Here is a 271,354-nt window from a genome sequence, read left to right as displayed (position 1 = left end):
TGCTCCCAGGGATGCTGGAAGGGAGTTAGAAGCTAAAACAGGTCCCAAATATTGCACTATCAGATGCATGACTTTATTTATTGTAAAGCATTGCCTATCATTGCTTTTAAATAGCTATGAAGAAAAGCAAAATTCCATAATAACGCAGGGTATTTCTGGAGACGGCTCTCTGCCTCCCCTTCCCGCTCCCCAAGACAAAATTTGAGCATTTTATATATTCTGGAATATATATCACCTTTCTCTGAATTTTGTAAGAAAGAGTAATACAAATGGCAGCAAAAGACTGGCCTCATAAAGGTGCTTTTAAAGTGATTTTTACATACAGTGACATGCTTGAATGAGATAATCTTCACTTTGTATCTTGGAGGTAAACTTTAGAGGAAAATTTTCATTGATCTGCCAAAAGGAGTACTAACCTTTAAATAGAAGGCCTTTTAATATACATAAATACATATATACATGCATAAATACATACAATATATGAAAGCTGGTAATTCTGAGAACCTCATTGTACAAGATGAAATTTTCTTTTCATCCCTAGTCATTTTTAAAACATAAATGGTCAGTTTTGGAACTTCATTATTTCTCTACCCTTCTGTTTTCTGTTGTTGCATTTTAGAACAGAAAAATGATAAGAAAGAAACCCTTCTACCTGCAGCATTTCAGTTCTTTATTTCAGTATTTTGGGGGGGTTTTGGTTGCTTTTCCCTCACTGATGGGCCAAAGCACGAGAGGACAGGCAAGGACTTTGCCTCCTGCCTAAGGAGCATGTGGAGACAGGGCTATTGTGGCTGTTCTTGCACTGAGCACGACCTGGCTTCATCCTCGCTGAGCTGCAGTGCCCTCAGCAAGGTGCCGGGCAGCGCACAGCCTCTTGTCTCATTAGGTTTCAGAGTTAACAGGGCTCACCCAGGCTGCTTTTGCGCTCTGCTTCAGGCCTCCTGCAGCATCACTGCAAGCACCCAGCGCAGACTGGGGCTGGACTACTTCCATTTGTTTCTCATTTTGAAAGGCATCGCATTCAGATCACAAGAGCTAGCATCAATTTTTATTAAATTACCATTTTCGGAGGTTGGCAGGAGGAAGCCACATGCTGGGGCTGCGCGGGGCTGAGTCAGAGCCCTGCCAGCCAGCAATAATGCTGCACGGCAGCAACCCCAAAGGCACCCAGCCCTTTCTTCACCTCCAAACACCGCAGGATTTTTATTTCCTTTATTTGAAAGGGTTTGGGTTTTCTGTGACCACCCCACAGGGAGAGGCTGTTCCCGGTTTCGGGAGGGAAACGCTTCTGCCTATTTCCTTGCTTGCAAAAGCTCCCAGCGTGACTTCCAGCAGCTCCTGGGCTGCATTTCTGCTCACTGCCCGCCCAGCCCAGCCCAGACCCCAGCCCCAGCGCTGTCTGCAGCAGAAGGAAGAGGAAACCATGAGCATTTTCTTCCTAGAGGCAACCAGCATCAAAGGGGCAACTTCTGACGAGGGCTGTGCAACTGCTGCATCTGGCAGCCTGCGTGCTCCAGGAACACATCCCTTCAGCCCGTCCTGCTCTGGGAAAGGCTCTGGAAATGTGGTAGGTCAGTTGATGGGTTTTTTCCAGATAAACTTTCATCTTCATTCAACTCATTACCATCCCTTTGCCTTCCCCACACAAAGCTGAGAGCAGTCCAGACCCTTGTATCGTCCTCAAGAGCTTCCCTAGTGAGAAATGCTTACCCTTTTGATTCGTCTCCATGATTCAATCCTGAGTTGATGGAAAGACCCCAGTGCTGAGCAAGCGCAAGGGAGGTTGTGTTTGAGCATCTCTGCTGCTTTCCAACCTGCAGCAACGCATTCAGGGGCTGGTGGAGGCTGCCGGGTCTCCTTCTGGTGGCTTAATCAGGCAGTGAAACAAAGATTCCCATCAGAAGTCATTTACAGAGTACAGGAGTATGGTTTGCACAGGCTTTGGTTTTTTTAGAAGCTGAAGAGTTCCAGGAATGTCACTTCCTGGGGGGGAACAAAGCAGTTTCTGCCCCACTGCACGTCCCGTCTCCCCAGCCAGGCAAGCCCCACGCCGGGACAGCGGAGAGGGCACCAGAGGCTCAGAAAAAGAGAAAACAGAAGGATTGGGAATTGCTTAATTAGAAACAGTTTTCTCCTTTAATGTTCCGCAATTACTTTGAGGTCAGTAGAATTATTAGTATTATTAATCACTGAATTTCCAGAGAACTAAAGTTAATGGTACCATAATTGGGGCATACCGTACAGCAGTAATTGCTAAGTGCCAGCAGGCAGCTAATTAAGTCTTCCAGCCCTTCTCTCTAGGCAGATCTTACTGCTTCTAAGTCTGCATCATGGATAACTTGGCTGCAGAGGGTTAAAAGTTGGAGTTAGTGCACTGGCAGCTGCCCAGGCTGAAGCTTTCAAGGACTGTGCCCACGTTTCCAACACTGCCCATCACACCTCAGGCCACTTGCCTTCAGGTGGCCTCAGCGTGCGTCCCAAGGTGGGCAAGGAAAGGTGCTTTCCTGGTGATGTGTGAGGTCCTTCAGCTGGAGCTCGGGCAAGGTGCTGATGTTTTGGTCCAGGACAGGCTGGGAGAAAGCCTTTCTGCCCAGGTTTCTCGCTCAATGAGGTCGTTACTGCTCTGTCTGTAGGGAGTGAAAGGGGATTTAGGTAGTAAAGTATTGCCACGCTCTATAGCGAGGAGGGTAAAAGGCACCTTAAGGATAAGGAGTGAAGCATGGCGGGTTTCAGGGTGCTGAGCTAAGGGATTTCCCAGTCCTTCATTTGAAGAGGGAGTTCCTTTTGGATTTGTTAACCCTTGGCAAGACTCTTAGCAGTAGAGCCAAGCTTCAGCCTCTTGCGGACATACTGTACCATCACCCACCGCTGCTGCAACCCAGCCCACCATGGTGCTGGGATGGAGGATCTCCTGGGGTGCTTCACAGCCAAGAACCAGAAGAAAAGACAAAGATGAATAGAAGAAAACAGGTATATTCACTAGTCCTGCTCTCCCCACTGTGGCTACCCAGCGAGCTCAGGGTTAAGATGAAGGGTGAGCACTCAGAGCCCAGGGTGTATGGGACAGACATGAAGGGCTCCAGAAGACACACTACCATTTCAACATCCTCCAGAGCAGCTTGTCCAGCTCTAGTCTACTCAGTAACACGTGAGACAGTCTCCCACAGCCTGTTTTGCAGGCTCCCAAACAGTTTGACCCCTTGCACTGTGCCTGTCCCCAAACACCCACCCCTCCTGCTGAGGCTTTGGGGCAGGTGCCACCCTCTCACCAGCTGCAGGGAATCACCCCTTCCCCACAGGTCCATCCCCTGGGTGCCCTTGCAGGTGGGACCTTGTCCCCATCGAGCCCCCAGCCCTGCCCTGGGCTCCCCCCGGGTGACACAGGCTCTTGCTGGCCGTGGTGAGCAGCATCTGCCTTCCCTCCGTAGTAGAAACTTCCACGTGTCGCTGCCAGAGTATTTCCAGCAATTTGAGCACACGTGAAGATGTTTGCATCCTAACGCTAGAAGGAAATAATCATTGCAACATAATTGCATTAGTGCCAACTGCAAATTACAGGCGAGTGGAAAACGAGGAGGTTAAAGCTGACTAAGTAAACAATACAAATTGAAGATGCGGCAGCCGGCGTAGCCACGCGCTACCAATAAAACTCAGGTTTAGCCTGGAGAGTCAGAACAGTTTTAGGACCCTTGTGCAGACACGGTGGGTAGCGTCTCCTCTCCCCTGCGTCCAGCCCCAAACGAACGCTGCTGAGTTTGTTTGTAACTCTGCGGTTACAAACCTGAAATCCCATTTTAGCCCATCCCACAGCCTGTCGAGATAATGAAACCAAGTTTCTGTTGCATTTCAGACGCCCGGTGTAGTGAGGCTGAGCAGCTGCGCCACGGCAGCTCCCCTCCTGTGCGGCCGGTCGCTGGTGTCACCCTCAAACGCTGCTGCCGAGTCTTCAGAAACGCCATCCCAGGCTTGGACAGGAAAAAAAAAAGCGCCTTATGGAAGGACTGAGCAAGCCAGGCTTGAACTGACCGCGCTTCACGTGTAGGGAAAGGCTTCAATGCTGACACGTGTATTTATTCTTTATAATTATACACCAGGGGTTCAGGGCACTGGGGCTGCCTGATCCAGGCAATGCCAACAAGGTGATGCTCTGCCCAGCTCCTCCTTGCAATGGCACAAAGCTCAGCCCGTTGCCCTCCTTCTCCAGGCAGGTGTGTCGGTGGGCATTAGCCAGCTTTCAGGCATCAGACCAGTGAAAAGGCACATGTTCCAGTGTCCAGCCCATCAGCGAGACCGGACCGAGCTGGGTCAGGTCACGCCGAGTGTCCCTTGGCTGCGGTGGCTGCACTGGAGGGTGCCTGGAGAAGCCCCTCTGCGCCTGCTGGGCCTTTTTCACCTTTTTTTTTTTTTTTTGAATGTGAAGGAAGGGAGGAACGAAACCATATGTTTGGGGAGGTCAGGGATGGATTCCAAGAAAGTTGTGTTCTGGGTTAACGTTAACCATTTCACTGGTGCTTTGTCTCCACGTGTGTGCATTGCTGGTCTTTGTTTTAAGCCGGCCATAGTAGTTATCCCACCGCGCTGAAAGTAAATAACCCCCCAGCAAAGTGTTTCAGCAGCTTTTACGGCTAAATTCATCCTCTCATCGTTTTTTTTTTTCCTCTTTACATAGGGGCTGTTGGGGAAAGCAAGCAACGTTGATCTTTGAGGCACAGAGCTGGGCTGAAATCGTCTTTATTTTTTTAATTATGATGGGTTTTAATCCCAGTCCCAAACTTCGCTGAAGAGCTTAAATTCCTCTTGTAAAATTTCCTAAAGCCTCTAAGGTGGGACCACTCCAGGCGCGGAGATTTCCCCGGAAAGGTGCCTTGTGTCCTGGCTGGGCTGCAGCTCCTGAGGTTGGTGTGTTCGAACCAGCCAGGGAGGGGGGGGAAGGAACTGCCCACAGCGTTTTGCAAAAAAAAAAATCCCTTCTTGGTTCCCCTCCTGATTTTCACAGAAAAGCATCATTTAGAGGAAATCTCCAGCCTGGTGAGAGGTGATATAAAAAGTGGCTGTGCTTCCCAAACAAGGGGTTTTTGGCTAATTCAAGGTATCGTTGCCAGTGGCCATCAGATGTCCTGTTGTTGTTTATCTCACGCATAACTATTCCTCTGGCTTCACATCATTTCTGCTCCTCCACTGAACCTCACCCTCTTCTTTCCTCCAGCTTTGCTGTACGTCTAAAAAATGCCAAAATTTCCAATTTTTTAGGTTTCTGTTTTGTGTTTCCCCTGCAAGCCCCGGGCTCCTTGCTGGCTCCCCGCTTTTTCCCGGCACCTCTGCTTCGCCCACCCCGGGTCTCCGCATCCCTCCCGACAGAGGCGGCAGCGACACCAACTCATCTTAACTTGCAGCTTTTTGTGCTTTGCTGGGTAAGCACCTTTGAAGCCAGCGCTTCACTGCTCCGAGACAGAGCACCTGCCGGAGCCGGCGTTCGGGGTTTTGGAAAGCAGCATTTATTCCAAACAGGTTCGAGCAAAACACCAAAGTTTAGCAGCAGCATTTGGGTTTGCACAAGGGCATTTCCACCTGCAGCTCAGCACAACCTATAGTAAGAAGTATAAAGGCTGCTGACTTTCCTAGACACCAGCGCTTTAAAAAATAAGTATTTCATGCTTCATAAACATGCTGAATGAGAAGCACGTCTCGTTTATCACCTAAATAGTGCTATCAGTGTCCACTCTGTGCTGCGGGCTGGATTCTGGTGCTGGTGATGGACAGTGCTCTCAGCAGAGGTGCTAAACAGATCGATAAGAAAACGCAGCCCTGAGGGCTGGAGGTGCGACAAGGCAGCGTGGTTTCAAAAACCTTGCTGGGACCCTTATTAAATTCATTTGTGCTTCTGAAAACAATTGGTGCCTTCTTGGGTTACACGTAGCTGTAAAATATTGGTCTGAAGGAGGCATGAAACGTGTCGCTGCCCCAGAAGAGCCGCCTGGGGCTCTGTCAGAAGAGCAAGAAGCAGGGAAACTAAAAATGCAATTAACTTTAAAAATAATAATCATCAAAAAAAAACTCCACCCTTCTCTCACTGAGTACATCAAAACCTGAGAACGGGAGGCAAGACAGACTGCAGGAGGACAGATACAGATCTGCCCCGGTGTCGCAAAAGAAACATTATAAGTGATGCAATACTGAAACGATGCACTTTTGGCAGTTGCATCTTTGCAACCTAATCTTTTTTGGAGCATCTTTGCACTTTGCCATCTCGTGAAGCAGAGGTCACAAGCCACCCCCGGGCAGAGACATTAAGCTACACGGGCTGTCTGTGGCTCAGGAACAAGCACAAAAACATCCCTGCTGCAGGGCACACAAAAGCATCCCTGCTGCTGCAACAAACCCAGGTTTGTCTCTTCTCCCTGCAGCCCCTTGGGGTCCATTGCAGGGGAATGGGCCAAATCCAGCCGGAATTGGTCCTTTATTTCCCTGTCAGACCTGGCACAGCCTGAAGTCAGTGCCTTCACTGCTGCCACAGCCTCCTCGCCCCATCCCAGCCACCACGGTGCTCAGGGCCAGAGCACACAGGCTGTGGTGGGTTTCATGGGCCACCACGGCCACCTCCAGCCTTGGGGTGAGCCACCCTGTGTCACCCTGGCTGGGTGCTGCCCATCCTGGGCTGTGTTTGTGGGATCGAGGCCACTCATTCCTCAGAAGCCTCTAGATGGCAATCGCTTGCAGCTCTGCTGAGGTGCCTCTTTCCCAGCTGCTGGAGCTTGCTGGGAAAACTGTGGCTCGTGGAGCAACCGGCTTTATTGCCAGCGACTCTTGGTGTTGCATCCTGCCTGGGAAGAAATAATGCTTCGAGCCTGATGTTATTTTTCAGCACCGTTTTTGTGTTGCTACCTGCTGGTTGGCTGTGCAAGGGGATACGGCATCTCCCTGCTGCTGCAGCATCTCTCTGGGGGACCCGGTGCTGTGCTTTGGGAGCACGGAGCGGAAGGACAAGTTGGTGAGCATGTCTCAGGTCTGCCATCAGCCCCAACACCAGCGTCTGTGTCCTGCAGGGGCCACACATACCTGGAGAAAAATAATAATTAAATCACCCATTTTATTCCCAGCTGGCTAGAAAAGGCTTTTCCCATCATATCTGAACTAAAAGTGTCTGTTTAAGGGCAGAGTGACTGGCCAGGTAAGGAAGGCTTTGCAGGCTGTCTCACTGCAGTGGGTGCCGGGGTGGGCTGAGCTTGAAGTGCCCCAGATTTGGCCACCCCCAGCCAGGAGCCATTGGCCGAGTGCCCTGTGTGTGGCTGTGGTGGGCATGGGTCAGCTGGGTCCTGATGAGGATGGGTGAGACTGGAGCAGCTTCAAGCCAGGAAAGAGCAAATATCAGCCTCCCTGGGGGCTGGGTAGAGCGTTCGTGACGGCACAACATTGTCAAGAGCAGTGAGGCGACCGGCGTGCTGCCACACGCGGCACCACAGCCGTCCCAGGCAGTCCCCGGCGATGGACGCAGTAAATTGCATTTGTTGTATTAGGAAAGGAGAGCACTTCCAGCCCTGGGGACTGCTCACAGCAGCTGCCAGGCAGATAATATGGCAAATATTGCCAGTTTTCTCTGATAAATATAATCACAGCTTATTTCAGTCTCAGTGACGGGAGATGGGGAAAAGCAAGAGTCACCTTCCAGCTTTGTTTCTGCATGCTCACACATATATAGGCACTTTTCCTCTCTAATTTCCGTCTCTGCTTTCTGCAGGTTACTGAGCTGCTGCAGGCGCCAGCAGCAAGTTTTTACCTGAAGACCTCTGATTTACTGTAGCCGCTGCATCCTACCTCCAGCTAAAGAGGGGGTTCATCCCGCTGCCCACCCTCTGCCTTCAGTTTCCCAGGTAACAACTTTTCTGCAAATATGGGTTCAGATTTTACAAGGAAGGTGTCTGGGCTCTTTCTGCCCCCCAGGTGCATCCACTGTTTTTTCCCCTGAGAACCATTTACAGCTGAAGGTGTAGGACATGAGTCAGGCTGGGGAACAGCGAGAACCCCAGCAGCACAGCCCCGTGCGTGCCACCCAGTATGGCTGGGTACAGTCACCAGTTACCCCCCCAAGAAAGGGGCTGATCATTCACCTTGGATCAGAAATGGGATAACCTGCTGGTGTGCTGGGCACCAGAGAGCTTTCCTGGCATCTTTGGAGAACTAGTTTTCCTTGGTGAGACATTTGCCCAGGGTTGGAAGTTCACTAGTCACCAAGGATGAAGGACCACAGAAGGGAGCAAATAGAAGATTATGAACCATTATAGAAAATAACAAATCATTAGGATAATAAATAATACAGTAAGGGGTAATTAATTATCTCTATTTATGCTATGTTGCTTGGTTATTGATTTGGATGTGTTTTCAGCCTAGGCAGTCCTTCAGGTGGATCCTTCAGGATTTCATCTGTGTTTTTCCATCTTCCCTTTGTTAAAGCCCACTGTGTTGTGGGTCTGTGCGGGACTCATGGTCTCCTGGACCAGGAACTAGTCCCACATATCCCTGCCACTGACCTTCCTACACCAGCACTGGGCACTTCTACCTCTTTGGGCACAGACATGGCCACACGTGTTAAGATCAGACTGTAGGGACAGAAAAATAACCCATGACTGAACCCTGGGAATAACAGCGGTGACGTGGTGGCATCCCATCCCTTGCTGGTGCAGTGATGTCAGAGGCACCAGATGTCTCCGTTACTGCCCAATTTAACAGTGCCTAATGAGGTCACTTCCATAAAAGAGGCAATTATTTCCTGGGAGCCATTTGCTAACATAATTAAGTCTGCTTTTATGCCTGGCTTTAGCGACTGGCGGAGAGCAGGGCTCCTGTGAAAAGCAAAGCAAGGAGGGACCGATTCAGCAATCACCACTGCGATGTCTCAGCCCATCAAAACAGGGGCTTTTCGGTTTCTCCTTCCCAGAAACAGGTCAGGTCAGCTCTGTCTGGATCCCAACAGCAGCCTCTGCATCAGGAGGTGAGTTTCCCCGGTAGCTGCTGGTTTGGGGTGGAGCAGTGAGGTCAGGCGTCCTGGATGGCTCAGCCATACCCAGGAGCACGGGCTTAGGGCAGCCAAAAAATTCACCATTCAGATTTTCTAACACGTGTTCACCAGTGACTGCAGCTGCGGCTGTGCGCGGGGTGGTTTTTCATCCTGTTCCCCGTTCGAGGGATACGCCACATGCATTGCCATTTGTAAGTGTAAAAGATGGGTTTTCATGACTTGTTGTATCTGTTATCTTGGAGGCAATGGAGCCTGGAGGAGTTTCTTGAGTTCCTTTTTCTTAGAAAATCAACTCAGTACAAATGTCACCAAGCATTCTTATTAAAATAAATAGGAAAGGGCTGCGCCCCCAGAGGCTATCCCGCTCCTTTTCATAGAATCATAGAATCATTTATGTTGGAAAAGACTTTTAAGATCATCAAGTCAAATGGTTAACCTAACACTGCCAAGTCCACCACTAAACCATGTCTCTCAGCACCAAATCTACACATCTAAATACCTCCAGGGATGCTGATTCCACCACTTCCCTGGGCAGCCTGTTGCAATGCTTGATAACCCTTTCGGTGAAGAAATTTTTCCTCATATCCAATCTAAACCTCTCCTGGCGCAACTTGAGGCCATTTCCTCTTGTCCTATTGCCTGTTACTTGGGAGAAGAAACTGACCCCCACCTGGCTACAGCCTCCTTTCAGGTGGTTGTGGAGAGCAACACGGTCTCCCCTCAGCCTCCTTTTCTCCAGGCTGAACACCCCCAGCTCCCTCAGCCACTCCTCATAAGACTTGTGCTCCAGACCCCTCACCGGCTTCATTGCCCTTCCCCAAGCCTGTAGTGTTCATGGGATTGTTGTGACCCAAGTGCAGGACCCAGCGTTTGGCCTTGTTGAACCTCACACCATTGACCTCGTCCCATCGATCCAGCCTGTCCAGATCTCTTTGTAGACCCATCCTACCCTCATGCAGATCAACGCTCCCGCCCGACTTGGTGTCTTCTACAAACTTACTGAGGGTGCACTCGATCCCCTTGTCCAGATCATTATTAAACAGAACCATCCCCAGTACTGAGCCCTGGGGAACACCACTTGTGACCGGCTACCAACTGGATTTAACTCCATTCCCAAACCTGATGGGTGAAACACGACCATGAGCATCTGCCAGGGCAGAGCAGCTGTAGAAAAAACAGCTCCAGTCCTTCTTGCTCGAGCGCAGCTTTAATTAAGAAATAAACTGTCAGACACCATAAAAAATTAAAACTTAAACGCCTTTAACATCCATCTGCAAGTCTTGTGTGCAAACCTGGTGAGTCAGAGCAGCTGCCACTCCCTGCCTGTCTCCGAAAGGCTCTGTGTCCCCATGCAGGAGCCCAGGTCCCGCTGCCGGCACCTGATGTTGTCCTCTCGTGGGGTGGCCTGCAGGGAGCGTGTCCCCCTGCAGATGTGGCTGTCAGCAAGAAACAGGGGAGCCTGAGCCCCTCCTCCAAGCTCCCAGGAATGCTTTAAGTGCTTTCATTTAAATGTAAAGGAATTTTTCATCTCCATCATGGACAAGGCAGATGTCACCCAGGTGGGGAGGAGTTTTGTGCCAGTGCAGGGGGAGCTGTCAACTGTGCTGGCGAGCAAAGGGGACAACAGGTATTGGGTGCCAGGACTGGCCCCACTCTGTTATGGGGGTCACAGCAATGGGGACAGCCAGCAATGCCACAGGGGAACTTTTCATCTACCTAATCTTGCTTTTAGTGCCTTGATCCTTTCTCCACACCAGAAATGGGGAAGTTTATCACTGCTCTGCAAGGTGGAAAGATTTAGAAAATTACAATGTTGCTTCCCTGCCAGGCCACCACTAAATTATTTAATCTCTACTGAAAAATCAGCGCGGTGTCTGTTGTGGACAGAAACTCCCCAAGCTCTGCCTGGAGTCTCGGTCTCTCCTTTTACAGAGCTTTTTTGCATTCATCTGCTTTTTGCTATTACTGCTCCTGGCGAAGGTGGACATCCCCCTGTCCAGCAGGCTGGGGTTGATAAAACCTCCTCAACTCCCAAGCGTGCTGCTGCTCTTGTGTGATTATTCCTGTTTAATTACTTCCTTCATAGCAGAAGCCAGATGCAAAGCCGACAGCTCTGAGCACTGCTTGGTTTTTGCCCTTGCATCTGCTGGCTTTGGAGACTCCTCTTGGAGCAGCGGCTCTCGGTGCCGTTGGCCGGGAGGACAAACAGCAGCGCTGAGAGGCACTTTGCTGCCGAGGCTCTGAGCCCACCCAACGATGTCCTGAAGCTCCTCCACAGCCACTTCCAAAATGTTATTCAAAAATATTTGTCTTCCCAATGTTTTTCTGGATGTTTGGGTGTTGGATGCACAGGGATGTGGTGGTCAGAGCAGAGGATGCAGGAGCAGAGGCCATGGCTGGGTACCAAGCCCCGTCACATCCTGCCCGAGCTGGGGTGCTCTGCCCTCAGGTGCCCCAGGACACGTGCCCAACCCATGCGGTTCCTGGCCACCTATCCACACGCGCTGCCCGTAATAGGGTGAGGAATGGGCTTTGCAGCAGGCAGGGGTGGTTCTGGGCAGCGGGTGTGTTGGCAGAGGGGCTGCAGGGGGAGCAATGACTCTGGGGTCAGAGCAATCTCAGCATGGCTGACAAAATAGGGCCATTAAACCCCAGACCTAACAGAGTTTCATCTCCCTCTGGATCCATTCGCCATGTGTTTATTGACCATCAGGAGCGGCAGGCTGTCCCAGGCACATCAGCTGTTTCTGCTTCTCCTTCCTTCATCCCAGGCTTGCTGGGCTTTTGCTGATCGCTTTGCCTCCTTTTCCACCTGGGAAAAACCCAGCTTGTGATGAAGGACAGGGAAGATGATGCTCAGCAGGAGCATCACCAAGTCATTTACTCCCTACTCAGTTGTAGGAGCACACATGCTGCAGCCCACAGTCTGTACCACAGATCAATTCCAGGAGAAATCAGAGTAATCAGCTTCCCGGCAGGGCTGGGAATAGAAAGAGGGTTTTATGCTGCAGGTTGCGGCTTACCCTGCGCTGAGCTCCCGCTGTAAAGCAGTGGAACCCACTGCAGGTCTGCTCTCGGGAGGCTGAACGGTCCTTAGAGGGGCCAAAGGCAGCAGTGCCCCCTCCCCTGCCCTCAGGCAGGGACGCCTGCTGCAAACACTGCAGGGACAACACGGGTGCAAAGTGCTCCCACAAAATGGTGAAGCACAGGTCGGGTTTATTCACAGGTGCTTTTGAGCAATGATGCAATTTGGGGAAATCTGCAGTCCCTTGCGAGCTGAGGAGCCCTGCTGGGCAGTGGGGACAACTCTGCCACTTACACATCATTCCCCACCCTCTGTGGCCAGGAGACATCGCTTGTCTGAGAGAACAGGAGGTATTTAAAATAACTTTTCAGTATTAAATGCCCAAGACCAACAACAGACCCAGTGTGAGAGTCGCCACCCGCTCAGCCTCTTGGATGGGTTGGAAGAGCATGGGTTTGTCCTTGTCCCCAGCTCGTTGCGTTGCTGTTCTCTGCTCAACACAGGGTGCCTGCAGCCGCCAGCGGCCGCAGTGGAAGGCAGAGCGAGAGGCAGGACTGGCATAAAGCCTCCCCCCAAACAGGTCCCTGTGCTGATATGATGTAAGGTCAACTGAACCCCAACCTGAACCCACAAATAAAGCAAAAGGCTGGGATCTGGGAACCTAAACCAGAGTCAATACACACCTGAGCAGATTTTTCTCCTTGCTGACACCTTGTTACGAGGGAGCAGACAATTGTAGGTTTTTCTGCTGTGGTGGCTCTCCCATGCTGGGCTCAGGTTCCTGTCACGCACCCTGGCTCTACCCATCTCTTAGATACATCCAGGAATGGCAACTCCATGCCTTTCCCTGGGCAGCCTGTTGCTTGACAACCCTCTTGGTCAAGAAATTTTTCCTAATATCCATCTAAACCTCCCCTGGTGCAATCTGGGGCCGTTTCCTCTTGTCCTATTGCCTGTTACTTGGGAGAAGAGACCAACCCCCACCTGGCTACAGCCTCCTTTCAGGTGGTGTAGACAGTGATAAGGTCTCCCCTCAGCCTCCTTTTCTCCAGGCTGAACACCCCTAGCTCCCTCAGCTCTCCTCATAAGATTTGTGCTCCAGACCCCTCACCAGTTTCATTGCCCTTCTCTGGACATGCTCCAGCACCTCAATGTCTTTCTTGTCATGAGGATGAAAACAGGGGCAGAGAAAGGGCCACCCACTGCTGTCACTGCTGCTGCAGCACACTTTGTTAGCGTGAGGTTAATTATACACCGAGCAATGGTCTAATCAGTGGTGACGTGGTGGGCTGGCAGGAGCAAGCACTGCCTGTGCCTTGTTTCCCCACAAGTCGGCCACTAGTGAACACAGCTGCTGCAAAACCCCCTTAACTCCAGCCGCTGGTGACCTTCAGCTTTTTGGTGGAAAAGAACGCTACCTAATGAAAATTACCGCCCCAAAATGAAAACTTCAGCCCTTGCAGGAGGAGGTGGATGGGAGACCCCGTTGGGTGTCTGGGTGGGATCCATCCAAAACTTGAGACAGCCAGGAGGCATCACTGGGGCCAGCTGGATGCTGGGGCACATCCCAGGAGGAATCCTGGGGAATCCTCCAGTGCCAGGGAAGAAACCTGTTCTAGGATTTGAACTCTCACTTTTTGAGCCTGGCTGAGCACAGGAATTGGGGATTTAGGAAAAAGTAGTGATGGTGAGTACAGAGGTGAAGGCAGAAGAAAACGGAGGCCAGCAGCACAGCTTCCCCGGCACAGAAAAGCCATCTCTGGTGGAAATGGCTCAGGAAAGGTGGGACTTGGGGGAACCTTCTCTCTTTTCCACCTGCAAGGGACATAAGACCCAAGCGTGGCACCAAGGCTCCCTGGGTGGGCGGCCAGGGCTGGCATTTGGCGACAGAAGGAGAAATACCACATCCGAAGGCCCCTTCCTAGGGTAGGGGGAGGACGTGCTTTTCCTTCCCCCCCCGCCCCCTCCCCCCATCATTAGAGGATGCTCCTGAACTGCCACGATGAGGCTCTCTTGCTTTCTGTCCTTAGTCAGCTTCATGTAACCATTTTCCAACTGTTTCCAGGGGGAATATTTGTGATAGTGGAGTGAAAAATGTGAATACTCCGCAGTATTTTCTGAAAAGTTGCTATCTCCGCGCACAGCCCTGCCAAAACGCTCGCTCGCAGAAGCACTCGTGGGAAGTGAGGGTGAAGTGGGAGCGGATCCACCCCCCCGACGCAGGGAGAAGGCACTTTGTCACTAATGGGGAGGGCGGCACCAGGGCTGCTCACCCCAGTGGGCAGAGGAGTGAGGGACACGCTGGTTTGGGCAGGGGCCTGGGATGCCCTCGATGCCCAGGCTCCCCCCGTCCTGTGCTCAGCCAGGGCAGGGTACCCAGCCGTGCACTGGCACCAGGGATGCTCCACCGGCCGGATCAACACGTCAAAGCCCCCATCACCACCCAGCTCCAGCGATGGTGAATTACGCCAAGTGTATTTGGGCTGGCTTCTGCCAATAACAGGGTCGAGCATCACACAACAACAGTTCCTCAGGGCGCCCCAGTCACCAGCAGAGACACCGGCACTGAGCTCCAGCGGCACAAATCAGCAGCCACAAGGCCTTCAGAGCAGGCGTTTGCTGGCAGAGTGGCGTTTGGAGGGCTCTCTGCTCTTTTTTCATTACAGCACTTTGCATTACATTTTATAATGCAATTTCTGGAAGCAGTGGTGAAGAGCATCTGCTGACAAACACCTCCCATGGCCACCAGCACTACTGAGCAACACTCAAGCCCAGGGCAGCAGCTGAGCAGAGACACTGTGAGGAGCTGGATGGCTTTCAATGTCTCATCCTTCCTGACTAAGTCCTCACTGAGCAGGAGAAGGGAAGGAGGAGAGGGGGTGGCTGTGTCTCTGCAAATCCCGCTCCATCACGGAGCAACATAAATCACCACCAGATGAGGTCCCTGACAGCCTGCTGCTGAATTCCCCATCTTTACAGCGCCGAAAAGAATTTAAAATATTAATTTCACTGCTTGTGTTTAGCACATCCTTCTTGCACTGCTTAATGCTCGTCTCTCCCTGTAAAAAGAGCTTTATGCATCTCACAAGGTGTCCCCAAGTTTTCATGTTGCCTGAAGGGAGAAGTAATCGGTAATCCCCCTAATTCATGACAGTGACCTTTAGGAGGAGCACAAGTACCCAAGATGAGGTGTATGTATGTGTGAGGTCTTGCTGCCATAGGGTAAGGCAAAACCTGAGTACCACCATGGTACTGATGAGCTTTGAGAGCCACAACAGACCAGGCTGAGGAGCAAGTGCTGTTCAGACTGGTGAGGATGCTCCCACTTCTGCTCATCAGTCCAACGCCACATCCCGAGGCCAATTATGCACAGCAAACTCATGACCAGATAGGCACGACTGAGCTGCACCAACATCAGCAGCGACACCTGAGTGTTTACAGCACTGTCAAAGGGCAATAATCCTTTGCACCCATAAATAAAACCTTTGCCGTCTGCCCCGTGCTCTGGAGACTGTCTGTCAGTGGGGCCCAAGCTCCCATAGGCTCCTTCTCCACAAATTCAGTCCTGCCATATGGCTATGTGCCATCTTAGTGCCCCATGCAGACCTCTAGCAGGATCCACAGCTCCTGTACTATAGTGAAGTGGTGAGGATAAGTACAGAAAGATTTATCACAGGGACCGGCACTGGTAAACAACTTATTTTTTTGCTTTCTGACACCCATTTTTGGTCCAGGAATGAAATGCTCAGCTCAAATCTGGCAGCAGAAACCAGAACTTGGGCTCCCCAGTGCACCCGATGGATGGCACATCCATCCTGCCCTGGGGTAACTCTGGCAGCAGCAGCCTGTGGCTGGGGGGGCTCCTGCACAGCCAGGGCATGGGGGGGACCTGCCACCTGCATCGGGACCATGACCTCCCCTGGGTCACCCCCTCAGCCTGCACAGTGCCAGCTGCCTCAGCACAGACACATTTTTGTCCCTTTTTTCTCTCTCCTCGGCAGGATCTTGCCGCATGGCTGGCAAAGCCCCCATGCCAGAAGTGGTTGACATGGTCAAAAGCAGCCAGCGCTGCTGGAAGGCGGGCATGGGCACACGCTGAGCAACTCGCAGACCTCTGCTCCGTCCCAAATTGGGTGAAAACCCAAGCTTGGGATGACTATTTGTGTAAGTGCATTTTGGGTGGAAGTGCAAGCTCTGTTCTCATGGCAGCAGCACTGCTGGGTAGAGTGGTGTAAAATACGTTTTTTTCCCATTGAGGTTTGTTTTCCTGGTACAGCTTTATTTTGTGACACAGACCCTGGAATACCTCTCTAGCTTCCCATTTTCAAGGGGGCTGTTGCAAATACCCTGGCCTTTTACACTTGCCCTACCATGGCTCAGCTGAAGGTCTTTTGCACCAAGTCTGGCCACCAAACCTCCTGCAGAGGCTTGTTTTCGTAGCTTAAGTAGACTTGAAACCTGCTTGCAGGAGCTGCAGATGTCCTGCTTGCAGGTCTCTCGCCTGACCTGCTCTGGGGAGTTCTGCACAAGGCCGCAGCCCCAGGGAGACTTCGTGTTCATCCTCAGCTGCGTTATGGCTGCTCCAGACAGACTCGGCTCTCTGACCATCCAGGTTTTGCCTTGGATAGACATGAATAGGGACAGTGGTGACCCTCCCTCAGCTGTTCTGGCACCTGAACTCCCATCCTCATGCTCCTGCCCAGCTGGTCTGTCCATGCCGGAGGCTGGTAGCAACGGCTGGTCCTTGCTCTTCCCAGGTTCATCCCATGTGGATGCTCCCTCTGCAGTGGTGTGAATTGCCATGGAAACAGAGAGCCAAGGCAAAGAAAATCTGCCTTTGAGCAGCCACTGAGGGGGTCTTGGCAGGGGACAGGCTGTGTTCATCCCTGCTGCCCTCAGCTTCAGCCCCAGGGGCTTTCCTTGCCCCAGGGCAAGGAAAACTCATCCCAGAGGTCCCTGGACATGCTGCAACCTTCCCTGGGGCACTGAGGGTTAATAATTCCCTATTTCTGTGGCCCAGTAGGAGTTTGCAGTGGTTTTGGTGTGCACATCAGACTGATGCTGCGCCTCACAGCTGCACTGGTGGGAACCAGTGGCAGAACAGAGCCGAGGAGTGAAAACTCATCAGACCATTGGGTCTCAACTGCTTGCACACCCTCAGGAAAAAAATTAGTCCTCACTAATTTGTTCAAACTGTTGGATGGGTATAGGCATGACTGTATTTAGAGATGAAATCTGGTCTCATTTTTCTTTCCCAGTGGCACTGGTGGCTGGCTGAAGTCCTCTGTCCCAGCTGCTCTACCCCACCTTACTGGTAGCTTCTGGAAGCCTGCTGATGGGCCAGACTTTGCCTTGCTCGCTCCAGGATCGTGGCCAGGAGACAAGGAAAAGCTCCTGCCAGACTGGAAACAAGGTCTCCAAATTTTTTCTTTACTAAATCTCAATGTCCTATTGCCCAAAGCCTCAGCAGGGTCAAGGGACCGCCCCACAGGTCATGGGCAGCCCCTGCCCTGAAGAGGAGATACAGTGGGAGCAGAAGAAAGCCCTGCATGGGCAGAGCAGGGACCAGCCAGGCACCTCCCCATTGCTCTCCAGCAGCACTTTTCCTCCACTTTAAGGTGCCCAGAAGAGGAGGGTTTCCAAAATATCAGTCCGTTCAATCAGGAATTCCTCTAAAATCTGCCCCTCTTTGTCCACGCTGGGTTCCCAAGTCTCCAGCCTCTTTAGGGCGCAGTCATTCAGCTGAGTTTCATCACTGCTGCAGAGCTAACTTTGCCTTCTAGGCACTTAGGTATAAATAATCTTTTACTATATTAATTACTTTGCACAGAAGGATAAGACATAAATTATAACCCAATGGGTTATAATTGCATGTTCTTAACACGTGTGCCTCGTTACTAATTATCCCCATTCTCCCCAGCAGCTTAAAAAGCAGAAGCATTGAATCACGGCTTCCAGGGAGTAAAGCTGCTGAGGCAGGAGAGTGAGCCCCTTCTTGCCACCAAAGGAGGGGGTGAAATACTGCTGCAAATACAAAAATAGCCCCTCCTCCCCCACATTAAATTTGTTGGAGGCTGGTGCCTGCAGCTCTCCCGTGGGACAGCAAAGCCTGCAGCAGCCCTGAGACCTTCTTCCCATCCCGTGGGGCTTTGCTCCTGTCTCTTTCCATTGGCAAAGAAGCCTCTCTTGGGTTTACACACAAGAAAAAAACCTATGCTGAAAGCTTTTTGACTTAGATCTGCCAGGAGGACTGTGGTTTTCCAGGAAGTACCCTTTGGGACAGGGTGGATGATCACTGGCCCTGCAGAGCTTGCAGTAAAGAGGCAAAAAATGTCATTGTCGTGGCTATGAAATGACCCATAAGATGATCTGCCATCTACACTTGGTTCACTCCAGGAATTAGCTAATAAAATACGGTGTTTTGTATCCTTGGCCTGGGCAATAGGAGCAGGCGCCACCCTAGGTTTAGTGCTCACCGTAGCCCAGGTGACACCAGCAGACCTCTGGTACCAGCAGAGATGGCCTCAGGATGTCAAAGGCATATTCAATGCAGACTGTTCCTGCTTATAGAAAGCGTCTCGTATCTCAGACCACGCAGAGATGGACATGTCACAAGAAGAGAAATTTGTATTTGCAGTGGGCACCATGTCCTTGGCTACAGGGACCCAGAGTAATGCTGTGGAACGCAGCGAAGCCACATGGCATTTATTCAGCTACAGAATAAATCAGGATCTTGTCCTTAGGATAGCTTTTCATAGCCTTCCTCAGCTATCCTCCACACAACCTCCTTCTGCTCCCAAAAGCATTTATTCTCTGCTAGGAGAGCCCATAGCCAGCACATCCCACAGCCCTTCCTCCTCAGCTTGCTGCAGAGCCCTTCAACTCCAGCCCCCCATTTCCAGACTGGGTCCCTTGCAGCACAAATAACACCTGGGAGCTTTTTTGGACAAATTTCCAGCCTCAAGACACTGGAAGTCACGGACTGCTCTATTCTGGTGATTCAGAGGGCAGGAGGAGACTTGGCCATGCTGAGAACTTTAAAACGATGTGTGAGGACCATGCTGAGCCTTGGTTTTACGGTGCCAAGCGGGGCAGTGCCTAAGGGTTGGGCTGAGACCAAAGACTTGCAGAGAAAGGAGTAGCTGAGCCCCGATTCCCTTTTCCCCACGTACTGATCCGCGTTGCTCTGCAGCTCTCTGGGGTTCAGTGAGAACTGGGGGGGATAAAAGGCAGGGAGAAGCCCGTGGAGTCAGAGCGATGTGCTTCCCAAAGCCGCGCTCGCTGCAGTGCGTGTCTGAGCATCTATCCGGGGACTTTCAAACACCCAGCCCGGATCCCACTATAAAAATAGTTGCAAGTGTTAATTGCAGGCAGCGACAGTTCAGCAAGCTCCTACTGAAACCTCAGCTGAACCTGGGAACGAGCAGATAAAATATGGCCCTTGCACAGCTTGTGGGAAACCTTGAATTTTGTTGAAAGGGACAGATAGGCGGGAGAACAGGGAGCGTGGTGTTTCTGTTCTTTTCACGGCAGGAATACAGTGTATTTGCAAGGTTATCTTTCTCTGAATGGCAAATTTCCTCTTCTCTCATAACTCCATTATTGCTAACAGCTTTGTCGTACAGCCTTCCTTGACAGCATTTATTTTTAAGGGCATGTTCCCTCATTTATGCAACATATCATGGAGATAATTGGACTTCCCTTATGTGGTGCGAGAGGCATTGCCAGCCTCGCTGAGAAACCGCCCCTGTCCAGGGCAGGCACTCATCCCCTCCTCACTGCAGTCCCTGCTCTTGTTAGCCCCCCAGCTCTAATGAACCTGGAGAAATTAGTTTTTATTATTAGTCAATCGGAGAAAACATCTCAGCAGCTTGTAAGATCACCTCCCCGGGTTAATGGCACACCCCTGCTTTTGCTGAGCCTGGTTGTAGGAAGCTGGGGGATTTTTTTCCCCCCCTTTTACCTGAATTTCTGCAGGGGCGAGGAGCACGGGGAGCAGCCCCAGCCCCGGCTCTCTGCCCCGCGTGCAGAGAAACGTTGCTACAAGCTGGCTTAAAAACGATGATATTTTACATTGCAGATTTTAAGACATGAGTAAAACATGCTTAAGTTCATAAAGATTTTTTATGGTACCACAGTGAATTTATGGGCAAAATGCTGCAGATGGAACTGAGGAGCAGAAGGAGATTCCTCCATCCCTAGTGCAGCTTCCTGGGGGGAAAAAGCTGCCCCAGAGGTGGCTGTGTCCCTCGGGGTGAAGGCAGGCAGAGCCAGGCTCAAATCCGACAGGGACGTTCATCATCCTCCTCCGGCCTGAAAGAGGGCAAAACCCCACGGGTATCACAGCAGGTGATAACCTGTGGCACCCAACAGCCTCCCCTTCAGAGGGGACTTTGGAGACATCTGTGTCTGTGTCTCGCCAAAGACACAATTACCATTTCAAATAATTGCGCCTTGAATTAAAATAGCTCCCGAGCAGCCTGCAAAGCATTTCATCCTTAGTGCCTCGATACCTCAGCAGGGATAAGCCGTGCAGGTCAGAGACAGCCCAGGGCCGGGAGGTGACTGTCCCACCTGAGACAGGGCAGGGGGCTGCACCCACGTCTCCCAGCCTGAGAGCTTGCAGTGCCATTGTTAGAGCAGATATAAACCAGGGGGCTGTGGTCAGTTTGGGGGATTTCTGAGATTTCTGGGGAGCTCTGGGATCTGCATTGTTTCTTGGTTCTGGTGACCCCATCCATGCTCAGCGTGTTGCCGGTGGGGTGGCTGTGACCCTCCCTCCCTCCTGTGCTGCTGCTCGGCCTCAGCTTGCTGCCAGAGGCCGAATCTGGTGTCCTGTCCCCTTTGTGTGGCAAATGGAAGAGCATCAGCAGATGCCAAATTTGCTGCTTTGAATGTGCATCAAAAGATGGCATCATTTTCCATGGCTGATAAAATTGTCTTTCCGTTCTGTGATTTTCTTTTTATTTATTTATTGACATTTGAGGAGAAAACAACGTAAACAGCGAGTGATGTCCTGTGCGGATGGCAAACAGCTTCCAGGCAGTAAAGCCGCCGTGCTGCTTTGCTCCTACACAAAAAAAAAAAAGACTCAGATTCATTACTAGTTTAGTAAAAACCCTCAGGATGAGGGGAAGCTTTGTCATTTAACTTGCAGAATTGCCCAAAAAGAGAGGTTGACTAACCTACAAGTGATTTACACTCGCTGAAGGTATCTTGTCAAAATGAGCCCAAATTTTATGTGGCTCTCTCCTCTTGAGAGGAACATGATATTAATTTTTCACAGGCTGGAAATTTAATAAAGCAACTTTTTCTTCGGAAAGTGCAAACGAGGTAATTTCTGCTGGCCTCCAGGCTGACAGAATTGCTGTTGATGTCAGCCGCAGCTGGAGGCCATGATCTATCACCTGAGGGACACCCCGAGCAGGCGTGGGGGCTGTTAAATGTGTCTCAGCTGGCCTTGGGCTACCCAAGTGCAGGGACGGGCACTGGGGAGAGCTCCTTGGCCAGGACAGCTCAGGGGCTCTAAATGTCCTGAATATTTTGGTTCCTTTCCCCACCTCTGTTCCCGCTCCACGCCTCCAGCCACATCCTTCCTACCTTCTGCACCGGCTCTTGTGGTTGCACCAAGTCACCTGGATCCGGCGGCTGCTTCTCCTTCATGGCTACCAGTTCTTGGTCCCACACTGGTGCCATAGGTGGGGAACACATCTTGCAGCCGGGGGGGATGAGCCCCTTCCCCAGGGCTAGCAGGGAGCTGGGCTGGCACCCCCTGCTCCTGCCCACAGCAAGCGTCCCCTCCGCTTCTGTTTGCTTTCAGGCTTTGAAGGGTAGCAAATAATTATTCCCACTACTCTGGCTTATCGCATGTCTTCATTTGCTATAATGACATGACTATTCTGATTTAGTTTTTTAAATTGCAACAACAGCAAGCAAGGGAACCTGGGAAGCAGCAAAAAGCACGGCAGCGTTCCATCAGTGAGGTCACTTACTGAAAGTGGGTATTTTAAAAGCACCATTTGTGCACAAGCACATGGAAATTGCTCAGAAATCATTTGAGGAGGTGGTGTGTGCATAGCTGGCTTCCAAGCAGGAAAAAAAAGGGGCTAAAACTCACTGAAGAAAGTATCCCCTGAGGGTCTTTCACTTGTTTAAAGCTTTGCAAGGGCAGGGGAATAGCTCCAGTCTCTCCACCTGCTCTGCAGAAAATGATCCACATCTCCTTCCTTATATATGTACTTGGAACAAACCGTGCAATTATCTTCAACTTAACCCCCTGCCCTTTTAATGCTCCCCTTTGCAGAAAACACTGAGGTAATTTTATTTGACCTCAGCTCCCTGTATCGCTCCACTGAGTTGATTTGATTCAGGTCACTATTTTCCTAGTGCCTGGCAGGATTTGAGGCTGCCCACCTACGCCTGCCTGGCGCCCCCCTGACCTGCCCAGCTGTGGTGCTTGGGGGGCTCCACAAAAACCCTCCTGCAGGAGTCCTCTGGGAAGTAAACTCCCACAGTGAGGTGGTGGTGGCACTTTTAGGTCCCAGGCCATGGGATCTGCTGCGCTGGGAGTTGTCAGCCTCTGTGATGCTGCTATCGCCCTGTGTCCCTGGGAACAGACACATGAAATGATGCATCTGAGCAGCTGAGGTGGGATAAAGGCCACATTTTACCTTTTGCTGCAGGGAAAAAGGTTTCTGTTTCGTGACTGTCATCATTTCCCCAGCCCTGTCTCACCACTCATCCCCAAATTTCCCACCTCCTGCCTGTCCTTCTTGTTCTGACTGGCAACTCGATCCCTTCACCTGTCCAAGTGGGGATTTATCATTAATTCTTCCTCGCACAGCAAGTGCCTGCCAGGCTGCCAAGGCTATCCCTGGTCTCTGCACAGCTTCAGCTTTGTTCAGGGTCTGGCTACTTGAAGGACGTGACGCAAGCATCGCTTGAACTGACCCTGCTTTTGGGGACATTGTCCAAGCAAAACCCAGGCTCCAAAAATCATTGTTATGAAAGAAACGTCTGGAGAGTGAACCTGTGTGAGACTAGCGCTTGATTTAGTGCCTGTGCAAACTAAAGCAGTATTTTACTGTGGTTTCTTCATTCTAAATCATAGTTCTTTTAGGAGCAGCCTTTGCAGTTGTGGAAGTGGGGAAGTGAAACTGGGGCTTTGGCTGCTTGCAGCTTTGTTCATCTGCCCCAAAGCCCCAGGCGTGCAGTGAGCCCCTGGGGAGGCTGAACAGGGTTCTGTCCCTCCGGCTGCTGCCCATGGACGTGCTGGCATGTAGTGGGAGGTCCTGGTCACCTCCTCTCCTGGTTGCCCCCGAGCCCTGGGTACTGCCCCAGCAGGTCCTGGGCAGCTCCCCTGCTGCTCCTGGGGTGCTGGAGCCTCCCCTGCTTGGGCTGCTCAGGATGATCCTTGCTGCAAAAAAACTTCTGTTCTTTGTCTCTTCCAAGGGAAAAAAAATGATTTATTAGGCTTTGCTAAGGACTGCTCTGGTTAGATTATGGCTATTGATTCCTATAAATACATGTGTAGGACAAAGCAACTAATCACACTCGCACCCAGGCGACACGGGGCTGTGTCATGCAGAGACCGGTAATTTCAGCGCAGCTATTGGTTTCCCAGCCAGCCCCATTTCATCCCCTGGCACCTCGCACAGGGTGATGGTGACTCTGGGCTGGCATGGATCGGCTGGGATTTCCCACAGCTCCGCCTGGCTTCCAAAAGCCCTGATGGACTCACGTTTCCTCCTGTACCGGGGTGAAATCCCATCATGCCTGGAAGGGGGCAGATTTGCTGTCATAGCAGGGAATCAGAAGACTCCCAAATGACCCCAGGTGTGTGCCTGCCATGGGGAGGGAGTGGGGGGTGCATGGCTGGGCTCGGCAGCACTGGCTGATGAGGCTCTGCTGCTTCACCCATTTATTTATTTTGCTGGGGAGTTGTGAAATATTTGCATTTGGGTTTAACAATGGATCATGGCATCCTTGGGTAGGAGGTGGTGGGAGCTCTTGCTTCTCTGCCTCTCCATCAAAGGGGGCTTCAGAAAATGGTGCTGGAGATGTGAGGTAGCTGCTCCCATCGAGGCACAGGAAGAATGGCTGCAATGGCACCGAAACTACACTCCAAATTGTAAACTATCATTAAGACTTCCAGAAGGCAGAAACATTTCCCTTGAAAGCCGACAGAAGAAAAAGTCCAGTTTCCCCCCCAAATAGCAGTGCCCAGGGTGATGCCTGGGCATGGTGGAGGCACAGGGAGGACAAACCCAGCCACTGCTGGCACTGGGACAGGTCCCCACGCTCACCAGCAGCCAAGGAAGAAAATCAGTACCTCCATTCCCCCCGGTGCCATTTCTCATTTACCCCAGGGAATTGCCTCCTGCTCAAAAAAACCTGAGAGTTCTACCCCTTTTAAAAAAAAATATTATTAATTCCTCCCTTTTTTGGAGCAATGAAGAGCTGGGGAGAGCACGCCGAAGGGGGAGCTCAACAACCTCACCATCCCCCAGAAAACAACAGCAATGAGAAATTTTAGGGAGAGGAGGAATTTTTGCCCCCTGAAGCTGCTGGTGGGAAAAGCCAGGGGCAGGCAGCTGCCCCGGGGCTTTCTTCATCAACATCACATCTGAACGAGAGAAGACCCCCGAGAACCACAGCTTTCCCCCTGCCGGGCTTCCACCCTCCCAAGTATTGGATGGGACAGCCTCTGTACAGCCCTTGCATGGGGTTTTTTGTGTTAGCTCTAGATTGGTGGAGCATCGGGCTGTGCTTTTTGGGAACAATGGGGAGAGGGTGCAGCCGGGAGCAGCCCCTCTTGCCCACAGCCTCCCTGCTCCCCTTCTCTCCTGGCAGGCTTTTGCCCCGAGCCCTGCTCAGGATAACTCCCTGACACACTGTCAGGACACCAGTGTCTTTCAAGTCCCTTTAGCAGCTCTGTGTTAGATCTGGTGCACCGAGAGGCATCATCATTGTTCCAGCGGTTGCTGCAGCAGCAGCTTGGGGTGTAAAGCCAGTGGCTTTCCAAGGGTGCTATTACTCACCACTCTCACAGAGACCCTTATAATTCATCTATTGTGCAGGCAGGATTTCTCAGGAGTGAGTTCCATTAAGCTGCATGTGAGGGTTAATTAATTTTTAATGTTAACAACCTTTTCTTTGTATCACATGGCGGTTCATCAAGTTCTGGAGGGGAGAAAAAGCCCACCTTCCCCCAGCAGCAGCTCGGCTCTTTGCTGAGAATGTCTTTCAGCAATTATATATGTGAACATAATTTTCTCTGCTTTATAGCTCTACCCTGTAATCTAGGGAAAGTGACATTTTCCACTGCACAATATGGGTTAGGCTTTCATTCTGATGATGTTGCTTTTGCCAATAGATTTTTTTCCCAGTGGCATATGGCACGCAACGTTACATCTGCTCCCATTTCCAAGAGATCCTCTACCCTTTGTTGAATTTTTACAAATGCTATCAGTCTAAATAATCCAGAAGGCTGCTATGGCAACAAAATGAGAACTCAGTTTCTCTCTCTTCCCTTTGTTTTTTTTCCCCTTTTTTTTTAACCCTGGAATACAAGGGAGAAGGACGCTGGCTGTGTCTTCCGGCAGCTGGCAGTGATGGTGTTGATGCCTTGTGATGGGGTTTGGGTTCCGATCAAACCCCGCCGCCCTCCCATGTTTGTTGGCATTGTCCTACTCGCAGGAAAGAGAAGAGCAAAACATTCAAATGATCTCTTCATACGGGCTGTGTCACTCTGGTTCTGAAGCTGGATGTGACGTTTTTAGTGCTGAACATTCCTGAGTGGGTAAATGAAAAGTTGCTCGTCGCTAGCTGCAGGAAAATCCCTTTATCCCACCTGAGTGTCCCATGTCATCGCACTGCAGCGGGGCACGGGCAACACCTGGGCCAGCCGAGGAGCAGCATTCACCAATTTGGGGAAAAACTGAGTTTCTGCAGACGTAATAACTTCTCTAAAAGAGTCCACCAGCAATCTCTGAGACTGAAACCCCTTCAGACAGCTTTCCCTCTTCTGCTCCCCCAGATGCTCTAATTGCATTGTTAACCAAACCACGCTCTTTTCATAGCACTGCCCTCGCAGCCTCGCTATCTATTTTGATAATTTTTATCCACATTTCTGTGCTGCTTCCATGGGAAGCCGACTAGGTGGCTTTTTCTGTCAACAGCAATGGGAGCGTGGTCCTTCATCTAACCCTCCAGGACTGAAGGTATGTGTGTCATGCAAAAACTTCTTCCAGTAGTCTGAATGTGGAGCTGTTCTGTGTCATCTGGAAATAAAAATTAGAGAATGAAATAAAGCCACAATTCTGGCTTGAATTAGCCAGCAGCTCATGTAGGAAATAAAAATCAATGAGGCACAGAGCAGATAAGGTCTGCAAGGGACTTTTCAAGACTGTCTCTTTTCATTAAAAGCTACTTCCAGGTCATGGCCTCCTAAGATCTCAGACACACAAATTCTCTTAATTTCTGCTAGGAGAAGCAGCCAGAGCTACAGTCCCCCGTTAGCCAGGCCCTGGTTTTGAGCAGTGGGCATGGGAGCGGGTTTTTAAGGAGACTCTTAATGCTGTCCCAAACACAGCCTTTGAGAGTTTGCCCTTACCCATGGGGTGCTAAACCTTTCCAAAACCCTGCTGTAAAAGAAAAAAACAGCATGTGTCACTGGGCAAGGGCCACCTCAGACAGTGAAACAGCTGAAGCAGGGCATAAATAGATCAGATATAAATACAATTTAATAAAGCAACTAAAATGATTTATCAAGACCTGCATTAATCTGTGCTTTCTCCTGTCAGCTCAACTTCACTGTGCACACACCCAGGGAAACAATGGGAGGAGAAAGTACAAGGTTTCTGGGTTAAATATTTACCAATGGTGCTTTTAATGACCATTTTTGAATCCATATCTGCATTTTTCGTGAACACGGAAGAATGAGCCTGGGATGATGAGTTAGGGATTAGGCTTGCCTTTGCTGGGGACTGTTTGTGGCAGTGGCACTGTGCGCCTGAAGCAGCCCTGCTTCACCCCTCACTCCTTTTTTTTGTTAGCAAAACCCCAGCTACTGTCCCTTAGCTAAACCTGGTGGATCTCATCCTGACCCTGCACCCATGTGCACAGCCACGCCATCCTCTGCAGGTGGAGCTGGGCATCGGGATGAAGGCTCCCCAGGAAAACAATACAAACCCCAAGGCCCTTCCTGGCGGGAGAGCTCCCTGAGGCCATTTCCCCCCCCATCCCATGGTCATGGCCACATGGGTCTTATACAAGAGTGTCCTGCAGCTTCTGAACAAGCACCACAGAAATTCATCCACTGAAGCAACAAATTTAATGAGTGAGGCAAAAACAGGTAGCGGTTTGCTCACAGAGAGGAGCTGTCTCATGACAGTGCCTGGAGACTGTCCAGGCACTGTCTCCTGACGTGCCAGAGGAAGGTAAACTCAAGGAGGATGCTTTTGAAATACCATCAGAACAGCAGTCATTTCTCATGTATTCTGTATGCATTTACACACAGGGATATATATCATAGAATCATAGAATGGTTTGGGTTGGAAGGGATCTTTAAAGGTCATCTAGTCCAACCCCCCTGCAATGAGCAGAGACATCTTCAACTAGACCAGGTTGCTCAGAGTCCCATCCAACCTGACCTTGAAAGTTTCCAGGGATGGGGAATCTGGGCCAGTGTTTCACCACCCTCATGGTAAAAAGTGTCTTCCTTATATCTGGTCTAAATCTACCCTCTTTTAGTTTAAAACCATTACCCTTTGTCCTATTGCAACAGGCCTGCTAAAAAGTTTGTCCCCATAATGTGTATGCATATACAAGTGTAGGTCTCGGGTAAGAGCAAGGCTGCCATGAGCAACCCTGTGAAAGCAAATCTGGGCAGGGTGGCAGAGAACAGAAAACCCCAGCACACAGACCATCCCCTTTCAGGGCTTTGTAGAGAGAGAGAGAGATATTTTTGGGTACAACAGCAAAGGCCACACAGGTGCCCACTGCCACGCTTTGCCACCGCACAGCGTAATGCCCAGCACCCCCACACGGGACGCGGGGCCAAGCCATCAGTGCAAACGCCAAAGAAATCACTGTGACAATCTCACACGTGCAAACTGTTGCATTGCGCATTTCTGAATGCGTTGGCGAGTTAATTATTTGGCGCAAAATCATCAGTGTGAAAACTAGTGTTTATTAGTCTCATATAAATAATAATTGCTTTAGCTAGGGGAAAATGAGTAATATTAACAGCTTTGTGGCTGTGGCCGGCATTTGCATATGGCGTGCGAGCAGGGTTGGTATATTGTGGAAAAGCAGAGTCTGTGTTGACGCTGAAAGCGGCACCTTCACCTCATGGGGCTCAGCTCTGCCACTCTCCATCACCGCACACAGCATTTACCCATTCAAGTGGGCCCTGCAGCTTCCCAGTGGACTCGGGGGGTTTCGATGGGATTATTCAGGTAACAGCGTAACTCCATGAGCATGGACTACAGCGTGCCCTTAGCCCACTGCCACGGGCTGCCGTGTCCCTGGGAGATGCTCTTGGACACTTCTGTTTGAGGGATCAATGGCACAGCTTAAAAACAAACTACCACCTCCAGACAATATTTAAGGCCATTATAAAGATGTGGAGAAGACCTCAAGTTTGGCAGCACTTGCCCAATAGCCTGTCGCCCTCAGAGCCAACCTTAACAGGCTCTGCAGTTTTTAAATTCTTATTTCTTCCTCTATTTGGGAAAGAGAAATGCCTGTGTCATGATAGATCCCGGTCTTGCATGGCTTGCTGGTGCTATATTTTACAACCTCTAGTGGTACTGATGGAGAAGATTTTGCATATCCCAAACCCTTACAGCACGACAACCTGTCTGGGCAGCAAACAGACTATGCAGCCCGAGCTGCTCTTGTAGCAGCCAAACAAATGCCACCATAAATGAGGAGCAGCACTAAAACCTGCTGTGGCTTTAGCAGATGTTACTGCAGCACCTCCTCTTCCCAGGCCAAACCTCTCCGCAGGGGCTGGGGCGGAGGGGGAACGAGCTCCCACTGCATCCCACCCAGCCTGCCTCAAAACAGTTTCCAGCTGGTAGCTTGAGAATAAAAGAGTCACCTCAGAAACTGCAACCTGAGCTGGGTTTATCTTTAAAAGCACGTCTTCTAATAGATCAACACTTTCTTCTCCGTGAAGTTTTCGACCACAGCACTGGCCAGGGAAAGGGCTCTGGTTTTTATACCTACTTTCACCCAGCTGCAATCTGAGGAAAATCTGTCACCAGGCTGCCACAGACAAACTGTTAATGAAACCTCATTATCTGGGACTTCATTAACTTCCTGTATCATCCAGACAGTGTCCCGTCCTGCACACACCAAATGCAAATGAAGGCACGAGCAGGAGCGTGTGAGATCTCAGCATATTTTGCAAAGAGTCATTGAATGGAAAACAGGTGCTCTTTGGACCGCAGAACACAGGTTTCAAGCTCAAGATACCTATGTATCTATGTGTGTGTGTATATATATATGTATGTATATATATATATAAAAAAAGAGAGACACTTCCTCCCTCGGATGACTACCAGGCTCTCCTCTACTGATTCATCCCCCTCAGTTGCAGAGTACAGACCCGCTCCGACTGCCGGCTGCTGCCGCAGACGGATGTGATCTGCCCAGAAAGGATGGCAATTAATCATTTTTGTCATCAAAAAACAGTTTTTCTTGAAGGTTTCAGTGCAATCTAATCACAGGCCTTTTCCTCTCCAACAAGGTGCGTCTGATGGGTACAGATGTGACAGCAAAACTTCTGGTTGGGCTGAGGTTTTGCAATCATCTCTCCACAGGGGTATTTTTTGGTGGGATTTGGGGTGACCTCTCAGCCAGTGTGAGCTGGGAGGGACAGGGTGGGGGGTCGTCCTTCCCCAGTGACACCCAGAGGGGTGTTAGATGGGTTTTGGGAAGAAATGTGACTCTCCGAAGCACCTCCTAAGCATTTTTATCAATGCCTTCTTTGGGACTTCAGTCACAAAGCAATATGCAAAGAAAAAAGGCGTCAATGCTCAAATCCAAAAATCCCAGAAACTGGAGAGACATGAGGTGGAGCCCTGTCTGACTTCCTCCATCCAAATTCTTCCTCCCTCTGTCAAATTTTCACTCATTGCGAGATCCAAAAATAAAACTGTCCTACTGTGAACTTTTGAATAACATGTTTGAAAAACTCCTCATCATGTGCAAAAGCCAAGCTGATAACACCGATTCCCTACAAGGACAAAATCAATTGAGTTCTCACAGCCCGGTGCAAACACTGAGTCATCCGTCAGCCTCTGGAGCTGCTCGGGATCCCGGTTAACCACTTGCTTGTTCCCACAGCAGCAGTAAGGGGGGCATTCCTGAGTAGCACCTCCAATACTTACATAAACAGGGATTTGAGATGCCACAACATCTCAGTGACATGGGGTGTCCTCCTGTGTCATTGCCAATAACTGACGTGGGAGCAGGAGATGGAGCACCAGAGAGGCCCATACTGAGCAGGTGAGAACCCTCTTGGTGTGAAGCACCAGCCTCATCTCACACCACAATGCCCAAATCATCATGTTGCAATGAACTGATTTCCCTCCAGCCCACCTCTACCCAGCTCTCCATGCTGCTCCTCCTCCCCTGGAGAAATTTGTGGGTTTTCCTTACAAGGACCTGTTGCATCTACTGGCATGCGGAGCTCATCCTTGACCTTCCCGGATGGAGGAAAAGCTGGATTTGCCACAGCCTGGTTGCGGGGTGCTGTCTTTGGTGCTGTGGATGATGCATGGGTTAAGAGCAGTCTCTAATCTTGATGGACTCCCCATTTTTAAGGATTAATATTTAAAAAAAAAACAAAACCAAAACCGAAGGAAGGAAGAGCCATTGTGAGTTCAGGGATGGATGGCAGTGCGAAGGGAGTTTACTCTCTGCCTGCAACGCTGAAGCACGGAGGGGAAAGCAGCGACTGCTGCCTTGGCTCAGCTACGCACCAGCTGCGTGTGGGCACCAGGGGCTCTGCAGCTGCAGGGACAGCCGGTTAGATGCTCTGTGCAAGAGCACGTGGCAAAAAGAAAGCGTTTAAAATTGAGAAGCGATCATACACGGAGTACCTGTCTGGTATCTGAGTGCAAGAGCAAGTCTCTTGCTGGCCCCTGGCCTGATTGAGTTGGTGCAGTCAGGGTGCTGGGTCCATCGGGGCTGACCCTCCTGGGCTGTGGTCTCAGCTGCAGCTCCCAGCATCTCACTGACGCTTGGCACTGTATGAAAACGGCCCGTCATGTCATGTTTGGAGGATTCATAGAAAATAAGGGTGCCTCAGGTCTCCATCTGCAGAGCATGCCCACGTCACACCAAGTTATAATTTACAGTACCTTCATCTTATAAGTTCACTTTCCTTGGGTTGTGGCTGAATATCCAGTGCTTTGTGTGCAGTCTTGCTTTTTAACATTGCTCCTGAAATGCCGGAGACACTTACTGTTCTGCGCTCCCCGAAAAGGTAGGACTTCTGCCTGACGCTGATCTTTAAAGCTTCCTCATGATAAAAATAGAAAGGAAAAAAATCCCCACACTGCCTCTAGCACCTCCTGCCCCATGGGCTCCCGGCTGTGCCCTTCAGGAGCAGCAGACAGAGGTGGTTCACAACTATGGCTTGTGAAGAGGCATTTTCTATAATATTAGAGAATTATCAATGATTGTGAGACAAAACTCAAAATCCTTAATTGTGCAACATTTGCTTGGAACGACTCCTTCCATGTTTGGCTGCCGCTTCCCGACGTGCCCTTTGGTCCCCGCTTGAGCAGGGGGTGTCTCTCGGAGGAGCCCAGCCTGCCCTCCCTGCCTGGGCCCGCGGCAGCCTGGCTCCCACCGCCTCTGTCTCAGCCACTGCGCTGCCTTTCCCTCTTAAATCACATCAGCTTCGGCTCCTATTTCTCCCTGTGATTTTCTTGGAATGAACTTTAAATGGCCTCCTCTGTGTCTCCTTGGTCTTGGTCTGGAAGGCGGTTGCCATGTGAGACTTCAACTGATTACATTTCCTTTGTTCATTTCAGCTTTTTTTTCCTTACGTACTGGTTTGTTTTCCCCTGTTTGCATCTGTTCTCTGATGGTCATGCAGGTTTCATCAGGGATAACACCCTCAGGGGTGAACCTGCCCGACTCCATGTCAAGCTGGGGACAGCCCTATCCATCGGGTTTGTTCTGCTAAAATCAGAGGCAACTTCCAATACAAAAGCACTGGCAAAGCGAGCATCCAGCCTCCCCCAGCACCACCACAGTCAGAAACTCCCCTTCACATAAATACTCCAACAGATCCCAGCTATAAATCCTAGCACCACCTCCCCCTCTGTGAACAGGGCGGAAAGTACAGGTGTCGTTCCCAGGTGCAGCCCTGCCTGTAGGAGCAGAAACCGTAAGTACCATCCCAGAGATGTATCACAGGCTCAGGAGACTTGACTGAAAAATGGAAACAAATTAGGAAAACAGTGATAACTATAAATGATATTTTTTTCCTGAACCAAATTGTATTGCTGTCAATGTGACTCAGAGGTTTTTCATTTATCGTCTCTGATTTTCCCATTTCTTAAAATGCAGAAAGGTCAGGAAAGTAATTCCTGTCACAGCAATTCAGAGGAGAAAATTTGTTGAAGGAATTTTTCAAAGAAGGAAATACAAATGGGTAGCTTTTCTTAAAAAAATAAAATAAAATGCCTGGCAATAAAAAAATCACCATAAAGCAGGCAAACTTCTAAAAAGATTATTTTAACAACATTTGACAACAGTAACAGTGAGTTATTCTGAAAAAGCACGTCTGTGTTTTCGCAGTGGCAGGAGGAGGGGAGGATGGGGCAGAGGGGAGGTCTCTTGTTTGGCTGGGTATTTTGGGAAATAGGGAAACTTTGTGTAACTTGGACAGTGAGGATAAAAGGCTATATATTTCTTGGTAAAACTGCTAATAGGAACAAAGAGGTTTATTGACGTTATGCTCTCTGTGTCCTGAGGACCTTCCCGTATTTCAGCCAAATTTCTGAGCCTATGCAAAACCCAGCTGAGTGGAGAGAGCGGTAAAGCCTCCGTGGATTTCAGTTGTTAGGCTGGAAAACCATGGCTATGGGCTCCAGGCACTATAGGCCAGAGGAAGCTTTGCCAGCTTTTGTGCTGGGTAATTTCTGACTTGAGAAACATGAGCTACAGCTGTCTTAAAAGCAAATTTTCAACTTGTCTAATTGCTTAGTTATGTTGAGAGACTGTTGAAACAGTCAATGGGGAAAGGTGAGACTTTGCCCTGCCCCTGGGAATAAAGGCTAGCTGGGGTCAGATGGGGCTGGGAGAGATGCTCACGCCATGACCAAGCTGGTGGTCTCTCTGCAGACACCTCGTCTTTGGGAACTGGCTGACTTTGGGGCATTTTTAAAGCATCATTTGTTTAAATTTTGCTCTTTAATCTAATGCCCCTGCTATAGGGCTGACAGGGCTGTAGCAGTGAAAATGGCAATTCTGGCTTAAAAATAACATCCCTGTGGAGGCCTTCATTTTAGGTCCATTTTTCACACAAACTTATGGAAAAGGTCTCATTTAATCCATTTCTAGATGGAGGTAAGGTTGGCTCTCTGTAAACAGTGATGTGGTACAATTAATAATACCTTGTAACTTGCTATGCCTGCACACATAGACTTCTCAGCCGAGTAAAGATCTGCTTGTAGATAAGATGGAGAGTTTATAAAGCAGCATAATTAATAACCTGCTACATTATTGCCTACCCATTCTTCCTGCCAACCTGCAACAAATAAATGACAGTTACTAGAGAAAATGACACAGGAATATGGCTCCAGCATTGCTCTAGAAAGCACTAACATCTTTTGAGAAGTTGTTTGGCCATTAGGAATTACTGGGAAGGGTACGGCTCCCGACGGAACCGTGCTGCTTGTCCTCTGAGCCTGCCTCCCCACGGTGGGCGGCTGCCTGCTTGATCCCGATGTTAGACCAGGACCGGGGCTGATGGATGTCTGCTGTGCTTCCTGTGTCGGGAAGAGACAACATAGATGCATTATCCTTGATTTTGAGTCCAGTTTAGCAGATTATTTCAGTCAATTGCCCTACAGTTTCTAGCAGGCAACCAAAGCATTTTTGCTTTGGGTTTTCCTTAAGTAATGCCTTAATTTTGGGCTACTGTTAATCAATAGAAAAAAGGCCAGAATTAAGCCCTTAATTAAGCACCTGATCACCTCTGCAGTCCACCCCAGGATGTGCAGAGGGGCTGGTTACCAAGCCCATGCATGCAGCGGGCAGAGCTTGAGGGGGAAAACCTCCAACACTGAACAACAGCAGTCTCCAGGGAAGGAAAACAAACACCTACAACTTTTATTTTCCAGCTGTATTAATTATTCAAGAACTGAAAGAGAAGCTGGGAAATATTAACCTGGTTCAGTGAGAGGAAGGATTTCTGGTTTAAAAGGAAGGCAGAAAGGGGCTGTGTCGTGCCCCAGGGTCCCCGAGCTGCATTCCCCAACTCTTAGGGGAGATTAAATCGATCTTTAAAATAAACAGCGGGGGATAGATTTTGTTTTGCCACCTCTTCCTCTATGGGGTCACCAGCCCCCCTAGGGTGGGCTCCCTGGAGGAGTCCCCACATGGTCCCCAGTGCCTTACCTGGGCTGGATCCATCCCCAACGGCTGGTGCTTGGGGGTCTCATTGGCTTTTCTTTTTAGAGATGCCTGCAAAGAACCATTCACTCAAATAAACCCAAGGGGACATGAGGCTGCTGGTGTGGCAGGGAGGTTTGCACTGAGGGGGAGTGCTTTCTCCTAAGGGATCGCAGCTTCCTCTGCTCAATAGGCATGGTCGTTTCATACGTCTGTTGAGAATATTTAGGATTTCAGACACTATAAAACCTGTTTTCAGAGAAAAGAGTCCATGAAGCCCCAAAATGTGCTCCCTCCCTGAGAGCTTTCCTAATCCTTCAGATTCAATGGACACAATAACTCGCCCACCGCCAGTGTCAGGTTTGACCTCAGTGTTAGCACTTTCCCCATCGCATATTTACAGTTGCGTGGGGCTGGAACTCACAAGCTCCTCCTCATTTCCCCCAACTCCTGCTGGGGCCGGCAAAATCTTTTCTGGAGCTGTAATTTGGAAATAATGTTTGTCAAGAGACTAAAGAACAGCGGGATCAAATTGGTGCCGTTCTCCCAGCAGGCTGCAAGGAGAGCAGAGGGCGGTGGACGGCGGGGGCTGCTTGAAAGGATGGATGAGAGGCAAGGTGTGCCAGCCGCTCCCACAAGAGCTGAAACTAAAATATTGCAAATTGCAATTGTTTTTTATGGGGTGGTTTGTAATGTCTCTGTCGCAGAGCACCCTGCAGCTCGCCGAGCGGGAGGGAGAGGTGGGGGGCTCTGGCTCCTGTGCTTGTGTGCTCCATCACACATTTTCCTGACCCAAAATCATGCTTGGGAATATTTTCACAACCTGAAGGATAGCTGAGCCTTCTCTGTCATGTTGATTTCCAAGCAGCTTAGCCCCAGCTCATCTTAAACAGCTTGATAACTCAACTAGAAAATTCCCACTGGAATAAGTGTTTGTGCTGCATTTCTGTTGCAACTGCCAGAACAACAAATCAAAGAGCTTTTCTCCCCAACAGATCGAGCCCTGACACCAAGCCAAGGTGTTTTCCAGCAGCGCTAGCAGAGGGCATGGTCCGCAGCCAAAAATGTCCAACGCCCAGCAAGGACCGAGAACATCGCGAGAGCTGCTGTTGTCTGTAGGTGCTATCAAGGAGCACATCCATATCGACAGTTTCTATTGTAGGTGCAATTGCCAGCTCTATACAAAGCATTTTCTTTACAAAGAAGCATTTTATTTTAGCTGCAGGTATGAGTAAGAACATCAATGTGATTGCCTGCAACGCAGGACATCAAACAAGGAGGAGGCAGCGAGTGTAATGAGACCTTGGGCGAGGAACAAATTTGATTTTGAAGGATGAGGCTCTGGGGGATGCTGGGTTTTCTGACACAAAACACTTGACTGTGCCTAGAAGTAAAGCCCGAATCTATGCAGCCCTGCCTGCTGGGGAAGAGAGGAGGGAATGAAGGCAAAAGCTTGCTCTGATTTCACTGGAGAGGGAAAAAGCAGAGGGGAGCAAGGCTCTGCACCCTGACGCAGCTGCCCAGGGGTCACTGGGTGGAGGTGCTGGGGGTTCATCTCAAGGAGAAGAAAATAAACATTTTGCTGATATACACAGATATCAAACACCCTCCCAGGGTGCAGGCGAGACTGATGACAGGCCAAAGGTTTTTTCCCATAACACCCCATTTTCATCATTCAAATTTTAGAAGTGCTGAACTTTGTGCATCTCCCACCCCCGGCACTGAAAAAGGCCCGGCCCTGCAGTGTCTCACTGCCCCCAGCATCTCCGAGGCACCGGAGGATGCAAACTCCACAGTCCAACACTGACTTTGGTGTGGCCCGGGAAGGAAGGCACCGGGGATGACTGGGGACCAGCCTGCCACCACAGGGCCAGGGCTATCGGCATTTCATGGGGGATCAACTACCTCAAGGGGAAAAAGAAACCTCCTGGGCTGGCAAACCACGTGAGTGTGCAAAGCAAAAGGCTACACTGACCGCTGCAGCGATAGTGGATTTGTGGTAATAAATTCTGCCTGAGATGGGATGATTTTCTGCAATTCTCATGAGCAGAAACAAGTTGGATCCCATGTACTAAATGACGTTTTGGCACTTAGCAGCAAATGATGGATTTCTCTCAGCCACCTCCCCCCTCTCCTCCCTAATGAGCACAAAGGAGTCAGTTTGAACAACACTGGATCTTTAATTTCGTAAGAAGTGTGTGAGAAGAACAGCTATTTGCTCTTGGCAGGCTACTTCATTCAGTTCAGCATTTGAAGCAATCGGCTTCAAGTCAGTTATCAGGTCACCAGAGCACGCTTTGCAGCCCCTGTGATGTTGCACCAAGCCCATCCAAATCATAGAACGGTTTAGGTCAGAAGGGACCGTGAAGATCATTGAGTTCTACCACCTGCCATGGGCAGGAACACCTTCCAGGTGTTACTCAAAGGCCCATCCAATCTGTCCTTGAACACCTCCAGGGATGGGGCATCCACAGCTCCCCTGGGCAACCTGTGCTAGTGTCTTATCACCCTCACAGTAAAGAATTTCTTCCTAATATCTAATCTAAATCTACCCTCTTTTAAATGCCTTGCTTGGGTTTCTGGAGTCTCCTCCTGGCATCCCACAGAGCAACTCTCTCGCCTTGGTCAGATTTTTCTCCAGCCCTGCGTTTGTATCTCTCAGCTTCATCTGGAACCCAAGCCATGCTCAGGTCTTCTTAAAGACACCATATATTGTCAAGGTTTAACCCCACTCAGCAACTAGGACCACGCAGCTGCTGGCCCACTCACCACCCAAGTCCTCCACAGTAGGGTAGGGAGAAGAGGGAGAACAGGAGAGGGGAAAAAAAAAACCAAAAAAACCCCCTCAAACTCACGGGTTGAGATTCATAGAACAGTAATGGAAGAGGAAATAATAATAAAATATACATATATGGTTGGGTATCAATCTCCTTCGACAGGGCTAGACAAGAGTCACAGCTCTGCTCCTAATGCAGAGAAACAGCAAGTGAAAAGTGCTAGTCTGTACTTAAATACAGCAGAGGGGGAGAAGGAAACATCCAGGAAGAGATGACACTTAACACAGTTGTCACTCAGCAGTTATTGACAAGACTAATTTGTTCCTAAATGCTGCAATAAAATGATTCCCAGAATAGTGCAGCTGTATGATTACAGAAAAAGCAGTAATTAAATCTTATTTATTGGTGTTCATATATATATGCACGTGGATGTGTGTGTAATGTTAAATATTGTTGAATTAGGAAGGTGAAGCACCTAGGAATCTTGAAAACCATGTTTAGGCCCCAGTTTTACTGCTGTTGTCATCGGGAACAAGAGTTGGCTCTAAATAATCCATCCTGCAAAGCCGCTCCTTGCCAGATCTCCGAGTGCTTTGCAAACGCTAACACATCTGTCCTTAGAAATTGTCTCACAAAGCAAGGTGGGTATTTTCTATTACCATAGCGTGGGCATGGGAGATATTACCTGTTACAAGCCCCTGGTCTAATTTTCTATGACTTGTCAAGTAACCGTGGGATCGAAGTCTCCATAGAAACATCTGTCATTTTATAAATGTTTACCCGTAAAAAAATAAATTGGTGATAGATGCCTTGTGGACCTCATTTCTTCTGCCAAACTGATTAAAATAGTACTGGGGGGTGGAGAAAAAAATACAAGAAGAAGCTTTTGCTGTTCTTCTCCGAACAATTTAATCTTACCAGCTGTCATACAACGCAAACCATACCACAAGCTGCTTTTGGGTACCTGGGCTCTTCTGTTTCCCTTCTGACCTCTCATTTTTGATAGCGTCTCCTTAGAGATCCCTCTTGTTTGTGTAGTGCTGCTTTAGAGGGAAATGATGTGCCATCTATTAATACCAAGTTACTGTTCATTCCAGAAAAAATATATCTCCTCCACCACGATGACAGATCCATGGGCTATTGTGGAATTGGGTGGCTGGGGTGCACAGGGCATTCATCATATCTTGCTTTATTTACAAGACTGATTTTTTGGTATGTTTCTAAGTTGAATCACTGAAACTGGGCCATCTGACTCATGGGACCATGCCCTCGGCTCTGCTGCTGTCTGGTGTGTCTTCTCCTGCACTAAAACCCTTAAGTGAATTATCCTCATGATCTGGATCAGAAACAGGCTGGTCTTCATCCCCAGCAGTGCCCCCGGGGGAATGGCACAGAGTTGGCTCTCGGGATGCTGAAATGGAAGGAAAGGCAGTGGGGTGAAGCCCCAGCCCCGGCGGGGGGAGGCTGCCCCCTGGTTCAGATACTGTGCGTTTGCAGGGGAGCTGGAAGGATTTGAGGTGTATCTCATTTGCACTTAAGATTTTCCCATGAAATAATAGGTTTTTCTCCTAAAAATACTTTTACTTTCACTTTACCAAAGCTCTGCCTTCTGTAACTTCTTGCTCTGTCCCATATCCCCCACTGCTGGCGGATAAACCCTCCTGTAACTCTGTCTTTGAGTCAGGTCCTGCACCGCAGCCTCCCCAGGCCCTGCAAAGGACAGGTCCCCCATGCCATGCCATGCTGTGCCGCGTCATGCCAGGGCTCTTTACTGTGCCCCACTTGCACACCCACATGGAGGAGAGGATCCTGGAGTTATTTGCAAGGAATGGACCTACAGAGGCTCCCAGTGACTCTCAAGAGACCCCAATTTAAATGCTTAAAATCAAAGAGTACAAAACCCCCAAGCAATGTAATGCCTAAACAGTATATAAGGAAACAGATATTTCACTAAGAAAAAAACCCCTCTTAATTATAAAAGTCTCATAGTGAGAGAATAAGGCATTTGACCAACATTTTCAGACTCACTGCAGGACTAAACTATTAAAACAAAAGAATAAAAGCCAAATTAAATAAGATTCTTGAGCAGGGATTTTTCCCCAGACCCAGAATAAATGATATCTCAAAATAAATGACATAACACTTCATGACTTATTTTTCTTTAAAAAATCATTAAGTCAACAACTGTTAGTGCTGCCTCCTGGGAGAAAACTTGGGAGTGTCATTAATATTAAAGTCCAGGACATCTGTCAGTGTAAATGCTGTGTCTTTCCAACTCTTTATTTGCAGGTTGAAAATCATTTCTGCAGTCAAGACATATTTGAGTCACACTTGTAGAAGAGTGAAAAATATCTCCTGGTTTATGGGTGTCAGATTCTCTACTGGAGATCTGTGCTGAAATAAAGAATATTTAACTTTGAAGAGAAATAATTTCTATTCACCCTGCCCCACAGGCAGTTACTTTTAAAGAGATTCGGGTACCAGTAATTGTAATTTAGAGTCTCTTACATGCATAATACAAAGCAATGAAAAATAAAACACGCTTAAGTCTGCTCAATGCCTTGAGAAAATGCACTTTAAATTATTCAGATGCAGTTTGTCTCACACAAGGTGTGCATGAAGCCCCCACATTAATCCCCTGGTCTCTGGAGCAGAAGGCAGGGGAAGGCAGCTGTAGGAAGGAGGGAGGCTGTGAGCATCCCTTGGACGCTGCTGGTGAAGTGTTTTGGCTCTGCCCTCCGAGGGATGCTGTGCCGTGGTGCTGTGCTGGGATTCTCCATCTCCCAGAGCCTGTTTTTGGAAGAGCAGCCTTCGGTAGCAGCCAAGCGTGAGTGACTTAGAGTTTAGAGCAAGCACAGTGATAAAAATCCTTCTCTTCTTCCCTTTTTCCCAGAAAAATCATGGACTATAGCCTGGGGAGCAGTACTGCATGCCAGCCCAGAGGGGCTGGCATGAGACCATGAGACCATGGTCCTCCCCGCCAGCATCTCCCAGCTCTCAGCTGGAGCTGTGCTTACTTTCCTCTCCTGATGGGAAGCGTTCCCTTGGCAGATAGTGCTGGGCATGGACAAAGCTCTGGAAGTGCTGGCAAAGGGCCCTGGAGTGCAAAGCCTGGGAGCTTTGATGGAGGAGTGCAAGCAAAGGAGAGAAAAAACCCATTTAAAGAGCAACTTGTGGGCACAGCATGGCTCAGGGCCCCACTCAACACCTATGAATGCTAACAAGAATTTTACCCCTGTTTTTAATATGTACAAACCCGAGGCCATTCCGAAGCCTTTTCTTTACAAGATTTGGTTCTGAAGTCACCCTGGCAGCCCTTTAAGTGGATGCTTTCAGCACAGAGAAACAAGAGGTCTCACAATGATTGATGGAAATATAGAAATATTTGGAAACATTAATAGCAGGGTCAGACTGGAACGGAAACTCAGCGAGGCAGAGGTCCAGCTCAGTAATTTAAGTGGAATCGGCTTATCAGGAGGTTCTAAAATAGGGCTGGGTTGGTAACACTGCCCCAAGTCTCTCCTTCTTAACCTTATAGTAGGGTTTTTCACTAGGATTTCTCGCAGAGTTTCTGTTTGCGAGTCAAGCAAACCCTTAGAGCAATCTCGCCGGGACTGGCAGCACCTGGGCTCCTTCTGCTGCACAAAACCAGAACCAGGGCTTTGCTTGGAGCCAAAGGACTCGAGTGTGGCCCTGGCTGCCTTCTCAGTGTGACCCTAAAGAGGTCCTTGAGCAATGAAAGCAATCCGGTGGCCTTTCTGCTTCTCTCCCCCTGCCACTTGAGCAAGAAAACTATTCCTTCAATTTAGCAATAGGAGCTTATTATAGCATGGTATATATAAGCAGGTAAATCTGCCTTCTCCATGGAGCAGAGGATAATGTCAAAGCACTGTAGTCTGTGACAGATGACAGACAAGGCAAAATCTCTCATGTGGCTGAGGAAGATAGTCCCTCACTAATTCCCTCCAGGAGTCAGTTTATCATACACCAATTGGCATGAAATAAAATCCAGCCTAGAAAAATGGAGAGCTTATGAAGACTGAATAAAGCGCAAAAGCTGAGCTCTGCCCTGCTTCTGCGATCCAGCCCTGTTTGCATCTGGGGAGCAGGGAACAAGAAGTCTAAAAATTAGACGACGTATTAATATTAGGCTTAATATTTTCAAAGGTGGAGGGAAAAAAAGGTTCAGCTTAAACCTGGTGGGTGGGGTCCATTCGAATTTAGTGTGTTTTCTCCCCCAAGCAAAGCTGCCCTTCACAGTGGGGACAGATTATCTATCACATCTCAGATAGTAGCTGGATGCACGGAGGAAGGCGCAAGTGATGGCCGTGAGCAGCATCCCATCACCGCTTCCCAAGGATTCGGCCTCTGGCAATCCCTGAGGCTGTCCCCATGCAGGTCCACAGTCCATGATGTCCTAGAAGGAGAGCACATCCATGGCATCCCAAGCAAAGTGATTGCCTGGAGAATACAGCACTTGAACACCGACAATTAGCATGTGGCTTTTAGTTGCAGAAATGACCAAATCATTCAGGACAATTTATTACAATAAAATAGAAAATCAGATGTCTGATTTTATTTTAGAAAGGCTGAGGTTCCTCCCTTGTATTTGCCAGGTAGTTCAAAAGCAGCTGGAGCAATAGCACCTAGAGCAACCTGCTCAAGGCAGACCTGCTTTGGCAGGGGGGTTGGACTAGATGATCTCCAAAGGTCCCTTCCAACCCCATATCATTCTGTGATTCTGTGATTCTGGATTTGGAGCTCGTTTGGGCTGGCTTTCAGCTTTTATTTTTTCCCATACCTACTTTATGAAGATGCCTTTGAGATGAGAGCTGGGGCCATCTGAGTTACTCAGCCAGACTTTTCCACTAAGTTTGAAAATGCAGATGGGGCAAGAGTTCATTTTATAAACAAGGTGGCCTCTAAAAAAGGCTGAATGTAAATATGAGAAAGGGAATATTTTGAGATTTTATCCAAAATGTGCTAAAAATGAAAATTTCACCCTTGCAGAGGAATACAGAGACTCCTCAACATCAGCAAGTCTTTCCCAGGGAGGACAGATGCTTGTGAAGTGTGTGTGCCTCCACTGCTGCCATCCCCTGTATCGCAGGCATGGACCCTAAATAATTCTGGTTATTTAGAGGCTGAGAAGAGGTTAATAAATAGTCTCCTCCCGATGAAATCAATTTAATTGGCTTGACTTGAGTGGGGATAACGGTATACTCCATCTCCTCTCTGGGCATTTGTCAGACTACGTACAGTAGCTGTAAAACCAGTTTTTATGATCTTCCTTCGATGAAATAATGAAACGAGATCCCCGACGGCCAATGTACCAGGCACTATAATTCATGGGTGAAACAAGAACGTGTGTTTGGGGGACAGCTCAGGACAGAAGGCAGATTTTATTTATTGGTTTTGGGGTTTTTTTTTACTACTGTGCTTTATTTCATTATGTAACCTCTCATACTATATTCAGCATTAATTCATGGGGTATTATTTGAAGCTTATAATGTAAAACCAGTGAAGTGTTTACTGGATGAGTGTTTTATGTGTGTGCACAATTACTTTGCTGAATCTGTTTTATCCGCTTTCAAGGGCCTCTTTTTCATATAGCCCATCGGTTTAAACAGCATTTTTATTAGACTGTTTAGGATTTAAGTAGGTAAACTCTTCTGAGTGATGCTTTTTGGGGATTTCTGGCATTTAAAAAATTAAAGCAATCTAGCTGAGGCTGGTTTAACTCTCCGAGCTCTTTAGTATGCGTTACGTGACTCGGATGTGAAATTTGAGGCTCTCTGTGTCCCACAACCAAAGTAGCTGGAAGAATTTGGATGAATTGCAGGAGCGAGAGATCTTGGGATCTCTCAAACCGTCCAAGGTCAGCATTGCCCCGCGTGCAGCCATAAGGACAGCAGGGCATAGGGACGGCTGCTTTCTCTTCCCAGGGCACAATGGAGGTGGTATGAAAGCAATTGGCACTGAGCTAACATTTCAAGCAATAAAAATGAAGTTGTTTTTGTTCTAAAGGCAGCAAATTACCAGGCTGGGTCACTGTGTGTGACAGTCAGCATCTGTAACGTCATCATACCGTGGGATACTTGGCTACTGCTTCTACATTTCCAAACCACTTGCTATTTGTTCAATCATTTGTACATACTTCTCCCGATTAGAGATCAGGAAGAAATTTCTCACTCTGAGGGTGGTGAGACGCTGGCACAGGTTGCTCAGAGAAGCTGTGGCTGCCCCATCCCTGGAGGTGTTCAAGGCCAGGCTGGAGGGGGCTTTGAGCAACCTGGTCTAGTGGGAGGTGTCCCTGCCCATGGCAGGGGGGTTGGAACTCGATGGTCTTTAAGGTCCCTTCCAACTCTAACCACTCTGTGTTCTATGACTCTATGGAGACCTGCAGCACGTGAGCTCTGTACTTGCCAGTGTCTTCAGGGTAGCAAAGACGGGCCAAAGACGAGCAAGCAGAGCAGTGAGGGGAGAACGATGGTTTTGGTAGCCTGGTTTGGGCATTGACTCACCAGCCTCACCCTCAGCACTGTTTAAACCCCTTTCCTATCTGGTACTTGTCCCTGCTCCCCTTGCCTCCCTGGGGAGCCAAGCGCATCCCCAAATTTCTGGGATGGACTGAGCACAAAGACTGACTCCAACACACACGTACACACACGCACTCACACACACACATCGGCTTTCTCTGCTGGCACCCGCCTGGCCCATGGCAGCAGGCACAGAGCCTCCTTGCACACTTACTTACATTCATTTTTGCACAGCCAAAGCAAGCAGTTTCTCTGCAGAGAGCGCACTGCAGCAAAGCTGTCACCAGTGCAATTCACAGCAGTGCTGTGGGAGAGAGGTTTGTTCCCGTTGGCCGTGGATGTGATCCCTTTTTTGCCATATTTTGCCTCCTCTGTGCTACGAGGTCTGATCGCTCCTGGGCTCTGCACATCCCACCAGGGGGACAGAGCCAAATGGCCTTGTGACAAATGAAGAAAAACGGTGGTCTCACGCTGATGGGCTCATTAAATTAACCCTTAAAAACACTTCAACCTGTATTGATCAGCAAGGCAGCGGCAGCCTCTCCCCGCTCCCCCCTGGCCAGCCGCAGCCGGGGAAAAGTGCAACCGAAAAGCCCTGCTCGCTCCATTAAACACTAAGCTGCTGTAATGAAGTGTGATGGCAGTGATAAATCCTGCCATTAGCTCCTGCCTTTGGGCCACGAGTGTTGGCAGGGCCCCAGAGAAGGGCTGGGACCCCCTGGCAGCCCCGCTGCTGGGAGGAGGGACAGGGAGAGCAAAACTCCCCCCGGTCCCCATCCCCAGCAATTAATTTTCAATCAAGCTGTGCGAGGGATGCGCTCAGCATTTCTGTACAGCATTTCAACATGCCTGTTTACTTGTGCTCCCCTCACCTCCAGATGCTTCTGCCTGTTGTATTTTACATCATCGTCCAGCTTTTTAAAAGCTTTCCAGAATATGGTTTGTTCTTGCTTTATATGTTATTACGTTTTTCTGCTCTTTTACAGTGTCTGCCATAATACGTGTTTGCTCTTAATACTTTGGAAATTACAGTGTATTAATAACATAATAACCCGCCTTGATGCAGTCCTGAGTAATGTGCTATAGGAAATCCTGCTTTAGCAGGGGAGTTGGACTAGATGATCTCTAGAGATCCCTTCCAATTCTGAAAATTCCGTGATTCCATGATTCCGTGAACATGTTCTGGATTTCCTGTGTCTTCATCCATATGGATTAGAGATGCTGCAGTTCAGTGATGATAGATAAACATGGAAAACCATGTCTTTCTAATTGGTGTTAGTCAAACAAATTATGTACTTGGACAGGGACACAACTGAATCCTGGGAAAGATGTCACAGGGGTGGGATTCAAGTGGCAATCATGGTACAAGGCAGGTATGGGCCAGTTCAGTTGATGGGGACAAATGTGACTCAGAGACAGTGAGATGACGGTGGGGTCGGGTGCTCAGTGTCCCCTAGACCTGGCAGGGCTTTGTCCGTGTTGGGGGGAGCACAAGCTCAAACATCTTAAAAGCCACCAAATCTGTTTAAAGCCCCAGTTTGGCAAAGACTGTAAGCTTATGAGATGCTTCATCCCTGTTCATTGAGTGCTTAAGCCACTTTGGAGATGTATTTATCTATAAGCACAGCCGCAAATCCCACAGAGTGTCTGAGATGGGATTCATGTTCATACAGCTAAGCATGTGCTTAAGTGCTTTGCTGAAAAAGATACTCAGAGCTTGAATAGATGGTGCACCTCTGATGCTAAGAGCAGGATCAGGCCTTCTGTTTGTATTGACTAATCTGACTTGAAATTGTGGCAAAGCCACTACTTATATTATATCTAGAAGCTGTCCTATTTCCGTCAGATTTTTCAGCTGTGGCAACGAATCCAAAAGGATGTCTGGAATTTGCAGGCTGAATGTTTGCCTATAAATAATACATGTCTACAAGAAAAGTACATTTGTGGATTGTATGGCTCAGGACAGGAGGAGTGAGGACACATTCCTATGGTTCTGAGTGATGGAGCCCGGCACTGTGCCTGGGCACAACCAGAAGCCCCTGCCGTGGGGACATGGGTTGTGGCACATCCCACCTGCAGGGACTCAACCTCAGAACCCAGCAGAGACATGCCCCAAGGGGTGCTACACTAGATGCATGAAAATTCAAGGCAGAATCTGGTCTGCTATGTAAACAGGGGATTTTCTTTCTTTCCATATAAATCATCTGAATTTCTGTGCTTCCTGCCCATTCATGATACTTTCAAGTATCATTCAATGCTTTCAAGACAGGAGAAGAAAAAGTGATGAATGCTTGTGGTTGCAGAGGACAAATGTCAGACTGGGAAGTTTTGATAGATACTGAAAGCCCATCTAGGTTTTCAGCCAACTAAAAATTCATTTTGCCGGAGACAGATCATTAGAGGATGAGAAAGGAAGAAAGAAAGCCCAAACCCCTATTCTGGCGCAGATGGGGGAATTTTTCACATCACTTGGAAACTCATGGATGCAGTATGGGACGTTTCACATGGTCAGTGAGATTTCCGATGTATGCAATGTGGGGAGGTTGTGTTTTCCATAGCAAACACATACAGCATGGCAGCTAAGACCCATTAATCCTTATTTAACCTGCTAACCATATTGTCATACTAATAACTGTTAATGTTTTACTTTACATTGGGCCCTTCCAGCACCTTGGGGTTGGTGGAGTCACATTTATCACTGTGCCAGCAGAACTAAAGAGAAAGACATGTCCTGCAGTGCTGAGGAGCTGCCAAAGCGTGCTCCTTGTTTGGGGGCTCACCACTTCGCATGCCCCCAACACCAGCAGGATGAGCTGGATGCCAGAGAAAGGCAAAGGCGATAGTCAAGGCCATGAACCTTGGTTCAGCTCCATATTGTCTCACAGACTTTGAGACACCTCCAAAGCAGGAATAACCCTTCCCATCTCCCGCCCCTTGCTGTTAGGGACTGTAGGTCCAGGCAGTGGGCTGGAGTCACGTATAGCACCCCACGCTGCACAGCTCTTAGCAAGGCTCTGTCACTAAGGAGCAGGCAGAAGAAAGCAGTTAAGGTTTGGTAATTTTAGTAATTCTCAGACCCTATATTGTTATTTATGTAGTCCTCTGGAGAAGGAGATTCACAGATCCCATTGTCCTCTTCTCCAAGCTGCGAGCTGCTGCTGCTCCCCAGTGCACTGAGCAAAGAGCTCAGCTGAATTCTCCAAGCAGCGTGCCTCCGTCTTTCTGCATTTGGAGACCAGCGGCGCCTTTAAACAAGGCACTGTCAGTTGATTAACAAATACAGTACCCCAAGCCAGACATAGTGCTAAGTCTACTCCTCCGAATCCATAGTCTCTCAATCGAAATGCAATGATACAGCATTTATCCTCCCCTTGTTTATTATTTCTGAGTTGTCTTTAACCATATATCTCATTTAGGGCAAACCAAGTCACAGCTAGATTAGATTACAGCAAGGAAATAGGATTATTTTAAGTAGATAATATAAAACATGTCTATGGAAACTCCATGCTAATTGCATTATCTTTGGTACATTGTGAGAGAATTATTTGTATTGTATTAGGTGGTGGAAACATGCCAAAATGCTATTTAAAATGTGAGTGGGTTATAACGACAAGTCAGTCATTGGTCACAAATAAATTAAAAGGCAGGAGACGTTTGTGTTCATAATTTCTGGCTTTCATTTTGTTCCCCCCACTCCCAAGGCGGTGGCTGTGGAGAGCAACCGCACGTGGATGGCTTAAACACAGAGGTGAAGCTCTTGTGATTATCTCTGCCATCAGACAGCCCTTTCAACTCCAAGCCTTGCTGCTCGGAAAATGTCAGAGACGGCTCTAACGAGCCCAGAGAGCAAGTGCCAGCAAGCGCCACTTGTAGTCAATGGTTCTGTTTTCATGAAACATTAAAGTTTCCATCATAATTTGTCCAATCTGGACCAAATGACAGTGACAAAATTTGTAATGATTTTTTTTCTCCTGCTGACAACTGGCTGGGAATAACATAGGCGGCTGTCAGCAGCGTCGTGGTGTGCTTGGAGCTGGAGCCCAACCAAGTGTCATCAGCAGGATCAGAGATAATTTATTTGACAGGCTACTAATGAACCTAAATATGACAACAAAAATTACTTTCTAGTCTACCCGAGAATTTAGAAACTGAAAAACCTGATTAGACTCTAAGTCCAGGGGTCACAGTGCCCTTAGTCCTACAGCTTGCAATTGCTGAAGATTCAGAAGAAAATTGAAAAAATTACTGAATCACCAACAATTTGGCTGAGACAGCTGAGAGTCAGGCTGTGGACCTCGCAGCCCAGGTCCCTCATCTGTTGCTGTCTCTGCCAAGTCTCACCATGCAACCCTGGACAACTGACCTCCATTTTCTCCTGAAGGTGGATAGCAGCTATTTCCTCCTCTAAAAAGCTCCGTTTGAACACAAAATCATATTATTGTTACAGCGGGAGACTGTACATTGCAGTAGTGGTGGGGGAGTGAATGTCCTACCTAGGTCTTGCAGGTAATGACATCTTGCTCAAAAAGTGCATTTTTTCCTCTCCTCCATCATTTCCTTTGCTATCATCATTCTTCAGAAAAGGAGCCTCAAATAGTCAGCCTTGCTCTGGGTTTTGATGACCGTCTGAAGCAGGAGATGTACAGAATGGCTAGAGGATGTTGGGAAAAACTGGTGCTATCTAGGAATATTTATAACAGTAATTTATTGAATTCAGGCAGCACAGAGGCTCCTGGGGCACTTAGGGTGGTGTCCCCAGACTGACCACTTCACCGTTGAATTTCCCCTCTGGAAGCATCTGCCTTCAGGTTGCCCCCACACCTGGTGTTCCCATGTCCTGATCTTTTTCCCCCAGGTTGAATTTTTTTCCTGCCCTGCTCAGCTTCAAGCCTGCAGCCAAGCCCTCAGCACGATGCCAACACGGCTGATGGGAATGCCTTGCCTGGAAAGTCCACTGTGCCAATTCTTCCAATGTTTCAGAAATAGGCAGCAAGCGGTGGTGGAACGCGTGCAGCTGGGAGGACCCAACACTGGGAGCTGAACATTAACTCTGCCATGTGCTACTGAAGGATTTCCACAATGAAACTTCTCATTACCCAGGCATTAATTAAAGGCTTGGGGGGAGCTCCACGCTGATGCCAGCACTGGCATGATGCTATGGCATTGCACCAAACAAGAAGCCCATGGGAGCAGAGGGAAACACTGCTCCCGTGGTGCCTCATGCCAGCAGCTCCCACAGCCGGACTGCTCATACTCTGCTCATGCCCAGCTGCTGCTTCAGCCCCAAGGAAAAGCTAAAACACGACAGGCTTAAAAGCTATTCTGTTAGCGGTTAACTCTGTTGCCTGCCAGGAATGTATTTGGGACTATTTACTCGTAAAATGTCTTTTGAGAGCTGATTTCTGTTCCAGTGTAGCTGCAGAGAGTTTATGCAATGCGAGGACTGAAGGCTGAGCAAAGAGCCTTCCCCTGCCTCCGAAAACACACATGCAAAGAAACAATATTCTCTGTACAGCACAGCACACTCCCAGCCTCCTTCTTCCCTTTCATGACTTAAGTGTTCCAGAGACTTCCAGCATTCACAGGGCAAACGGAGCACAGACAGGGCAATGGGAGATCCCTTCCCCATGGCTCCAACAACGTGGCCCAGGAGGGACTGCCCCGTCAGGTGAAGGGTAATCTTTAGTTTTCACAGGTTATATTTTAATATAATAGCATGTCAATGATGATGTAACTTTCAGAAGGCATTGATTTCTGCTCATCTGATTTCTTCCTATGGTCTCACCTAGATCCAGAAGAGTTTTGGAGGTGAATTTATTCATCATAAAACACAGATCAGGGGACAATGTTGTTGAATCTCAATTGATGCATCTAACAACTTCAGCTTGGAGGAACGGGGATGAAGTATTTTATTTTTTTAACAAGTTCAAAACCTTCAAAATTTTCATTAACAAAACCACTTTGTTCTACTGAAAACCTACCCTGTTTAGTTTTCAAAAAGGCTGAAGAAAGCAACATCAGCTTTTTTCTTTAAGCCTGTGGAAATACCTTGGGTCATTATTTTCTTCATTCTTTAAAGCTTTACGCCATTCTGGGTTCATGCCACATAGATGCATCTCCCCCCAGTTTTCTGCTTAGCTGCTGGAGCCCTCTGGGGCTCCACAGGAGAGAGAAACCCACCAAAAGCTCTCCGGAGCAGCCTGAAAAAGCACAGAACATCAAAGCAGTTCAGCAAACCATCCTCTTTTTCCTCCAAAGCACTCGGTGCAGCAGCACTTTCCTGGAAGACAGCTAGCAGGCACAATTAAACCCGACTTTCAATGAAATCTTTGCAATTGCTACCCATGCTGCTCTCAGGCCTCATGTATTAATTATTGCTCTTTCCGGGCTCTTCAACGGGCCTGTTACAAAAAGAAAAAAGGCAAAATTAAAAGCACATTCCCCTGATTAAATCACCGCTCTGGTCCTTCTGGCTGCAACCACCTCCCTGCGGCTGAAACTGAATTCTGCTGCCCAGCCACCAACTCCTGCCTCAGGCAGGCAAGGAAAAGATGGGTATTTGGTCCTTGGGCTTGCCTGGACCCACATCAGCCCTGCAGAGAAGCCACTCTACAGCAGCCCCAGCACCCAGCAAGCCAGGACAGTCCAGTAAGAGAAAATCTGAGAGAAAGACATTTTAGGAGACCAGTATTGCCTGGTAGGGTTTAGCCTGAGGATATATTTTAAGCAAGGAAATAGGATTTCTTTGCAATTTTCCATTACTGTCCTGTTTCGCTCACATGGCAGTTTACCTGTCCCTGCTTAATGGACCTGAACACAAGTTGTTGTGGCTTGATTGAGAGCTTGTATGATTTTTCTTGCCTTGGTTTCCAGGCACGTTTCTCCAGGGCACAGAAGCCAGTGGGGACATGCGGGAGTCACATGTAGGTTGCTCCAGTGTGTGCCAATAAAAATGTTCGCAGCACATGAGGTGCTTGCTGGGAGGATACGGGAAATCTGTTGCCGTGAAAGGATTTGAGAAATGTTTGTGTGAGTTTACAAACTTTTTTGGCAAGCGAGGGCTTTGTGCTCTGCCACCTATAAAACAGGTGTTTTTGAGGAACGGTGACTTGACAGTGGTGGGTTCTGTGGGGGGTATAAATCACAGCTAAGCTGCTTTTCTCTCAGATCTTATATCGTTATTTATGTAGTCAATTATAGAGCCATGTGCTAAATTGTACATCTGTTGCCCCTCTGACAACCAGACCGGCACATACCTCACTAGCCCAATGCTTCCAGCTCCCTCTCCAGCTTCCTCACCTCTGGTGATTTTAAAAGACACTTTTCCCAGAAATGTGCCCTTCTTCCCACCTAAAAGTAAAATTTTGTATCAAAATTACACGTTGTTGAAATCCAGCTAGGGCAATATGCTGCCCATAGCCATTGGCAGGTTTCAGGTCTCATTTTGTAGCTCATTAGAACCGCGAGTAGGAACCTCCACCATTTGATACAGAGCCATTGTTATTGAGGCTCATAAAGATTTCATCTAGCTTTGGATGACAATAAAATATGAGATTTTATAATAATGACATTCCATGACAGCTGCTTGTAGAAGTTTTCTGGTCTTTAACGTCAATCTGCATCTCTTGGCAGTGCTTTATTGAGCAGAATTTGCTGCGATGCCCTTGTCTTCTAGGAGAAATGATGAAAGAAATAGCCCTTAACTCAGCAAAACATTTCTGAGTAAGAGATTTTTGGTAAGATAACTGGCTGCAAATTAAGTAATCTTTTTTTGTATGAAAAGCTTGTTTTTTTGAAGATAAACTTTCAAAGAAAATTTTCCATTAGAAAACCTGCATGAAAGAATGTCTCCATTTTCTATGTCATTATTAATAACACTGCTTATGAGCAGCAGAATTAAGATATTAATCAAATACCTTAATATCTATGTATCAAAGATCCATTTTTAAACCTGATGTAGAAATTACTCATTTAAAACTTTGGTTTTCAATAAGAAGATGTCATTCTTGGTAAATGAGGATAAAGTCCATTATTTTCCTTTAGCTGTACATGTGGCTTAAAACATTAAAAGCCCTTTCAAAATGTTATTGATTTTCCCATAAATGTGATGATTCCAACAAATGGTACCTTCAGAATATACGATATGTCATTACAGGCATTCCGGGTAGTGACCCTATTAAAAATATCTGTTGCCAGCATGCATGGAAAGCATTATCAAACCCATATTCCCCCCAAATATTTTATGGGCCAGCGACACGTATTGGCTGAGCCAGAAAGCCTCTGGCCTCCTTCCACTGGATTTGGTGGACTTGGATGATGAAGATTTTGGCTTGACAAGCTGCACTATCAGCCACCTGGATAAATGGCATGTTTGCACGCGGGCGAGCAGTGCCCTGGGCTCTGCCCACAGCTCCATCCCTGCCGAGGCATCCACCCCCTGACCTTGACAGGCTTTTCCTGTCCCTCCTCCAGCTCCCAAATCATTTCTCTGTGTCTCCAGTCCCCTGCCCCCAGCTGTCAGTATCATCGCAGGGGAATTGTGCTCTTGTGCAGGGAGCCGTCCCTGTGTCCCTGGCTACTCTGCATGCAGAGATGGTTTCTTTCTCTCTGAGCTTATCTGCAGGGCCTGTGAGGGCTCACAGGGTGTTCTGAAAATTTCCAAAAATACCAGGATTGAGGGCAAAGAGGAAGCAAGTTTGACTATCGTGAGTGAGAGAAAGAAATCTCTCTATTTAGTAAGATCTCTCGGCTTTTGGTGAGGAGGCGTGCTCCTGACCTGCAGTGCCCCAGTCCCTTCTGGTGCCCATCATCTGCTACTCCAAAAATTGGCTCTGAAATACAAAGTTGGGGGTGAAGTGGCTACACCAGATGAAGGGAGGAGGGCAGGGATGGCAGGACAGGCAGGCTTGGGGGTGGTGTCCTGTGGGGAGGTCCCTTCCCATCACCCCTGCTTCACCCAGACACCCGCTCACAACACCCACCAGCAGCTTGACAGGGCTGGACAAACCAACAGAGACCATTACCAGAGCATCACCCCCTTTTGGTGCAGATGGCCTCAAAGTAAATCCTTCCCATGAAGCCAGGCATTGTGTTTAGATGCGACCTTCCCTCTTTAACACATGGCTTGTGCTCAAAGTTGTAGAAATACCCAAGACATCTACTGCTTCAAATGCTCGTCTCCAGCACCAGAAGCGCTGGGCACCTACTAACACCCTCATCCCAGTGCCACCCACTTCTCCCTGAGACAAACCGGTGCATCTTAAACTGCAACCAAATTCAAAATTACATCACAGCTGCAGCAAACTCTGTTGCAGAAATCTCCCAGTTGTCCATACCAGCTCTTTGCCTTTGCCCACCTCAGAAGCAGACAGCTCTTCCAGTCATCCTCAGGATTTCTGTTGATGATTAATGCACAGCAGGAGCATCTGGAAAGCCTCAGATGAAACAGACTGCGGTAAATGTATCGTTTTTATAAGTGATGGTGAAAATGCCATTTTGTCCATTGCGAACATCCCAGCTGGCTCTGCACCCACCCTGGCACAGGAAAAAGTGGGGCCACTTTTTATTTGAGGGTCACTTTTGCTGGAGATATTTGGGGTTTTCGGAGGACAGAGCTGCAACCAACACCCAGGGTATCTCATGACTGACTCCTTATATTGTGCTGGGAGATCCTTGGATATGGGGCAGTGGAGTCATCCTCTTTTTTTCTGCCTTATTCCGCTTGCAGCTCTTTATTGCAATTCCTTCAACTGCAGCTGGACTCACCTACAAAGAGCAGGTGGGCTGGGAGAATAAAGATAAAGAATGTGCTTTATGCTCAGCTTTTAAGCAAGAGCGATAACTGTGCATTTCAAAGGATGTCTACGAAGAAGTTGGGCTGTTATACATGTTTAATTAATCTGAAAAATGGGCTTTTGCTTTTCTGTGTTATTATTCTCTTAATATCATTCTGCCTTTTCCCAGTTAAATATATGTCAAGAGCTGCAGCTATTTTGCTTGGAGCAAAAAACCCTGTTTCTTTCCCTGTTTCTGTTGTTCTCTATATAATATTGAGAACATAAGACACCACAAAGATACAGGTCTGTGACAGTGTTTACTCTCTACATGCTAACAGGCCCAAGTATATGTAAATGTGCATATACACATACTAATGTTTGTGTGCATATAGATAGATAGATAGATATACACGTATACATATACACATGTGCATATGCTGCTATGACATTAGAGTTGGGTGGGTTTTGCCACAGACATCCCAGAGACCCTCTGGGATCCCAAGCTCTTTAGAGGGCTGCTTCCCAATTTCTGTACATGGAAAATAGTAGTCTCCAGGCAGAGGCAGGCAATAAGTCAGAAACATATAATACAATTTATCCCCTCCAGAGCATACTTTTTTATTACTTCAAACTGTGGACAGGAGATAGGATTCACACTAGGCAGAAAAGTGTACAACGACCAGTCCTGAGCCAGGTTTCTAGCTGTTAGAAGCCTCATTTCCCTTTTTCTAACAACCTTTTAGCTCAAGAACGCACATCCTCTCCTGATCTCTCAAAATACCGCATGCTTCAGTTACACTCACATCCCTTGCTGTCATTTATACTTTCCTGTTCTTATTTCTGGCTGCAGTTAGGGAGCTGCTCTCATCTGAAGGGGTGAGAAACCGTGATTTAGGGGAAATTTCTGGTCTTCCTGGTGCCATTTACGTTTTGCCTTCATTAACATTATCCATAATTTAATACGAATGAAATTGGGAACAAATCCTCCTTTCTTTTTACCAGTAAGCCAACTTTTTCCTTCCTTCCTTCACTTTACACCTCCCCAGCCTCGCTGCTTTTAATACCATAGAGTATCCTCAGTTGTAGCTTGCTTTACATGTGCCGTACAAACGAGAGCCCAGCTGTAGCAGAAAATTTCCAAAGGCACAAATGCTGCTTCAGTGGATACGCCAGGGATGACAAAGACTGCCAGGATGCAAAGCAGGGTGTTTTGCTCTTTATCTAAATTTGGGTGAGAAGCGCATTGTGCTCAGTAGGGGTGAGCAACAATTACAGGATGAATGAATATACGTGTATATATAGATACACATACAAGTGTGCAGAACCACTGAGAATTTTTTTATCATGCAGTATGTCTGAAATGCAACTGCAGATAAGAGATCCTGCATACGTAATATCAGCACCCTCTGCTCTGCCAGGCCCAAAGCCTTGGGGATATATCAGATCTGGTGCAATTCAGAGCGTGCCATTCAGAGATGGGATCAAAAATTGGAATTTCTCCTGCTCTTTCTGTTACAAGTTTACTACACGGGAAGTAGTTTTCCAAATCACAGCAAAAATCACTGGTCTGACTTTGTCAAAATGCCTATTACCATCTTATCGCTGGAGCCTAGGAACGGCACTAATATGATAAAGATTCCTTAGTCCCCGACTGATTAAGTGTGAACAATGACTGATGACTCCTGTATCATTAGGGATTTCCTTTCCCTCCCCTCTTCTCTCCCCATTTGGGAACATCAGAAGAAATATTTGCTAAACAAGAAGTAGAGCCCTGCCTTTTCCTTGATAAAAAGTCCCCCCGCTCCTCCCCCCCCCCAAAAAAAAAAAGGAGGATCTAAATTTGGAATTTATATATAAAGAGCTGGTGCCACATGAGTTGTAGCGTAACTCTCCACCCCACAAGGCAAGGAGCCCGCCAGCGGGGAACGTGCCAGCGCCAAACACCCACCACTTGTCACTCTCCCGCTGCGCACAAAGCTCGGCAACCAAGACGCTTCTCTCCCATTACCTCCGGGGGTTACGTTGGCATATTTTATGTCCTTTAATAGCACCTGCTGTTAAATACAAAATGACAGCAATATATTGTAGAGTTTATAAAAAGTCATTGAGGGCTTTCATATCAGGAGGCAGCTCCAAAGCTGGCTGCGGGTTTTACACACACATGGGAAATGCATATGAAGACAAACTTTTTTTTTTTTTAACTGAACTGTTATACAGAGACGCTCAAAAAAGAGAAACAGGCAATGTCTTGAATTCCAACAGCTAATGCAGAATCAAAGACGTGATGAACAATCATATCATTGTATGTCAGAAGTTAAGTTAATTTCAAAGGGGTTAAGTTAATTTTCAAAGGGCTTCTCATTAAAAGCCAAAAAATACGCAGATGGCTCTCATTTAAAGTGCACTTGTAGGAAAAAAAATGAGCTCTATGTATCTGCTTGTCTTCTGACTTGATACTGCCACATCCAGAGACTAAGTGTTTCCTCAGACTGATCTCTGAGACTTTTTTTAATAAAGTTTGTTCATTACGGATCATTTTCCAATGTGTCATAAAGTCAATGGGCATAATAGGCATAATACTCTCTTGAGGGGTCGGGGATTTTTATGGGCCACTTTGAAAGAAGAGGTGCACCTCAAATTCAAAGAGAAATTGATTTCTGGGTAAGAGGCAAGACTTGTTTGCAGGGTAACGTTCAAGTTACAGATGTCTTTTCTCATTCTTCCTCACTGCACCTCCCGAGCAGCACGGAAACCTCCGGGCCAATCCAAGACAGCCTATGCTGAAAGAAGGAGTTGATGAGCTGAAAGCAGGCACATCAGAAATGTTTCCAAAACTAAGAGTAGGCAAGTTTAGTGAGGAAAAATGCTGATACATGTGTTTTGGGACTCTTCTTATTTTCATATCCGATTTTACAAAGTGTTGCCCAGCACACCTGGTGACACGGGATGCTGCAGGCTCACCCTGCGCCAGAGACTTTCCCACTGGCTTCTCAGCTACAAACTAGCTCCAGAGAATAGTGTGTGTGAAGCCAAACAATAGTCCAAGAGGAGAAGCAGGGCAAATGTCTGCCACAGCTGCCCAGTGCGTCAGCTCGATGCTTCAGATTGAAGTGTCTAACAAGGACTTTTGACCAGTGAGGGGCTGACTAGGCAAATAAATTAATCGTTTGTGTAGCTCAGAAGCAAAGAGGTGACTGAGCAGCACAGCCATTTGTTATTCAGAGTAATTTCCCCAGTTAGGTGGCAAACAACTTGCACTTGTGAAGGGTGATATTAACTGGGGGGGTGGAGCTGTCACAGTGCTGTTTGGGTCTTAAATTAAAGCCACCAACTTTCACTGTCTGTGGTATGCTGGGGAGGCAAGGGGGCACACCGAAGCTCCCCTCCCTCCCCAGCATCCTACCAGGGTTACCTCCAGCCTGGAAAGGGACTTGGAGAGCTGTTGGATCAGTATTACTTACATGACTGAAAGCAGACATAACGATGCTGAAAAACTAGATTTTATGGGGTGCTTTTCACTGGCGCGTTCCTGGCTAAATTGGAAGTGGCTCTACAGCAGGGGAGACATTGCGAGAGCAAATGCTCCTGGTGAAGCTCAGCAAGACCCTACAGTTTGCCCAGGCATACCCCAGGGCAGGGACCACTTTGGCATCAGCAAACATTTCATTTGTTGACTGAGACTCCAGGGACCGAAGGAAGCATTAAAATCAAACATTCAACTCTTTCCTGGCTAGAGGGAGCAGAACCTTGACACGGCAGAGCAGCAGCTGCTCTTCACACTGTTCCCAAGGACCAGGTAACATGAGCATTACAATTAGTGAACAGAATTAATTCATTGTTGATTCAGTCTTTAATTTCAATGTTCTCCAAGGGGAATCTTTCCGAGACTTAAAGCAGAGCACAATAGAAGAAAACGAGAACATGTTCAATATAACTAACGATGCAGACAACTTCCTCCCACAGAAATTATATTATATATGGGAGCTTATTTCATCTTTTGCTCTGAGGGAACATATTATAAATTCTGTTTACTAGAGCAGCCTGAGACAAAGCGCTTATATTTCCCAACATGGAGGAACCTGGCAGATTCCCCTGTGTTGTTCACAGCTCTTGGTTCTCTGTTGTTCACAGCTCACTTTTCTGCTTTAATGTGTGTTTTTAGTAGTACCACAGTGATGGCAGAGCCTTTAAAAGAGTAAGAAGTGCTGGACTCTAAGAAGAAGTCCCAATATATAAACCTGCCTCAGTGGGAAGAAAATCATCGTCTTCCCTCATTTTGTTTCATGTACAGAACTAAATGAATCAGACAATAGAAATCACAAGCTGAAAAAAGGCAGTGATTTGCAAAAAGATTTGTTTCCACTCCTTCAGAGCAGCATAGGCATGGAAAAAATGGGTCAGATCAGAGACACTACCCCAGAAAGGATCAAGATGCATTTGACATTTTAGGATTAATTTTCTTCTAAGTTGCCTATTGTAAGAAATGTGGTTGTATAAAGGACAACCTAGTAACATATGAGAAATGATGGGCTGAAGAAAATGCAAAGCTTATAGCTCAAATGGATGAGTTAATTATCTTTAAAAACTAGGTTTTTTTGAGGAAATAATGTCTTTCCAAAATGGTGCTAACCTTTGGTCTCCCTGGTTGTACTGAGAAATATCACCTGATGCATGGTAAGGAAAAGAGGCTGAGTAGAAGTGGCAAAAAAAAAAAAAAAAAAGAGGATAGTGCAGGGGTGGGAGTGTGTGTGTGTCTCTGCCCCCCTCCCCACATTCTGCTCCCATCAGTGCACCAGCTTAGCTGCTTTTGTGTAGAGAGGATGAGTGAGAAAAATTGTCCCTGTATGTTAACCTTGATTTGGGCTGGGGAAAGTCTTGAAAAGATAGAAGGTTTTTGCTTTCACTTGCTGTTCAGGGCATGGTGGATTGACAGCACTGGAGCAATTTTTTATTAAAAGTCTGAGCTACAAGTTCAGTGTTGTTTGAGGATTAAGGCGAGAGCACCTCCCTTGGAGCTCTTCCCTACAACTCTTGCCATTACTGAAAATGCTTCTCACTCAGCAGTTATGGTCCTGGTTAGCTGCGGGAGGTCTAGAGACCATGAAGCCCTTTTGGTGTTCTGGAAGAAAGGAGATTTGATCTGCCCAAGATACAGATGGTTAAAAACTGTCTTTTCCTTCTTCACCAATAATTGGCTCCAGAAAACAACAAAAACAGCAAAAAAATCCCAATCAGATTAATTACTTTGTTTGCTGTGGGCAAACTGGCTGAAGGTGCAGGTGCCCAGAATGTGGTGGGAGCACCCTGGATATTCCCCACTTTGCACACGAATAACTATCCAAAATTTTCCAAAGGGAAATTTGATACATTGAGTATCTCCCTGGGTAGGGAGGTGTCTGTCTGAAAGGTATTTAAAGCACTGTCATTACACTGCTTCTAGTTGTATTTTCAACTTAAATGGGGTTTATACCACATGAGGGATGAGAGTTTGTGCAAGTAGGGAAAGCTTGTGCTAATCCGCAGGAAGAGTCTCATCTCTATATTCCTCATGCTCATCTTTCAGTAAAGTGACTATAGAGTAAGACCCCACAGAATACATCTGCAGAAAACATGCTTACAGCAACATCTTTATGAAAGGTCTCTGCATGGATTGAGGCAAAGGGAGGGAAATAAGTCCAGGGAGAAGGGAGATGGGGAAGTGTCCTCTCCTCAAGGCTCACAAGCAGCGGGATTTCAACCACTCCCTGCGCAACTTGTTTTTATAACATTATTTTCACTCGTGTTGTAGAAACTAGTTGTGCCATACACATAAGATGTGCTTGCTGTGGCGAGAGTCACTGCTGGTCCTACAGCAGAGTGTGTTTTGTGCTTATCAGTACCATGGGACACTCTCTGTCCTGAGCCCAGGACCACAGCCCGCCTGGGGCTGCAGAAAACAGGCCTTAGCTACTGCGTGTGTACAAACATAAGGTAATTTCTAAGTACACACCACCAGAGCAACACGCATCTGAGCCCTTAGAAAAGCTGGGACAGGCAAAGGTCTGCAGAGGTCCAGCTTGCTCAGGTCTCATCCTGCCTTTGCCATCGCAAAGTCCTTTAGATACGGGAAGGTACTGTGAGAACAGAAAAAAGTTCATAATGTCTATTAGCCCCAATATATATATATTTTAGAGGCTTTAAAGATTGGGGTTTCATGGCACAGATAACCAAGGCTTTTGAAAGAAGCACCGTGCTGTTTGTTTTTGGCAACTTCACTGCCGCGTGGTCTGCTCAGCCACGTTTGCTCCTTGGGGAGCTCTCCTGCAGACACGCAGGGTCGTACCATCTCCTGGGTTATTAGAGCGGCTGTGTCATTACTGGCCAAACTATAGTGAACTGTCTCCTTGTTTCCATAGTGACATTTCTGTCTATATGAGTAATTTTGGGCTCTTCCTTGTCACACTCAAAACCACAAAGCAAATAGGAGATATAACAGGCAATGTTAACTACTGTGCATCAAGCAGGTGGCCCAGCTGGGACCAATGGATCTGCATCCATAGGGGACAGGATGTACAGATATACCTTCCCAGGGCAGTGCAACCACACAGATTTCTGTCCACCATTTTCTGGTGTACAAGTACCCCAACAAGCAAATTGTCTTCAGCTTTGTTTCCCAGCTTGCTGATGGTGTCTGCCCAAAGGACAGGCAGTGTCCTATTTTGAGAGCATCAAATATCCAAACCAACCTCAGAGTACAGTCCCTGTTAGCTTGGATGTGGACCAACATGAGAGCAATGGTGGTGCTCTGGAGTCCGTCCAGATGTGACTCAGAACCTTGGTAATTCCTAGTCTTTCAAACGGGAAAAACCTTCTCGGAGAAAACCACTGGGACTCTTCTGACCTCTGATCTATCTGCTCTTAAGGTTAGGTCCTTGCTACTAAGCTTAAGTTTGGGTTTACCAGTAGAGGTGGTTCAGTCTCCAGCACTGGTCTGTGTGGTGTCTTGTATCTACAGTGTTGTCAATACCGTGCTCCTCTGCTCTTCCCAGTTCAACGAGAGCTGTTGCTATGTCATTGCTCTAAGCTTGTGCAAGTTAGTGAAAAAACAGCAACCTGTGGTTACATGTGTTTTAGTAAATCTACGTTCTCTAATTGCAAAAGACACTCCACAGTCTGAAGAACAAAAGATCAGGGTCTGGTGATCAACGTGATAAATTTGGCCGTGTGTGCTCTGTTTGTTCAGTAGAGTACAGTTGTCAAATAATATGCTTCCAGGCTCTGTGAAGCAGATTAATTTCGTATCCTTTAATCAAAAAACCCTTATATTTTTCAAAACAATACCCTCTTTTCCTTCCCTGAGGGCCCTGCAGAGCATAAAGCAATGCACAGAAAAGAGAGAAATAGATGGAGAAAATAAACATAGTGACAACATGACAAATCTTTATAATCTGGTAGAAATTTCTTTCTTTTTTTATTGCTGCATGAATCTGAGCCTGGAGTTCTGTTATCTGCTGTGGTAAATAAGGATGAATTAATGTGAAAAAAGTGTATTTATAGCATGAATATACTGCTGAGTAATATAGTGGCTTTTGCTGCTTGAGAACACAGAGACCAAGTCTTATCCCAGTGAAACACTTTTGTAACCCTGCCAAGTGCATCCTGCTGACACATCCTAAATCCATGAACAAACAGGGCTGTAGGATTGTCTATGCAGGAGTCAACTAAGACTCCAGGAATGGAAGGTAGCAAGTAGCTAATAATTTTTTTTAAAAATGTTTTTTTTAGAGAACATGTGAATTAGCAGTGGAACTCTTTGCCACAGGATGCTGTGGGTGCTAGAAGACTGCAGAGTTTGAAAAAAAGCAGGAAAAATGAAAGAAAGAAAAAATCATTGAGGTATCTCAAATACAAAGACAGCACCTCTGAACTGGGAAGCCCCGGACCTGCAAGCTGTGCGAGTTTGGGAGCATTTCCTAGGACAGTGTTGCTACCTGATTGCCCCTTTCATAATCTCTCCTGTCTGCTAGATGGATCTTCAGTGTGATCCAGCATGGTCGTTGCTGTCTTCTGACTGAAGAGTTTATCAACAGCCTCTGTCACTTGTGCTGCACATAACTTATACACACCTAAAATGGCAAGAAATCATGGGATTTCCTAACACTAAATCAGTCTTTCTGATTCAGGGACAAAGAGAACAAGGAGGAGTTTGGGTTAAATTGATAAAGGCTCTGATGTAGATAAGGCCCTAACATCTTTAGTATCACACCATGGATGCCGGATGTGAGCAGGATTAGACTACATGATGCCTGAAGCACTGATGTCTTGAGTAGTGACTTAAGAGTGACTTAGAGAGACCATGGACCCAGCACTTTGGTGTTTCTTAACACAGGATCAACCCAGTTTTTAATAAGCTCATCTTCCTCCAGAGCAGTTTTTCATACAGGCTGTACTGTGCTTTTATATTTATTCTCTGTGATGAAGCTTTCCTAGGGCTCAGTCAGGTACAGTTTTAGTTTTTAATAGCCTTGCTGTTTCACCAATCTCATCTGACTAAATAAGAAAACTGAACACATCTTTTCTCTTATTCTGGAATGGCAGGAGAGAATGAAGGTTGGTTGAATGGCCTCCCTACCTATTCCAAACAAATTTATGTTTTCTCATGTAAGTGGTTGAAAGGAGTTCTTTTTCAGGCTAGTGTCTACCCCAAAGGACTAGCTAACAGGTAGGGCAAGAGGGGGGAAAATAGTTAGAAGTATAATTTTCAAATTACTAGTTCTGCGTATTGCAAATACGTAAACAAGGCTGGGAAATCTCCCTCTTACCCCAGTGGGAGCAGACTCATCACTGGGTCACATTGCTTCTGTGTCATTAGTCTTCCCAACCACTCTTATATCATGGCTAAATAGAGTTCACGTCTTCAAGGGGGAATCACAACAACATTTTGACTCCCCTGTTCCCTCAGACCTTAATTCTGATCCAGAGTAGGCGATGCACTTCAGTAAATAACTGTTTTTCAGCAAGTGCGATAACTACAGCGGGACTTTTCATGTGCTGAGAGTCAGGCACACACCTAAGTATCTCAGTGAATCAAGATCTGCAATTTTCTCTTTCTGAAGTGAATGTGTGCACCGAGATGAAACACGTGCAGTTAACAATGGTACAGCAGTTCACATGAACTTGAATGGGCGATCAGCATTTTATCAGGAATGACGGCTATCTCGGCGTACTACCTGAAAGGAATATATTTAGCAGCAGAATTTGTAAGCCTAGATTTCAAGCACTGTGTGAATATGCAAGGTACTCCAAGGCTGTTGAACACCTCATCTGTTGCCACTGAGGAACGCTTAATGACAAGCAGCTATAATAATCCTTGCAGAAACACTGGTGTTGATTGTGGATCCTTGAAGATACATCTTTGGACCTTCGCCAAAGACCTCTCAACCAACTGCCTGCAAGGTCAGACGGTTGCTGGCTGAGATCCCTCTGCCCCCATAGGCATCGGATCAGGTCTGCCATCAACAAATGGTGTGGGGAGAAGGACGGGGAGCACCAGCTGGTGCCAGCCCCTTTCCTGCTTGCAAAATCACCATAGCGTAGAGAGCACTTCGTTTTGAGAACAGTGAGGAAGGTCTCGCTGCTAGGGAGCAAGGAAGATGTCAGAACACCAATTTATTACTCATTGCAATTACATTTATGCTTAAAATTATGGATTAAAACCTATCCACGAGGTCTACAAAGAAGTAACAGATAAATTCAGTCTATGCTCTGCTTTAATTTTTTCAAATTAATGTTTCTTTTTATACCAAGCATATGGCGCACTAGATTTCAAGTCTCATTGATAAAGACTCTAATCTCTGTAGTCTCTTTATTATATTTTTCCATTTTCTGCTGAGTTGGAAAAAGGTATTGCATACCATCTGTCAGCATGATCATAGTGTAATTTGCAGAAGTTTCAGACCGGTACAGCGTTAGTAGCAGCTCGCTCTTCTCCTCCAGACTTCGGTTCTTATGGAAGTAATATAGCCCCATTAAACAGTTACTTCACAAACAAAAACTCATTTGTGCAGCATGCTAATGATAATAATGCAAATGAATCTGTCATGTTTGCAGCTACTATCCCTAACCACCCTATTCATGAATATATGGTAATTAAGCTATTACTGCAAATGTAACTGTGTCAGCACTACTAAATTAAGGGCTGTACTGTAAATAAAAATGGGGTCATAAAAAGGAAAGAAGGCAGTAAAAGATAATGGATAGAAATACTAAAGGCAAGGATGCAGAGGCTTTGCACAACCAGAAGAATTTATTTTAAAGGCTCCTACTAAAGGATCTATTTTGATGCCATGGCTTGAAAATGCAGATAGATGCTGATACATAAAAAAATTAGTTCTTTTTTTCCTCAAATGCAACACTAAATCCCATGACACTGGCAGGTTTGTGATAAAATCAGTAAGTGATTATCAACATACTACCCCTCCACCATGGCTCCATCTCTGAGCCCATTAATAACTATGTGAGGTATGGAAAGATGACTTGACAGACCCCTTTTGTAAAAATTGGCAATAGGAAGGTGAGACGTTCCTATTCTCAAAGAGTAATTTGTAGTCTGAACTATGCAAAATCAGGGTTTTTCTTATTTGGGAAACTCAATCCCACTATATGCTCTCTGGTCTCTTGTATTGTCCCCAGTGCAGCCAGTTTTAAAAGCCAAACAAAATTATTTGCACATGAAGAACCTTATTTCCACGAAACAGAAGAGAAATCGGGTATTTGTAGCAGAAACGGTTTTGTTACACAAATGTAAAACATGAGAAACATCAAGGATTTTCTTAGGCTGAACCTGCATATAAATGAAATTGGAGTCCGGCTGTAGGTAATCAGCTCCGGGGGTATACCATCAGTCTTGCTGGAGGGACCTGGACAACCACTAACCTGCTTCAGTTCAAAAGACTTGAGATTTGAAGAGATGAAAAAGTCCTGAATTAAAATACATGTCCTTACTGAGGAGGAGAGAGAAAAGACAGGAATGATTCAGTTTGGGGAGGTGATACACAGATGCACAGAGAGAAGAATAGACAAACATGAGCCATATATTGCATATTCTGCATTTGCAGGTTTTCCTGAGCCCATGATTTTCACAGAATATAAAACCAAAGAGTGCAATGACCAAAACTGCAAGACACTGCATGCAAAGAAAGCCACTGTCTGTAATTAGTCTCAGAGTGGCACATAGTGAGATTTATCTGTAAAGTGAGAGTTTTCTCTGCCATATCAGATAGAGGAAGTTTATATTTTTCTAAGGGATATAATCCCTCCTGCTTCAGCACAAAAGCCGATTGCCAGCAGAGATTGGAGGATGCCTTTTCTCCAGGCTGATTATTCCACTTGCATCCACAATGTGGTTTCCTGCCTTTTTTCTCTAACTCAGCTAGAACAGAGCCCTGACAAGGATAGGGCGCTGGATTTGATGTCCCCAATATGCAAATCCTAATTAAACACAAACAAGGATATGCTGCATCAGTTTGCTGGTAAGCTCCCTAGAGATTGATTTATGTAGGGACAGGCACAGCATATAGCGAAGTGGTTCAACAGCATTTTGAGATATTGTCTGGGAAGAAGAGAGCTGGCTGAACTCTCTGATCTGTATCAGCTGGCAGCCACCACGCGTAGCCCATCCCCTTCAAAGTGTCTTTGCTTTGACAGTGCTGAGGCTCTGACCTGGAGCCAACTGCAGATTTTGCAAATGGCCCTTCTATTTCCAAAGTGCCGGGCACAAACCATTCAGTACAGAAGCCATCGCCTTCCAACTTGGCATTTCACGCAGTTTGTGCCCCAAATCCTCACTCCTTTCTCCCCTCTGGGGTCCCTCCTGGGGCTCACCCTGAGGCGGTGGATGGGGAACATGATGCTGGGGGAAACACGCTGCAGCTGCTGCAGGTAGAGCTGGTGGCAAAGCCTTCCCACTGCCCTCTCAGGCAAGCATTTGACAGTGCTTGCTTTTTCCCGGCTGGCATGGGATGAAAGAAATGACTTTGCCAATAATTTTCCAGTTCTATCTAGAGATTCAGCGGTTTTCTTGAAATGCAGGGTGGCTCAGGGTCGCTGGGGAAAGGAAGCTTGTGAACCAAGGACAAAATGTAACAATAACAATGCAAGGCACTGATTGAATGTAAAATCGTTGCAGTCACTTAATACAAAGTAAACTATGACTAGCTCAGGAGTAATTACTTATTTTTAAACTCCCTTTTTTTAAAGATTTAAGAATTACTTACTAAGGAAAAGACCAGATTTGAAGACAGATATCCAAACCAGAGCAAGAGAGCACAAAGATTTTAGGGCTCAACCTAAAGGCTAAAGTTAGAGGTGATTTGTGGGAAGATGGCAATTAAACTCCTTTGGTCTCATACAAGCACCTGCAAATAGCAGTACATGCCTGAGAGCCCCTGGCTGCTGAGCTCCCTGCAGCTCCCCAGGGCTGTGTGCGGTTACGCTGCACTCCTCCCATGGGATTTATTGCCAGGTCAAAGCCTTTGCTTCCTTTCTGACAATTCAAGCCTGTGCTAAAACCCATATCTGTGACTGCGGGCAGAATTGCCAGGGCATTTCTGAGAGGAGACTCTCAGGTGCACAAGCAGGAGATGTGCCAGTGGGTGCAGGGAAGCCATGCTGGGGCCAGCATGCCCTGCAGAATGGCACACATGGGCCACATGCATGAGGAGCATGAGGAGAGCTCAGCAGGTACACCACCACCTGTGCCTGCAGGGAGCAAGAGGCACATGCACTGAAGGAGCAAATGGCATTAAGTTAATGAGCAGCGATCCATTAAACAGCGGTGTGACTGCTCCATGCGGTCATCTGTCTCCTCCCAGCTCCTGCAGGTAGCACTCACAAAACGATGCACTCACATAACAGAGTCAAAGCTGACTTGTGTCATGCTGAAGGGCTGGAGTAAAGTTGAAGAAGGGAATAACTTGCTTTAAGGCTGTCTTTCTAAGGGATAACTGTGGTCATTTTACCTGCCGTACAGCTCAGTGTCAGCCTTGACAGAAAATAGCTGTCCTGATGTGAGCAGCCAAGCAGACCGGTGGTGTGTCTGTCTGCAAGTGGGAAACAAAAATGTAAATTCTGCATTAGCGAAAAGGGAAAAAGGACCATGAGCTTAACAAGCAAATTAAGACAAACTGCCCTTGGGCTAACACATCCATTGCAGGATGGAGGGGATGTTGTGACAAGAGGAATTGAGCTCATTTTTCTGTACGGTTTGGTGGGAGCAGCAGGTGTAAGTCCTGGGGCCTGATCTTCCCCTGACATGAATCATTGCACTGCCACTACCATGCACCAACCTGTTCTGACCGCGCACCGGCAAAGCAGCTAGCCTGGTGTGTGTGCTCAGTATCTGTCCACTGGAGAGAAAAAGGTGGAATCCAAAATAACAATAATAAAGGTAATCCAGGGGAAAAATTAAAACTACTGAAGAGGAGATGTAGAAATCTCCTGCTCATGTCTGCATTGCCAGCTGTAGCCCTGAACATCTTGTCAAGCTATATTTCATCAAGCTGCACCACTTCTTGCAAATACAAGTAAAATGGCAGCCCTGCAGGGATTACCTGCTGCCCAGTTAACAGCGAAAAGATTTTGAAGTATGGAAAGTTAAAAAGAAAAATATTTCCAGTTTCCTAGTTTAATATCCATGTTCTGATGACCTGAAGTCATCTAAGGCAGTGCTAAAAAAGAAGAAAAAAAATTTCTATGGCTTTTTCTTAAGGGAAGAATTATTTTTAGCCTTGGAGATTTAAAGCTCTCTCCAAGTTCCTGAACTTTGAGAACTTTTCTTCACTAAGGAGCTTGACAGCAAAGCAGGTTCTCTTTTTCTTAACTTTTCAACTGATCTAATTAAAATATGCAAAATCTCTCTTTTTGCATGATGAAGGAATATACATTTTATCCAGCAAGATAAAAGGCATTTTCCAGAGGAAAATCATTCTAAGAATAATTGCTCCCATCTCTGTTTTTAGGGCTCAGCTACTGTCCTGCTTCACTTTATGGCAGTGAAATGGGAAATAAACAATCTTGCCCATTTTACTTGTTTTTCTTCTCAAGATTATGGGCACCAGGCAGCTTTTGTGAGACAAAATTTGTTGTCAATGCACTACTGGGCCTGATTCTTATTGACACTGGTACCACCACACACTGCCAGAGCTTGGTATCAATGGAAATCTGGTCCTTTATGCTCTGATTTAATTCAGGTGGTGCCAGAGGAATGACTTCCCAAATGGAATATACATATAAATATTTTTTAAATGGAGTTTGGGCTAGTATTGCTTTTCAAAAATGGCACTTTGTTTTAATCACCCGCATTTATAGGATTTTTTTGGGGTGTTTTGCATTGCTTTTTGAGTGAAGTTCCCCTCTGCCCAGCAAACAGCTGTTTCTATTGTCCCCTGGGGCAGCATTGCACCCTTTTTATATCTGCGAAAAATCAACTCTTTGCTCTTCCAGGCTGTGGTTACCTTGTACGAGGCCCTGGCTAGGCAGAACCCAGGGCCAGGATCTGTGGTAAAATGCAGGAAAATAAAAATCCTATAGAGAATATACAAAAGGAAATTAATTAAGCCAATCAGAAGGGATTGCTAGAGAAGACCTGACCGATGTTATCACTATACAATGACTTGCTTCATGGTTGCAATTTTTTTTTTCTTTCTCACTGAAAGTATTTTTTGTCCATAATCTGAACCTAATCTTGGCCGCAAAAGGCACTTTCTCCTTGGGCTTGAGGCCATTCCCTGGCAGTAAATTCAGTTCATCCCACTGGAACAGGGACAAATGGGTGTTATTTACAAAGCCAACTGCACCCAGTCAGCACATACACATATGTAGGGTACAGCAAAACCTCTGCAGCAACGCATTGCGTGTCCCAGTCCTTGGATTGAAAACCCAGACAAACTCATAAGCATGGGTTGACTGAATCTGAGCAGGAAGAAAATAATTTTGTGTTCTTGGACTGACACAAAATGCAGGCAGAAGTTTTAAATAAATGATTTGTTCTGAATCATTTACTCAGAGCTACTCAAGTACCTTGGAGGACAAGGAGGGCTTCTAAACATTTGCAGTGATAAAATATTGAGTCGACTCGAGTACTGTTTTGCAGGGGAAGAAGTGTTTGTCCTGATGCTCTGACCGATTTAGCTTGTGCTTTCCTAGTGTGGCTGCCGGCACACTTTAACGTGCCCCATTAAAGCCATTGCTGCGTTTCACTTTATAGGTGGGTGTATCTCTGTGACAGATAAAGTGGTCCCGGTGCACAGACTGTAGTGGTAAAGTGCTTTCTTATGAAAAGTGCTAGCGAAGTGCAGGGAGTTCGGAGCGTCAGTATGTATTATTCATCTTTTAATAATATCGCAGCAAAGTTTAGGGGAGTATGGCAACAATTTTGATCATTAAAGAGGGCAGGACACAGGTTTGACGTGTCTATAAGGCCAATTACAAACTCCTCTTGAGCGTCAAGTCTTGGTTTCAAGCGTGAAGTGGTAAGAAAGGCTCGTTGTAGCAATTATGGTGCTTACAAAGGAAAAACAATTTCATGCTGGGATTTTGCGCCCATGGCAGAACCGTAGGGGTTAGCGAGGGGGAGCAGAGTAAGAAACTCAAGGTGATGCGAGGATGGTGAGATCCTCCCCATAATGGTCTGGCCATGGGCAGCATCGCAGCGTGTCAATGAAGGCAGGATCGGTGTGAACGCCTCTGCTGGAGCTCCTCTCTTCTGGTGTAAGTAAAACAGAAAGGTGGCAAGTGAACCCCATCGTGGCCAGGGATGCCTGGGGGGTCAGTGGGAAAGGGAAGGAGGGAAATGCAGAAAAATGCCATTGTGCTGACCAGAGGGAAGCTTTCCTGGCCAGGGCAAAGGTAAAAACTGGATTTCTCTGGATTCGGTCTGTCAGTAAATGTTATGAGTTTTTCTCAGTTATTTAATAGATTTAGACACTCACGTGTCAAAGTGTCTAAGAACTCAGAGCCCTAAGATGGCTGGAAAGTTGAAGTGGAGAGCTGGCCACTGAGCCGGGTACCACCCCATAAGGTGCCAGCGGGGAATTTGGCTGGATGCGGCCAAGGCAGGTTTGTCCCGTGCCAGCAGGGCTCAGGCCGGGGTGCCCGAGGCGCCAGGCCATGGTCCTTGTCCCCCCAGTGCCTCTCACCACCTGGGAGCAGCCAGGACAGAGGTGGGGGGGGCAGGCCCTCAGCTCCCTGCTGCAGGCCCAGCCCGGCCAGGGGACAGGCCAGACCGGGCCCGGAGGGGTGTGAAGGAGATGGGGTGTGTGTGGGTGTGAGGGTGTGTGTGTGGGTTTGTTTGGATGGCGAGTGTGTTTGTGAGGTGGGGGTGCATGTGGGAGTGGGTATGTGGGAGTGGATGTGTGTGGATTTGTGTGGGTGTGTGGCTGTGTGGAGAGGTGTGTGTGTGTGAGGGCTGTGTGTGTGGATGGCGGGGGGGATATCATGGGGGGAATGTGTGGGTGTGGGAGCTTGTGGCTGTGTGGGAGTGAGTGTTGGTGGATGGATGGGCGGCGGAGTATGTGTGTGTGTGCGTGTGTGAGGGTAGTCTGTATCCCTGTGTGTTTGTGTGTGAGGGAAGAATGAATGTGTATGTGTGAGTGTGAGGGGAGGATGGGTGTGTGTGTGAGGAGAGCTGTATTCCCGTCAGTGTGAGGGGAGGATGGATATGTGTGTGTGTGAGGAGCAGCTGTATTCCCATCAGTGTGTGAGGGGAGAATGTGTGTGTGTGTGAGGCAGGCTGTATCCCCGTGAGTGTGTGAGGGGAGGGTGTGTGAGGAGGGCTGTATCCCCGTGAGTGTGTGAGGGGAGGGTGTGTGAGGAGGGCTGTATCCCCGTGAGTGTGTGAGGGGAGGGTGTGTGAGGAGGGCCGTATCCCCGCCAGTGCGTGCGGGGAGGGTGGATGTGTGTGTGCGCGGGGAGGGTGTACCCGCCCGTGCGAGGGGCGGCGTGTGCCTGCGAAGGAGTGCGAGGGGCGCTGCCTGTGCCTGCCCGCGACGCTCCGCTTCGCCCGGGGCCCGGTTGCCGCCGAGGGGCGGCGGGGGCGGCCGATAGCACCGCGGCAGGGACACCCGCCTTTTTCGGACGCGGTTGGCAGCCCTGCCCGCCGCCCGCCCGCCCGCCCGCCGCCGGGGCCAGGACCGCCATGCCGCGCCCGCCCAGCCCTGCCCGCCGCCGGCCCCGCGGCTCGGCGCCGCCGGCAGCGGCGTAGCGCGCCCGCCTGGGGCGCTCGGGCCGGTCAGCGCGGGCGGGGCGGCATGGGGGCTCCCCCCCCCCGCGGCGCTGGGCGCGGAGCGGATTACAAATGAGCGGAGCGGCCCGGCGCCCCGGGACCGCGGGCACCCCGGCATGTAGAGCCTGACGGAGCGGCGCGGAGGTGAGCGGACTCCGGGGAGGGAGAGCAGGGCGGGAGGGAGCGGACACACACCTTGCGCTGGCAGCGGCCCCTCGGCTGCGGGGGGTGCTCAGGGCCCTCCCCGTCCCCTCTTGGCGCTGGCCGAACTTGGAGCCGCGGCTGTTAAATACTCCCGTCGCCCCGGGTCCTCAGGCTCCGCGTGTGACATCCTTTACATCGTGTGTTGTTCCCCCCACCCCCGCCCCAGCAGGCACAAACATCCACCTGCCCCGACTCGGGGGGGGTTTCTCCGGCTGATGTTGACAGCGGCGGAGCAGGGCCGGTACCCCCCTCCCCGGGGCCGCGCTCCCCCGGCACCGCCGGGACCCCCAGCCTAAGGGACGGTGCTGAATTTTAGCTGCCCTTGCGCTAAATGACAGCGCGTACGGCACGTACCGTATCAGCCACCTGCATCCCTCAGATGTACCAGTTAAATACAAATGTAAGTTATTATTAATTAGGGCAGCCTTTGACCCGGTTGTGAGTCTTGTTGCTGACCCGTGAGCCCTCAAAATGGGAAAGGTAACAGGGATGTCAGAGGGGGTGTTCACTGCTGTGATGCTCACAGAAGAAATTCCTCGGTTGTTGTCCCCTCGGTCCACAGACTATCGAGTATCTAGCAGTTTATAGTTTATCAAATTCCGCAGCCAAAAAAAAAAAAAAAAAAGTCAGGGCTGGTTTTCAAGACTCTATAAGTTCATTTGTTTACTACTGAGCCGTGACTTCAGTGGTCTCTTTGGTATAAAAACATTCTGCTTGTGTGATATTTTTGGTGGCATTGACAACAGATTTGTTAGTCATGGTTATGAATATGGTAATGTGCAAGTCTTCCATTAAATTCTACATGCTGTAGGTAACATGGTTGAACAGTCATGTATGAAGTCTTGCGTTCTCACTGCTGCTGCAAGGGAGCAATGTCACTTTGAACTTCCAGTGCGTTTGATTACTTTTCTTAACTTTTCCACTGTAATTATAAAAAATAGTTCATCTTCCTGCTGGTCAAATGCAAACCCTAAGTTTTGTGTCAGGTGCACCTCCTTGTAAGCAAGGCTTATGCAATGCGGTGCCCTGTGCAGAACGCAAGAGGAGATGGAAGGAAAGGTTTTGGGAAAGAGGATGGTCATGTTGTTACAGTGCCTCTATGCGTGCGTGCATGTCCCTGTAGGAGAAGAACTGAGGAGGGCTATTTACTTCTGTTCTGTGGACATCCTGCCTGATCCTGGGCAAGTCTCTCTGTCTTCTCCGGTGATGCTTGCCTTCTCCGTAAAATATGGCTTATCCTGTGTTACTGCTGCTCAGGGCTGTGTGAAGCTACTCAGAAGCCCTTGAAAACACTTTTCAGCCAGGGAGGTACTGTGTAAATGCAAATTACTATATTGCTGTTTTAAAAATGCTTTTCAGAAGTTAAAGCACTATCTTTAGACAGTTTATTGAAACTGTAGCCAAATGTTTTTTCAGACAGCTCTAAAGCAGACTAAAGGAACTATTTGCTTGAGTAATACTCCCCTGTAAAGAAATCTAGTGTCATTTCTCAAGAAAAGAAAAAAAAAATCACATTTGGGTGTTATCAGGCATGTCAGTCCTTGTTCTGTCCATGAATATTTACCCCCAATTTCTCTGCATGTAACTTGCCAATAATTATCAGCTGATGAAACACTTCAGTCCTAGACCATTTAAGCTGTAAGTGGTGGATGAAAACATGAAAGAACTTACCCTGACCATGACATCAAACTGGCCCACTGTGAGCTCGCTGGTCTCTGTGGTGTGGCTTTGCTGTTCTGTTTGGTTGTACTTTTATTCTGAGATACAGCAATGATCAATATGCCATCAGCTAGGAGCAAGTCTTCCTAGGCAAGAACTATGTCTCAGATACTGCTACAGGGCACATTTCTAGCATTAAAACTAAAGGAAAAGGTCCAGGTGCTGGCTTTTTTTCTTTCTTTTCTTTTCTTTTTTTTTTTTTTTAAGATGTGAAAAGAAACTAGATGGACAAGGAATTGAGTTTGAGACTAACCTCTGATCAGCTTTAATTTATCTTGCAAGTACATAGAACATTAATAGAATTCCTTATTTTTATTGCTGAGATTTTGACAGAAGTCTTTATATTTTGATGTGCGTTGCTTTCATTCTCTCATATTGAAATCTCATTGGTTTTGTAATATATTTTTTTAAAGGCATTGTTATTTTTCTTAGCCACCTTTTTCTTTGGTAAAATCTGTGAACAGCTTCTACTCGGAAATGCATTTGAGGTAATGCTAGACACAAAATTATTTTATTATCTTCCTGATTGCAAAGATTTATTTTTAGACAACCTTAAAAAAATTCTTAGAATGTCAGTTCTGAGGTCTTGGCATGTTGTGGATTTGACACAACAAGGTACTCTCAGATGAGTTATGAGTCTTGCTAATAATATGATTATGTTGTTTTTTGAGAGATATAGTTCTTGAAAACATACCTCAGAGAAGAAAATTCACAAAAGCTATGTGCAATTATTTTTTTTTTTCTACAACAGATGGAAGAGCTCGATAATCACCACTTAAGGGGGGCTAAAATTAGTTTGAAACAGAAAAGATTATTCCTGCAAGTACAGTAGTATAATTTGTACAAAATAAGCCAAATCTTACTAATTGTTATGCTGGTGTAAATATAGAGTAATTCCTTTGCCTGGAGTTTTTCCTTCTTTATCAAGTAACGTAGAATACAGGGGATTATGATGCTGTTGAATTTTGACATGATGATAGCAACAGAGTCAGTTCTTGAAACCCAGAATTTAGCCCCCTGTTCTCATGTTCACAACAGCGTAATATTCACTCACTGAGACTCCAATTCAAAATTTGCTGTAATATGATTGTGGGTAGAGGGTTGCTGAATGACTCAGATGAATGTAGCTCAGAGTAAACAAACATGTAAATCATTTCTGGCTAAAGCGAGAGAAAGGAAAACATGAGAGAGCAGAGAAAAGCCAACCTCAAGGATGAGACATTTTTAATGATATGATCAGCAAGGATCACCAAATTCAGCAGGATTCAACCATCAAAAACTCAGGACTGGATTTGCCACAGTCTTTTACCTTTGGTAAGGAGAGAAACCTGTACAGAGTGCCTAAATGCAAGTATTACAAGGAAGCATAGTTTTCCAGTTGCTTGGGCTGAAACAGTCTGGTACAAAGGTGAGCAGGCTCATGTCAAAAGTTGCATTTGGGCACATTTAAATGGCCCACTATGAAAGCTGGGAGCCAGGTGTGCTGCCTGTCTCGGAAAGGCAGGTTGCTGCCAGTGACTGGTAGTCTCTACAATGTCCAGTTGGGAAAAATACAGCTAGAAAGTGATTCCTGGAAGTTTGTGAGCCCAAAATCCTGTATAGCAATGAGGGGTTAGTGTGAGTAACTGCAGAAGGATCCAGACCCCACTTGTGGTTCAGATTAAGAAGTACTAGAAAAACTGTGGCTTTGAAACAACTGTAGGTTTCTTGTTAGCTAGGCAAGTCTCTAGCACAAAATTGGAGCAAGGCAAAGGCTATTTTCTTCTGTTTTTCCTGCCAAGGGTGACAACCAGTAAGCACAAATCACTGCCACAGAGCATCTTGCCAGTCAGGTCCTCTTTTGACTGCCCAGGCCCAGTGCAGTTAAAAGGCATAGGCAGATGGAGCTGTCTGTGTGTTGGAGACTGGAGTCACTGGACAGCTGGAGCAGGATTTTTATCCCTTTCAGCTGTCTGAGCTATTACGCTTCAGTGTGTTTTCAGGGTAAGTTAGGTTAAGTTCCCTCTTGGGGAAGCAAGAAATGTGCTGGCATCCAGGGCTGAAATGAGGAGAGCTGGGGCTGGTCCCCTTCTGCTGCACAAGGATCAGTTCCCCAGAGCTCTGCCTGCCTGCTGGCTAACCTGCCTCCTGGTTTGGCCACTTTTACCATCACAGTAAAGACAGGATGCTGTGTTGCTGTGGGGAGTTGTTCAATGTAAAACCTGTCCTCTTCCTGAGATTCCCTGTCTTGGAAAGCAATGAGGAGTCCTTAGAGTGAAGTGTGGCCATAGGTATGGCATCCTTGCGGTGTTTTCTATGAGATGATGGCTGTGAAGGGGAGGAACTAGAAAGACAAGGCATATTTCTCTATGTGTATGAGTAACAGGTAGACCTCAGTTCTCATTTCTCCATTTTTTATTTTCTTCAGAGTGTATCAGGTTTTATATAGTGTTGGTCACTGGGGCCATGATAGGAAACTTGACTTGGGCAGCGGGATAATTTTTGCTTATAGGAATTACATTTGTTTCTGTTGGATTGTTAGACACGTATTATTATTTATTCTCAGCTCAACCTCTGGATTCAAGCCAGGAAGCTACTTTGTCTTTATTCCCTTCTCTCAGTCTCTCTCCCTCTTCATGTGCAGTGAACATGTTCCAGTGAGAACTGAAGCAATTTCCTGGCCCCTCTCATGTGTCCTGCATCCCATTTGCATCCTTAGAGAGGAATCTGATTCACTGTTTGGGAAAGACTGATTTGAGTACCTGAATAGAGTCAGATAAGTTTCCTATCATGTCTGCTAATTAAATTGTAATGATTATTACCACAAGTTGCTGTGGTGGCCAAAAGCATAAGCAGGTTGAAAAAGATGAGACGAGTTCACAATGAATTCGTGAGTGTGGATAAGAGTGTGGATAAGAAGCACGATGGTCTGGATGTAGCCTCTGGCTCTCTACACTATGAATTGCCAGATGCAGGGAGAGTGCAGAAGGGAACAGTCACTGTAAATGCAGTGGACACAGACTGCTGCCCATCACCAGAGATAACATCCTGGGATGGAAGGACCATGGGTCTAATCTATTTGTGTGTTCTTCCAGCACCGACATACATAGCTTGCTAAAGCAGCAATTCGCTTTCTTCTCAGTCAAATAAAGAGGGAAGAACAGAGCTTATGGAAGAGTGTTTATTGGGCATTTTGGTTCCAGAATGATAACCAGAGTAGAGATTTCAGCCTGCTCTCACAGGTATTAATGGATTAACATAGGAAGCTGCAAGAATTTCATTGTGTGAAGCCTTACTGGCAAAGCAGTGTGAGAGGATGAAGCCATTTGGGGCTCAGGGCTCTGGCTGGGACAAGAAGATGAAATAATTCCACTCTCTCATTCAGTCTTTGTGTCCTTTTTGTTCTTGTTTGTGCTGCATTATGAAATGGAGGTGCTGATCTTTTACTTAGCCCAGAGCTGCAGTTAATGGAAATATCTGAATTATGTGTATTGGAGTATTTGAAAATTTCCAGGTGGAAAGACCTCGAGGTTTATAAAATTGCCCTAATACCCTAAAATTGTTCCTAATGGGGACAAGAGGAATAAATATTCCTAGGATGTCAGTGCCTTGTCACTGACTCTTCACCCTTTTCTCTTGGGGGGTCAAATTAGATGCAGGGACATGGACAAGGGGCTGAGAGATGGGTCCCCAAGGTACAACTAGGAAGGCTATTTCAAAGAGAAGCATCTGCTTCAAAAGAGAGATTTAACAGTAGAGTTACATTGGCAAAGGAAATAAAGCCTGATCTAGGGAAGAGGAAGAGGGCAGGAGACCACAGAGAATGTTCAAAGAAAAGATGTGAAGTCCCTTGCAGCATATTTAAGGCTATAGTGAAAATCTGTTACCCAGATCTTTCTTTCCCCATCATCAGGGGATCCTCATTTAGGAAGAGTAGACTGTGTCTCTGAAGAGTCCTAAAAGTCTTCCAAAGTTTGCTTTTCCTGCAATACCCTGTGTCTTCAGCAAGAAAACAAAAACTAACCTCCCTCTTGAGAAGGTCGTGAGGGCCATATCTGGAGCTGACTGTGCCCAGTGGCTCCACAGGGGTTGCTGGGGAGAACAGGGCTGCCCAGCCAGAAGCCCTGTTCTCCACCAGCCTCCTTGTTCCTTGGCAGGGACAGCAGCTCCCATGAGGTCCTGACTGACACCCCATCGCCAGCTCCTGCTGTCAGGAGGATGCACAACAGGAAATAGATATGGCCACGTCACTGTTCCTGACAGACTCTGAGCCCTCCTTCTGTGGCATAGATAAAAGGGGCACAGGCTGAACCCAGATCAAGGGTGTGCTCTATAGCTGGGAAAAGGGTTTCAGGCGTCTCAGATTCAAGGTCTAAAACAAGTGTATGTCTTAAAATGCACAGCTTTGTTTAAGCCTGGAGTTCTGTGTTTATGGAGTGTTAGGGCAAATGTTCTGACATTTGTCTGTGGGTTTCTATTGATCTTGAAATCAAGGCAAGTTTGAAATTATATCTTTCCAGCTCCCTTACTTCTTTACCATATACAGGGATTGATGCTGGTGTGCACACTAAGATTACACGAAGAGTTGGTGACGGGGAGCGATATGTTATGGTCCCACAAGCACATGCGCCTGCGCATACACACAAAATGGCTTCACTTCCACATTATCTCCTGCAGTTTTCCCTGCACCCTGTCTGTAACCTAATCAAACAGGCGGAGCAGCTGGTGAGTGGGCGCCTTGCCTGTCAAAGACACGGGTATGAATATCAGCAGTCAACAAGCCATCACATTAGCTATTGGCACAAAATGTAATCAGTGAGGGTAGACACCCCTCCCAAAAATAAACCCATTGCTGTCCACAGAAGCCACATGAACCCCTGGTTGACTGAAATAGTTTGGGAAAAGAAAGAAGTTGAAGAGTGCCTTGGCTGAAAGTAATATATGCAGGATGCTGCAATGGATGAAAGGAAGAGGTATTTTAGAAGTCTTCTAGCTCTTCATGCGAGGGTTTCCATCCGATCTCCAGTCAAAAATAGTTCATCTGCACTGGCCGTGCATCTATGGAGCGGGTCAGGTAGCACAAATTCTAGCAGATCTTTCTGGGTTGTCTTCTGATTTTGCCAAAGATTTTAATGTACTCATGAGTGGAACAAGACAGAAAATGGGGGGCTTCTTCCTAGAATAGTCTTACAGATTCCCAAAATATCACTCCAGCCTATAAATATAACAGACACCAAGCCCTGAAAGTTTGTAATTATTTATGCGAAGTGGAGCATCTAGAGAAGCCAAGAGCCTGGTACTTAAATTGCTCATCAGAGGGGTGGGGACAGAAAAGGAAAGGCTGGGATTCAGGCCACCAATGCAAGGATGGGCTTGGCCCAAAGTCTGTTTGGTCTTTCTTGTATGGAAGAAAAATCAGATTTGTCAGAGCTATTAGCTCTGTTTGGTCCCTGCTCAGGGACATTTTCAGTCCAAGGCTGAGCTCAGTTCTCAGAATTCCCAATTCTTGTCTGGCTGAAGGGAAATGTGACTCTAATTGGCCTGTCCTCTTTCACCAGTCCTGGGACTGCCCATGGGCTGAATTGCTGGTGAAATCTGAAGGGACCCTCTGGACCTACGAGGTGAGCACAGAAGCAACGGTGGGAAATAGAAAAATTCCCACTGACTTTACTGAGCTTTGGACCTGGGCTTGAAGAGCAGTGTTCTTTTTTCAGATGTTCTCACTGTCCCCTGAATGTCTTATTTTCATTATTTTTGAAGTCACCAAAAGGCACCAAAATTCAGGCTGAAGTATTTGGGGTGTAATGAAGGAGCAGGGTTGCTGCCATGACCTTACTGTGCATGTTTGGATTAATCTTTCTCGCTTATGAAATCAACTGGAAACAAAGCTTCCTCCCCTGTGGCACAGACCTGTTCAGAGCAGGCCAGTTCGGGGCTGTTTTGTGTGTTCTCTTTTTATGGGATCAGAACCTTTCTTTTTCTTTCCTGCTTCTGCATTCAGAGCTTCCCTTCAGTGAGCAGAGGTGCGTATGTGGAGCAGGGACACCTGCCTTCACTGGCGTGGCAGGCGACTTGTGAAGGTGACCTCTTCAGAAGCATCTTTCTGGCCCTCCCAGAATGGGGGCTGACTCAGCCCAGGAGTTTGGGCTTGTGTTCAGGCTCAGCCCTCGGTCAGCATGGACACATGGCTGGATAAAAGCCGAATACGTTGTTTTGCATTTTGACAGGCTGAGGTGAAGGGAACGAAGGAGTTGCTCCAGATAGTGTCACAGAGATGTGATTCCTGCAGTCCTGCTACACAGCCCCTTTCATGGCAGTGCTCTTTTAGAATCCTTTAATCTGGTTATTCTGCTTGGCTGAAGTCCTTTAGCTGCCAAACTTGCAGCACTGAGGCTGTGGTGTCATCAGAGGATCCTGTGCCTGATTGTTCCTACATTTGATCCAGGGTAAGACCTCAAACACCTGTCAAATCCCCACTGCTGTCAGATTATTCACAGCAACGACATTGTTAGATGGATTTTGTTGTTGTTTATGGATATTTCAGAACCTTATCCAGGTTCTACAAATGGCTCTGGTATTCCTAGATATTTGGCCAAACACATTTTTGCCAGCAATGACTTGTAAACTGCTCTCACTTTCTGTGGCGCCTGTAGGAAAATTTAGGCAGCCACAGGATGTGGCTTGTCTTGATCCCGATACTGATGCTTGAGCCTGAGAGCCTGCTCTGTTCAAATGCCCTCCAGTAGTACTGGCAAGCTGAGTGCTGTTGCACACATTGAGGCATGGGGTTTCCTCCCTTTTCAAGTGATAACCACGCATGAGTGGGTACACACTGGGGCATGCAGCAGTGTGCAGTCACAGGGCAGTGAGGCCTGGTCCATAGTGTGTTCCTACGCTTAAGGGTTGAAGCGTTATGAAGAGAATGCAGAATTCAAAATAAATCAAATTAGTCTTTTAGTTCTTGTTCATTTCTGGAAAATCTGAAATGGTGTTAATACTATGCCCATATTGCAGTAGTGGTTTAAATCAGCTTTATGGATTGAGCCTCTTAACATAGAATCAGGATAGATTAGTAGCACCATCACCCATTTTACTGACAAAAAAAGATAAACACAACAGCATACCCATGATCATGCAAGATCAAGAAGTCAAAGCCAGGTCTTTTGCTTCCTTGATGCCATGTCATAAGAAGCTGTCACTGAGTCCAGTTTATTTATTCAGAGGCAAAATAACAGTGTGCCACTGATAATTTGGTTACACGAGGAATACTACCATGCTGTGTAGATTTTGTGATAGATGGATTCTTGTTTTAATCATCTTTTATAGCCCCAACATATTAATACACCTTTGTGACTACTAATTGGGGAATCAAGTCATAAAAAATTGAGACTTCAGACAGGGGGGCACAAAGCCCAGCCCACTTCCCGCAAAGAGACCATTAGTAGTGGTGCAGTTGCACACACACACATCGTGTTGCTATGACCAGCTTAAACTCAATATGAACATATCCAGTGCTAAAATGGGACTGGCAGTTGGGACGGAAGGAACATAAAGTAGGATATTTATGAAATAATTATGAAGCACTCTTAGGTGGAGGATCCAAGCAAGAGAGTTTGTAATAGAAGCTCCTGGAGAAGTTTGTAGATTCCTTTCCTCTGTCTTGCTGGACAATGGGGAATGGAGCAAGCTGTGGGGCAGTCTTTTTTCTCCATTGCATAGGTGTCAATCTTATTGCTGCTAATTTCAGCCCAAAGCAGGGGTTAATGACTGAATTCTAATCTTCAAATACGAAAAGTGAAGAATATGGGCAGGTCTTCTCTTCAGTGGAAGTAAAGCCTTCTATAGAAAAGATAGTTTATAAATACCATGGATAACTGATGCTATTCAAAAGTACTGGTTTGTTTCCAAATTAACCAACATGTAAGTAGACTTACTCTTTTCTCATTTAAATTTGTTATTTTTTAATCTTGGTTTGGATCCAGAGGCCTGATCTACTGTTTTTTATCCAACACTCCTGTTGAATCCATATGGATCAATTATCATTATCCAGAGCATCAGGTTGGTCCTAAAGAGAGCCTCTCATGCCTGAAAAATGAACCATGGAAATAGTCTCCTCAGATTGCAGAATTTTTCTAGCCTAGATGGACCACCTAGATGGACCAGTGGGGATGCTGGAGAGAGAGAGGGGTGTTTGAACACCGAAAGGTTTTTTAGTTTGACCTTCTCCATTTTCATAGGTGTTTGGAGAATGACCGCACTTTGCGCAAGTGCCCGAGTCCATGGGAACTGATGAATACTACAAAGTAATGGACTATTCCTGGAGGAAACCCAGTCATCTGTTCGCATTAGACCAGCCTTGTATGTGTTTGTAGCACTGCTGACAGTGTCTTTCATGTCTAGGCAGTGGGGTGACCTTAGGAGGGGGAAAAAACATAGATTGAGTCCATAGGAGATATTAGAACCCAACCGCATGTGATCATTTCAATAAAGAATCCTATTTGCATTTGTTACTGCTCAAGAACATACCATGACCTGAACATCTTCTTTACCCTCCTGGGTAATGTCAATACAGTCTTTGCACCTTCCAATGTTTCCTGTTACCAAGACACCTTTTTTCTGCATGCAGCTATAGAAGCTGCCAGGAGATGCTCCTGGAAATTTGTGCTTTATTTGGTCCTAAAGCTCCCCAGCTGCACGCATCCAAGCCCAGCAAAGCACTGGTGACATTTGGCTAGAGACATACTCCTAAACTGGCACTTGTTCTGTTCTCTTGCCTCGTTTGGGGGTGCCAAGTAGGGAAGATAGAGCCCAAAAGTGAGAGTGACAACAGACTAACTCAAAACGTAGCAGGCTTTGGAGCTGAGAACTAAAGAAGTTCAATAACAGCATGTGATAGACTACATTGGTCGTACATGAAATGAGAAGCAAAGCATGGAGATACTTTGATGTGCTACCAAAGCTTTGCAATACCTTCCCTGCTGAGTTAGAGGAGAGTTTTGATTCGGTGAGTCTAGTCAATGGCATCAGCCCAGTCTAACAAAGCAGGAAGGAGTCCAGAACAGTGGCTTCTCTTCTGAGTTTTACCCGTGCAATTAGGAATTATGTCACTGAAGTCAGCAAGACAAGTAAATCTGCATAAGCAGAATGAAATTCAGAGTGAGTAAGATGCATTTGAAACAATTTGGCTCTGCTTTGGCTGAAGTAATGTGAAGGAAGAGCATAGTAAATTAAGAACTAGCACCAAAAAGGAAAATAGAAAAGGAAGCTAAGAGAAAGGAGAGTTCTAAGTATTTTCTTGCACTAAGATGACATATAAATATGTACAGACTTAATTAGGAGAAGGTTACTTGGAATCTCAAAGCCAGCTATCAGCTTCTCACTTTCTCACAATATTTTGTTACAGCCTACTATAAAAAAGGCATTTAATTAAAACAGATTTATTCATCCAATCATGCAGGTGTTACAATGAGACACTGTTTCCAGCACTTGGGTCTTTTTGTTCAAGTTAATGGAAAGTAATAATATAATCGAAAAGGTTTCTCCTATGTTAATAGGCAATATTCATCCCATGTACCTTAGCATTGGTTTGTTCTGTTGTCTTTGCCCTGAGCCTAGCAGACTGCAAACACTCTATGAGATTTTGTCCTGTGTTTTATGTGTGTAAAGGGAGGATTTTCGCAGAAATGTTTTCAGTTGCAATACTGTAGTTGCTTATATTGCTTACTTAGACTTCTCTGTGTGCCCTAAGGATTTGCAGTCCTATGCTAATGTAATGCATAAAGTAGAGTCACCTTGACTTCACATTTATCAGCTTATGCAAGTGCTAACCTTTTACTGCACTGCAACAGAAATGTCATTCCCGTTCAGCCTCGAGATGACAAACAAACAGCTTCATTGTCAATAACAGATTTAGAAGGCTGGCTGGCTCAGTGGCTGATGCAGTGGCTTTGGGAGTGTAGTTCTTGTCAAACACTACACAAACCAGAGTGGGCAATCTTGTTTTTTTTTCCCCAGGGAGGGGTGGTGTTTATTTGTTTGTTTGTTTGTTTGTTTGCTTGAGTGGTTTCACCTTTTTCAGGCTTTAAGGAAGGCATACTGGAGGTATCCTGAGCATTTCATGCCAGCTTTCCACTCACTATCTGCAGCATTATCTGGTGCAGTTTTTGCACTTATTTTGGGGCAGCTCGAACTGTAGGATTTGGCAGGACTGCAGTATCTCTAGAGCTATCACTGCCCATCATTTTCTTTTATAGAAAATTGAAGTCCAGAATGAAATTTGGGAAACATATGGATATCATTTGACTTTTTCAACCTGAAATGTCAGCCAAGTAACATTTGTGGAACTGGTAGAGCCAGACACCAAGCAAAAGTCACTGTGTAACAGCCTGGACTGTCCTGCTAAGGATTTACAAGAAGACTCAGTAGCTCTCCTGAAATATAAGGGAATTCTTGGAGGAGTCCAGCTTTTTTCACCCAGTGTCACTAACTGAGTGGGACACTGTTTGCTTTACCTGACTGAGCACATTGAGTGCTGCTGTCATTAAAAGCACCACAGAAAACTCAAAGCACAAATAAAGGGAAACTGGGCAATAATCCTTACCAAAAAAAAAAAAAAAATCTATTTCAAGGGCCAGAATATACCCTTAGAAAAACACTTTGATTTTGCCAAGGAAAATAAGTCATCCATGACTGAGCGAGGGTGGACTGTTCTGTGGTACCTCGGTGATGAAAGAAAATCCAAAGTACTAGGAGGAAAAAGAAAGACTTGAGGTAGAAAAGCATCTGCAACTTGGGATCCCTCCAAATTGCATACTCCTAATAAATGCCACTTGGAGCCTCAAGGCCTGGCCTTGGGGAAAGGTGCACGGCCTGTAGTTTTTTCCTTCCCATTAGCAAGAGTGTGTGGACAGGAGGCAAGCAGGCTTCATGGGGGCAAAGAGAACAACAGAGACACAGCTAGCACAGGGTGCGATGCACAACAGTGTGCCAGGGTCAGTCGGGTCAGCAGCAAGAAGTACCTTTAATTAAATTAAGGTAGAGCTTGGAGCAAAAGCAGGGCAGAGGGAAGAGATGGAGTCACCATGCTAATATGGTTAGAGCTGAGGACTTACAGCCCTCTTCCTCTTCATCATTCATCCTCCCCATGGAAATACAGAGGCAACCAGTAGGAAGAAAAACAATCTGTGTGCATGAGTAACTAATTTCTAACAAACACAAAAGAGGTCTTCGCTGACAGCAAAATCCTGCTAAAAAAGAGGATGCAAGGGCTCCTCAATGTGCTGGAGGGCACAGGAAAGTGGGTGATGAATCTAGCTTCCCACTTGAAAGCTGTGCTGTGCAAAGGTATTTGATGGGCAGGGGATGAAAATCTCAGAGAAAGAGGGACTGAAGAAGCAGAGGAAAGATAGCCAGGCTACAAGTACCATAACATTAAACAAAAAGATACTTCTGGTCCATCGTGGCGCTTCAGAACACAGGGCCTAGGAAACGTAACCTCAGTATGTTGAAAAGAATTTGGCCTAGTTCATCAGTGTAAATAATTCATTGTTTTATTTATTTTTTCATGTCTATGCTAGCTGAAACTAGCTACTAAATGTAAATCTGTTCCTTTATTACAGTTACAGAAAGGGACCTGAAAAATGAGAAGGTCTTGCAAAAATTGTGGACCTGAATACTTTCAGTGAAGCCAAATTAAGTTCTGTATGTAATTAAGCCAGTAGAGATGCAGGGTTATTCTAAAGAGCCAAAGAATTAATTTTAGATTTGTGCCAATGTACACCCAAGCAAAATTAGGCTCAGGATTTTAATCAATCATACAGTCCATCTAGGAACAGCTCAGAATTTGAGGAAAGTCCCAATTTTCCCTTGCAGTGATGCATGTAACATATCATGTCTTCCATGGATACTTTTTTTGCAGTCATTTTTGCTATTCTGTTATGAAAACTTGATTGTGGGTAATAAAATTTAATGGACAGTGTTCAAGAATGCTAACAGCTAATTAGATGAACAAAAAATGTGTAAAATAGGATTGTTACTAACTGTAGAGCTTGAAATTATAGAACTGTACATGGTCATTATGCCCATGCCTGTTGAAAGTATAAGTAAAAAAAAATCCCCAGGTCTTCATTTAACAGCTTTGCCAGTTGTTTGTTATACAAGCTGGGTTTAGCCTTTTGGATCTGTTGTTTAATCAGACACTTTATCTGCTTTATGTGTCTGGAAAGAACAGTGCTGACAGTGTCTTGAAAATGAGAGCTGTGCAGCAAGAGAAAATTATCAAAGCTGGGAGGAAGGCAAAAAATGAATTCTAGAAACAGAATACATTCCTGTTATAGCAACCAAGACCAGGGCCTCTTGGTGTCCTTACTTGTAGCCACCAGTGATGCCATATACTCTAAAACCAAATGAGAGAAGCAAAGAGAAGCACCGATCTGAAAAAACACTTGCCCAAAGGTACACCAGAAAGGCAGTGGAAAAATCCCCAGTTTGCCATGTCACTGGGATGTGGCTGTCAGATAGATCAAGTGCTGCTGTTAACACTCCCAACTAAGATCCTGATTTCTTTTCAATGCCAGAGAAGCTCTCAGGCACCTCAAGTATTTTACCTACACTTTATTTTGCCACATTTCATGGAGTATACTTTAGAACAGAGAAACACAATAATGGTGGGAGCCACCAGACCCTTCACATAACTGACATGAGAAGCCAAAGTCAGAGTAGAGATGCGGACTAATCTCATTTCCCACACATTAATTCTACTGCTTTTGCCGTAGACCTGATGGCCTGTGAGAAACTTGGCTGACGTGGTTATGCTGTTTCTGCAGTCATGCCAGAGGTCATCCCCAGCTCTCCTGACAGCTTTGAAGGTTTGCGGAAAGCTAAGCCTAAGGTGGCTAGACAGTGGGGATCTTAGCTTCATACTGATTTCTCCAGTCAATGTCAAAAGACCTGCTCCTCTGGAAATAACTCTCAGAAGGGAGGATTACATTTTGAACACTGTGTTCACAGTAGGAGGTAGTTCAGAGTCCAGGACTGGGGTCAGACCAAGCAAACAAAAGGTGGAAGTGCCTCTCCAGTCTCTTCTCATTAAAGTAACATATGCCAGGTGCAATGGCATCCGAGTGACATCTGATGTCTACAGTGGTCCCACCAGCAGTTTGCATAGTTATTTAAATTCTCTGTGTGTTTCAATGAACACCTTGAGCATACCTCCCTTTCTGTTCACTTCTTGTACAAATTTTGTTCTTTTAGTCCCTTTTAGGTGGGGCAAAATAGGTGAGAATGTCTTCAAACCACCCAAGCATGGAGGTAGGAGGGATAAATAACGAGCACCAGTAACTTTCCATCTCCTCTCTTGTATAAGGGCTGGAATTGCAATCAGTACTGATACCTTGATGATCGTGCCCCAGAATTAGCCCCTCACTGAGATGGATGGGACTGTTCAAACCTTTCTGAGCCTTTTGTTCCTTTCCCACACTCTCTGCTAACTCCTGTAGCTGAATAAGCATCAGATACACAAATTTTCAGAATTTCTTCACAGACATCTATGATGGAAGCATTCGGATAAGAAATCAAGAGAGAAAAAAAGCAAGAGGAAGCCAAAAGAAAATGAACATTTGCAAGAATAGTGCCTGTCAGAAGAGACTAGCAGTGCATCATCACCATACATCTGTTGCTCCAGTGCCTTGTTCTTGTGAAAACATTAGTATGGAAAACAGCTGTGCTAAGCTGAAGCCTTTCTGTTCTACAGTCTTCCACACGTAGTTCAGCCATCAGTCAGGGGTTAAGGTGTGAGCCTGGAGTGGAATGAGGTCCTTTGTAGGCCCTGGGCTTCCTGTCAAAAGTTGGTAGTGTCTTCCGCTTTTCTCTACTTAGAAAATGGGGGTGATGATAATTTCTATTTTGCAAGGACCCCTAACCAGATGTGCTAGTAAGCAAGGATTTGCAGGAGGGCCCTTAGGCCCAGGGCTTTAAAGAAAAAGGAAAGAAATTTGAAAATAGTGGCTGTCTGGTAATATACACACTGTTTGTCTTTCTGTCTATAGCCACAGTTGTGACTGTGCTTAAATAAAGTTGTCTAGTGTGTAACATATTTTCTCAGCTGATTTTAAGCTCTGCATGGCAGTAATAGAGGTGTCTTGCAGTAGAGAAGCTTCAGCAGGCCCTGGCTATAAGTAGGCATGTACATAAATGCATTTCTCCTCTGCCATAAGTGGTGTTAAATTGGTGGCTGTTTTATCTGACTGAGTCAAAGGGATCCTCTCACGCTACGTGTGAACAAGGGTGTATGATATCTGGCTGGCATGATTTAATGGACTTACAAAACTGTCTTCATGGAGAATACCCAGTGATGTTTCTGCACTATGTTGACTGAGTGATAACACCTTTTTAGTTTTATAAATAGTGGAGCAGGCAATCCTTAAAGTGTGCGGTCGTGAGTCAGTGTACAAAATGCCACCATTGCGCTGACCTGCCTGATACCAGAGCAAGGCACAAACACATCCCTTGCTACACCTTGCTGGTTTTTTTCCAGCCAGGATAGGGCTTACAGAGAAGGTGGTGCCATGGCCTGCAGAGAAGGTCTGTCATGCCCAACTCAAGCAGCCAAGTCTATGGGCTCCAAAGCCCCATTTCTCCCCTCTCTGCCCCATACCTCAGATCTACAAACTTTGGCTTAAAGTTAATGAAATTTTTAAACCTACAGAATTTGGGACACTTTCTGTCTGGTTTCTGCATCAATGAAGTTCACTCAGTGACTCACACACTCTTTACTTCACACCCTGGAGGCTAGAAACTTTTTTTTTTTTTCCAGAACACATTCTCATGTAATTATTGAACTCCCAAAGCTCAGGGCTGAAAATAAACCCCAGAAAATGTGGCTAGACTCCCAAGGAAGTGACAAGCATGGCACGACTGTAATCTAGTGTATTCTAGTCGTGCAGACTGTGAACAGTTATGGGTTATGGAGAGCACACAACCCTGGGGAAAACAGCTCTCCTGGGGTGAAACAACTTTTTGATATTGCTTGCCTGGCCTTCTCAAGGCCTGCTCAGCCCTGACTGCGGGATGTGGTTTATCCTCAATCTCAACCTTAATGCCAAAACACTTCCTTTCAGAGTGACTTTACAGATAGTGCATTGCTGCTCCATTGGCAGAGATCAGTATCTTGTAAGCCATCTGTACTGTAAGAAACAATGCTATCTTGTCAGGGAGATGGTGAGAACGATATCCTACATGTTGTATATCTGCGATTTAGCAGCTCTGCATAGACATCCAGGAAAGACAGACGCATAAAAAACACAGCTAAAGGTGCATCAGGAATGCACATACAGGAAGAAACCCCAAGAATCCAAGAATAAAGACATTCTGCAGGTAGATGTTGTTTGGATAAATTAAGCGATTAGTCACCTTTCTTCTTTGCAGGTTCACTGCTCACTATTCCTTTCATGTGCAGTAAATCACAATTTTGATGTATGTCTACCATGATCTGACCTACATTTTATGTAGAAGCCAGGAAAACATAAACCAATTCTGCAAATCAATGTTCAGCGAAAGCAGAAGAATGGTGCATTAAAATTGTAGGTGCATGGGGAGGAGAGGCCACAGGTACTGCCTTGTAAGGAACACACTTTGTCTCATGCCTCATTCTTTTGCCAGAAGTGTAGGTCTCCTGCCTGGCAGAGATACCCAAGAGATGCCCAAAGGATGGGAGGGGGACAGAGGTCTGTAGCATCCCAGTAATTCCCAGCAGGTTCCAGACACCATTTACAAGGACTATCTGGAAGAGAGTGGAAGTAAAGAGCGTTCACAGAGCCTTGAAGGGGAGAAGAGATCACTGTCAAGAGAGTCAAAAATAACTAGTAGAAACAGCTGTGGTAATTACCACCTCTGGGGTGATTTTCATTAACCTGCAAGATCTTCCTCTCACCAGAGATCAGACAGAAAAGGGGAAAGTGAAGCTGTATCAGAAGAGACCTGAGAGGGAGGAGGAGGAGGAGGGATAAAAAAGAGGACAGGACACCCACTCAAGAGAGCCTGGTAGAGAAAAGTAATGCCCTGGACTGGTCTGTGAATGCAACAGTGAAGACAAACCCAGGGGCAAGGTATTTGTTAACTGTTTTCTTTTTAAAGTTTGCAAAACATTAATATTTTAAATAGTTTATTCTTCATTAGCATAATTAAGAATACACAAGTCTAAACTCACTGAAAACAGAATTAGCAAATTAGCAGGTGCAGGAATTTGGAAGCAAGAGGTTTGGGAAAACAGAGCTTGCAAATGTCGGCATTAAGTAGAGCAGTGAAAATGTGCCAAGCCTTATTTATGGATTTGTGCATTTCCTTTGCATAGGCCCACTCCTGCAGCCAGAGGAATGCAGCTCAATTTAAACATGAACCCCCTGCAGTTATACTGTAGCTGAGCCTAAAACCGAGAGCATACAAAATAAATCTCTTCTGAAGAAAAACTGACGAGCCTCACCTCAGATGTCTCTTGAAAGCCGAGATATCTTGAATGAACACTTAACTGAACAGGGAAGTAAACTGCAAAATTAAATGCAAAAGGAAATGGGAGAAAATTTCAGAATAGTATCTCGAAGAAAGAAAATACAAAAATAAAAAAAGAAGGCGGTGACATTGAGCCAGGCTGCAGACAGGAACTTAAGGAGGAAGGAAAAAACATCCTATGCCCATGTGAGAAGTTCCCCTTAGGAAGGCCAAGGGACTGATCACCAAGATAATGTCATGCAGATTTTTCAGCATCTGGCAGGATATCCCTGTGGAATATTTAAAACAAGCTGTTCCCCTAGTAAGGTGGGACATTTCCATTTTTTTATCATCACGTCGTGTGCAACCTTTCCTGGGACAGAACTATTGCCCTTATCAGGGCATGGACCCCAGAGGGGCGAGTCACTGCCTGAGATTGGAAAAGGGTACCAGAAGGCTTCCGCTGCTAGACCATGGGACACAACTCTGCAAACCAGACTTGAGCCCAAGGAAGAGAGACTGCAATATTCCTGTTAACCACAGTGGCTGCCCATAAGGTGAGGAGCAGATGTGGGCAGAGGCAAAGCTCCTGCTTGGCTCTCTCTATAGAGAAGGCAACAATAGGGCAGGGAAACAGCATTTCACGTGCCTGTAAAGGGGATCAGTGACTCATCTCCCCTGGAGGCATTCTGACTCCAGATTGCTCTGGCATTGTGCATCTCTCAGTAGACACCAAGGGATCTGTTACAAATACTAAGCTGTACTTACGTATATGTGTATGTGCATTTCTGGGCAATTCTGACCAATGATCACTTGCTGTCATGAAAGGATGAAGCAAGTCACTTCACTTCTGTTTGCTGCAGATTTCCCGTCCATACGAGAGGATGAATGCTCTCTGTCCTTTAAAATGTACTTGTAGATCTATGGCTGAAAAGCCATGTAAGAGATGGTGTTATTATTGTTGGTAGCCAAAGGGCACAATGTAAGTATGCAAAGATTAAGAAATAACTTGGTTACTCCTACACATCTCTGACCCAAATCTCTGACTTTATAAGAATGATCTGGTGGTTGAATAGACAAGTTTTATACTGGAAATATTATTCAGGAACCTTATCAGGGCATTAATAGAAGCAAATATCTGTGTCCTATGCATTTCTTTACTAACAAGCAGTATAATAACAGTGTTACTCCTCTTCCATGCTGTTTTATGGCTGTGCAGCATTTTTTTGTGTCTTGTAGATTCACATACTTAATTCTCTTGAGAACAACATTTTTCCATTTTAAATGAATGTGTTTTTATCTCCTCCAGCCTTTCTGTGGGTCTTAAAAAACTGTCCAGTTTGCAGTTCAAGGCTCTTTCCTGAGCTATCTTAATGATCTAGGATTAGGCTTTGCTTCTTTATTTTATCTGCAGACTATTCTGTTTATTATCATTGTCAGGGGAAGCTCCCTCCCACTTTCTTTCTATGAAGATTTCTCTTTTCTTTTTTCTGTGTGGCGTTTCCACCTCCCCATAAAATACCCCGCTTTGCTGCACAGCCGAGGCAGTCATTTTGTCAAGAGACTGTCTCAACAGAAGTGGCAGTGAAGGATGCTAGGACCAGCCCTGCCTTGTGCAAAACTATGACTGAGAGAAACTGCAACTGCACTGCCATTGCAATCTGTAATGCTTAGTCTCCGTCATTTTAAAACGGTACATTTAGCAAGACCTTTTTCTTATAGAAATGTGTCTCCTTCTCAGCCCTACAACTATCCAGGTGGCTCAGACTACAGGATTTGCTGGCAAGGTGCGCCTGAACCAGCCAGGGTCCAACGTGGTGGGGAAGCTGCAGCTGCAGGAGAGGGGACTGTGCTCTGCATCGGCTGATTCTAGTGAAGGAGAGGTAATCCCCCTATGTCAAGTTGTGCTGCATTCAAATCAGCCACCTGCTGATTAGTCTAAATACTTCAAAAATTTGGATTTTTTAGAGTTTTATTCCTCTGTGTGGAAGCCCCTAAGAAATCTTTCTTTCTCCTGTGAAGGTTTTAGAAAGGAGAGATGTCTGAAAGCTTTTTCCCTTTCTACAGAGCACAGGCACACAAGCATCACTGCCAGGCAGTAGCACCCTCACGGAAGCAGGACAGCTACTCCTTGCCCATCGGGAGCTCTCTTTTTGGTCCCGTTTGTGCAAATGACTGTGATCATGACAGTGAGCGGTGTGCTCGCTGCCCTTGGGACACAGATTCCTTGTGTTCCTGTCCCCAGTGTTCTGTAGCTGCAGGGAATTTGGCTTGTAATCCTTCCATATTTACTATACTTTGTAAACGAACTCAGGGAAGCAGTATTCATGGGTCTTGGCCTTTTTCACCTCCAAAAGGTGCTGTGGGTGAACATAGCCTTTCTGTGCAATTGGGAAACATTTCTGTGAGAACTGAACATGTGATTTTCCCTCTTCCTTCCAAGAACCTCTGGTTTGGTTTGAATGCCAAAATTAAGAACAGAACTAAAATGACAGCTAGAGTTAGTAGTACACAGTTACCCCGGGGACTGTCAGCGTAGGCAGCTGCAGGTGATGGCTGCTGCAGATGCTGGGTCTTGACTGTATTTTTACATGGGTACCAATGAAAATAGTTCCATCAGAGCTTGTTCAGAAATGATAACTGATAACCACTAATAAATCCACCCGTTACTGAGATGAGAAACAGAGCCTAAACAAATGCCACTGCTAGTTGTTTATATCTTGCTGCGACTGCCCTTTCCTCATCCCGGCAACTGTATGTGCCACAATCTTGCATTTTCCTTGTGCGACTGGGTGGTTTACTCACACTGTCAGCCAGGCTGAGGCAGGTCTAACAGTCCATACTGCCATCAGCTCTCCGAGAGACGATGTTCACAGATTATCGTGTTGATTGAAGAAACGATTACAACGCTCGTTGAGCGAGAGTGGGAACAGGCAAAAAAAATCTCTTCTTCAATAGCTACAGCAGCTAGAGATTACAAGCAGCAGGCGCAGAAACAGTGGACATAGAACACAGAGATGATAATGATGCCATGCCACATTAGTGCTGCATTAGCAGATAAGACAACAGGGCAGCTTGCTTGACAGTATTTCTCAGTTCAGTTGACATCTCTTTTTTGTTATTAGGTGGTGGAAAATGATAGATAGATAGCCAATCTCAAAAGAGTAGGGGACAGAGCAATGACGTCAGGCAGCCAAAATAAGCTTCCTATTCTGTCTGCATTTGCAAAGATACATACTATGAATATATTCTAGAGCTTTCTTTTTTTTTAAGCTCCTCACAATGGTATGTTTTTATTCACACCTGTGTGATGGCTGTGTGGAAAGAAGTGGGAAAATTACAAACTGTAAATAGTTAATTGTAATAGTAGCTAAAAGCACGTGCTGCAGCCATTTCATCATAAGGAATTAATTTTAGTAGTCCAGACTGATTTTTGTTGAGGTAATACTCAAATATTCCAGGAATGGGTCAACACTCCCTCCCCTCTGTCTGCCTCCCAAACATGGGCTTTGCAATTGGCTCTACACCAAAGGTTTTTTCTGTCATCCTTTCCCTTAAGACATGCTGGAAGCTGTGTGTTGCTTTCAGGGCAGATGAAACCAAATCTGGGCTACCTAGACCCTGCAAACATCACACTGACAGCTGGAGGTAGACAAGGATGTTGCTTGTCCTGAACCCAGGGGTGGCTATTGGCCCATGTTCTGCATGGCTGCTTTGGCTGTGTGCAAATCACTACGGCAAAGAGTAGATGTCCTCATTATTATTGTCCAGAGATCAGAGAAAGCACTCTGAAGTCAAGCATATTAGCAACTTTCCTGGAATGCAAACACTATACACGTGTGCATAGAATGAATTTACTGTTTGATAAATTCAGGAAAGGTTGGTATTAGCTTTTGCTGTCGTTTCCCAAGGAAGGGTACTGCTTGTTGTTTGAATTAACTTGCAGATTATAAGGCTGAGCAGCCTCATACCAACTTGCTCACAGGCTGTAATTGATTCTGGTCTAAGCCCATATGTCTAGGGCTTGTCCAGATTAATATGAAATGCTGCAACTTCTGTGCAACTAGTCTGAAGCTAATGAAGCTGATGAAAGTTGTAACACAAACTAGGGGTTTCCTAATACTGTTTGCTTGTTGACTTTCACCCTTAAATGACGCCAGTGCATCCTGTTCAGGCAAGAGGCCTTAAGAGTCATGTGCAATGGAGGAGTAGGTAACAAAAATATGCTAAGCTGAACCAGGCGAGTACAAATCTTTTCCTCCATGACAAAGCAGAGTCTCCCAGAGAAGTGTTTTCCCATGCACTGTTAAAACTCAGGGCATTACTCATTTGGATGAATTCAGCAGCCTGCCCACAAAATGTAGTTACTGTGTATCTACTGAAATGTTGTTGCAGTGTGTATTTTAAAATAAAGCTAAAATACGTATTTGAGAAGTTTCCCATTGAGGAAAAAACTAGTTTATTTGAGTCACAGATGTACAAAACAAATATCTGGACAACACCTTTTTGAAATACAGTTCTGCTGATGAGAATGTCAGACTCAGTAGGTGGAGATGGAGGACGGAGAACTATTGAGGGCGGAAGAGAGAAGAAAATCTTTTCTGGGTTGCTACAGGTGATCACTGCTCGTGGCAAATCAGTGGTAGCCCACCTCTGCAGCTCCACAGAAAAAAGCCTGTTGAGAACATCCTGGTCCTGTGAAGCAATGGTCTGCTCCTGTCCCCAGCATTATGAAGGACTCAAGTGCTGAAGCAGTAGGTTCAACAGAGAAATCTAGCAAGAACAGAACCAAATTGATAGTTGGCTTGAAGAAGAAAGCAGGGAGTATTGAACACCTCATCTCTTTCAATGGTTAGGCTTATGATGCGAGTTCTTCTCTATGACCAGGTCAATCCCGATGTGAAAAAGGGCTTGTGTGCTGGCAAACTTGTCAGTTTTGTTTCCGGCTACAGCAGTTACATATAACAAGTGCAAAAGTCTTTTCCTGCAAATTTTTCTTTCTTACATCTGCAGATGAGTATAGTTATTGGACTTGCCATCTCTCCAAAATTAAATCTTCCTTTTCCATCCTGAATACCAACCTTAGCTACCAGCTAGCTGACTTGGATTCTGCAGAGATATGGCAAGGTGGAGCCTTGCATCTACAAATCCCCTGTGAAACCCATGGGATGTTTCAGGCCTGTAGAGCTCAGTCTCACACTGAGGCCAGTTTCATTCTGTTATTCTCTCTAGGTTCTTCTGCTCTAGTCATCACTAGAACATGGGAGAGCCCTTCAGCTCTCCACCAAGACAATATGATTCACATCTGTTACATGGTGGCTTTTAGGCTCTCCCCATGCGTTTAAGCATATGTGGTAGAATGTCATGATTTGTTATTTTCCTTTGAAATATGTATGTAGCTGTGCTCCTCTGCTTGAGAAGGCAAGGTCAAACCAAGTGCTTTGCGCATGGAATGGAAAGTGGTAAGTTTTGCAATGTTCCTTACTTCCTGTGCAAATTTGTGCTACAGACTCATACTGGCTCTCAATAAGGCTGTGTCCAGCAGAGAGAGCTTATTCATCTCGTAGAGAACTCAGTTGTGCCAAGATTTCCATCCTCCAGCATTAGGTGGCCTTGCAGATGTCCTGGGCTGACATGATTGAGCACCCTAAAGCCAAAAGAACGAGAACTGAGTTTGATTCCGAAGTTTTAGTTAGGACCACTGATAGCTTAGAGAGAGACAGGTACTTTCTTAAGCGCAACAGTATCTCAAAGCGTACTACATACGCATTATCTTTTGTAATGATATTTTTATACATACATATATATTTTTATATATATATATACACACCCATATGTGGTTGGTCATGACTCATCGATTGATTATGCAGCGGAAGAGAATTATACCAAAGAGTTGGCCTTTCCAAATCAAACATATATATCTTTGATAATTGTCACCCTCTCCAGGAAGTTAAGAATTGCAGCTGGGACTTGAGTCAAATTATGACATTTGAGTTACTGGCAAAGAATTTTCTTTTGGCTTCTGTAAATTTATAATCTGAAGTTAGAGGTTGTCTTCTTTTACAAACACTTCTTAGATTAGAAGGTTATATGCAGTACCTCAGTGACTATATGTATTCTTAACTACGCCTGGAGTGATGATGAGTGAAAAACGTTCTAAGAAGAATTTTTCTCGGCATCTTCTAAGGACATATCCTCCAATGTGAATCATGAACGACTGCAGCTTTGCATTTTTATCACATACTCTATTAGTGCTCTCCCTTTCACTCATCTTGGGCAATGAAACGAGATTACTCATCTCCAATTTTATTAGCTGTCGGTTTCTCATTTTTGTGTTGTACTGCAACCCTGCAAGTTTTGGAAAGCACTTATTCCAGGGGAATGATACATCTTGTATAACTTATGAGCTTGCTATAAACTTTCTGGATCATGGGACCTTTGCTAAAGTGAATTTACACAGCCACATACACGAGAAGGTCATTGCAATTTTATAATTTTAAAATACTTCTGAGGTTGTACATTTATTCAGTAGTGGTTCTTTTTGCATTTAAAAGCATCAGGAAAAAATTCTGCTTCTGACCAAAACAATGGTGAATGTGATGCAGAGACATCATGAGAAGCAGTGAGACTTAGAGTTGCAATCTGGTTCCCACTGAACTCCATGGAAAAAGCAATTTTCTGGAACAAGAGGGTATCGCTGCAGAAGAAAAGGAATTGCAGAGTGTTACAAAGTCAGTTTTATTTCCTCAAACTGTGGGAGGTATAAGCTCAGTCAGGCATTGTTAGTAAATAAGATCTAGAGCACTTAAAAGAAGGATCCAATCACAAATTCAATTGGTCCATTAACTACATGTAATATTATTTACCTAAGTGGCCCTTCTGGACTATTTCATAACTCAGGTTTAAAGCCTTTTTAAAAAAGATCAATATTACTGAGTGCACAGCCTCTGAGCATGATGAAAGAGTCAGGCCATTTTAGCAGCTATGGTCCATGATTTCCAGACCCAAAGTCCAGATTAGAAATGCAAAATGAGGAAAATACACTCCCTGAAATACTAAAAAGAAAAAATAGCCTTGAAGAGAAGGATGGAGGGAAGCAGTGAAGTAAGATGTGTTGCAAGAGATCAGTTCTTTTATTGGGCTGATACAACTAGAAAATACAGGCAGGTTTTCCAGCACATAAACCCTTCTGCGGATCCAAGAAAGAAGATGTAGCAACATGTAAAGCCACACACACAGCTTTGCCAACATGTGTCAGAGTGAATCTGCAGTAGGAGGGAACAACCAACCGCTCTATTTGCAACTTGGCAGATGCAGGGTTTTGTTGTCTGCTGTAACGTGTGATCCGATTTGGCTGGTTGTACCAAATCCCATCAAGTGGGAAAGGTACCTCTTTTCTATTGATCTTGTGTTCAAGACCCAGTATTTTACTGGTTCCTCAGGTAGTCAGATGCTCACATCAGCTGGGAGTGATGAGCTCCTGTATGTAAATTCAAGACCCCTACAAGTCTCTTCCACTTCCATTACACAGGGAGCTCAGCAATCAGGAGCAATGGTGCTTTTCCACCTCTTAATCAGCATCACGAAAAGTCAAATGATGACAAAAGCAAATAAAAGCAAGGAAGGTCCTATTTTATAATGGGGCTGGTGATTACACAGATGTAAACTGGCACTGGCTCCCACCCTGTTGGTTGTACTCATCCCATTTCATACAGGGCATTCTGATTCCTGTGAGACAGCGGCATGTGGGAGTGTGTAGTGTCTGTAAAGTGGGAAACAAGGGGTGGTTCAACTGCCAACACATCCTAAAAACATTTGTAGTGAAAACTCAAGGAATTTTTAGTGGCAAAAGGCAGTGCTGCTGAGTGACCTTTGCCTGTCTATCTCCATTAATGATGTCTCAAACTAATGGCTACTATTCAGTGCTGCTCTTCTTTATCCTTCCTCTCTCCTCACTACTTCTTATGCATTGCTCAGGCTGCCCCCCTTGCTTTTTCCTGTGCTACCACACATCACTCCAAACTTTGGGCAATTTTCGTGATGTTCTCTCTCCAACAAGAAACATTAGAAAGGAAAACTAATTTTTTTCTTTCTGTTGTCTCTTCCCCCTTGGTGCTGAACTGATCTCTTGTTCTCCTGGGCGTGATACATCAGTGTGATGAACTGATCCTTTAGTATCAAGTTGTGATCCAGGGTGGGAGACACACAAGAGTGTCGAGGACAGTGCAGTGCCTGTAGAGAGTGCTGACTGTAGATTTCATACAGATGGTGACATGTATAAAGCCACTTCTTAGGTTTCAGCAAAAGCCATTGTTTTCAGCCCTCGACTGAAGTAATACCATTCCTTTGTGATTGTAACATGTCCATCCCAGGAGTCCAGTACAAAAGCAGGCAGCAGGAGAACCCAACAAACCCATTTGTGGCAGCTGTGATGCCATTTCACTCTTCTGAGTGAAAAAGGTGGCCCTGTTGGTACATGGGATAGATACGTCCGAACTGAGTGTTGGAAGATGCAGAGAAATTTTTGCAGGGATAGCAAAACCATTTTGTGTTATTAGACAAAGTAACGTGGCTGGAAGCCTTCCTTCCCCAAATCAGACAAGCTGTTTCTGCCAGGTATGGCTGCTTTTTATGGGCTAAAACTCTCATTTCCATGCCAGGCAACATAGAAGTGGTGTCAGGCTGAAATGGCTTGAAGATTTGGACTAACAGTTCAGGGAGAAAGGTCACCCAACTGGAGAGAGGTGATAGAGTCCAAACTGAGTGGTAAGTCCTCTTCCCTTTATCTTGTGTCATTTGTTATGTGGTTCTCTTAGTTTTTCTACATCTGTTTGTGCTGCGGGTATCACCATTGCATTAGCCAGTCACTGGACATCGTCTGATGCATCGGCAATCAGGCATAGACTGGAAAAAATTTTCCTTGCCCCAAATATTAATTCAAGTAGCAGAAAATGCCTCTCTGTGAAGAGAATTCATATGGAAAACGTGCATTTTCAGGCTCTCTGCACATTTTCCAAAATTTTAATGTGACCATGTTTCTATTTTTGCTACCTTTCAAGTACTTCATCATTTCTTCTCTCTAGGCACTTATGAATTGCCTAGCCGTTTTCTTATCTGGATTTCATAAATATTTTTGTCACTTTTCAACTGTTGAGCCGGAAACAGTACCACTTTGGGACAAACAAGTGGTCTAGGGTCTACCAGCATTGCCTGTTTCTTTCATCAAGAGATTCTGCCTCCAGGGGATTGGTGGTATTGGGAAGCGACAGCTATGGAGCAGTGATCCTTGGGCTCATTTGTTCCATCCACATGTTTGACTGATGCTCTCTTAGCCAGTTTTGGAAGAGAAAGACATCAGGTTTGGAAGGTCCATCTGGAATTGCGCTGGATCTCAGGCTGGGGGTGGCCCAGCAGCTAAAGGTTTTGCTGAAATCTTGCATGTAATCTAGGCAGATAGATATTTGTTTTGATACTGCATGCTATCATTTCCAAACCCAGTCAGCAGTGTGTGTTCATTGAGCTATGCAGATGATAGCATGACAATAATTCAGTGTAAATCATAAATTTTGTGAATCTTTCCTTTTCGGTTTTATTACAGCTTAAGTGCTTGAAGTATTAACAAAATGCTTTCTTGGACTGGGGTTGTACTGGGAGATGAGATCTCACTGAGAAGATATCTGAAGCTTTCTTTTCTTTCTACAAAATTGTTGGAAAGGAAAGGGATCCCATTCTGGCATGATGTTTCATAAGGTGACATTTGTTATAACTCATTGCAAATGTTACTCACCATCTACAAAACATTCAATTAAACTGAAGAGCAATGAAAAATATGCAGTTCCACTCTAGTAGCTGCACTTGTCACCAGAATCCTTCAGGTTTTTTGGAGCCAACAGATTCTCCCCTGGAGACCTCCACACGGTGGCTACTGTCCTCTGCTACCAGTCCCACCGGTTGGTGTTCCCTGCTCTCCTGGGCCGAATTGTCACATGAGCACAAAATTTCCCTTCTCATTTGGGCTTATCCTTACTTTCCTGAAGATCTCTTTCGTCATTACTTGTTAACAGAGCTGTTATGCATCCTTTTATGTTTTGTCAGTATTTCAGTGGGAATTGGCTGGACGCCGCAGGGATAACATTTTCAAAAACACAATTTGAAAAATGACCCATGATCCAATCAGAGTAGTTGGTTACACATGTAGTTTATTGAGACGTCAAGCTCTGAAGTCATTCAAGATTGTTCCTTTGTTCTAAAAGCTTTAGTGGCGTAACATTTCCGTAGAAGATAAGCCAATGTATTTATGCAAGTTTCTATCCAGATCAGATCATAGGTCCTTTTGCCTCTAAGGCTTTTGTGTGTGCCTTCAGGTTGAAGCATATGTGCAGAGAGCTGTAACTCTGGAAATATAACAAACAAAAACTTTTCTTGTACATGTAGGAAACCAGGATACTAAGAGAGGACATTTTTTGAGATGCCAAAACTCGTTGTTACAGCTCTCTGGCTCCCCAGGAAATTCACAGATGTAACTTTGCTGTGTGCTACAACCACCCACTATTTTGCAGTGTCAGCTGGGCTGGAGCTCAGATCCACCCACTCCCACCGCACCGGGCCCATTACACTGGAGCTGAAGGCAAAATGCAAATTGGCTCTGCTGAACACGGCTGCCTTATGGCATGCGGTGGGACGGTAAAAAAAGAACCCATGGCGTCTCACTCCCGTTTCAGCACCTGAACGACAAGATCCTCTTTCTCGTTATCACTTTATCAAAACCTTCTCTTTCCCCTGGATAGGGCACTAAAATGGAACAAAACTCTGGCTAATTTGCTGCAGGAAACCATTGAGCTTTGGGCAAGAAGATGGAATAAGGCATCCAATTAAGTTATAGCTGCTGGTGTCCCCTAGTCCTGATTTGGTGTGGTTTACAGATGCCCAACAGAGCTAGATAAGCATAGCTCCTTTTTTCTTTATGTGTGAATACCTATCCAGCCCATGTTTCCTACAACTTCAGTCACCTGCTAGGCTCTTTAAGCTGTGGGAAGGAACAGTAATTCATTCAGTTTGCTACACTTGTTCCAGGGCAGGATTTACTTCTCATTTTCCTAGACCATAAACAACATCACTGCCTCTGGAGAGCAAGGGTGGTGGCTTTCTACAACAGCTTGTCTTCAGGTCCTATTTATAAATGAGGAGAGTAAGAAAATACGTTTAAAAACATGCAAGCTTTAAAAATAAAACTGTGACCTAGTCAAAGAGTAAATATTAGGGAAAAATAACCTATTTTAAGAGATGGAAGCAGGGAAGAAGCAGCAAAAACAATCAAGATAAATCTTATTACTGTAAATAGGAGGGTGTAAATCAGCAGGTCCCATCACTGACAGTTCAGAGATGCTGAGGACCTGGCTCAGCAGTGAAAAAGGAGGGAAGTGAAAAAAACATTGAGCGGGAAATAAAGCAAAGATGAGAAATCCACCTATTTGCACATGCGATAGATTATCCATAAACAATAAGATCATGCTTATGACCAGATAAAAGAAATCAATGGCATAGTGTTTAGACCAGACTTAAAAATATACTGAGTGTGTACCTCTTCTGAGCAGTAGTGTGATCTTTGTTTTCAGATAACCTTTTACTGTAGGGTTACTCAGGGGGTGTTACAGTCACTGTGTTGAGAATAAAACAGCTTAAAAAGGCATCGGAAGATTTTACCACAATGGGCTTTTAGAAATTTTGTCCCCTGTGAGGAACGGATTGCTTGTCTGTTTTGTCACTTATGCATGCTTCTTCTTCCCCCATAGGTTGCCCGGTCACTATGAACAATGGCCCAGCTATACTACAAAAAGGTAAACTATTCACCGTACAGAGACCGGATCCCATTACAGATTGTGCGAGCGGAGGCAGAGCTCTCAGCGGAAGAGAAGGCCTACCTCAGCGCTGTGGAGAAAGGGGACTATGCCAGTGTGAAACATGCCTTGCAAGAGGCAGAGATCTACTACAACATCAACATTAACTGTATGGATCCTCTTGGTCGCAGTGCCCTTTTAATAGCCATAGAGAATGAAAATCTGGAGATCATGGAGTTGCTTTTGAGCCACAGTGTGTATGTGGGAGATGCTCTGCTGTATGCAATACGGAAAGAGGTGGTGGGAGCTGTGGAGCTGCTGCTGAATTACAGGAAGCCGAGCGGTGAAAAACAGGTTAGTCCAGTGTTCCAGTTCAGTTTTAAGCTATTATTCTGCGTTAGCAAAGTGGTACTGCACAGAGAGGTGCTGTGCAGGAGTCATAAAACAAAGTCCTTAATGTAGATCCATTGCTTTAAATGCCGAGAGTAGACGTGGGCAGTCCGGTTTGGATGATAACTTTCCAGTCTGAGCAAACATGTTCTGCCTGACTTAAATACTCAGCATTTTCAATTTCACTCAGTGTTCTTTTCAGTCTTACAGTGCTTGTGAACATACTGATTTATAGGTTGATTTATATACACGTACTTTGTAAAGGAATTTGGGGCTGTCTGAAATTATATTACAATCTATAAATATGAACTATTACCATGCTGTTGTACTGATATTAAGTGGAATAGCTTTTCATAAGTAAATCCTGAAAACACACAAGCTTATAAATAACCATATGCAAGCAAACAGTCTGCTAGGTTTCAGTACTTGGCCATAGTACAGACGGATCATCTTGGTCTCCATCTCCGGAGAGCTCTAGTTCAGAAATGCTGAGGCAGTACATAACGTTACAGCACGAGCTAAGCTGCTGTGTATCTGAGCAATGAACAACTATGACTTGTAGGAAGGATCCTTAGGTACAAAGCTATCAGTAAGTTACATAAGGATCCTTGTGAAAACCCACAAAGTCTGAATCCTGTCACTTCAAGTGTCACCTAACAGTTCCTAATTTTCTTTTTTTCTTTTTTTTTTTGCTTCTTTTCATTTGCAAGTACTGCTGCTAGTAACTGCAGTAGTTTATATACATTACTGACCACTGACAATTTTTGCATGTTCACTGCTTAAAAAGGAACATTCAAAACTTGGATAATCCTTGTAAATCAAGCCTCATTTTTGAAGTCTACTTGAACACATCCCTCTGTGTGTGAAATAAGAAAATGATTAATACCAGTCAATCATAGAAGAAAATACTTTCAATGGATGAGCCCCTTAGTACATATTTCAATATTACATATTTCAATAATAATTTTATGTAGCCAAAGCAAACAGTAAGGAACAACCCTGACAACATTCAAGAGTGCTCAATACTTAGAAACGGCAGCATTCTGCATGCTGTAGTGATGTGATTCTAAGGTGTGGTTTAAGCACTAGAGAGATGAAGAATCTCTTCTATCAGAAAAAAAATCGAAATGTTCATACTGGGTTTTAGTCTGACAAAACGTAAGTAGCAAAATATGGACCATACATGGAGAATGAGCCATTTTTCTCTTGGTCTTCTAGAAAGTTTGACTATCCTATAGGCCAATAGGACAAAAACTGCAATAGAAGGGAAGTTTTTTTAAGTAGCATGAGGAACTGCCAGTAATTATTGCACAAGTTTCTCCTGAAATGTCATGGAAAGCAAGTGGTGGGATTCACGCGGATCTCTTGAACACCAAAACTTGTGTCCAGTCAAATTCACAGCCTTGCTGGCTTAACTGGACAGAGACAGAGGTCCATGAAATAAAGGTGATTTATTAGAGCTGAAATTCCGCTCCAACATCCCTAGTTCAGCAATACATTTCATAGTAGGTCTGTTTCATTTTAATTTATCCTTCTGTAGCTAGGTTTGCATCTGCTGCAAAGTTTACAACTTGAAGGAGAACATGTGTGTGGGAGAAGAGATGCAGTGCCAGTTTCAGCTTTATTTACAATGTTTGTTACAAGACCAGATTTCATCAGTACATTTTAGACTAGTACTGGCTTGATGCAAGATCCTATGTACAAACTAGAATTAACTTTCCTGGCTGCGGTTCAGGCGCCTCTGTAGACTGCAGGAAGTGTTTGCCAGTAGAGGGCTGCAGGACTGGGCTTCCATTTCAGCAGTTTCACTGATTGTTCATGCAGTGATGGTAATTAACATTTATTTCAGGTATAGCGATATAACATTATAGGGAAATAAGTGCTTGGTTAAGCAACGTTGGGACAAAGTTGGTTAGCTTGTCAAATCACAACGCTAATATAGGAGGGGTTCCTAATGCTAGTTCCCCAGCAGTATCGATATACGTTCAGCTAGACCCTGTCTCAGAAAGTCCTTTGGGAATCCTGTACCTAATTGCTTTCACAAAAAGCACCTGATAAATCAGATTAACACAGCTTTGTCCTAATCAGCTACTTATATGTTCTAAAACATATAGAAAACCCGCTTTTTCTGGTTGAGTAGTAACAAAACTTCACACTTCGTGGAACAGTTTCTGTCTGGCTGAGAAATGTGTAAGATAGCATCACAGCAGTCCTTATTTATAAGGTTTAGTATAATCTATTCATTAAATATACACAAGGTTCCATTTGCCTGAACTAACCTGTGTGAAGGCAGCTCCTTGGCTCACGTGTAGCAGCCTGTTTCCAGATAGAGGCTGTCTGTCTTTGCTGCACTCTGAGTGAAGGTGCAGAAGCATCATCTTCTGATTGCTCTCTCTTAAATGTTCAATACATCACCTTCATTCATCTGAGTCTGGGGTCTGCTGCTGTCTGCCTCAGAGAGGTTATTATTTGACTCTATACCAAAGTCTTGTTTCTCTAACTGCCAGGCATGAAGAGCTGTTCCTCTTTACATCTGTTCACATCAGCTCAGCTAATTGTCTGCATCTCAAAGGCAGCTGAGTAGCATCATTCATCATAATCCTTTTTATGGGCACGTATTCCCACAACCTTATCATCGTACCACAATCCTGACCAAAAATATTATAGGTTGCATTATGCCAGCCTTTTGGGGTTACAGTGACTGTATCTCATTAGCAAAAGAGATACCAACACAAGGTAGAAAACCATGGCCCCTGCAAAGCAGCGTTGCTCACCAGTCACAGTCTCTAAAAGGTGATGTGTTCTGGAGGCTCCATACCTCTCTCTTGAGAGCCGCCCAAGGGGAAGAGCTCTGCTTTTCCCCTGTATTTTGACCTTTCCAGGGAGCAAAAGTAAAAAAACTTTCAAATATAACAAGTGACGTTTGTTGTGTTCCTTATGTAAGAGAATCATGGTCTTATTCGTGATCTAAGGGACAGGGAGAAATGGATGAAGAGATTGGGTGGCAGAGATATTTGTATCGTGTTATTAAGTGAATGCAGACAGCCATTATTCTTCAAACCTTTGCTAGACTGCTGTTTAAGCGCCATTTACTGAAAATACCATGACAATGGCAGGGGTAAGTCATAGCCAGTAACTATAACAACACGCTTCTCCCACACTGCAGCCGTACGTGTAAGGGGTGTCTCGGGAGAGGAAGAAATTACTCTGTTTACATGTGGAGCATATGAGAGCCAGGAGCATGAACCACCTCTCCCTAAAGGCTGCTACAAAGCACATGATAGATGAGTGTGCTGAACAGTGATGTGTTCGAGTAGATGTATTTTCTTTTAGGTTTACCTCCGAGCATGGTTCACGGGCTATTTTAAGAACTTAACATTTCTCCTCAAATCTGTTCTGCCCAGTCCTGACAACTTACAGCCACGGTTTTGTGTACTGCTCTGTGAGTCTCTTGGTAAAGCTGGGGAGATAAAGCAGAATAACTCTATCACTAATAAAATTACAGCTGTTTTGAAAGATACAGTCACCTATGGGAGGTTTAGGGTTCAGTGAGAGAGTCATCATGGTGCAAGTGTCTTACTTTTGATACCATGGGAAGAACATAGATGTGTGCTGGTGTGCTTCACTCCCAGGAAAGAGTAATGCCCAGGCTTTAAAGGACCCATTCTCTTCTTCACATCAGAGCTAGCCTCTCCTCAAATGTGCCACACCAAGCTCTGAGGTGCGCTCTCACTTTTTTATTACTGTCAATATGCAAGTGTGGTCCAGAGTGCGATGGAAGATGCCTGTGTGCAGAGCATGTGGTACTGCAGGCTGTGACAGCCCTGCCCACCCACCGCAGTGGAGGTGGGAGCTTTGCTGGCCTGAGTGGGACATGGTCTGGACCCAGCACAGCACTGAGCTGAATTCTCAGGGAAATAAAGGAAAATTCAATTATGTACTCAAAATAGATTAAGTAACAAAAGAGCTTTTCTAGTTCTGTGATTTTTACAAGTTCACTTGTTTCCAAATGGTACTTAATTTACTCTAATTAGTCCTCCGAGCTTTTTTTTTTAAACCAGTCTGCTTTGGCCAGTCACTTTGTATTGCTGATTGGTCACTTAAATCATAGGATAATTTTTTTTCCCTAAATAGATGACAGACACTTGGAAATCAAGCAGCCTATTCATGAATATTAAGAGGAACGACAAAAATAACTAATATTCATGGAACCCGAAGGGTATGCAACTGTTGCTTTTCCTGTGGAGATTTGTAGTCAGTGAATATGTATTCTCCAAGAAATAAAAGTGAGACTAATCTGGTGCTGTGATAGCTATTGTTTGGTTTTCAGGACAGTGAAGAGGCTGATACTGTACTGCACAGAGGCAGAGGAGTAGTATTTGAGTACTGCAGACTGTTTGGCATGGCAATCCATAGTCAGGTCTTCCACACAATGTGTGTCATGTTATTTAAATAAGACGACAAACCCCTGAATAATCATCAGAAAGAGTGGGACTCGGATACAAATAGTGGAAAACAGTGCACACAGGTGCAGTATTGACTTTGACCCAGGCTTATTGAATCAGGTGGCTCATCTCTTTTGGGGTAGGAATGTTAAACTGCAAAGCTGTCTGTGCACAGGACAGGTCCAGTACATACAATGGCAAAAGAAGACCTTTTGTACTATTCTACAGGTACACGTCAAAAAACAGAGATCTGGCTGGGGCCCTATAGGGTTAGAATTAACAGGGAACTTGAAATGACTTCGTTCATTTTTTTGATTTAGTACTACTGTAGGAGCAAGGGAACGTATACATGAAGCCTGTTAAACAATTTTTTTTTCCAGTAAAATATTCTGTCTCCCAACCTGTTTTGATCTTTGAGTTTTGGTGGGTTTTTTCCCTAAAAGACATATCAGAAATTTTTTCTACTATACAAACATCAATATAGGCTGGAGTCAGCACCTAAACTGCACCAGGATAAGCGCAGGAAATGTATGTCTGAAAATTCACATTTTCCTACATATTTGATTCACTTTCAGATTATCATTAGTAATAGTTGTATTTCCAGACATTTTGAAGACAACTGAAATCAGTACAAATTTTCCCTTTGGCTCTAGATGAGGTCTTCAAGGGTATTTTGTTAATAGCCTCTTGTGTGAATCCTGTGAAGTTGTCCCGGTTCTCCACATCACAGCTTGCAGAGTAGTGCTCTCAGCTTGTGCAGATCTCACAGCGTTTTTTGCCTTGCCACAGTGGATGTTCCTGCAGCGGACCAGACAGTCTGTGCTGACTGCTGAGCCCTCCTTCCATTCTTTAAGAAGCTGTAATCGGTCGTCTGAATTACTACACGTTCATGGTGTAGCTATAGGCACCTTTACGGGTAGCTGTTTTCCTCACAACAATCAGAACTGACATCAAATGTTTACATAAGGATGATACTATCATCTCTCTGGTATCTGCCAAAATTAGCAATTTGCTCACGGCAGATGGCTCCAAATTAATCTGGTTCACAGATGGGAGTACAAATGCAATCCCTCAATAATAAGAATAAAAAGAAAAGGGATCTCAGTATTTATGACTGTGATTCAGCTTGTTTCGACGGTCCAAAGGCCTTCTGAATCAATGAGATCTCAACAGATACCTATCCATATGTCTTCCAAAAGAAGGAGCTTTACAGAAATAAACCCAAGAAGAATATGGCTGTGAAGTGGAGAGAAAAAGGCAGGTTTTCAGTCTGAGTTGCTAACCCTCAGATACCTGGTGGTGGAAGGTTGCTACACTTCATACTATTAGTGAGCTTAAAATTTGACCTCAAAAATCCTCTTTCAGATGAACTGATGAGTGAAAATCTGCCGTAATCTTTGTGTAAATATCATGGATCAACAGCCTAGAGACAATCTTTTGTGAACCAGAAATGATAACGTTGCATTAAACCATTTTATTCTTGCCGAAATCCAGTAGATTTCTTGATACAATGTGGTTTAGTTTAATTTTCCTATTCACATAGCGTCCTGTATGCAGAGTCCAGTGCAAAGTTTAGCTCTTACCACCCACGGCCCTTGATTTCTGCAGATTTGCTGATACTTATTAGATGTACAAGCTCATGGCTGGCATTGTCAGCCCTGTGCTATCACTGACAGGACTTTTTAAGTAAAAGGAAGTGGATCAGTTGTCAGATATCTCATGACATAGAAGCTAGATTCTGCTGGCAATTGGAAAGAGAAGAGATTTAGAAGCAGCTGGTGTTCCTCATGCCATGGCTGGAGTGGTTGCTGTGGATCTGTCTTACCTTCAAGCAATGTGCACAGAGGTACCCCGTGGCAGGACCAGAAGATATAGGGTTTGTAGCTGTGAAAAATGCTACCTTGTCTACTTCAGTAAAAGGTTTATGTTTCTTTTAGAAGTGAAGGAGGGAGTTGTGTACTTCCCATCTAAAATTGCTAAGCCTTGCAGCACTAGCTCCTAACCTATAAGCTGAGGATGGATGTGGGGAGATCGCTCACGTACAGGCTGAACAAAGAAGTCTTGCTTATGTGGTGGTAACAGATATTCCATGTGTACGAACTGTCTTACAAAGGTGTGAAGTACAACAAAGTGATCAGAGCAAGCCCAAAGGGCAAGCAGATCTGTGTAGCCCTTCTGCAGTGTTAACCATTGCATACCAGCAGTGTTTGTGTTCTTCCTTGAGTTTAAAAAGTTCAGTTAATTTAGGAAGGTGTTGCTGAAATCTGGGTATCTGTATCAAGGAAGTCTATAGGCATGACCTGTTCTCATGGAGTTCTTGCTATTGAGCAATGTCACAGAGAGGGTAACAGGCTGGTTGGTGTGACTCAGGACAGACTCTGTGCCCTTTGGTGTGACTCAAACCAGCCATCTCCATGTTAATATGAGAGCTCCAGAGTGACAACGGAATACTGAACCTGGCTAGATACACAATGAACAAGAGCAGGTTCTAAAGAATAGAATCAGTTGAGAAAAACTGGCCACAAGTTCCTAGTATGAAAATATTTGAAAGGCACAATAAGGAAGAAAGATTGTGTCTGAAACCAGAAAACTAGCTGCTACTGCTCCAAAGCCTAATGGCTCTGCTAGCATCCAAGCTTTTCATTATTTTTACTGACACGTTAATAATTCACAGCTATAGTTAACGTGCCTTTGACATTGGCGGCTGCCTTCAAAATGAATTCCATCTAATTAAACAACAGAGATATCGAAGACCACTTCAGTTAATGATTACATTTAACTGGGAATTTCTTTCCTCCATCCCCACTGCCTTCCTCCCCAAATAATCTTAAATCTATGAGATGTGGGGCAAACTGAAGAACTCAGGTGATATATCTCATAGACCTAATGAGTAGCATCGGGGATAGGGCTCACAGGCTGCAGTGCCAGCTACATCTGACAGTGGCAAATAAGTCACTAGCTCCTTCTCCTGGGCTGACATAAAAGTCTGTTATTAGTTCCTTGGGGAGCTGGTGGGGTCAGGCCAGAAACTGCATCACAGCATGCACAAACATGTCATGCTTGTAGTTTAACATATAGACAGGTGGAGAAGTCAGGAATGAGCTGTTATACGAAATGTTTCCCAGGAAATTATCTTTATTAATTTGTGGGAGTGATCTTAGCACTTGCCTGTGTTCGGCACACTGTACAGTGTATTTTCAGCCAGGAGTGATGGGTGCATGGGATTCAGCTGGGTAGACTGCCTGTAACAAACTATTTGTAGGGGAAAAAAATCCCGTTTGTGTTCTTACACAAGGGAACTTTTGGTCTCTCTATAGATCTGTTGACTAAGGTGTTAGTTTTCAAAAAAACGTATTTCATTACCTATCCAGCACCCATGAATGTGCCCAATTTACTCACCACTCTTTGCTCATAAGCCCCAATTAGAGCATTAGCTGCTCCCTTACATCAGCCCCTGGACATCACACAGCATGTGATTTGCCTCTGGTCTGTGTGACTACTGAAACCCAGAAGAGGCTTTTGACCTGGCTCTTTAGATTCACCGATACAAACATGCAGGAGAGTCCACCTGGTGCAATAGTTGCAACACATTTTCCAAGGGAAGCTTCTTTGTGTGGGGAAAATGAACATAACAAATTACAGGCTCCTCAGAAACAAAGCTCTGGGATCTATGAAGAACTGCAGGATGGTTTAATGGGAGTCCCCTAGTCCTTATCTGGCTGTTGAACACAGCTGTACTTGGGTTTGTGAAGTAGTATGGCACCTTTATGGCCTTTATGGCTTGTTTATCCCTGTGATGGGCAGTCTTTTGGTGGCAACAAGATTCCGGGGGGGCAGGGGGAGGGCATTCAAAAAGGCATTGACTCAGAACAATATTCTCCCTGCTCAATTCTGCATTGTTACAGCAAGGGAACCCTGTAATCCAAGGTCTGTGCTCTGTCATTGCCTTGGGAGAACATGTTGGAAAATCACTCAAGCCTGCACGAGGTTCAGGGTCACGTGTGTGGTTGGTACTTAATTCATGGCAGCACGAGAGGGCTTGTGTGCTCCACTTAAATACTCTTCAGGCAGACAGATGATGAGTTAGAGGCAGTCTGTGAAGCATGAGGAGCATATCATTAACTAGATGTTTTGAACTACCTAGCATTAGAAATAACAAAGGAAGTCACTGCCTAAGTGGTAAAAAAGGAAGATCACAACCACACAGATTTTATTCTCGTGTGAGACCCTGCCGCCTGTCTAGATTGTCATTTCTTTGCTGTTGCAGACTCTGGGGTCTTTCATAAGGCACAGTATTTCCTTGGTTAGTATAATAACAATGCCAAAAGCACAGCTTAATAGTCAAAATGGGGAGAAACGCAGCCTCCTGCTTTGTGAGCATCAAGATGTGTTTTGTGCAACATCATACAGTGCTGGGCTGGCACCAGATGCAGTCACTCGCTCCTTGCTGTGATGCTGTCTTATGATCAAATCTGATTATTTTCTTTTCTTCTTTTTTTTTTTTTTTTTAAGGGAACGTGGTTGAATAGGAGCACCACCCCATTTCTCCCAAGCAAAAAGCCCTCTGTTTTCAAGCCCTGTTAGCGACGTATTACCTCAGCTAAACTTAATGAAACATCTCTCATACGCACACAGTAATAAATTACAGGAAATAGGGACATTTTATGTACAAAGATGACATAAAAGGCTATAGATAGCATGATTATTAGCCTATATTAGCACATCTTGTCCTTGTTACCACTACGAATAGGAAATACAGAGACCAGATAAAACTAATTAAAAAACTGGACAACTCTTCCCTCCCAGAATAAATCCTAGAAAATATTAGAGAAACAGTAGCCATAATAAAATAAAGATTACCTTGAAGACAGAGACTGCAAATTTCCAGCTAACCATGGACTGTCTTTGTTTCAGCATGCTCGGGCCCAGGGGAAAACCTATACATAAAATGAAAAAATAGCTAAGGTGCAGCAATGTCCCAAGGTCTTTAGTGTAGTTAAGTAATTTACAGGACTGGATTAAGCAAGCTCCTCAACAAAACTCATTTCCAAACTTAAAAACAACATTAAAAATTGTTAGGGTTTCGTCTTTATTTTTACCCAAAACAGCTGCGCCTATCACAGAGTAATTCTTAAAATGGTAATGAAGAAAAGAGAAAAAATGAACAAACATTTTATGTTTCCAAAAGGGGAAAAAAAGCCATCTTCAGGCATATATGAACTAGTCTGCCTATCCAAACTTCAGGAGGCAATTCAATTTACTCTCATGTCAGCAGTACTAGACTGAGTTGGTATCAGAGGGTCTCAGGGAACAGATCTAGCGAGCAGCCAGGGAATCTCTGCATTTTGGCAAGGCTTTGGTAGATCCATAACATGCTGGGAGCCAGGTCCCGATATCACTTATGCCACTTTTTCTCTAGCAGCTTCATTAATGTCTGGACTTTTAACAGTCCGAACCTTATGTCCCTTGTTTGTTTTAACAGGACGTGTCATTATTCAGCTAGCCCCAGGCTACATAAGCTTATGATAAAACTTATGATAGCAAGTCATATCATACAGATAATGTGACATAACATGTAAATTGTCATTACATTGAACTTCTCAACCATTCTTACACAGCTGAGACGTCATAACCAGGAGAGGGTGCAATTGCTCACGGCACAACAATGGTCTTATTTCTCTAAACAACAGTAGGCACTCGCTAACCCCTCTTCCTGCTGGATTCAGTAGTTCTTAGCTGGAGCAAGACACAGGAATTCAGGGCAAAGCATTCCTCAAGACTGCACTTCATTTAAATACAAGAGGTTTAAACACAAGCTAACTCTTTAACAGCATCCCTATGTGACTTGGAGAATAAACTCCACACTGACTGCACTCTTTCTTCATTTCATCATCAAATGCCTCATCTTATTTCCTCCATCCACATCAGAAAGGGAGAGTGGCTTAGAGGAGAGAGTGCTCTGTCTGGAATAAGTTGCCATAGGCCATTTAAATGCATATTTGCAAAATCCTTTCCTTCTGAAGGCTTCTCTCTGGATTTCTCTTTTTTAATCCCCAACAAAAGAGAAGTTATATAGCATCAACCACAAATGATGACATCTTTTGACAATCTTTCTGGTTGTGCTGCATTTCCTAAACACATGGCTGAACACAACAAGCTCTGATGCAGTTCTGCCTCTGTCAAATGCACTAGGTTTCCGTTTAGCTCTGAAAACTAATCCCTTGGGTCTGCCTCCATTTTTAAACACATGGATAAGAAGCCAAATTAAAACTTGAAGAATCTACAGCGCATATATCTGGATTAATTTATTTTGCTTTTGTTTATTTGTTCCTGAGAAGGAAGTTTGGTTATACAATTATCACAAATGTAATTTTTCACATTATTTCAGTAGTAATGCATTACATCATGCTATTTTTTATTCAAAGTTACCTATTTCAGTGAATATGTACCATCTAGTAACCTTGCATCAGCATTTTGCTTACTACAAGGCACTAAAAGGTACTAATTTTGTCCATTTTGCAGTATCAGCCTGAGGGGCAGAGACTTCATTTGGCTTTACAGGCATGTAAGTCACTGTGCAGATTTTAGACCAGAAGGAGCCTTTTCTTCAGCTGGATATTCTGGGACAGTTGTATCAAAATCACTGGAATACTTCAATAACAACAGCAGAGCTTGCCCAAAAGTACATCTACAACCACATGTGCTTTATACCAGAGTTAAGAACTTGTTCATAACCAGTACAAAAGCCAGTACATGACGTTACTTTTTTGTTATCAGTTTTTGTTGTTCGTTACATTTCATCAACCAAATTACATCATATCAATGAATTGCTCTTCAGAGAAAAAACAACCTCCCTATTAATATAGATACTGTCATCACTCTGATACAAGATGTCTCTCAAGGCATCCCTGATTAAGATATTCAGTTATTGAAAGTGGCACCACTGCATCTCCTAAAATGAGTGCTTAAGTTTATAGAAGCATGTAACATTTTTCCAGAGTCCTACATAAGGAAACAAATGCCCATGGGGTTCTGTTAATGAAAGAATTTTTTATGGGTTTAGGCAAGAAGCAGGACTCAATTGGTCATGCCAGTCACAATATGTATTTTTTCAAGACTCTTTTGCTGGTTACATGGCTGATCTGCAGTCTAGCAACACTGACTCTGTCTCTTATTCTCTATTTATAGAGCTGCAGCTACAAGTACCACAGGACTGTGATTCTGAACAAAATCATAGTCACTGCTAAAGCTCCTTTGGCCACTGAGCCTTGCATTAAATTGATGTAGTACAAAATCTTCTTTTTAGAATGACAGAAATTGGCTGTGCCTGTTACCTTGCTTGTGGATGGCATATGCACTTCCCCCATAGTGCTGCATGCAGAAAAACAAACTAGAAGTAGGAAATCCTTGCTCAGTAAGTTACCCAAGCTTCCATTTTAACAAGTGTTACATTTGAAGTTTTCCAGCGAGGTTTCATGAGTTTGTTCGATTTAGCAAAATGTTGGTTTTTGGCAATTGGAAAATGCTTCATAACATATAGTTGTATCAAAAAGTTATGCAAGCTGAAAATAATGCAGATTACTATATTCACAGTTTGCCATAGTTATACTTACAATTTATTACACTGGTCCAGGTGAGGTGCTAGTTTATGGAATGGAGATGGCTTGAATATGTGGCAATTCCATCTGTAACAGGTAAAAGTATTATTATTTTCAAAGTGATGTCATTCTTAATGCCAGATGGAATGTGTATATAGACTGTCTCTGACCCAAGAAGTTTGCAATTACAGATTAGCAAAACTAAGAAAGTAAGGAATTTTGTGGTTTAGGCTTTGCTTTAGTTTCTAGATATTCTCTTTTCAGTTCAGGTCTGAAGCACTGAAGGGTTATCTGGGGAGACTGCAGCTGTAAGCATCAGTAGAGGTGAGCACTGTGGAGACACCTGAACATGAAGGGAGAGTGGTGTCTGGAAGGGTTACCAGATCATAATCAGGAGGACTGTCAATAGAGAGGGGCAGAAAAGCGTAAGTAAGACACAGAGATAGAAATAGAAAACCACCCCCAGATAGTCATTAGACAGAGCCAGGCTCTTTACTCGGAGTTCAAGATTTTGTACTTGACTGGCAAGTTCCTTTACTGCAGAACAGCTTTTTATCACCTAGTTGTACTTTTGTATGTGCATACATAGATAACAGATGCTGTGGAAACACTATAGTTTGCTTTGAAGTCTTCAGGTGTTTAAACCCGGATATTAGCTTCCATGGTCTGTAAAAGGCATTTATATTAGTCTTTCAGTTTGGTTGAGGAGCAGGCTTTTGAGGTGTATCTCCTTAACCTCCCCATTTACTGCTCTTTGGTTCACATTGCTGAGCAGTCTCAGAGCACTTGAGCTGGATTGCTTTTACACAGCATTAAACCAGAGGAGTGTTCCAGGGGCACTCAGGTACCAGACTAGATTAAGTACGAAGTAAAACTCCTAAGAGACCCTACAACGAGGCCATGAGGTCTTCAGTGCCAGGTTGTTTGGTGGTGGGTTTTGTTTGTCTTTTTTTTTTTTGTAGTTCTGCACCTCTTACACTGTACTAGTTACTAACATAAACAGAGATTCCTGCTTTTCCTATTCAGAGCTTCTTTACAGCAGTGCACTAGTTACTGGAAAACTTGTTTTTCCGTTCAGAGGAGAGTTTAGCTATACTGAACAGCGCTTTTATGTGAGCTAATCCTCTGTTTTCTTCTCCTTTAACGAATTAAGCTTATTTCTCCCCCTGCCTTTTTAAATAAAGGAGATTTTTCACTCACTGCAGCATTGTTCAGACCAGCAGTGGTACAGTGGTAAGCTGCCTACCCTTGTGAGGATTAAATCTAGAAAGATGGTAACAAGCATTCAATCACTTGCTGTTAATGGTAGCGTTAATTTCCTAAGTGAACGTTACCAAGATGAAATACAGACAAGGCACATGCTCCTATGCAAGTAGTGACAATAAGGTTCTGAAGGACTCAGTTTAACAGCTTGTGTCAGGTGATGAGGTTAATGGAAAAGAATTTGTTATTCAGGTCACTTAATGAAAATAACCTTGGGAGAGCTTAGCAGAGCCCTTGAGGTAGAATAATTTATTCCTCTTCTGCTTCCATCACTGTAAGTTAACCCAAGACATAGAAGAAGCTGATCTAAACATGAACTCAACCTGTCAGAGCAGTGCAGGAGGAACATCAGCAATTACAATGCATTGATGTAATTTCTGCTGCTTTTCCAGTGACAATATGTAGAATACAGCCTTCAAAGCAAAGGCTTGTTTTGCATAGCCCCATCTTTAAAACAAGACAGTTTGTTTGTTAAGATGCAGGTTATCAAAGCACTGTGCAAGACAATGACAATATTCACCACAAGACATACAACTTTTAGCCAATGCATTGTCTTTGGATCAGCCAGGCATAGAAGAGAGAGAGGCCACAGCAGCCATCATTCACAATATTCCTGTTCTGTGTTTTGGTGGCTTGTTTTGCTGCTCAGCTATAATCAGAAATAAGCTTCAGCTCATGTGATTTGAGGCCTTACACTGATCTGTCCCCAGATCCCAGGGAGCCTGTATGTCTCTGCACCACCATTTCCCTTCTTACGCCTTAATTAAAAGTGTTGCACGCTGCCCGGGAAAATATGTCTTCCACACAGCAGCTGCCTGAATCCTAACAAAGTAGTGCTCCATTTTTGGGGTGAGGGCTCGAGATGTGAGCCAGAATAGGGGATTAGAGATCCTGATTTGATCCCCAACCTTGGGACAACCATTTTGAGAGCCATAGATCCAGATTTAGAAAGCCTCAGGAGCAGACAGACAAGGTTAGCACTATCCCCACCTGTAACATAACTACCTTGTCGGCAAGTGTCCATTTCATATTCTGAGCAACACGAATATCTCATCTGTGTAAAGCTGAAAATTCTTTTCACAGCCCTGGGTACAATAACTTCCATATAGAAAAACAAGATTAAACTTGACAGTAATAGGAGTGATAGAGGGGGAAAGCGTTCTTCCTTTGAGGCAGAGGCTGCGAATACAGCAGCCAGTGACTGACTGAAAAAGGAGGGGGAAGAAAATAAATGCAGTTATTCAAGCATCAGGGCTTAAAAAAAAATGCTTCTGAGAGAGAGAAAAGAAAAACCTGCACCTTTCTCTCGACATTTAACAAACTACCTAAACGAGCTAAGCAAAGGAAAAGAAAGAAAGTCAAAGACCTTACAAAGAGAGCTCCTTTCAGCTGTTTGTTACTAGGTATCTTAAAATACATTTATCCAACCTTGCTAAGAGACACCAAGCCCTCCATGACCCACAGCAAACCCTCACTACCATTCTCTCTTCTTCCCATGAGCAGTATTTATAGGCTCCCTCCTGGCTGCCTCTGCAGGGACCAGCCTTGTTAGCAAAACCTCTTTACACCTGTGTGTCTGTAGGCTGCCAGGGATTTAGCGCCTCGTGTGCCGCATCCAGGGTAGCAAATTTGTATTATTCCCAAAAATTCCTCTCGCCACCCAGTGAGCCCTGGTCTAGTAAATGACTCTGCATCTTGGTGTGGTGCTGATTTTGGGGAGAGTGTTGTGTATTGTGAACAGGCTCTGTCCTGCTGTTGGATGGGTTGTGTAGAGGTTTATCAATCAACTACAGCCCAGGAGTCTTCAGCTCTTTAGTGCTATAGAGACACTTAACTCCCAGGGCACTCGGATTCAGTGGCTGCAGGTTCACTGTCTCACAACCAGTCTTAGGTATATCCTACAGAAGGATTTCTAACTGGTTACTTCATGCTACATTATCGCTGCTTTACTTTTGGATTTTTACAGGCTGAGTAATGTTTCCTGTCATTAGGACTCTGACAATAGTTTCTCTGACACGCCTTTGACATTTGCAAGGGGAAGCAGGCCTACTGTTCACCAAAACCAGCAATCACCCCTTGAGCAGCAGGATGCCAACCACCAGGGCAGGAGTGGTGGGCACACGAAGTACAGTATGCTTGAGTAATGATTAACACACAACAAAGAGAGCTGCCTGTGCTGCAAATGGAAACATACTGCGTGCTTGGGATGTAAGAGCATTTTGGTCTAATTTTGCACTCTGCATATAGTAATAAGACACAACAGGGTGTGCATTAAGCTCATCTTTTGAGAAGTGCAACAGTAGCTGAATAATGCACACCCTGGAGTGTCTTATTTGTAGTGGACTATGGCTCATTAATTTTACATTTAAATTTTTTCAAACCCATTTAAAAAAAAAGCACAAATCTATTCTGAGGGCAGTTATGTAATGTATCCTTCCACTGAAAATTATTTTCAAATAAGAACAGTAGGGAAAAGGTGAGGAAGAGCTTTGCAGACCAGTGTTTGGTTTGGTTTGTGTAGGGCCTGCTACGAGCACATTCCTGGCTTGCTAATGCAGATGTACAATGCAAATAATGATAGTTACATAAATCTATTCAGTGTGTACTCTTTTCAAGACTTTCTTTTCTTTTTTATGTAATTACTTGGGTCTTTTGTCTTCCTTTTTTCCTGCAAAAGTCCACCTTTTGGTATATGAACCAATATTCATTTCAGAACAGGTTCACATATAGAGTGTTCGCATGGGGATGTGACTGACTTTTACACCAGACTGGGAACTGAATGGTCACAGGCTCCTGCTTGTGAGGCAGACAGGCACAATTTACAAGAAGATGATTTTGCCAGAATGGCAGTGTGTGTGTGTTCATGGATACAATAGGATTTGAAGAACAGAGGGTGTTATAGAAACTCTGCTTTGTTATGACATCACTTCAAAAGTATGAAGGAGGGACATCTGATTTCTGCTGTTCCACATGAAATATGACTATGGTTTATCCCTTTATATAGGTTCCAACCTTGATGATGGACACCCAGTTTTCAGAATTTACTCCAGATATCACCCCAATAATGCTGGCGGCTCACACCAACAACTATGAAATCATCAAACTCCTTGTCCAAAGACGGGTAACAATTCCACGCCCACACCAGATCAGATGCAACTGTGTGGAATGTGTCTCCAGTTCGGAGGTGGACAGCCTGAGGCATTCCAGGTCAAGGCTGAACATCTACAAAGCCTTAGCCAGCCCTTCGTTGATTGCCTTATCAAGTGAGGACCCCATCTTGACGGCCTTCCGACTAGGCTGGGAGCTGAAGGAGCTCAGCAAAGTGGAAAATGAGTTCAAGGCTGAATATGAAGAGCTTTCACAGCAGTGCAAGCGTTTTGCTAAGGACCTTTTGGATCAAGCACGGAGTTCCCGAGAATTGGAGATCATTCTCAATCACAGAGATGATCAAAGCGAAGAGCTGGATCCCCAAAAATGTCATGATTTGGCAAAGTTAAAGGTAGCAATAAAGTATCACCAGAAAGAGGTAAGAGTCATCTAAATGTGATGGTGTGTGAAGGCTTCATGTATGGAGTGAAATGATTCATTTCTCTAGTCTCTATGGGTTCAGGATTGATAGCTGAGAGCCAGCAGGGGTGAGTTTGGATTGAGTGGAGAACCATGTGCAAGTGGGTTAGTCACAAACCAGGAGGTTCAGTGCACCTTGATGACAGCATCAATCTGATGACAGTTGAGGGCAACAGGACTTGGACTTGCTGCAGTGGCTTATGGCTTCTACAGCACCAATACTTTCTGTTTCAAGGAAACTTGAATCCCATTTTATTGTAACCCAGCCCCCTGCAAAGCACAGCCTTCAGACATTTCCAGGTTTGTTAGCTCCGAAAGCTTTTCCTGGTAGCTACTTTTTTACAGGAACCAAAAGCTAGAAGGGGTTGCTTGGCTCATGAAGGTCTTGACTGCAGGAAATAATATAATATACAATTCACTTCCTCCAGCCACCAAACAATTCCTAGCATCCATTCAACACTAACTCATAAGGGCCAGAGAAATGACAGCAGCAAAAGAGAGCACTCTCACTGTCCCAGGTCTCCACATTACCAGCAATTTTGTTAGGTGAAAATCCTCATGTGATGCAAATACTTCTTCACACCCGAGACAGCTCAGGTTGATTCATGCTCCTTGATTCATCCATGCTTTAGGAACTGAGAAGCAATTCCCAGAAATTCAAGCTCCTGCCCGTAGTATCAGAAAAGAAAGACATACTTCAGCTAAAGGGCACAGAGCCTTTCAGAAGCCCTGCAAATCCAGAGATTTATAAGCTGATTCAATAAAGGCCATGAACCCAAGGAGAATGATGACAACAGTTTCATTAGTTGGCTCTGGATTTTCTTTCTCTTTCCAAACCTGGACAGAATTTAGTAGATGATATATTACTGTTGGCCAGTGATGTTCTGGGTTATCTGAAGGAGGAATTTAGCTTGCTTGGTTGAGGAACTGAACTGCAATGTCTATTACATTCTTCTGTGTCCGGAGGGTGACAGGAGTGACGGAAAAGTCTGCCACATTACTCTTTTCACTGTCTTCCCCACATTTGACGCTTTGTTTTATGCATTGACCCAGATGAGGACAGCCTGACATGATACATTCCACCTCCCTTAATGGCTGCTGGTGTCATCCAAGGTAAAATAGTTGAGAAGTGAAAGATGCAGATTTTCCTTTCTTCCCTTTGCTCTGTTGCGCCTCCTGGGTACCAGCCCCTTGATGCAACAAGCTGGAGCCGAAGCCTCAAGCTTTCTGGGATCTAACACGTAGTCACTTACTGCTCTTAACAGGCTACTGCAGTGAAGTGTCAGGCTCACTGGCCTTCCTGTCAGGTTGTGGTTTTTATTCTTGCTGACGGGGTTAGGTAACACCACAAGTGCTTTAGGGGCATGAACAAGTAGTGAAGAATTAGTCTGGAGAAGGGTAATACAGTATATCAGGTCAAATGTTCCTTCAATCTAAGAAGAGCCAGAAACTCTACTTCTGGTTGGTTTTTTTTTACTGGCCTGAGAGCAACAAACGCTGCATCCACGGACACCCTTCAGCAGACAGGACACTGGCACTGCTGTGTGTAGATCAATGCTGATTTCGACGTCTTGTCCCAGTTCAGGCTCATTATTGACATCCAAGCATAAATCTGCAGCTACATCTTATCTTGTGTTCGCATTAAGAAACTGCAAATCTGAAAGAGTTCATTATATTTGAAATACAGTGCTGAACAGTCCTGAAGCTTTTTTATTTTAAAGTAAATTTTTAAAGTAAATTTTTAATTTTTGCTTCCTTGCTTGACAGTTTTTATCTCTTTTTTTAGGCATATTTGGCTGAATTCCAAGCATATGGACAAATTCCATGTTTTGTGACATATTCATGACAGTTCCAGCATATAAATGATAGCAAATATGCTCTGTGTTGCCAGCTGAAGTCAGTGCTGTTTCCAGGTAGAACACTGGTGGGCAGGGACAGAATGAATGAGTTTGGGAAACCAGCACTACTGAATCCCCTCATCCTACCTGGTTATTCATAAATACCTGATGCATCCTGCAGGATGCTGTTTGTATGCAACAACATATTTCTTTATCATGATAATTAGTCAAATACAAAACACCAAGCAAGATTTAAAAGTCATTGCCAGCTTCTGAAAAAAAATTGTCAGGGAGACACTGAGAAATGCCTTTCAATCATGATAGAAGAGTATCAGACAGAGAATTTTTGTGGGGGACAGGAAGGAAAATAGAAACAAGCTTGGTTTTGTGAAAGACAGTTCTGCAAAGAGAAATGGCAGACTTTTTAAAAGCAGATCTTGTTCTGCTGAAGCTTTTTATGTCAACATTATATGGGATTGTATTGTATTGTATTGTATTGTATTAGATTGGATTGGATTGGATGAAGGTTTTTACATTTTAACATTGACAAAGTTACAAGTCAAATCTCTAGTAGCCTAAGATAAAAATCCAAAGTGGACCTTAGTTATTTTCTGGGGCTGTAAATTGTTACTGCAGTTGTTAGTTCTTTATATTCAACATAAAGAATGTGTAATCTCACATTGATTTTAGACTAATTGCTAGACAAATCTCCTGCAGCTTTTTTTCTTTTTGAGTGAAATAAACCTCAAAAATTTCCCCCAAAATATGAAATTAATCCATTTCAGCTTAATTGGGCAGATACGTTCAACTTCAAGATTCTTTCTAGAGAAGTTGTTGAGAGGGTATTGGCAAAGAGATCATTACCTTTGGATGGAGGGGCAGTACTGTGTTTTCGTTAGGGAGTAGATCTTAAAGTTACTTTTTCTTTGTACCAGCATAAATGATCTGGGAATTCAAGAGCACTCTTCACCAGACACATTATTCAGTGTTCTTCTCTCCAAGGCATTTCAGATGAATGTGCTGTGCCTTTTTTTTAAATCCCCATTGCACTCCCATACTGAAGAGTAGGTGCTGGTTTGTTTCAGGTACAGAAAAGTAACAGCATTCAAATTTCTAGTGCAAGTTGGTGGTCTCTGGCAGTGAACATACAGGACTGAAAAAAATCCCGATGAGAAAAGCTAGACACCTAGGGGCAGTTCTTCTCCAAACTGGGCCCTTGGAGGAAAGCTTTTTAAAGCTAGTTAGACTGCTAAGCATGCAGGTAAGTAGGCAGTAAGTTTTTAAACAGAGTATAATCTGGTTAAGTGCCTAAATTCTGCTGGAGATTAGACACTTATCTTGCTGAGGCAATTTGAAATTCCACTGTGGAATTAGCTGCATCTTTTGGCACCTAGCTACTGGAGAAAAATCTGACCTTGTATGTTAAGTTTTAGCAAACAATTAGCAATCATCCCCACCACAGATACAAATCCCTGTTCCCTGCACTGAATCTAGTAAACATACTCATGGTATACACAGCTTCATCTGTGATCTGGCCTGAGTGTCTCAGTCTTCAGCAACCTGGACGAGGGCCAGATTAGTGACAGCAACCATTTCAGTTCAGTCCTACCTCCAGAGAAATACTGGCCTCATCAAAGAGGCTCCACCTCAGTCTGCATCCCCAGGTAAATCCCACTGCAGTGCATTTCTGCCTCATGACCCAGATATGAGTTTCGTCTTTACAAGGGTAGAAAAATTTCCCATTCTTTTTTTTTTTTTTTTTTTTTCCAACAAAAAAGCCTGGGAGGTACAAGTTTTGATTTCTCCCAAACATTATATGTGTGAAATATTTTATAAGCTGACAAGTGTGTCACTCATGAGGAAGACCTTTTTACCTTTGAGGAGGGCCAAAACAATGGAGAAATTTCTTGCTTTTCATGTTTGTTTTTAATAAGCCCATATATCCTACAAGATAAATTACTGTTTACACAGAAAGAAGAATTTCAATTACACAGGAAAGATTAAAATGTGCCCTAAGGTAGCTTTGTGGTATATTTTATGGTAGTAAATGCTAAAATCATGCTGTGCAGTGTTCACAAGCTCCCTCTCCATCTCATCGTAAGCGTAGAATAATTGTGTCCTCAGTTTCACATTACAAAAGGGACCTGATAATTTCTTTAGAAGATAGGAAGGATTTAGTAGTTGTGATCACTGTTTGCGTGGCATTCACAAAATATTAGAAAAAAAATAGGACAGCTCTAGTACACTGCAACACATGATGAGTTAGATCCAGCAGAGACATGTCAGTTTTCTCAGCCCACTTTCGAAAGAAATTATTTTCATAAAACCACAGGAATTCATGTTCTAAGAGACAAGTAGGCTTTTCATAAGTGCTCTGTAATATATGGGCATTTGTCTTCATATTATTACTTTTCAAATTCTTTTATTTATGATTAATTTTGGAAGGCTTAATAAGAAAAGGCATAGCTCTGCTGTTGGGGATCAATCTTCACTATGCTGTTCTGTTACCAAATTATCTCTGCCTTTGTTAATTTGTTTGCATTTCTAAGAAAAGATGGGTGAAAGTCATCTCTTATGGTCTTGCCAGTCATGTAAAGCACAGTTGTATGTACAGTGTACCATCGCTGTATTGGAGAATCAGAGCATAGGCTGAATACAGATACAATTTTTGTGTCCTTTAAGGTTTTTTTACATTGCCAAAATAATGTAAAGCAACCATAGTGTAGCAGTGAATCAGGTCTAAAAGGGCAGATTTCTCCTTGTATATAACATTCTGCTAAGCCACAAGAATAACAATATACATTCAGCCTACTCCTGCTTTCCTGCTCTCCATCACAGGTTATTCACATCTTCAAAATGAAGTACAGGTAGTTGCAAATGGCTGTGCAGGTTTAGTTTATATGTTTGTAAGAAATGAACACAATGCAAAGCACTCAGGAAAAAAAAAATTTTACCTATTACTATATTGCCTAGCACTTTCACTGAATTATATCAAAGGAGTGCATGAAATTCCCTCTCAGAAACCTTAACCTTGGTCTCTCTTACTCACTGTACTTTAATCAATGACAGGAAAGGAGAGAAGTAGAATTGTTTGCTTTTCTAATTTAAAACCAGAGCTCTTTGCTGTTTTCTCTTCAGGATGAAGCTTCAAAAGTTTTAGTTCTTTTTTTCCCAGACATTTACATAGACAAGTACCTCCTGAGATACAGTACTGGAGTGAATGAATAATCATTCCTGCCATGCTACATATTTTTCAGCTGTGTCTTGACTCTTGTCAACTGTGTGGCTTCAGTTAGAAGCACAGCATCATTCTCCAGGGATTATGCATAAACCTGGCAAATTTCTAAGGGCACTTCAGTTAGTGTATAAAAAAGAGCTTTTAAAAATATCAGAGATGCATGAAAAATGAAGTGCGAGGTCTGTGAAAATCAAAGCTCATCTACTGCACCTTGTTTACCTGTTTTGAAAGCCATTCAGGTATCTTGATGGATAGCCACAGATTTTTCTTTGCTTGCAGGCAATACTAAGTTATTCTCCTGTGGCTTTGTCTGTTTTCTTGCCATACTGCCTGGAGGTTTAATGATACAGGGCTGAATATTTGTATTGTGCTCTTTAAAGGCACAATTAAAAGCTAGCTTTTCAGTGAGCCTGCACAGCTCAGAAAATTAATAAACAGGCTTTTACTTTCCTGTTTCTAGAATGAAATCATACCATGTCATGAAAAGATCTTTGTTAGAACTAGATGGGGGAAGCAGAGCTGCTCCTTGTGGAGGCTTTTTTCCTTTCTACTGACCTGGAACATCTGTATCCCTTAGGGTGTTCAATGGTGAGGGTGATGTGGTTACGCTACGTCCAGATCTGTCCTACACCACAAACCTGAATGCAAATTTAGGGATTTCAAAAGCATTGAATGTCCAAATGTCACCTTTCATTTTCCAACAGCATTCATTCATTCATTACTGCATGCAGCAAAGTTACCATCTGATGTGTGGAACGGTGGCCTATGCTAAATGAAGCTGGTTTTCCTCAAAACTCCGTCCCAGCAGGCAGATGACCACATTACAAAATCTTCCATGCATGTTGTACTAACCGAGCTGTTATCAGCAGCCTCAGTGGCTGGACTTTGTGGTGGCCTGTGGGGGCACGTCTGCATTTGCACCCTTAAAACAGTGTTTCCTGCTGATCGCTGGTGGGGCAGCAGGGTGAGAGGTGCGTATCTTGGAGCCCGTACTCTATGGGTTTGTGCAGTTGCCAGATCTATTTATTCGGGTTTGGAAATTAGCATTGAAATTTAACCCCGACAGCTGCATTGTGTTACAAAAATTAGGACAAGTGGCATTCATTTAAGTGTAACTTCTCTGCAAACTTGGAAGAAGAAGAAGAAATATTCAGAGAACTGATGGTTCATTGATTTGACAAAGTGGACTTGAATGTTTATTTGAGGAAACAGTATTATTTGGTATATTATTCACGTAACACCAAAATGTTCTAACTTGATGAAGGTTAGCCACATATTGCAGCTGTCACAGAACAGAACTGCAGAAGACTATCTTTTGACAGCAAAATCATCTCTGACTAATCTTGCCATGCACAAATTTGAAAAAAAACCACAAGACTGTTATGTCAGTCAAGGACAAGGACTCTGCTTATATTAGTGTAACGTGTAGCAGGCAGTAAATGCCTGGATCATTCTTTAAGTCATTTTTGGTGCCTCGTGCCTCTGACTTAAATGTTCTCTTGGACAAAGACAGGAAATGTGTTGAAAGCTAAAGGGATTGCCACTGTTTTAAGAACACTCAAGAATGATTTAGTGAGTTCGTAAGTTCCCTTAACTTCATGTATCCCATCAGTCTTCTTGTCAGTGAGAGAAGAGGCTTGGGAAGCCAGTTAAAGTACAGGACATGATTGATTGGCTTTCTATAGACAACAGAAACTGGAAAGGAGAAGTGACGCCTTGTATGTTGTATAATCCAAGTGTTCACTCTTACCGCATCTGAAGGTCTAGAGTGCCTTTCAGAGTCAGCTTTACGTCAGTAGTGAAGAGTATATCATGTTATTTCATACTTCATTTTGAATGATATCCTGAAATAACAAACTCTGTGGAAAAAAATATTGCTATGGGTTCTCCCTTTTGGATATAAAAGTGTTCATTGTTATTTATCTGATTTCTGTGAATTTCAGCTTTACTTCTTTTTCTACTTTACATGTTCTGGGCAATCCTGCTTCGGCAGGGGAGTTGGACTAGATGATCTTTATGGTCCCTTCCAACTCTAAAAAATTCAGTGAAATTCAGTGAAATTCTCTCACTTAGTGAAGAGTGTTATGAAACTCTATAAAGAAAAGAACTGAGATTCCACTACCCTTACACCACTTATGTAGGTGTAAGGGATCCATCATCATCCAGACAAGCCATTTAGGTATCTCATGATTGAGAACAAAGTTACCTCATAGTTCTTCACTCCAAGAAAAGTGAGATGGATAGATGGGTTAATCATAATCCCCCCATACTAAGATGCTGTGCAGAATGGCATTTAAAAGCTGTGACTGCAGTTTTTGTGTTCTTATTCTTTCTCTACAAACCCCAGCTGGCTGAGTAAACATCCTTCAACAAAGCATATGTCCTCCTCACCCTGCAATGGTGATATTGCTCAGAAGCAGAGGTAGCCTTTAGAGGTTCCCAAGAATGTGAGAAGTGTTTATAGTATGCTGGTCTGTTCTTTCCTGGATATTGGAGTAAATTTACTTATTCAGGAGAAGGTAAGGTAGAAAGAAAGAAGAAACCAAAATGAAATAGATATTTCTCAGAAAGGAAGCAAATGAAAAAATATTTTAGAACTTTTTGTTAACACTAATAGGATAAAGTAGATATGTATTATAAAATACTTGTGAATTACTTTTAAAATTGTCGTGTTTGCTTTACTTATCACTTATTTAATGTAAATGTTAGAAATCCACTAGGGAGAATAAGCCCAGCCTTTTACTTAAAAGTCAATACCTTCTCCACTTCAGCTAAAGCCTGTGAGAGCTCCTGGTATTCATTTGCAAGGTCTGTAACTCTTGAAGTGCTGCCTGCAAGAGGACTTAGGGAACTCTGCAGGATTTGTCTTTGAACAGTTTTTAGCCTGTTTTTTCAGTACTCCTGTAGGATGTGTCTGATATCCCCTGTTCAGCTGTTGGAAACCAGTTACTGTGTTGTGAATTAACTGACTCTCTCTTAGGTACATCACTCATATTCAGCACTTGCTTGTACTGCAGCACTCTACCTTGGGAAACCCCGTCTGTACTTACTTAATCTTTGCAACAGAACTGTATCCTGGAATGTTTGCTGAAATGCTTCCTACAGGAATTTATTTCTCAACTGTAGTCTGCTGTCTGCTAAAGTAAATGCTGAAAAGTTTTACTTATGTCTGGACTCTTGCTCAAGGTCTGACCCAGACCTGCTGAGTTGTTTGCTAGTGGAGGATGGCCTCCAGAAGCACTGCTCAGCAGCTTGCCTTTATTTAATGCAGAATTTATGCCTGTACTTAAATCCTGCTGGCACAGGCCATAAATACAAACCCATAGCTAAACACACATTTAAGAATTCTGAGTAGAGACGGGTTTAATTTCAAGCTTAAATACTTTGTTAATTGCTTCTTCCATGGGTAGGTACCCAGGATTTGCAAGCCTCTACCTTTGTCCTAGAACACGTGGGACCTCTTTTATTTAAATATTTAAGCCAATCCAACATAAAATTGTGAAAACTATGACTTCCGTGGAACTGTAGCAGGCTTTTAGAGTCTTTCATTTTGCCAGCATTCACATCACCAGTGAATTTCCAATTATTACTGCTTAAGCTGAGTTCATGTCCGCTACCACCAAGAGATGTGTTATGGATAGGAGACCTTTAGTTAAGATTCATGTTTCATCATCACTTAAAATATTTTAAGAACAGATTAGACAAAATTCTGTATAATTTGAGGCCATATGTTCATCTGTGGAGGATCTGGAGTTTGTTTTATTCACCAGCAGAGGGACTGAGCAATTTGGGTAGCACCTGGTTTTCTTGAAGGACGCTTCCAGCTCACCTAATGATCTTCTTGATGGGAGGAATGACTGCCATTTGGATTTTTATCAGTGCTTCACTGTTAGTAGTAACAGGCATGTGAGCAGCAGCTGTGTTTTTGATAGGATATTCATCCTATATTTTCCTGAGAAGAAACTATTATTTCTTGGAAGTGCCTGATGAGGAATGTTGAGTTGTAGTCCCCTTTCCCTGAGTTATACAGCCTCCCCTCAACTTCTTTGTCTCATTCCTTCCTTTTTTTCCTGTTACAGAAAGTACTTAATTAACAGGATGAACAACCATTAGGTGTTTACCCTCTGCAACTCACACTTCAGCAGCGGAATGTAAATAACTTTGCAGTCATTAACAAGGTTGAACTTTAAAAAGAAATGTGCTACAAAAGAGGATTTTCTTATTCATCTCACTGTTTGCAACACTGCAAACTTGAGGAGGCTGGTATTTCTTATGTATAATATCTGATCTCATAGGGCTTACTGGCTCTCTGCAGCAGACATCAAATTAGGCCACAGATAGTTTATCTCTTCTGTCTTGGGTAATTTAGAAATGTAGCTCTTTGAGAATTGCCCACTGCAATTTCCTTTAAGAGCAGTCAAACTGATACCACAAGCGCATTTCCTTTCTTCCTCAGAAGATCCGGTCCTTGGTTGGCAATGGAGGCAGAGTAGTTTGTTGCACTGGAAGTGTGTTGTGCTACTTGCTTCTGAGCAGGAGCATCTGCAGGATTTGGGAGTGCAGGAGGAAGATGGATTTTAAAAGCTAAGTTCTTTACATGCCATTTAATGTTCCTGAAGTTAGAGTAAAGAGGATCACTTCATTGCACAGTGTGATCCACATGCCTGTTGACCTTGTGCCAAGTGTTACAGCTTGTGTGGGCTATTAGACAGTGTGTATTAAGCTTTGTGGATTAAGACATTAAGATTTGGCATTGATTGATAAACCCAAGCCTGTGGTAGGACTGACAGTGTAGGTGTTTTCTAGCCAGTTGATTCTGAAAATGCAAGTACGAAAGGCTGTGCTCTCCCCAGCCCATCTGCAGTTGTATTGATGGGGGGCGGGGGGTGTGTAGGTGCTTCTGTGCCTGGGTAGGTCACCCTGTGAGCGGCCTGGGATGAAGAGAGGCACAGACCTGCTGCCCCCAGCCCTGCCTGGCCACACTGTGCTCGCCAGCACTGGGGGAGGTGTGGTCCTCAGAGGCCTCTCCCTTCAATCTGCCAGAGAGCGGGTGCAAGGCAGTACCTCTGCAGGATGGGACAGGGCTTTCTACTGCGTGGAGAATGACATTTATCCTTTTCATGTTAGAACTGGATTCACAGGAAATCTACATTCTTTACAGATCTAGCTAAAATATATACTTATGCTACTTCATCAGACACTGCAGTTGTCACACAGACTGCAAAATCTATCTCAGTTAATGTGAAAATCTGTCTTTTCAAAGCCAAAATATCTTTAATTGTAGAGGGCAGCAGCATATAATAATACCCCCAAACATAGTAACCTTGCAGGTATTCAGCTGCCGTGTTTTAGATGTGGTGGGATTCAGTGCTGTTGGTGGTATCTAACCTATTGAAATGAGTGTCAGACAGGGGAACTAAAGTTAATTTCATGGCTCCCATGCCACATTTGGCTCTCAGTGGTAACCTCGTTGGGAGCTGATGTAGCTGACTGATAGAACTCGGTCCTGCTTATTAACACAAGGCTCAGCAGTTACAAATTAGTGCTTATTCATCTATGAAGAGCATTCATGATCACCATCCACAGCAAGAGTACAGAAGAGAACTCCAACAAACTCCAAACAGAAGAGCCTGTTGGCAACCATCACAATAATCAGAATAAAAGCGGAGAGCTACTGTGCTCAGCCCCTGTGATGTCTATCAGGGAGCTATTTCAGTTGCTCCCTGAGGCATTCACATCTCAGCCCATCTGTGTCTGATCCTAAATTACTTATGACTGTGATAGATAAGGGATTTCCCCATAGATAAGGGGAGGGGGGGTGGAACATAATTTCTGTGTGTGATATTTATATTAATGGCACAGCATGCAGAAAGCATTTAATTCCCCAGAAGTAGAATTTAGGTGACATAAAAATATCAGTAAAGATTAGATATTAAGAAAAAGACACACCATCCAGCAGCTGCTTTTTTCCCTTAAAAATTTTCCCCGTGGTAGAAGATCAGGTGACAGTGAGTATGATGAACATTGAAAATGAAATTCTCTAATAGCACAATCCAGCTGCAAGCCAAATGTTACACAAAGACCCTGGCAAGACTGAAAGAAGAAAGAGAGAACATAAAAGACTTTGTATTGCAGTAGTGTCTACCCTCAAAGTGCTTCCCAACCGTGACTGAAGTTGTTGATCTCACTTCTTGGAGGGGCAAAGATGCTTATCCCCATTCTCAGAAGCCAGGACACTGAGTGTCTTGCCCACCAGTGACACAGTGATGTTGTCCTCACAAGAAGGTACTCTGAGTTGCATTTTGTCTCCTGGTCAGTAAGTATGTTCAGCTAGGGACAGGTTCTGCTCAACATGTAATGGAGAAGGAGCTTGCTCTTTAGGTTACCTCCCCCAGCAATAGATCTACAGGCTTTGTCTAGAGGTAGGGACAATCCTGGACAATGTTATGCTAGTGCTACCATGGGTTTAATAGCATTGAATGTTTAGTTCATACACGAGCTAAATTGAGTGTAAAAGCCACCTTTTGGAAGCATTTCTTTTCATTAATGCAGCTGTCAAAACATTCTCCATCATGTCTGTGGGATGATGTGCTGCCATTTGTAATAGACATTGGAGTTTCCCATAATACAGCAGTTCTTGAAAAAATTCTTGATACCATTCTTGCTATATACTAGAGAAATACACTGTTTGCAAGTCATATGCTCATCTTCTTAAATGAATAGAGAGCTTCTGGTGCAGTACATCTGCCTCTGATTATGGACCATCTACAAAACTGGGACAATATGCAGTTTTTTAAATGATCACGATCTCTCCTTTTCACTGTGCAGAAACTTTAACTGATACCAAATCCTGTCACATACAGTATGTTCATGTGAAATGATAAAAGACTGTGAAATACACATGCAGTATTTCTATCTATGGCAAATTAAAGACTTCGCAAAAAGGTGAAAAAACATATTTGGGACCCTACTTATGTGGAAATTGAACTTGTACTCAGGAAATGCCTTGGCATAAGTAGTGTTGGAGAAGTCAGCTTGCTTTTCCAGATCTCAGTTCTGTCTATTTGCAAAGTCGAAGTAAGATTGTTCCCTTAACTTTACGAAGAAATTTGAAATTATGGATGATAACAAAAGTTCCACAATATTATTACAGTTCCAGGCTATTCACACCTAAAAGGGCTAAAGCACAGCTTTTTCATGTTTTTATGTTTTATGTGCATTGATTTAGCAGTATGAATCCTAAACTATCTTTAACGAGTTGAGCCTCCAATGGTTTAGTCTAGTCAATGAATACGATGGTTTAACACCTAGAATCAAAGATGAGGCCGATGTTCACAGGACTACTTAGGGAAATAGCAAGTTTCTGTGTTCTTTCACGTTAACACAAAGTTACTGAAAAGCAATTGGTTCTCTTTAGGCAGTCACCAAGGGCTTAGTTGACTTCTTTATTATAATTTAGAATTTCAGTGTTTCTGCACACTGGAAATTTTGTTTTTCAGCCAGCTGTAGCCTTTGCTCTATATGAGATATAAGCTTCAGTATTTACTACTTTTAAATCAGTAATTAATAAGTTGGACTAACACAAGTTAGTGAAAGCCTACATTGGTAAGTGCTTAGCCCTACCTTTAATAAAGACAGCATTAGGTGGTTTGTGGCATTAGGGAGAGTTTCTTTCTGTGGTGTGCTTAAATTTTCCTTAGGCCATTTTCAGTGAGGTTGGGATGGGCTTGATTGGAAAATTTAATGGCTTTTTCCATTTCCATTCCCTTTTGCCAAGCTGGTCTTTAAAGCTGCTCTTTCATGATGTGTGAATTTCTCTCCATTTGAAGAACTAACATCAGATACAACACAGAAAGCAGATTTTAGAAATGAGCTATTAGGCAGAGAAGAGGCACTTTTAAGATGCTTGCAAGTTGCACAGCAACCAGAGGAACATATAGTCATTTGATTTCTCAAATGACTCTGACTTTGACTCAAGAGAAAAACAGTTTTATTCTCCCCTTAGAGCATTCTATCATATGTGATAAAGAGAAAATGCGTTTATACATTTTCCCTCTTAAGAAAAAAAAAAAAAAAAGTTGTACCTCATCTCTGAGAAACAGCAGTACCTATTACCATGTAAATTACTGCAGAACACATCCGGTCACAGCTCCTGTTTGTGATCTTAAGTGAGAAAATATAGCATTGTAACCTTCTGTTTCTTTTAGCTTTTAGACATAATGCACTGACCCTTCTGAAGTCATAGATTAAAACCCAACCAACCAAATGACAATCGATGCTTGATGTTTTTTCAGTTTCTGTAGAATTGTTTCTTTCATCACTGTCACCAGAATTGGAGTTTTACAATAACAGTTTCTGATTGTTACAGGCAATAGGTCTTGGCTTTTTCTGGATATCATTACCGTATCAGCTATTGTCCAGTTTCTGCTGTGTGCATGTGTAGGTCGATTCCAAATCAAATGCATTTATGATTTTCTTTTCTGATGTCCTCTGGAGCACAGTGTCACTTCTATGTTAGACTCAGCTGTCATGTTTATTATAGTAATAACACGTAAACATCCAGCTCCATAAATACCAGATATTCCTCTTGGAGATCTTTTTTTCAATACTAATTTTGGTTAGTCCATATATTTGAAGTACCCAGTCTAAAAATGGTCTGCTTCTGATATAAAAAGCCTGTTACGGTGTATAAAATATACTTACAAGATCTAAAAATACCAACAGAAATTAATTACTTTATCAGACCGAGCAACTAATTTTTCCTTTCACTTGACCTTGGTTTAGTCATTTTGAACATGGCAGTGACAGTGCTCTGCTTGTATAGAGCACTTTGAGAACTATGCATGAAAAGTCCTACAAATATTGGACCGTTTTGGTGGTGAACTAATATTTAAAAGATATGGGTGAGTGCTAAAAGTTTTATTAAGAAATTGTCTCTTTCACACCAAATCTGATCTCCTGGTGACTAAGACCTACGGGAAGTTCTAGATGCAAATGCTTTAGACATGATGAGAAGAGCCCTGCAGCTGTCTCATAAATGCATATGTGATGGCTGATTCAGTACTAACCCAGGCCATGTCTGCACCGAGTGCAGTCCTGTCTGCAGAGGAGTTTCTGCCAGGGTCAAAAACATCATGCCAATATGGGATGGCAAAACAGTAAGATGGGTACTCTTGTATTAATGAGCCGGTTCCTTTGCTGCCATGGCACAGTCCTTCCAAGAGCTGTTTTAAATTGTAGTAGTGAAAGAGTGCTTTGCCTGATAGTCTTCTCTGAGGAGGAAGAAGAGTGCGTGGCACTACATCCCTCCCTTTTAAATATAGATGAGCCACATGTAATAAACAGTACTGTCATCTTCAGGTTACTGACTGCTTTGAGTCTTCTTTATAAGAGAGGTCCTTGATAAATGCTGCCAGTACTATTGTGTCCACTGGAAGCATGACTCTGATACAGCTGTGTCTGATCATAGATGTAGTTATATTGTTACAGGAATGTGTTTATCAATAACTGTACCCATGCTAGGACAGGTTTTCTGATTTAATGACAGCAAAATAAGTGTAACAGGCAACCTCAGAACAATAGTTGAGATTTTCTTTTGAACTTGGAGAGGCCAGTGAGAAATCTGAATTTAGTAGATCAGAAGTGTAACTTCATTAGATGGATTAGAAGTCAAATACATAAAGAAAAACACAGTTATCTTGGTCTTGCAGGCATCTCTAGTTAGCTATGGGTCTGAAAAGATTTGAAAACCATGGGGCTGTCCAGGTATAACGAGGAACATAAAGTCCTCTGGCATAGACCAGAAGTATTTTGGCTTGAGTGCGAAATTCCAAGGGCGGTTAGGTATTAAACAGTCCGAAGTAGCTGCAACGAGAGCATGTCTGGTATGGAGTCACTGAGATGCAATAAATCATCATAATGATATTTTTTACAGAGTGAAAGTAAACTTTCAAGTGTCACTTTTGGTACTGTGATCAAAGGTTTCTTTTTTCCTCTGCTTAATCTCTTACAATTTACAATTGCTCTGTTCCTTAATAGTGAGGCAGGTTTACAAATGTGCTGTCCTGCTTCCCAACAGATGTCACCTGGCTGAACTTTACATTACTGCATGCTGTCTCATGCCCAGCCCATCCCACACACACATATGCTGGCCTCCTTGCACAAAACCACGTGCACACCCCACACACTTCTGGAGCCATTCTCTCTCCCTCTCTTTCTCACACACACACTCACAGAGCTTTACACCTTTTCCCTCCTATCTCATCTTTTAGTCACTTCTTAAAGATGCTGACAGTGATTTGTTTGAGACAGTCAAAACCTGAAACATTCTGAAAAGAAACATGTTGAAACAGAAACACATGGGAAGAGAAAAAGCTCATAGTAACTTTCATTGTATCACTTTTGCATGAGGCTTCATGTGTGGTGAAGTGACTGATCTACATAAGGACGCTTCAAATAGAAAAGACCTCATAGAAGAAATCTTAAATGTTATGTAGAAAAATAAGCATGAAATCTCCCTCCTTTCTTCCCTCTGTCTCCAAAATATGCTTTACCACCCCATAGCCAGCCCCAAACTTAATATGAGGGTCTGTGTGGGCTCTAACACATATGTGAGGGGGAGTGCACATGAAGTTCTAATCAGTAATAACCTTTCTTATTTTTTTCTTCCTCAGTTTGTTGCTCAGCCAAACTGCCAGCAGCTACTAGCAACACTTTGGTATGATGGTTTTCCAGGATGGAGGCGAAAACACTGGGCAGTAAAACTCTTGACCTGTGTCACCATTGGACTGCTATTTCCTGTGCTATCCGTGGCATATCTGATTGCACCGAAGAGCAGGCTGGGACTGTTCATTAAAAAGCCATTTATAAAGTTTATCTGCCACACCGGCTCTTACCTAACCTTCCTCTTCATGCTCCTGCTGGCATCGCAGCACATCGTCAGGACTGACCTTCACATGCAGGGACCACCTCCCACCATCGTGGAGTGGATGATCCTGCCCTGGGTTCTAGGTAAATCAGAAACACCGAAGTGCCTGAGCCACAGTTGCCTGACTCGCACCCATGGCAACTGTGTGGAGACTCATTCCTCATCTCAGCATCATCAACATGTAAAGAGATTTGGCAGCCAGCTTCAGTAACTGCATAAAACAGCTGGGCTCCTTCTGGAACAACAGATCCTGTTGGCCTAAGGCTTTTCTGCTGTTCATATTGCCATCTGACATGCCTTTAGACATGACCCTGAGTAAACACAGCTCTCCCTGCTTCCCCCATACTCTGTGTGAGGAACGGGTTAGGAATTAGCTTCTGGGTCATGCTAGTAACAAATAGTGTCACTTCTCATGCTGGCTTAGCTCTGCTGGCTGGTATATGGCAGGAGGCAGTGCCTCCCTGCCTCTCCTTCCACCTTCTCCCTGATCTGCTCCTGGAGCCAGTGAACAGGTACGAGGCCTGCTTATTCCTGGGCTCCCAAACTCCCAAATAGCCTACAAGAAGGCAGAAAAGGGAAGATAAATCTCACGCTGCCTTATGCCTCTCTGCTGATAAACACTGACCAAATCAATATCAAGCGCTTTAATATAAGCAGGAGAAGGATGACACTATTAGATGGTTAAATGTGAGTCTCTCATTCTGATCTGGCTTGGGCAACCATGACTGTGAAGAAAAGGAGATGTCTATGTTCTGAGGGTAGGACGTATGGGTGAGGTAGTGAGATGGGATGGGAGGGAGCGGATAGAGCCACTGAGGGAGAAGAGCAGAGAAGCATAATTGGATATATTTTTGATGAGAGAGAAGTATTTACTCTTTCAAACTGAGCTCCAACACAACAGCAAGTGAAAACCTATAGACTCCACTAGAAGCATGATCTGTCCTCTAATTAAGCTCCCATCTCCCTTGCTGTGCCATTAACATGTAGCACCACTGTGAGCTGGTGTGTAACTAGGAGGCCTGTTCACAGGGAATGATTTCCACACCTTTCTAGCCTCTGTCCCTACAGCCTGGGACATTTCAGTGTGAAACCCCAGATAACAGTGAATTGCCATTCTCTAGTAGGGGGTCAGTGGTCTGGAAAGGCACACTGGTGCTTTGTGAGGACACATCTCACAAACCTCAATCTCTGGAACTCTCCTTATGGTTCCTCAATGCTTCTCATGGGTCCACCTCTGCTTTCCTGTGCCTGCTGGCTCCCCTCTCCTGGTAACACCGGGCCCCAGCTCCTCGTTTCTGTGGTGGCTCTGGATCAGGCTGTTTCTGTGCTGAATGAACCTAGCTGTTCGCTGTGCCAAACTTAAAATTGCTGATGGAAAATGACGAAAGAAAGGAAAAGTTGCAAACGTGTTCACAAATCACTCTCCATCATGACCAAGGGCACTTTGCTCCTTGCATAGCTCTACCACAGCTTACAAATGGTAACTCAAGCCTCAATATCTTGTTAAACTGATTTATGGCATTGAAATGCACGTGTTAGTAGAAACTTCAGAATAAGCTGAGGTTAAATGTCTTTTCTGAGCTTAGGTGATCTCTTCACTTCATCCTTAACTTCATGGTTAAAATTGAGGGAAATGGTAGGCATTTGAGCAAAGTTGATTTGCAGATGAAAGAAGGATAATCCATTAAAAAAAACCTTTCAAAATCACCTCTCACAGCTGTCTGCTCTTCTTTTTGAGTTCCTTTGTTTCAGATAAATAGGGATATTGTGGGACTGTTTATTAAATGGAGAAATTGGAACTGTTTCACCAGATTAAAGGTTATTATTTAAGAAATATCTTCCACTATAAAAGGAGAGAGAGAACAGGCACGCACAGCATTGCAGTAACTATAGTAACCAGCAATGATAACTCACTATAAATACAGTGTATGAGTTCTTCAACAGGCTCCTCTCCATTGATTTATTTTATTTTATTTTATGTTTTTGTGTACATGCAAAGATTTGGAGGCAGCTGTAATAAAATTACCTTATTGGCCTTGACATTATGCTTACCTGACCATTGACCTGCTGGCTGGCAGCTGAAGAGCTAAGATTGATATTTGGATATTTGCAGCAGTTCATTTCAATGTTATCTGCTCTTCAGATTGAACTTTCAGGTCCTAAATCTTGAGTTGCAAGTAGCATTTCAGTGACCACTGCAATATCCTGTGGTTAGGTATGGGCAGCAATTTGGGTAACTATATTGGCAATGCACCTGGTGGTGTATTTTGTTGGTTTGGGTTTTTTTTCACACATTTCAGGTCTTCATTCAAGGATAATGTTGTAGACTGAGTAATTCAAAATATCTGTGGGCTCTAAAGACATTCTCAGAAGCATGTAGATAATGAAGGAGCCTAGCTGCCATTTGCTTCTTAAGGGGACTTAGGCTCTCAAAACCACTTAAACAGTCATACAATAAAGGACATTAAAGGACATTCAATAAAGTTACTTAAAATTAGAATTGTATGCCAGGTGAGTTTAGCAGTCTGGTAATGAACTTCAGAAGCTGCCCCTCACCCCTCCAGCTGCAAGGAGGTATAGTGAAGGTTAGCAAGTGCCAAGGATTATTACCAGAAGGCATTTCAGAGTTGAGATCATGGGCTCTGGCTGTATCCTTGGGAACAAATATTCACCTCGCTAAACCCATACCCATATTTGACATTATGTGAGTCATTGCTGAGGGATGCGGTGCCAGGCTGCAGTGCCCTTTTTCGTGCTGAGTCCTACCTTTTTTCAGAGAAAGTCCCTATGGGCTTTTTGTTCAGCAAGATGCATAAATACAGTGACTGAGCACACAGAATGAATTTAATTCTTCCCTCTTTGGTGTGCTATTTCCAGGTCAGGGAGGAAATGTACTGGCATGCAGAAGCTGGTACTAGTGGTGCATGTTCTGCAGAGAAAGTCAGGAAAAATCAGTTCTGTCCAACTGACCAATGAATTACTTCTAGTTTCTATGAGAGCAGACAACCTATTAGAAACTATACCAAATACAATTGCTTAAATATTCACACAAATTTCATCTGAGCCAATCCACTCATACTAGTTATAATTAACATATGTTTCAAGCAGTCTCCTTGTGTGTATATCTGGAGCCCTGGATAGGAAACCGTGGTCTTTTTCATATCTCTCTAGACTACATTCCCCACAGAGTTGTAAAATGTATCATAATCAGCATTATTATACTTCATAGAAGACAGGAGGGATGAGACGTTTTCTCCAAGCTGTTAATTTAGAATTGTCTTTTATTACATCAGATATACACAGTGCTTTAATGGCAAATACCTCATCATGACAATCTCTTTTTCTTTCTACAGGTTTTATCTGGGGAGAAATCAAGGAAATGTGGGATGGTGGATTCAATGAGTACGTACATGACTGGTGGAATCTGATGGATTTTGCAATGAACTCGCTCTATCTTGCAACTATCTCCCTTAAAATTGTTGCCTACGTAAAGGTACAGTAACTTTGGAAAGAGAATTTGTAACTTGCTTGTGAGAACTGTAGTACACAGGGTAGAAACTGTCAAAATCAAAATTACAGATTAAAGAGAGTAGCCGCTTTTCAAGCAGTCTAGTTTTGAAAATTCACCGGGAAGGCTTATTAATTTGTTTGGAGAATGATTGTCCTTCTCATTCTGACTCTTTGATTAAGACAGAAGTAGATTGTTTGGGCATTGGGTAGAAGTTCCCACACTTGCTGTCTACTTTGTAGCTACTCAGTTGCCAAAGAGACGTTTTGTTTTCCATTCTTACACTGGAACTCTTTCAACAACGCTAGACGTAATGAAAACATGATTTTTAAATAAAACAGTAAAAGAAAAGCAAGAATAGGATTATCTGAAAACATCAACAGCCAATATTTATAATCTGTAGTCCTACAGATCCGTAGATCAGAAGTTTGTGAAAAGTGTACTAAGAGAAGCAAGCCAGGTAAGTAGGAAGCTTCCATCTGATATAAAGGAGTCAACTCATTCTCTTCAATACATAATTTTAAACTATAGGCAAGGAAATGACAAAGAAGTGTGCTGGAGCTTTAACACCATGTAGATTCTTCACTGTCATGTTCCATTTATGGTGAGAATGCACATCAGAGCTCATCCTCAAAAGCACCTTCCACATTTATAAACTTCTGATGCTCCAAGTTAGCGTATGCACATGTTTTGAAGCCAGAGGATGGCCTGCAGCACTTTCCTTCTGTCTCTCTTTTTCAAAGACACAGACAAGACACAGATGGCCTCCTGCAAACTTCCTTATGCAGTGGCTCTCTTTGGCTTCAGTTGGAGCTGCGTGCTTGGCCTGATTCTTTTCTTGGTATGAATCAGCAGTAAATTCACTATAGTTTGTGTAATTACACAGGTGTAAATCAAGTAATTGGAGTCTGCTCCTTGGCCATTTATATTTATGTGCTTCCTAGTTTTGCTGTGCTGCTGTGTTGGTTTTACCCTGGTAGAAGGATACTGCTTCTTTTAGCCCGGCTCCTAATAACCAGGACAAGCACTTCCCCAAAGCAACCTTGTTTAGTCTCACCCTAGCATGTGTGCAGGCAGAGAGGAAAAGAGGACAAAATTTCACAAAGCTCATTGACTCCAAAATGGCAAGGCTTTTATAAAAAACCTCTTTAGCAAGCAGTTCTACTATGGGGCCTTTTTAAAATCCAGAAGGCTGCATAGTGGTTAGTTAGTTTTTCAAAGGGAAAAGCTTTAAGATAGTTGCTGCTCCCTGAAGAGGCAGCTCTGTAACAGCATCAAAGCAGGAATAGATTACATCTTTCTTCTCCCAATATTCAGAACCAGTAAGGAAATTAGAGACTTGAAAGGTTGGTCTTTAAACTGTTAGCAAAACAACAACAAAAAAAAGAGGCTGGAAATTGTAATATTCACAAACAAATCTTAAAATGTTAGCAATCTCGTTCTTTTTCTTTCTCTCACACAAATTACTAGAAGAGCTGTGCATTCACAGATTTATACAGTCACATACTGAGATTTAAACTCATAGCCAAACCACACCTACAAAGGAAATGCAGCTTTATATACTCTGTACTACTTCTGGAACTACAGAAACTTGCAGGCTAACTATTAGGACCTATATCCCAGCACACAAAAGAATTCTTACATCAATATATCTGTTTGAGTACAGATCAGACCCACTTGGATTAAACTTGGCTGATCTAATAAGGTCTGCTCCTGATGAGGACCAATGTCAGACAATTCTGAGAGGTGCATAAAGTTTTATATATGAATAGTTTTAAACCAGCACGCTCACAGAAGTTCCCTTCTGACCTGTGTCACTTAGAGGTTGCAGTACGCTCTGGAACACGAGGATTTGTAACGTTGATAATGGCTTCAAAACCTTTTGCAACATGACTTGTAAAGATTTTTGTTATTTATAGAACAGCCCCGAGCTGGAAAAGGCTGGTATATATGCCAATATACCATATTCTAACACTTCTTATAACTTCGAAGGATTACATGGACATTTAGCTTTCTGCCAAATATCAGAAAAATAAATTGCATCCTGACACTAATGTTTCCCATCCTTGTCTTTACGTGGAGACTTTTTTTTCTTGATTTGACTGGTTCCAAGACCTGACCTTAATATTCTCCAATACCAATGAAATCTTCAGGCTAATTATAGGGTAAAAATACTTTCTTAATCAGTTTTCATTTGCTGCATTTAATTATCTTGTAATGGGGAATGTGACTGCCTGGCATAACTTATTTGTACTATCCTGTATACATCTCTGCTGTGTTTCATCTTCATCTTCTGATGACTAACCCAAACAACTCCAGCCTTCCCAGATACCCAGCTTCATTAGATATCTCTAAAATTTGCTGTTTCTTCGCTACCTATCACGCTGGGCTGCTCTGAAGAGGCTACTCTTTTCCAAGCAAGAATATACCATCGGTTTAGAGAGGGCCAAAATACGACCCTAACAAGTTGCTTTAAAAATAGATGTGAGATGAAGACCTTTTCACATACCTTTATATGCAATCTATGCTAAGCCCTAGCAGAGAGCCCCTGGGCTGCTGTGTCCAGCCAGCACACAGAAGAGAATCACAAACAACTGTGCAAATCTGCTCTCTAGGCAGGGGAGGCTTTCTGACCACAACCATCCGCCCCCGCTGCTGGATTCTGGCAAAAAGTTAACATGTCTGCCTGTTTGTAAACATTTTAAGATCCATCTTCAAATCAAGTTAACCGACTCAGGTCATGATGTACATGGAGTAAAGAACAGTCGGGGAAATGTCAGAAGCAATCAGAAGTCACACTGTAATCATATATCAGCTCCTTCATACAGAGGAATAGTTTGAAATATCAACTTGCTTTTAGCTCTGTCTTTGGAAAAATTGTGAGCTCGTGTATTGGACCTTCAGATTTAAATAGAATGTCCCTGCAAACTCATGTGTCAGTATGATACTGATACCATTTCCATTTAAAAGGTACAAAAATTATTTTAAGAGTCCTAAACACACTGGCTCCACTATTAGCTATGTTATTCTAAATACATTTTTGCCTTTTTATACATATTAAATGAGCAGAGACAAATGTTAAAAGGACAGTTATTCCTTGATGATAAAATGTCTTTGACTCCATTCTGTTGTCCCAGAGCAGTTACATTTAGACAACCAGCTCTTTTGTGTTACCTATTTGCATCTGGCTGCACTTTGCACAGAAAATGCTTATGCTTTTACAGTTACATTACAAACCAAGTTAATGTTATAATTGATGCACTCAAACATATCCAGTGCTTCAGCTGTAATTATGACCTCTGCTTCAGCAACTCTTCTAAAATTGCCATGACAAATTAACTAATAAGAAAATTAATATGAAGAAAGCATTTTGGTTCTGGGCACTTTTTTTGAGATTACTAGGGAAGGAAAGCATCCAGTTCTTGCACTCAATAGTTCATTGCTTTCCTTCTTCCCTCCCTTCTCCCTCCCTTGCATTCTTCCTGGAATATGCAGTGTTTTGAAGGTGCAGTCATATTTAGGAGGAAAAAGAAAAAACGTAATTGGAAATTTCTGACCTGAACCTGCTCAAGGGCTGTCTGAAGCCCTTTAAATGCTGAAAGAGAAGGAGATTGTGTATGAACTTACGGACCTGAAGAACCTGCAAACACTGAACTCAAAATTCAGAAAGCCTGTTTTCTAAATTTAGGCTAACGTACCAGAAGCCTCTAAAGAAAAGCTGGTCCCACAGCTATCCATATCAGAGGGTCATAATCCAATAGGGAGAGTTCATAAGAAGACATCATTAAACCTAAGTCTCTGCCCTGATCAAGTCAGCTTCAATCCTGAATCCCAAATGTTAGTCTGACAGTAGCTGAGAATTAAGATTTTAAAAGTATTTCTTGTGTCACCAGTATCTGGTTATTATATATATGTGAAGCATTAGTATTAGCAGGTGTGACTCAGAGTAATTACAAAATAATTCACTTTTACGCCCTTGTTATTTCTTTCAGTATAACGGTTCTCGTCCAAGGGAGGAATGGGAGATGTGGCACCCGACTCTCATTGCAGAAGCCCTCTTTGCAATATCCAACATTTTAAGTTCCTTGCGTCTCATATCCCTGTTTACAGCAAATTCACACCTGGGACCCTTGCAGATTTCTCTGGGACGCATGCTGCTAGACATCCTTAAATTCCTTTTTATCTATTGTCTGGTGCTTCTGGCTTTCGCCAATGGACTGAACCAGCTTTATTTTTATTATGAGACCAGTGCCTCGGAGGAACCCAACAACTGCAAGGGGATCCGATGTGAGAAACAGAACAATGCCTTCTCCACGTAAGATATCCTTTCCTTTCTGTTTTTAAGGTTGACTTCCACTGTCCCCTGTCTTACCTGCCTTTGCCTGTTGTCTGTCACTGCACTGAAAATGCCTTTATTTATTCATTCGTAAATACCAGGTGAGCTGGTTGACTGTACAGGAAAGGTGTGAGTTAACTGGGGCAGACATTCTGCTGAGCTTTGCTGTCAGAAAGACTCTTACTTAGGTCTGGAAGTGGGAGACAATCGCTTTAGTACTGGACAAAAAAGTCTCTCTATAAGATTCTGCAACTTAAGTTTTATTATGGCTATGTATCATTTCAGTATATTTGAAAAAGCAAGTATCTTTTGCCATAATAATTGTTTTGTCTGATTCCAAAGGAAAGGAGGGGAAGCTGAACAAAATGTAGAAAACAAGGGTTATGAAAAAAAAGGTATTAATAAATAATGTGATACAGCAACAACAACAATCTCACCTAGGCAAGTTTTATGCATACATGATGTTGCAGGCTTCTCTGATTTCCTTGCAGTGGGGTGAGACTAAAATCCCAGCAAAATCCTTTTTGCTGGAAATGCTGGTGCTGTATTGAGATGTTGGCATGGAAGTTGCCGTGATGACAGCTGGCAGGGCTGAAAGAGATAGCACATGCTGAAAAATAACATGAATTGTCTTTCTGATGTATTTGTTTTAATTACTAATAGTGGAAATAATTATAATAATCAGCCCCCACCCAATTGTTCTTGCTGCTCGCACAGTACTTAAAACACAATGTGAAGAGAAATAAATAAAGCACAGTCTAGAAAAAGGCCTACGCCCCGCAAACAAGCAAAACAAAACTGTTGTCCACCACTTTATGCTAAATTAAATAAAACTTGTCATAATGCCCAATAATTCTGCACCCTTCCTTAGCTGAAGGCTTGAGGTTAAGAAAGGATTTGTGACATATTCACACTGTTATCAAAAGCAGATGATGGCTGAGGCCACATGACTAGGTTGGAAGAGGAAAGGCTCCAACATTGTCCTGTGGGCTCCCTCCTTAAGAGAAGTAGGGGATTTTCACGGGATGGAGTCCAGCCTTACAAAAGCATCATGACCTGGTGGACCAGAAATGCTGCCATTTTCCACTACAGAGCAGGAACACCATAGGCTTGATTAATTTTCTCATTAAACCCATCTATTTCTGGAGGAAGTGAATGGAACTGCACTGTGCTAATGAAAAACAGAATTAAAGACTTCAGTCTTTTTTCTATTTTAATTGCTTTGCATGCCCCAGAAATGTGTTGTGCTGCCTTTGCAAAGGAGTTAAATAACAAATACTATTCCTTGATCTATGTCCATATTGGTGCAGCAGCCAGAGAAAGAAATGTTTGGCAAGTACAATGTTTGTTAAGTGGCAACTTCTAGCTCATGAAGGGTCAAAACCACAAAGTTCGGGACTAGAGCCTGCCTTTCCCTGGAGCTATGGCGAACAGATGTATTCAGTTCTGCATTCTGGTTTGGACCTGTCTCCATTGCAAACCAGTTGTGTTACAGATTTCACTGTCAGCAGGTTAGTGGAGAACACAACAGCAGGACTGGACTAAAGAAAAAGAGCCTTGGGTCAGCAGGGAAAAAAAAAAGATCCTTAAGTCTGTAAGAAGGTATAATATCTTGGGAACTAGAAATTATAGAGAACCACTTAACAGAAAGTGTGCAGATCAGCTTAAATACAGACCACAATTTCTCCCACCCTAACATTCAGTTTAACCCCCCTGCCAAGGAGAATGTAGCACAGAAAGGAAATTGAGGGGGCTCAGCCTTTATGGCGGAGGTTTGTTTAAAACAAAATCACAGTGGGAGGGGATCCATTAGGATTGAGGTCTCCTGGCAGGGGACAGAATGCTCTGCAGTTACTTTTTGTTTGAGACTTGCTTAAAAAATTTATTTAACGTGCTCTTAAAAGTTTAAATAGTCGTTATTAACACCCCCAGCACAAGCTGACATTTGGCCCTTGAGCAGAGGCACAGCATGGGTGACTGGCTAAGAACGAGCAACCTGCAAAACAGAAAATTACCTTGTTGGGCTGGGGAGAGCAATGGCTGGAGTGAATTCAAGTCAGAGCTGGTGTTACCTTAGGTTTGCTCATAGTTCATCCCTAATGAAAGGATAAATGTAAAAAGCTTTCAATCAGTACCCTTTGATTTCTACCAGCATTTCTAAGCAGTCACACAATAAGATCTAATTTTGTAAGGGAAGGAAAAGCAGGACGCAGCTCGTGTTTGTACAGCTTGTTTAAAATGTGACACCTATTTACTGGTGCATTATTTCCTATTACTTCCAAAGGATGGGTTTAATATTTTCTTGGTGAGGAAATTTTCTGCATCGCAAACACAGATCATGGAAAAGTAATATTCCTTTGTGACAGCAATGAGGTGAAGTCATGAATAATTTAAGGTTTTTATGCTTTGGCCTCACCATCCCTTAGAAAGCAGAGTGTCTACTGCTTAGGCAAACAATTTGAAAATATGTTTATTGCTGTGGTTCTGGCAACTGAAGGAGGGAGAAGAGAGAGAGGAAGAGGAGGAAGGGGCGGAGGAAGTCACACCTTACTGCCTGCTGTGTCATTCTCACTGGAGGGTCATGCTGGTTGCTGGGGCCATTTCTCCAGGGGCTGCAGGAGGTCAGGAGGGTTCCTGTGGCAGAGGGGTGCACTTGCTGTCCCTAAGCTGCCATGGAGAGTGGCATAGCTTTGAGATTTCTCGTGTTTGCTTAAAATATACTCGGCAGGAGGGGATAGTCTCTCAATCACAATTTCCAAAATTCTTTTTTTTAGAGTTGCTTCTCCGAAGTAGTGTGAGCCCCACCTGAAACACTGTGAAAAGAGATTGTGGTTCTGGCCTGTCATTAAACACTGAGGAAAGAGTAACTTAGGGCTTTCTTCTATGTAAAGTTGCAGAAACCAGTTGCTGACTTTTCCAAGGGGTACTACATGTCCACATGTAAATGTATTTGCCTTAGTCTGGGCCCAAATTGTTTGTACTTTTACTGCTAATAGTTAAAATAAGTTAAAAGATAGCTAGTTCTCCACCATTTTTCAGTAGAAGAATGCTTAGCATTCTTTGGTTAATCCTTATTTTACCACCTCACTTAGTAAATACATCTAACAAACAAGCTAACTTTTGGGAGAAAGGATTTTTGCTTTAAAGAGGCTTTATAATTTTGACCAGTGAAAAACTTAAGTCCACAACATATAAAGCACAGGGCTACATATAGAACAGATGCCTGGAGAAGCTGGGAGAACAGATTCCTGGTATGTCAAGTAAAGTATCTGAGTTATTTGTATTGATTTTTTTAGTAGGAGTATTTGAAAATACCTACTGACCTCAGGCCAAAATGGAAACTCTTAAAGCATATAAATGTCATATTTTGATGATATGTCATTTATGCCGTATTTGGAAAAGCCGAAACAAAGATGCCCAAATAGAGCAATTATTTAGATTGCTGATTATGTATTTGACGTGATTGCGAAAGGTCACTTGTCTCCGGCTAAAGCAAATAGAGACCTGGGATGATCTCATCAGCTGTAAAGCACAGTGAGGTCAGGTCTAGTTCATCTTTGGAAGGAAGACTTCAGAAGAAGAAAACCTCTCAAGCTGAATTAATGTGATGACTCCCTTTCATCTGAGTCATTACTGATCAATTGTTGCAGCATCCTATTGAGGGCACTGCACTGTGGTGGGTGGGAGCTGTTGCACAAACAAGCCACAGCCACCAGCATTTTTGGCCAGGTGCATTGCTAACAGACGGGGTGTTGGCATGCTGGCCTGGTGCACCTGCAGCCACAATAATTGCAAGTGCTCAGCCTTCGTTAGTGCAAAAGGAGCAAGTGGATGTGATTTCTCGCATCTGCTACTCATAGTGCCTCGTTGTTGTGCACTATTTAACTACTACGGCCATGCTGTGCTTGGGGATGAGTTCCCTTGAACATTTAGTCTGCAAACATGTTAATGATGCAGGCATTGATTAAATAGGAGAGTTTATATCTAAAGATAACAGCAGTATCCCAGCATGGCAATTTCAGTCAGAGGGAATATACTGTGGCTGTTCTTTGTATGTGTGTAGAGTGGAGAAGGGTTCCTTGAGGGCAGTTTGTCTCATTGCATCTCATGAGGATGTGGACAGGGCTCTCTGGCAGGTATCAAATGTTGATGTAACACAGCTCTCACACGTGTTGGCCAATGGGTCACTGTGCCTGGAGTGGAGACTGCTTCCCAGGGAGAATAAATGGCTGTACTGAGCAGCTGCTCTGTGGTGTCCCAGGCTCCCAATGTTGATGTGCTCCCCATCTGAACTAGGCATTGTTTTCCATTCCCTAGAGTCAGGTAGCCAAGTAAAAATCTTGTTTTATTTGCAGACTTTTCGAGACCCTCCAGTCACTCTTCTGGTCTGTGTTTGGTCTGCTGAATCTCTACGTCACCAACGTGAAAGCCAGACATGAGTTCACAGAATTTGTTGGGGCCACTATGTTTGGGACCTACAACGTCATCTCCCTTGTTGTGTTGCTGAACATGCTCATAGCCATGATGAACAACTCCTACCAGCTCATTGCCGTAAGTTATCTCATTCTCTCTCTTTTTGCTTTTATTTTTCTCCATGTTTTTCTCTCATCTGTTTGGCTTATAGCAAGTATGTATCTTCTGGGATGCTGGAGACTGCTGCCCCGAGTTTTTGACAGCAGATAGCTGGGATTTCTACTCGCTAGCCTGAATCATGCTTGCGGAGGAGGTTTTGCTCTGTTTGTAATTCTTCTTAGCTGGAAAAGGCTTATCAGCTGTGATCTGCCCTTGTCTTCTGCAGAGTAACCTCACTGATCACCTTGTCATTAGCAGCTGATTTACTTTGTAGCAGAGAGGGTATATAAAGGGAAGCCTTCCCACTGTTTCCTGATGTTTGGTTTTAACCTGGGGGGTGGGTGTTGTGGGTCTTCCCCCCCCCCCTTACTGTTTTCTTGTTTGAAACCCTGTGTATCAGGAGCCCAGTCCTGTAATTTCTTATTCCACAGTCTTCCCACTGAAATTAGATTATTTCCATTTGTAACACCAGCCAGTCTCCTGGCAACTGACTCTGTAGACCCCTAATCTCAGATTTCTGAGTAGCCTCTGTGCAGGATGGATCTGAGCTGAGGCAGCTCAAGGCTGCCAGTTGGCTGTAGAGCCAGTTTCAAACTTAACTATATCTTCATTTGCATGTTCAAAACTGGTCTCTCTACTGTAATCTCATTCTGTGTACCTAAAAAACAATCTGTACATTGATGATTAAATTTGTCGACAGATTGAAAACTAAAGCAGCACAGCTCTGCATTTTAAGGCTCTTCAGGTAAACTACACAGAAACAGTATGGAAGGAAGCTAAATGTTGTGTGCACAAAACTTAAGGTAAACCAGTGGGCACTTACTTTTCAGTTCTGATGCCTAACATGATAGGGTTACAGATAGTGAGGTGATGAAGTGTTGCATCCTCTGTGAACAGAAACAGGAGTTAGGAAAGTAATTTGTGTCCTTAGCTGGTCACTCAGAAGTACAAGGCAGAGACTTCCTTCTCTGCTTTGGGTGACTCTTGGATTTACTTTAGAAGACGAAGGACAAAACAGAGAAGAAAAGAACCAGCATCAGCTCTCCTACTGTTTCCATTCCCAGCTTCCTGGACAAATCTCTGGGGAAATGTATGGGTGAGCTCCTTTCCTGGAGCACAAAGGAGAATATTGAGTTGTCTGCTTGAACGGGTCCCACAACTGCTGTTGATCATCTGCTGATTCAAATGGCTCCTAGATTTTGTTATCCAGTCAAACTGAGCACAGACCCAGGCAAATCGGTGATACTTTCCGACATCTGATCCTTACTGCATTTAAAAGTATGAGGAAAAACTGGACCACTGACCTTCTAAATAAGCAGAAAAACAGCTTATCACAAAGGCATCGCTGCTTTATCAGCCTGTTTCAATGCTTTAAGTGCTTTCTCTTTGTGCAGCGCTACTCCTCACATTCCAGGGAGACTGGAATGAGGGGCAGAAAACAAAGATAGTCTCCTTGGCCATTTTCTCCCATTCCCCTTCCTTTATTGTCATCAAATAGGCTTGTCACTGACACAAAGCCCAAACTTAAGACTGGCATAAGAATAGCAGTATTTGCTATTCACTGGGATACAAACCACTCATCATTCTTTTCCCTGAATAATTTGAGTGATGCAGTGACACATTACAGACAATCCCACATGACTTAGAGAGACCCATCATTACAATTAACTGAAGTGAACGGTCCAGAGCAGACTGCTGAATTGACGTTTTTGTATATGGAGCAGTTGGGAACAGTGAGTTGCTCCATCAGAAAATATGCTTGTGAGAGACCCGAGGGTAAAGGACTGAGCTCACCAGATAACCAAGGCATAACGCTCAATTCAGTGTGCAGCGTGAGCCCCCTACTCAGAAGAATGACAGTGGAAATGGTACAGGGTAGTTCTTTTGTCACTTAAGCTGTCATACTGCAATTGCTGCTGAGAGCAGTGACATTTCTTGGGAAGGCAAGAGGCAGTCACTTCCAGCCTCTTCTCGGGCAGTGCATGCAGCTTGTTTTTTGAAGCCAATATTTCTGCATGTTCACAGCATTCTCTCAGGGACAAGTTTTCTTCATGTGTCTTCTAGGGGCAAATACCAATTAATCTCTTCCCTGAAGAAACCAACTCAGTAATAAATTGAGCTTTACAACTGTAGGTCATTTTTTAACCTCCTGTAATCAGGTCTACCCCTTTCTGAATCACAGTAGGCTGGCTGCTACACTGGGCATTTCTTCCTCCTGGTATTTATATCACATTGAATGCACGAAGAATGACAGCATTCCAGGGAGGGAGGAGGGGAAAGGACCCAGAAGCCCTTGGAGTGGGGTGGAGGTCTTCTTCTCAAATGCATCAGTAGGAAATCTGGTGCCATGTGCAGGACTCTGCAGAGAAATAAAATGAGCTAGACATCAGGGATGAGAGTGCATCTCTGTTGTTGATTTCCCTGCTGTGGACTGGTCAGGATATCTTAATTAATTCCACTTGTTAATGAGCCAGTGGCACTGCTGCAATGCACACAGTCTTTCTCCCATCCTTTCTTCCAGAGATGAATATGTTAATGTATTTGTAGCAGTTATTCTTCAGGTTAGCTTTTCTCCCTTGTCTCATACATACGTGAATTTCTGCTGTGAGATTACAGAATCTAAACTGCTCTTTCTTCACTCTTCATTGGGTCTCCCCAGTATGGGGGTTAGGGCTTGGTAGTTAATTAAGCACTGTAGGCACACAGCATGAAACCACTGGGTATCTGCAGAAGACAGAGCAAGGCAAGCAAAGAGTAAAATCTCCACACAGCTTTGAGTGATTCCTGACTCAGAGAGGGAAGAATTTTTCTGCCATAATTTTGTTGTTTTTCTACTAAGCTATTTCAGACTTCAATAAATACATTTTTCTAGGGGTGCCCTGAAGCAGTTTCAATCTCGACTTTTTTCACCCAGCCCATTTTTCTCTTTTGCCAAACCATTGTCAGGAGCTGGTTATGGGAGACACTGTTTCACCAGCAAAGCAGACAAAATTCAAATGCACACCAGAATTTCCATAAGCTTTGTGCTGTTTCTGTATGTGAAGATCAGAATGTTCTATACAAGCAGCACAGAATGCAACTGGATGCTATGCACTGCTGGGTCTCTCATCTCAAATCCTTACTGGACGTGACAGAAATGCCATCACCTGATTAATAGAAGAGGAATATGTCATGATGACAAGAGGAAGGACAATCGAACTTATCTGAGAGTAGCCGGGTGGCTCCATCGTTTGTGAGTGGCAGAAAGTAACAGAGTGGGTAATGAGGACACTTTAAGTGATAGGCTATTTCTCATAGGATTGCCACTTGGCTGCATCTGAAGTTATACAGTCCTTCTGCCAGTTTGTAATTTTTTCAAAACAATATAATAATGGGTGTTACTGGGGGTTCTGGGGTGCAGGTGCATTTTGGCCTTTCTGGTGCCCTGGGGTGCAGGTACATTTTGCAGGGAATTAGCAATCTGCTTATTTTCTGAAAGCATGTTCCTTATGTGATATTCTGGGAAGTCATGCAGGAATTAGTCACTGGAACTATACCAACAGTTCTGACTCTGCAGCCACAGGACAATGGGAAGCAAGATCGATGAAGAATGGCAGCTAAGACCCATCTGCAGGGGGAAAACTATAGGGCTGTGAACTCATAATCTGAGTGCCAGGTGAGCTAGAGCGATTAAGTGGTGCACAACAGCACTGCAGCACTAGGCATCCCACTGACATATGAAAGAGAGATGTAAGCACTTACAGCTTTCTGATCTTTTAGGAAAGTACAATGATGCTTAATACCTCAGGAACAGCGTCACACCAAACTAGGTCTGAGAAAAATTACTTCTAACTACTGTGCATGAAAGTGAAGGTGTTACACCATGAATGACACGCTCAAAGGTATATGTGTGATGTTGGAATAATGACTTCATTATAGCAGTATGTATTAAGTTATGAAATTTTGTGTATTGTGTTTTGTATCCTCCTGTCAGTTTGTACATCTGTTACTTCAAGCTAGTTCATCTCAGACAGCTGTTACTGCAAAAGACAGCTGCATGTTTAACTTTTTTAAGTGCATCTCTGTGAGTAGTGTGTATGACCAAGTTGAAGCATAGTTGCCAGTGTTTGGATTGGAGAAATGAGGGCATTGGACACCAAATTAGGAGTGCATTTTTAAATGATGGAGTGAAATAGAGTGGATTAGCACATACTGTGGAGGACAAGAATAAAAATTATAAGTATTTTGCATAGCAAAACAAAAGCTGTACAGTAAACAGAAGCAGTTGGTATGTCCAGCTAAAAATAAGTGATCACTTTCAGGAAATTTTGACTATAAGTGTAGGGATGTTGTACGTGGAATTTTCTCCATTTTTGCAGAGTAGGGATCTTAGGAATTAAAGCACAAAAGAATATAAAGATTTTTCACCTCCTTATTGCATTGTTTCCAAGATGACTTTGGATTTCCTCCAGGAAGTAGTATCAAACTTTTCTTGATCTACAACTAATAAGAATTCCTCTAGTTTTCTGCACCAATTGAACTCCCTCAGCATCATGGCAGTAATTGCTACCCAGTTTAATTCACAGCAGCAGCAGAAATTCTCTTCCCCACTGTGATCTATGACCCTTAGGACTGTCAAAAAAATGTTGCACCTCCTCTGCTTGCATAACCTGCACAGTTCTTCCTTAGCAAAACCACCAAGTAATAATTTTACAAATCAATAAGCTTAGTTCAAGATACTGGACAGTCTGCACAGTCCTGCATGTGGCAGGTTTTGGGGTGGCAGATTGTCCCCCTATAGAGGTAAGGTCAGCTCCAAAGCCTGGACTCAAATCTAAGCTATTGTAAAGCATCAGGAAGTGTTCATCTCACAAGCACCATTTCTGGACCATTAATTTGAATTTCTTAGGAGAAACTGAGATGTGTTTGTTTTTTTTAACTCTGTCATACATCAGGAAATGAAATTATGCTCTTGTTATACTCTTGTTGCCAATGTGAGCTAGGATTAATGTCTCTTGAAGCTTTATATGGTGTAGCAAAATAACTAGGCTCTAGAAAGGGCGTTAAATGGCTCTTTGGTTTGCCAGCTGAATGAAGTATCACTGTTTGTCCCCCAGTTTTCTGGCCCTCAGGGGCTCTAGCTGACCAACATGCGCATCCTGCTGGTCACTGCCCATGTGCAGGCCCTTGTTCTGGGTGCAGGTAATAAGCTCAAGTCTTTTCTTCATTCTACTATGCAACTGTAATTACCCAAATCTCAATTACTGCGCTCCCAAAACTCATCTGTGTCATCAGTAACAATTAATTGAAATCGCAAATTCTCCTGAACTTACTTAGTGCCTATTGTGACACTTGGACAGGCAGATTTCTGTTACGGTTTTCCCCATGGAGTGTGATACATGTGAAGAAATGCCGGACCCTGCTCTCTAGTTCCCTCCTGGGGATCTGTAGCACATCTTTAGAGGAGTGGGATTGATTCCCAAGGCTGGATGCTCTCTCTGCAGTTTGTGACTGGACATGGGAGATTTCCAGCAGATTTTTATTTGAAAGTGAGGGGAAATGTGTTGCGGCAGTGGTATGCTGTGATGCTACCATACAGCGAATGGCCTGTGTGTGAAATTAGCCCTGTAGCCTTGCTCTAGACTGGCAGGCAGCTTAATTGCTTTTTGTTAGCAAGCTAAAGTATTCATTTGAAGGTGTAGAACTGTTTGTCTTTTTGCTGGCTTTGGCCTAATTACATATAACCCATGGACTTGAATCAAGTTGTTAATATTCATCTGGTGTTTGCAGAGCCTCTAAATGGAAGCACTCGATGTGCTCTGACTTCACATGCTGCATCTTCTGTTGTTAGACTAGACAAAGCTAATTCTTCTTTCTAGGGCCCAATCCTGCAAACCCCTGCTCATACGAGTATTGTCAGTGGGATCACAAGGTTAATCCTTTCTGTTGTTTTTAATCTTTGAAAATCCAAATATTTATCTGACCCTGCGTACCACCATGGCCAAACCAATCCGGGGCTTATTCAGAGGAGCAGAAACATTACATTTAAGTAAAAACCAAGATGAGCTTGCAATCTGCAGATGACCCCTGGCTGATTTAAGATATTACAGGGAATTTGCTGGCATCTATATGGGTGGGTTCTGTTGTCTTTTGGTGTAGTTAACACACCAGTGCCCCACATGACAGGTCAATAATTCTCTGCCCATTACGTGTGAAGCAGCGCAGCAAGGTTTGCTCTTGCTACATGATAGAAGTTGATGTATCCAGATGGAACCACATAGGTTGCAGCCCCCTGCATTATCCCATCTTTTATTTAGGCCTGACAAGCTCAATTAGCATTATCTTGTGCTTCTGCATCGAGGAGACTTTTGTTAAAAAGGCAGAAGAAAAGGCAGATAAAGGAAAAATATTACTGAGGAAAAAGCAGTGAAAACTAAAAAGGATTTATCTGGGATGAGTTTTCACCTGATAGTGCACCATGGGAACAGCTATATTAAGAATCCTCTGGAACTTTTTGTGACTTTTTAGATGCCAGTGCTTCACAGGTTTCCTTTTCAGCATGCTGCAATCTAGCAAATAAGTTGATGCTGGTTATAAAGGTGAAACAGGATACCTGCGACTCCATCTAACTAAATGGGAAGATGTCTAATAATCTGGATGCTGTGCTGTAGCTTCTCATCTGCATTTCTGTTCTCTGGTCTGGTCCCCTGCAGCTCCTCAGCTGCAGACCCTGTTCTCAGAATCTGGGGAGGAAAGAGGGGCTTTGTCTCCTGAATCACTGCTATTTGCACGGCTCAAGGTTCACTTTGAGTCTTGAACGATCTAATATATTTATAATGGTTCCCTTTCTTTTTGCTTAAGGATATATTTAAACCATCAGGCTGTTTAGCTAGGATTTTTCATTTTTGAGCAATTTTTCAATTTTTGGCAGCCAAGCTCATGCATTTAAGTGACTGTGCAAACAGGCTGACTTCCAGAGGTGCTGGGCACTTGCTTTTCCCATTGGTGCTATGACCTTTACAGACTCAGTTTTACTGAGATAGTTCAGCTCCACTCCTTCACTGAGGAAAGGCAATTTATGACCAGTGATAAAAGAGCAAAATGCTAAAGCCTTTGGTCCCTGAATACTTGTACATGGTTTTGTTGCTTAACTATGGAAGTTTGGGAATGATGATTTTATTTTTTTGGTTACTTGAGGAAAGGATATAAGGGCTGTGTATATATGCGCATGAAAAGGTTGGAAACCCCGAGGAGATACAGCGAGGCTCAGAGCTTTGATCCAGGGAAATTCCAGCAACACATGAAACCAGCTCCCAGGCCCAGACCAGTCATGAATTTGCTGTGTTACTACCCTTCCGGTCAACTTGATGTGACCAGATGTTCTGGTAAACGTTTTTGTAGCATAGGAGTCAGTGGCAAAGACCATCAAATGTGCTTTGTGATTAGTCATAATCAGAGCTCAGATCTAAAAGTTACAAATGGCTCTAAATAACACATTAAAGAAACTGTTAGACCTTTAAATACCTTTGCAGCAGCTGATATCACATTTCCCACATGAAATCACATCCTTTAATGGCACAGACTGGATCCTGGGATCTGAAATTCACATGTGGACCCAAACTGGAATTTTTCTTCTTGGGACAAATTTATCTTGGAAAAAAACAAACAAACAAACAAAAAACAACCAAAAAAAACCCAAACAAGAAATAACTAAAAAGGGGTACAGAGAAGTACCTGATTTTCCTTTGTATTTGGCTCCCGCCAGTCCAACAATAAATTTCAAGACATTTCTTCTTCCTTGGAAGAGTCAAATCTCAGGCTGACCAGCTATGCAGAAAAAAAAATATCAAAGATAATATTCTGTAAAAAAAAGTGCAGGTAGAAATGAGTCAAAGTTTTGTTGGTTTTTTTTGGTTGGTTGGTTGGTTGGTTTTTTTTGCCATGGTACTAAGAGAGTCATCGACACTCAGCACTTGGGTTAGACGTACCTTCTCAGCCCACCATTTCTCTACGGGCATGTGTGAATTACTTGATTTTGACCTGGCTGGAGGTAGTTAACATTATCAGCACAGATGCACCTTTATCTCTCTGACTTTCGGCATGAAAAGAGGCTCTTATCAGGCAGCGATAAAGGAGAGAGAATGCATGGCAGGAAGAACAAAGCCTTAGTGATATCTTTCTCATTGTTTCTTCCTGCTGAGGCTTTTTTAGAGAACTATTTGTCTGCATGACCTCTACTACTGAGCTGATTTATTTTATTATTAAAATAAAAACTGAACTTTGCTGGAATATGAGTGAAGAAAAAAAGGTGCCAGTTCAAATAAATTAACTGCACTAAAACCAGCACAACTCACAGTTCTCTGTGTTTTCTCAAATACAATATTCCCTGGCCTTCTCATTAGCTATCGTTGTTGCCATGCAATATGCTGATGGAAGATGAAAGGTAATTGATATATATATATAACCTAAATACATTGTGGAATGTAGTGTATTGCAAGCTATAATAAAAATTTTAATTATTAACATATTCTGCACATGGAAGATATAAATAGCAGAGAAGCATGCATTTTCTGAGTACAAACAAACTGATTCCCCAGAGCTGGGAAAATCAGCCAACTTGCAGTAAGGAGGTCCATTCTGGGGAAGCGATGGTCAGTGCAACAGCTCATCTAATAGCTCTGCTGTGGTGTCACTCAGGAGTGAATGCCCATGCTCTTCGCTTGACCTTGTGTGTTCGGTAGCCATTGGTAGTTTTCTTTTCCATTGCAACCAGTGACCTACCTTGTTTCCGTAATTTCCAAGCCTGGCTATGTATCCTTTGTTTCAGTGGCCAGTCCTGCCCAAACCATGACACTGTGCTGCAAAAGTGGAGTCCTTTATCCACCTTACTATAAAACGCAGTCACCACGTTATATGTCTTGTTGGCACTGAACTGGCCATTCCCTTGGTCTGTTTGAAGTGATGGACATCAGACTGCAAAATTAAGGAAGCTTTTCCTAACTTCCTCTGTTACAGCATGTTCTTTTATGGGCTGTACCACGACTAGGATCTCCATCCAGCTTTCAGGTTTTTAAGGCTTGCAATCCTATTGATGGCTTATCTGAAATATCTGCTATGTCAAAATTTAGATTTTTAGTTTTTTCTCCCATTTTTTCTCCCTTCTCTGTTTGATTTCCTCACCTAAGGGCCTTGCTGCCTTTTGCCTTTTGCCAGATAAGGCTAGCTTTCTTCTGAAATCAAGTCTTTACCCATATTGTGGAACAAGTATTTGATTTTCTTCCATCCCAGTGCTGGTATTTATTTATGAGTATTTCTTCAGGAGCTGCCTATGCGTGAATGTCCTTTTCCTTTCCTGTGCTGGAACAGAAAATGCCCTGCATTCATGGGAGCAGCTCTCCCTCCCCATGCTGCACGCTTGGCCTTTGCCCATTTGCCTGCATCATGTGCTCACGCGTGGGGTTTGCTTTGCGGATCTCCCGGCACGTCTCTCCTCACATCAGGGCGCTCCCCTGCTTTGCGTGTGCTGGTTTGCATCTGCCATGGGCTTTGTTCTCCCCAGAGCATTGCCACACGCTTCTCTTCAAAGCCCTGCGTGGTTGGCACGGGGCCACTGCAGCTTCCCCGGTGTGACCCTCTGGTTGTTGGTCAGGGCTCCCTTTGCATTACCAGTGCAGGGGGTGATTTTGTGCTAGATGGTACATTCATCTCTTCTCTGGCTGTCTCATTCCCTAACTGTTCTAATTGCTTTTTCTAATGCTAGATTGTCCTCCTTTAGTATTTTTTCTTGTATTATTTTTGAGAGTGATCCTATTAAGTTCTTATCCTTCGGTACGTCATCCCCAGCTTTGAAAGCAAAGTCATTTGTTGTCAGCTGCAGCTGAATTACCTACGCATTAATTGCCTTTGTAGTTCTCTGATTTTTCTCACAGACTTTTTTTTCCTTTCTATGACATACTTTTCTTTGAAAAATAGTAAGCATCATTTACCTCAAATAGTCTGCTTCGATTTTTGCTGCTTGCTTCTCTGAGCTCATCATTAAACCCTCAAGCCCTGCTGAAGTTATTTCCAGTTTGCCCAACACGTATTACAAAATTAACAGCTGTGAAACTGCACAAGAGTTGTCTGTGTCAGGTTCTGTAAAGATTAACTTTCTCCTGACCCTCCTTCTGCAATGCTTTCTGTTCAGGTCACACAAGGGTATATTTCTTGTGCTAGCCTGCTCGAAGGCCATTGCTGATCTATTTTCTGTGCTGTTTCCCTGCTCTGGGTTTAGCAAAGAGCAATAAAGAGACATGTGAGATAGAAATATACTAAACAAAGTTTAATGACTTGTACACTTCGCAGCGCAGCTAATTACACAGCGAAAAAGCACCTTTGAAGTTTCAGTGCCTTTCAGGCAACGAGCCTCCCTTACTCAATAGGCTGCAAATAAGATCAGTCAGTGAGCACCTTGCAAAGGTGAACGCTGCGTCTGCCCGCCCTTCCTAGAGCAAAGTACTACAGCTTGGGCACTTCCTAATCTTGTGGGGCTGCTGCTGGCACCTTCTGGGACAGCAGCAGAGAGCAGTTCTGCTACTCCTGATGCAGAAATCACACTGGGTTCTGCCAACATTCCCAGCACAACGGGTAAGCTTCCTGTTCCTCCTTTGGAGGAGGCACTCAGCCACAGCCAGCCAGCCTGGTCCTGAGGGCATTGTCACAGCCATCCATATCTGCATCTGACAGGCAGCAGCCTGATTTCCAGCTTAGCCCGCTGACTGTTGTATAATAAAACACAAGAAAGGCACACACAGCCCTTTTTGTGCCAGCTAGAAAGAAACTACCTATCTTTATACGTTATTCTTCCCAAATGGGTGTGGGAGTATTTGCATCCCAGGAGCACACCTGAGGAAGGAGCAGAAGCCCTTGTGCTCCTCTCTGTGGCAGTAGAGGAGGTTAAGTAGCTGATTATCTGATGATTGTTTTACAGTGGAAAAGTTTGCAGATCCCAGAGCGCCTGGCTGCTGACGTTACCGTCGTCTCAGCGTTACATTTTAGCTGAGTGTTTGTACCATGGCTCTACTCCAGCCTGACCCAGCACTAACCACGGCGTGCAACCGCAGAGTGCGGGGAGCTGCCACAATCCATTTCAGCCTGTCGTCGTCCCTGAGCTAATGTAAACTCAGGACTATCCCAGCGCTTTCAGGGATGCTGATTCAAGAGTCACGAGATCGGGCTCCCGTGCCCCTATTTGCCACAGGCTTCTCATGGGACAGCCCTGTGCTTCAGCTCCTGTCTGCTAAGTTAAAAGCAACAGCGTCTTCCTCCATCAGCTTTCCAGCCACAAGGGAGCTGAAATTCTGAACACATGAAGAGGCTGAGGAACCTGAAGGCTGCAGCAGCAGTAGTCATCTCATACAGAGAACTGAAACAGCCTTCCATTGCTGGGGCCCTGCTGGCTAGTCAGGACCAGCTGAGAAGCTGGCTCTTGCTTGGCAAAGTATGATCTAAACCATACGGCCCAGCAAGGAGATGGTGATGGAAATCTTTATAGAAAACATTTCACAAAATGTAAACAACAGATTTTCTACACAGAGATAAAGATGGAGATTAATGCTTGAATTATCCTGGATAATTAGTGTAGCAGGTAATTATTTAAAATCTGGCACATCTGTGAATACATCACTTTGACTGAATTAGAAAATCCTCGCAAATGCTGCAGTAAGTTGGCTTCAGTGATCCCACGGGGAAATCTTTATAGGAGATTAAGTCTCACTTCAAATGGCAGAGATTTGCAAGAGGATTACGTGGCCAATATGACACATTCGCATTGTGATAGTAAGTGATACGGTTTTTTTTCTCACAGAGAAGCCGAGTGCTGGTTTCTTTGAGTTCATGTGTTCTTTGAGCTTGAGGTCTCAGCCCTCTTAAGAAGTAGAGCATTTTATAACTGAAATGATGAGCAGTGCTTGAAAGAAAATGGTGGCAAGAACAAGGGCAGGAGCAACAGAAGCTCAAAAAGAGGTCAGTGAAATCTAAACTTGGATTTAAATTCCTAAAGCAACAAGGTCACACTTGAAAAGCTACTGGGTATGTTTCTTTAGCTTATCGTAAATGTTGCCAAAAGTTGTCATCTAAGAACTTTGTATAAAACACCACAGGTCTATGAGGATCCTGTGGTGGCTCCTCAGTGGGTCTGCTCGAAGCTCCTCACCACGGTGGAGGGCTGCAGGGCACATCTTGCACTGCTGAGCTCCCCTTGGTGCGTGCCCTCTGCCAGTGCTCCCCGTGCAGGGGCAGAGCTCCTGTGCTCCCTCCCGTCCTCTCTCTCAGGAGCCTCCCAGGGTTATGTCTGTGCCAGCTGTCCCTGGGGGTGGGCTCCGACACGCCACCTCTTGTGACCCACCTCTGTAAGTCAGCGGCTAGTGCAGCACTGCTGCAGGTGGCACTGAACCCTCCAGCAGCAGGTCTGGACTTGTCTATCTCTGTGTAGCTTTGTGGGGAGTGTGGTGGCCAGGGGCAGGCTGAGCAAGGGAAGGGCCCTCAGGTTGGACTCTCACCATACTGGCATTCAGGAGCTTGCTTTGAGTGTTCACCTACATCTTTGCAACAGCTTTGATGCAAAGCAGGCTCAGACTGGAGCAGCTCTCAAAAATGTAAATCTTGCCCAGTAGCCTGCAGTCACTGGGGAGATACACCAAAAACCTGTAGCACGTCTGGTGGTCCACTGGGCCACGTTCACAGCCAACTCTATGACTGATGTGCTGGCTGTAACTCACGAGTGCTTCAGGTGTGAATTGGGTATGGAATGATTGCTGAAGCATGGTACCCTTGGTACTCGGCACAGGGAGGAGAGCTGGGAAAGCTGTAGTTTCGTGTGCAGATTTCACTGCTTACAGCACTAAAGAGAGCTCTAACCAAGAAAATGGTGGTTTCCTGGCACACAAAGACATTCTCAGTAAAATTGAAATGTCTCTTTCCAATATTTGCAACACAAAACTGCTGCCAGGAGCTCTCATCTGATTTGCTCAGGTTCTCAAAACATCAAGGTGAATAATTGAGACAGTCTGAGTTTGTAAACCCTGGGGAATTCACAGCAATAGAAAAGAGAAAGAAAAGATACTTTAAGCTTTGTACAGAAGGTCTGTCTTTTAAGAGAGGTTACGTTGCACTTATTGGCTGAGACTGCACAGGAAGAAATAGAGGTGGGGCTGAAGCCAGCATCCACCAGCCTCACCCACAAACACATTTAGATCAGCAGGGATTTGTTCAGACTAACCACAAAACTTCCTCAATAAGAAGCCACTGCTAAGTTTCACACTGGCACCCTGCACCCGCATTCAGCCCCTAGTCAAGCCCATGTAGTCCCCTTAAGCTATTTTTAAATGAAAGAACAAAAAGAAAATACCCCATGCAGAAAAATTCTTGTGGCCCTTTTCTTCCTTCCTTTCCTAGAAATTAATGTGCAATCCCCAAGCTATAGATTTGCCTTATCCTCCTCTACAAACAGCATCCAACATCCACTACTAAATCACCTCTGCCCAGGATATGCCCTTTTTATAATGTGCTAAAGGAAATTGCTGCCAAGTCACCACACCTGATCCCACCTCACCACCGACACTGGACCTTTGATAGACCTTTGTAGAAGGGAAGGGTGTGTTTATAACTTCCAAACTACCTTCTCCCTTCTGACTCCTTGATAGGATATTTACACCTACTTCTGTATTGACAAAGAACTTAAAATATACACATCTCTATCCAAAAATAACAGTCTTTGCACTCTTCAGCTACTGCCTTACCCTTAACTCCCCAGCTGCCCCACACAGTGCTATCAGTGTTGCCAGGTGTCTGTAGTTCCTGCACACCCTGAGAAAAGCTTTCTTGCAGCAGAGTTGAATAACTCAGTGCTGGTCTCGTGCAGCTATTCCCCTACAAAATGCTTTAGATGCTTGAACCTGCAATGCCTCTCTTGTTTGCAGCCTTTCGAGATGTGGTCACCACTGGGGTTTCCCTGGTACTGAGCCTGTCCAGGTGGAGCGTGGGGAGCTGCAGCTCAGGGCCCTTCTCTGCCAAGTGAGATCTGATCTCTTGCTTCCCTTGGAGGGCATCACACTCTCCCCAGTGGCCCCTCGCCTCACCTGGTGTGTGACGCCAGTCATTTGTTCTCCTTCTGAAGAGTCTTTCAACTGAAGTTGCCCAGATCAGGAAACGTTCAGGTAGAGAGATGGGTATGAGTGAGCCTTTAGGACTGAGCAGGCAGCAGCCAGTCCTGCCTTGGGAAGAGGCTGGAACAGCTTTGCCTTGAACTCTGAGCAAGTTCTTAGGCAAGAGTTGTCCTGTGGGCTGGTTGTGGAGCTCAGAGCACTAACTCAGAGTCTGGGGAAGGAGGAACAGCAACTGCGTGGCACCAGCTTGTCCTCTCCTCTAGCTCTGCTGAGCTTGCTGCAGACTGCAGGTAAGACAGATTAGAAAAAATGAGCAGGACTTTTTTTTTTTTTTTTTTTGGTGGCCGTTATTTCTACTGCTTCAAATTTCATTTTTAACTACCCAGAACTTAATTTCCACCAGCATCAGCTTCTAATGCTTCATTGTGATGCTGCAGTTTCCTGCTTACGGGGTCTGATAATGTGTGAGGCAGAAAGGGGCATATCAAGCTGCTTTCTCTGAGTCTACCTACGGCTTGAAAACAGCCCTTTCGCTAAGTTGGCAAGGGATAGCAGTGTTCTGGGCTGATTCAGTCTGTCTGCAGAAACTAATGTGCCACTGAGGCAATTGTTTTAAATGGAGAGCTGCACATAATTTGAATACACTACTAAAATGGAGTTCAGCTGCACCTCACTGTCAAAATGTGAGCATATTTTACCCGTGGCAGAGCACTGGAGCGTAGCCAGAAAGCCAGTGTAGTAATTTTTTGGGCATGTTTTTTGGGCATGAATGTTCAGCCATATTTTATTAAACTCCCTGTCCTACTCTTCGCTACATGTTTCTGAGAGCTGCTGCCCTGCAGCCCAGCATCCCTCACTCAAGAGAGCTGCTTGTTCCAACCTGGTTGAAATCTCCTCAGAAACTTAAAACCCCATATTGTCCTTTTCTCCTACCTTGCACTGTTACTTAGCCTAGATAATCACGGCTTTGGTTTAATCTCATGTCAGATATTGTTAATGTAAATGACGAACAGCTAAAATGTCATAACCGTCAGCTTAGCACTATGTTCTGCAATGATAACAATACACTAATTTATCATTTAAATTCAGTGTACTATTGTAAGCTGTGTTCAGCACTGCTTGGCTTGAAGGCTTCAAACTATTTCCTTCCTTTTCTGTCTAATGTCAGAATTTCTGCAGAACATACAAAACAGTGACATTTTTTAACTTTAAAACTAGCACGAAACAGCATGAAATCTGTTTTGAATAGGCACAGTATCTCTCCGAATCCAGGCTGCAGGTAGATATCTCTGCTCTGATGTTGAAGGGAATATGCAGTTTGTTACTGGGCAGAACAACCCATCGACTCCCCAGACTAGAGTGCAAATAGCTCGATTTGGGGATCCCCATTTTGCAATGTCAGGCCAGTGTCTCGTGTAGACTCAGCATTTCTTTCCTGGTGACTGTATGGACTCTGTGCCACCTGTGCAGCTGAAAAAGGATGCTACTAACTTTCCACCTTTACTTTGTTGGGATGAAAAACACTAGAGCACAGCAAGGTAGCATGGTGATAATATAAATGACAAAAACCCCAAAAAACCCAACAGTAAAATGTTTCCCATTTTGTATAAGAGTAATGCAGAGGCAAGATTTAAAATACAGCATGCATAAAATGTGCCACTTCCTTGTAAGAGCTGAATTAATGGATGCTATAAAAACCAAACAGATCAAAAAACACTATGAAAGACCTTTTTTCAGGGAAGAATGTGAGAATTCATTGGATTTGGACATGAGAAACAGTGGTTTGTGATAATAAAAGTGCTAGCAAAAAAGCAAAAAAGAAATGTGTTTTCTTGCTCCTTCTATTGGTGAACTAATAAGCGTAACCTCTAAAGGATGAAGTCCGGCTTTAGCATGTGAAATTACTTTTTGCTGAATGTGGCTATCATCTCATTTCTCAGTGGTTGGTATTTTACACTCTAGCTACATTTCGCACTGCATTTTTTAAAGTGCACCCCCAGTGAGGGAGGTGGAAGAAGCGACGCTGCTTTGCCTGCAGCTGGAGAAATCCTTTATTGCTCACACGTCACCTCCTCAGCTGCTGGCAGTTGCTCCAGGAAAGCCTGCCTGAAGCTGTTGATTGTCTCTTTCCTTCTCTCAGGACCATGCGGATATTGAGTGGAAGTTTGCACGGACGAAGCTCTGGATGAGTTACTTCGATGAAGGTGCCACTCTGCCCCCTCCTTTTAACATTGTCCCAAGTCCCAAGTCGGTCTGGTACCTTTGCAAGTGGATTCACAATCAGCTGTGCCCAGGCAACGACTCTGATGATGAACGGAAGAGGCATGAAAACCTCAAAACATTCACAGTAAGGAGCTGTGTGTGTTTATACTTCATTTTTTGAGGGCACTTGTGCGTGTTCAGGATCGCAAGGGCTGCTGCTCTGCTGGTGCAGAAGGTTGCTGGATCATCACTTGCTAAGAGCCACCAGCAGCTCTAAATACAGGACTAAACAGGTGACATAGCTGTGTCTTTCTCTTTCCAGGAACGGCACGCTGACAACCTGATTCAGAATCAACATTACCAGGTAAACTCTTCAGCACATAAAGTTTTCACTTGCTGTTTCTTCTTCCTGCTCATTTTCTAATACCATGATTCTTGCTTGCTTCTAGAATATACTTTGATAAGTGTAGGTCCTCTTAAGATGATTTTGCTTATCATGGATTAAAACATTTCCTCACCTGCAATGAGATGGTTCAGTAAATCCCTCCTAGCTTTTCACCCCCTTCCCCCAGTAGTGGAAAACTTGCCAGGTACCAGTCTGGCTGCTGAAGTCAAAGGTGACATCCCCATTGCCATCAGAGGTACCGGGCTGTCACACCATTATGATTAAAACTGTTTCTGCAGCATTTTTACACACTTTTGAATCATTTCTCTCCTGCTCTTTTTTTGTAAACCATCCCAAACCATCCCACTCAAACAGTGGTTGGGATTTTCTTTTATTTTGGACACCTCAGGAAGGAGGAATGGTTCCTTTGCTGAATTTTGCTTGTTTTGTTTATTGTCAGCCTGTCTGTCATCAAGTCCTCATTATAAGTCAACCTACAAAAGGATGAAACTGCAGCTTCAGAACTGGAATTCAGTGTGACGTATTATGCCGGCATGCTGGAAGGAAAAGAAATTCTCCAGAATGTTAGGTGGTAGGTTAGGCTATACTGTCAAAAGCCATTAGTAATTTGTCTTACTTAAGACATCTCCTGCTTCTTGAAGAGTTTTTATCTGAAGTTGATGTTTAACATAATTAGTCACCTTTAACAACAGACATTGGGTACTTTCTGGCTTCACAGCACAGCTCACGGGTACCAACAGTGAGATCTCTTAAAACACCTCCCAGTAAAACTTTGGTGCAGAGATGATCTTCATGCTTGGTGTTGCTCAGACTTGTTATCCCTATGTACGAAATGGGGGAAAATGAAGGGAAGGTTTGGAGTAGTCTCTTCTGTGTATAGAGATCAACCTCTGTGTATGTTGGCTGGCACAGATAAACGTACGAGCTCAAAGTACCAGTTTGCTTATGTAAAGCCAGTAAGAACACAGGGCAAAATGGATCTCATCTGACCAAAATCTATATTGTAACAAACAGTCCAGGTAACGCAGAGGAGCAAGAGCCTTTGGAGAAGTCACCGAGGGTGTGATTCAGTCCTTGCAGCACTGTCCACAGACACTGCAGCAGCCTTGAAAGGAGTTTCTAACCTGCCATTAGGGAACGCCCAGGCTACTGGCAGGTGTGGTTTAATGTGAACGTGCATTGCCCCACGGGGTCCCAGCTGTTCTTCACGTTATTTGTTGTCAACGTACCCTCCTTGGCTTTCAAATGCTTGATAAACAATCTTCAAATGGGTAGCTTAGCCTTTCAGGATACACAGTATGTCCACGAGACTGGTAATCTTAAAAACTTTCAGCAGTTGAGATTAAATGGCTTGAGGACATTTAAGAACATCAAGAATTTTTTCTCAACAACTTTTATATATGTAAAACAAATACAAAATACTTGTTCATGGTAGCTGACAACTGATCGTTCAAGATGGAAGGTATATAACCCTTTCCAAAGGCTTGTTCTGCTTAAAAGAAAGCGTTCTGTTTCTAGTGGTAAGTGATTTTCTTTTTAGACAGCAGAGTCAAGACAGCTGCTGTTGGTAAGAACTCAGTGAAATGCAGTAAGAACAGAGTTTGGTCTTGTTGAATCACTCATATTATTTCCCATCCCTGGAGGTGTTCAAGGCCAGGCTGGATGGGGCTTTGAGCAACCTGGTCTAGTGGGAGATGTCCCTGCCCAGGGCAGGGGGTTGGAAGTCAGTGATCTTTAAGGTCCCTTCCAACTCCAACCATTCTATGATTCTATGATTCTATTCCAGGAAGTCATAAGAAATCTTGTGAAAAGATATGTCGCAGCAATGATAAGAACTTCTAAGACCAATGAAGGTTTAACTGAAGAAAATTTCAAGGTAATTTATTATTCCTTAATAATAATTTATTATATTAATTCAAGTAGCCACTTGCAGAGTTCACACTAACTTGTCAAGATGATTTGTAACCTGCTGTGGAAATAGGGCTATTACTGGGAATGCACACCATGCATATGGGGGGGAGGTTGAACAGACAATATTCTTATTCAGGTGTCTTCTCATATGGTCACCTCCCAGATTTTAATATACAATAAGATATGTAGATGAAAGCTTTGGAAATGGTAGGAATTAAGTATCTGATTTGAGTCAGCATCACACTCCTAATTCTAACCCAGACAGAGCTAAAGAATGAGTCTGGGTTAATGGATACGAAGAACACTTACCAACAAAGTTAAAGTTGGGCCTATCAACTAAACAGGGTTCCTGCCATATTTCTAAGTTCCAGCAGTGTTTCCCCTCTTCTATAACTGTCTTATTTGACTTTTCTTTTTGAGGGGGGTGGCGGTGGAGCAGGCAGAGGGGGTTGATCGAGAGGCTGGTCCCACAGCCTTAAGAAGCAAAGATCTTGTGAGGTCTCCAATTCTCAGGATTACCAATACATTCTTTTTATGTGTCACCGAATAATGAAGATGCATGTGGTGTTCTTGTAAGTGTAATTTCATATCAGTCATTTGCATATCTCTGAACAGTCCTCCCAAGGGAATGTGATCGTTCCTTCATGTCACAGATAAAGCTGCTGAGTGTAACTCATTCCCCCTCTTGCCCTAGGAATTAAAACAGGACATCTCAAGTTTTCGCTATGAAGTTCTTGACCTCTTGGGCAACAGGAAGCCCCAGAGGAGAAGTTACTCTACCAGCAGCACAGAGGTGTCCCAAAAGGATGAAGCAAATGAGGACGGTGCTGGAGAAAAATCCAAAGCCAAGAGCGTGTCTTTCAATGTAGCCAACAAAAAAAAGGACTTCAATGTATCTGCTCTAATTAAAACTATGTCCGGGATTGATATGGTGGAAGAGAAGCCAAAAAGCAATGGGATCAGTAAGCGCTCCTTTGTCCGAAATGGAAATAGAGTTCAGAGACTTTCCAGCTCCAAGAAGGAGTCCTTTAAGAGACTGGGCCTACTTTTCTCCAAGATGAATGGACACGTACCTGAACCAAATTCAGAACCCATGTACACTATTTCAGATGGAATTATTCAGCCACACTACATGTGGAAAGACATTAAATATTCTCAGATTGATAAAGAGAGAGAAGAGAATTGTTCCAAAAGTGAAATTAACCTCAATGAGGTGGACTACAGGGGGAACACAAGACTTACAGGACATAGCAAGGAGCGCCCTGTGGTTTGTACCAGCTCCCTTCACTGTGCTTCCAGTATTTGTTCCTCTAATTCCAAACTCATAGACTCATCAGAGGATGTGTTTGATTCATGGGGAGAGGCTTGTGACTTGTTTATAAACCAGTGGAAAGACGGGCAGGAGGATCACGTTACAACTCGGCTATAAGGAAAGCTATCTTAACACTTGCTGGAAAACTTAGCCGATTATTTGTAATTGTTTGCGCTCATCTGATTCAGCGTTACCATTTCCTTTCTGTCCACAGGTGAAAAAAAAAAGTGTAAAACTACTTATGTCAGCCTATTTTATAGCCATCTGTACCCGTTTTAATTTACCTTTTTTTTTTTTTTTCAATCACAAGTACTAAACTAAAGGTTTCACCATTTATAAGATCACTATAAACCACAGGAATCCCTTCGGATGCAGTCTTAGTCTTCAAATCCCACAGACTTCAGTCACACTGGTGGCCAAGTAAAGGATTTCTCCAGTGCTCTCGCCACCATCCCCCTGCTGCTGGGTTATCACTGCTGCGATCCAACGCCATCGGCTCTGTGTCCTGCTTGATTTTCCTCGTCGACCCAACCAGCTGGTGAGCACTGTCTTAGCAGGTGGCTGAGAATCATATTTTAAAATCTTTTTAGAAAGGGTTTCAACTTATAACTGGCTTTTTGTTTTCTTTAAGCAATATGACCTCTGATTCTTCCGTTTGTCTGTGTTTTTTCAGGTTATTATATTAATATTGTAAACTGTTATGGAATAAGAGACCCCCTTGATCATCCAGCCAGAACATGTTATGATTTGCTTATTCACCCAATTCCCATAAGAAATTCCCCCTGTAGGGAGCAGAATGACCTTCCAGTTAACCTGCGAATGGAAGCCAGCCCCTGGCCTTGCTACCAACCTCTGCATAGGTGAACTGACCCAAACCCAGCTGTGGCTGCTTGAAACACAAACCTCAGTGTGGTTTTCATATTTCTAAGAGGCTGAGCCAAACCCCACCCCTCCAGCTGTACCTGGGTTTTGGAATTCCTAATCTCACTTCCATGGCTGCATTTGCTTTTTGCTGCCTCTCTGATGGATGTCAGAGTTGAGGAAGAAAACCATCCTGCTGGTATACGGCGAGTGCGAAGAGATCCTGGGCCTGTGAGCTGCATTTCTGAAAAGCAACCTAAGCAAGAGCAGCTCAAACTGCATCTGGCAGCAGCTGGAGTCTGCAGTTCCTTTTCTAAGGTGCAACAAAAAGGAGCATGGCAGTAGATGTTATCCTTTATTTCCCCAGTTGTGGTAGTGTCTGGACAGGCCTAGCCCTGTCACTGCTTTTGTCGTAAGGCGCATCAGAGAGGGGAGAAGAGAGCCCCCATCGAGGGCAAAATGGTTGAATTTATAACAATGATTTTTATTTTCTTTTTTTTTAATTATTTAACAATGTGATACTTGAACTTTCCTCTGCGGTGTTGCTAAGAAACACAGATGATTGGCACTTACTTACCACCACTTCAGAGCTGTTATTAGTCACCTGCTTTCTTGGAGGAAGCAAGTCCTGATCAGGAGCTCAGAAGTGGCCTTCCCGTGTGACAGAGCTCCGTTACTGCGCTCTGTTCCCAGGAGAGGTTACATGAGCTGGAGCATATCCCAAGGGGGGGGTTGCCAAAACACACCTCCTCTGTAAACTGGGTTGTGAGTTCCATTTGTAAAAGCATAACACTGGAAAGTCTACACCTACCTTCATCTACACACTGGTGAGACTTTACCAGCAAGGGGCAGGAGCAGCTCTCATGGCCGGACAGAGGGGCAGGAGGAGAGGGATTCCCATCCCTGCAAACGTTCCAGGTCAGGTTGGAGGGGGCTCTGAGCAACCTGATCTAGTTGAAGATGTCCCTGCTCATTGCAGGGGGGTTGGACCAGATGGCCTTTAAAGGTCCCTTCCAACCCAAACTATTATAGAATTCTGTATTTTCTCACTACAGCAGTCCCCCACAGAACTGATGCTGGGATGCCTGCAGCTGGATACTCCGCGTTTTAAAACCTGGCTCCCTCCTCTTGTTAAGGAAAACCACCCTGTTGGGTTTTTCCCTTTGGGCACCTATAGAGCATTACCTAAAGGTCGTGATGGAGCACACCTACATCAGACAGATAAATGTAAAGGATGCAGCCAGCTCGGGGAGCAGAGTTGTAGATGCCAACACACCGCACTCATGGGAAGTTTTCAATACAGACTTCAAAGTGGAGACCATGGTTCTGGGCCAGTTATGGTGTCAAGAAAAATCAGCAACTAGAAGCAGACACTCAAAAATGTTTCTGTATTCCTTGGTTATAAGTGACAGCAGTCTTGTTACCAGCATGCAGTATAAAGCCCAAAATATTTAAGCCCCTAGATGCGTTAGTTAAGACAGAGTGAAAAGCATTTTTGTATCAACAGATTTCAGGCTTTCATAGTAATTGCAGGGTTAGAGTTGTCTTTGAAACTGCATCTCCTCTTTCTTTATGAAAGGCTGAGCCAACTGACATTGGCACTACGTAAGGAGACTGGCAAAATCCGAGGGTCAGAAGCAGCTTGCTGATCATCTGGGAAGAAATCCAGCACCCTTGTCTTTTAAGAGGCAAAGCCATCGATACGCGAGAGCTGCAGTCAGAACCAACCGAAAGCAATTCTCAAAGAGCTCACAATAAAAGCCCTGCAGTTTAATAATCCAAACCGAGCACATTTCTGGAAAGATGAACATTAGCAAGAGCTGCTACAGGGGGCTAAAGGAGAAGGTTTGAATCATTTTATGCCTCCCCTAAGCACACTGCAGTTTATGAACTCTACTCGACATGGGGCCAGGAAATCTTTGTGGTATTTCCTGTGTAACAAGTAAGAATGAAAGCAATTCAAGTCCAGTTATGCAGATTTCATCAACTGAGTTTCAGGCTGGGACAGAAGCAGATTCATATTCTTGGACAGCAGAAAGGCTTTTAAGTTTTCCAGTGAGAGCAAGCACACTGCTGCTGGTGATGATTATAGTGTGTCATTCAAATGCAGCACTACATTAACAGGTACAAATAACAAAATGAAACGCAATTAACTCTGCAGTGGTGCCCCCCAAAAATGTAAAAATGACATCGGGCAACGCAAATCCTTTCTGTGCAAACTGCGTGAGTCACATTCCCCTGCTGTGTCCTGAAAGGGCAGGGGTAGGAACTGCCACACCGGAGTGGCACGATCGATAATGCAGTCTGCAAAAATCTCTCAATCATGTTACGTTACAGGCGAGAGGTACGTCACATGGCTGCTTGGCTGTGGCTCCCCTGGGATTTGTTTCATGACTCAGATACTTCCTAGCTCCCAGCTACGAGCCAGTTTGAGCTGACTTTGGAATTTAACACAAATATTTGATTTGGCTGTGATTAATACACGTGTCCAGGAATTTGCAAAACTGTCGAACTGGTCCCCCAAAAGGCAAAATTCTGTTTGACTGCATCTATGCATCCCCTTTGGTAGCAATAGACTTTCTAGCAGCTGGTGAATTATTATTATTACTCTAAAACAGGAGCTTCAGGGGAGGGAAATTAAAGCATCTTGTGAAAAATACATTTGATAAGCAAAACTTGTGGGTTTTTTTTGAAATTCACTTGCAGTCACAGTGTTTGGGATTCACTAGCTTTTTTTCCATTTTCAATTGCTCTAAAAGGAAACATGTTTTAGTGAAAGTTACTCTTTTCTTCTGAGATATCAGTCAACTGCCCCTGAGCTGTCTGTGCAAGAGACCTGAGCTGTCTGTGCAAGAGACCAGGGTAGGAGCTGATGGGACACTTTGAGCTTCTCATGTGAGAAGTTAAACTTTTCCTTGGCTTGGGTTCGAGATGCACAGCTGTGCTCCAACTGGCACACACCTGGCCTTCATTCTGTGGGCTTCAATAATCCTTACAAATATGCAAGGAATTTAGAATTTGGGATAATAGAGATCTTGACAGTTTGCCCTTTCTTTAGGTTTCTTGCTCTTGAAGTTGCTTTATTTCTCACCTCCCATCCCCAGTGTCATTGTCACCTGGCTTTTTAAAGCAGCACGCCTACAAATGATCACCAACTAAAAAGTTAACAAGTAACACCCAGGGTTAAGAATATCAAATAGAGTTTGGAGGTTTGTACTCAGGTCAGAGATTAAAGAAGTTGTTTCAGAAACAAGAAATTAACTGACATATCTCTGCAGATTATTTGGATAATTGCATTTGTATAGTATTCAATTACTGGTATATATGTAAATACTGAAGTATTTGTATGTGGTCCCTCCAGAGGAAGCATGCACAGCGGCCAGAGCCAGGATTAGAGAAGAGGACTTCTGGGGGCTAGTCCCAGCTCTGCCACTGACTCACCTGTGACCTTGGGCAAGTCACTTAGCCTAATGCCTCAGTTTCCCCATCTGTAAAATAGGGATAATAATACTTACCTACCTCGCAGGAGGGGTTAGTTCATTATTTATAAGCACTTTCAGATCTTTAAATTAAAGGCGCTATATACAGTAAGTAGTTAATATTCGTAGCAGTAGTACGTACTTTTATTTTCTTACAACTAATTCAGGTTAGGATTTAACTGTATGTTTGTTATGATAGTTTTCCACGTAGAAAACTAGCATGGTTTCCCACAAAGGGAATTTAGGGGACTTCTGCGGCAGACAGAGAGCAGGAGCAGCGTACCCTGGAAGCCTAAACCAACACCCTTGCTTTTGTGATTTATGTCTCGCCCTTAATGTCACCTTTACTGTATTTGTATTTCATTCTTTTTCTGATGGTACATGTAACATAATTTTTAGCAGAAACAGCCACTGTAAATACTCAGAGTATTTAAATAAATATATTCATGTATAAATATAGAACCTTACCTTTTAAAGAGGTTAAAATTGGTTGATGCAACAGACTTCTAAGCATGGGGAGGTTCCACGGGCAGCCCAGCACCAATGCACGCGCACACGGCAGGATACCGGAGTAGGGCCGTAGAAAAAGTTCACCACGTGTCATCACCTCCTTCGGATTCACTTGTCACCCCATCACTGGCAAGGGCAGCGAGTCATGCAGGTGACAAGGTGTCACAGGAGGGTGCATAATGCGCTGGGGCAAGGGGAGGCCGTGGCTGGAGGACAATGGCCCTGCTGCCTGCTTTGCCCCGAGGAGCAGGATACAGCAGCTCCCAGACAGGCCCCTCGGGCAGTGGCGTGTCACCAGCACGATGGCTGCTGGAGGAACCTCTCCTGGGCAGCAGGAGACTTTCTCCTGTGTCCCGACGAGGGGACTCTTTGCCTTGATTTCTCTGTAGGTACAATTTGTTTTTCTTTAGTGCTTACTCAGGATAAAGGTCTTCGGTTTGAGTGACAGGAGCTCTATGATGTGACTCGCACCGTAAGGGCACTAGGAGCATTCTGAGCTCCCTTCCAGGAGCGCGAGCAGTTGCCAGGTCTCTGCACCGGGTATTGGGACAGTTACTAATAGCGTAAGGAAGGATCTCATTTACTGCTGGGTTTTCTAGCAGTTAGAAAAATACATAAGCCCCTGCTGCTCTCACCCCATGAAGCGTATGTCCCACTTCCCTTGGGTCTGCTCAGCTTTGCTTCAATATTTCTACTTTCCTTTTCAAAAGGCCAAAATCCCAAAGAAAAATGTATTTCAGTTAACCAGGAAGAGATGCAGTTTTGGTTTAATTTCTGGCTGAGTTTTCCTTCAGCCAGTTAACTTGTCCTGCAGTGTACCAACACTGTCTTGCAGACGTGGCCATGAGAAAGCTCTGTGCAGCCTCAGAGGCTGATTTCCAAAGGAACAGGATCACCTTCCCACCTCCGTTGCAATTCCACAGTCAAGCAGAATGGCAAAAAAGAAGCAAAAACATCCAAACCACTAGGGCTGCTGAGAATTAATGAGAGTTGTTACTTAACTAAAAACTCTCTGGAGGTGGCTTTGGGGTGGATGCTCTGGAAGGACCTCTTCCCCACACGAGGGACTTCCCAGGCTGTCCGGCGCTGCAGCCCCGGCAGCCCGGCGGGTTGGAGCCTGGCCAGGTGAGCTGGAAGCACCAGTGACTCTCAGTCATGTAACGGTAAAATTAATTGGAATTGGTGAGACTACAGTGAATAATAAATGAGCTCACTGGAGAAGCATCTAAAATAAACTGTTACCTAAATAATCTGTAGTTTTCAGTGAATGTGTAACTTTAAGCCTAACAACTAAAGTCAAGCCCATACTGGATTTTTTTTTTTTTTGGAGGAGGAGAAGGAGGCAGGGAGCACTCTGGGCTACCCACATTAGCATCTTCTCTAAATATTCATCATTTGATTCTATTTCATTTTCACACTACTTCTTTCCCCATTTCAAGCCGTTACACTTTTACAAACAAGTAATTTATATATTATTCACATAATTGACTCCACCCAGAACAACTACTGCTCTGGAGTAAATTCATGACCAAGAACAGTTGTTTTATAAAGACAACATGCTAGATCTAAAAATGTGTACATATATATAAGGCGGAAGTGTTTGATCGTTATCTTCTGATATTTGATAGTATTTTATGCTTCAGGGAAACACTTTTACCTGCTCTGGTTTTTTAAGGTGTGCAAAACAAATCACCCAAGAACAGCAATAGAACCCCCCCAACCCAGCTCAAACCGCCCACAATTTTTAAAGCCAAATTGATCTTGCAGCTCTTTCTTTACGTGCAGACCCTTCTCGATCAATGGCTCACCAACAACGAGAACAGCGCAGCCCTCCCCTCCTGCCTTGCACGTCCTCCTTCAGCGTGGCTTATTTTGTTTATTTGGGGGATTTTTTTTTTTCCTCCTCCCATTTAAAGCATTTCCATATCAGCAGTAACTCCTAAGCCAGAAGAAACAACGTGCTTAGGACAAGACGTGATCAGTCAAGGAGCTGGCCTTTTAGCACATTAGCTAACAGAACACTGTGATACCTTTAGCCAACAGAGTGAAATGCCTTTTGACTATAAATAGTCGTTTTTGAGCAAGGGGGCACTTTTTGGTGTAGCTATTTTTTTGTGTATTGTACAGTCTTATTTAAAAACTACTGAATGTGTTTATAAGGTGGGAACTAGAGGGCTAGGGATCTCTGAGAAGCAAAGGAGAGTGGCAGATGCTTAAGCACTCTATTTTCTATATGGCAAGCCCTAGAGAGCCCGGGCTTACTTTGCAAACAGTTTTTTTAGCAATCGAGTTTTAATATCAAATTAAGTCTTCATTAAAAAAAAAAAAAAGCTGTCACAGAAACGGCTTCACACCTGAGCATATTTTGAAATGCCACTTCACTTCATGGGATAAAAAACGGTGAGGCCTTTTTCCCTCCTTCTTTATTTTAGTTTTGGTCAAAAACTTGATGGCCTTTTCCAGGCAAAAGAGCTTTTAGATGCTGTAAGAACTTTGCGCACGTAGAGACGGAGTGGGGAGCTCAGCATTTGCCAGTTGAGTAGTAATAGCCACCCCGAGAGAAAGGGGGGGAGAAAAGGGGAAGAGCAAAAAGCAAAAACAAACGCTTAGTTTTATGTACTTTTCTACTTGCATCTTTTCTGTCCATCGTGCAGACTCCATGTCATACCCTCGTATAACATGTAAAAATGAAATGATGTACATAATAAATAAAATTATTTATTTTATGTGTATTTTTAGCTTAACTGTAAACTTAAAAAAAAAAGCATTTAATTTTTTTCCCAAAAATGTAAGCCTATTGAAATTCAAGGTGTTTCTACCTTTTCAGATGTAACATTTCCAGCTGCCTATTGATAATAAACATTTATGAACAGCAACGGATCTGACATTTTACAGTTTTTTAAAATCATGTTCAGCACAGATGCCTCAAGGGCTGTCAGTGGTCAGAGGAGCACTTAAGGGCTCCAGTTCTACAAAGACTTAGATTAGTATTTACATAAAAAAGAAATGGCGCAGTCCGGCTTACCTACAATGAAGTTGGCCACCCGAATTTGAGCAAGTGTTCACGGGCAAGAGCTGAACAGCACCTGGCTGTGACAAAAAACAACCCCAAAACATTCATTATGTCCTGCCTACAACAGAAAACAGCAAACCACTGGAAGTGCTGGTAAATAAAACGCTCCACATGAACGCAATTACTCCTGTACAAAGTTGTCTAAGTAAGTGTAATTCCATTTTAATTTGCTCCCCAAAGATATCCTTCAACCAGCACAACTACATCAGCCACACTGGAATATACAGCAATATAGCTAATAGTGTAAAAGAGTCATTAAGCATCAAGAAATAACTGTATTAACATAATTTGCTCATGTAAAGCTGTCCTCCAAGCAAATCTCATTAAAGTACTGGGGGCACACGGATACATTTCAGAAGGTTTCCATCAACTACCAGAGGCTCTTGGTCAAGCCTCCAGTAAAACAAGAGTTTCCTCAAGTTAAACAGTGGCAATTTCCCTTTCCTTGAAATGCAGAAGACTCCTGCGCAGCGAGACAACGTGGACACACAGAAATAAACACAGCCCCTGCCAAAAGCTGTAGTGAAGCCCAGGGCCACGGTGACCCACAGCTACAGAATTTTAAATACCCACATAAAGACAGAAGGCTACTTTTTTTTTTTTTTTTTTTTTTAAATAGAAAAGGACATTTTGAAGCTGGATGTGCACATTCCCACTCACATCAGAAAGTCTGGAAGTTCAAAGTTAAGGCACCCTGAATCCCCAGTTTGCTTCCTTTTCCAGAAAGGGGGACCAAACTGCACCTGGCAATGACTCCCCCCTCCCCGGCCGTCCCTGCAGAGGCAGACACTGATGTGCTGCAGCAGGAAATACCAGATTTGAGCAGGGAGCGAGGTGGGAGGCAGGGGACTCTCGCAGTGTATTTTGTCTCCTCTTACTTGCGTTTCCTGAAAAGTAGTACAAATCACGCATCCACATAATCGCCACAAACATTAAAACAAACATTTCTGACTTTCAACTATGACAAATATTAAAAAAGCACTGGTTTAAAGAGAGTCAGAAACCACAGTTTCAGACTTGATGGGAAAATGCAAATAGGCAGGGTAGGAAACAGGAAAAATATATAAAATAGAGGGTAGAAGGAGCTGGATGGTCTGTTTATTTCATCATTAGAAGATATTTCACTTTCTCTTAAAAGACCATTTTCTCTAACACAACAAAGTCAAGCAGTTGCCGCAGCATGAGAACAGAATGACGCTTACTTTGGGGCAAAGCCCAGCACCCCGAAGCTAGTGGCAAAACGTTCACCTGCTCCAGGGAAGGCAAGATTTTGCATCTGGAATGAAAGCGTTGCCAGAAACTGCACCCACCACATAAACCCCCCTGTCAGGACTCGGGCACACATTCCTGTTCCTGCAGATGGCCCCAATGGCAGAGGTGACAATGGCAGTAAGTGTCTGTGTACGTCCGTGCTCTCAGCCCGTGGCTCACACTGGCTGAGGCATTTCATACTCGCTGCAACTCAGCCGACTGTGAAATGTGGTAAGCAGGAGTGACTCCATCATGTGTAGGAGTTCCTAGGTACAGGCCTGCCCTGCAAAATTTAAACGCTGATCTTATTTCAAAGCTATAAAGTCCTGGTCCAAGGGTTTTATCTTCCTCCTTTATGAAAAAAGCAGTTACTTAGAAGTCTGGGTCTGGATTCATACGCTGAGTATCTTCCATATATAATGCAGTCTTTGATGGTGTAATTTTATAAAAGAGAAAGGTATCCAGCAGCACTGCAGAGAGAACTGGAAGCTAAAACAAAACAACTAAGCCAGAAAAACAACTTGCTGTAGGAATCGGTTTGGTGTTCTTATATGACCAAGGGGAAAACAGAGGACAGGAGCAATAGCCCAGCAGGCTAATGCTGCTGGCAGGCAGAGTCAGCTTGGTTTTGCTCTCCAGTATTTATAATAATTATCTTCAATAACAGATGGATTTCACAATTGAAAAGACTTCAGAAAGAGCCTGGTGCCTCTGGCGAGCAGCAGTAAGGCTGTGGATGTTAACACGCACACAGACAACAGCAGGACCAGCGTCACTCAGGCTGGGGAGGAGGAGGGTGAGCGGGGCAGGCAGCAGGAGGGCAGCACCCGCAGCCCAACTGCGGCAGGGCACGGGTTTGCCCTCGCCACGCATTATCGTCCCCGCCTAGCGAGCGCAGAAGTGCATTCTAGAGTCCGGCGATCTGCGGGCAAAGACGGTCGGACTGAAGCCTGCTCCTTCTAAGGGCAGAAAGATTTGCAGCAGTTTAGGAGAGACTGACATACTGAAAAACACAAGAAGCTCACACCCCAAAGCACAGGAACTGCGGTTGATCACCGCTTCTTTCATCCTGCGGTTTCAGAAGAGAAGAGGAGGCTTGGCTCTGAGGCTGTTTATCAGGGCTATGAAATAAGAAGCGCTCACATCTAAAGAGAGCGCTCTGTGGCGCTGCCAGCTCATGGATCCTTCCTGCACAGCCTTCAGGTGTTAATTTAATTTGAGCCCCTGCCTTTCATATATAAAAACATGGTGTGGAAAGGGAGGCGGCAAGCATGACTAGTGCAGGCTTCGCTGCAGAACTCTTCTGTTCTGTTCTCCCTTTTAAAAGCTGAAAACCCGTCCACAAAAAATAAAGGAAAATGAAAAACACATTTCAGGATTAAATTCTTACTTTAAAAATTCATTATTATGCAACATATTTCAAGAAGTTATTAAAGAAGGGGGGGGGGGGGGAATCAATCTGAAGGAAAATAATTGTTCCAAATAGAAATCAATACTCATGGATTTTTCTGTGCTTCTATTTAAAGATAAAATACACTTATGGCTGCAAGCTATATCCTGCTACTCCTGTTCACAGCAAGTCTGTGATTGCTGGAAACAAAAACCCAGAGCATGGGTCTGGTACCAAACTGTAACAGAGCAATAACCAAACAATGTGCCAAAGAAAACAAGCCTGGACTATCAGCAGGCTGACACCGGGTTCCCACATCTTGGCACCCAGAGTCCACACATGCACACACCCCCAAACACAAACACACCTCTCAAACAAACCCCCTGAATTCTGTGTAATTTTGATACGAATTATCTTACAGCCTCTGAAAAGGCAACGGTTGTCCAGCAATTAGCCACTGGAACACTTGACCACAAAATTAGGAATACTATTAATAGTAAAGGGGCGCTGCAGCCAGCACGAGTAATCCCTAGATGAGGAAACTGCTGAAGTATGAAGCAGGTTACCTCTGTTTTAGGTAGAGCTGTGGCTTTTTTTGGCAGCTGTTTTAATAAGTGATGTAGAGCTATTGTAGTGCAACACAACTCTGGAAAACAGAATTGAAAACAAAAGACTCCAGCATTCACTTAAATTTCTGTACCATTCTAAGCCGGTTTGCTGTTAATAAAAAGGCAGCATTTCCTGACCTATGGAGAGCAGTCATCAACCAGCTCCAGGATGTGCTGCTAACTGTTCCCCACATCCCCTACTTGCTAGTTCAAAAAGTTATTTTTGAGCCTAAACAGGCTCAAAAATACATTTATCACGTCATAGAGGTATTCTGTACATCAAATCCATAAATAAGTTAATTGGCCACATATTACATATACTATTATATCAATTAATGTAATTTTCCTGTATATCGAAGTGGCCAACATGGCCACAATAGCCATGGCTAATGCTAAATAATTCAGTAATTATAAGGGTAAGCAAAAACATGCAAAAAACTTGACTCCGTACCAGAATTATCAGTCAGTGTTTCGAATTAAAAAAAAAAAAAAAAAAAAAGTTGACTTCAGGAGACAACCTAATACCAGAAGATAAACCACCAACACTTAGCTATGATAACCATTTGTGTAGAAAAAAGCAAGGCTGTCTCAGTGACAGCAGAAGAAAGGAGGCATTATTCATAGCTAAAGCCTGAAAGTGGAAGATACTCACTTCAGGGTTGACAGCAACTGCTGGGATATGACAGATGGGACTCGTGACTGAGGTGTAACACACTTGATGACTCCATCATGCAGACTGTAATTCTTAAGTCTGTTCCATTTTAAAGTTCATAAAATAAGTCACATGCTTTACCGGTTCCTTTAAGAGGTCAGTCCAGTGAATGCTCTTCCAGAGAAAGGAGGAAAAAAATCCTGTGGTATCTTCTCCCTCTTAGAAATGTGTGTGCAGGATTAGTGCTCCTCCAGAGACAGAAATACAAAGGCCAAGGTCCTAACTGCCACAATTACTTTGTAAAATCATTTTGTGTGCATATTTCTGTTTTTTGTGGGGGTGTTTTTTGTGGGTTTTTTTGTGGTTTTGGTTTTTTGGGGGATTTTTTTTTAAACAACACAGCAGCTCATAATCAAATTAGCTATTGAGAGGTCATTTTTATTATGCTTTGATTTTTTACCTGCCTACTCCACCCTGAAAAGCCATTATTAAATTGCCAAGTTAAATGTACATCCATTAGAGATTTAAGGTTGCAACCCTCCCAACACAGGATTGCACTACTGTCCTCACTTAAGGAAAAAAAAAAAAGCCTCAACAGTTTTAAGGAAACAGGATCAACACCAGAAGTGCTGCATGAATTTAAGACAAAACTCTAGTCACTCTGGTTTTGCTTCCATAGTTACAAAATTGCTTTAAGGGCTCAGGAAGAGCAAACCAACCTATTCCACAGCAGTAGGACTGCGCACGCATGGACACACACAGACTTTGCTTTAGTACCGCTGGGAGCTGAAAGGGACAGCAGGGAGACAACTCAAAAGGCGCGAGCCACTAAGGCCTTCATCTTAGCAACACCTCCAGAGTTACCACACAGACCAGCTTCTTGCCACTGGGGCCTTGGCTCCACATCGCTTCCCTGCCCACCCACCCACCCACCCATCCACCACACGTGGACGCTTCCCCAGCCCTGCTCTGCCACGGCACCCTGTGTCGCACTTGGCTGCGGAGAGGCACAGCGTCAGAAATGCAAACCCCAGGCTTGAAACGCACAAAGATATGCTCCTCTCTGGCTGTTGCCAATTCTCAACTCTTTCCCTGTTCGTTCAGCACGTTTGATCAGGGCAACAATCCACACAGCCATTTTAGGAAGCGCGCACAGATCCTTCCTTACATCTTACAGCCGTAAGCTCACTCCAGAAAGTGCTGGCCATTTGGCTGCAACACTGACCACAGTCAGTGAAATATTAGAAATAACGCACAGGCTCACATAAACGCCTACGTTTTAGTATCTAACTGAAACCGCATCTACATTTAGAACAAGTGGGGTTTTTTTCTTTTTAAAAAAATCTGATTTTGTTCTTCAATTGTTTATGCAAATCTATGCAAAACAAGCTAAGAGCTGAATGAAACAGCTGCTTCATAGCAGCGATAACAGTACAAAGGAAGAGCTGGGAGACTGAAGTGACAACCTGATACTGGAAATACTGACGTCTGTGGAATGCTGGAACAGAAGCCAGTACAGTAGGAGACCAGTTTTTGTTTATGTTTCTCTTTTAGATGTCTCAAAATCAAGTCAGTCTTCAGCAAAACATATCACCCTTATGAAGCAACAGCTAAGCCAAAAAAAGTTAACCGCCCTGACATGAAAATACACAGACCACGTTGACTACTGATAAAAATCTCATCTTACAGCGCATCAGGACAAAAACCATGATAAAGATTTCTGCTGTGCCGATGGGAAGCTCGGGTCAGTCCCAAACACTACCGCAGCCTCCGGAGCACAGTAACATCAGGCCGTCTGATCAACAGCTCCTTCAAACACAAGGGAGACGGCAAGGGTAGGACACCTAAGGTCACCGTGTTAATAAACGTGCTTCACAAGCCCTAAGCTCCATTAAAAAGAGATCCAAGAGACTCTGGCAAATGGAACGCATGCAGATGTACCAAAGGAATACTAAGGCACAGGGCAGATTTTCCTCCCAGGTCCAGGACTTCAGTCTGTTGACAGTCACACTCCCAGCCTATACCAGCCCAAATACCAGGCCTGCAGGTATAAAGCACACAGAATGCTACATCGAGTATCCCCACATACGTCACCCTGCACTGCTCCAAAGCTGCTGGATTTCTTAACTCAAAGGCCGTATAGGTTATACTGCAGCAGCGTGACAACATAAATGTTACACGCAATTCCTTACGCACTACCAACCTTCAAACCCTTAGAGAAGATTCCTAGAGTCTATGCCAAGAAGGACACGGCCAATATTATGGAGCGACTCAGCTGAAGAGCTACAGCCAGCGTCTGAAGTGGTTATTATTAATCCACATCCACTCCATGTGGTGTAATTCCTTGCTACCCAACATACTGATGGACTGTTATATTCATTTACTAAATAAGACAAGGAAAAGACAGAGAAAAGGCTTTGGCATTGACAATAACAAAGTCAATGAACAAACATTAAAAACTATTCATCAGGAGCTGCAGGTTTATCGTCTAGAAACGGAGAGGAAAAATTAGTAAACTGTATTGATTTCATGTCGGGGAAAAAAAATTGCAAGGTAATCTGTCCTTATTCCTTGACACTCTTGGAAGAAAATCAGAGCAAAGATTACAGATCTAGCACAAGGACAAATGAAAAAATGGCTGCTGCTGAAACAGCCCCAAACAGATCCGCTCTCTCTCATCTAAATACAAGTCTAACATTTCTTAAGTTCCCTGCTTCAACACAGGAAAAAGAAATTCAGACCTACCAGGGTTTTGATTTCTTTTAATAAAAGATCTGCTTTCCTATTCAGATACCTAAATATCAATTGATTTTTTTGTAGCATATCCAGCTTTGCACGGGCTCAGACTACAAACAGAAGAAAAAAATTTTGAAGTGTAAGAATACACTGTGCCACTTTATCTACAACCCGACAGAAAGCCTAGATTTGCAGTTTTCTCCTGTCTCTGTAGCAGACAAAACTGTTTCAAGAACACGCTAGCCCAAAACATCACAACTGTAAATTCATGGGAACAAGCCAGGCTACCGCCGTACAGCTTCTGAATCTGGTTACACAAATGATAAATTACAGTGTGACAAACAAGTGAAGGGCTTTCTCCCACAATATTTAGAGCCAGACAGACAACCACAGTGGGAAGGGGTTGCTTTTTTGGTTTTGTTTTCATACTCCAATAGAAAGGAGAAACATGACTCTACTCTTATGAAAATACACTGAAGAATAAACAAGTGGTGCTGGTGAGAGGAGGGAGAAAGAAGGGGAACATTCAGAAAAACCGAAGTTTTAAGCAGATTGTACGGGATCTAGACTCGTGTTAGCCTTCCCTTCTCAAAAACATGTTTGCTACTACAGCTTAGTCCAAGGGAAAAAAAAAAAATATAAAAAATACTGCCGTATACTTAGGTAATGCTGTGCATTTGTACAGCTTCCCCCTCTCCCTCGCACCTCCTCTCTCTTTGAGAGGTTTGCTCCCTTGCTCATAACTTACTGGTAAATCGGGAAAAGCAGTGTCATTCTCTCCTTCAATTTCATAGAAAGTTATAGTTTCTTCCGGTCCTTGAGGCTCCTCTTCATTCCCCGGTACAAACCCATACTGACATTCCTTGTTTACACACTGCATCTGACGGCGGCTACGGCTGTAGGAGCTTTAAAAACAAGAAAGGAGGTTAAGAACCATCACTATTGGAGTTTCACCTTGGTTTCATTACTCAGTTTTACCCCTGTTCCTTTTGGAGAGGCACAATAAACCCACTGTTTCATATTGTGCCACTAGCAGCCAACTCAGCCCTCCGCATACCTTTCCCACCATCCTCCCCAGCTCTTTTAGAGCAAGTTTGTAAAGAGGTTTATATTCACTTACCAGGACCTGCAGGAGAAATTGTCATAGCTCTGATAGCATCTCTTTCCTGGACTGGGGTGGAAAACTATTTGAGTGCCAACCATGTTGTAGCCATATGCAGATGCCCAGCCAAAACCAGAAAAGGGGCAAGAAACATAAAATTGTTTGGGTTAGAAAAGACTTCAAAGATCATCTAGTTCCAACCTCCCTGCCATGGACAAGGTCATTTCCCACTAGACCAGGCTGGTCAAAGCCCCATCCAGCCTGGTTTTGAATGCTTCCAGGGATTGGGCAGCCACAGTTTCTCTGGGCAACCTGTTTCAGTGTCTCACCACCCTCACAGTAACGAATTTCTTTTTAGTATCAAATCTAAATCTACCTCCTTTCAGTTTAAATCTATTACCCCTTGCTCTATTGCTACATGACCTTATGAGAAGTCCCTCCCCATCTTTCCTGTAGCCCCTTTAGGTACTGAAAGGCTGCAGTAAGGTCTTCCCAGAGCTTTCTCTTCCCCAGGCTGAACAACGCCAACTCTCTCGGCCTGTCTTCATAGCAGAGGTGCTCCAGCCCTCTGATCATCTTCGTGGTCCTTCTCTGGACCTGCTCGAACAGGTCCATGTCCTTCTTATGTTGGAGGCCCCAGAGCTGGACGCAGTACTGCAGGCGGGGTCTCATCAGAGTGGAACAGAGGGGCAGAATCACCTCCCTGAACCTGCTGGCCACACTTCTTTTGATGAAGCCCAGGATGCATTTGGCTTTCTGGGCTGTGAATGCACATTGCTGGGTTGCGTTGAGCTTCTCATCAACCAACACCCTCAAGTCCTCCCCAGGGCTGCTCTCAATCTATTCTCTGCCCAGCCTTTATTTGTGCTTGGGATTGCCTTGACTGATGTGCAGGACCGTGCACTTGGCCTTGTTGAACTCCATAAGGTTGGCACAGGTCCCACCTCTCAAGCCTGGCCAGGTCCTTCTGCATGCATCCCTTCCCTCCAGTATGTCAAATGCACCACGCAGCTTGGGGTCATCAGCAAATTCACTGAGGGTGCACTCAATCCCACTGTCCGTATCACTAAGAAAGATGTTACACAGCACCAGTCCCAATGCAAGCCCCTGATGAATTTCACTTGTCACTGGTCTCCACTTGGACATCAAGCCGTTGAATTCTCCCCTAAGTAGTCTGCAGCAAGAATGAAAGAAAATGAGTGGTGATCTCTGACAGGTTTTCAAGGTTTCATTATTTGTAATCCCAAATCTACGGTTATGTCTCTGAGGAGGACTCTGAGGATGATGGTGTTCTTAAGATGCCATGTTTTGACCACCATGTGAGCAGTGAACTGGAGGAGAGCATCCCTCAATACTGCCAAAAATAACTTCCCCCCATCCCCCTGCCAGAGAAGGCAGAAATAGCTGAAGCTGTTGGACATGATGCAGTGGCAACACAGGTAACTGTAACTGAACTCCAACTCATATCCACACAATTTCTGCTCCAGTCTGAGCACTACATATTAGGAAAAACCGAATCTTGCTATCAAGAGGACAGGCAAGCTGAATAACGCAAGTTTTCTTTTACAGCCCTAACAAGTATCTCAACTCAGGAGAAAAATAACTGTAGGAAATGGGGGGAGAAATAAGCTGCCATGAACTTCTACCTTCTGAAAAAGATATTTCTAACAAAACACTTGGCATTGATGGTTAAAGGTGGTGATGGGGAACCTAAAGCAGAGACCTCCATTTCCCATGCAAATTCAGGGGCAACTGTCCCCTTCAAAACAATAAAGCAATAAGTCAATAGTAGTTGTAACTTCACTGCTAAGGCATTTGAAGCCAAATCAAGTGATAATTTTTTTTTTTTCTTCAAAAAGCTTTTTAACATTTGTGTCCAATAGGTAGGGGGAAAAAAAAGTGGGAGGGAAGATGTAACAAAACTTTAACATCCAAGTCCACAGCTGTAGCGTATACACTCTACCTGGCTTCCCTATAGAAAGGGGAGATACTATGACTGGCTGAACTGCTGTTTGTGGGGGAACTGCTGTTGTGACACTGGCTGGAGTGGAGGCAGCAGAATTTGAGGAGAAGCCGGTAGCTGGAGCAGCATAAACACCTGTTGAGGTTGAGATTGCTGCAGAGTTCACCAACCCCTGGAAAAGAATCAGAGTATTCAGCAGACTGCCTCTACAAACAAGTAAGGCTTGTTAAATAAGTGTCTTTGCTGGTTTTCATGGCCACTGGCATAACCCACACTTTGAGGGTGGCAGAGCACTGAAACAGGCTTCCCAGAGAGGTGGTAGAGTCTCTGTCTCTGGAGACATTCAAAACATTCCTGTGCAACCTGCTCTAGGTGGACCTGGCAGGGGGGTTGGACCAGATCTCCAGAGGTCCCTTCCAACCCCATATCATTCTGGGATTCTGTGATTCCTACCCCAGGAGAGGGCTATGCCACCATGATACCCCCAGGGCCAAACTCACACCTACTTCTTTTTGATTGTGCGCATACAGTGCAAGGTTCTGTCAAGGACAGAGCCTGTGCAGACAGTAATTTGAAAGAACTGCAGTTCACATGCACAGAGTATGCAATGTTTTCTTCCTAAATGTATCAACAAAGACACAACTAGAGCTTTCCACTGCACTTTGTTCTCATGCTGAAAGCTTTTGCTCCTTTCTCATAGAAGGCTGGAGCAGCCTTATCCCACACAAGACAACTACATTTCTTCAGTCTGGGCTGTTGGATGACTACTTGTCCGGAACGTAACCTGCCAGTGATAAATGACCACTCATTTTCATGTGTTCAATGCTTTTATTATGTGCTATCAGTGCAAACTAAACACCAAGACTACCACCATTTGTGCAACAGCTTTCACAAAACAAGTCTTACAAACAGCAATATACAACAGATCAAAACAGTATTCTTACGCTCTCAAGACACATGAAACCTAGGCAGAATGAAATTAGGCAGGAGAAATACAGCTATTACAAATAATGTGTCCATTAGCAGCAAAGTGGTTTTGTTTTGCGAAATCTGAGAAAGCCAACTTATTTCAAACATTTTCATCCTCTAATGACCCTGAGCCCAATTTTTATCTGTAGTTGTAGTGATAGCCTATTTCAGTGCTTCAACAAGAACCAGGTGTCTAAGTCTTCAGTGCAACCCCTCACAGAGGTACATGATGCAACATTCCTTTAGCAATAGCATGTTTTTTACACATACTTTACGTAGTCCAATTCAGGCTTTGTGTTCCCTGCACTACAGTTTGTGTATACTCTTTTCCTGTGCTTTCCTACCTCACTGACTACAACATCATCTTGTCAAGTCAACTATCACTAGCATAAACCTAAAGGGAAATGGGAAATTGGAATGCAGTTTAATCGACTGACCCAGCCCACTGAGACACAATAACATTTACAAAACAATATTAATATATAGTTGACAAACAAGAAACAAGAGAAACCAAGGGCAAGCAGTGAGCTTATAGCTCCCAGATTTACATTCCTTGAGGCAAGTCATGAGGTGCAGGGTTAGGTGAGGCAATATAGCTGACTTGGTGCAGCGGTCCAGAACTTACAGCATTAGCAATCTGTGGAGAATTTCCATATGGTGGATTTACAGGATGCCAGGTACCAACATAGCGATAGGCAGGTACTAAAGAATCAAACCCAGGGAGAGACTGCTGGCTGAAGGGGTCCGACGTGACTTGGTAATATACTGGCACATAGGACAGGGGTGGAGGCTCTGCATTTTGAAAGTTACCTTAAAAAACAGAACAAAATACACACACTTACCATATTTTACCACATCCATGGCCTTTTTATGCAGACTTTCACTATGGTGAATACAGCATTGTTTTGGTGGCCAAGAGGGTAAAATCCATTTAGATTACAATTTTACACCCCCTAATGGTGGGGTCAAAGTCATTTTGGGTCCTAATTAGACTAGAGGACAACTTGATCGTCTTCTCACTAAGCCCTGTTCAAGAATTCTTTAGCAGCATTCTGCTTTGGAGTGGCAGCTTTTTCAACAGGAACTCAGGTAAAGAGCTAAAATATGGGTAGTGAGGCACTGAAAGAGGTTGCCCAGAGAATTTGTGGATGTCCCATCCCTGGAGGCGTTCAAGGCCAGGCTGGATGGGGCTTTGAGCAACCTGGTCTAGTGAAAGGTGTCCCTGGCCATGGCAGAGGGCTTGGATGGTCTTCAAGGTCCCTTCCAACCCTGACTATTCTATGAATCTCTTCTAGGGTATTCTTCCCCTATTTTATCTCTGACCATATGACATTAATCTGTGCAAAAGAACCACCCTAGCTGAACAGGCTGAAGCATTATCAACCAATACGCATCTATGCCTCTGAGCAACAGTTTTGTTATGATGCACTCCTTTCCAACACTGACTTTTTGCCAGGTTCCATAGATTTTAATGAGCTAGGCAATTGACCTTTTGGACATCTTTTTCATCATTTAATACTGTTCTCCTATTTACCACCAAGTGTATCTATAAGCTTGTGACCAAGCTGCCAGGTGAAACTAAGATTTGCTGTAAAGTTTATGCACAGTAAGAGACACAACTAGTGTAAGGGCTACTCAAGAGATACAGCTGTCATGGTTTAACCCCAGCTGGCAACTAGGACTACGCAGCCGTTCACTCCCTTCCCTACACTAGGATATGGGGAAGAGAGAGAAAAAGGAAAAAAAAAAAAACAAAACAAAACACCACAAAAAAAAACCCCCACCTTGTGGGTTGAGATAAACACAGTTTAATAGAACAGTAAGGGAAGAGAAAATATTAGTAACAGTAAAAGAATATATAAAAAAAAAAATAATGATGCAATACAATTGCTCTCACCACCTAACGATCGATTGCCCAAGCCCATCCCGAGCAGTGATCACGAATCCCTGTCCCCCAGCCAACCCCCATTTATATACTGATCATGAGTCTACGGTATGGAATACCCCTTTGGCCACCTTGTCCTGTCTATGCTCCCTCTGAGCTTCTATGGGAAGCTGAAAAAGTTCTTGACTTAATATAAGCATTACTTAGCAACAACTAGAACAATACGTGTCATCAACATTATTCTCGTACTAAATCCAACACAGCAGCCACTTGGAAAAAAATTAACTCTATCCCAGCTGAAACCATGACAACAGCTAAGCCTAAAACCAAGGTTTGCAACATCTTCTCTTTAAAAGTTACTGTGGAGTTGAAGTACCAATGCTCAGGGTTTGCCAAAACACAGCTGTCTCCTTTACTTTAAATAGAAGCATGCTGTTTTGACACCATCTCTATTTGCTTATCAGTAAGCAAAGAGATTCCTTCAGTTTTAGAAGACGTTCTCCCAAGTTAGCATACCTAGCACAGGCTTAGAACCGATTACTTCTTACTTTTTAAGGCTATTAAAGCCCTTGACACATTGGTAGCTACACCACTGACTCTGACATACTTTTCAGTACCACAGATAGCAGAGGAACTTGTGAGAACCCCTTACAAGGATTACTCTATGTCCTCCCAACCTCACACTTCCTACAGGATAGCGAAGCTGCAGGCAAGCAGCTCCTATGAGCAGTCAAGCTCTGAAAACCTATTCCCTCTCTTCTCATTAGTTGTGTACGTGGCCTTATACTCAAATACTAACCATTTGCAGGTGCTTCCAAGGGAACCTGGTGGACTTCAGTTCGCCCAGCATCAGTGTAGAGCTGAGGTACTGACTGATCTAGGACAGGAGCCGGCTCAGCATATGCTGGATAAACTTCCACAGGTGATGGTGGCAGCACTGGCTGTACATACATCATGGAAGGCCAATAGCTCTGATGACAATACTTTTGAGACAAGGAAAAAATACAAGGTCATGCATGCAACCACGTACACTCCATCTCTCCTCCAAATCACTACTGGTTTCTGATCTAAAGTTAGAAGTTCATTTTTTCCTTCCTAGCCCCTTAAGATACTACACACACCAAAAAAACCCCATACAGCCTACCAGAAAAGATACTGCAATACTTGCAGCAACAGCCACCTCAGTTTCACATTGAGGTTGTGTTGGAAATCTTTACAGAGAAAGAAGATTCCCACCTATTGACTAAGTTACATTCAGAGAGATTTCTCCTGTTTCTTCAGCTGAAGAAGCGGACATGACTTCCTTTACTTCCCTGAGCAGCAGTGCTGGCACTGCATAAGACTACTGGTGCAGAGACAACTCCTCAGCAGAGCAAGAGCTCCCAGAACACAGAGAAATAAGTGGGAAAACGTTGCTAACTAGAGAAGTGGTGCTAACCAGTCTGAACACAGCTGTACAAGTCCTAGAAGGCTCAAAACCACACATAGACAAGAACTCAAAGACCATTAGCAAAGTATACAAGTTTTCTTAAGAATGGCTCAGGTTTTTCCCCTTATCTTCACGGAAAGAAGAATTTTTATCCACCATCCTCCTCAAAAACAAAACCAAAAACCCCAACACCACAACCCAAAGTACAACAACTAAACATACATATTAGCGTGCTTCACATTTTGAGTTAGAACTTTACTTCCTGAGCTATACTTTAATCTCCATTAAGCAGGCCTAAACGTATTAATAATCAAGTGCACAGGATGCACATTTAGCACACTTGGAAGTCTTAAATACATCAGTACATTTGGCAAGAAAACCAGCAGTTTTTACAGGCAATTTACTATACTAATTTTAAAAGCACTTACTTGCAATCCCAGATTAAAATAATACCGCAAGACCTTTGTATCTGAAATTAAAGAACATGACATTAAAGGGAACAGGAGTATAAACCGAGAAGCAAAAGACATTTACACACATCAAGAGCGTTTTATTTTAAATTACTCTTACTTAATGGAGTATTTTAGCACTACTTTTCATTTAAAGTTTCAAGTGTAAAGAACATATCTTAAATATAAGTAGCTGTTAAAACCAGTTTCTTTTTAAGGTAATACAGTTAGGTATTTGTGCAATAGCAAAGCATGTCTGACCAACTGAATATCTAACTCCAATGATTGTATTAGCTTTAATCTTGGTTTATTCATCTTTATTACATAAGAGACAATGATCAGTGTGTTACAAGCTTCCACTGTCTAAGCAATTAGGACTTCAGCAATTCTGGCTTCCTAGGACAGGTGAATTTTTAGAGGAAAACGTATTTTATCAACTAAGAATTTGATTATGAGCTCCTACGTTAAGTTGAGCACTAAAAGCTCATTAGAGAAATGAGAAAGGGTTTGGAAGCACGCAGACAGGCAGGAGCAGCCTTCTCATACACTAGTGACAATTCACCCCCAGTGCACACACATTATATACATACTCTGCATACATACTGCAAATACCCGGACCGGGCTGGCTTGCGAGACAACGGGCCAGCTCCACAGCAACTCGAGGTTCACACAGCTTCTGCCCACTGTTTAGTCTGGCTCTGCCACTATCTCCATCTTCAGAACTTTGTTGAGCAGTGACCAGAGACACATCAATGAGGACAACACATGCAGCAATCCTAAAGCCTTCTGACCTAGTTTTGGGGGTCTCCCCAATTGTATCAAGTCAGAAAAACTGAGAGGGGAGGAAAGGAGAGGAATAAGGAGTATACTCCTGCCTTCCCTTTCCTAACAAGGGTATTCAGAGTTCCCTGCTTTCTTGCAAGTAGTCTTTTACTTCTGTCTTCCATGTACAGAATAATTTGTCCCAGGCAAACACATGATACGCTGAGAAGCAATCCCAGATGTGAGGAGGAACTTTGACGCCTTGCTCCAAGACCAACAGGGGTTTGGACTTGGAAAGGCATTTCCAACTGTCCAAAACCAGTTAAGAAGTTTTCAACCTTTAAAGTTGACCATTGAAAGGAAAAAAAGAGACCGCACGTTTTAATCCTATGAGGCAGTTCTGTAAATGTGGCTGAGAAAAATTCTTGATTTCTCTGATTCAAACACAGCTTTAAAATAAAGGCTCAGGAAGAGCAAACCAACCTATTCCACAGCAGTAGGACTGCGCACGCATGGACACACACAGACTTTGCTTTAGTACCGCTGGGAGCTGAAAGGGACAGCAGGGAGACAACTCAAAAGGCGCGAGCCACTAAGGCCTTCATCTTAGCAACACCTCCAGAGTTACCACACAGACCAGCTTCTTGCCACTGGGGCCTTGGCTCCACATCGCTTCCCTGCCCACCCACCCACCCACCCATCCACCACACGTGGACGCTTCCCCAGCCCTGCTCTGCCACGGCACCCTGTGTCGCACTTGGCTGCGGAGAGGCACAGCGTCAGAAATGCAAACCCCAGGCTTGAAACGCACAAAGATATGCTCCTCTCTGGCTGTTGCCAATTCTCAACTCTTTCCCTGTTCGTTCAGCACGTTTGATCAGGGCAACAATCCACACAGCCATTTTAGGAAGCGCGCACAGATCCTTCCTTACATCTTACAGCCGTAAGCTCACTCCAGAAAGTGCTGGCCATTTGGCTGCAACACTGACCACAGTCAGTGAAATATTAGAAATAACGCACAGGCTCACATAAACGCCTACGTTTTAGTATCTAACTGAAACCGCATCTACATTTAGAACAAGTGGGGTTTTTTTCTTTTTAAAAAAATCTGATTTTGTTCTTCAATTGTTTATGCAAATCTATGCAAAACAAGCTAAGAGCTGAATGAAACAGCTGCTTCATAGCAGCGATAACAGTACAAAGGAAGAGCTGGGAGACTGAAGTGACAACCTGATACTGGAAATACTGACGTCTGTGGAATGCTGGAACAGAAGCCAGTACAGTAGGAGACCAGTTTTTGTTTATGTTTCTCTTTTAGATGTCTCAAAATCAAGTCAGTCTTCAGCAAAACATATCACCCTTATGAAGCAACAGCTAAGCCAAAAAAAGTTAACCGCCCTGACATGAAAATACACAGACCACGTTGACTACTGATAAAAATCTCATCTTACAGCGCATCAGGACAAAAACCATGATAAAGATTTCTGCTGTGCCGATGGGAAGCTCGGGTCAGTCCCAAACACTACCGCAGCCTCCGGAGCACAGTAACATCAGGCCGTCTGATCAACAGCTCCTTCAAACACAAGGGAGACGGCAAGGGTAGGACACCTAAGGTCACCGTGTTAATAAACGTGCTTCACAAGCCCTAAGTTCCATTAAAAAGAGATCCAAGAGACTCTGGCAAATGGAACGCATGCAGGAACCAAAGGAAAAGGAACCAAAGGAATACTAAGGCACAGGGCAGATTTTCCTCCCAGGTCCAGGACTTCAGTCTGTTGACAGTCACACTCCCAGCCTATACCAGCCCAAATACCAGGCCTGCAGGTATAAAGCACACAGAATGCTACATCGAGTATCCCCACATACGTCACCCTGCACTGCTCCAAAGCTGCTGGATTTCTTAACTCAAAGGCCGTATAGGTTATACTGCAGCAGCGTGACAACATAAATGTTACACGCAATTCCTTACGCACTACCAACCTTCAAACCCTTAGAGAAGATTCCTAGAGTCTATGCCAAGAAGGACACGGCCAGTATTATGGAGCGACTCAGCTGAAGAGCTACAGCCAGCGTCTGAAGTAGCTATTAATCCACATCCACTCCAGATTCTTTTCAGTACACTTAACGCCCTGTTCACCCAAGTGCTGAAAGCCTCAGTTAAGGGCATTCAACTAAAGCTGAAAAACATTAACTCAGATGTTCGCATAGTATCATCTACAGCAATACTACTGTTGACACTCTGGAGGGAAGGGATGCCATCCAGAGGGACGTGGACAGGCTTGAGAGGTGGGCTCATGCAAATCGCATGAAGTTCAACCAGGCCAAGTGCAGGGTCCTGCACCTGGGACATGGCAATCCCAGGCACAAATACAGGTTCGGTGGAGAATGGCTGGAGAGCAGCCCTGAGGAGGACGACTTGGGGGTGTTGGTGGATGAGAAGCTCAACATGAGCCAGCAGTGCGCACTGGCAGCCCAGAAAGCCAACTGGATCCTGGGCTGCATCAAGAGAAGCGTGGCCAGCAGGTCGCGGGAGGTGATTCTACCCCTCTACTCTGCGCTCGTGAGACCCCACCTGGAATACTGTGTCCAGCTTTGGAGTCCTCAACACAGGAAGGACATGGACCTGTTGGAACAGGTCCAGCAGAGGGCCACAAAGATGATCAGAGGGATGGAGCACCTCCCCTATGAAGACAGGCTGAGAGAGCTGGGGTTGTTCAGCCTGGAGAAGAGAAGGCTCCGGGAAGACCTTATAGCAGCCTTCCAATATCTGAAGGGAGCCTACAGGAGAGCCGGAGAGGGACTCTTTGCCAGGAGATGTAGTGACAGGACAAGGGGTAATGGTTTTAAATTGGAAGAGGGGAGATTTAGATTAGATATTAGGAGGAAATTCTTTACTGTAAAGGTAGTGAAGCACTGGAACAGGTTGCCCTGACAAGCTGTAGATGCCTCATCCCTGGAGGCGTTCAAGGCCAGGCTGAATGGGGCTTTGAGCAACCTGCTCTAGTGGAGGTGTCCCTGCCCATGGCAGGGGGGTTGGAACTCAATGATCTTTAAGGTCCCTTCCAACTCTAACCATTCTATGATTCTATGATTCTCCTGCAGCAGGGAGGTGGAAAACAGAATATTCAAGACTAACAAAACCAGGAACTGAGAGCACCAGAAGAGAACAGAATTGCTGCAGAGCACATTAGCAGTACCTGTGAAAGCTACAGGCCTTTGAGCAGCCACACAACAGTGTTTTGGAACCTGCCTTTTTCCAGATCAACTTCTGACAAGACAAGCACGTTACATGGTAAATGCATCTGAAAGAACCCATAACATTTCAGCCCAAAGTTGTTCTGCAACCTACCAGATGTAGCCACCCCAACCATAGGTTTCAAGGGTAGCTCTTTACCATATCTGAAATTAGCCCTCTAGGATTAGCACAGTGAGGAGGAAAGTGTCAGACAGGGACAAGAGAGCTACTTTAAATAGCAATATATTGAATCAAGCATGAAAACAATTTGCATTACTAAAGTATTTTATGCTCCAGCTTCAAGTAACAGATTTTGGAATAGAAGCCTTTACATTCTGACGCAATAAAAGCTACAACCTGAAACATAGTCAGTTACAAGGATGGTGGGGGTTTTTCTGGGTTTTTTTTTGTTTGTTTGTTTTGGCAGGGGTGGGAGGATGTGGGGAGGAAATCAAGTCAGACAGTTATAGTGAAACTACACTTTTCAAAACAGTGCAGTGCAAAAAGGAATACTTGGATTTCACAGACCCTACCTATATACAGCCAGTTCTTTCTGTCACTCACCTCTGAATGAAAAGCTACTCTCTCCACCAACAGAGAACATGGGAGGTTCAGGAACTTTAATTAAAGGTAGTAAGTCTGACAAAATCATGTCATCAGCTGTATTTATAAATGGCTCTTAGAATAAGCCAGCTATGATGCACAGACCTTCAACATAGCCAGTGTATGGGGGAATATTTAAAAAGCCTGTGTACTTTAAGCAGGGATACACACACTACTCAAAAACCAAAAACGTGTGCAGCCAGCCAGTTTTGAACTGCTGCTCTTTAGAGTAGGCTACAGACACTGTCCAAAACTATACACAATCAACAATCCTTATTAGCCAAGACAAGACGCTGCATCACAGATTAGATTTATCTGCCTATTGACATGTATGCAGTGATGCAATGGCAGCACACTTGGGCCTCACAGTATTCCCCTTCTAGAGAAAAACAAGTTACACAGCATGATAGCAAGCAGAACTGTTATTCCTGTAGTGGTGAGGCACTTAGCTTGTGATAAGGAGGGCAGACAGCTTGATCTTTCGGTTATTAAACAAAGGTCTGTGAATTACAGGCTCTATTTATGCCTTGTGAGCCATAAACATGGCAGAATGCAGGGATAAATTAATAATAAAAAAATAATAATCAAATACGTATATGCCTGCTGCACTGCTTGCCAAGCTCGGCTGTCTGATGCAACATGGCATGCCAATATTCTTAAAAGAAAGAGCAAGTTGACTAAAGATTGGTAAGCACTATGTTGGCCTTTGCATGCTCATTGCTTAACAGCTGAAATGTACCTTAAATACTGTCATTATTGATGACAATATATGAAAAGGCTATGCACCCAAGGAACAGGATGACCCTACACTTTATCCCCTGTTTATGATATCACAGAATGGCATCTTGGAGCCATACAGGAAAACAACACAATAGCCTACTGAATTGTGCAAAAGCAGATTTTTAATCTTTTTTTTTTTAAATCAGTTATCAGAAAAATGATTACTCCACCAAGAATTAGTATGATATAGGCCAAACACCCTCTCTCTTAGCATGAATTTCTTAGGGTGATGTCTAAAGCTGCAGTAATCATATATTTGAGTCAGGTATGAACTTGCTATTCAGAACTGGGAATTAGAACATTTTTAGCATAAGCATCCATAGTATTATTTCCTCACTCCCTACAAGCTGCAAAGAGCCATTTCTTCCCGCTATAGGTATGCTGTTAAGTTTCCATGGAGAACACAAGTCAAAACTGTGCTGAAGAGCAGCAGTAGTAAAAGCACAAAATACCACTGTTACCTCGAGGCAGATCACTGCCACTGGGATCACAAGAGTAAGGTGGAAGAACCGCACCAGCTTCTCCCACCTCACTGACTGGAGGAAGAGGAGCTGAATAAACTGGGAATGGCACTGAAGAAACTGCTACATTTAGAAGGAAAAAAAAAAATTCAAGTCAAATTTGCAATGGCATGTCAAATGAGCAAGATGCTGTTACGCAATTAAGCATGCACTACTTTGTCATCTCTGTTAAAGCTTGTATTTAGGGCTACTAAGTTGTCTTTAGAAATCACTTTAAAAGAAGTCCAAAATAAATTTAAAAAACAGATCTGAAGGTTCCAATCTTACAAGCCTTAACTGTATGTCTATTAGCAAGCTTCATATTCCAGTTAAGAATAAAGGTCTTTTTCAATCATTTCTCCATGCTAGAAGGCAGGCCAGACTTCCCTTACATAACTGTCTGTTCTAGAGCAACAGGGAACAGACAAACCACTTTAAGTGATTTAAATGTTAAATGGGTTACTTCGAAATCCAAGTCCACAGCCATAGTATGTACACTCTACCTGGCCTCCCTACAGAAAGGGGAGATACTATGACTGGCTGAACTGCTGTTTGTGGGGGAACTGCTGTTGTGACGCTGGCTGGAGTGGAGGCAGCAGAATTTGAGGAGAAGCCTGTAGCTGGAGCAGCATAAACACCTGTTGAGGTTGAGATTGCTGCAGAGTTCACCAACACCTGGAAGAGAGTCAAGAGTATTCAGCAGACTGCCTCTATAACCGGCTTTGTCAAAGAGTATGGAAACATCACATAGTTCAAAAATTCTCACTTCACATAAAGGCATTTTGGAAGTCCTAGCTGTAAAGGCAGCTAACTAACCCCGTTCTCTAAAACCTGGCTTGATAATACCAGTTAGAGTTGCAGACACCTGCAAGGCATCTTCTCGCCCTTCTGTTTTATTTTTACTTTAGGGAATTGCATTCCTTGCTATAGGATGCTGGAAAAGGCAGGTAAAGGGAGCCCACAAATTGCCACTAACCAAGCAGAGTGGTCACCTCTCCACAGGCCTACCACAGTAAAGTACTAGATACTACCTTCTGGGGATAGCTGTAGGAAGCAACTCCATCTTGAGGTGACACAGAGACTGCCCCTTCTTCCTGAAGGGATTCCAAAGTAAAGCACAGTCCATTTAAGAGGCAAAGAAGTCACAAGGGGCATACACACCACACCCCTAAATTTTTTTTATTCATTTACAGACTATACACACACAGAGGATCTTTCGTAAATTGAGTGAAAGCAGTTTTATTCTGGACACACACACACGGCTGGCTTTCACACCCACTGTAGACCAGTAGGTGACTCAAGATTTAGTTTCAGATTAAAAAAAAAAATAAATTCCAAAATCAATTCTATCAGAGGTGATATTTCTCCAGCCTCATAATGGAGGAATGAGACTAACTGGAATAGGACTTGAAGGGTAGCTTGATAAAAGCAAGTGCTGTCTGGAGCAGAAAAAGAAGAAAAGTAAACAGCACTCAAATACATGCTTTCTCTTTGCAGAGGGGAAGGTGGAAAAGTCATTAGCATATCTAGTACAATTCAGACTATAGTTGCAGACTCAGATATAAACCTCACCATTTAGAGAGGAAAAGGGAGGTGAAAATATAAATGAAACCATCATTCCTTTCCTCCAAAGGAAGTCTCTGACCTCCTATGTTAAGCCTGCATCCAAGGACAGTTTCTATGAAGAATCTGACACACTTCAACGATTCCTAATCTGAACAGGCAGTGACTAAAGCTTACCAAGTTTGCTGTAGGTTCTGCTGAACTAAATACTGTTGCAGTTTCACAGTCAGGATCTGGAGGGCACAGGCAAAATTAATTGAAAAAAGCAGCGTTAAATCTAACCCTTCAGAAACTTATAAAAAGGTCATTATGAGTGCATTACATTCACTGAATGTTCTATCACTAGAGACAAAAGTTATACTTACCTGGCGGCGCATAGATATATTCTTCATGAAATTTCCCTACAAGGGAGAGAACAGAAAGCTTTGATTCAAGGGGAAAAAATAAATAAAAGCTTAAAGCTGAAGTTACCACAATTACATTTCAGCGCATCCATTAATGAGTTGCTTTCAGTATCATCTTGTTTTGTGCAGAAAAGGTAGTGAAACAGTCAAGACTTTTTTTTTATTCCAAAAACTATCAAGGTTACTGTTACCAACTTACTACGCGCATTTTTAAGCAGCGACTTGGCTTGCTACAGACCTATGCAATCACAAGGGTCCTAGCACAGCAAGCTTAAACACAAGTGACACATTTCTATCAGACAACATTAAAAAATACTGTGCTCACAGGCATGTTCAAAGCTCACTATAAACAGATATTTAGGAGCTTTAAGGAACCTGCTTTGACAATCAGAAGCACACTGAAGGTCTTCTAAACCTGTCTTTTCATCCACTAATCCTTTGAGAACCTACCATTTTCACTTGTTTCTTCTTCCTCCTCTGAGGAATTCAGGGCCTGCTTGTTAGGTGGAACAGAGTTTGGGCCTCTCCTTGCTACCCAAAATCCTGCTGGACCATGGACAACAGCAGCAGGGTTACCCTGGCCCTAAAAAGCAAAGTCAGAAGTGTGCAATTAGAGCTTAAAGCCTTTGCATGCACTACCTACACACAGAGTAGAAACAGGCTGACCAAGCTTGCTGCAACCAAAACTTACTAGAATTACCATTTGTGTGTCCATTCCTAGGCACCTTGATTGCAGCAACACAGTTGCGGACGCATTTCTTTCCTCTACCTTTTGTTCTGCCTCGCATACTTAATGCAATTTATCATTGAAGACCTACCACTGTCCTATGCAATACAGTCAAGCAGCTCCCTCCCAGAACTTAGCCAGCACCATCTCAAGCTCCAACAAAGCAAAAAAAGGAGGGAGCAGCCTCAAAGCAACAGCTAAGACTGCTACCCCCAACATATACTCCAGTGTTCCTCATCCTGGAGCATTCCCACCACACCAACAGCACATCAGTTCATCCAAATACTCTAATCATCAAAAAAAGGTTCTCTCTATTGCAATTAGTGAAACCCACAGGTGGCTGCTGGCATAGACACCACTGTCTGTACTAAACTTGACCCACACATGCAAGCCTGACTCTTTCAGAAAGCAGGACCCATCAAGTTTTCCCACAGGACTCAACTTTAACACTTCACACGCCCTTTGCCTTTGCAGTGACGTCAGTCTTTAGCTGCACCAGAATTTAAAATACAGAGTTCTCTGAGGCAGGAATACAGGATTGAGAAGCTCGAGTAAAATGAGTTGATTCCCGCTTTTGTGATGGCTAAGGTGACACTCAAAATTCACCTCAGAAGACATGGTGACTATGAGACCAATAAAGTGCTCAAAGAGGCTTGTAAGATTTCGAAGGTTGAAGCAGAGGTAGTAAGTCAGAAGATTCTCCCACCAGGCCTCTAGTAGGATGGCAGAGTTTTCTGCAAGATGCATCTTTCCCCAGGAAATGTTATATTCCTTTACTAAACAAGACAAGGAAAAGACAGAGAAAAGGCTTTGGCATTGACAATAACAAAGTCAATGAACAAACATTAAAAACTATTCATCAGGAGCTGCAAGTATATCGTCTAGAAATGGAGAGGAAAAATTAGTAAACTGTATTGATTTCATGTCGGGGAAAAAAAATTGCAAGGTAATCTGTCCTTATTCCTTGACACTCTTGGAAGAAAATCAGAGCAAAGATTACAGATCTAGCACAAGGACAAATGAAAAAATGGCTGCTGCTGAAACAGCCCCGAACAGATCCCCTCTCTCTCATCTAAATACAAGTCTGACATTTCTTAAGTTCCCTGCTTCAACACAGGAAAAAGAAATTCAGACCTACCAGGGTTTTGATTTCTTTTAATAAAAGATCTGCTTTCCTATTCAGATACCTAAATATCAATTGATTTTTTTGTAGCATATCCAGCTTTGCACGGGCTCAGACTACAAACAGAAGAAAAAAATTTTGAAGTGTAAGAATACACTGTGCCACTTTATCTACAACCCGACAGAAAGCCTAGATTTGCAGTTTTCTCCTGTCTCTGTAGCAGACAAAACTGTTTCAAGAACACGCTAGCCCAAAACATCACAACTGTAAATTCATGGGAACAAGCCAGGCTACCGCCGTACAGCTTCTGAATCTGGTTACACAAATGATAAATTACAGTGTGACAAACAAGTGAAGGGCTTTCTCCCACAATATTTAGAGCCAGACAGACAACCACAGTGGGAAGGGGTTGCTTTTTTGGTTTTGTTTTCATACTCCAATAGAAAGGAGAAACATGACTCTACTCTTATGAAAATACACTGAAGAATAAACAAGTGGTGCTGGTGAGAGGAGGGAGAAAGAAGGGGAACATTCAGAAAAACCGAAGTTTTAAGCAGATTGTACGGGATCTAGACTCGTGTTAGCCTTCCCTTCTCAAAAACATGTTTGCTACTACAGCTTAGTCCAAGGGAAAAAAAAAAAAATATAAAAAATACTGCCGTATACTTAGGTAATGCTGTGCATTTGTACAGCTTCCCCCTCTCCCTCCCACCTCCTCTCTCTTTGAGAGGTTTTAACATACCCCTTGCTCATAACTTACTGGTAAATCGGGAAAAGCAGTGTCATTCTCTCCTTCAATTTCATAGAAAGTTATAGTTTCTTCCGGTCCTTGAGGCTCCTCTTCATTCCCCGGTACAAACCCATACTGACATTCCTTGTTTACACACTGCATCTGACGGCGGCTACGGCTGTAGGAGCTTTAAAAACAAGAAAGGAGGTTAAGAACCATCACTATTGGAGTTTCACCTTGGTTTCATTACTCAGTTTTACCCCTGTTCCTTTTGGAGAGGCACAATAAACCCACTGTTTCATATTGTGCCACTAGCAGCCAACTCAGCCCTCCGCATACCTTTCCCACCATCCTCCCCAGCTCTTTTAGAGCAAGTTTGTAAAGAGGTTTATATTCACTTACCAGGACCTGCAGGAGAAATTGTCATAGCTCTGATAGCATCTCTTTCCTGGACTGGGGTAGAATGCTATTTGAGGGCCAACCATGTTGTGCCTGTTTATAAAGCGGGCAGATCCCCTAAGTTTAAAGGGTAAAAGGTGCAATTACCAGGAAGTGCTTCTCAGATGGAACTCATTTGTAGTTTTACCTATTAAATAGCACAAACTCTCTCCTAACTAATCTGCAGCAAGAATGAATGGAAAACGAGTGATATCGGTGATCTCAGACAAGTTTTCAAGGCCTCATACCTTGGCATCCCAAATCCACGGTTATGTCTCTGAGAAGGATTCTGAGGATAGTGTTCATAAGGTGCCATGTTTCCACCACCCTGTGAGCAGTGAACTGGAGGAGAGCGCCCCGAACTGTGCTGTAGGCGGGGTGGAAGAACTGGCTGACCCCTGCTATAAGCCACAGTCATAAAGACTTCCTTTCCACGAACTTTCTTAAGCATTCTCTTCCGTGTTTTCATATCCATTTCTGCAGTTTCAGTTGAGGACAGAAAAGACAGATTTACACCTTAAACAGCTGACTTTAGAGCTATGTTCTCTTTATCATTTGAGAAGAGACAATATTTGGACACATGGAAAATGCCATATCCCAGAAAAAGTAAGTATGCAAACTGCATACCCGTATTTTGAAGGCTCAAGTGGGCATTCTAAATTATGAGCAGAATACGATCATCTCACATGTGAATACCTTCCCAACTTCAGCTGATGAAACCAGGACTCCTGGTGTTAAAACCTCTTTATGAGGGCTGCATTTATTTATTAGAAAAAACCCTCTCCAAATTAATAAAATACAATCCATATATAATTAGCTGGGGAAGCCCTAGTCTATCCGTGCTCTGCTAAGGCCAAATCAGACAAACTTTTTGGTTCACAGACCCAGTCTTCGCACATAATTCTCAATTGCCAAATTTCTTCTTGGTAATTTTGAGGAATACTGACTTTACTATATATTTTCAATGGATTTGTTCTGTTGCAAAGGTAAATTCATCCCTCTGTCTGAAGGATCACTTTACATCAAACCTCTACAGTGACCAAATTTTATATCACAGGCTGAATTAAGTCACTTCCAATATCCAAAGACTGCTACTGTTAAAACTGTAATGAGCGTCTCCCTCACTCCCCCCTGGCCCCAAGGGAAGGAATGCTTGTGGAAACCTTGTACAAACCTATTCCTGAGAAGTATCCACCTGTTATTTTCTGATAGGTTCCTCCTTTTCGGCTGGGAACCATATTCCAAGCAAGGACAGGTGCCACTTGTGTCACTGGTTTTAAGTTTGCCAAAGGAACTGTATGCCTACATGAAGAACACTGATGTTAGCAGTGCCACAAGGATATACTGTTGTGCAGTTACGCACAGCGTAAGATGAAGCAACACTACGAGAGAATAAAACAGAAAAACCCACAAACTTTAGAGTGCAGGCAGCTTGTGGAAATAATAAATAAATAAAAGATGTTTCTCTGATACCAAGCACACATAATTGTTACTTGTTTATTAAAAAAGTCTAGGATTTAGTCTCAGCACTAATGATTTCCTGGGTCAAGCCTTTCTTCCCTGCATTTGTATGCCTTCAGAAGTACACCTGAAGGCATATGACAACACAAATTTTTTTCCAATAAGTCATCAAGCCAAATTCTAGGTTCAGAGAAGGGTGAATGCTTTGAATAGCAAGGTGGAGAAAGTGATTAGACTCACCAGAAGTGCCAATTCATTAGTTTGTTTGGATACAACATAAAAACTCCACAGAAACCAACAGCAGAGGGTAATTTGCTATCCATGAATTAAGCCCAAACTGCAAAGACCACTTTCACATTCAAGACAAGACTGAACAGCAAGATTTCACAGAAAGCATTACAATAATTATTTTGGTCATTAGAAATCCAAGAGAAAAAATTTCCTGCAACATTCTATTTGAAGAGTGATAGCCAGTAAGGAAGCAAAGCCTCACTTTGTATTTAAAAGCCTAGGTTCTCCTTTCTTTTCAAAGTACCTTAACAATCCTATTTTAAGCATCTGTGAATATACACACTCAACCAGAAAGAGTTCAAACGTGAAGTCACCAGACTGCTTACTTTTCTGCCAGCTCCTCAACGAATACAGTCAACGTGTTGCCATCCTTTCCAACTTCCTGGATATGAGCATTGTAATACTTACCTCCAGGCTCCAGACGCACCTGGAGAGAGAACATGGGAAGCTCTAAAAAACGCCAACCTGTATCAGGGGATTCAGAATACTGTCTACAAACCACTAATAGGAAAGGCTGCTCCTAGCTGATTGTATATTACTGAGTTGGCTCAGGAGTCTCAAATACTTCTTCAAAATAGCAGGCAAAATAAAGAGCACTGTAATAACTTCAGGGAGGAAAGGAGGGGGGAAGAAAAAAAAAAATCTTCTGAGTGACTGAAAGGTAAGAAAATACCTGTTTTCTAACTTTTTTTTTTTTTAATACACTGTGCCAAGCAGATAAGTACCAAGGAAGACCGCTGTTTAAGAACTTGAGAAGAACAGGAGATAAAACAGGAAATTGGAAAGGAAGGCTCTGCTCGGCTAGAAACAAGTCACTGAGTGAATCATCAGCACTGCCTCAAACAGTGATAAAAAATAAACCCTAACTACATACAACACTGGAATACAAAGAAAGCTGACCTTCCTTTCAGTATCTCCTGGCCAGATCACGCTAATCCTTCCTTTTTGGCTCTTCCCTTTCTATTTTATAAAAATATTTGCTACATTACTGTGCAGAAGAGGAAGATTCCCCAGACCTGTTGGTGACCCCCAGCGAAAATCCAATAGACAACTACCTCAAATGCACACCCTGTGCATTCTGAGCTCTTGGTCTGGAACTTCCACACTCACAGAATGTACATCACTGGTTCACAATAAATTTCGAAGCAGTTTTTCCTTCACACTATCCAATGTTTAAAGGTAGATTTAAAAAATAAATTAAATTAAAAAGTCAGATTAATAGCAACAAGGAAGAGAATGAGAAAAAGCCTTGGAAAACTCTATGAAGTAAAATGATTTTATGGGTTACCATACTCCATTTAAAGCAGTTTTAATAGTTTATCATAACTGAGTCTCCTTTGAGTACTAACCTGACACTTGTCTCCTAAATAGTACTGTCTCCCAGCAAACACCATGTAGTCAGTTTTTTGAAGCTCTAAAAATAAATGAATAAATAAATAGAAAGGAAAAAGCCTTTAAACTATTGTTCTTTCTTCATGTATCCTACAAGTACTTCATGACAGCATCTAACTACAAATTACAGGCCAACTGAGTTAAGTATTTCCTATGCATATCTGAACACTCCCCACAGTAACAGTGAAGTAACTATAGATGTTCTTACAACAGACCATAACTAAGCTAAATCACAGGACATCAACAATACCCAGTTAATGCAGTAAGTATCGCTACTACTTCAATACTACAATGTTTTTTGTGATGGTACCAAGTTAATCCTGCACTTAATACCAGGATTGGTGCTAAAAATTTTGGAGATGTCTTGTCTTGCCAGAGTACTGGTGGCGCCTGGCAAAAATGAGAAGTTATCCAGGAAAAACCAACATTGTCTGAAGTCTCCTTGCTGCTAAATTTCAATAGGTACCTTGCCTGGATTCTCTGTACATCAGGACTCTATATAGATAATTACTCTGCTCTGTTCCAAGAATTTTAATTACCCTCATTATTGGTTATGCAGTTGTAAAACGCTGAAGTTCTTCAGTATGCAAAGCGCTTTGGATCAGACATCAAACACCACTTCAAAACTTATCTTTCTTTGTAAGTTCTTGCTTTACAGATCAGCCACACTGTATGTCAAAAAGCAGCAACCTATCCCAAGCCACAAAGACCATGAAATCTCTACAGAATGTTCAAGCCCAGGAGAGCTGGGAAGCAAAAGAAAACTCCACTCATTTGACAGATATCAATGCTAAATTTGATATCTTCATTATTATACAACTCTGAAGCCAAAAATCATGCTTTAAAAAGTAAACGTCCTTGCACACATGCTGCAACAAAAAACTCTCAAGTTTGAATGATTTCCAGTACAACAGAATGGTAACACAGAGTTCTGTACTCTAAGTCCTTTTATTTCCTATTCTACAGTTACTAAGTAGCAGAGGTCAGATTTTTAGCAACCTTATTACCATTATACAGTGTCAGAAGCAGTGTATTTTGTACTTTGAAATGAAGCCAAGAAACCAGCTACTAGCAAGATTTACTACCTACAAGTATCTGCTGGGTTAACCAGTATCCTTCACACTTCAGCTGTGACGGAACAGGTGATGTAACCTAGTACAGAGAGAATTATTTGGTTTTCCTTTTTCAAAGATACCTTTTCTGCTGTCCAGCCAAACATCAAACTCCACATTCCGATAGATCTCAGGGTCCAGTGCCTTAAGCACTTTATAAGGAACAGGCATCTTTGATGGATTTTCTGGAGGCTAAAACCAAAGTTGAAACAGAGCATTAACAAGTGCAATTAATGTGTTCAGCATAGCCTCTATCCTGCCAGGATCTGTGGACCATTTTAAGATGTACACAAACTATTTTCCAAAATTTTAACTTCTACTATATTTGCCTAAAAACTATAGCTCAAGAATATGAAAACGCATTTAGGCATTCAGAAGCTGAGCAAACAGACTGTGAAATGGACAGAAACAGGCTCAAGACTAACAATTGGCATGTTCTTTACTCAAAAAGAATCAAAGGAAGCTAACCAGACCAATAAAACCACGGCTTCAAAAGTTGGTGGGAATTTCAGTTGCTGTATCTAAAACCAGGTTTCTGTAGAGTTTCTAAAACTGTTCCAAAGTGATTTATACCGTGTTCAAAACAAAAGTGAACCGATTTAAACTATTTCTGGGAAAAACAAACAGCAGAGCAGGAAAGATCTGCTAAGCTCCATCTTTGGAGGGAAAAAGAAAATATCTAAAGAAGAACAAGAGAATCTCAGAAAGTAAAAAGGCTTATCCAATTTAATAGAAACTCAAAGGCAAAACTGAAAGGCAAACAGATGGAAGAAATAAGCCACCCACTTTCCAAAAAGTAATTTTTAAGAACTAGAAAAGAGAGTTTAGCACTAACAAGGGTAACATCATACAACAACAAAAAAACTCCACCATAAGGAATTCTTCCCTAACTGACAAACCTTTTCTTCTTCAATGCTTTGTTTGAACTTATCTTCCTGTGGATTGTCAGTATCATTGCCTTCCCAGTTGTCCACTCTAAGTAATAAAAAAATAAGATTACAAAAAATACAATGCATAATTTCTAGCCAGAACTTAAAATAAACCAACTGTTCATACAATCTGGAAAGGCACCATGGTGCCATCAAGTGGTAGATTTTGCCTTTAAACACTAGCCATGGCTGCGATGCAGTATAGGACAAGCCTTTCCCCAGATTCAAGAACATGACCTTTACTTGTTCCAACACCCACCCTTAACAAGGGCTACTGCTTGCATTAGGAAAGGATGAAGATGATTCCACTGATTGATTAAAATCTTGCATTGTCAAGTACAAGATGACACTCTAAGTCCTATCAAACAACTGTCATCTGCAAGGATTCAACAATGGCCAGAGGCATCCCTTTTAGCCTTTCTAGTGATTTGAACAACACAGGATGTAAAGGTTTCTACAGGTACATTCTGTCTGTTCCCCTCATCCCCAGAGGGCCAAACTTAGATAATGCCAGCATTTAATTGTCTATTTGGGGTATGATGCCATTAAAAAAGGACAAACAAACTAAAGCAAAGCTCATCTTTTCAGTACAATATCGCCTCTGCAGAGCTATAGAGGCTTAGAAGAGTAATAACAGTATCTTAGAAAAAAAATTTCGATGACATAAGGAACAATTTTATTTACAAATAAGCTGTCATTTTAGAGAGTAACATGCAACTATAACATAGCCAGCAGCAGAGGATGTTCAATTATGTGACACTTCACAGGTCCAAGGAAAGCACACTCTCTTCCACAATATACTTCAGCTTTGCATGTGTGTGTCAAGGAATAGGAACAAGAATCAATACCCAAAAAACTTGGAAAAGTTACCCTTTGCAAGGTTTTTAATTTTTTTTTTTTTTGCTTCCTTTTTACTATATTGCATTCCCAAAATACTACCTTTTTTCCAATGGATTTCTGGATACTTTTTCATGAAGACAATCAAAGTTTGCGTCCTCACTTCCTGCAGAGCCACTGTTTCTGTTCTTCTTGGATCCACTTCGAAACACCTCAACTGCAGACCTCAATTCTTCCTCATCCATGCCAAACACATCTTTGTACAGGATCTCATATAATACAGCTGAACAAATCAAAATAAAGCTCAAGGCAAGTTAAGATAATACCAGATCCATAAGAACTGCTGCAATTTGCAAGGTAAGCATATCTTCACATATTATCTGCTGTTACAAGACCCTAGTTGTATTAAATTCAATTAAGGAGAGGATCATAAAGTAATTCTGGTGGGAAGAAGGGACCTCTGGAAGTCATTTAGTCTAACACCCCACTTAACAGAATAATGAGTATGTGTTAATATACAATAAATGAGCCTCCATCTCTCTCCTCCCCACCCCTGAAAACCAAAACAAATACTGTCTATAAACATATGAAAACACATAATTGTCTTTCATAGAAAAATGATTTCAAGTTTACCCTGGCAAATAGCAGCATTTTCCTGGAATTGTTTTGTATATACAGAGTCATAATGGCCGTTGCTGGAACAACACAGTAAAATCTGGGAAAATTTAAAAGAAAAAAAAAAAAAAGAAAGAAAGGCAGGCTTTAAGGCTGGAACGATGTAAAACCTAACTCTTTCTATTTGATGTCCTAGCTCAAGACTACGTTAGTCTTCTGTTCTACAGTTGACACCAACTCACCAAGACAACAATAAATATTTTTAGTAAATATTAAAATGATGTAAAATCAGATTAAAACTGAATCCTAGGTAGTCTCTAAATACGTTTGTCTATTACATAAAGAAAAGCTATCAATTTGTACAACATGCTGTATTAAACATGAAATAAGAGTTTGTTTCCAGCTTACCTCTGAAACCACCAATTGCTCATGATGTAAAATATATACAAGCCATTAAATACAGTATGTTGAGATACACTGCCCAAGCATCAAAGGCACATTTCATCTTTCCCTATCTGGGGGGGCTGGAAGAGCCTCTGCTTCTCTAGCCCTGTAAAAAGCCTTGCTTTTAATAAGCAATGTTATGCTGCCTTTTGAAGACGTATGCTTCCTGCAACATATACATTGATACACCCAGTAAACGTATACCATCAAACCCCATCCTAGCATGTAACCACAGCCAACTGCAACTGGCAGAAGCCCTTAGGCAGCTGTCAGCACGTTGCTAGCAATGATGCTTCCCAGTGACCCAGCAGGAACTGGGATGCCAGGGCTCTTAATTCAGTGTGCACCATGTCTTCTGCCAACACAAGCTCTCATCTCATGGTGAGAATGAGCAACACCAGAAAGAGCCACTGCCTGCACATGCCGTCTAATGACAGACAGCTGCCAACACTTAATGAGAGCTCGGGTGGTAAAGCCTTCCAGGACAAACACACATTTAGACCATACTACTAGATTTTTAAAGTTAGCTCATTTTGGAATTAGATTACGCTACACAGAAAAAGAAAGAAGCACACGTAAACAAAGACAGTAATACTAACCAGGAGAGAAGAACAGCTGCAACAGCACAGATTTCAGAGCAGACTAGCCACTTTGGCAAACATAATAGCCCATACTGAAATCCATACCGCAGCAACTTCACTGGCATCATGCCTGAGCTAGCCACATAATTGTGCAGGCACATCTATATGACTGCAGAAAAAACAAGAGAGGTCAGATGGGAGGTAACACAGAGTATTTCTCCTTTATGTTCCTTCTTTTTGTCTCCAGTGGTAATTCTTGTGTAGATAAGCTGTTTCATTAGATCCCATCCTTAACTGGGCTCAACTGGTATGTCATAAAAATGAATCAGTTTGTTACATTAATCCATTGCCACTAACTTTCCCCTTCCAGGAACAAAAGTTGCACACTTCATCAGACTTCAGGAAGAGAGGTACTGGGGCAGAACACATTCTCTTTGCCAGTATAATAAATATATCTTGTTCTGCTCTTCTCAGGTATTTCGTTCTACCTTCTCAGTTCTGTCACATTCCCACTGGGAAGCGTTCTTACCCAAAGAGATTTCAGAAACATGAAAGAATATTCTGGAGTTGTGATGTCACCTCTTCCTGCCAGAAATAAACTTCTTTCCAATAATGAGCTGGAGTAACAAAAAAGAATGGCAGGGGAACAGCACACAATCCATCCCTCAGATGGAAAGCAAGTCTACTATAACTGAGTTAACCGATGTGCAAATACTGTGCTTTACCATGAGCTGAAGTCAGCTTTGGGATTTTGTTCAGGTATGCAAGAGTACTGGAGTTACAAGAATTCAATTCCAGTGGCACGTTTTTACAACTAAGCAGGACTGGAGGTAACTAGGATTCAGGGGTAAGGGTAGGAAATCGCCTCACTTCTTCTCACCTTGTCTTCAAAGCCATTGTCTGTAGCATAAGTGGGTGGCTTTCCAGGGTACCGATACAGAATAAAGTCTCGCCTAGGTAAGCAGAGGAAAAACAAGACTTCAAAGAGCACAGTCTTAGTAGAGCCATGTTATGAAGAAGCTTGCAGGGAGCTGTTTAGAGAATCCACTGTTGGTTTATAGAAAAATCAAGTAGAATACTTTTCCTGATAAATGAATGCTACCATACAGCAATAGCTAATTAGCAAACAACACTCATCTTATTAGAGAAAAAAAAAACCCCACACATATCTGAGAAAGACCATTTTATTTAGTCACACATTAAGTCAAGTATTTAGGCTTATGGCAGGGTGCTGAGACACTGAGACTATTAAGTCTGAGTGATTTAGTCACTCTGCAAAAGGACTAGAGCCTCAGCACAGGGAACCAGTAACTCGTGCAAAACTTCAGCCTATTCCTTTAGTACTGGAACAGAATGAGCCTGCAAAGGGATGGTTCCTCCTTTTACCACCGGAGAGCCAGACTGCTTGTTCCAGGACAGTAGCATTTTTAGCAAGACAGCAGTATCATGTTACCTTTGAAATAAATATCAGCATTTATGCACCAAGAAGGGTGAGTATTTCTTACTACCGGAGCTTTCAAGAACACCTATTTGAGTTTTACTCATACTAACTACCACACAGTGTTTTCACCACACACAGCTCCTTGTTTTTTCCCTTTTTCCATCCTTCAGCCACTAGAAGGAAACACTTGACTTCAGAGTTTAACAATAGCAAAAAGCTAACAAATAAACACTGCTGGATACCGACCCTCCCCTTAATCCGAACTATGAGAGCAGGGGCTGTGATGGCTCCTATTCACATGTTAGCTTAAGTCTGTTAGGGTAGCATTTCTCTACCATGTTTCACACATTAGCATCTCAGCAATAAACAAATAAAAGGTTCTGGGGGCCAGAACCCAAACACCATCAAGTCCGAAACAAAGTGAAACTTAAGAAGAGTCACTTACTTGTACATCACTGATAAAGCACTCATTTCCAGCTGGCCAGCACTTTCCTATGCAAGATCATGAGATTACATGAGATAGCAGTGCCTTCTTCAACACTGAGAACTCTAGTCTAGCTCTCTGCCATTATTAAAATACTTAACCAAACTCATGTTTGTTTGTTAAAACAACCAACCAATGCATTGAGAGTTGAGATATTAGGATTTCCAGAAAAAAAAAAGTCTGTAACATGGGATGCTCATGATTACCAAGATGAGTAAGACAGAGCTAGTTCCAGCAGCAACTCCTAAGCACATCACTCAAGATACATTTTTGTTAATTAAATACACAGCATTTGTTTCAGGGACTGCTGCATTCACCATACTTATTGGTTCAAGCCTAAAGAAATAAAGAGTTTCAACTCTAGTATTCGAACCTGAGGGTAAAAGCAGCAGCAGCAAGGGATTGCAAAGTCTGATGAACACTTGATGTGAGGTACGCTCCAGATATTCCACTTTTTCCTTCTTAGAGAAGAACTAAAATTATGAATAAGGCCCACAAGAAGCCTCCACTTTACTGTTCAGTCTGCACAGATTGCTCCTTTTCACCAACACAAATTCCCCACTAAAACTGATAGTTTATACATGCAAATAGTCAGAACAAACATATAGTATTACCTATGCAATTGAGACCCCAGGATTGGGGTCTATCTAAAAAAAAATACCCCAAACATCACATTTTAAATCATCACTTAATTACTTTCCTGTTCAAGTCTCCTCAAATTTTAACCTCTTGAGAAGTCTTACCTTTGGATCTCCTAGTCGTTCAAGGTATTTCTCAAATGATCCTTCCACATACTTTCAACAAAACAAAGAAGAAAACAAATATAAAAACAGTTGGAAAGTTAAACCTACGCACTATACTGTATGTTACTAGCTGTTGAACAGGAGGGAGCAGGGCCGGGGCCGAGGGCACAGACACCAAACTTGGGACTAGTCTGCCAACTCCTATCATTTTAGGGTTCTGAAGGGCTGTAGTGTCACGGGGGGTATGACTTCAGCTGTTCCCTGCCTTTGAGCATGGGAATGATTTGGGATACCAATGTGGAAATACAAAGAGATCCTGACAAAATTAAGAGCACGAGTATGAGTAATATTCAGTGACTCGCCTCCCTCTTAGATTAGATGAAGCATTTAACTGCTCTTACACAGGGAAAAAACCCAAACCACACACCAACTCCACATAAACCACCACACAAAACCACAAGCAAAATCAACCAAACAAACAAACACCCCACAAACCCATGACTTTATGCAACGATTGAACACACTCAAGTTTTCCACCATCTTTTGATATTTATTTCTTAGTCCAAAGTCCTACATATTTTCTAACTACTAAACTTTGCAATGGCTGCTCCACAGGGAATATACTACACAAACGACTGTCACCCTACTGGTTACTGGGGTATTAGTAACTCATTTGAGTTCAGGAACTTCAGAAATATAAAAACAAACAAAACTTGTGAGATGGCAACTCAAGTGAGGCAAGAAAGCAATCACCCTGCCACTTCTCTTCTCTTACATGCATCCAGCCTGACAAAACACGACATGTTTGCAGTGCATATGTTTACGTGGGCATGTTTATGGCTAAACTGCTCGCCCCCTCCCACGTTACTTCCTCTCTAAGTGTGCAAAACTGCCTACGGCACGTGTTACTTACAGATTCAAACTTATGCTGGTGTTGCCTCATAAACAAGACACAAGCTTTCCTAACTTCCACGTGATGAATTTGAGATGAAAACAGCTGAAAGAAAATAAAGGCTGTGAAAGAACCAAGGAAAAAATCGCAGAGTTTAATTTATACTTCACATTAGGCTTATTTAAAGACTAAGACCACCACAAGACTTCACAGAACAGGGAGAGGAGACACTGCAAAGGGCCACAGGCCCTGGGGGCAAGAAGCTGAGGAAAGCCCAAGTGACCTGGGACCCTGCAGCCGTCCCCGCCCGCGACGCCTCACTACGGGCACCCAGGAGGGGTCTCCAGGAGCACCCCCTGCCCGCCGCGAGCCGGCAGCAGACACCGCCCGCCCCGCCGAGGGCCTGAGGCGTCCCGGCTCCCCCCGAGGCCGCTACCGGTGCCCACCTGCTCCGAGACGGCTCGGAAGAGGCAGGAGGCATCCTTGGCCGTCATCTTGCGGTACAGCCCCAGGCTGCCGAGGTACTCGTCCATGGCCACCTCGCTGAAGGACTTCTGCCCGAAGTACTTCTTCCAGCCCTTCTGCATCTTGCCCGGGCGGCGAGGGCTGAGGCGGCGCGGGCAGAAGCGGGGAGCGGGGGTTCCGCGGGGGGCGCTGCGCTCCGCGGCGCCGCGCGTGCCTGCGGGGCGCGCGGCTGCTGCTAATGAGGGGCCGCGCCCAACGCGCCCACCTGCGCGGCCCGGCCCGCCATGGCCCGTCGCGACCGCCGGCATCCCCCGGCCCGCCGCCGGGCCCTGCCCAGCACGAAGCGTGCCCCCGGCCCGGCGCAGCTGGGCCCGGCTCCCTTTGCCTACGACCTGCCCCAAAAGGCGGCCTCGAGCGGCGCACCCCCCGTGAGGTGCCGCCTGTAGCAGCCATTTTGAGGTGCCCGCGAAGAGCCCCCAACACCTGTCCCGCTCTCCCCCTGTGGGGCTCTCCGAGCGCGGCAGGGACATTCTCTTCAGGGCCCCGCGGACCAAGGTAAGCCCTGGCAGAACGGCCTCCCAGACCTGCCTCAGGAAGGGATCCCATGCTAAGGCAACTCATTCCAACTTCGTTGCTTGGTGGGCCCATTACTGCAGACAGGGGAAAAATCAGTCAAAATGGTTATTCATAATTTCCTGTGATATTCCTGCATGCTCTCAGACTGGAGATGAGCTGCTAGTGGTAAACTAGACTATACCAATCATTAAAGAACTGAAAATCATAGTAACTCATAAAGTATTTGGGGATTTATTCCACATCCAGCCTTTATGCTTGATTTGATTTGGAGAATGACTCTATGTACTTTAATTTGCTAGTAAAAAATGCACTCGGACATCAGATGCACTGATTCAGGAGTTTCTTGTTTTAAACAACAGCAACAAACCAACCCAAACAAATAATGCACTTGCAGAGAGGGCAATTAACACCAACTATGCACTTCTGCAACTCTAGGGTATTACTGACCAAATAGACTGCATGAGCATTTTAAAGTTTAAATCCCCTTTGTTTTTCAAGATATTTACTTAAACAAATTGATGGTGGCATCAACACAGTTGACAATTTCAGTACTTTAAAAGGGGTGCTCTGATCAGCATCACATAGGAAACACTGCTCTTCACAGAAGTCCAAACCAAGTAATGACAGGATAACACGGCATAAATGTATTGATTGTATTGTCAACCCAATTCCTCTCCTATAGGCCATGTTTTACTTTGGGAGTAAATCACCCAAAACCAGGAAAGTTGGTTGGTGGGCAATTTGGCAGCAGGTTTGCAGCTCTTGACTTTTCCCACCCAGATTTACCACATGCCCCTTTCCCTGTAAAGAGGCTTAAATCTCTCACTTTTTAAATTCTCTTTTCAGTGCTTCTGTAAACACATGAAACAAGAGCTGAAGGTATCTGATGATTTGCAGAACATCACAGGAACGTCAACAAGGACAACTTCTTGCCGCTAGCAATAGGTAAATATGGTCAAGAGACTATTATGTATCTGCCATGCCTGTATGCCTGTTAAGTAATTAGCTTGTCCTCCTCACTGGAATTGCCAACTTGTGCAGATCTTGTGATGTAAATGGCTGTCCGTCCAAGAAACTAGACAGTTCGTGCTCCCCCCCCCCCCGCTTCCCTCGTTGGCACGATGCTCTTATAAGCATAAAGCTAGATGACTTTAAACTGGCATTAAATGGGAAACCATTTAATGTCAGCTAATATTAACAGTAATTTTCTTTGAGGGTTTGTCCCAGTTGCTGGACTCTTAAGTATGGAAGGCCTCACTAGGAGAGGTTTTATTCTGACACTTTTATTCCTCTGTATTGTTTATTGAAATCCAACAACTTTATCCAAGAACAAAGCAAACTTTTCTGGCTGTCCAGGAGGGAAAGGTTTCAAAGTTGTCAAGTCCATCGTTTCCAGTGTTTCCACAAGAGTGCTGTAAAAACAGACCAGAAACAAAAATTTAAAAAAAAAATCCATCCCAAAGGGAATTTTTTTCTTCACACAATTTTTTTTTTCTATTCATACATAATCCTTAGCACAGAAAAAAAAATGACACATATCAAAAGGAAGAAGAGACTCCACAAACCAGCAGGCCCCAACCTTCACTGGCTCACGGGCAGCGCTGCTGAGAACACACTTCAATCTGCATCACAGCTTTCACAGGCAACCTCAGCTCTAACTTTTTAATCTTCTGTGCTTGCAGTGTTGGGAGACTGAACAAGATCTGAGGATCTACACCATAAACTGTACCAGGAAATTCACCCTATCTGAACACATGGCACAGTTCTCCACTTAACACATAGCCAGAAAGAACAGCTAAATCAATCTGTTAGCTTGCTATTATCAGACTGCAAATAAGGCTCAAATGCTAGGCACTGTTCAACAAAAATAAATAAAAATTCCTTCCTGTCTCCGGAGCTGTCAGAAGCACTGAGATAAGTTTAAGAAACTTGCCCAATATAAACGAATGACAGGCCTAGTCTTTTCAGAAGGCTCTTCTGAAACATATGAAATCCTATTTGCAGGGCAAAGGAACAAGATGCAGACTAAATAATGGGAGTTGCATTTCCTCTGCCTTCAATTTAGAGGTCATCTGTTATTTATAGAGTGCAATTGATCATAAATAATCATAAATAAAAACAGTAAGATACAGTCAAAACGAGATCAAATGAAACTAACAGGAACCAAGATGAATACAAACAAACAGAAGGAGCTGGGTTTTTTGTTGGTCTTTTTGGGGGAGGTTGGTTGGTTGCTGGTTTGTGGGTTTGGTTTTTTTTTCCTGAAGTGACAGGCAGTAGATGTGTGAAACTCCTTGTCAGAGGACATGGTGGATTCAGGAAGTTTGGTTAAAAGGGCAGCCTGAATAAGAGCTTGGAAGACAGACTGAAAGTTACTAGCCAGACAGCATCTGATTTAGGAATCTCCATGAATCAAAGTACTTAAGAGCATGGGAAGGAAAATAACACAAGGAAGTACCATATGTCATATGATGGGCTGCATCAAAAGAAGCATGGCCAGCAGGTCGAGGGAGGTGATTCTGCCCCTCTACTCAGCTCTCATGAGACCCCACCTGGAGTACTGTGTCCAGCTGTTGGGCCCCCAACATAAGGACGTGGACCTGTTGAAGCAAGTCCAGAGGAGGCCACAAAGATGATCAGAGGGCTGGAGGACCTCTGCTATGAGGACAGGCTGAGAGAGCTGGGGTTGTTCAGGCTGGAGAAGAGAAGGCTATGGGGGGACCTTAAAGCCCCTTCCAGTACCTAAAGGGGCTACAGGAAAGATGGGGAGGGTCTCTTGATCAGGGAGTGGAGTGATGGGATAAGGAGTAATGGTTTTAAACTGAAATAGCTGAGATTTAGAGTAGATATTAGGAAGAAAGTATTTACTGTAAGGGTGGTGAGACACTGGAACAGGTTGCCATGACAAGTTGTAGATGCCTCATCCCTGGAGGCGTTCAAGGCCAGGCTGGATGAGGCTTAGAGCAACCTGGTCTAGTGGGAGGTGTCCCAGCCCATGGCAGGGGGGTTGGAACTTGATGATCTTTAAGGTCCCTTCCAACCCAAACCATTCTATGATTCTTGCCCTGTTTCTACTTTTGACTGGACATCTGCATATGGCCACTGCAAATAGGATATTGAGCTACGTGGACCCCTGATCCGTATCAGTAAGGCCATTCTTATGTTTTGTTCTAAATACTCCAGATACTTTCAATTTTATTATGTCACTACATCTATACAGTCAACTTTAGTGCCCTTTACAAGGAAAATCCACACAGCAAAATGATGAAATGGAGTCCTAAGTATGCAGGGAGCGATTTATTCCTTATAGCTCATGGTTACGAACTGATGGTCTGGGTTGTATTATTTCTAGACTTCAAAAAAAGAATCAAACAACTAGTGAGAAAGAACGGAGAAAGAGAGAAGCTGTTAGGTGCTTCTAGGATGATACCCGACTGTTCTATTTGGTTTAAATCGCTCTTCTTTCTTGCATAGAAAAAAAAAAAAAAATTAAAGAAGTCACGGTCAAAAAGCTTGGTAAGTTTGGTAAATTAGCACCTAATGTTAATCTATCCACTATGGAAAATCTACCTTGCAAACAAATGGTTGTTACTAAGAGGGATGTAAATTTCCTTGTTACATTCTCAACAGTGTGTGAGTTGATCACAGGGAGTGATGGTGCCGAACACTGCTCCATCAGTCGGGACAGCCGCAGCAGCTCCGTACCTGCAATTACAGCAGATGACGTGCCCGTCTCTGTGGAGCTGTTTTGCCAGTTCAAGCTGGTGGTTGTTCATCAGCTTTTCGTTTATTACTACTACTAGTGGTTTTCCTTTTTCTAGAGTCTCCAGACAGCTACCTGCACCTACAGGAGAAACAGAAAACACGATGAGTTTTTGCCCTGACAGATTAAATATTTGCTCTGGAAACACAGGAGACTCCTGAAGGTGAACATTTAACCACCCGGCTCTAGCTGGGGGCCTGAACATTCACTGCCAGCCCAGCCCCGAGCCATAGAGACAGGCTTCATCCAACCCACCTCCACTCCCGCCCCCGGGGATCACGCTGGGCAATCGAACGGGGCTCTACCTGCGTGGCTGATGACCAGGTCCGCCCTCCGCAGGTCCTCGGCCAGCGAGTCCTTGAAGCGGAAGGCCTCCACCGCTACGGCCGGGCTGCTGCGCGGCGCCGGTTTCAGCTCGCCCCGCCCGACCTGCAGCACCAGCTTCTGGTAGCCCCGGCTCCGCAGCACCTGCGGCGGAGGGAAGAAGGGTGGGATGGGGCTGGACACCGCGGCGCTGGGCCCTGCTTCCAATTACCCCGGCCCGGGGGCCGCTGTCACCCCTCCCCGCCTTCCCTGCCTCTTTCCTCCTCTTCCTCCTCCGCCACTTCACTTCAGCACAGCCCCGAGGCCTCCCACAACCGCCCCCGAAACCCCCCGCCTCCTGCTCCCTCAGGCACCCCCGCCAGTCACAGGCGGGACGGGGAAGGCGGGACAGCTCCCAGCGCGCAGGCGCTACGGGAAGGCGGTGAAGGTGGGGCCCGAGCTGGTTGCCCGCGGAGCCGGGCTTTCCGCCGCCTTACCTGCAGCGCTGCCGGGGAGGAGACGGTCGCGATCAGGTCATCGAAGCTGGTGGTGCCCACGGTGACAAAAACGGACTTCATGGCGGCCGCCCGCCTTCTCGTAGCTGATCTGCGGGCGGGAAGCCGCCAGGGGGCGCCGCGCACCACCCGCTCGCCTCAGCGCTCCCCAAAATGGCTGCCGGGGAGCACGCCTCTTATCACGGAGCCCGGGAGCTCCTTTAGCCCCGCCGCTTCCGCCTGGGCGAGCGAGGGGACGGGGAAGGGACAGTTCTCGGTGTCGTGGTACAGCGGGACCCGCCGCAGGGGTGCGGGACCGGCAGGGACGGTGTTCGCTCTGTCTGACGAGCCCACTCGCCGGCGGCGATCGGCGACCTCAGCGGGGTAGCCCACGAGTGTCTCAATTGTTCAGACTTTCAGGAAGGGAGAGAGGGGACGGGGGGAAAGTAACCCAAATTTGGAAAAGGGTTGCGGAAATTTTTGTCCTCCACGTGTTATTTTAGCACTTGGGGCCCAGATCGCTGGAACTGGCAGCCTGACTGGAGCCAAGTGCTGGATGCATTCTGGGGCCTGCCATTCCCACAGCATGGCCACAGCTACCTCTTCTTTATAGACTAACAGACCCGGGCTAGGCGTGGGATTTCCCAGTCTGGCCCAAGCCTCCCACGGCAGGGCACTTACTGTGGGAGTAACATCACAAAAAGATAGTAGCAAATAAGCAGTCAGTCATGCTTTGGAGGAGAGATTGATGTTTCAGTGCTGCGGTGGGTCCTGTAATGGCAGCCCCAGAGCAGTGGGCTGACACATCCCCTTGAGCCTTGCTGGGGGACACATTGTTTCTGGTCAGAGCAGCACCCTGAGACACGTCATAGCATTGCAGAGCAAACGTGTGGGATACAAGCCTACTTTAAAGTGACTGAAGGCAGGAGAAGATTGCATACATTTCTCTCAGCTTGGGTGGTTTTGCCATGTGGCTATCCTTCCACTAATACCTCAGACTGATGAAGATGGGAGACAGAAGGAAAAGAACAAATGTAGTTTGAACTCTGCATTCTATGTTTTGTTTAAAAAACTTAAATAACAGAAATGCTGCAAACTCCAATAGAAACTGCTGTCTGCCAGCTCTCAGTTGATTCCAGAAAGATATAAAAAATTATTTGGCCTGAATAGATGAACCTGTCACAGCAGCTGAGATTGCAACTCAGGGAAAACCCTGAAAGCAAGACTGAAATCTTTTCCTTGCTTTGCCACTGACCAGTGTTAGCACCTTGGGGAGGTGCTCATTTTTCTGTTTTTCTACCTGCAAGGCAATGTTTAGCAATTTATCTTCTCTAAAGCTTTCTGTGGAGGTGATAATATTGATTGCAGAGGGGCGAGTCTTTTAAAAATCTTCACTGTAGCAATTTTTTTAAGACATCGAATAGGTTTTTTTTTTGCCTACATCCACCTTCTCTGGGCCTTTTGAAAGATGCATTCTCAGTATCATTGAATACAGGTAGGTTTCCCTCCTCCCTATCGCCCTTTCTCTAAGTACAGATGTTTTTGATGCTGTTTCAGGCTGGTTTTACTACCTTCTTACAAGGACTGACGAAAGTACTCCCTTGAGCAAAAGCATGTCAGCAATCTGTGGAATGGGATCCTAAGAGCCAAGGGGCAGTAAATCAGGCAGGAGCTGAGGCTGGAGATGAAGGCCCTTTCTGAAAAATAAAAATGCTGTTCAGTGCTAAACCACGTTAAATCAGTTGCAAAGATGAAGTCACCAGTAAATTTATTTCAGGTACATTTCCTCTTTGTGATGAAAACCCAGGGGGAGGGAGAGAGGGATAACATTTTAATTTGAAAAAAAATCCAAACATTAAATCTGTTAACACAGGCTTGTCCACTGAAGGCTAAGAGTACTGCCTTAGCAGTTGCACAAACTGAACTACCAGTTTAATAACACGTGTAACACGATGTACAATTCTACAAAAAGAAACTACTCAAGTTAGACATCTAAATCTATTCCCTGAATTAAGTTTAATAGATGAGGTCACATCTGTATACGCTACTGAGTGTTCTAAGAAAGATGCAGAAAAGATATAGCTATCTTGAGGATACCTCTGATTGCCATGTTAATGTCTCATTCACAATGCTCATTAGCCCCCTGTTGCTTTCATTTAGCATAATGAGCCACACTGAAATATATTTATTTTTTGATTAAAGCAAATGGTGCTGACAGCAGACATGACATGGGGGAAGGAAGAAACATACTGTAGAGCAAAACAATATCAGAGTCTTGAGTGCATAAGGCCTTAGTGGCCCTGAACAGCCTGACCCAGCTCTTACTGCTCTCCCTCAGGACAAGGAAGCCAGGAACTGAGGGTGACCACAACACAAGCTAGGAAAAGACACACACAGTGTGACCCCACCAGAGAAAAGCAAGCAGAGCAGTGGCAGCAACAGGTCCAGGGACCATCAGGCAAAGACAAGGTAACAAGCCATTTCCAAGATCAATCCAGGAAACTCAAACAGTAATTCAGGAACAGAACTAGCAGCAAGGGCACCTACATCTCACATCTGTCATCCCAGTGTAAGAAAAACGTGGACCTGCTTTAGCAGGTCCAGAGGAGGGCCACAAAGATGATCAGAAGGCTGGAGCATCTCTCCTATGAGGACAGGCTGAGAGAGTTGCGGTTGTTCAGCCTGGAGAAGAGAAGGCACCAGGGGAGACCTTATAGCAGCCTTCCAGTAGCCGAGGGAGGGGATAAGAATTAAATGATCTTTAAGGTCCCTTCTAACCAAAACCATTATATAATTCTACTTAAAGCCCAATTTTAAATGAAGTCCCCATCAGAGAGTGTGGGTGGAAACCCTAGCTGAGGCTGGTCAGGGCAATTAATACCTATTGTCAGTGCAGTCAAGGCCCTGCCAGCTGATGGATAGGAAGTCAGACTTTGGGATGAAAGGAAGGATGCTAAATTTTTCGGGTGTGCCAGAGATGAGGGTCAGCACATGTATAAATCTTCCTGAGAAAAGGCAAGGACAGGATAATTAAATGATTGTGGGGTTTGGTTTGTGTGGTGTTTTTTTTTTATGAGAAGGATAGAATTTAAATATATTGGAGTGTTTTCCTGTTTATATCATTATTTTATATTAGGTTAATTACAGTAGTTCAGGAAATTACTGCTCATTTGTAACTAAAGCACTATAACTCACCGCATTGCGTGCTCTTGCTCTGCCAAAATTGGAAAATAAACTTGCCATCATGATGAGGGATATCCACACATTCATTCTGCAGTTAGAACAAGGTTCCAGTGGATGCCATTGTACCTTGCTTTCAGCCATCTACTTAGAACTTAAAGTTCCTATAAAGTAAGGCACTGTCAAGAAAATATTCTATGCATAATGTAGTCCAAGACCCCAGAGAGAGGCTAGGAAAGGGCTAAAATGGAAGATACGTTCTTGTAAGAGCGTGCTCCCATCTGTGCTTTGTATGGCATAATTTATATTCTGATATTTTCTTCCCATGACAACATCTGGGCAAGAAACTGAAAATGGCATGAGTGCAAGATGTTTTTTTGTTAAGTGAGAAATGATGTATGCTGCCTCCTTTCTCCTTAGCTTTTATTTGAAATACTTCTTGATGGCTCAGTTTTGAGCACTGTCGCTTTGTATTCAGCTCAGCTTGCCACAGTTTGCCCTGAGAGCTCCATAATTATATTATTTGAGAGTAAGAAAATGCACGAAAATAAACTAGTCGGTTCACATCTTGGTTTCTGAAAACTACATACTGCCCTCAGTTTGCTCTTGAAGTCTAAAGACTAACTCACAACTGTTGCAGTAAAACTCTGAGGACCCCTGAAATGCATCGGCTGGAGACAATGTATCAAGTAATGAATCATAATTAATCTTTTAAAAATATACACCAACAGAAAGACAGTTACACCTGTAAGGCGACACAGTCTGATTTTCTTTAAAGGAAAAAAAAAGCCAATGACTAGCTATTTAAAGGTGAGGTGCAACACTGGCTTTCCTTCACCTTGTATTTTGTGCACAGATTGATTCTTGATTTTGGCTTATGATATAATGGTGCAGTGGAAGACATGAGGCAGAAGAGAGCAATTAGACTTCTCCACACTAAATTTATTTTGCTTCAGTACTTTTTATATGTTTATGAATGTGCAAAATAAGTAAAGACAGTCTTAGTTCTATTTCTAGTTGGCTTTATATAAATCTGAACTGAAAAAATGTTCACTTCCTTTTCCTCTCTCATTTTGATGTAGTGCTGTACCGATGAGGGATGATATTTCTGTTACCATAGGGAACTGTGAAAATTAGATGGAGAATATTTTTTGAGAATAATTCCTTCATATTACCATGATTCAGAGATGCTTGGTCTGGGAAAACAAGAGCGGAACATTTGTCAGGCAAATTTAAAAAGCATACTTTGAAATATTTCATCACAACATTTCTACATCATTTGAATTGTCTCTTTGTGGGCTTGTTATTTGGCAGTGGGGATTTTCAGATAGCCTATGGATACACAAAGGCTCAGACTGACTGGAGACAGCGAGGGGATGTTAGATCTCCTCTTCCTCTGGGCTGATTAGCAGAAGAGAGGCACTGATGCAGCACGGAGGAGCTGTGTTCACTGACTAAGTATTTCACATTTGAAGTGGAAGGGGAGGCTGTGGCTTAGCTAGAATGAGTATCCATGATCTGACAACTCTCATGGGTTTTTCTGAATTTTGCAATATTTGAAGCCCCAGATTCTGGGAATACATAATCATGATTTTTAAGGCCTTATGCTTCTGAAGAGGACACCAAAAAAATGACTCACTGAATCTTAAGGCCCTGAAGAGTAACACATAAGTAATATTTATTGTATATCTATAGATATGTATCTTTTTATTACTCCTGTTTTGCTTTGTATTTAAACAATGTCATGATTCTTTGAGACCTGATTTCGGGAAGTTCAGATCTTACTGATTTATGAAAGTCAAGTGCTGCTGGTCTTTGCCCTGCCCATGAAGCAGGAGGTCACCTCTACACTGGGCTATACCACATACAGTGTTTCAATCCTTGATACAAGGAGTGTGGCTCAACGAATTTATACCAGCTATTGAGCTGGATCTTTACTGGTGATGCCTCTGCTAGGTTTCTGTCAAGGGTAAAATGCCTGCATTGCAGTCCAGAAAATGGGCTTCATGTCAAATAAAATTTCTCAAAGCTGGTAATTTCCATTAAGTGTTCTGGATAGTTGGGGGATTGTAAAGGAAATAATTTGAAGAAAGGTTGCAAAACGGGCCGGTATGCAGATGTAGGAGCGAGTCTGAGGTCTGTTGCAAGGAACGTTATGCTGGCTGTGAATGCTCGATATGGTGATGTCTCCTGGCAACTGGTCCCTTCAGCTCCCCAGGGAATCTCTGCCTGTGACAACCTGGCACTACTCCTTACTGTCTGGAAAACACACGCCACTATTCCTGCTTACTAGCCACCAGCAAACACCTCCACAGCAATCCACTGTGTGAATGCCCTGCCATTTCGTATTCCTGCATAATCCCTCTGACAACCAAATCTATTAAAAATTCATTTTCATCCAGGCAAATCAGACTCCCTGAAATCAATTGAGCTTTGGTCTCTGAAGGCAGCTTGTGCTGGTGCACGTGTAATCAAATCCTGAGGTGGCCTTGCATGCATTTTTACAAGCACTGAGATAGACTTAATGTTTCAATTATTCTTTTTGATGTGCATTTTTAAAGAAAATTATAATATTATGCTCAAGTAAACCAACAGGTTTAGATCTTTAGGAAGGAGCTCCAAGTGAGCAGAGTTCCTTCCTATTTCTCAGCCAGTCCCAACTATGCAAGTACACACAAATATCTCTCTTTGCCATGCAGAATAAAATTAGGTAAAGGGGTTACCTATGAACCCAGTCTAAATTTCACCTCTATCCATTTGCCTGTTGTTTTCCAATAGCTGGTTCTCAGCAGCGGTAGTTTATATAGGCATTTTGAATTGCTTTTCAGAAGTCTTCAGGGACACCTGAGTCAGTCCACTGATTAAGTAAATGGATTTTGGAAGTATGCAGACTGGCTGAATATACCTTACAATTAATGAAAAGCTAATTCTAGTTCTGCCTGAAAAGAAAACAGAAGAGCGCGGGTGTTGGACAAACATGCTCAATGGCGTTCATGCCAGTAGAGGGCTGTCCGCATACGCTGCATCAAGGGGACCAAAAGGCATCAATCATGCAGGCTCCTTTTTGCTCAGTCTTTTCAGCACAGTATTAACGTCTTTACATTTGCATGCCTGTTTTGTCTTCTCAAGCTGGCTCTCAAAACCGAAGTGAAATAGCAAAGTCATCTGAAATTCACTTCCCACCTGATCAACAGAGATAGCCAACACAGATCTGCACAAGGTCTGAAAGATCAAATGTTTTGTGCACCGAGCTTGTCTGTTTCCAGCAAGTCTTGTTCAGAGGAACTGTACCTCTGCATCATTTCCAAGCCTTTGCAACAGCAGTAGGGGTGCTAATAACACTGACAGAGTTGTGATTAATTTATCTCTCCTTTTTGTTTGTACTCATGAGATGATAGTCAGCTTCTTATTTACAGGCAGTCTAATTTCCGTTAGACATTAGGCATCAAAGTAGCCACTAGATACCTGCCAAAACCACTGAGCTTAACTTGGACATTCTTTAAGGGCTCTGTCTGGGCCACCTTTTTTTTTTTGTTTGCATGTTTGTATAGCAGTGAATCATACTGAGAAGAATCAATACCAGAAACATCTTTGTTTGCGTGCATTTCCTGTTTGTGGCCTTCTTTTTACCACCAGAAATGCTAGAAATACTTTATGCAGAGGCAAACCAGAGGGTTAATATTGTGCAGTGAATTTCACAAAGATGTGAAGGTAAAAAATTGTCTTTTATTTTTTAACGTCCTAATGATCTATGCAGAGATACGTGTAAGAGAGATAGATAGTCATGTTTACAATTGGAAAACTGTTTTGAAGTGTGTGTGCCTGTGCATTTTACAAATATATGCTCTTATTTAAGTATCAACATATAATGGTGAATCTTCCCTCAGGATTTCTTGCATCATAATTCCAGGATAACATTCATCTGTTTAAAATAAATAATCTTGCTAGAACTCTCTCAGAAATATTGAACCAGATTCATCCCAGGTGTAATTTAACTGACTTAGATCTAAAACAGAGCTCAGTGTTAAATTTGGGAGAGCCCTTACTGCTGCATGCACTAACGTCAAAACAAGACTGTTTTACAATATCTTGTCCCTAGAGAAAACCTTGCTGAGTTCACGATAGTCCCATTTGCCTCATCTTGTAGTGTACTTATGCATGGCCACCTGTACTTCCATCTACAGTAACACTGAAGAAACTAAGAGATGTTCAGATACTAAATGTGACTGTTCATTTATATAAGGCTTTGTGTATCAATGTTTCCTGTTTAGCAGCACACTGCAAAGAACTGTTCTTGTCACTGTGCCATATTAAAATGGTGATTCATGGTTAAAGAAAGCAGTCCAAATGAAGGGCCTTGGTTTTGGTTTGTCTGATTTTTAAGTATATCACTTAAGGGATGTAATTGCCTGGCAGCACCCACAGTTGATACAATGACACTTCTGGCATAACTAGTAAAATAAGTTAATTTTTCTGAATGTAATGAGCTTTGATATTGAAGAAATGATTCATGTCTAAGATCAAAAGGAAACATCTTCTGAAGCAGACAGTGTCCCATTTTTCTCCAGGGCCTTAGACTGCTGTCATGATAGGCAACATCATTCCCTTTGGTTTCTCTGAACCTGGAATTTTATTTTTTATTTTGTGAGGCAGTGGCGTGGTGAGGATTCAAGTGAAATCTTTGTTGATTCTGAGACTGGTATTACACAAGGTACTGCTGGGATATATTGCAGGTCCCTTACTGTTTTCTGTTTATGAACAACCTACCCCAAGGTGCTAATTAGCTAGAAGAATTGCATATACACAGACTACTGTTTTGTTCCTCTGTAAAAATACATTTGTGTTTGAGGTGAATGTAACTGCTTGGCTTAATTGTGAGCATCCTGGATTTCTGAAATCAGCAAGGTAATAGAAAAATTTGTGAGACTGGTATTTTTCATCTAAAAACTAATTACAAATATATGGTTAATTCTTAATAACACCCATCCTAATTTGATTTGTTAGATGCAATAAACTCATTTAAATATTTATTTTTTACAAAGACTGGCCACATATTGCTTGTACCCAATCAGGTCTGTCATTGGTGGTTGGTACCTCTGTTCTATGATTATAATCAGCTATTTTCTTGGCCTATGTACTGTGTAGGATGGAAGAAATTATTTTGTGCATCTTACTTTGACATACAGATATGATTTGTGCCATGCCAAGTATTTCTTTTCGAACTTGAATTCAAGGACGCCTGAAAAAGGGACAAGGGGCAAAGCATGGCTTTTGTAGTCTCTTGCTTCTGAGACTAGGCAGTGCAAATGCTGCTGATCTTAAATTTTCTTTGGGGCATTTTATTTTTCTCAGAGGAAGAAGGTTCACATCAGACTTCTTAGCTGGATAAAGTCTTGAGGATACTTGTGGGTACTAAATAATAATGATACAACAGTTTTAAATTGAACACTGTGCTTCAGAATAGGAGGAATTTTACCTCCTGCAATAGGAGGAATCAGCATGATCTCCATGGGTTTATGTAACAAAAATGAACACCAATTACAGTGCATTTTTTCCACTGGGACTTAGCCCATCATTTTGTCTAATTATGGTATGAATCCCACAATGGAGAAAACCCTTCTTCTGTAAAGAACTAATTCCCTCTAGAAATGCTAAAAATCTTAAAGAATTCTAATTATAATACATTTCTCAATAGATAAAGAGAGCCAGGGAAAGCCTGTGCCAGCCACATACCACAAAAAAACCCCCCGTAAACAAAAACCCAGAAAAAGATGAAGGACTACCCTGGGAGACAAAGAGCTAATGTGAAGTAGTTTCCATAAACTCCTCTTATTCTTCATCTAGGCTCCTACTAAATATAATGACTAATCTATGCCTAAAAGTGCTAACTGAGAGTTGATAGATTTATTGACATATACTCAAGGAATAATGTTGGACTAGAGAGTCTTGGGAAGAAAATCACTGAAAACAAGTTCTGCTATACTTCTAAGAAGTTCTGAGACACTCCAAACTAGCGTGGGTACCCAGACTACTCAGGCATGCAGTTAGCTTTGAGTATTGTAGCTTCTGTCACAGGGCATGTTATATCATGAAATGGGTTGCCTGTGATTGAAAAGGGAAAAACCTCTGATTTTCTCACTCCCAGTCCTATTCTTCAGGCCAAGTTCCAAATCAATTTGATTGGATTTCTTCAAACCTGAGATAATTCATTAAGCTGCAAAGGTCTACTGAGGGTTGTTCAAAAGACTGCTGAATGGCAAAAAAGTCAGCAGAGAGAAGAGCTGCAAGGCTTCTTCAGCACAGTAGAGGATGGTTGTGGATGAGGATGACAAAGAATAGGCTACCGTCACTCAAGGATGAGATAACCACATGTACACATATCACTAGGCATTAGTTTATTTTGCCTGATGTGCTATTATGAGTTTTAAACCTGCAATATTAAATAAAGAGGCAGTGTTTAACATTGAAATTGCCTAAACCATGCCTTCCCAGCTATCTGATGCAACTGACTCCAAACTCTTATTTTCATTCAATGGAATGGTCTCACATATTTTATAACACAGAATGAATTATCTTTCAGACTCACAAGAAAGAATAAACAGCATTCCCAAGAGGAGGATTACATGTTGCGTTTATTTATAGATTGGTTTACTAAGAAAAACAGAAACAAATGATGATTACTGCTGAAAGATGATACCTTGGGAAGTGACAACCTGGTATCGCTGGATCTAATCACCTGAGAGACAGAGAACAGCTCTCACTGCTTCCTGGCCATGGAGATGTTTGTTTGCCATGTTTGTCTTTCCTTAAAGGAAACAATTGAGATAATTTATGCACCCACAAAGAGAAAATCTCCCGAAAACAGACAAAATGTAGCAACTCACAGGTTTTCCTGCCTCAGTAATGCTGACATCAAACCATGTGATAACAGTCCAGGGAAAGCTGGTTGGCATCTCCGCATTTTACCTTTAAGTTACATTTAAAGAGAATGTAAATTTAAGAACGTTAAGATATTATTTACATAATTTATTGCTATCAGTTTCCTGTATTTTCTTAAGTGGTTGGCACAGTGATATGCAAAGGTAAATGGAAGGAGAGGCACATGGAACATGCACAGAGACAAACTGGGTAGAGCTCAGCTGCATTTGCTGTACCTGACCTCCATGTTGTTGAACGAGACTTTTTCAAAGCAGGTTATACTTATAAAAAAATAGTCTCATAGTCTGTCTGCATTCCAAAGTCTTTGGCTGGCAGTGCAGCATTGACTCATTTGGTTTGGTTGTTGCTGGTTTCTCACAGTCTGCTGTGAGAGGGGTCGCATTTCTCTAAAGTAAGAAATAAGAAATAATTAGCGTCTGCAATCACACCATCCATTCCCATCTGATCTGAATCTGTTTTATTCCTGTAGGGAAGACATATGAAGGTTTGTGCAGTTAATTGTGGTGAATGGTATGTCAAGTGTTGTTAAAAGCCAAGGGCTGGACCAAAAAGGTCAGCTCTACCAGTGAGAGAGCAATTGATTTTGCCAGTGTCTCTGCCTCTGAGATTGCAGCAGTATTTATTTCTTTGAGAAGGCAATGGTTCTGTGAGTGATGCTAGTCTAGCATAAGCTTCTAATAATTAAATGTGTTACTGACGTTGTGATTGCACGTGATAGTTCTAGCCCATAGACAACACCTTTCTTCCAATCCAAGTTCTGTAGAAACAACATCACATTTTAATGCCATGTTGCCATCGTGAGCTATTGTGATTTCAGCTTGGCACAAAACTAAAGTGCTGTCTGGTACCTCCTGCTGATGTAGTTGCTAATCCCTTCTGACCATTACTATATTCCATACAAGATTAGTCCCCTACTTCATTGACCTCTTTGACCAGCCTGTTAGAAAGGAAGTGCATTAAGCTTGTCATCTAGTAGCCTGAATTCCAACATAGTGAGCCTTTTCTTGGAACTGTTCAATTTATGGTGAGCTGTTATTTGTTATTGTAGAAAACAAAACTTCAATAATGAGTTCTTGTTAAGGAGTTGAGTTTTGAGCTTTATTCCTTGAACTGGTTCCTTCTTCGTTTCGTCTCTCCCATGGATATGTACTGTTGTGGGCAAGTACAAGACTGGTTTGGAGTTCAAAACTAAGCATGCACTGAGAAAGCTCTGATTTGGTCCTCCTATATGTCCTACTTTTTTTTACCTTTTTATCTGATGTGCAGCTGGTCTCAGGTTTGTCTTTTTACTTTGTATGAGCACTCTTAGCACTCTGCTGTGATTCATTCCTGTGATTTACTGTGTGGCTCTTCTGCCTGCTTTTGGATTCAGAGCTGGATCATGAGTAAAGCATACAGTAGGAGAAAGCTACAGTCACACATTTACCCACAACAGACCTTCCTTTGCCTTGCATGCCTATTATTGTTCTCTCTGTCATGGATACTTGGTGCCTGCATAAACTGGACACTCAGACCTAAAGTTTTAATTGTATCTTACTCTGTCCCCTGTTCTTGAGGTGTGAGTAATTCCTGTGATCTCAGGTTTCCTCACTAGGAGAAAAAAAAGAGGCAATGATGCTGAACTAATCAGTATTCATAAAATGTAAATGCTTATTTGAGCCTTCAAGTGGCAGCCGTGATACCAAATGTGAAGGCGTTGTCTACAAGCATTATGTCTGAGCTGTGACCTCCTCATGGATATGGAAGGCAGCTTTTCAGAGAAAGGCCTTCAAGATGGCGTCTGGTCCATCCCAGTACCTCAAAGCATGATGAGCTCTTCCTAATCTCTTTGTTATTGCTGTTGTCCAGCGTGGGCACTGAAGACACTGAATTCCCATTAAAGCAGTATCCATTTGGAGATGTTTTAAGAATTCTAAGCCAGGCAACATTCATTGGAAAAGTTTAAAGAGAAGGAAATGTCACCCAGGCTAAGTATAACTCAGTCTGTCAGCATATCTTTCCCAAATTGCTTTGCAGCAAGTTATTATTCAGCCTCATGCCAGCTAAGCTGGCACTGAGCAGTCTGAGTGTGGAGGTAAGCAGGACAGTGAGGCAATGATGTGTCTGGTAGTGAATTGTGGATAGTTACAAGCAAAAGTCAAAGCAAAAGCAGCCTCAGTATTCTGATCCCAGTGGTTTCTTCTTCTCAAGTAGCTTGCAGATGTGCATATGGAGAATGTTGCCGTGCTGTAGTTATCTGTCACCTGTCCCTTTCAGTGTTGGTTATGCTCTATAACACTAAACAGCTTTGAAATTCAGGGTGTAACATAGCACATTAGCCAAAACCAAGTGCGTTCAGAATGCTCCTCTCTTGCCTCTCTCTCTTTTGTTGGATGCATTCAACAACAGCAAGTCACATTTCTTCTGCAGTAGGTGCCAACATGAAGTAAATGCAAACCAGTGTGGTGTTATCACCTGAACTCCACATACTGACAGAGTCAGTGCCAAAAGGGCTGTTCAGGGCTTTTCCAAGCTGTGGAAACATGAAAAATTTGTGAACAGCAGCAAATCCACATCTGTTTGATTCTGTAGTGACAAGCTGTAAGATTTGCCAATGAGTGTATTGCAGCAACCTCACACAGACCCAGATGTGAGCTTCCTAGGGCATTACATGCTAGTCATGCCACAGCTATTTGGACAGGTTCCTAGTAACCTAAAAATTATGGAGTAACATTATAAAAAGTGCTGCATATTAACTGCTATGAACATCAGTTAGTTTGAATTAGGATTGCTAAGGCATAAGGAGTAAAGGGGAGATCTTTCTAGTAAATTTTGCTTCAGCAGGTGACATCCAAGTTCGTGTCTTTCAAGCTAATAATTCAGGCTTACATAGCCTTAAAAAATCCACCCTCAACCACTCTGTGCACCACAGCACTGGAAACACCCACTCATGAGTTCTGGGCCAAAGACAGGATTCTGTTATGTTTAAGGGACATGGGAAAATAGTGGGAAGGTGCTGGGGGAGATGCCAAAGCCCCTAATACACTCAAATCCAGCTCATGGGTTTGTGTTATCCTGTAAAGAGTGCCTCAATTCAGCACCTGCTTGCCCACACAATTCAAAGAGTAGCCCAAGCCCAGTTTCCTTCTGAAATTCCCTGCATTTGAAGGAAGAGCTTGGCCACCTAGTGTTTGATCACGTGTAGGGTATCCCAGATAGGTGCTACTTGATCCTCCACTATTGCTGTTAGGTATGTGTTTTTTCATAAAATTACATGAATAAACATCAGCCAGTAGTTATTGTGGTGCAAGTGTTTCAGGACTTGAAGAGGAACTACCATCAGGACAACAGCTCAGATTAAATAAGAGAAATTTCTTGTAGAGAACAAATTTCAAGTATCAAAGACTGTTACTGAGTTCTCATTTGACTTGCAGGTGCCTGTTGTTGTACCTTAATTGGTTGCTATTAAATGGGACTGTAAGTGTAGGGCTATGACCATGAAAGCAGAGTTAATGCAGAGAGAGTCAGTTTAGGAAGTCTGTGGCTATTAGCTTGATCAAATTATACTTTGAAAATGGGTTAATAAATCTAGAGGAGAAGGAAAGGAGGGGAAGGTCTTCTGGATTATTCATCATTTGTTTCTCAGTTGACAAGTTTACATAGACATGAAATTCAGGTGGGAGTACAAGGAATGGGTTATTTATTAATTACCTATGAATTGGACAGACCTTTCCATCTTGTATCCAGATCTGCTTTCACAACTTAGCATTGCCTGGAGCTGAACAACTTCTTTTTGCCTTCAGTTGAAGAAATCCTAGAGTACCTCTGAAAAATCCAATCCGTCAAAATTCAAGTTCAGTTTAGGATTATTTTTCACACATAACATCAACTATCCTAGATGAAACTTTAACTTTTCTCTCTTATGAAAGGACTGAGGAGGAAATTTTCATATACTGCATTCTAGAGAACTAGCATGCAAGGAACCAACTTATTGTGATTTTTCAGGCTGATCATTTTTTGATGTCTGTGCCCACAGAATGAACATCAGGAATTGAAGACTGCTCTTTTTTGTGCTGGAACTTTAAAACCTTCTGTAAAAGCCTGAGGATGAAGATCTCAGAGGGCTTTATGGGGTTAGGCTTTTGGTAGATGGAACGTATAACATGCAGTTCCTTTATGTGAGCAAATGTGAAATCTGTCAGGAACAGTAACTGAAAATTATATCTTTATCTATATATAGATTAGAAAATTATATCTATCTATACCAGTCCTCAAGGATGTAGTCTTAAATCTTCTGTTGTAGCTTTAGCATTTGTTTATAGGATTATGTATTTGGATGCTTTTTACTTAACATTATATGTAGTCTTTTTTAAGCCCACTACATCTATCAAGCAGATTTTATCGTCTCTAAGTTTATTTATCAAAATGGCAACAACTAATTTGACAGCTCATGTACCAAGAAAATACCATTTGGGATTTTTCCCCTTTTCACATATATCTGCATCTGAATTTTTAGTCATGCATGTCATTGTAGGACTGCACATTTTTTCTAGGGCACACAAATAAACAGGACTGTGAACAAACTTTCTGTCCATACCATAATTAAGTTGAAGTATAGACACACCACAAAGATAAATCTTATTTGAAAAAAAAAATACAAACATTCCAGCCTAACTTTATACCTAATCTGTAGCAAATAAATTGACTTGTAGCATTTACTGTCAGCAGAGGGCGAGGGCAAGTAGCAGGAGTTGTCTGCACCTTTCCTGATCTGCTAACCTGCTTTAAAGCTACAGCATCTATCTGCACTAGGATGTTACCTCTTAAGTATTTACCATATTAGTGACTGCAGGGTAAGGACAGTTTTTCCTAGTGAAGACAGGGCATATAAGTAAGTTTTCATTAATGCTGACAGTTAAATGGATGTGTGACTTCACATATTTTTTGGCTTCCAAACATCTTTTATTTCTTTTTCAAGTAAAATCACAAAAGGTCCTTCAGGGAGCTCAAGGTTGATCCTCTGCTGAGTTACACTGTTTGCAAAATTATATTCTTCTCTGCAACCCTGTGAGGATATGAAAATATACATTTATGTTTATATATTCTGAAACAGAGAAGGAACATATTCTACATATCAACTCTTTCTACTCAATACTTAAGGGTTTGTTAATGCAGAAAATTCATGGATGTGAATGGAAGTCATGTGGATGAGATTACCCAAGCATAAATTCTGTAGAATATGTATGGTTTGGGGAGTTACAACATACTCAGGTCCTGACACCTCCTAGACTAAATACCCTGTGAGGTTTGGGAGCGATAGTGATTTTCTGGTGACTGTAGGCTTACTCTGACCCACAAGGAATGGCAACATGTAGGTGTAGTCATTTTGTTGCTCCTTCAGAACAACATGTGGCTGTCTTCTCCCACAGGCAGGGAATAGAGGAAGTGATGGATTTACGTAATAGTCGTATTTGTTTCCAGTGTCTAGGATGGGAGTAAAGATGGGACCAAACTGTCCTGGTTCAAGTAATACTTACACAGACTGGTATGGGGTCTTTTTACACAGATGCTCCCTGAGGCCAATGATTAATTTGAAATGAGTGGCATCACTTGATTCAATTTCTGCATATGAACTGGTCTCTCAGATCCATGCATGGGAGTAGTACAGAGCAGTCAGTGACTCATCATTGATAGTAGTATGTCTCTTTATTTTTGTAAAAAACCCCAATTTTCTTTAGCAGATGGACAAGCAGGAAGGAAACAGACTACTGGTGGGAAGGATGTGGATGCAACACCTGCAGTTCTCCAAGATACAGAAAATCCATGCAAAAGTTCCAATAACCACTTCTTATAGCCAGAGAATGCCAAAGTCCACTAAAGCCCACTCAGCAAACACAGGTCAACACATCCCAACAGTCTCTTTTTCTCAGAGTCATCAGGTCTTGGACATTACAAATGAGAATGAAAAGGGAGAAAAAGAATTCTTCTATTTCTCAATGAGAAAGGCTTTAAAACTTGCTGAAATTGTACAGACAAGGGAGGTGCTGTAATTACCTCTAGGACTGTATATGTATCAAGTGGGACAGATACTTTGTGTAAATGAAGCTTTAGAAAGGAAAACTTGCTATTTTTGTGTTAGAAGATAGGGCTGCCTTCCTTATCAGTATTATATAGAAATACAGTCTGCCTGAGTAAGGATGTGATATAATGATATGTAAAGTGATTGCTCTTATTTACAGTATATTTACTGAATTAGTTTTAAAGGGTTGTGAGACTCTTCTGAATTAACATACGAAAGAAAAGAATGGAGTCTTGACACTTACCTCTGTGGGGCTTTTCAGCTGAGATCAGAGCAATCAGAATTTGGATCCCAACTCAGATTCTGAGACTGTCTTTTTCCACTAGTAGGTTTGATATATTTTATGTCAATATTTGAGTCTGTCCTGCAGCTTCTTGGAAATTAGGCTTTTCCACAGATAGTTATGCTGGAAGGCTGATGTGGTTTAGTTGCTGATTTAGTACGTTGGAACATTTATAGCCTAAGTAAGTTGTAGCTTTCGAGTGGCACATCAAGAAAATTGGGAAGCTGTGCAGGACAAACAGATGTTGAGCCTGGGCTAGTCTGCCTCATGATGGCTGAATGAATGACACACATCAAGCCAACTTAGATTTTTGTTAAATTTAAATGTCATTGATGAACTCAGTAGCCATCTGTCTTAGTTGGATTAACGTCCAAATCGTCACACAGAATTTGGGCTCTTGTGCAGTACTGAGACTAGCAGTCCTTAAGGAGCCAATCTTTAGATGGTGTGTGAAGCCACCATCCAGCCTAGTGATATCTGCGTGTTGTCCCCATGGCAGAAAGCTTGAGGGCAACCTGCCTCCTGCCTTCTTTTCCAAACATGGCATGGGGAGATATTGCTGAGACTGTATTGTTTGCTGTATTCCCTTATACAATCACTGTGCTATTTCACAGGTTAAACCTGCTTATGTGGGGGTTAATGGAGTATAAAAGGTGCTATTCAATATAAAGAAGACATTTTTAAATAGTTTTGTATTAAATACATCAGTAAGAAAAACACTAGTCCTGCCCGTGGACCAATGGTATCCAGTTACTTGTCATTCTGCTCCCCCGACACACACGATCAGCTGTAAAAGCCATGTTCCTAGTCCAAACAGCTCACCCATATGCAGACCTGCTGTACGCAAAGCATTTGAGAAACAGTTTCTTGTTACTATCACAAGTCCATGTAGCGTCTTCTCTAATTTTAGCACTGGTTTTGTGTGGGGAGTTTCCACCTTCCAAGCCCTTAGAGAGAGGAGAATTGGCAATGAGGAGAATTGGCAAATAAATGTGGAAAACACCAGGGGATTTTATCGCTAAGGTAGAATTAAGCTGCAATAAAGAAGATAAGCTGGGTAAATTTTGTGCCCTTTAGAGATGTTTGTGAAACAATCTTGCTCAAGGTTTTTTCTGTAAGAGGCAGTCACTCTCTCTGTGATATGCCATATTTGGTATGCCATATATGCCATATTTGATTCCATCTTTCCCATCTACAGAAGCAAAGTCTATCTCTGTATATCATTTATAAGTAAGAGGATTGGGTCAGATTGTTGTTTCATAAATTTAGTTTCCAAATGTTCCAGCAGGGTATTTGAATTGAGTCCTACCTTTTAGTGCTCGGTGGGTTTACTTTCCATCTGCATATTCCCTACTAGTCTATGTCCAGAGCTGTTCACACTATTCATTATTGCAGTGCCAGGCCCTGGCATTTCTTCTACTTTCTTTGGAGGAAAACAAATGAAAAAGCTTTGGAAGAACTTGTCTGTCTTTTAAGAAAGAAAACCCAACATGGATATGAGAGGAAATGTTATTATGAGTTTGAGTCTCTTAGGAGAACGATGTCCGTTGACTCACAGACTTTACACTGCATTTCAGTTACTGAGTGATACTGGGAAGGCTGAAAGGCATGAATATCTTTATATTCAGCTCAGTTAATGTAATAGAGAATAAAGGAAGAGAGATAGAATGTCTTTTAACAATTTTCTCTCCTGCTGCTCATTTCCCACTGTTCCCTCTTTTTTTTTTAAACCTTTGTAAATTTTATCTTTATTTTCCTTCCTCTTTTAAAAGTTCTGTCTCTTTCTGATATCTGGAATGCAGCTATCCACTGTAAGGTCTTTAATTGCAGAAACCCATAGTTCCAGCAGGTGATGAAACATGAAACATTTGTATACTTCTGAAACTCCATTGTGTAAATCTGCCATTCAAGTGGAAAAAAAGCACTTTAAGGTTTTCCTTCTTGAATGGGAGAAATGCCTGAGAATTTCCAAACCACTGATAATTTCTGTATGTACCCCATGGGCTCTTCCCACTTAAGCCAGTTTACTTTGTTGATTCAACTCTTTTCACAAGCAAGGAATTTAAGGGCAGAGAAATAGGTCAGCAAATACAGGCTCCAGGACACATTTTGGTACGAATTTCTTTGGGCTTTTGGCTGTCATTATTATGGCTTTTACCATTTTCTGCAAGCGATTTTGGAGGGATATGAGTCTTTCCTGACAGCAGTAGGTTTCTGTAATGGAAATTTTATTGGGGGTGTTGCACACATGTTGCCTGTAGTGTCAACAGCCAGTGGGTTCCAGCCAGTCAGTCTGAGCTGCACGACACTCTCCATACGCTCTGTGCTGCTGTTGATGGTTGTGCAATAAGTTGTAGGGCTCGTTAGGCAGGCAGAGATTCTTTCCACCACCATTTTGCAGAACAAAACATGTTTCACAAGGACAGAGCCCTCTTTGCTTTGGGGTCTCTAAGTGGTAGGAATCCTGCTGTGCATTTCCACATCTGTGAACTGCTGGACGTTCTCAGTGCTCTCTGGAGATGTGGTGATTGGGGAAATAACATGCTTCAGGCGCAAGAGCATGGAGAAAAGCAATATGAGAAGGATAGCCAGTAGTGTTAGGAACAATCCCACGTACACGTAGAGGCTGGAATATTTATCTGCTGTTGTGTCTACTTCTGTAGCCAGAGTTGGCAAGTGGACACGGCCAGTCAGGTTTCCACGGAATTTAAAATAAATCTCAGTCATTGCTCTCTGTCAGCTTTGATCCATTTTCCCTATTTACCCTCAGAGTTCCTGTTTTCCCTCACTAGGCTCACAAAGGAGGTCAAGAGAGAAAACTTAGGACAGATGGCACGATGGCTTCAGCAAGAAGTGCTCCATCCTCTTGGTCTCAAGACTGCTGGTTCACACAGTTAAGCAGATTGCATGAGACAGGTCTTTGCAAATAATTTTGCAAGTTGCTATTACGATGACAACAAGCATTAGACTTGTGTTTTACACTGCCATCTGGCTTTTATTTTGTCCTGAAAATGCTTTGGTCCTTCTTTTGGTAGGTCACCTCCTTTGATAGGTGAAAAGCTTTGGTCCTTCTCTTAAACTGAGCTGCAAAGGTTTGCACAGCTTTGGTCTTTGCAAGTGTTGTTTTCCAAACAAACTGAGTCAGCTTTCTGCCAGCTTCTCCCACAGCAGGTGGTTTATCCTTGTATAAACTGGGGAAGGTTCTTTTCTGCTTTGCCAGACTGCTGGGGGAGTCTCTTCTCTCCTGATCCTGGGCTGCTGATACTTGCTTAAGGAGTGTGGAGTTTTGAGTTTCTCATGAGGAACAGTCAAAACGGTGGCTTTCTAAAAGGAGAAAAATGAGAGAGGGAGAGAGAAAAAGCGAGAAATGAAACCAGGTACCAAAATAGCCTTAGCCTATTTCACTGAATTTCACTGAATTTTTAGAGTTGGAAGGGACCATAAAGATCATCTAGTCCAACTCCCCTGCTGAAGCAGGATTGCCCAGAGCATGTTAGAGCATATGCGGTATATATATATATATATATGCGGTATCTTTAGAACAAATAGATAGAAAACCCTTGTCACGCTCCTGTGAGACACCTTGAGATCAGGAGGAGCACCAAGTATTTAACTATAGAGAAAGACTGTGCAAATCCAATTGTTAAGGTCTCCTCTGGTAACACTCACTCCTTACTTCTGGGTAAGAGAAGTCCCCATGGTCTATGTAATAAGATGTCACAGAGGAAGGGAAGATATGAATCTAGCCAGTGCCTTCCACCATGTGTCTCTCCTTTATTGTTTATCAGGACCCTCTGTTTCTGAGGCAGGATGCATCTGGCAGACATCCAGAACCCTACTTGTCCCACTGGGGCAACTCTGCTGCAGGATATGACATTTCACTCCCCTCCTGGGAGCAGAACTTCCTAGAAATGGGGGCAATCTTAATGTTTTAGCATTTACAGTTCTTCCAGCTGGAACAGAAAATGTAAATGGCAAAATTTTCACTGTAAATGGTGCATCCAAAAGCATCATCTTCTGCTTTGATAAGACCAGAATTTTGGTTTTAGTACTGAAACAAAGCGATGCAGTCATTTATGATGTTCACTACATATACACCTATATGACATGTAAATAGAGTAAAATTAATATGGTAATATACTGTGGCAGTCAGATTAAAATGAAACATTAGGTCAAAATGATAAAAACTGATGCTTTTAGATGAAGATTTCACCTAAAGACATATTGCTGCAAAACATTTTAACAGTTATGGGCCTTCAGTTTGTAAAATATAGCTGTTTTATTGACAATGTTTGGTTATGTTCTCCCCATCCACCAGTGGGAACAACACCTTGCTGTTCTTCAGAGAGGGGTGGTTGAAATCTGGAGGCCCAAGTCATCGAGAAGCTGATATTCAGGCTTTTATTACAAGCAAGACAGACCTACTTTGGCTCACGTGATGGGGAAACATCTGATGTGCTGATTTTTTGGAGAAGGGATGCTAGGGATTGTCTACACATTACCTCCCAGCTACTGCAAAACCTTCTTCAGTATCAAAGCTTTTGAGGTAGCAGTGATGCAGTTTAGGGAATATAGGGCCAGATCCTGCTTAGTTATAGGCTGGCTAAGCTGATTGAAAAAATTGCTCGGGGATTTGACTTCTCCAGTCCCTCTGTGGGTAGTGGATTCTGTGCTGGGTTTTGTGTAGGAGGGTGTGGGCAAGCATGGTAGAAAAGGGCTGCTCAGTATTTTTCCAGGAGCTGACCCAGCCCCTTTGGAGCCAGTTATTCTGTCAGCAGAAGCATGGGACGTGGAAGTAAAGGTTGTGTTGCAGCCAGGCGCTTTTGCTCTCAATTATAGGGCAATGACTCTGTGATTTTCACACTTCAAACCTATAAATGGAAATTATTCCCCCATGAAGAGTATTCTCTATATGAAGGACATGAAGGCTACTGGCCATATTAAGCCTCTGTTTTTACAGTATGATTTTTCTATTGATACTGAAATGCAATCAGTCTGGAACCTTACACTTGTGTGAGTTAAAGTACAGAGCAATGTCTCTCCTACCAAGAGCAAAAGTCGAAGCTAGTTTCTCTCCATAAGGAGCAGAGAGCCTAATGGCTTTACATACTTCATAAAATTAGACTGCAGAATGCTAAGGACATTAGTCTGAAGTTCAATAATTAGCTACAAACCAAGACATTGAATTAACAAAGTTCAGCTGGGCATTTATTGTTAAAAGGAGCAGATTAATAGTAAAAACTATTAGCAATGGGGAGTTGGTACAGCTTGCTTTTTACTTTTAGGTCTCAACTATAGAATTGTCAGGAGCAATCAACTATTCAGATTATTGAAAGCTGTGAAATTAACTACATCTTTTCCAGAAATGAGCCAGAAATAATTCAGTAGCTCCAGGCAACCCCAAAGATTTTTGCTTTTCAATCTACCATTTGAGCACATCTTTTTGGATATTAGTAGATTTAGCTTTGCATGCTCTCCTTTAAGGAATAGGAGCTTGACCACTGTAGGGACCAAGGTCATGTGAAAATAAGTGGTACCCAAAGATTCTGAAAAAACTGTATAAAGCAGGTCAGCATTATAACTTTGTATGACTCAGACTACAGGAGGCAAAACCTCACTGGTTACCCTGAGAAGCCCTCGTGTCCATGGACAGAGATAGTAAGCAGAAGTTTGTTTTAGATCAGAGCAGCATAACTAGAGCCCATGTTCCCTGCGATCTAAATTGTTGATCAAGATTTAGTCATTCTTCTCTGGCTGGACAATATTCCCATGTCTGAGAGGTGCCAAGCACCGTTAGCATTCATTGATGCTCAGTGGGTACAGATTGATTCCAAGCAGACACTTCTTTTTAAATCAGTTTGTGGTTGTTTTTCAGCAAGGATTTAAAAATATCAAGCTCAACATATTTCATTTAATAAAAATCAGTAATGAAAATAGAAGCCTCAGACTAAACAACAGAAATGTTTCTTCTCAGAGTGTGTCACTGAGGAAATTAATGAGCCAAAACTTCATGGCTACTGAAATTGCCATCCTTCGACTGCACCTATCAGGGTTTGGGGAGCTTCAGGTTTGGGGAGTTTTTATGAAACCTCCATGGCCCTACTCTGCAATTTTGTACGTGAGAGAGGAGCAGAGAGAAAGAAAGATTTTCCCCAAGACAGTACAGACAGGCAGTACAAATGGATCTTGAAACTGCAGTAAATGTCTTATCTTGCCTTCTCGCTTCCTTTTACTCCTGTATTTGGTTTAAGTGCCACTTGCCAGAAAGGCATCAGTGAAAGGCAAAGCAACTTTTCTGAGTTCTCTTTTGCTTTTTCCATCTGATACTAAAACTCCTACAAAGAGGTAAGCAGGACAAAATAGAACAATTACTTGTGTGGCTTCTCCAAGGCTGTAATTTAAATTGTGCTGAACTGGCTGACAAGTACAGAAAGGTTTGGTTTTGAACACAGAAAGTACCGGATGTATTCTGTCTAGGTGATCTTTAGAGAAAAAAAATCAGTGTTGAAGAAATGCAAACAAAGCATTAATGTATCAATTCTGTCCATGGCTTGCATTTTCTCCATGGAGGATCTAAGGGAGAGGAAAGCAGGGGTGTCTCTTCTTTTAGTGGCAGACAGTTTCTTGTTCTCCTGCTGAAGTGCAAGATAGCATGGCAGTGTCTGAGCTTTGGTAGTGCATAGGAAGAGAACAGAATAAAGCATAGTTACCTTTCAGAGCAGGCAGGGTGTTGGGACTAGGCACTAGAGCAGCTGTTTCAGACCACGAGCTTGCTGGTGATTTATCTAGGAACATCTCCCAGGTAGTGGGATTTGTGCAGAAGAGATTTGCTGTCTTATTGCTGGTGCCAGGATACTGTCTTTTCAGCAACAGACATGCCAAGTGTACTTTCTTCTCCTCTGCTCTTGGATTCACATGGTTCGCTGACAGGGATGGCTCTTACTCCCGGTCTTGAGATGTCAACTGATAGTCTAACTGAACAGCATCACTGCTGATGCCCTTCCTTCGCAGGCGATAGGAGTGGGGGGCAAGGAGTCTTCTCTTCATGAGTTTCACTGCTTGTATGGAAACAGGCAGTCCCCTCCTTCGATAGCAGTAGGCAAGAGTTAGAGCGGAGAGGATCGGTAGTGCTGCTGTGATGCTGCTGCAGCTCGGCTGCAGGCAGGGAGAGAAGGGAGGGAGGCTGTGAGCTCAGCTCGAAGCAAAGTTTGTGCAAGGTTTGTCTTAACCCTTTCATGCTTGCAAGCGGTAGACAAGTCTGAGCTGCCTGCTAACTGTGGAATAAGACATGAGCCAGGAGGACAGGTTATCTATTTCTCTCTCTTAATTTTCTGGAAGGTGCAAAGGTTTTTTGTTTTGTGGCTCCTGGGAAGGATTACCTGGTGAGGGCTCCCAGCTGGGTTCCTGTCTGGAACCATGGACAGACAAGTGTAATTTTTCAGATGAGACCCTCAGGATAGTCCCCAAGCATTACTCTTTGGCATTGGAGCTTTTGACATATTTTTGTCCCTATGCTTATTGTTTGATGGTTTGGGAAGGGCTGTGTGGCTGGTTTAGTTATTTTACAGGTATTCTCTCCTCTGAGTAGTTTGAAAGTCTGCATGAATGAGCATAAAACCAACTTTGCAGTGTTGTGGTCAAAAAAATTGTCACCAATTTATGAATGTGTGAAGCACAAATCTACCTACAGGAGGTCACAGAAATGAGGCAGAAGGAGCCAAGGTTGAGATGAGAACCATCCTGATCCCTCTGATAACCAAACCTTTTGACCAAATCTTTTGACCAAACCTTTGCATTTCTTAGCCTTCCCCCCAACCCCCCCGTCTGACAAAGTAAGGATATTTTGTGATCCTGTTGCAGTTACAACACAAATTAGGGTGAACCCAATCACTATAATTTAATCACTATAACCACTATGAATCGCTATAATTTTAGTTGTGTGCATGTTTCAGAAGGGTGATGGGGAACAAGGTTACCTTTGTTTTACACAGGGTGGCTGAGTCTGTTGGGGACAGATGTCAGTTTGGGATGCATTGCAGCAAGCCCCAAGGTTTCACCAGCAGTGGAGCACAGCTGGAGGTGACCAGCACATAGACAGAGTAGCCGCAGTTTGCATCTCTGAGCACTGAGCTGTGTACAGCCTGAGCTGTGTACAGCTGCGTGCAGCCCTATTTCACATGTTCATGTCCTTTATGCCCCAGCAGGTGGGTTGGCTGGAGACACCTCATGGGGTGAACCTGACCCACAGGCCCACACTGGCCACTTGGCTTGTGGTAGTTCCAGTGCCTACAGAGGTTGTCTTTCACAGCCTGTGCCTGGGACACTGAGAGCAAGGCTCCCCTCTGGAAAGTGAGTCCCACACAGAGGTTTGGGAAAGACGAGTTCATTCTCTCTCTGCAGCTGTGTGACAAAATGGAGACATTTAATCTCAAAACTGTCTCCTCAGAATAGCTCTCCCTCTCTGGTCCCCCATGGCTACAGCCTGAGCAGAGGGGCCAAAGGGTAATGAAACCCAGAGCTGCACAACTCTTTCATCCTCCTGGGGTGGAAGCCTGTATTATAAATCCATCTCTCCAAGGGCTTCAATCTCTGAGGCTCACAAGCACAGTGTATTATTGCAATTTTTAGATAAATAAAACATAGTCCCTGGAAATAATACAATTCCATGGCGGGATGAACCCTCTGAAAGCCAACACTTAAAAGGCAGCTTTGATTGCTGATTTTATTTCACATTTCCTTTGTTGTAATATCATGTGCAGTGCCCAGTATTGCAGTCTATGCCATAATTCCCTGCTAGGCACATAGGAATGAAAGTATGATGATAAACCAGAAAGAAGACCATGCATATTTTTCCCTGGAATCTGTACAATTACTGCTTTACCAACAAACTACCTGACAGCACCTCCAAATCCTGGGTACATGTCCTCTTATTTAAGAATAAACAAATGAGAGCTCTATTTAACCAGGAATTATATTGCTGGTCGTGTTATGAGTCCCAGAAGAGACAGACGTGTTGAATTCTGCAACCCTGCTTTCTATATAATGCTAATGAGCAGTGCTGAAATGAAAGGCTTGCTCTCCCTGTCCATGCAATCTAGCTTCTCTGCTCAGCTTTTTTTCCCTTTGTTGATTTTGCAGTAAATTATCTCTCCCTTTTGTAGGGCCAAGCTGCTGTTTGTTGGATGGGTACACTTAGATTTCTTGTTTCCTCTGTAGCAGGGTATAATAAAGACAGATGAATTTTAGATAATGCCACAATTTATACCAGCTGAGGCTGATGAATGCTTGACTGACTGATTGCTGAATTCCTGAATTGTTGAGAAGTATGTAAGGCTTTCTCTCTATGTAAATTTTTGGGCCAATCAATGACAAATTTGTGCTACATAAAATGAAGGTATACTAATTCCCTTGGAAATACACAGAGAGATGAGCCCAGTGAAAGTAATTTTTCAAGCAGCCATTAAGCATTTGGGGGCAAAAGACCAGGGAGCTTGTTAAGTTCTTTCCTTTGCATTAATAGACCCGTGTCTCTAGCTTTGTATCAGGTCATTTTGCACATCTTTCTCATAATGGTTCCACACCAGTCTTAGAGTGAAATTTGGATTTAACAAAGAGCAAATAAGATCACTGAATGATTGTTAGTGAGTATAATCTGTATGTTCCTATAGGGTTTCTTCTGTTATCCAAATGCATGAATCCTATGAACATAGTAAACGCATACTTTGGGTCTTTAAAAATTGCTTTCAGTGGAGCTGCAGTGAATGGAGAAAGAGCTGTGCACCCCTCTCCCCCATGTCACTTTCATAGCAGACACATCCCAGAATGGTTTATTCAAGCCCTTAGCTGTAAAGACTTTCCATCATTTGTGTCTGTATGTGGGAGGGCCAGGGCAAAGCAGAGGTCTCTTTTGCTAATGTAGATGCTGTATATTGAATTCAGGAAGGAACCACAACTTGGTGGATGCCTGTGCCCATGTCAAAGATGACAGAGAAAAGAGAAGCAGTGGCTGAGTTTTTAGTATTAAGGGCAGAAAGTGTGCTAAATTAGAGCAGGCTTTTAACTCAGAGCTGTTACGTCTGAAGCATATTCTGTGTTTGGACATATTTTCCACCTGTTGTTTAGAGGTTACATTTAATACTAACTCACCATTTCCCCATTGTTGTCCTTCCCTTTCCTCCTGTTAAAACAATTTCTCTCCTTCACCTACATGGTTAATCCCTGCCTGGATGGGAGTTTGGCTGACTGAGCTGTTGTGTTGAGCCGAGGCAGCTCAGCTTGCCTGGCCTTTCACTAGCTTTCAAAGAGCTTAGGGGGGAGTTCACCCACTTCTCCCCTAAGAGCATTGCTAGAAATGTGCACCAGATGGCTTAGAAATCAACTCAGCACTGTGAACTTCTAGTAGTATTCGTTACTTACGGCAATAATAATCATACTTAGCACTTCTGTATTTCAAGACACTTCACAGTTACAGTCCCTCAGTGAGATACAGTCAGACAGCACTGCCAAGTATCCGATTTTTAATGGCTTTTGTGGCTGTTTCAGGCTTCGTAGCTGTGCAGTGTAGCTACCCATGGGACAACTCCTTGAAGAGGTGCTCAGCCCCTCTCTATCCTTAGAGGCCAGAAGGTCCAACTCCCAAGGTGTCTAGCTGATGTTACACATTTTACATGGAAAAAGGCCTATCCTTTACCTTTCTTGCTTTTCCCACCCCTGCGCTGGCCATCCACAGAGGTACTAGGAGGCCCCTTGCTGCCATGAGGAGAGTTAGATAACTGGAACTGCCTAAGGTGGTTGCCTGGGGAGTTGTTCTCCCAAAGATCAGGTTGCTTTCTAGTTTCCACCTAGAACTGTACAAGTGCTATGAACAAGAGGGTGAGGCACTATGGAAGAGATGCTGAAGCAAGTGACAGCACTTAAGTGTTCTTTGTCTTGGCAGAGTGGAATCTGTTGTAAATATGTTTTGTTTTAATACGTTTTGTCTTTATAGCCACAACACTGAGTGGCAGATTATCTATATCACAAACAGGCTTGTGGAATACATAAAAATCATATTTCAGTAGATTTTGAATCAGGAGTCTCTAATGAATGCTTGGACTTTCAAATAATTATTGCTTATTCAGATTTGTGTGAAATAGGTCTAGCTCCCTCCAGCTTTTACTACAGTCCATGGGATAGCAACCTTGAAAGCAAAGAAAATTGCCTGGAGCTTATTTCTTGCTTAGACCACTAAGGGCCCCCAGGAAAATGTACTGACTTCTCTCTGTCTCATTTCTTTTTCATGAATAGGGAAAAATTATTAGTACCTTGCCCCCCATAAACTATCTGTCAATACTAAGTACTACGCAAATGCATGTGGTCATGTGCCCACTGCCCAAGAGAGCTGAGTGCCTTTGCCTCTGTGCATTCCCACACAATCTTGTTTTGTCCAGTACAGCATGTCTGAAAATGCTCATGTGTTTGGACTAAAAGAGTTTTGTTGCTTTGAAAGGCTTGGGGCTGTTTTGACAATTTGGCTTTGTTTTGAACTTCCTTCATCAAAAATATTGCAATGCTTCAGTTTATTTATAGAAACTTATTCTCCCACAGATAAATGAAGAAATTCAGTCTGATGTTACTGCTAATTTTTAGGAACATTTCTAATTTGATTTACTGTTGTCAGTGAAGGGCTACATTGTCCTGCACAGAATTCTGCCTGAAATAGTCCTAAGCTTGATTTTCATGACTGAGCTTGTGAAGAAGGCATTGCAGGTCCCCAAAACAGTGTTAACACCACTCAAAGAAGAGAATTCCAGTGCTCTAGGTAAGTTGAGGAGAGCTAGCTCAGGTGAGGCCAGCTGGCAGTGAGCAGGGTTGTATGGACAACGCTTGGAGCAAGGGGTATCTAAAAAGCAGGTTCCACCAGGATCCAAACTGCAAGTACATCAGCCACGCTCCATCAAGGTCTCATGCAGGTTCTTGTGAGCCTTGGCAAAAATTAATTGAACAATGAGTCAGGGATAGATCCTGTGTTCTCCAGCCTATGGTCTGGAATATTATTATTCCCTCTGAAGTAGGACAGTTCTTGCAGCAGTGCCTGTATTTAGGGAGTTCAGCACAATTTCTTCAAAGAGCTTCAGGTGAGTCTGGAGAAGCTTTCAGAAGTGTGGATCATGTGTTTTTGGCTGGCCAGTTGCTAAGATACAACCTGAGAGGTGCTTGCATGACAGTGAGCCACTCTGTTTTAGCCACTTGAAATGGGCACTTGTTTTTAACACTCACGATCATGCTTGTCTTACAGCCCATCTACACTGCTTACCAGATGATCGTAACATGACTGATGACAATGCAAAATAAAGACTAACAACTGGGCCTTATTTTAGCAACAAGATAGCAGGCTGGCTTCCAGGAGACTAGGTTGTTTCTCTGCATGATGGGCAAATAATCCATGTGGACAGTGCAGCATTTGCTGAGAATTGGGTCACTCACATGGTGTCACTACAAAGCCCATCTCAGCCCATCCACAGCTGGGCCTGTTGGTGTGCAAAGAGCCCTTTGACTCCTGCGGGCTTCACACAGATTTCTGCCTGCAGGAACAGCTTGCAAGGTGAAGGCTTACATGTGATTCCCTGAAAGGTGCTTTTCACAGCACAGATGATGCAAGGAAGGTCTCAAATACAATCACTCATGTTAAAACTTGGGCCTCTCCTCCTGTTACAGTCAAAGGTACCACCTGAACTTGCGAGGCAGCACTGTAATTACAATGCTGATCAGTAAAAGGCTTTTTCTTCAGGGTTCAGATCTTGAGCAGAACCATCCTAAACCGTTCACTGTTACGCAGGACGGTATTTTGGTCTGAACCCAGAGCTCATAAACTCAGGTATTCACCAATTCGCAACTGGCAGGTACCCATGAGGCGTAACTTCCAGAATCTTTAAAATATACAGAGATATTCCCTGAATTCTAACCAAATCCTCCTAGCCAGACGATAAAGCTGAATGCACAGTGTGTAGGGTATGGGGAATACTATCTGCCAAACAGTTAAACCCTTCTCTGAAGTCTCCAATGTCACGTTATTTGCATGATTCACAGTTAACAGATGGGCTGATGCCTATATTGAAGGGGACCAGTTCTTCAATTGCTATCATTAAATAATAATTATGGAAGTTTATACTGAAAGGAAAAAAATTTTGTGATGACCCCAATACATTTTATTCCTTTGGTTTGTTTGTTTTAATTCCAGTCTTAAAGAAGAAAAATCCCTTTTCTCGGTTCTCATTTACAAAATATGCAGCCAAGAGAACTCTGCCCACCCACACACTTCAACATTTCAGATATCAGCATTTCCATCCAGGGTTGGATGAACTCTTTCTAAACCCGTTTGGAGGAAACATGGTTGAAATCTTTACAGCAGGACAGTGAACAACAGCCATAGATGCAACCACTGCCATCTCTGCTCTGCCAGCAGTTTTCACTGCAACTTTGAAGAAACCTTCCCTTTGGATGTATCTGTTCTGTACAGGAATCCTAGGCTGCTGCCAGTTGTACTAAAAGAGTTATCATAGTTTAAGCTAAAAAAATTATTCAATTGATACAAAAGCCCATTAGCATGGCATTGGATTAAATCTTCCAAGGGTTCAGATTATCCATCTGCTTCAGAGCTTCTGACACCTTCCTCAATATAGCCTTGCTCAAGCAAGGTATCTGATGTACCATGGGTCCGAAAAAGTGTGTTGAATCAGTGCTCTCAACCCCATTGTCATTGGGTGGCTGCGTTTGGTTACCTGTACCACAAAAGGAAATTCATCTTACAGCTAAGATGTTCCTGATGGCCTCTGTCTGCATGGGGATTCTGGTGCAGAGGGACATAGTGCCTCCTGGGACAAATATCAACATCACAGATGTGTCTGGGAATAAGGCCTCTTTTGTATTTAACCTGTGGGTGAGCATGAGAACCCATTGGTGCTTATCCATGAGACAGGGACATCAGAGTGGGAAAAATAGCTGCACTTTCTTCCTTTGCATCATAAACCAGCCATTCAGGTATTTCTCTTTAATCCACTCCCCGGGAGTGACCCTTCCCAATAGCAGGGATTCCTCTCTTGCTATGACTCACTAAGCACTGCTCTTGCTTCTACCCCAAAGCATTTGTACTTTAACATCTGCCATTTAGTGCCAATGAGCCCCATAGTTCTGTGCTGTGACATAGACTCCATGCATTGCCCTGATGCTGTGCACCCCGTGACCCCGTGTATCCCACTTTATTCTGCTGCAGTGAGGGAGCAGGAAGAGAGTTACATCACATAAACCAATTTTGAAATCCTTCACCATTCATTGGATGAAAAGATGCTACACTATTGCCACAATAATAGGAACCAACACTACCAGTGAATTCTAAGTAGAGATGGGTCTTGAGGCCTAGTTCCAGACTTTAATCCCCAATTGGTACTTTTAGAGTGCTGAAGAGTAAGAGAGCAGACAGGATGAAAACAAATGAAAAACAACTGCATAGTGTTTGTGTTTGAGTTCCCACTCTGTTTCACTAGAGGTTTCTTTATAAAACAACTTTTAGCATCTACTGCGTTGCACTAACAGTGAAGACAGGATGTCAGCCTAGACAGACTCTCAGTCTGAGTCATGACAACAGTTACTATACATTTATGGTAAAGTCAGGGGTGTTTCCATTTGATGCCTTTGTTTGTCTAATAGCAGTCACAAGGTCCCTCTTCCCCAGCCTCTGGGTCAGCAACAGAACAAACTCACTGGCCAGTTCCACTTAATTATTGTTCATTTTTGGTGAAGCACAGAATAAATGTCACTGTGTGACCGTGCTTAACTGATGTGCCTGATTATTAATAGCCAATTTTGGTCCCCCTCCCAGCCTATGTGCCATGAAATACATTTCCCTTCTGTCTTCAGGATCAAGTTGTCTGGGAAGTCTCTGTTCTGTGAAGAGACTGGACAAAAAACTTATTGAACATCCCTTCCTTTTTATCAGAAGACTGATCTCTCTCTCTATTTTTAGCATGTTATCAACAAAAGTTGCTTTATTGCTACACTTTTTATAGATGAAGACATGTTTTCAATATGGACAAAGAACTCTACCCAGAAAAATTCACCACGTGGTTCTCCTGCATGACACAATTGAAGTCCACTACTTGGTCTCCTGGTCCTTTTTTCTCTCAGATCTCATATGTACACCACACCCTGCCTTGCTGTGCACAACCTCACTTAATTCTCACTGAAAGCAGGAGGTTTTATCCACCGCCAAACAACATTGCCAGTCTCTCCCTGATTCTTAAACCCCAGACTTCTCTAGTGCCTAGGCATCAGCTCCAAACACTGACCGTTTCGCCACATAGATCTTGTACTGAAATCAGGTGATGCTCTTTTGAAGAGAGAGAGGCTCCTTGTCCTGTGAAGCAGTAGGAAGCCTCCTTGCTTGGTAGTAGTGGCCAAATGAGATGTGCATTGCTACAGGGGAGGATACTGAAAAGAGACACCTGATAGATGCCATGCTGTTGAGAAGACTAGCCTTTTCTCTGGCAGGTCCCTGTTGTTATTTAAACAGAAGTTCCACGTATCCAGATTAAAGGACACTTAAACATTCTGGGCCAGGTCTACTCTCCATACACCAGTGTGACTGCCACTGGAGATGCAAAGGCATTCAAGCCTCCTCTGACAGTGGCTTTACGAAATATTAAGTCTGTGACAGTGCCTGTTCAGTGCTACTGAAGCTCTCCGTAAAGCTTCCGAATGCATTATTTCCACTTCTGGAAGAGATGTAATTTGCTATCTTACCTGCTAATGCCAACAAAATCCCCATTTCTATTTCCTAGGATTTTAATCCCGTGCAGTGCGGAGGAGAAGGCACATTACTGCTTCTGCATGCAATTTATTATCAACATTTCTTCCTGCTTCAGTTTATTTCTAATGAAAGGCTCACACACCTCAGGCTCATACAATGCTCATGGGAGCAAAGACAATTCATTGCAATGTTCGTATTTCAGTGAGTGGGTCATATTGGACAGAGCTGCAGTGGCAAAGCACCAGTGGGCAGCTGTTTCCCATTTATTCACATGTAACCTCCACAGCACTGTCAGCAGAATATTAAACAAGGTTTTAGTATCTGCTTTTTTGGTTGGGTATCAGCCAACAGCTCCTGAATTCTGAGATTGACAAAGTATCTGCATATCTCATTAGCAGGGTAGCTAATCTTTATCACTCACTGCCCCAGCAAAACCTCAGCAGCTCTTAGCTCCTTTGCAGAACATAATCGTTTTCTGCAGGTGTTTGACTTCTATTGCCAAGGCCCAGCATGGGCTCTCCTGTTTCGTAGGGACTGTAGGAAAGCTCCAGGCTGTACTAGACTGAAAAGAGCTGGTCACTCTTAGGAAAATGAATGTGCCTTTTGTCTGGTGATAAAAAAAAAAAAAAGAGAGAGAATTAGCTTGCCTCTCTGCTAGGTTTTAAATCACAGTACAGAACTGAGGACAGTTCAGAAATTTACTGGCTGCTTTACTCTTGCTGGCCCAAGGTGATGTCCAGGTATTCATGTTTGTATTCCAGGCAAAACCCAAAGGACATCCCAGGAGGTCACCATTTGTGGTGGGCTGCAGCTCCTTGAAGTTTCTTCACACCAGTCAGTTCATTCTCAGCTCTCTCACTCGCTCTGTGTTCTGGTGAGCAGAGGCTATTCCAAGAGTTCAGCTACCAGTGAGGAAAAGCAGGTGGGAAAAAAAAAAACAGAAGGGAAAGATGAAGTATTACAAGTTCCACAATTAAACTGGCACTTCCTCTCTGCACCTGGTTGTGCATCCACCCAGCAGTGACTTGCGTGAACATATTTCCTGCTCACCAAAAGCAGAGTTACTAGGAAAGGAATTATCTCTTCTCCCTGTCGCAGTGAAGGCTCTTCTCTGCAGTACGTTTACAAGCACTTCAGCCAGTCTACTTTTAAATAATGCACTTGCCACCAGTTAAAAGGAAATACCAAAAGTGAAGTGTATTTTCTATGCTGGCAGTGATTTTGCCTTGGAAGGTTCCTCTAATTAGTCTTTCTGTCCATTTCAGTGATGTATCTTAAATTACACTGGAGGTGAGTAAAGTGTTCACTGAAGAATAACATCTGAACCCCTCGCAGTATAATCAACTCTGCTAATTTAAATATAGGTTATCTGAAGGGAATTTAAATTTCTGAATCTTCCTGAACTAGCTGAGCTCCTTTAAAGTAAAAGGAAGATATGTACCACTACTTTTTCTAGCCATAACATTTCTCTAGCCCTTTCATATTTTGGGATACTTCATTTTCAGGGCTATAATTCCACAAGCTACCTTGATGTTGTGTACAATGTACACACAGTTTGCAGTGCATGACCTACCATATTGGAGCTGTCTTCTCCTGTCAAATATTTTTTGTAGGCAGGGAAACATTTTTTAAAATAAATGAAGACAATAGAGATTTCTGTCCTGCTCTTTGTCACAGAAAAGCACAATCTCAGACCTAATGGTAAGATGAGGTCCACAAATGAATAACTCTTTTCAAGGAAAACCTGCATTAATAAAACATGGTACATCAGTCTCTACATTGACACATTCCTGTATGCAGAAATCAGGACTGTCACTTTTGGAGACACATCCTATTCTTTCTGGTAGTGGGACATTGAGGTCTTTCTCAAATCTACTGACGTTTAATCATTTTCTTTGTTGCCCTGCTTGTGACTGTCACAGCACATCAGATTCATTGCCAGCTGAGGTAAGACTTGTTTTATGAGTCTGACAAGAAATGTTAGTGTCTGAGGTACTTCGGATAATTCGTCTGAGAAAGAGGGTAAATTTCTTGCACAGGAAACATGCTGGCCTGCCGGAAAGAACTACAGAGAAGCAACCAAAGAGAGTGCATATGTACAGAATTCCAGTGCCACCCATCCAAGAAGCAAGAGCAGCATTTCCGTTGCCCCAGATCTTGCTCATGTCTCAATATATTGAAATACCTCCCAATATTCCTAACGGCCTGAGCACCATTTTCATTTCCTGATGTGCTGCTGAAGCTTCCTTGCCTTCTGCTGCAATCCTGAAGTGAACCAGTGTGCCACAAAGGATGAGGCAGTTAAAATAGTATCCCTACTGACAACGCTCAGCAGTAAGAACAGAAGCCGATTTGAATGCCTTTCTGTTTGTCTGTGTCCAAAGTCACAGGGTTTAACTTGACTGTTATATGGTTTACTCTGCTCCTGACTTGCACCCACAATGCTTCAGCAGCACAAAGTGGTGCAAGGCCAAGACAAAGCCTTTTCAGAAGAAAGGGTTGTTTAAAATGATGCAACAACTCTCAACTTGCTGGGGCAACATGGAGATAAACTGGGATTAAATTTAAGTGGTACACTATTGCTCCCTAAAGCTAATGATGGGGGAGATGGGTGCTGCCTGGTTTGACTGGTACATGAATCTGAACTGAGCTTAGTTCCTGATTTAAGATATAGATACCAGGCCTGGAGCTAGTTCCAGGAGCAAGGAATAGCAATGGTAACAAATTCAGACAGTAAGATCTGAGCTGCTGATGCCTGGGAATTATAACTGTGTGTTACTTTTACTAGGTTTCTATGTAGCACAAAAAATACAAGGCAGAAAATCTCTGGGCATGGGTGAAAGAGAATGCAGCTGTCCCAAAAAGTACCATGGAGCAGATCATTGGGTATCAGAGGTCTGCTTGATGGTTTATGATCCATTTCATGATGGATAATCGATTTCATCATGGGTTCATGGGATGAAGGAGGCTGGGCCATAGGTCTAATATGCTAAGAGAAAATAGGCAATGTGGAGATATCCATAATTTTAATCTTTTATTTACTTAGCATTGCTGTTCCTCCCAGAAATCCATGGGACATTGCCAATTTTCACTCTATAGTTAAAAGTTTAAATGTATTTTTTTATCTTTTTTTTTTTTTTTTTTTTAATTTTTTTACTGGTTTTGGACTCTGTATTGCTACTAGGCTGGTGCAGACCAGCTTGCCTACAATTATCTTCAGCATCCTTCATCTTCCCATGATGCTTTAAACTGGAAGTTTGGATGTCTTCTAGCTAATCTTGCAAATATCCACTAATAACATTTTTTTTCTAGAAATGGTTCCTATACTTGGTGGTATGTTGAGGATCAGGCCCATTTCTTGATGCAGCTCTGAGCATTGCCCTAGATTTTTCTCCTAGAACTTAGTCTTCTGTGACTCAATTAATCACTGGTGAAACTGGATTAATTCTTTGCTCTCCCATCTTTCTGTCTGATGTGGCTTCGATTAATATGGCGGTGGCTGACTATCTTTTTTCTGGGGACAAAAGTGGTATTCACTTGAATACTTTGATTTACACATTTATTTCTACATGGCAATATATATGCCACATCATGGAAAAGCTGGTGCTTGGCAACACAAACGATTGCACCATGTCACCTTCCCTTAATGACCTGGCCTTACATCTCCAAGTAAGGGATGCAACTGGCAAGCTGACATTTACCTCAGGAAATGCTCTGTCCCTCTTCTGGTTCCCCCTCTCCCTTAATTTAGAAAATCTTTCATAATTAAATCACTGCAAAGGTAAGTGATCTTGTTATAATTCGTTTGATAATTCAGCCTAAGCCCCACGTTTCTCTTTGCACAAATGAAATTTGCTGTGTTCACAAAAGATCGGCTCCCGAGCTACCTGCTTACTCACACAACCCCTTTCCTAATTAGATGGCTGAAACCAGTGAAGAATGGCCTTCTTCCCAGCACAGATGACCTTAGGGAAACAAAAAAAGTGCTTTTCATTAGGTCCTGGAGACTCTGCAATAAAGAAGAGAGATATATTAATTTCTGGAAGAAGATAGAAAGGTATAAGAACTCCTTGGTCACTTATTGTAGGCAACATCTATTCTCAAGCAGGGGCAGCAGAGAGGAAAGGGGATCAGCTGTTATATTGGGCCCCTCTTATCTTGATTTCTTACTCTTTTTTTTCCATCACTCAGGTATGCTTCCTCCTGCTTTAGTGGGTTTTGCCTGAAAGAACTGGGTGAAGTTTTAATAAATGTCTCCCTGAGCAAGAAGAGCATCCAGGTTTGGCCTGGAAAGAACAGCCTTTTCCCTGGTACTGGAGGAGTTGCTCTGTAAGTGCCAGTAGACGCTTCTTCCCATTGCATAGCCCAGCTATTCCAGAGGGATGCAGCAACTGCAGGCAGGGTGCCACTTGAAGCAAAACCTATGGACATGATGCTTCCTATTGTTGATGTCTTCAGATTAAGCTTGAATGTTTTTCCATTAGAAATCATAGTGGTGTAATGGCTATTGGCTCTATATTCTTACTGAAATGTTACACTAAGGATCCAGTTAAGGACTTGAGGATCTAACAAGTCCTTTTGGCTTACCAAGCTACCAACGTGTTTGAAGATAAATTCTCCATATCCAGGATATCAGGTCTGTGTTAGTAGAGGACTGTGTGCCACCTTTTGTATCTGGATTGGGATAGGCTTTGTATTGCCTAGGAGGGAGGTGGCACAGCCTCAAACCACCCCCAACCACTGCAACAATACCCAGTGATCAGCACTGCCATGAAAGCTGTGCCAGTTGGAGAGCTGAAAGCAGGAGCTTTCAACAAAAAAAAGGAAGGAGATCATATACAACAGGCTGAAAGAGAAAAGCTGCTTTGCTTACTGTAACAGACATTTCTTTGCCAGGCTCCCCTTTGAGTCCTGAAATTCTATCTCCAGTTGGGATCATTGTTCATCTGAGGGCTTCGCTTGTTTCCATCATCTACTTTTTTCTTTAAGATGGGACTGATTCTCAAATTTACCACCTGTAGTCATGCTTTGCCCAGGGAATGAAAAGCCAAAGTAGGTGGAAAGTGCAAAGGTGGGATAAAAGTAAAAAGCAAAGTCATCACTCTGCCTTTGTTCCTTTGAAACACTCCTAATCCTCAGGTTTACTTGCGTCTGAACTCAAAGTAGGTTTGGATTCATAATAGGAACAGCTGTGAGTTTTCACAGAAGGCTTCTCTGAAGGGAAACCTTTGCTGTACCCAAAAGCTCCCCAGCTTCCTTGACCACATGATACAGTGCAGTTTCTGGGGTGCAGAGGGTAGAACAACATTCTGTTTCCATTTACGTCTGTGAAATCCCTGCAGTGATAAAAGATTTGTTCATCTCCCACTGAGTACATGATCTGGCCGATATTTAACCCACAGCAATAATAATTTCATTACCTTTGGGATTTCTGTCACTGAAAAAGAATGGATTGGCGCTAGAAGCCCAAAACGTCAACCACATCTTCACTGCATATCCTATTATGTTGTTTTACTTGTTGTCAATATTCATTTATAAAGAGCAATAGGCATCAATAGGCAGTAATAAACAGGAATAGCCAATGACAACCACTTTGTATAGCGGATCCCAGTTGAAAGTTCCTAAATAACCTCTACAAGTCACTGTTTCTGGATACCATCAGAGATGTCAGGGCTCCAGAATATTTAGCAAATTATCTAGACAATAAATACTACACAAGAAGTATTTATAAATTTATAAAAGAATAATTTTTTTTTTTTTGTAGCAGACAGTACAGATTCATTGAGAATCTTCAGCAGAAACTACAGGTAAAAATCAAGACCCCAAAAGCTGGTTGCTTACAAAAGAGGGCCCTGCCACAGCATCAGCAGCTACCAAAACTTTACAGTGTGGAGCAATCACGAACCACCTGGGGCTGACCAGCAACCTGGGGGTAGGCTATTGCCCAAGTGTTACTACTCAGGTTTTACAGCAGCTTCAGAAGCAGCTGTCTTGCTTTGTCTGTGACAAACAAAATCAGATGAACACTGATCTGATCTAGCTTCCTCGTTTGTGGCTTGCTAAATCAGTTAGCTGCTGGCCCCTTGATCATCTAGTGTTATAACATTTCCTCCCTAGAATCAGCCTAAACCAGCACACTTTAATTTGGGGGAAAAAACCAAAACTCTTTGTCACATTTCATCTAAAAACCAGCTGATCTATTCTTTACAGGGAAAGCTTTGTTCTCCCCTGCTTCCAGAGAAAGGGATACCCACTCTGCAGCACAGCAATATTACATTGGTTCTCTACAGGCATGACTCTCACATGCAGTTTCTGAAACAGTAGAACAATTTTCTTTAAGGAGCCTAAGGGAACAAGAGAGGAAAAAATGAGGAGGTACTCACTAGAGGCCTTGACTTTTTAAGAGTACCACAGGCTGATTGATATCCTCACATCAACAGAAGGCAAACACAGCTACCCTGACTTCTATATTCAGATTTTGATTGCACCACAAAGAGCTCAGACTTTAAGAGAACAATAGGCTTTTTATATAACAGACTACTACAAGACTTACATACTATCAAAGTGCAATTTCTCTACCCTAGCCTTACCTTACCAGCACTAGTAAGTACTAGGAGAAAAACATCCTACCCCATTTCCATTAAGTACTCTGAATGGCCACACCTGGCCTGTGCTTTGAACCAATCCTTGCCAGCAAGCCTCTATTTAATAGGTATGTAAATGATAATAGAGGATAGGTTGGTTGGTTGGTTGGTAGGTTCTGTTAGTTATTTTGTGCTTTGTTAAAGTCACTAGGATTTGGTACTTTGAGGCCTCTTTATGTTGTAAATAGGGGCGGGTGTGTGTTTATATACTGACAAGCTAGGCATAGTATTGGGCTTTAATCTGAAAAGGGGAAAAAAAGTGCTTTAGGCTGCATAAAAGATCTGTTTTCATCTGAGTGCTTTTTGTGCTGTAATAGGAGAATAAAGTAAGAAAAGCCTGTGTGGTGGCTTCCACTAAAGACACTAAGCAGAGTCCACAGGAAACCTGCGCACAAAGTATTACACACCCCGGGCTCTCTTAGCAAGGGTGCAAGCTATTGCTGTGGTTTTGGTGTTCAGTTCTTGCTATTTTCACTGTTCTGGGATTTCCTGACTCAGGGCAGTGAATGAAGCAGTTTTCTGAATGGCTACTTTTTTTTCTAATCTTGCTTTCTGGTTAGCTCACCTTTTCTCCTATTTTCATGCTAGCAAGCAGACTGCAAATAATCTTGTTTCCAACATCTACTTGCTCTTTGTTAGATATCAATTACAGGCTTTTTAAGAGTAGTAGTCTCTTCTTTAGTCTTTTTCTTACATGTTCCTTTCCTTGCTCTCCTTTCTGTCTATGCTGTACATGTGCTCATTGCTTTAACTCACCCTTGCTCTTCACCTCTTCACAGCATCAGAGCTATGCTGGCAACAGGCCATCTAGCACTCCAGATGGCTGGCACTTGCTGCTTCTGCCACAGGCTGAGGTAATGAGCTAGTTATTCCAGAAACAAATCCAATATTATTTACTTCAGGGAACAGTTATACTAGAATGAGTTATTGCCTACTTCATTTCTGCTGTATGTGTTCCCTGCTAGTTAAGACATCTTTCTTTAACATAACTTTGAATCTACTCCAGGACTTCCTGACTGAGACATGGAGCAGACTGTTTTCTAACAATGGTGTAGTAATACCTCTTCTCCCTGGTGTTGTTAGTCTGATGATGACTGTCACTTTAGGATGGCTCACCCTAACTTCTATCCATCCCATGCTTGTTTTTTCCAGCTGGTGTGCAGAACATAAAGGAACCTAAAGCTCTTTTGCCAGCCTGTGTGATGCAGCCTCTCCTAACTTGTGAGTAACTTGCCAGGGGATGTTTGGAATGGTATTTGTGTTCTCTGTTTCAGTGCTCTAGAAATCTTATTTCCTTGGATCCAAGGCTTTTGGTCTTGTATGTCACAACTTTGCTCATGGATGCTATTGTATACCCTCTTGGATGCTTTGCAAGTGCCAGAGGCTTTACAATAGGGCAGCCAAGCCAATGAATACTCTGCTTCTGCTGCAGCTGAAACTGGTTTGGGCGAGTCACAGGGAAAACGCTTTCTTACCTGGAACCAATTCTTATCAATGGGAAAGTGAGTGGAAGCATGTGGAAAGGTCAGTGCATGGGGGGATGTCTGGGGAGAGTCTAGAAAACTCTGCCAACTCTGGGACTTCTATGTTCAGCTGAATTGTGGCTATACTGAAGAGCAGAGTTTTGGTAGGGAATAGAAAAGCTGAAGCTGTGGTGGGCAATTGCTTCATATCAACAAGTATAGTCTGGGTTAGAGCTATTTATGTCCCTTTGGAGCGAAGGAATGTTCAAATGTGTTCAGGAGACGCAAGACTGAGAGAAGAGTTATGTGAATGAGAGGCTCAGAAGCAGTTTTGCTGTGAGAGCCCCTGAAGAACCATAAGAAAAGGCAGAGATCTGCCTTCTCTGTAAAGGAGAAGTAGCTTGAAGTTAGTATGAGATGCCAGAAATATGGGAAGCCCCAGAGATTGAGAAAAGGACTGCTGCTTGTGGCAGCTGCTTGAGACGTGTGTTTGTCCTGCTCCTATCACTGTAGCAGAAACACAAATAGGCCACCTTCCACATCACGCAGCTAGTGAGCTAGCACCCATCTCTGTCACAGCATGAGCTCACTCCTGCTCCGAGACCCACATGACCTAACACGACCCCTGCTCTGTAACAAATCCAATGTGCACAGTGACACAACTGACATCCACAACTTACTAAATCCTGCAGTGGATTAGAAATATATTTATAGGAACTGAGATGAATATTAATAAGCAGCCCCTCTCTGAAATCTAAATGCATCTCCTAAAATTACTAGCTTTTCAGCCAACATAAATTAACATAAAACTACTGCTAATCTCTATCCTGGGTGAGGGGATGGAAAGCAGCTCTCCAACATAGCAAATCCAGATCCTAATTAAAAGCACCAGCTCCATCAGTAGGTCAATGGATGGGACTTCCTATGTCCTACCCTACTAATTGGCTAGATGTTGCTGTAACCTCCTCCCTCACTAAACAGCTTACTTCTATCCCCCTTAATGATTCCAGAATGACCACTTCAAGTAGTCCTTCCGTATGTGTTTATCCTGGTAATTAACACCCTGTGTAGGGATATTTTTCAATTTTTCATCCCTTCTTAGGAAAACTCATGTTGGTGAAGCATGTGCATGGGTTTAAGGTTTGTACAAGTGCTAGGAAGACTGAGCAGTCAGTCTAAACTCTTCCTTTTGTAAATGCAGAAGTACAGACTCAATAATACACTTGGCTCTAATCTTGAACAGATATTTCTCATGTGCCCTGTGTAGGCCAGGCTGGTAAGGCATATCAGCAAGGAGGCATTTTGAGCTGGGCTTTTTCTCAGTACAGAGCTGAGCTATTGACAGAAACATGGATCAACACCATGTGGATCATGGGTTGTGACTTGTCTGAATTTGTGCTGTAGCTTGTGCTGTAGCTGGCAAATCATGGCATAGACAAGTGTACTCTTCACTGGCTGGATGGCCATGCCCACAGAGTTGTGATTAATGGAGTGAAATCTTGTTGGCGGCCGGTCACCAGTGGTGTCCCTCAGGGCTCAGTTTTGGGGCCAGTCTTTTTTAATATCTTTATTGATGATCTGGATAAGGGGATTGAGTGCAACCTCAGTAAGTTTTCAGATGACACCAAACTAGGTGGGAGTGTTGATCTGCTTGAGGGTCAGAAGGCTCTACAGAGGGATCTGGACAGGTTGGATCAATGGGCCAAGGCCAGTGGGATGAGGTTTAATAAGGCCAAGTGCCAGGTCCTGCATTTCGGTCACAACAACCCCAGGCAATGCTACAGGCCTGGGGAAGAGCGGCTGGAAAGCTGCCCAGCAGAAAAGGACCTGGGGGTGTTGGTGGACAGCCGGCTTAACATGAGCCAGCAGTGTGCCCAGGTGGCCAAGAAGGCCAACAGCATCCTGGCCTGTATCAGGAATAGCGTGGCCAGCAGGAGTAGGGAAGTGATGGTGCCTCTGAAATCAGCACTGGTGAGGCCTCACCTCGAGTGCTGTGTTCAGTTCTGGGCCCCTCACTACAGGAAGGACCTTGAAGTGCTGGAGCGTGTCCAGAGGACGGCCACCAAGCTGGTGAGGGGTCCAGAGAACAAGTCATATGAGGAGAGGCTGAGGGAACTGGGCATGTTTAGTTTGGAGAAGGAGGCTAAGGGGAGACCTACCTGAAAGGAGGTTGTAGAAAGGTGGGTGTTGGCCTCTTCTCCCAAGTGAATAATGACAGGACCAGAGGAAATGGTCTGAAGTTGGGGCAGGGGAGGTTTAGATTAGATATTAGGAAGAATTACTTTACTGAGAGAGTGGTCAGGCACTGGAAAGGCCTGCCCAGGGAGGTGCTGGAGTCGCCATCCCTGGAGGTATTTAAGGAATGTGTAGACATGGCACTTCAGGGCATGCTCTAGTGCCTGAGATTGTTGGTTTGTGTCTGTTTGTGGGGTGGTTTTTTGGGTGGGTTTTTTTTTGGGTTGGTTTGTTTGTGTTATGTGTGGTAGTTTTTTTTTTTTGTGGTTGGACTCAATGATCTCAAAGGTCCCTTCCAACCATAAAAATTTTGTGATTCAGTCAGTTCTGACTTGTCCCTGAGCACCTGTGGCTATGGGCAAGCACTGCTCCTTCAAAAGAGGCAGTACATTAACTCCATGGGGAACATCAGACCTGCTACGTAACAGCCTTTGAAATATGGGAAGACTCTGAAAGCTTAAAGCAATATAGAAAATGTTTTCTGTGTGTAAACCCTAACCACCCAATACCACAAAGTGTTTGAGGAAGACACAAAATGTGCCTGGACAGCAATTCACAGCATGAAATAGGAGTTCTCCTAGAGCTAGACAGAAGGAAATCCTGGGCATGGGGAGTTGCAGAAAATGGGCCGTGTACACATGGTTTTATGCTGCATGAAATGCTAATGTGTGTGAATTCAAAGCTGTGCTTTGGACAGCACTGCTCAAAGGAAACTACTTGCATCTAATCTTCATCAAGTGTGTGGAAGTAAAAGGTGAGACTCTGACACTGCTAAGTCACAGCAGTCAGTAACTACATACATGTGGTGTGAACTTCCCATGTATTAGCATTGAGAAACTAGTAAGAATTTTGTGGAATGAGTTAAAGGCTATCAAAATGGGATGTTTGGGGAATACCACGGAGCTGTCCCTACTGCAGAGTGGTTGCCTAGAGTGTAAAACAGTCAGGTATTCTGTTTAGCGTCTGAGCTACTTCAAAGATTTAATTGCAGTGGCACAGAACTTCTCTGATCCGCTTGCTACTTTGCTTTTGGCTGCCCACACTGCTGGCCTGTGTGACTCAAGCAGCTGTTATCAACACAAATTTAGTGGGTTGCCATCTGCTGGCACAGCATTTAACTGCTTCCTACTGGGGGCAGCAAATAGGACACCTACAAAAGGGGATCAAGCAAGCCTGAAGTGAAAGTGCCTGATAACTTATTTTCTTCAAGTGTTTTATAAGTCCTTCAATTGATTGTCTGCACTGGCTTAGGAGACCTTGCATTACAGGAAAGAAAGCTGTATTGTCATGTAGGGATCCTGTTCCTAGTGTCTATTCTAATTTGAAATGGTTTCTTATACCATCACCCAATGGGCCACAAGAAACAGAACAATAATTAGCATCTGCAAAGCCTTCATTTGGTCAGACTTGAATCAAATAAGTCACATTACAGCTGATGTTTCAATGCAATATTGATTAAGCTAAAATTCCATCTCTGGGGCTTGTTTTCTCTAGAAATAGCTCAAATGATAAGCTAGTATAGTTTAAGCACGGGTCATTCTGCTTTTGGTGTTCCTGTAAGGTAAAACCTAGAGTATGTCTGTTCCTTTTCCACTTTAGGGATGCTAAATCCCAATGTGTAAATGGAAAGGTGTGGGAGTTGGATTGCAAAGAGGAAGTTGAAACACAAAGCTATCAGTTCCTTTGAATTAAATCCATTATCATTAAATACTAAATGTCTTGTTCAGCCTCACCTGAATTTTGCATCAAAAGTGATCACTTCTAGCAGGATGTAATGTGATGCTGAGCAGACACTGCATGTTATGATGATGAATAGCCATTACACAGTTGTCAGTTCTGTAGCTGGGTGAGACCTATGCGGCTGCTTGCTAGCTTGGGGGGCAGTGGACGTGCTTCAGAGCTTGCAGTGTCCATGCATGTCACCAAGCCAAAAAGCCAGGATCTTTCCTTTCCTAGCTTCTTGCTGCCATGCCAAGGGGGTGAAAGGAGAGGTGACTGATTTCTTTCTTGCTATAGCAGTCCATACAAAAGATGGACTACCTGTTGTTCCTGCAAGTCCTTTCTGGGATTTCATGGCCCACAACTACAGCAGTGCTGCTACTAGAGCATCGTAACTGCTTGTTGTCTCCACGTGTCCTTCCTCTCCTTTCTAGGGACCCAACAGCACGGTTGTGAGCAGTAGTCACTCCTAACTGATCAGCACCTCAACAGGGATCACTGTTTCCACTCCCGATGCTCAGATTTACCACAGGGTGGCATCATTGTTATCTTACAGACACCTATGGCACAAGGAAGCAGCGCATAGCACGAATGAGGGTTGCAGGGAGCACGTTAAAGTGTGATTGCTGACCAGCACATGAGCTGGCATGGGCACTCTGCAGGTCTGTGCTGCTTTGCAGGGCACAGTGGAGGCACCCTTTGTGCACTGAACTTATGCATCATCTGTGCCTCACAAATATTTCTTGTCACATCTGCCAACCTCACAGTGAGTCAAGGTGCACTGCTGTTAATGTTATCTGTGACAATGGCATGTGTGCAATGTGGATTGTGATTAGCACTGCAGGAGGTACAACTAGATTTCTTTCTGTAGGTCCCCCTTAGGTATCTCTATAGAAGAAGCGAGGAAGGAGGCCTAAAATGGTTATCCCAAAGTGAAGTGAGGGAAGAGTGCCATAAATAAAAGAATGAGAGTATCTCTGGCATGACCAGCTTGGAGATGACTGGGCTTGGGTGGGCTAAAAGTGAGACAAGCACTGCCTTTCATATTCTCTTTCAGGGCTATGTCTACAGACTTAGCCCACAAACTGGATATTTGGGCCAGTTGGCAGTGCTGAGGGCTGGATCGTTGCAGGGTGACCACAATGAAACAAGTCATGACCGTGCCCAGGAGACATGCAAAGACTATTCACACTGTGCTGTGGGCCTTGAATTAATATTGAATAAGAGATATTTGAGCAGAGTGTTCCATGTGTTTTCAGGGTTAATAACTGTGAGGATCAAACTGAAAATACTTGTTGGGTTGCTTAGTGAGTGGAAGTCACCTAATACAACAAGTGGTCTGGATTTTCTAATTGGAAACAGAATAAATATTTAACTTGGTATAGCAAAGCACTTCATGGGTACAAAGAATAAAACAATGGCCTGTTAGTATTTGTGGCTGTACCCTGTTCCTGTAGTGGGGCTGCAGTCAGCTGATCTACCTTTCTCTGGTGGTTAGGGTAAAGCAGAGATGAACAAAAGTAGTAGCTGCAGCAATTATTATATAATGTATCATCATCCTGTGGTATAAAGGTGGTGATGTTCTGCTGGGACTTAACAATGTACACACAGCACTGGGGACTGAAGCCAGTTGCTGCAGAAGGGTCCTTGCCTATGTAGTTTAGCTGATGCTAATGGAGGAGAGGACTGTGATTGTAGCCCACAAGGCCCTGGGTAGAGCCAGTCTACTACTGATATCCTTTTCTTGCAGCTAGCCAGGATTGAACCCTTTTTTTTTTTTTTTTTTGCACTACCATAGCATTTCATTAGTTGCTTTTTCTGACTTAAACCACTTGCCTCCATGCATCCCATGTAGAGACCATCCTCAAATTCATGATGAAGGAAGAGCAGGTCCTATTTACATACTCAACTACAAGTGACTCTAGAGCTTTTTTCTCTGGAGTTTGGGGTCACAGGAAACATCCCTATTTCCTACTGGTTTGCAAGTATCTGCCTTTTGGCTCTAGCTCTGTGGTGACAAATAACTGCTTAGAATTGAGTCAAAAATGAAAACCTTCTTTATCTGGTGCTTGAGCTGCTACTATCCTTGCTCAATTTGAGTTCTTAAATAGCTGATATTGGGTAGCACTTAAGAGATCTCATTGAATCAGAAGTGTAGTTGACCATACTTTCAGATGAGACCAGGAGTTTCTTCTGATCTGGTTCTTGATCCAAAGTTTGGGATATTAGTCCTGATGTTCTGGTATGATTCTTATAGTCCTGCTAAATTATATTGTGGTTCAAAAAGTTTTCCAGGCTGGGAGTTTCCTCTAATGAGGAAAAACAAATAACCTGTGAGCAGTGTGTAATAACTTTTTATCTTACATTGGGAGGGTTTCCTAATGCACAGAGCCTGCATAATCTGAAGATAAAATAGCATCAGAATCAGCACTGAAGTTTCTGGTGTCAGCTTCTAGCTCAAAAGCTCCCAAATCATCATCCAGTACTCCCCCGTGATGTTAAACAAGGACCTAGTTTTCAGCAAGTGGCAGATGTTCAAAAGGGAGAAAAAAAAAAAAAAGGTATTACTTTTTTTTCCAAAAAGGTCAGCACCAAAGTACTGATAGTCATTGTCTCCCTGCTGGGTGAGATCTTCTCTCCAGTGAGTCTGTTCAGGGACATTAATGGAGCAGGAGGATGCCCCATGCTTGTCTGTTGATGGCCACACTGTAGACAAGGAGGAGAACTTCTGCCTGAAGCCACCTCTTACTTGTCAGCACAACTCTGGTATGTGTGGAGGGAACAGGGGAAGAGATGCAGAAGTTCAAAGCAGAGTCCTAGCACTTGAGATAGAGCTATGTATATGTTTTATTTTTAAAGAAAAGGTTATAGTAATGGAAACACTGTAAGACACTCTGCCTTCTAAATAGCTCTATGTAGGTTCTCAGGAGGTATCTAAAATCCCTGGATACATCAATAGCTGCTCGGGACAGGGCTTTGCATGTCAGCACATACTTGGAACATGCTTCCTTCCCATGCTTGCAATGCTCAAGTGTGCCTTGTACTATATTGCTGGTTGCTGCATGCAAGACCCAGGTTTTTCAAAGCCTGGTAGTAATACTGGGAGAAGCAGGATCAGATTTGGTTCAGTTTAGGATAGAGTTTGCAGTGTGGGCTCTGGCTGCTGGAGAAAGAGAACTGAAGGTGCTGACCTTTTATGTTACAGCATGTTTTATTGTTTTCCATTCTGCCTGACTGCCATGAGTCTGCGTCTTCCTGGAGCAAGAGACTGCAGCTATGCAAACAAGAAATTTCAGTTCATTGATGTTTAAACAATGGTCTTTCAGTGTGCTTGGATATTCTAATTTGCATGAGACTTTGAGCAGATAAGTTTTTCTTTAATCTAGCTAAATGAGTTTTCCTTGCTGTATCTACCTCTAAAATTAAATATAGATGCAAAGCAATGATTATCAATAGTTTATTACAGATAAATTATATGTTTGCCTGAAGAACAGTAGCAAAATAGCTAAGCAGTATATGCAGCCATGAGAAATCACCATTTTCTGTGAATTTTTAGGATAAAACAGATTAGAATCTTTCCTGAAAACAATAAAACACTAGCACAAAAGCACTCTTTCCCCACTCTGCTCTCTTCTTTCCTGGAAAGTGTAAAAACCTTTGAGCCGCCTCTATCTCTCAGCTGTTACTGCTGGTAGAAGGAGGTGAGCAAGCTGAATGACAATTATTCCTACTATGCAGCTGACAGCTCAAAGCCTCTACACAACAGCTGAGCTCAGCCAGAATCCACACTCTAAATACTGATTACTCATCTCCTGCCAAGAGACAGGTTTCCTTAGAGCCTTATAGCTACCCTGGGAGTTTTCCAGCACCCTTGCACTGCTGCCCGAGGCCAGATGTGTTGGCATAAACACAAGCTGTGCCAGAGTGTGAGCCTTCTACCAGTAAGGGGTGTGTGCTCCAAAGACGGTGTGGGCCTGAATTGAGACTACCACTGAGCAATGTGTTGGGGTGCATGGACCGGAAAAAATCATGTAATATTAAAGTTCAAAAGGAGACTGAGGCTGTGAGAACTCCAGGTTGGTGTAATTTGCCCTATTTTGACCTCTAGTCTTTGTGCTATGTCATGCTGAATATCAGAGCTCAAAAGCTCTTAATGTCTTCTAAGGCCACTGAAGGTGTCTTTTTGTCTTCTATTTAAAATATTAGTTTTGTAGAACACATGCTTTCAATATTTGATAATGAGAAGGTATTTGCCTAGCACACTTATATGGCTAATCCTGTAGCCTCTGTTGGACTTGGTCTGGGATGATGTTGACTGAGTGTACTGCGTGGAAGTCTCCTGTGGAAAACAACTTCTGATGGGCTGTTCTTACAAATGCTCCCTCAGTGTCACGTGATTTCACTGTAACTGCCTTCAGAGTAACAGAGTGGATCTATGTTTGAAAGGAAACATCTTGGTTTCTAACTGAATATGACATGATTCCCTATGATGGCTTTGGGACTTTCCTTTCCATCATTTAATGTTCCATTAGGAAAATCCTTCAAACCAATGTTATATTCATCAGGCATTTTGAGAGAGCCTGGCAATCATGTATTGTTAGAATTACTGTCTAAAATGAAATTATCAAGAAGTTATTAAATTCTTGGTCATAAGTCTCCTAACTACTATGATGCAGCCCATGGACAACCTCAGAGAAAAGAAGCATCTGGATTTCTTGTGATTCCCTTTGTCATGACCTTGGCTGGGACTTGTAGACCATGTATCATACATAATTTGGTCAGCAAAAATGTACTGACAACCTCTGTGAGGTTCTGCATGTCCCCCAGGGTACAGGCAATGCATGTGGCAGACGTTTCCATGGTTTTCTGCAAGCTTTGCAAATTGCTGTTAAGGGAAAATGCTGCCACTGAACTGCCACCAGAATTTGGCTTGTGGAACACTATAGGTCTGGCAGGATTTACCCAAGCTATCGTGGGGTGTGTACTGAGGTGGGGTGCTTCATTTTCTGATATCAGGGAATTTGTTTTCAGCTGGGGAAGTTTTATTGATTGTGATTATTTGCTTGTAGTAGGGAAGGGATGGAGCCAGAAGAAATCTAGTGCAAAAGGTATTTTTTCTTTTGGATGACTGTGTGTTTTAATGCTTTCTCATTACTGGATGTGTTGGGAATGTCTTGAGTGAGTTCATTGAATAACTCACGAGCTGCATTGTTTCCAGATACTTACAAAGGTTTTATTAGCACAAGGAATGGCCTTTTCACTTGAAGCCTGCTTCCTGTTGATCCCTCAGAGGATGTAAATGCCTTTTTCTCCCAAATTTCATCAGGAGCTTATCTGAAGCCCATGTCATCTGCTGAGATTGAGGGCATCTGCTAAGTGTGTGATGCTGCAGCACAAATGCACTGACTCAGCACAGCCTCTGGGGTCTGGAGGAGTGACAGGTCTCACCCAAGAGATACTGGTGCTGTGGAGCACAGGTGAGGGACTCCACATTGGCCAGCTGCTGGAGGTGGCCTTGGAGCCCAACTTCTGCTTCCATCCTCTCCTCCTTCCCCAGACTGAAAACTTTTCCCAGCTGCTCCTCGGGGTTTCCAGTGATTCAGGCTGTAGAAGGGTCCAGCCCTCTGACTTCAAAGTCTGAACAGCCTCTGCATATGGTTACAAGGCTTGGAATGGTGAAACTATGCTATGGAGGTATTCCTCCACCCTTCTCTCCCCAGCGGCTGAGCTGACTTTGGCTTACTAGCACTGGTATTTAAAAGACTTTCAGATGTGTGTGGTCCCTGTAAAAATAAATCTCCAAAGGAAACAAATGTTATGTGGTGAAAGTCTGCCAAGTCCCCGTTGCTTATTAGCTCATAGTATTATGTAGAGGAGAATTAACTCTATAGTCTGATATAGGATAATTCTTTGACAAGCTGTCAGCTCTTTTGAAGATTCAGGTTTAAATCCTGTTGCTCTATAGGGTCAAGACCGAGCCATTGGCTTTATGGGCTTTCAGTTTTGAGTGCCTTGATGCATTTGGCAGAGCCCTGAAATCGTAATTTGTCATTTCAGGGGGTTTTGGCATGTAAGTTCACATCAAGCAAAGCTTTGAAAGCAGTGATCAGGAATGACATTTTCAAAGCAGTCCAGAAGAACAGAGGTTAAAATAAGAAATGTAATTAAACATGTATGTCTAAATAGACTGACTTGAAAATGGTGATCCAAGACTTCCTTCAAAAGCCATGATTGCTTGATTTAAATTTTTCTAGAGTTCTCATCTGTGGTGCAGCCAGACCTTGGCTACTTATTACCCTAAGTTACATCCTGGTTGGAGAACGTGCTGTGTTATCAGATGCAATTTTCTATAGAAGTCAGGATGATGTATAACAAAGTAACTGGGCATTGACATAGAGAGTACTTAAGACTCCAACTCCTAATGATGCTAGAAACTGGATTTTTCTAGGTATATGTGAAGAAGTTACCACGAAGCAGTCACAAAATCCCTTTTACCTGCAGTCTGTCCCTTTCCAAAGTATCACAGTTGCTCAGCAATGTCAACAAACACGTCTTTATACAGATCTAGTTACACAGGCAACAGTCTAAATGTTAGCTTCCTGGAGGAAAGTGATTCACCTGATTTAAAGCAGATAATTTAATCTGAAAAGCTAAAATTATCTTTCCTTTGTAGCTAGATTAAACTATTGATGGGAAGAAGATTTTTCTTTCCAATTCTCAATTGCTCATGCTGCCTAAAATGGTTTAGATTATGGTATCTCAGGGGGTGAGTCTCTTTTGATGTAAATAGGTTTTGACTGGCATTAACTCCTTAAGACCAGTGAAGAAGCTCTTGTGCCTGACCAACAGAAATGAAGTGAGGAGCAGGCCCTTCCATTCATCAAGAAAGAGCTGTTTATTTCTATGCCTTATTGCATAGCCCAGCCAATGTCTGTAGTGTGAGGTCATCAAGTTCTCATTTGAAGAGAGGCAAATATGGTGTGATTCCACAAAGAACACGTGAAATCAATCTGACTCTGGGGTTCTTCACCTCCAATGATGCTCTGCCTGCTGAGATCCTTCTTGTCTTGTGACAGGATTAAAGGAGGACAACTGTACTGAAGAAGGTTTGGGCACCTTTTAGGAATAACTTGAGTTTCTACCTGAGATGAACCATTTGCTATAGAAACCTAATCCTTCAGTTGGGAACAAGTACCAAGTGTCTTACTAGAGCAATTCTGCTTTTAAAAGGAAGTGCCTCTGCTCCGAAAATCTTCTGGCAGTGTCCTGAGCAGACATGTCCATATAGACATGCTTCATCTTCTCACCAGTGGGTATGGTCTCAGGTGTGGAAAGAAGTCAAGAGCCATCTGTTAACACTGTTTGAGACCCTTTGCTGTCCTCAGAACTCTCCATACAAGTAAAACTTGGGAGATTAATCAGTTGTACAATTCTACTGACTGCATGGGTTTACATCATCCTGCCAGGTTACCCTGGGGTTGTATCCAGAACCTTAGATGTCATCTCAAACAGTCTGCCTCTTCTCTATCAAAGCTCTGTGCATCACTGAAGACTGAATTTCGTTTCCTTTTCTCTATTCTTCCTGTTACTGTGCTTAGCAAATACCTAATGATTTGTACCTTTTGCACATTTTAAAAGTATGAATAAATTTTTATTTACATCACTATTGTGGTATAGGGAACAATTAATCCTGGACAGACTAAGCACATGGTGATGAATGGCCAGGTATTATCTAACTTGAAATGGGATCTAATGGGAAGTAGAAGGCTTAAAGTCCTACCTACATCTTGTAGCTGCATCCAGAGACATACTGAAATATGCCCTGGAGAGCACAGACCCTGCTCTCTCTTGTGGTCCTCTTGAGTGCTAATTCCTGAGGAAGGAGAGCAGCTCTGTGGTCTCCTCTGCGGTGATCCCACCAAGCACATAAAGGAGCAGACAACAGCCTTGGTGGAGGATGCACGGGAGCCTTTGAATAAAAGAATGGTTTCAGGGAATGAGAAACTTTACAAAAGTCATTTGTGAAAGTTGCTGGCAAGCAAAAATGAACTCTCAGCGGGTTTATGTCAGTGTTGCCTGGACTATCATGTACAGGGCAGACAAAGGTGGAATAAATACCAACTTTTCCTGTGTAAATGTGATACTGCTATGATGTGCCAAAATGACAAAATCTGATGTTTTCATTCAAAACAGACACAGAGTTGTTAGGAAAGATTTCCTTCTACAGATGGGAAGACCCTCCCATTTCTAAATTCCCTTCTTTTCTAAAATAAAGATAGGACCAGCACCAGTGGGGTTAGGAGCGGGGTTAGTGGTGTTGCTCTTCTAACTGCAGGGTAGAAGTCTCCATCCAGAAAGCAGGTGAAAGATTTTGCTGTCAAAGTGAAAGAGCCCAGTACAATTTTGTAACAGCTGAGTCCTCCTGCAGTGGAATCAGAAAATAAACTTCTCTTAGTTTGGGATATGAGCCAGGTTGAATCTGTTGGGTTAAGCTTGCGTTGAATGACTCCATCCTGAACCCCTTGGGGATTTGAATGAACTGGGATTCAGAGCTCTGGCTTTGGCTTGTGTCCAATGTTAACGGAGAAAAATTATTCAGGGGCACCACATGCGGAACCACCAAGTGAATTCTCCCTTTCTGCTTGCCAGTGTAAACCATGAATGCTGTGTAAAAACCAATACAGGATCAGGACTGTGCCCAGTTCCACTGGTCAGCTTTTTTCTTAGTTGCTTTCCTGATGCATAGGAGTCTTGTGCCAGCATTGTAGCACACTGTAGGACTGTAGCCATGACTTCCCTGTACTGGTAATCCTCTAATATTGGTGCATCAGTCCGATTATGCTTTTTTTTTTGTGGGAGACTAGATGCTTTCTTGGTGAAGCTGGAGCCAAGGGGAAATTTGCGTCCTTTAGAACATTACCCCAAAACCTGCCCCTTTAAACTTTTTGTTTACCCATCTGTTAACGTATCCAGAGCTGGAATGAACACACCTTTTTTTTTTCTCAAATACAGAGAAGGCTACAAGCGGGCGACTGATGATGAGAGCAAAAACTACTGAGGCAAAGTTACCGTGAAGGGATGGAACAAGGCACTAGGACCTAGGAGGCGTCTCATCCACCCTGGCAGGAATTTCTTGCTTGGAGCTCAGACAACAAAGGCAGAGTGAGCCTGGTTTTCTTTCTCTCAGCATCTCCACCCTGCGTGCTGAAAACCGGTGAGTAGAGCTTTTTTGAGTGACTTGCATGCAGAAAAGTAACAGATGTCAGATAGAAAGGAGGAATCTTTCTCTAAGTACCTTACAGCATCTGCAGTTCATTTTAAAATCAACCCCCCTGCATCCTCTGATTCATTCCCGAAGTTGCTTGGATGTTTCATTGTTCAGTGCATGACACCAGACTGAATCTACCCCAACTGGCATTGTGGGGAAAATGTTCTCGACTTGGGGTTTCTGTGCAGATTGCCTGCATTGTCATCTTCTGCTTTACTGCGGACTGAGAACAATGATTTTTCTTGCACAGGTCACATTGACATTGTAAAATACAGGGACGGAGCTCCATTCTGGCAAACGTAAGGGGTGGGGAAGAGATAGCAACAGCTTTTCCTAGATTTATACCCAGCTTCCAAGTGCTGGTGAAAATCCCCTTTCTGCCCTGTGTTAACATACAAGCAACATACGTAAGTTGCATGTTCCTGGTTGTGCTGGGGGAGTAGAAGAGTCTTTCTATTGTAGGGTTGGGGGTTCCTCCTCCTTTTGTGTTGGGGTTTGGTGTGGAAGGAAGGTTGTTCTTGAGAATAAACTAAAGACCGTGCAGAAATTCCTGCTTGCTGGGTGTCAGCTCAAGTCTCAGCTTTTCTGTGCTAGTGGCTTGCGCTGGGAGCCCCCCGTGCTCAGAACAATGAAAGGTGAGCTAGCAGGGGCGGCGTGTCCCTTGGGCAGGGGCACTTCCAGCAATTAAATCACTTAAACCTGGAAGGGGGGTGCAAACAGCCCCTTTATTTTCTGCCCCTCATTAAAGGGGAGCAGAAATTCAATTCAGAGGAGACTCAGGCTGAAAAGAGCTTATCGAAGCCTCAATGACAGATTTTTCTTTCCAGTCATTTCTTCTTAGAGAT

At 43.7% G+C, this 271,354-nt stretch overlaps 4 protein-coding genes across 4 annotated transcripts; 1 reads left to right on the top strand and 3 right to left on the bottom strand.

Annotated features, from left to right (window-relative positions):
• Nucleotides 1–101,231: 101,231 nt before the first annotated feature.
• On the top strand, nt 101,232–167,008 carry TRPC5 (transient receptor potential cation channel subfamily C member 5). Its single transcript, XM_074147171.1, has 10 exons — nt 101,232–101,609; nt 117,956–118,477; nt 134,268–134,604; nt 137,875–138,014; nt 142,022–142,344; nt 146,721–146,916; nt 163,201–163,407; nt 163,585–163,626; nt 165,455–165,544; nt 166,274–167,008. Exons 1-10 carry the CDS (start codon nt 101,232–101,234, stop codon nt 167,006–167,008), a joined length of 2,970 nt encoding a protein of 989 aa, XP_074003272.1.
• Nucleotides 167,009–181,167: 14,159 nt separating this feature from the next.
• On the bottom strand, nt 181,168–212,330 carry LOC141464553 (UDP-N-acetylglucosamine transferase subunit ALG13-like). Its single transcript, XM_074147526.1, has 23 exons — nt 211,782–212,330; nt 211,357–211,440; nt 210,444–210,494; nt 209,662–209,708; nt 208,656–208,728; nt 206,769–206,850; nt 206,238–206,418; nt 205,269–205,344; nt 204,453–204,561; nt 203,215–203,279; nt 202,192–202,292; nt 201,288–201,415; nt 200,362–200,590; nt 200,078–200,191; nt 199,706–199,862; nt 197,546–197,678; nt 197,057–197,092; nt 196,869–196,924; nt 196,160–196,222; nt 188,170–188,353; nt 186,034–186,295; nt 182,200–182,356; nt 181,168–181,203 (listed from the first exon to the last, which is right to left on the bottom strand). The coding sequence occupies exons 1-23, from the start codon at nt 212,328–212,330 to the stop codon at nt 181,168–181,170; spliced, it is 2,973 nt and encodes a 990-aa protein (XP_074003627.1).
• A 370-nt stretch (nt 212,331–212,700) lies between these two features.
• LOC141464485 (UDP-N-acetylglucosamine transferase subunit ALG13-like) lies at nt 212,701–217,147 on the bottom strand. The gene is made up of 4 exons (XM_074147432.1): nt 216,940–217,147; nt 216,445–216,607; nt 216,082–216,220; nt 212,701–213,788 (listed from the first exon to the last, which is right to left on the bottom strand). The coding sequence occupies exons 1-4, from the start codon at nt 217,018–217,020 to the stop codon at nt 213,677–213,679; spliced, it is 495 nt and encodes a 164-aa protein (XP_074003533.1). The 5' UTR covers nt 217,021–217,147; the 3' UTR covers nt 212,701–213,676.
• An 18,697-nt stretch (nt 217,148–235,844) lies between these two features.
• SERTM2 (serine rich and transmembrane domain containing 2) lies at nt 235,845–236,123 on the bottom strand. The gene has a single exon (XM_074148247.1). The coding sequence runs from the start codon at nt 236,121–236,123 to the stop codon at nt 235,845–235,847; it is 279 nt and encodes a 92-aa protein (XP_074004348.1).
• Between the last annotated feature and the right edge of the window lie 35,231 nt (nt 236,124–271,354).

The sequence above is a fragment of the Numenius arquata genome, chromosome 5, assembly GCF_964106895.1.
Source record: "Numenius arquata chromosome 5, bNumArq3.hap1.1, whole genome shotgun sequence".
NCBI lineage: Eukaryota > Metazoa > Chordata > Aves > Charadriiformes > Scolopacidae > Numenius > Numenius arquata.
Note: the sequence above shows the minus strand (reverse complement) of the source record. Positions and strands in the feature narration are given on the sequence as shown.

Bases quoted from the DNA above. Each gene is read 5' to 3' on its own strand.
- TRPC5 (XM_074147171.1), top strand. From the start codon at position 101,232: ATGGCCCAGCTATACTACAAAAAGGTAAACTATTCACCGTACAGAGAC. The intron at 118,478-134,267 runs GTAAGAGTCATC...TTTCTTCCTCAG, and splicing joins TAAAGTATCACCAGAAAGAG to TTTGTTGCTCAGCCAAACTG. The intron at 134,605-137,874 runs GTAAATCAGAAA...TTCTTTCTACAG, and splicing joins GATCCTGCCCTGGGTTCTAG to GTTTTATCTGGGGAGAAATC.
- LOC141464553 (XM_074147526.1), bottom strand. From the start codon at position 212,330: ATGTCCCTGCCGCGCTCGGAGAGCCCCACAGGGGGAGAGCGGGACAGG. The intron at 206,851-208,655 runs GTGAGAAGAAGT...AAATTTTCCCAG, and splicing joins ACAATGGCTTTGAAGACAAG to ATTTTACTGTGTTGTTCCAG. The intron at 199,863-200,077 runs GTAAGTGAATAT...TTGTTTTTAAAG, and splicing joins AATTTCTCCTGCAGGTCCTG to CTCCTACAGCCGTAGCCGCC.
- LOC141464485 (XM_074147432.1), bottom strand. From the start codon at position 217,020: ATGAAGTCCGTTTTTGTCACCGTGGGCACCACCAGCTTCGATGACCTG. The intron at 216,221-216,444 runs GTAGAGCCCCGT...TTTCTCCTGTAG, and splicing joins CCTGGTCATCAGCCACGCAG to GTGCAGGTAGCTGTCTGGAG. The intron at 213,789-216,081 runs GTACGGAGCTGC...CTGTTTTTACAG, and splicing joins GTCATCTGCTGTAATTGCAG to CACTCTTGTGGAAACACTGG.
- SERTM2 (XM_074148247.1), bottom strand. From the start codon at position 236,123: ATGACTGAGATTTATTTTAAATTCCGTGGAAACCTGACTGGCCGTGTC.